Genomic DNA, 254,493 nt, shown 5'->3' with positions numbered 1-254,493 from the left:
ACACTTGTAACTCAGCTTCTCCTTATAAGGCTAGTTCCTAACAGACACTTAAGATTATGGTGTTGCTGCAACCACAATGGCAAGAAAATGTACTGTGTTACCAGTGAATAATGCACAGCTGACCTGAAGCACTTGTTTTTAATGAATAGAAAGACAGTCGGGGCTGTTTGTGCTCTCATGGGAGGTCTGACAATTAGCATTTTTCAAATCCTTTGAACCAAGAAAGAAAACAAGACAAACTGGTCAGAAACGAGACTGATTAAAGGGGCGTAATAGGAAGCATATGGCACATTCATAACAAAACAAGGAAAGATATTCTACTGTAATCCAAGGAAGAAAGAAGGAGAAAGCGGCATGACCGACAAATATTTGATTAATTCTGTTTATTCTCATCAAATCCACCCTTTTTCTTTGGAGGGTGCATCAAAATAATAAACACATTTTTTTACAATCAAGTCATGGTGTTTTTTTCTTCTGGTGCATTATTGTAGGATCATTTATTGAGCTCTTTGGATTTATTTGTCAATGGTAAGATGTAAAGAAATGTTTGTATGATTTACTTACAGATTACAGTAAACGTATAGTAGTATTACTCACTGTCACTACAAGTATTGTGCTTTTTTCTTACTTATACGTATCCTGTTTTAATCTCTTGGTGCACGTAAATTTGCCACATATTACACAAATGGTGCACATAAAAATATAATTTGTCTCCTCAATGTGACATTTTCTGGCATAATTGGAGAAGATTTACGGATTTTGAATGTGTGGGGAAAATGTTTTATGTCAAAGAAAACAGTGTTGTAGTAAAGTAATTACATTCACCGCAGAAAGGCTCCTCTTCACAAGAAGTTCTTTCATAAAGGGACTTACATCAGCACCCTTGTGTTTGAGGAACGGACACAGACTTTTACAACACAGCAAGCCACAGCCGGTGGTGACCATAAGTCTCCTCGCTCCTGCGCTGAGTGCTTAAGTGCTCATTACACTGTGGGATGCAACGTCTTACAAGCTCTGCACTGTCTTACCTGATGAAGTTACGTAACAGCGGCCAGTCAGCAAGTCAGAGGGGTCTGATCCAACACCTCATTAAATCTGCAGCATCTATCAAGACTTCTAGCCCGTCTGGTGGAGGGGACTCGCTCCAAACCCAAAATTACAGCATTAAATTGCCTGAATTTTTGGTATTAGACTGACTGTAACTCTGAACTCAAGGCAGAGGCTTAATAAATGGACCCACATCCTGCAGCATATTTAGACTGCAAACTCTTGAGCCAAATTGGTATGTCATGGTGGATAAAGCTGTCGAGTTTCCTGGAATCGTCTAATGCAGCATGGAGGGCATGAATACAAATTATATATCAAATGTAAGAGATCCAAAATTAATCAGAAAATTTATTCTGAGCTAATATGGAACAGAAAATTTTTTGAAATGAGGCACTGCTCATTACAATTGTAGATTGTAATTGAGTCCTTGGCCTTGAGATATTTAAACTAAAAGAATGCATGAATACATATTTGTCCGAGCTGAATGTGAGTTTAGCTATTAGTCTGGGTTGTGTATTAAAAAAAGGATATTTTCAAATCCTTAGAAACCAACTTTGGAAAATTACAGGAAACAGATGAAACCATTTCTTCAATTCCTTTGACCTGACCGAATCGAACGCCTTCACATCTCTCTGTAAAATCACTCAAAAAGCTCTCAGTTGTGGACACTGTAATATAAACCTGAACGCCTCTCTTGGAAAAACATGGCGATTACGCTAAAAGATTGATGATAGGTGCACAAAGGTATCCTCAGAATAGCCTCAGTGTGATGGGAGGACATATCGTTTCTAAAACAACAATGTGGTTTCACTGTCTCACCGAATTTCCCAGCATTATGCAAGAGTACTTAGTGAAGGCCCCCGCAAAGCCGCCGGTTGAAGTTGCGGTTGATGGTTTTGCCATATGTAAACTGTGAGTTCACTTTCGGAGCGTTTCAGAGTATCCAGCTGCTCCCTCAGTCACTCACACCAGCTGGATGCGTTCACACTCGCTCACTTCATCTCAGTGCGTGTCTCACCTACACCTACGCACCTCATACTGTGGATGGAGACTGCTGTAAATCATCACTATAGATACTTGACAGCTATTCAGTCACGCAGCTCTCCCGCTCTGTTTTTCACGCCTCCAATACCTCGTCCCAATTTTCAGACCTTTCCCCCTTTCCATTTCCGTTCTGCTCAGAATCAGCTTTGCATTTAGTGCTAATTACCAAATGTGAGCATGCTAAGCTAAGATGCATTTGAGCATGCTAGCAACACTGAGGTTAGCTTTTAACTCACAGCAACGCTGAGCTAAATTAAACTGTGGACTCTGAGGGCCAGATTACGCAACAAAATATCTATTTCGTACAATGCCTTGTTTTGTAAATCAAAGGCGTTTATAGTTGTTCTCACAGGTGGAGTGAATACCTGGACACCATCAAGAGGGGAGATAAACGGTTGTTTACATTAAAGTGACAGCATCTGACAAACTGAGGAAGCATAGTGGCAGCATTAGTCTTGATTTATAAACCTACATAGATTAGCCCCATTTCACGCAGCTCAACATGTTCTTTAAGGATTCTGCGTAGCAAAACACCTATCAAACAACTGCTTCAGGATGTGAGGACAAAACACACCTAGGCTATACTGAGCAGCTTGTTTACACAGTGAGAACAGCGCTGCATTGTGCTCCACGGAGTCTTATTCCAGGCGCTCTCATTAATCCTTCATAGTTCTGGCACATTGAGCCCAAGCATGTCTGGGCTTGAAAGGTCCGCCATACGGTGGGAAACGGCACATGGAGGGAAGAGTACACCGGATCTATATGTGCAGACACACTCAAACTGCTGCTGTGCTCTCGAGAATGACGGACAGTATGAAAAATGCAACAATCTCTGTCTGAAAATGTTTCCGGCGGGGTGTTCGTCGTGCATATTGAATCACGTCTGAGGAGACACAGTGATCCGAAAACTGCATTTATTGAACCAAATATCAAATATTGCTGATGAATGCATTTATACTGCACGAGAGGGAACTATTTGAGCCACAGACTCTGAATGAGGAAGTTTCTCACTCGGGTTGGAGTGTGTCGGTTTGTTAAGCTGTGTATTATTATGCATCTGATTTTTCAGAGGGAGTGCGTCATTCTGTTATGTGGAATTGTAACCTACTATTCCTCATAATAAGTGGTTCATGAGGGGGAAGTGGGCCACATGTGGTAAAGAGAAGTTACTTGAGATGGGAGGCTCAAATTAGTGACCTTGTTTGAATGTTGAGGCACGGATGCCCTGCCAGTTCAACTGAATTTCTTTGTTATAACCAAACTCTGGAACTGGACTCTCTATTTCCTGTCTAGCTATATAGGAGCAAGAAGATAATGCATTTCCCAGAGAGACAGATGTCCAATCTCTAAAGTGCAGTCCAGGAAATGAATGGCTTTCTTTCACATTTCGGCTTCAGTCTCCACCTTCAGCAGCTACAAGAGACAAAGCGTGAGGGGAGGATTTAGATTTCGTAACACCAAATGCTCAGATTCCTGCTTATCACCGTATTCCACATGTATCTCAAAGTCTGCTTTTTCCCTTTTGCTGGGAAAAAAAAATCACATGGCATTTAAGGCTGTTGGCTGTAGTAATTGTCGCCTTTTTCCGGAGGGATATTACAGGGTCGACAGATCTTTACGCAGTCCCCTGCTATGAAGAAGTCACAGGGGTTCACAGCAACAGGGGATATAACCGTGTGAGAACATGGTGATTTACAGCCGCCTGTCCCACCTGTGACTGCCTGTTTGCCATAAACTGAGGATAAATGGGTTCGGGGGGTTGAATCTGGGACAATCCACAGGCAAAAATTCACAGCTTAAAGTATAATTGTGGTCTGTATTCATAACCTCCACTGTCATTTCTTTTGGTAATGATAAAGTGCACTCTGCTGGGATCTGGGAACCCTGCCGAAGCTACGATGTCATCTGACGGGGCAAGAAACAACTGGACAGGCTGTAAAAGAGCCATCTCTTAAATCAGATTATTTTGATTCATTTTCTTAAGTTTTCATGAAAACATATATTAGGTTCAATCACATTTTTAGTTTGGTTTACAGCTATCACCATCTGTGTGTGCAGTTACCATACTCACAGGTGGGTGCTGGACTGCATGTTTTTATGGTCCCAACTGCTACTATTTTCCTTCCAAGAACCGATAATGTTAAGCTAACATCCTTGGCAGAAATTAAAAAGTCACTGAAATGCAAAATTTGTATATCAGTGTAAACTTCAAGCAGTTAAATCTGCTTTTAAAGAACAGACATTTTTGGTTTGGGAGGAAAATGTGATAACAAAGAAAAGTGCGTTAACCCAGAAATGAGCTAATTTGGCTACTCATCTGTCTGTTACATTATTGTTTGTCTAGTATTTGTCAAAAAAAATGTTTTTTATGATATTTTTGTTTTAAAAGGTTACATGTTGTTTGCTTTTAGTTTTAGATTTGTCATGAAAAAATGTCATCAATATTTTTCAACGAATTTAAAATTGATCTAAAAAAACCTTCTTTACTGAAAAATTAATGAAAAATTAAAAGCAAGCACACCTAAAATGTTGATAATAACCTCTCACTGCGCAGAAAAAATATGCACACAACTGCAGTAAATACACTCAGTCAAAGTTGAACCACGCAGACGCCATGATGGAAGTAGGTTCTTGTTGTGTAAAAGTGATGCCAAAACATGTACTTGTAGCTAGGCATTCTTGCATGCATGCATGCATGTGGTTGTGTTATGTGAGGATGTCTGCGAATGGAAACCAGGTGCTTTTGTGCTCTGCCAAGACAGGCTTGTTGTTGCATCGTCAGCTCGGTGTGTCTAGAAGTAGCTTAACGAGCTCAGCAGGACCCCTCACATCAAACACTCCGCTAATGGCTGATAAACTCATTGGGCTTGGTCAGGCCGGACAACAAATGGGCACGTTTACGTTCGAGGCAGCACAGCAAAACCTCAGTGTGCTTCTCAGGCCCTCCATTCAGAATCCAGGCCAGCTATTTTCATGAGATGTTAAGAGGAAACGGGTTTTCTGGTTTACGGGAAAGCAATAAAATGTCAAATCCTTGACTGGTCAAAGCAGCAGCTTGTTTAAAAAAACGAGAAAAGAAAGACTTTTGTGAGGTGAGGAATGACAAATGCAGATGGGAAGAGACACACTGGTGTGATGTCATTACATTTCCGAGGAGCTCGGGTAGACGAGGAAGGGTCAGCACTGTATAAAAGAAGTGACTAGTGAAACACACACCAAAGAGCTTATCAGGACAAATCAGCAGAGTGATTTGCAGTGATTTACCTCATATGGAAAAGGGAGTAAATTTTAAACAGATGCTGTGGTTCATTTGCAGGTTGTTAACAACACAGTAGGTTGTCTTTCCTTTGAGTTTTCTATGATTGCCTGCAAATACTCTCCAGACAACTTTAACCAAAAACTAATAATACATTTTACACATACAGTTTGAGTTACTGGCCCCAGCTTACTTCAGCAAACCTTTGTGCTTTCCCTGCATTTATTAAACGAGATGAACACGTGTATAAGAAATGCTGCCAGGATGAGCCTGGAAGAGAAGAATAAAAGACCCAAGAGGCACATGAAGGTTTTGAGGAGTGAACTTTAATGGGATAATGATTGTCTTTGTCGGAGGTCAGATATTTAATTGGTTTACAGGACAAAAAGCACAACCAGAGCCACTCCTACATTCACTCGGCCAACTAAAACTCTCTATATTAGATAACACCATCATTGCAGAAAAACCCCAAGAACCACTTTTAGCAGCTCAGTCTAACAGGGGTCGTTACTTTTGACGAATGACAGACATTTTGCTTTTCAAAGGTTGGGCGAAAGGCTACCACATATTATCTTTCTCATTTCGTCTGAACACACTGTTCCCAACGAACCGTTTTTATCTCTACCTATCAAAAGGATTTATTGTTCTAGCTGAGTAAAAAATTCTTTCTCTCCTTTCTCTTGCATCTGGGCAATCTCTTCTCTCTGATTATGCTTTAGCTGGTTGAGATCAGTGTTACTCTCCGGGAGAGTAAAAGTGACCTCAGTCTGACTCATTGGTCGGCATCCATCCGCTCCTCGGGCCCTACGACATGCACAGACTGACGGAGAGGCTGACAGAAGGACAGACTGGCATGGTGCTGCTGGGTAGACGTACAGATGAACAGAGAGATAGAGGTACAGACAGGCAGGGTCCTAAGGTTGCCCCGTGACGAAGGAAGGAGGCAAATTAGTGCAGGAGGGAGGGCGGACTGTGACCTTACTGGCCAGACTCTTAGCAAACGGGGTCACTGGGCTACAGCCGACATCACAGCGTGCTAGTTGTGGAAGCAGCCAATCGCTTTCCTATGTAGATCCTGAAAAGAGAAAGCAGTAACTGGTAATTGCCCATTTGCTAAACCCCTCCCCAAAAACAGCAGCACCCCAATTATAGCTCAGAAAGTGTAGCATTGTGCACGGGGTTGCGGTATGAGTGAACAGTCTCTGAACAGTTTGGAGGTTGGTGTCTTTTTTTAGCGTAAAAAGCACAAGACCAAAAGTGGAAGGAATGAATTAAACAGCATGTTTATCTGCAGCCATTAGCATCTGCATAACTAGCTTACAACATGTGGTAACGTTGCTTCCTAAGCCAAGGACTACCTCATTAACTGACTACATTCTGTGGAGTTACAGCTTACATTGCAAAAGCCTTGTTCATTTGTAGAACATCGACTATGGAGGAATTTCCTGAATGTGCGCAAGCAGGGATGCTATCAGAGTGTATAAGCTAACGTTAGCATCTCTGCCCTGCCCCAATTTGGATTTGGGTAAGTTTTAACTCCAGCAACACCCGCAAGCCACATCATAAATATTAGTCTACCCGAAAATATGTTCACCAAACTCATTGGATGGCAATCATTTTAAAAGTCTTGCAACGTTAAAAGTCTGAGAATACTATTTCAAAATATGAACACACAGCTAAGAGCCAAGAGCAAGAAGCTAAGCTAAGCAGGGTTATGTTTGAAAAAAGTAACTCCTGCGATACAAAAGCAACTCTGTTTATTTATTTCCCTCTTCTACACCGATCATCAGATGGTAAGGATGCTAACTTTTGGACCTGGAGCCCTGTAGCTTTAGCCGCACTTCATCACAATATCACATATGGAGCCGTAAGATAGATGTAAGACTCCTTTTATGGGTTTTTTGTTGAGAAACAAGTCAGCTGGAAACATGAAAAGTCAGTCAGGGGCAGGGTTTTCAACCAGTTCATGGAGTTAATGTCAATTAGCTTGCAAGCTACAGTTGATAAAATCTGCCAGTGTCGGTTGTCATTTCCACCGGGAAAATTAATGGTTGCCAGCTAGAAAAAGGAGCCTCTCTTGTCTACTTCTGTCTGAAATCAAAGACCCATTGTTTATAAAATTACTAAGGATTTCAAGTGGTTCATCTTCCGTCGTTATCATTGTGCTTATGTACCATGTGAGAATGAAAAGCTTGACAGGCGTTGCAACAGCAATTAAGGGGGGGTGGGCCAGTTGTTCCAGTGATGTAATGCATTTACCTCAGATATGAAGGTAGCATAAAATGGAAAACAAATGTGTGCATGTCTCACCCGACTCCGAGTGTGAGCAAGTGTGAAGCCAGCAGTGAGGGGCCGAGGATGAGGAGAACATCGGAGGAGAAGATTCCTCTCTTCATCACCTCTGTCTTCCTAACGCTGAGGGAGCCCTGCTGCTTCGGGTGCTGAAACACGAACTCTCTGCAGAGAGAGAGAAGGAGGAGGACGAGGAGATAAGAGATGCAGTGAGAGGGAAGATAGAAAAGTGGGGGAAAAAAAATAAACAGAGATAATGAGAACACAAGAGAGAAGACTGCGAATGCAAGAAAGGTAGCGAAGCACTGACAGTCTGAGGCCATTAAGAGGTACTACCTGTCAAACAGACTTATTGTACTGCACAAGATTAAATGTCAAGTGTGGCAGTGTAAATAAAAAATGAAGGTGATTCATGTGTTTCTCAACACTCAATGGTATAAACAAAGTTTAAAACACAGCATTGGAACCTGCCGTCAAGTCAAACTGAAGAGACAAACTAAGACAACAACTAAATTTAATTTTTTTTGGTGGGGTTTTGCAAGCAAAACAGGCCTTTTTATTATTATTTTCAACTAGTGTCAAAAACAAAAAATGCAGAATGTTACTTTAATTAAATATGAATATATTTGTGCAGAGTTATGTAGGGCACCTATTTCTTCACAAATGAGCCCAGTGTCTCCTCTGGCAACCTCATGGTGATGACAAGAATCACTGCGCCGAGAAAGAGTTAAAGTGTGTTCCCATGAAACCACAAATAGTTTTTTCATATTTCTGTTTGTTCACAGATTAAACAAAAGAGATAGAACATGCTAATTGGTGAGCATTAGCAGCGCTGTTAGGCAGAATTTTGAACGTTAGAGAGAGCTAGGCTAGCTGTTTGCCCTGCGTTCAGTCTTTCTAAGCTAAGCTAATGTATCATATTCCGCCTCCAGCGGCATACTTAATGCACAGACATGAGAGGTATCGATCTTCTCATCTGACTCCAGGCAAGAAAAGTGCTATTACTTTAAAACTGCTGTCTTTATAAGTACTTACAAGTACTCTAACGACTTAGGGATGTAGCCGAATAAAACATCACAGCAAAAACAAGCAAGTGTAAAGTAAAATAAAACACAATCAGTGACTTTAAAGGAGCTGGTCTTACTTTGGTGGCATATTTTCAGGTCTACTGGACCAATCCCACACCCAGTCAGTGTCCCCTCGCCGCTCACCTTCCTCCTGCAACATAGATCAGGGATCAGATGGTGTGCAACAGTAGAAAAAGAGGAGGAAGAGGTGTAGACAAAGACGAGAAAATCAGGACAGAGACAGTGACGTTAACTTGTGCAAACTCAACAGATGGACACTGCTGATGCTCATAATCACTTGTGAGCATCAGAAGCCTTGTAAATCTCAAACAAACTGTGATTTAGCAAGAGCAACTGCTTGAAGACCGTTCAGTAAAACAGAAAACAACTTGTATGACTCTCTCTTGGGAGTAAGTGAGAAGAGATAGAAGCAAGTTTAATGTCTCAGCAAGCTGATTCTAGACTGTGCTGAAATAAACAACACATGTCAGTGTTAAGAGGATGAATACCTGTATGGTCACACAGTCACTGTCCTGATCACTAGTGGGTCTCGGGGAACCAGTGGACTGTGGAGTCCCCACCTGTGGAGGACTGTGGACAACAAAAAGACATTTACAATGTGGGCAAGATATGGAGAGACTGCAATTTGGGTTAAAACAGAGCGGAGAATGAAACTCATTATTGTGCAAATTATCCGTACACCTCACCGTGTAGCTCAGACCCTCAAACAAAACGAAGACCATGCAAAGAAGCTGCACCAGTACCTGTCTCTACTCCTCTCACACTCAAGCTGTGCCTCCAGAAGGATCCTCTCCAGCTCCCCCTGCAGGGCGGAGGAGATGCTGTCCTCCGGCCCTGTTAGACTATCCCTGCGGCTCACGGCTGCGATCAGCTCCTCCAGCTCGACCCAGGAGCCTGACGAGGAAACAAGACAAGCGGCAGAGTTTATAATGATGCTCAGGCTGTCAGCAAGGAGGCAGAGAGCAGGAGGGCTTCAAACACATATGTTAGACGGTAATGAGGCAGAAAGGAGTCGTGACGAGGAGAGTAAACAAACCTATGGCCTTAGATTTGAGTGTTTACATTGAGTGCAATATTTTTGCTGGTGCTCTTCTGAGAGTATGAATCAAATTATAACAAGATATGAGTGCTGGCCATCTAGTACAGAGAAAACAACTATTATAACAGAATTCTAGATAAATAATGTTTTTTAGAGTTTTGTGAGAAGCCAAATGGAAAAAAAAATCTTATTAATACACACACACATTTCATGTTTACATGATTTTGGGAACATCACATAGACTTACCTTAACCTTAACTTAATCTTACTCTAACTTTAACCCAAGTCTTCACCCTGAAATTTAATGATTTACATTATGGGGACTTAAGTAATACACGTCCACACACACACACACACACAGACACACACACACACACACACACACACACACACACACACACACACACACACACACACACACACACACTAAATCATTGACTCAGAAATGCTCAGAAAGATGCATGTTACATCCTTGCAACCTTACATCACTCGTCCAATTCATGTTTTTGAACAATTCCAATATTGCGATATTTGGAACAATATCATCTGTTTCCTTATAAAACGTTTTTATGTAGCTTTAGTTTGAGGTGGACAGTAAATGGACAGGTGTGTACTGTTGTCCACAGACATATGGTGACTTATAGGCGCCACAGATGTCCTGACATGACATGTCCTGAATGCAAGGAGGACACTGCACACAGGGGTGCTGTGTTACACAAATGTACGAAAACACACAAAGTACAAAAGCCAGAGTCTGTTTATCTCTTTATCAATGAGTTCTGGACACACATATGAATGAATGGACACGCGGGTTCACTGGGTACATGAGCAGGAAGAGATTTGCACATGCACAAACATACACACACATGCACACTGGTGTGTGTGGCGTGCACACACCCGCAGCCAAACAGTAGGGCAGGGCTAACTCAGCCTGACAGCATGCATGCTTACGTAAGATCTTATTTCTGTTAGAGATTAGCCATTCACCCTCTCCCTTCCTCCACTTGTTTCTCTGCTGTCATGCTGTCTGTATCCCTCTGTGACATAGGCAGCATTTACAACACATCAACACCTCATCTGCCTGCAAAAGTGTCCTTCCCTGTCATGTGATCTCCCTAATCTTCACTTTACCCAGGTTTTTGACACTGTGTAATCACACAAACAGCAGCAAGAGGGGGCGCAGAGCTGGAGGGAAGGAGGGGGCTGGGAGTGAGGGAGGGAGGGCAGAGTGGGGAAACTGTGCCATTGCCCTAGTTATTTTTCTACAGAGGGGAGTTATGACATAACGAGGGCCTTGTTGCCTGACTTATCTGTCACCATTCTGCAGCACTAAATCAGTTTCAATGGTGCAATCCTGTACACATTCATCTGCGGCGCTGCCAAATCAGCTTTATGTAATGTGGACAAGAGCTGGATGCTAAAAGACTCAATGAACTGCAGCACAACACATTCATTTTTGAATGTCTGCTTTCAGTATTGGGACTGTAGGGGTGGGCAGGTGTTTTAGGAGAGCAGGGGGGTCTTATGTTTTTTCCTGTCAGATTTATATTTTATTTCACCTTCTTTTTGCAAAGATTTACTGACAAAAAGAGAAATACGTATGGATCACAAAGGTGCATTTTGTCATATAACGTTGAAAGCAATCTACAAGTGTGTTCTCATCCAGCTACTTTACGCTTCTTTTCAATTTCTGCATAAAAAATCCTGTGTGAAAATGCTGGAAGCTCATAAAAAATGATGACATACTGCAAAAAAAAACCCTTTTTAGACTTGGCTTAAGTGGAAAAGATGGTGTATCGCTTCAAACCAAAATGTGAAAATGTGTGAGTGAATGAATTGTGACTACGAGAAGCATTTGACTTAAATGTTGCTACAGGCTCCACTGAAGAGACGATCAGCAGAGTGTAACATCCCTCACTTTAATACATGAAACAAACCAAAATGACATATTTTCCACATGATCGTCCGAGGTTTGACCGGCGCTCTTTTGAGCTTTCTTCTTCTTCTTCAGTGATTGAATGGCATCCAACCGGGGAATTGGCGCCAACGACTGTCTATCTTGATGCACCCAAGTCCTAGTAATAGCATTGTGAGTGGACGTTGCTTAATTAGCACTTTTTTTTGCTGACTTGCTGTAAATTTGATTAAAACGTGCACAACATTTGGATGGAAACTTGACTAAAAGCTGTTCATTTAGTCGCCCTTAATTAAAACATAGAGAGCAGCTGGAAATCTCTGTAAACATAAACACTTGTTATGTTTTTGGCAACTATTAATTCCAGTCTTTAAACTCCCAAATATCGATATCAGTCGGGCTATAATTTGCTATTTAAAGTATAACCTAAGCTTCAACCCCACAGTCATTTTCATACAGCCCCTTACCGTTCTGCTCCCCATAACATTGTTCCACATGTTCTACCCAGCATGCTATGTGCCAAGCAATGTGCACACAGCACAGTGGAGCTATAAGCGTCAGGAAATCTCCACATTTTAATTGGCTTACAGAGATACAAACAGGCAAACAGGTGAGTCAGGGAATCCGTTTACACAATAACAGTGTCTGTGGCAACAACAATGCCAACTCTGAAACTGCCAGTGTCTTCCTGCCTGTGTGGCATCTTCTCACACCTGATCTCAGTTAGACATGCTGTTAGTATCATGTGTGCAGCTGCAGTTTTGATATCTGCACATCAGACCTGCAAACACACTGAGCTAATGAATGAATGGGGGGGGGGGGGGGGGGGGGTCGTTGCTTATGCTGTTAACCACTCTGTTGATATGCAAATGAAATGAAATGTGCACACAAACACACACACACCAGCTTGACACTGATGTCGGTTAGCTGTTTAATAGCTGCATGTAGGCATAAAACATTACGTCATGGCTGTGAAATAAATAAATGAGCTGATGTAAGAGGAAAACAGCGGCCTGGGCCATGTAGCGCCGTCACTCACCGTACAGTCCGTCCTCTGGTGTCTGCGAGCCGGACAGAGACATGCTGGAACGCCGCCGGTGCTGGATGGAGGGAGAGAGAGCGGAGAGATGCTGATACTGGCCGAGGAGGACAAGCAGGTGCAATACGCTTCTTCCGTCTACGCTTTTCTCTCTGTCACTCTTCTGTTTGTTGTAGTCTAAAAAGGACATTGGGAACCGACGCTGCGCTAATCCGCCTCCCCTGCCCTCCCCTCGCCAGCCCTCCTCTCCTCCCCCCCCCCCCTCCCCACGTGTCAGGAGCCAAGAGGTAAACAAAACAAGCCGAGGGCGCAGTAGGTGAGAAGCCACACCGGCGACAAGGTGCGTGAGGGCGGCGGCAGCAGCAGCAGGTGTGTGCCCTAAAAACTGCCTCTCACTTACTATTAGTAGAAAGAAGCATAACATTTCTCATTTGCTTAGAGTTATTGATCAGATGTTTAAAATGCAAGAAACAAATGACAAGAATTAGAGAAACACCACTGAAACATTTAACTCCAATGTACCAAAATGCTCCAAAAATGTTCTCTGGCTCGCTGTTTAGGATGTTATTGTCATTGGGAGCTCTTAGAAAACTGGAGGCATGAAGTCAGGTCATGTTTAGGTAAACATTGAACAAGAGTTTATGAGTAATGAGTAATTGATGGCTCAATATGAATTGGCTTTTCAGGTTTAGAAATGTCGCTCTAGCTGGTGGTTATCCTTCCGATTTGATAAAAACAGTTACACATTTTAGCAATTCATCCAAAATACACACTTTCTAATAAAACATCAAGTCTAGAGTTAAATGTTAGGTTGTTAACTATTTCCTCAAACAATTAATGCTTCACCAGAGTGTCTACCTTACAGCTATCTAAAAAAGATAAATCAGGTGTCCTGCTGGAACAAACAGCCTGTAACCAGCTGCAGTCATTTGATGAAGCAACCTTTTGGACAATAACTCAAGGATTTCTAGAAAACACTGCAAGCTTGAACACAGTGTCCTCAAAAACAACTACAGCCCTGAACCCATTCCCACATCCCATCTTCTGCATGTGTTCACAAGAAATTTCACAGGAGACCAGCTGTTTTTATGTTTGTTGGGCACCAAATTGTAGGTGAGAGGTCAGTTTATAAGATTGTCACCTTGCAAAAACACCTTAAATCAACCTCTGAGGATCGTGAAAATCTGCACAATATTTAATGGAAATCTGGCCAGTAAAATTTCAGATTTGTTCACTTTCGGCACGCCATCACAAAGACCCTTCTCAAGTTGGCTTCTTCTTTTAAAAAAATCAAATAAATGGCTTCTACATGTAGTCATGTTGTGCAGGGGGGATGCAGATGCAGATCCATGGTAATAATATCGATAATATAGACCTGCATGCTGTTTTCTGTCAGGTGGAAGTACCTCGACTTACTCAGATCTACCAGAGCTTCGTGATAACAAAAGTCCATTCAGAGTGGAAATAACAGGTGCAAAATAAAAGAGCACAGAAATTATTTGAATATTAATCCTTTATATAATTATGGAGGAGACAGAGCTTTTTCCCTTCTGAGGAAGTAGTTGTAAAACAAAAATAGTTTTAGTGGCATAAACAGCAAACGGGACAAATATTTCAACATAAATGGTTCCAGGATATGTGATCTGCCGTGGCTGTGTGGAGATTGGCCTGTTTTGACACTAGATTCCCGGCCTGAATTATTATCCAATTCCAGCTCTGCGTGCCGGCCCCTTCACCCCGCTGTGGAGCGGCACACATCATTCATTTGTCAGGTTTGTGGATGGATTGTTAGACAATGGGCCCCTGGGCACAGGTATGCAGGCAGGCCTGTGTCGTTTTTCATTCGTTTTGCGTCTCTTTCAGGGATATTTTTCAGGAACATAATAACTCTTAACTGCTGCTGTTGGTTGAAAACGGCACCTGAACTTCAGTATTTTGTTACAATGATAACAAAAAGAGGCTGGCATGCCCAAAAGCCTCCTGCTATAACAAAACAATACTGACTTATTCCCAAAAATATTAAAACATGAAATGAATCTTGTTCTCAGCCTCACCTAAATCACATAATAAACAATACCTTGTTCAACATTAGACCTGAATGTAACAATCTGAACCTGAATGTAGCTGCATACAGAGAGCTTTGATCTTCAGTGCATACTTTTCTACATTAAAATCATCTTTCCTCACAGGCAAATCGATCAATTTTAAACTTTAACCTGTTTTGAATAATAAAAGTGAATCATACAAAATAAATTCTTCACCTCGTTGGTCCAGGGATGTCCACGCAAACTGCTCTAATTAAAGATGATGTTCAGGCGTGTGTCTGTTCTAACGCCAAATTATTTCACATTCATCAGTTGTATTAGAAGCTGTAATGCTTCCTATAATAAAATTAGTTTAAGGTTATTGCCAAAGTGTAGAAAATATTAAAAACACACTCCCTGCTTAATCTTTGGCAAGCTGCAAAGGCTGGAGAGCCTTTGATGTGTGCCTGCAAAACATCAAATGAAATGGACCAAAGCAGATCAGGATGTTCATGGTTGCCGCATCATCACTTTATCAGCATCATATACCTGGAGAACATGTGAGAGCTCTGCGCTATATTTAAACTTGAATGAGATGAGGAACGTGTTTCAGATTTGTCTATTTGTATTTGTATCGAATGAGCCCTGTGGCCAGTGATTCATCTATTTGTGTGGCATTCCTTTAAGACGCTTGGCATCGGTGACATCAGCATCGCACAGACTCAGTGCTGGATTTCATTCATGTAGCCAAGAGCAAACAGAGACATAACGCAGGAGGATGCACGCTCTCATGCAAGAACAGTGCTCATCATCACAATGTTTGCACCCCTTTACTCTGATGCTTGCTAATAATTCATTGAAACAACGAGGCTCAAATGAGACATTTGAGGGAAACTGTTTTTCATTTTTTTTCTTTCCTGACTCATTTGGAAAGTGTGTTTTAATTTAACCTTGTCTGATACTGTAAGAACAACATCACCACCTGGTGGAGAGAGCCACTAAAAAGCACACGTCCTGAGGCAATTTCAGTTACCAACATCAAAATGAAAACTTTCATATGTTACGCAGCTCTGCGGCGATTGAACTACGACTGCTTTAGATCCTCAGATCGTTTTCCATGACTTACAGAGGAAGACCAAGCATTTCGAATGATTCAATGCATTGTTAGTGCCTTCTGATACACAGCAGCAGCCAGAAACCTCTCCACTTTCACTGTCTATCTCCCCACCCATTTATTATGTTGCCAAGCAGCATTTCTCTCCTGACCTCCAGCCTTGTTTCTAGACGAGGGGACAGACACGGAGAGTCATTAATCGGCACAGAAACAAAGCAGGAAAAGTTCCCTCATCCATCAAAGGAACTTAAGATCTTTGACGATGTCCCGGGCCCGGCTCGGATCAAAGAGGGAAATGCCAGATGCACTCGGGTCCGGCAAATGACTTCCCGCCTCCTTCATCCATCATGCTTGAAACTGGGATAGCAAAATAATAAAATCTTTTCAGGTAATGGCCACAGTTAGAAGTCGCCATTAGACACGTCCCCTAAACTACAACCTTGTATTAGGCTGTGATTGATGACCTGATCTGAGTGTACATTAAAGGATCTGCTTAAAATTCACCTTTCTGTAGCGGGTCAGACACTGAGGCTGATTAATGAATGCCTGTGAAACTAGTGGTGTTCTTCTGGTTGCTCTGTGGGCACTACGAAAACATGCTCTGGCTGGCTAAGGGGAGCTTTTTGGAATATTTTTGATAAATAATAATTACATTTCCTGGACTCACCCCAAGAGGACGGTGACTGATTCACGTGGGCAACACAAAGAGAGAAGAGAAGGAGAGACACACACAGAAAAATAGATTTAAACAACAGCTGCGATGTGTCATACGCACACGTTAGCATAACAAGGCTAAGAGCCATGCCAGCGGCTCTGGGAGACTGTAGCTACTTACAAGCTACGCAGTGCTGTGAACCAAGACTAGACCCACTATGACGTCACACCCAGTGCTTTGTGGACGACTGTTTTGAAGCCTCACACTTGGTATTACAGCTGTCGTCATCTTGGTTTTCTGGATCCAGAAGTGACCGTATTTGGACGGGAGGGTGGAGCTGTGGAGGATTCGCATTGCAACGTCTCTATCCTGTTTGAATCTGACTGAGAACCTGAGGACACACCAGGTAGGCCCGCCCTGTACCATACCCTGCTTTATCTTCCGTTTGACCCCGAGATGGGACCATAATTTACAAAATGCACTCATGTTGTATTGACTAACACTTGAAACTAGCGATTGAGACCATGAACTCATTAGGAAACTGTTTACTGAGGTAATAATTCAAGTAAGAATAGATTCATTTTCTCATAGACTTCCATACAATCAGACTTTTGCCACCAGTGAAGTCACCCCCTGCTGGCCATTAGAAAGAATGCAGGTTTAAGGCAATTCTGCATTGGCTTCGCTTCTCCGTCCACTGTTTATAGGGTCAATGCTCTGGACTAAATGCTAACACCAGCATGCTAGCATGATGACACCATAGTGCTGCAGTGCTGTCATGTGAAAGCAACGTATCTCCAAAACACCAGCTTTTCCTGAGCTAATACAAACCATCTTATTTTCATGTTTGTGACTTTCTGACATTTTTCTGATCATCCTTTGGGATTTATTTAGCTTCTGAAGTTAGGATTAATGATAGTCACATCATTTATAGTTATGATAAAAACAAATATTAGTAATATTGTTTCTAAAGGGTTGTGACTGCAGTATTTTTTTCAATTCATCTAGGAAATGCAACAGCAACAGCAGTATAAGTGTGTTGTGCCCTTTAAGTATTTCTCATCTCTGTTTCATCTCACAAACCGCTGTGCAGACAGCTACTGTGTCTGAGCCTGAATGCCTCCAAAACTATAAAGTTCTGTGTTTTAGCTCCCCGAAGATACCTTGACCTTCACACAACTCCACTATAATCACCAGTGGGACAGTTGAGAGAGTACAGCTTCAAACATCGTCAAAATATAATGGACAGCAAACTAAACACCACCTATAAACACTGCCAGCAGAAACTCTCTGTCGTCTGTAAACTCAAGGTCCTCTCTGTAGCCGATAGACGCCGCCTGTTTGGAAGCCTCATAGAGTCTGTCCTCCTTTCATTATCCTCCACTGCTCCATCTGCTGCTCCACCATGCTGACAGCCTCCAACAGCCACAGACATGGACTGATTCTAACATCGCTCGTCTTTCAGCTCTCACAGACGTCAAAGTCGCTGCGAAGCAAAGCCCTCAGTGCAGCACACGACCCTGAACACCCGGTCAACCAATGCGTCACTCTGCTTCAATCCAGATCCTGGGGCCCGTTCCTGAGCAGGCATGTGGATCTGAAATCACTCCGTCACTCACGTTGTTCGTTTTTCAAGGTGTGTTCTTTATTTTACACAAGTCTTTTTAGCTGCACTAACAGCTCTGAGGATGCCAACGCTAGTCACTCGCAACGCCAGGCTGAAGTTTACAACTATCAGCAGTGCAAAGTAACATTTGCTCAAAATACAATCTGAGTTATTATACTTTACTTGAGCATTTCTATTTTATGCTACTTTATACTTCTGATCCAATACATTTCAGATGTTGTACATTTTACTGCACTACATTTATTTAAACTCCACTCTACTCTAATAAATAAAAGATGATGCAGTGTTATAGAATTAACTGCTTAACAGTGTGTGAAGTAGCTGACCAAACACAGCATTAAAGTACCACTCACATATTAACACATAAATATCCAGTAGAATAACGATATAACACTTAGTTTTGTTTGTGCTTTTATTAATGTAAAATTTTGATTGAATGACTTTTCCTTACTATTCTCCAACTAGTTGTTAATTGTGTGTCTGCCATTTGGTGCTGTGCAGGAAGCGTTAGATCCTTTTCAAGTTGTAATGAAATGATTTTTATTGTATTATGACATATTTTCTCATCATTACTTATGAGATTTATTACAAATCATTTTTGCTTTTACAACAATTCTTTCTTGTAAAAATGACATATTCCTTTAGTCCTCTAGATATTTCCCAAAACTAGCATATATCATTAAAAATTACTTTTCTCATTATAACATAATATAGCTATAACTTATAAAGGGCCCCTTCTGAAACTTGAACCTTCTGCAGATTTATATTGGACTGTTAGCAGCTGGAGAGTTGCCACCACTCTTTGTAGAAACTTTGTACACAATAGATCCGTTTGACACATGTAAAATCAATCTGTATGTAAAATATATGCAATGTTGTGCATGTACTGTATGGGATATTTTAAATTGCTGAAAGGCTTTAATCTACATGTGTATATGCCTCTACTCCATGTATTCCATAGGTATATCCTATTATATCCCATTATGTATGAATATTGCAGCAGGCGGGTTGTCCATTCAGATCCTATTACTGTAAATTCTGCCGGAGTAATTGTGCTCTTTCCATGAAATTATTCTTGAAATCCATTCAAATGGCGATTCCCAGAAATGAGTCTGAAAGTGTAAAAGTAGAACATCTGAGAGATGTAAAAACAAGATTCACTGGGATGTTAATGTAAGTCTGATAGAGAGAGAGGAGATAGGACAAGATAAGTGATCAGAGCTGATAAAATGAGATGAGATGTCTCAGCCCTCGAGGCATTTAGGTGTAGACTTTATATCTCCATCTCCGCTGTATCGAGCGGTTTCTACTCACCAGCCTCAGGTGACGACAGCCAGTGCAGGAATGATGGGGTCGACGTACAATAATAAGAATAATAAAAAAAATCAATTTGTTCTAGTGGACCAAAACAGCACATTCCCCATGCTCAAAACTTCAGACAACAACCTGAGCAAAAATATGTGCTGAATTTAATACAGTTTGGTGCTTTTGCCATTTAATTTGCATGCACAACTGCAAACACTTACGCATGTTAATTTAAAGAGGCCTGAAAACACTGCAGCGGTTTAACCTTCGATGGCTGTGGATCTGCCTCTGCTTCAGAGGGCCATTGTCCATGTGTCTCTATTATCCTGCTGGTCACGGTTCCCCGGCTCTGCCCCCGCTCATATGGGAGATATCTGTAGAATAATTCTACCTGTCTGTTCCTATCTCCTTCTCCCTCCTTCTCTCCCCTCTTCTTCCTCCCTCTCTCTATGCATGACCTTTCTGCATTCCTCTCCAGCTGACCGTGGTGTCCTGTCAGCTCTTTCATTTTCCCCACCTCACACTACTAGCTGCTCTCTACCACCACCCCCCCGAAACCTCTCCGTGCCCCTCATTTCCACCCCCCGCTGACTGCTTCTTCCCTCCCTGTCCCATGGTTCCGCCCCCTGGATCACTTTGCTCCCCTCTCTCCTCCCTTCTCCTCCTCTCGCTGTCTCCCTTTTTTGCCCTCTGCAGCTGAACATACTCTGCTTTTTAATTAGACCGACTCACTAGCTCCACCTCCCTCTGCCTCCTACTCCCCCCCCCCCCCCCCATTGCTTACAAGGATACAGGGGCTTGCATGGCGACACAGGGAGGGGGGTCATGATGGAGAGACGCAGAGAGAAAGGGGGAGAGAGGAAAAAGGAACAAGACGGAGAGAACTGAGAGGAGCATCTGAGAGGATAACTGCCTGTTTGCTCACTCTTGTCTTCTTGCTCCCCCTCCTGTCCATTCACTTCCACTCACAGCGCAAACGCTCAGACAGCTAGGTAGGCACAGCGGAGCTCAGAGCTCTGAGGGATGGATGTAGAGGTTCCCACGTGAAAGGCATGAATCCACGGGAGAGGAGGAGGAGGGTGAGATAGAAGAAGACACAACCAGAGAGGAAAGGAAAAAGGGGGGAGGAGGAGAGGGAAGGGAGACAAGAGAGGAGCAGATGGACTCAGCACAGAGGAGAGGAGACGGTGTGAAGCTCACCGAGCAGCAGTGACAGAGAGGTGGGAATAAAAGCAAACACCAACGCCAGAGGGATGGAAGAATGGGCTGAAGAGACGTGAAGGAATAGCAGAGAAGAGGAGCGAGCATTTGAGGGAGACGGAGACAACACAGAGGGAAACAGGAAGAGAGAGATGTGGTATGTGTGACTCAGTTCTGTGTCCTGATGGAAGATAGTACAGCAGCCTCCCTGTCAGCCTTCTCTCAGCATCACCATAGAGATAACTAAGTGAGAAAGATCAGAGCTGAGACCAAAATTCAAAGCATCATAGAAGTGTCTGTTTGTATTTTGTGCATCGGACGTTAGCGATGAGTGCTTTTACTTACAGTTTTGTTTTGGCTCTTTTCACATTCTGCTGAAAAGCGAGGCAGTGTGTGTGTGTATGTCCTTGCATGTGCGCTCAGACGTGCATGCATATATTTTGTTTATGTGTTTGGCAGGTGTGTGTGTGTGAGTGTGCGCACATATTTATTCTGACAATGGGGGTGTGTTCATGTGCTCATAGAGTGGCTGTGTTTGTGTGTGTGTGTGTGTGTGTCTGTGTGTGAAATCTAGTGAAATGGGATTGTACGTGTGTGTGTTTGGATACTTGGATTTGCTTTACGGCAGGTGTGGGAGTTATTTTCCGAGATTGTGCAGCTTTATGAGGAGCTTTAAAGAGTGAGGAGCTTAGATTGGTCTGTCAGTGATGTAGCTTTGCAGATTCCAGCAGCGTGCTTTCATTGCATATTTGTCATGAGCAGGACTGCGTGTGTGTGTGTGTGTGTTGGGGGGTGTACGCAGAAAGTTTGAGGAGGAGGAGGAGGCTCTGAGTGAGGGAATTCCATTTGTATGGATCTATGTGTGTGCGCGTGTGTACATATAAGCAAGGTCCAATGCATGCTGTTCTGCCTACAGGAGCATTTAATTTGCGAGTAACATGTGAAATTGTGAAAGCATCTCAACAACACTATTGTGTTGTTGAGATGCTGTTTTGCATTGCGATAACACATTTTGGAATAATAGTTTCTCGTCATTTGCACGTCCTCCATGTCCCTCAATTAACTTGCACTGACACGCATGATGCAAATGTAATTGCGCATGCACTCTCTCATGCATGCATGCACAGCATCAAATACACATGCATGCACTCAGCATGCACAGGTGCACATTTGCACACACACACACACACACACACTTTTGCTGTGTGAAGAAATGCTGTGCTGTTAATCCTGCCTTTCGTCGCACAACTCTTTTCTCTTGTTCTCGTGCTCCCTCTGCTCCACGCTACAGTATATTTCCCTTTTATCTTAGCTCATCAACGTGTCTTTTAAGGGGTCAGCTATCTCCATCTCCCAGCTTTCTCTTTTTTTATCTACTATTTAATCCTCTTCTTATAAATCTGTCTCCTCCACTTAGATTTTTCTCTTTATCAGGCAGAAGTTAAGGCGCTCCTCTCTCATACTTTTAACCGTCTTTTACTTCCTCTAGCCTCTCAGAATCTGTCTCTCTGCTGGCCAGGTGTGTTTGTTGGACTGACAGCATCTCTATAGGTAACACGCTATGATGTACTCTTGGGACATTAGTTTGGACAGGCACATTGCAGCACGACGGCCCGGCAGAGAGTAACCCCCAGGGAGCTGACTGCTCTGTATGTACCTACATGTAGCGTGCTGCTGTGCACTGGACGTGTCAGCCGAGCCACCTGTTCTGGTTTGCTGCTGATATTTCACACAGAGACCTTTGGAACATTTAACCTCTCTGAATCCCGTGGCAGAGTGGAACGAGAGACACAAAAGCCAGAGCACAAAAGAACCAACCATCCAGAGAAACAAGACAATTAGGCTGCAGAATGCGCGCAAGGCAGAAAACAATGTTTACTCTGGCTTTCTTTCACAGATACTCAAACATCCTCAAATTTGCTAACAGTTGGCTAAGTATGCTTATCACAATCCATTGGCCTACATATAGGGATTTCATATTAGGCAGAGGATTTTGGTCAAAAGAGGACAGATGGAACAAATCATTTCTGGCACTCCCACTCTAAAAGTTAAAAGTAATCCGGCCATCCTTCAAGGAAACTGGAACAAGGAGGGTGGCCACACTGTCGTCTTTGGTACTGCGCTGGCCACTGACTTTGCAGGCTAACGATTGTGCATGTTTGTGCGATGAAATATTTGCATCATGTGCTGTTACATGAATAACAGCATTTAACGTGCTGTAAATTATAAAAGTCTGTCTCGCTACAGTCCTGAGACACTGAACATCAAAAATTTAATCCATGATAAGAATTAGTATTTTTTGTGTTAATTCTTAAGACGTTTTTAGACGTCTGACTGAACATCAGCTTCGACTGCCTATCAAAAAAAGTCGGCATGGAGTGTGCCCACTTTTCTAAGCAATTCACACACATTTCATCAGGACATACAGTATAAAGTCTGCCAACCTCTCAAAATTTTTCTCAAAAGCTGAAAAGGAAACAGCAGGAGTATCAGGGCTAAAAACCTCTGAGCTAAAAACATGTGTTCTATGAATGTGTCAAAATGTGGCCCAAGAACATAACTGGTTAGGGTCAGGTGTCAGGACCTGACCTACGCACATGCACAGCACCGATCGGGCAGGATGTTGGGTGATCACTGTGACTTCTTAAACCTGCAATAACTGAATTTTTTGGCCACTTGGGGGCAGCAGAAACACAACACTGACATATTGCCATGTTTTAAATTTGTATGACAAAAGTTTAAGCAAACAGTGGCTCATTTACAGAACCAGCAGAGGAAACATTATCTTTCATTTGTAGTTTCTGGCCACCTGATGGATGTAAGTTCAATATTCACTCTCTTTTAACTCTGCTCCGGTCTCCACCAAGTCCTGAGGTCTGGCTCTTTAGCTGCCGAATGCTTCACCGTGTTCACCAGCTACTGTGTCTGTCTCCTCTGTTGTTGGTGACTTTCAGAACTAAGATAATGGTAGACATGCCCCTGAAGGAACTCACAGGAAACTACGCCCTCGTCTCACTGCACAGGTGAGAGAGGAGCTAGTAGCCACTGACAAGAGAGACACAGTTGGCATCTTGAGGCTGAGTGCACCTTCTGGCACTTCCATGTTTGCCTCAACACTCCGATAACTTTATTTTGATGGAGAGAAAGAAAATCGCTTGAAACTTCCAAGCGTTCTGTTTGTAGAGGCAGATTATTTGATACTTCTACTGGTGCCTGGTGAAATACGGCTCGCTGTGATATCTGACTGTAACTACCCAAATTGGATGCCAGTACATAGTCATAAACAAACAACCCAGCATTTACATCGTGCTGCTATTGCAGAGCGTCTGACAGGAATAACAATGGTTGTGTTCACTGTGTTGCCTTGGATATATAAAGAATTAAGAATCTTAATTTAATTTGTGATTGTGTAATTTAATTTGCTGTTAAGCATGATCAGGCTTAAGATTTCATCAGTCAGAACTCAGGAACACTGTTCCCAGCTCGGGGTAGCAGCAATAAAGATTTTTTTTCCTCTGAAGAGCAGATCCCAGACCAGTGAGGACAGTACCTTTACCTGCCTTACTTCACTTATTCCTTTAGCTAGGTTACTTATGCTTGCGCATGGATCTGTTTACATACAGATCCTTGTGTGCGTGAATTCCTTTATGGGCTTACATCTGCATTTTTCAATGTGCCAGCTGCTTTTATCGTATGAAATAAAAGGAAGCATCCCTCTGTTTGAGATGTTGCTGTGCCGTGCTGCACTGCACGCAACGCTTACCTAACAAAATATTCATCTACAGGAAACTCTGAAGGAGTTGCTCCTGATTTTGAGATCTCTTTGGACAAGAACGCTAACACCTCAAAGGCTCCTGCACTTTGCGTCTGTTCTGGGAACTGGCTGTGTTGTAAATTCCTGTGACAGAGCACAGGTATAGCTCTTACCCTTCCGTTTGCTCACAGGGCCAATAACTGATCATATAGCTTTTCTTAGTTCCTCTCCAGTTCCCCCTTAAATGCCCTGACACGCTGATGCTCCTGATTTACCACTTCACTGAACCCTAACCATGACATTTCCTCTGCTGCCAGGGGTTGTTCCCGCCTGCTTTGCTCCCTGTCCCCCTACCTCTGCCTGTCTGTCTCCCTCCGCCTCTTCTCCCTCCTACTTATTCAGATTCCTACTCCTCTCTGTTTGCTATGTGTCTCATAGCATCTCTAAATATAACCAAGCATGTCTACCTCCTCTCCTTCCTCTTCCTCTCTCTGCCTCCTCTTCATCTCAGCCCTGTCTGACAAATTTAAGCGTGCCTAGACAATCCGATCTGACGTGCCTTTACATAACAATTCAATCCACAGCACCTTCCACCTCCTCAGCACAGTGAGACCCAAAGGTGTGTTATTGGCATGGATGCAATTCTCAACATCCCTGGAAGATGCGTCCTCAGAATATTATTAGATGTGTGCAACCATAATCTTGGCTTCTTGTATTCTGAATGTATCAGATATGTTTCTCGGAGTCAGCACGGCTTAGCGCAGCAAGATCAGATGTGACCTTAGCATTATCATCACACACACATACATACACATACACAGCCATAAAAGCACTCACACAGGGAAGAGGATAGAAGCCTATATTCACAGTAAAGCCTTCTCAGAGAGGTAGGCAGCTAGCAATGAGGCAGTAGTAAATCTTAAATAATAACCGCAAAGAGTTATGACCCTTGCTGGCATTATGCCGTTGCACACCTTCCTCCTCCTGCTTGGTGATTTATCTCTAGTCTGCCAATAAAGCTCAACATGGAAATGTCACATGTGGGAAAGAGCTGGCCTCAGCCACAGGAGTGAGCCCATGAAGCATTAAGAGGGTCTGGATTCATTAAACTGTCAGCGTAAATTTTGATGTGAGGGTAGTTTGCAGATCGAGAGGGAGGAACTGCTGGGACAAAAAGAGGCAGCGGGAGATCAAGCGGTGGTGGTGGAGGAGGAGGAGAGATTCAAGGGAAATGGGTGAAAGGAGAAGAGAAGAGGGGCCAGATAGAAGAAAGATAGAAAGAAGGTAGGATCAGGACGACACCCCGCAGAAATAATGGTCCTGCGATGGATGGAGGAAAATCTGTTGGGGTAAATGTTGAAAGTAAAGTGCTTCGTACAAGAGATGGATAAGAGTGAATTAGGATATCTAACTTAAATGGAAGGAATCTCCTGTCTGTCTGACAGCTTGTTCTTTGATTTTCTTGGATCAACCTCACACTTGGAGGGTGTAGTACTGAAAACCCAAGGAAGCACAGTATCTGGTGTGAAGTAGTTTGGATAAGTGGTGAGCTGAGAACCATCGCCCCACAAAGCTGGAGAGCCCCCACAGTCCAGGACACAGTGGATCCAGACCCACACTTTTAGTTTTAGTTAGCTGGTGACTGTGTTATACCTAGAGACTCATTTTTACCCCCACTTTTACCACTCACCTCTACTCTGCCTCTGATTGGCTCTGACCCTGACCTAACCCTAACCAAGCAACCCTTACTTGCCAATCAGAGGCATAGTAGGGCAGGTCTTCACAGTATGCACAGGTGCAAAAAATAAAAAAAAAACAGAGAGAGCAGTAGAGAGAGGCTTTAGATGCATGCATGCGTGATTAAATGGTAGTCAATGACCCAGAGTTAGAGAGAGGTTTATACCTAACGAGGCATCAGCTAATCTGAGTATTAATATTAACGTTTTGATAACCCTGTGCAGTGGTGAACATGATGTTATTAAGCTAACGTTAGCTATCTGCCTTCACTAGCTAATGTCAGCTTATCCTTTGGAACGTCCTGGGAACCAGCTAACCTGCATTTAGTCAAAGGAGCAGAAATAACACTAATTATTGCAATTATTAATCATATAGGTGTGGCTCATGTTTTGGGAACGTCTCAATAATCTGTCAATAAACTGGTGGCAAAGCGTAATATTAATGTGTTGTTAATATATTTGAATATAAAAACTGGTGATTGTGGAACTCCTGCGTCTAGAACTGCGGTGCTCCGGCATGCAGCACAATGATATTGAGAAAGCTGCAAGCAGCAACACCAGAGGCCAAGAATCAGCCCGTTCGGAACAGGAACATTTTGAACGAGCGGTGCACTATGAAAAGAAAGAGAATATGATTTGACATAGGAAGAAAATGACAGAAAATCATCAAGGTCAAACGGACAGTGCAGGTGAAAGCAGGACAATAGTATGCTATCGATATACCTTTGCCTTTGTTTTTGTGCCTCTGTAGTGCAGGATTCAGTCCTCCTCAGTGTGAGACTACCCAGGGTGGTACTTCTCAGGGCAGTTAAACAGCTCATCTGTACACACTGCAGTGATAAGAAAGCAAAATGAGATGGAATCCCGTGGTTTCGCTTCTAAATCCGTGAATATATCTGAGTGCGTATGGTTGATATTTCCCCTCAAGGCTCATGTCTGCTGTGACTTTAATCACAATTTGTCCTAATAACCATGTTTTTAAAGGGGGTCGACGGAGGGGGCGTGGTTGTAACAAAGATCCTCTTCCTCATAGCTGGGGAAAGACAGACAGGAAAACAGTGGACATAAATAAAAGTGGCAGCCCCTCGGGTATCTCTCTCCCTAAATAACCTGGGAGCTGTGAAGGAGTCACTAATTACCCCTCCCACAGAAGAGAGGGGAGCAGAGTAACGGCCAGTCACACTCGCGCACAGAATTAGTCTGGGCCTGTCAGTGTCAGAGGCAATCACAAGGAGATAACAAGGCGCGGATCCATAGATCGTGTAAGGCAAACGACAGCATCACGCCTGACTGCCAGTGGCACAGACAGGAAATGGAAGTGATATATATACGTATCAAGGCCATAGATCGTCAAAAACAGAGCGCAGAATCGGAGTGACGAGAACATACTACTAAATACAGCAAGGCAGACAGACTGTCACACAGTGACCAGATGAATCAGAAAGGATGTCACCATGGCAGATCATCAGGGACTGATAACAGGGCCACAGACTGTTAAACATGGAGGAAAAGAAAAATCTGTAAGACACATGCATACGAGGAATAACAGCCGCACTGTGCATCCATGAGCAGGGATAAAGATGAATACCTCCACTGATGCCGCTGCTACCACAATGCATCTACTTTCAATAACAGTGTTAGTAGTTCCTGAATGCATATGTACAGAAGACAAAACAAAGATGTAACCAATGTGAATGGGTTTTAATTACAATCACTTTTCACTTGTTTTACGTGCATATTCTCCTATGGTTGATGATATATCTCTACACTTTCTTTAGCCACCTACATCTTTTCATTACTTTTCTGAACTGATGTCTTCTTTTTCCATTTTGCGTTGACCCCAGCTCTCATGAATTTTTAAAACAGCTGCCCATTTCATATCTTCCTCATTATCCCACAGAACAAGCACATTGTGTTTCAGCGAAAATGCAATAGTATGGAAACAATTACGGTCTCTTACTCCTTTCTCTCTTTGTCTTTTTGCTCTCTTTAGGAGCTCACGCCGTCTTCAACCATGAGAGAATGAGTCACTGAGAGGAGAGCTGAGAAAAGAAAGAAACAAAGAGAGAGAGAGGGTGATAAAATCGGAAGGGAGGTAGAACAAAAAAACACTGAAATAGATAGGCCATTATGGGGAAGTACGAAGGCCCATCCCATCGTTTGGCCATCCAATCTCCTGAGGGCCCAGGGGACAAAGCAGTTGGAGAAGAAGGGGCTGCCAAGTAGACAAGCCAATGTGATGGACACAGAGAGGATGGACAGGCTGAATTCCCTTCCTCCCTGCTTATTTGTCGGTAACCTCACCGGCCTCATCATGAGTTCATGGAAAGTTAAGGAGAAATGGGAATAAGGAGCAAAAGTGCACAACTTCAGAAGACATGGAGCCCGATGGACACTTCTCACATGCTCACTTTAATGAATTTCTGATGCTGCATATATTTATTTTTGTATGAAGGTAAGAGTAGAGACCCATAAGGTTCTTTGGGTTAGCATTTATCACAGTGATCTACACTTAATTTTTACTTGCTGTGCTTAATATCACTACACCTTGAACTGTGAATATGGTAATCAATCCTTTCTTGAGGACAATCTTAGTTGCAAAGGAAGTCCTTGGTGTATAGATTTGAGGTAACTGGAGCAGCTGCACACAATCCTATAACAGCTCTATCAGCTCTGTGATGAAACTGGAACTCAGTCAATCAATTGTACAGATCTCTCACTGTTATAATGAACATATAGTAAAGGGGAGATCACTTTCCTTGTTGACGCACTAACACAACTAAGCCTTCACAACATCAAACTGCCTGCAGAGTCTGTGGATGTTGGGGGAGCAAGAGAGCCAAGAGAAATGGTGAGCAAAGAGCCTAACCACTTGCTCACAGGCCAATCCAACGGCAAGAGCACCTTGGCTGACAAGTTGCCCGGGACAATGACTGTGCGCTCTGTGCTGCTCAACCGAGACTCCCCGGATATTGAGAGCCGCCTCAAGCGGCGCCGCAACCGTACCCACCAAGTCCGCTTTAAAGACCTGGAGGATGGCAGCAGCAGCAGTGGCAACAGTGGAACAGGAGAAAACAATAGCCATCAGAGGCCTGCCACAGATTGTGACAGCCCACATCCTCTTCGTAAACACAGCAGTAGGTCCCCCCAGCCATGGACTGACAGGGACGGACCTCGGGCTGAGGGTCTACCTGGCCAAACCTCTGTGGTGGGAGCTGTGCGTGGGGACATGGCAAGTACTATAGAGGTGGTGGCTGCTTTTTTAGCCAGAGCCCCTCCTCATCCACTGACGCCGGGTCCTACACGTCGATGCTGGGCACCACCACAGACTAACTCCTTAACCTTGCCAATGACACGCAGGCCCAGTACGAGCACCAGCACAGCCATCCAGACCTCCCCATGCCTGAAAAAGCCCCAGTCCCTCTCTTCCACACACACACGTAGCCACAGCCTAGGGGACTCAGTGGGTGTGGATGGGGATGACGAACATGACTCTCAAGATGAGTACCTTACGCACAACCACGTGTCATTGCTTGGGTCCAAGGATCAAAATGGTCCTCCTGGGCAGGGGGATCGAACTGTGGTAGAACGGAGGTCTAAAGCCTCCAGGACAGACATTAAATCAGCTGTTAGTGTTGTAAAAAACTCAAGGCACAGCTGCCCCCCTTCAGTTTTTCACAACACTGAGCCATGTCACTGTTCCTCTACATCCTGTCGAGATGGCCCCAAGCGTCAGGGGAGCAGCACTCCCTCTGTGGTCAGGAGGAGAAAGCGGCTGAATAGGACAACAAGCGATCCTGGGAAGGAAGTGCATTACTGCACCACTCTCACTCAGACTGAAAGCCCCTGTCAATCCCGACAACCCGCGAATACCAAACTGTGTACCACTCAAGTTCAAACCGAGAGACCTTCCACACCTCTCACTTCAAAGTATTGCACCACCCAAAGCCAAACAGAGAGTCGAGATCAGTCTTCACCTTTGAGTGACAAACAATGCACAACTCAAATTCAAATTGCCAACTCTGGTCCAACCCTACCTCCAAATGCTGAACAGTGCACCACTCAAATACAAGCAGACTTGCCCTCTCACTCTCCTCCTAATCATCAACCTTGCACGACCCAGACACAAACCTGCAGCCCTTGTGCTTCCCCACCTCTGACAGCACCATCCAACTCAATGCAAATTCCATCTGAGAGTCCTGCATCCCCAACCACGACTCCAGACCCACCCACCACCCAAATAACTACTGTGCCTTACTGTACCTCTCCCCCACCTACAAGTGCACCAACACAGACCCCTGCACATTGTGCTAAGCCACCTTGCTCCTCTCCAGCCAAGCCAGCTTGCACCGCCCCACCTCCACCCATAGCACTGTCCATTCCTTGCTCCACCTCTGCATCTACTGTCGTCCAACACCCTATTCCCTATTATACTGTTGTGTCACCACCGACAACCCCCAGCACAGCTGTTGTCTGCTCCACTCCTTCCTCAACTGCACCACCATGCCACACCCAAAACTGCACTTCCCCTGTCTCAAACATAGCATCATCAGCTCCACTGACTTGTTCCACCCCAACCCCAACTGTAACCCCCAATGGAGCTCCCTCTGACCCCACCAAACATCCAACAGCTGGCCCAAACATAACACATCAACCACAACACAGTGCATCAAACCCTACACCATCTACAAGTCTAACACCCTGTACATTTGTAACTCAAACTGCCCTGTCTTGCACCTCCATATCATATTACTCTACCACACATCCGATTGGCCCCCATGGCCCTCACCCGAATTCATCTTCACCCTCTTATACCACTCTCATACAAACTGTATCTCATTGCAATATCCCATGTCAAGCTTTGCAAAATACTTCTGCTGCTAACACAGGCATAACCCCCTACTCCTCCCCAGTCCCCAAACTCAAATCTTGCACTTCTCCGCCTCCACTTGTGAAAACATATGCGTCCACTCTTCCAAATGCACAACCGTGTGCAACACCAACTAAAGCTGTTCCTCTGTACTCTTCCACATTTCGTGCTGCGCCACCATACACCCCGCCCTCTCAGGCCCCCTACAATGCTCAGGATAAGAGGGGCATTCGACTTCCACCTCCTCCCCCACCACCTCCACCTTACACACCACGCAAAAAGGGAAGTGATCCACCAGGTCCTGCAATCCGAACACCCATGCTCAGGGCAGACAGCAAGGCCAGCAAGAAAGATAAAGACAGGGAGGAGAAAAAGGAAGATATAAAATGTCCAGACTCACCCAAGCTCTGTGAGAGAGCCAGCTCTCTGAAGCACAGAGCTCAAACTCCGCCAGTTGCTGTGATGAAGGGAGAGAAGCAGTCGTCCTCCTCCTCTCCTGCCAAGGCCTGTTTTAAGCCCAGCTGTCTCAGCTCAGCCCAGGCTCAGCTTGGGGCGCTACATAAAATGCTCTGCTCAGGAGCCAGTGCCAGGCCTAACACCCCCAACAGTCAACACCCACTCCCTCCAAACCAGCAGGGTTGCTCTGGAGCCAGGGGCTGCTCTGCTTCTGGGGAGCGGCCTACAGCTGGGCCCCTGACTGCCTCCCAGGCTGACACATTAAGACAGGTCCAGGAAATTCTGGGAGGGTTGGTGTCTGGGGCCAGGTGTAAACTGGACCCATCCAGGGTGACAGAAAAGCTCCTGAGTCCCAATGGACCCCTGCATGATATTCGTAGCCTGCAGAACCAGCTCCACAGTCTGGAAGGGGTCCTGGAGACAAGCCAGAACACCATTAAGGTCCTACTGGATGTCATTCAAGATCTTGAGAAGAAGGAAGCCGAAAGAGACGGGTGAGGCAACATTTCATTTTGGTTGGACAGTTTACATTACAGGACTGAAAAGGTAATGCACACTGACTCCAAGCCACAAATCTATTTAAGATGTGTGCATACAAGAGATTAAATCAGACCTCTGTCAGGTTGTAATACATATATTACATTATGTAATAGCATGCTTACTATAAGATTATCAATGTCCACCTGTTGACATTAGTTGCTCTGAAGGCTTGCTGTTTAGCCCTGGGTTGTCCTAAGGCCATGCTCAGAGCGGCCTGGGTCAAAAATCACAGCCGTGTCATTCACGTGACTGAGCCCAGCTCATCGACATAGTAGGGACACCAAGGCAGCAAGTTCAGGGAAAAAAATGAAGGACTGCAATGAGACAACACCCAGCAAGGTGCTGCAGTAGCCACTGATCCGGCTCCTTGAAGTGAACGATGCAATTTCTTTTTCTTTCTTTCTTTTTTTTATTTAGAAATGAATACAAGACAGAATAATACAGTTAGCCTATAATGTATCTGTTTAATACAGTTCAGAAACATCTCACCTTGCAAAAAACATTTCAATCCAAACGTGGTAAGATTTTGTATGTTGCACTGGTCCCCAACATACAAAACATAGTTCAATTTAAATAAACTTCACTTCACATGATGTTTTTTATAGTATTTAAAGTTTTTATACCAAGCATAATGTAAAATTATGGTATTCTGGAAATTATAAGGCTTAGTATAATTATATTGACAAACTAAAGAGATATATGTGCACACACACCATTCACAGGTCAAAACGTTGCTTAATTTGTCTGAATTATAAAAGCCAGAAGTGGTACTAAATAAAGAGCTTTTAAGGAGCCAGACGAGCCAGCTCCTATTGCTGAGCTGAGCCAAATGATCTGGCTCACTAAAAAGAACCATCACTACTTTCTAATGTGAGCACCATATTTCTACTGTCACGACAAAAGATAAAGTGACTGCTGCCGTGGTAACTTTCCAGAGTTATAAAACCCTGTATCATAGTATTATATGAGATCTACTACTCAAACAGGCCTTCCTGCATTGTATTACCTTGTCTGATCAGCACCTGAAACAGCACATCCACACCAGCGTAGTCCCTTGTGCTGTTTAATTGTATGTTTTCCAGTGATATTTAAGATTGAAACCTGAAAATCAGAGCCCAAAGTTAATGCCTTCCACAAACAAAATGCTCTTAATCATGTGTTTCTGGCACTTACCTTGGAAAATTACAGATAACCTTGACTGTGGTTTAATATGAGGCTTCTCACTTATGTTAGGCCAAGTGTTAACTTCTTCTTCTATTCCTGGCTCACCTTATGCCACATTTCACCTTTGACAGGTTAAAAATGCATCCCAGGTGTTTCATTTAAGAATTCCACATGCTGACCCCGGATCAGTATTGTTCTTCGCACCACACGTCCAAGGTGGTGTTCAAAGGTAGCGTTAGTAGTGGTGTGAAATATTGCATAGCCCAGGGTTAAATCAAGAGTTTTTGAAAAGGGGGTTTGTCTGAGCTTAAATCTACTGTGAAAGCCCGGGACCAAAAGAGGAGCCATCCCACATTTGAAGTTGTAAATGTGAAAATAACTGGAAGCTAATGAAGGTGTAAACCCAGGTGTCAGCCCAGGGCCAAGTCTGCTGTGAAAAGCCATCAGGTAATCTGTGGCTAACTTCAGTCTTCTGTCATTAGATAAAAATACCTGGATGGATGGATGGATGGATGGATGGATGGATGGATGGATGGATAGATAGATAGATAGATAGATAGATAGATAGATAGATAGATAGATAGATAGATAGATAGATAGATAGATAGATAGAGGAGAACAAACAGTGGGACAATCTAAATTATGAGTGCCTGGTATTTTGGAGACCTGGAAAGTAAATGTCAGCAAGTAGCCTAAGTGCCTGCTGTTTTATTCCCAGATAGTTAATTTCTCAAGCGAGAATCTGGTCTCTCCACACAAAAACAAACGACAGGCAGACATGATGATGTGATCACAGCTTTGCACTAAAAGATTGTCTCCTCTCTGCTGGAATGAAGTAGACAAGTGGCTTGTTGTCGGCAGATTATTCCTCAAAAAAGGGAATACACAACCCAGCGGTAATAACCTCACTGCATCATGTGCTGTGAATATTACAGATAGACGGTTGTTGGGCCTAAGCTTCGCTGTGATGCAGCTCCTCTATTTATAGCCAATCCCAGCATTGTAAGCATTGTAAATACATTGGCGACAAAGCTGTGTGGACAGAGCACAATGTAAATTTGGCGAGAAGGAGACAAGGTCAGAGCAGCAGGGTGAGCGACAGACAGAGAAGAAGAGGTACCAGATTGAATGCGAGACAGGAGGTGGTGGAGCAGCTGTGGTTATTTTTATGAAGTCTCGTGTCAGTCATGCAACTCTCAAATTTATGTCATGTCAGGCTACAGGAGCGGTTTGGGAGCGAGGTTTCACCCGTTTTGTGGCAGCTCTGTCCTCATGCATGTATGCAGCAGGCGGGGACAGATAGGAATCAGCGTTTGGTTGTCATTATGTTGGTGGCTTCAGATGCGCCATGCCTCTTAGTGTAAACCCTTTACCATTCTCATCAAGTCTTTAATTAATCTGCTTCCTACATTGTAAGCAGCTTAGTAATTTCTCCCGCCTTATCATACTGAAATTGCACATGGTGCGGGGACGAGAGAACTCACGGATGGATGGGAAGCGATAGACATGGATAGATGTGTGTCTATGAATCCATGGAAAGCCTTGACTGATATCTGAGCAGCGTAATCCAAATCACACTGTTAACACTGATGCCAGCACTATACTTTGCCGACGTTTGAAGATGTGACGCCGCGGCCTTCTGTCTCATAAAGTGACATATCTCGCGTGGAAGAATTCAGTGATGGGGCTCAGTGTAGTGCATGCAGACTCGACTTTTACCTCATAAGCATTATTTCATGCCTGGAGTGATATAGTGACTCATGGTTTACGTAACAGCCTGAGCCTGTTGGAAGGGGTATCGTTCATTAAAAAATGATCAGGGGTGATTTCAGAGAGGATATTGGTATATTTGCAGGGACAGAAATTCGGTTCAGCGAGAGAAAGGATAACCTGAATATGTCTTTGTGGGCTCACACAAACACATGCACACAACATGTCACTCTTTTACCCCTGATATGTCATCTCTGTGCTTTTCAACAGAAGACATTCCTATAGGACTGGACAGGACATTGAGAACTGTGGTACCTGCAGGGACTGTGCCTGCATCATCTACAGGTATGTGGACGGATGTGCCCTCCTTGTACGTTTCTGCATATTTATCAGTTGTTTTACACGTGAGCACCGAGAGCACAGTGCGTGTCTCGGTGCTCGGTTATGTGCATCACGCTGTCATTTTGAATCACATCAGTTTTGGGAGTTCAGTTTTTATGGCTTGGTAGGATTGTCGTTCTGCTCCGTGTGACAGCACAGCCGGATGCAGCACTTTGATTCTGGCCACTCGTTGCACAAACACCGCTGCAGGTTTGATCACTGAACACAGCTATAAGAGATTTATTAAGACTTATCACACACACACTCTCATGCTCTCCCTCTCAGGTTTAATGAGGTGAACAACGACACAAACTTAAGTTGTGTGCCCTTGTGCCCACTTGGTTTCCTCCTTCCTCCTCTAGTCTTCTTATTTTTCCACTCTCCTTATCTCTCTTTTACACACACACACACACACACACACACAGTTCAAATACACACACACGCACACACACACACACACACGCGCACTGCATATTCATTCCGCTCCGAGATTTGAATTGAAATCAATCAATTAACAAACAGGATTTCACACTTTACAGGAGGGTGAAGAAAGGCAAAAAGAAAAGTGTGGATTGCTATGAAATTGAAATCCCTCTCTCTTCGCTGTAAATGTCAGAATTGTAAGAAAAAAACGAGGCTTATTAGTAGAAGAAGCAAATCTTGCTCACAAAAGACGAGAAAGAAACTGTGCAGAGAGACGAGGGACGACATTCAGAGTTCTTACGTGCACAGATATAATTTGATTATCGGTAGATTAAAACCCCTTTGAAGCCTTTCATGTGAAATAATTATCAGAAAATTCAAAGTTCTGATCAAAGGTCAAAGGTCACTGCGGCCACACAAAACACATTTTTGGCCATAACTTAGGAATTCATATGCTCAGTATGACAAAATTTCACACAAATGTCTCATAAGATAAAATGATGAAGTGGTGACATTTTACATCGAAAAGGTCAAAGGTCAGCTTCACTGTGACATCATGTTGTTCTGCAAAAAACTCTTTTCTGGCATTTATTCAACACCACGACTCCATGTTTCACATTTGGTCAGATGCTGAATCGGTGGCACTAATCTTGGGCGTCCACCTTCAAACTGAGCTGACTGTATTGATCTTCTTGTGGATGAAAATGTGTGCGAAGCGTCCACGCTTGACAATTTCTAGCTTCTTTGCAGCAACATCTGTATTTGAAGCCTTGTAGTTCACTACAAGCTCATTAGTTCTGCTGAAGCTGAGCTTCAGGTGACTGTCGTTGCAGCATGTGATTAAGCTCTCTATCAGTCCTTTGTGCTCCTCTGGAGGAACAGTCTCTGAAGACTGCATGTTTCTCACTGGAAATTAGTCACTGGAGTCATACACGACAACAACATACATCAATATAGTGATAACTTCCATTTCACCAACAAATACACTTAATATCCTTAATTAAATTAAGTATTCATATATTATATGAGTCTGGACGGACATGGATGTAAACTGTAACTGGACTGGTTGCCGGAGGCAAACAGCCATGACATGCTAATTCTAGTTTACAACATATTTAACTGCAGTATGTTATTGTATTATATGCATTATAATGCACATCAAGAAAGGCATTTATGCAGACTGGCTCAGAATATTGCACCTCATTTAAATTTATTGCATATTTTTACTTCTTTTTATTCTTTCCCTCCTCCACGTATTGTAGCTGCATGCAGCGTTTTCCATTGAATTTATAGCACTTCATTAGTTGTTTTTTGTCAGTTGTTTTTATGTTCTTGCTTTATACTACAAAGTGTCGAACTCTCGTCCACCTTTACACTTTCCTTTTCACTTTTTATTTTTTATTTTTGGGAATCTGCTGTTTTTACAATTATCACAGCAAAGATTATATATACAGTATATGAATCTATATATAAATACCCTGATTTCCACTCTACATTTCTACAATTATAATTTTTGTCTTTAATCACTTTAATTAAACAATTAATAGAGTTTAGGACATTTCAAACCATAATGCAAACTTTTTTTTTCACAAAAAAAATACCTGCTGTGTCATATTTGATTCATATAATCATCATACATCAAAACAAAGTACAACATTTTTGGTAAATAAAAAAGTTTTATTTTCAGTATTAACAAAGTGACATGGCCTGACAAGACGGCCATCTTGAATTTAGTAAACGCTTCCATCATTACTCTGATCATCTATTGGAGAGCTGATTGTATACAATAGATTTGTCAGGTAATTATTGATCTTGTTGTTGTCTTGATGTTGAGGTCTCAGAAACCGTTTCTCAAATATGATACAAATGCCATCATGTGTTAAGGCATAATATTAAAACTTTCATGTAAACACCTCAGACGGGTTATATTAGTCAAATTATGTCACAAATCTGAAGGCATAAGCCAATTAACAGACCAGGATTCATCATCAGTCTTTTTAATTGTGGACTGGAGCTGTGAAATGCGGCGCGTGTGCACCTTAGACTGATTGCTTTCAGTGATTTGATTGCGCAACCTCACCTACTCACTCATTTATTATTTATTATTCTGCAGCGCTAATAAGGTGTTTCCTGTAGCTACAGCACATCCTCGACATTAACCTGATCATCAAACAAATGATGTTATTGCTGAGGCTGAGCTACTGTAAAGCACATAAATGATTCAATCAAACTATTATCCTAATCTGGTTATTTTCAGTCATTTATTTATAGTGTGTGCGCAAACCTCCTCAGCGAGGAAACCTAGAGGAGAAGAAGAAAGGCGGTGGGGGAGGACGAGAGGAAAGACAGCGGAGGATAAGAGAGTAGAAAGCAAAAAAAAAAAAAAGATCTGTGGGAAAAGATCTGAGATTTAGAAATGGAACAAGAGAGCGAGAGCAGAGGGAGAAGAAGCCCATAAAGAAAATGATTTATTCAGAAACTAAATACAGCTTCATCTTGAAAGATTAGAATATAACAGTGAGGGTTACTGCTCAGGAATGTCAGTACGAAGCGGCGATAGTTCCTCATCTTGAAGAAAGGGAATAAGAAATACAGATGAGGACTCTGCTGAGAGAGTAACGTGACAGAAGATAAGCTTCCGCTCTGGTATGTTGTTCTGTATCATCATGTGTTTTTCTCCTCTGTGGCTTTTCTCAAATATTACACTTAATATCGCGCTGCTCAGTCCAAATCCCAAGCCACTGTTTTATGGTCAGACGAGGACTTATCACTCGATCGACCCGTCAAGTCGACATGCTTCTTTCATGTGGGACAAGAGGATTTTCCCGCCTTGAAAGGGGAGGAGATTTTCTTTTCTTTGAGGCTCAAGTTGAGCTGAGTTTAAAAACAGACTTTGGCAGCGATAGAGAAAAAAGGTGTTTGGAGGAGGAGGGGGGGGGGTAAAGTGAAGCCTGAAAAGGAGTGAGTGATGGAAAAGCCATAAAATCTGACAGGACAGATTCCATCAATTAAAAAAGCCTCTTGAAGAAGTCTTAGCCCTCAAAGAGAAGCACAACTCAGCCCACCACACAGCATCAGGGCGGGAATTTATATAGAAAAATAGATATAGAATATTTGTTCTTGCACAATAAGCCGAGCTGAGTAAAACTAATATCACTGAACTGAATTTTAAAGCTGTTATAATCGCTCTGCAGTTCAGCTCAGCTCTGCAGAGCGTTTTAGCTTCTTTCAGCTCATTGTTTTGGTCACATCAGCTGCAGCTGGCAGAGATGCAAACAAATACTTGAATACATAATTTGGATGTGAACAGATGATGTACTCAGACTAGATGAAAAACATCCACAGTTGTAACATTATTTGCATGTTTCATCTTGCCTTCCTCCCATTATGTTTAAATACTGCACTATGCTCAACGCAGTCTGAGTTGTAATGTCCAACTAACCAGTAGCAGCTGCACAGCTTTAGCTTTAGCTTTAGCTTCAGTTTATCTTTTTACCCAGTCTGGACTTAGTTTTATGTTTTTTTCAGATTGTTTTGAAGGTGTGGTTGAAATACAAACAATGTATCATCTTTTGATTATTCAAGTACATGCTTCGGGTATTATACTACTTGTACATGTCATTGGCAGGTTACTAGGCCAAGTGCGACAATATAAATACAAATATGAATAGATATTTTTATGACAAGAACAGAAACAGATTTTTATAGTTACAGCCCTAGTTTCCAAAGAAAATGTTTTGGTAAACCTGCTCTGCACCATCGCCAAAATGACTGACAGACAAAACGAAGTGGAGAATTTAACAAAGAGACAGATATTTCTCTCAGGAGTTGATGGAGACCAGAACAGGGCTAAAAGGAGGTGTCAGGCGGACAAAAGAAAAAAAACGGCTTCAAATAAATGCTAATGTTGCTCTGCTTGATGTCAGTTTTGTGTTTACATCTTGCTGCGCTGCCCTCAAGAGGCCAAAAAATCAATTAATGCAGCTGGATGTCCTGAAGTTCTCAAAAACAGTAAATGCATCAAGAATATTTGTAGAAGTTGTAATGACTGCATCATAAACATGCCATGTTCAGTTTAAACGTGTGATAGTATTATAACTGTGAAACCTGGAGTGCACACCTTTACATATAAACAAAGCCTTTGCAATCCGGCAGGTAAATCGCAGTACACCGAAGTTTTCAAATCTGCTGTCTGTGATGACATTTACATGCTGGCACACCGGTAGTGATGCATTTTATGTAAGCCGGCAGTGACAGAGTAGGCTAAGGCAGCTAGTAGCATGGCGTTCATAAGCATGGTGACAGTGTTTAATTACTCTCACTGCCAGAAGGGGGAGACAAACGTTTTGCACTGCAGGTTTAATTAAATGCTGGAATTAGCCCAAATTTCTCCATTGTATGATAATATCATACATGTTTGTTTGTATTTGTTTTTCACTTAAAACACCTAAAGGAGAAAATTAAGGAAAAAATCAAAAGCATTCCCTTAAAAATCGGTAAATAGCAGGAAAAATATGGACAAATAAAAGTCTAGCAGAAACAATATTAATATGGTAACTATTGTCATCCGTATGTGTTTGCATACAGAGCTTTGTTCTCCAGTTACTCAGGACATCTTTCAGGGCAAAGCTTATATAAAAATGCTAATGACACTTTAAACATGCAAATGTAGATACGAGTGGTTACAGAATGTAACATTTTGAACAATTTGTACCCAACCAAGACTCATAAATAAGCACTTCATTTGTTCTGGTTTTAAAACATCTAACATTACAAGGAGAATAATGCATGATGTAGGCCAGCTGATGTTATTTATCCCGCACCAGTGGCACATTAACTGCATGTTAATGCGTGAATCCGATTGTGTGGCCGAGCAGGACTGTTAATTACTGAGCGGAGTTGTGATTTTCTCCCCTTTACTCTTTTTGCTAATGGCGAATGGGCTGTATGGAACAAAGTAGGGAGGTCTAACAAGGAACTGTTGTGCTTAATCCCTGTGGAGTGAGCGGAGACGGCAGCCTAATCAGATCTGTACTCTGCTGCTTTATCTCTGCTGCTGCTCTGTCTGTTGCTCGATCACGCATTTCGCTGGAGGAGCTCGATGGGCTGCTGCTCTGAGATGGATTAATGACTCTCTGGACCGTACCTTTTCAGCTAAACTATGAGTCCACTAAGAGTTTTCTTTTTTTTTTTTTTTACTTTTTTCCTCAAACACAATCCGTCATCGCCTTCACTGAACAGCAGATAATTGAGAAAAAGGTTGCTGAGGAAGCATTCTTGCCGTTTCTCTCTTTCCTGCTGGCTGAATGTTATCTGTGGGGATGCCACTCACGCTTGTTTGATATCTGCACTGTGGCCTCAATTCACACTCGCATTGTTTCCTCTCGATTCCTCTCATTTACAGTCTGCGCTGACTCTTTTAAGCATCCTGTTTGCCAATGAATGCCTCCTCACATCAGTGATATGCATATGCATGCCAGGCTGCGTCAGGTTGGAGGATTCCTCCGTCGAGTGTCCGAGACTCGGAGGATGGAGGCCATAGACTGATCCATTGGAAGGGCTTGAGACGAACATTTTGTGACAGCGCCTACAGTAACAACTCATCACTCGCCATTCTTGCCACACACCCATCATGAATCAGCGCTTCCTGACGCACATCTCTACTGACACAACATCGCATGACAGGACCGGATACTCGCACGCTGGCCTTCGATTGCAATAGACCAGGCCGGAGAGTGAGTCGGTGGAGCATAAGAGTCTCTGGAGACTGGGCACTGGGAAGGAAATTTGGGATGACTCTTCATGCATCTTAATACCTCCAACTTTTTTCTCCTCTCACCTCGTATCCCTCCTCCACTCTCCGTACCTCTTCCCCTCTCTCTTTTTTTTTTTTTTTTGCCCAACTCAAGTGTGCGGTAAAATATTCATCCACATTAAAGATTCATCATAGCAGCTTTAAAAGATTTTAAAAAGTAATAATAGTGTTAAAGGAGACCTGGAGACATCTCGCCGTTGGCTCGGTGTGGCGGAAGGACGGCTGCCAAACACGTTTGTCCCATAGATCCCCATGATGGGGCAGCTCTTGCATGGTTAAACAGGCACTCTAATATAGCCCGATGAAGTTTCTAAGAGCATTAATTGATTGCATTGAAAATTTCTAAACAGCGCGCGGGGAAATAAGATGAACACCGGCTTTTTGTGCGTCCGAGTCGAGGGAATGTGGAGAATTCGTACGCTGATGTGCAGAATCTGGTAGGAACAATGTATAGTGTCTTTGCTGTCAATCAAGTCTGAGTTAAGAGCTGTGGGCTACGGTGCATGGAGCCCTCATTCACACTATTCCTGCCCTCTATAATGTGCTTCTGTCGACTTCCCTGTCTCCAGAGTGCTACTGCTCAGCTTGGGCTCACGTTTCCTTTCACCGCCTTTGATTCACTTTCTCATGTGGCCCAGAAGGGCATAGCAGTCCGATTCAAATACTCTCCACACGGTTCCAACACTGGCCCATAGCTACTGACAGCTTCTCATTGTCCTGGTTTTATCCAGAGGAATACGGTACTCTACAGACATCAGAAAGAGGCGCCTTTTCCAGCAGATTGCTTGTGTCACTTCCTCCGCTCTCTCCCCCCCCCCACTTCTCCATTTTTCTGCGCTTTGAATATAAATACATTTCACACCTAAATGGGGACGAGGAGAAGTGGTGCAAACTCACAGCTCTGGATTGGGTAAAGGAGCAGCAGGGGGAGAGGGGTGAGAGCGGCGTCAGAGAGGAGGTGAGTAGGAAAGATTGCCTCGGCAGCTACTTACAGCTTTGCTTTCCCTTCCGTGGCCAAATGAGCCGGAACCCGAGGTGTTTCTGCGCACAGTTTATTCAGGGAAACCAACATCTGCACTATACACACAGCGCGCAAATGAGCAGAAACTTGTCCAAAATAAATCTGAGCCTCAGTGTGTGCACGCTGAGCCGAGCGCCTCTGAAACACGGCGATGTGTGAGCAAATTATAGATGAACTTCTCATGTTCACGGTCACAAGGATATTTCTGAACCTGTATCCAGCCCCCAGCCATTCATTAAACATTGACAATTCTCTGCCATTATCATAACGGGGAGGGAAAAGACCTGACTGAATAGAATATAAAATGAACTCCCGGGAAAATACAGAGGTTAAGAGAAAGGAGGAGAGCATCTGCATTGAAGAAGCAACAAAGTTAAACAGACAGACGGAAGAAACAACAAAGAATGTAACAGTGACAGAAAAACCTCTGTGTGTGTGTGTGTGTGTTTGTGTGTTTAAAAGACAGAGACGACACAATATGAATTTTAAAAGCAACTTTAAAAAACAAATCAGGCAGCCCAGCATCTGTTCATATTAGACTATTCTGTTGAAGTTTAGTGCCAGTCCAGGAATCTACCGGCCATGTCTGGGCGGTAGATGGACCTGCAGCAAGTCCGACTCTCATGCATAAGACTGTTCCAATTCATGTCACCTTTACATTAACCTCGATATCCCCCTAACTTTAAATTAGTGATGAACCGACAAACAATTATCACCCAAATCTGCAGCTCTTTTCAGCTCATCGTTTCGCTGTCCAGCCAAACTTTGCTGTTTTGGTTCACTCTCGTGGCGATGTTTTTGGCAGCCGTTATCACTGCAAGAGCTCTAAAAAGCAACCGCACGCTGCCGGCTCAGCATCGAACAGCAGACAGACAATTGTTTTTCCAATTACATTTTGTAGGAAAACGCTTTGTTGCAAAACTGCTGCCTGGATTATGTTCAAGAGTAGGAAGTGCGTGACTCATCGGGAGGTTGTCGGGGCGGATAGTGGGCATGCAAAGTGCACGAGTTTCACATCGGAGATCAGGATTCACATCCTGAGTACTGTGTGGTTAGGTTTGTTCAACAAAAGCACTTTGGTTAATGTTACTGAAAAACAGTGGTTTTGGTTCAGTTTAAATAAGGTAAACACATATTGTCTCATATTTTAAGTCGCTTTTGACCTTTTCCATATTTAACCAAGGCCATGTCTTTCCCAGGGGATTGATTTTGATGACTGAATGCCTATTTAGGGAGATAGCATATGATTGAGGGCAGTACAGGAAAACTCGATGGTGATTGGTCCTTGTTCGCAGTTGAGGCAGGTCACTTTATGTGTCCCCCAAGGTCTAAGTACGTAAGAGCGGATCTGTGTTTCCTGAAACTTCTTTTTTTTTACATCTCATTTGCACATTCAACTGCCTGGTGGTCCAATGAACTTTAACTAACAGCACTAGCATTGATGACAGGACCATGAGGGGCCAGTAGGCACGTATGTAGGCTATTGAGAGTATTAGAATGGAATGATTAAGATACAATGCTTGTAGCCAATGTTTCCATTGGCTACACCTTGAGAAACTATGGTCCAACTATAAAAACATTACAGAAAAGTTTACTGATGTTTTTTGCTATGCGCAGGTGTTGTGATGGAAGATTCAATATTGTAGGGGAAACAAATGAAATATGTTCTTATATGTTATTTTTGGGAATGATGTTTTTTAACGATGTTTCTTTCTCCCGCTGCTGCAAATTGTAGCTGCATGTAAACTTGATTTCTGGGAAACAGGGTTGCATTCCTTGTAAATCCCTTGTGCATCAGTACGCAATCCCACGTGGGAAAGGTAGACCATATACAAGGTATAAATTACCATATATAGAGGCAATCACTGAACGGAAACATATTGAATGGGTGTTGTTTGAAAGATGGTCATAAATAGCATCAAAATCATGGCTGATAACTGAGAAATATGATTCTTTGTTTATGCTTTAAAGAAAGAAAATAAACTGCACAAATCTTAGACATGAATCAAAAACTACCTCTTACCAATCAGTCAATAATGCACTTATTGAGTCCCGAGGTTAAGCTCCTTCAGCTAAGCAACATCAGGATAATCTTCTGGCTGCAGAGCCTGGATTTATTTTCTCTGATATTTCAAATCGCCGGCTTGTCCATATCTGACAGAAAATTGATCTGAACAGGAACAGACTTCTTCCTCGCTGTGTATCTTAAACCAAAAATAGCAGGAGAGAAACAGGGAGGGAGAGACAGAGATTAATAGAAGCCGATGGAAAGACAACAAGAGAGGAAAATAAGAGCTGGTGTGTTTTCAGTTTAACTGGATATGAGAGGTTTTGGTTTCTCTAAAGAAAGATTTGTCAGATTCTTGACACTGACCTTTCGCTAACAACCCTGTCAGAGCTTTCAGCCCTGTGTGTGTGTGTGTGTGTGTGTGTGTGTATGTGTGCACATGCGCACCCCCCCCGTGGATGAGGCTGATAATGGAGAAGTGGTGTGTGTGAAATGTGTAAAGGGCAGGGCAGTAATCCATCTTTACTTCAGGGCTGAGCCACGGAGCAACAGGCATCTCGCAGGGGAGAATGAGAAAATACACACTGTCATTCATATGAAACCACACAGAGGAAATGCTCAGCCAGCAGGGGCGCGAGATTTTCACAGCCAGACAACAAATAACAGAAATGAAGAGCATTATTTGTTGCATATGCTCTGTCTTCCTCTTGCTCCGCTGACAGTTAGAGAACACCAGGCACGTGAAGTGTTAGCAGTGCGCACATCCAAAAAACACGTTCGTCTCAGACCGTTCACTGGAGATCTGACACCCTACAACCGTTATATGTCCTTACAAATCTGTAGCCATCCACTCGTGAGTTTGTTTGTGTGAAGATATGACAGATATAGGGCTGGGTGTGAAACAGAGGGAGGGGGAGCGAGAGTCACGCCGAGAGAAGAGGGGGGGGGGGCGAGATCCCTTGTTCGTGCTGTTTGGCAATAATCACAGAGCCGAACTTGTGCCAGCAGTGAGTGCCAGATGGTGCCCATCACCGATGTGCCATGCCTTTGAAACAGGGAGGAGAGAGGAAGATCAAGAGTGGCATGTGGAACAGGGAAGCACTGCCTAATGTGGATGATGTGTCATATAAATACTAATCACGCTAGAATCACACCCACAGCTAAATTAGATCCCTAAAGCTCTTCCACTAGCACCCACTCGCAATCTCTCCCTGCCTTGGCACCATACTGATGTCATTATCAGAGATCATCGATAGATGAGATATTAAATGCTGAATGCTAATGAGAGAAATATGTTTCCCACTTGCGACAGTCTAAATAGTGTTTATGGGCAGCACGTTATAATGGGGTTATGGTAGCTATTTGCTTAATTAATGCTTTGTAAGTCATTCGCTAATTCTGCAGAGATTAGTTATAAGCATAAGCTGAAAGAAATGTCTTTGGCTTGTGCTTCACCTCCAGCGTGAAGGCGGGAAATGTTCAAAATTAATTGATTTGTGTAACATGTCGTCCCAACTGGTCTGCAGGCAGTTACTGGAAGGCAGGTTGAAAATTCTTCAAAGACCCTCGATTCACACACACAAAACGACAGAAGTAATTGCGAGAGGAATGAAAAAAGAGAGCTTGAGAGAGACGCTCGAGAAGTGGCCGTGAATGTCGGACTATCCGTTTCGGAAAGTTACAGAAATGGTGTGACGCAGCCCCCCCACCCAAACCTCAGCGTCGGTAAGATGTTGGGGGAGTTCAAGCAGTTGCGTTAAAGCTTACTGAGACCTTAACACTTGCTTTGTCTTTTTAGCTCCCGCTTTAATCTCTCATGGTGGTCCCCACGGCGACTCGCTCACCGCCTCTGCAGGCTGCATCATTTAAAATTTCAAGAGACATGCACAGGATATGGCCTCAACACCGCACACTGGCTGCAATTATGTAATTGGGGAGTGGGTGCATGTGTGTGTGTGCTGACGCCAGCAGAAGTATGTTGATCAGGAAGACAGCAGCAAAGGACCAGCTCACCACTTACGTTCTTTTTTATGCTGTATTTACTGTAATCTAAGGTCCACTTACGAGGGTTTTCCTGTTGCGTTCAAACACATTACATGGTCTTCATCAGCAGATGGCCTTTACTGTGTGTTTGCACATTTATTTCATTGTGCATGCGTAATTTGCATACAGATGTGGATGAAAATCACCAGCAGACTTTAGGGATTTATTAATTTCCTCAGTATTCTTCACCTAATGATCTATGAGTCTTCTGCACACAAAAACTCCTTTTAAAAATATTTTTATCTCCAGACGCAAAACCCACATGTCTTGGCAGAGGCAACAAAACAAATCTAAACAAAACAAACTGCTGCTATTCAGTTAAATACATTTATATTTCTGACCTCGTTAATCATCCAACAAAATCCCGTTTACCGTAGGTGAGAAAAGAAACGTTGAGATAAACATAGGTGTTTATCTGCTCCCTATTTTCCGCATCTTTGCACGTCTCTTCCAACAATCCTCCCCTCGGCTCACCTTAGCCCTAAATCTTCATCACCCCATGAGACCGTCGTGATCCGTCCCACCTCCAAATGCTGGAGGGGTGAAACAAAAACCGCAACCCTGTCACACAAGCAAAGCTGCGAAGAAAGCCTCAATTTGTTAGTGTGTGTTTATGAATGGGTGCGACGGAGACGGAGATGAATGGATCCCAACGGCTAGTTGTTGTTTTTTTTGTTTTTTTTCAGGTGGCAAACTGCCACCCTGCCGTCACCCAACCCCCCCCCCCCTCAGATCTCCTCGATAACCACTCATCCATCAGAGCCTTCCGCTCCAGCAGCTATCACTCAATACCTCAGTGGTGCTGAGGACAAACAGGTACTGAGTGCAACCAGCCATCACCTCTTGTCTTTTAATTCACCTCAGCTGACTGTACAGTTTCTTTATCACAGTAATATCTGCGTGACTTTTGAACAAACTATAGCGTAACTTCAATTCCCAATAACAGGAAGCTCTGCAGCACTTTTGTGCCCACCCATCGCTGAGTGTTGGATAAATAGCCATTGTGGGCAGGTGCTGAGGAAAAATCCTGGCTTGAATGTTAGGACAGACTGGGTACGCACACCTCGTCACATATGTTGCACTAAATTTGGCCCACAACAGCCCCGGGAGGCCGAACAGTAAGTTTTTGTCCAATTTCCTCAATGCCGGCACTCAGATCAGCTCTTACTTGGGTTTGACTGCAGTGAAACTGTGGTTGGAGTTGCAACGACGTGTTCAGCAGCTCATAGCTCACAGTAAGAGGGAAGGTTAACCATGCTAGCTCCAACTTTCCTGCTCAGTGGCTGAGAAACAACACCGTGCAGGCAAACTGCAGACTCGACTCTATAACCCAGCTCTGCGGTTCCCTTCAGCTCTACTTATTGCTCTTACCGCTCGCATGGAGTTGTGTTTGGCCACAGCAGACAGCTGTTTTCTGCTAAAAAAGCTCTAAAACCCTCACTGTACACTGCTTGCTCAGCGGCAAACAGCAGTTAGCGACTAGCTGGTGAACATGGTGGAGCGTTTAGCAGCCAAGAAGTAGATATTTCCCAATGAGTGGGTGAGAAGACAGATATCACTTTCATGTCTGTTAAAAATAAGGCTACAGCCGGCAGCCGGTTATCTTAGCTTAGCATAAAGACTGCTAAGCTAAGCTAAGTTAACCAACAGTTTCATATTTACCAGACAGACATGAGATTGGCATCAACATTCTCATCAAATTCCACACCACAAATCAAACAAACACATTTTCTTTACGTCAAAATAAACAGCCTAATACAGAAAATGTTTTCGCCCTCTGTAGCCAATTTCCTTGTTCATGAAAACTGTACAAGGCTGAGCTCCACCCACACTCCACCTCTTTGTCTGTTTTTGGATCAGCCTGGAGTCCGGCACTGGCGACATGGCGACAGCCGGGACCACTGAGGTTCACAATGTCTTCAGAAACCTGTAAATGAGCTCATGAAGATTATGACTATTGCTGTATACAGTCCATGATTTACAGCTTGTTTTTGCTGCCCCCAAGAGGCCAAAGAATCAATCATTGCAGGTTTTAACCATCAGATACCGTATTTCTACTTCATTTCCTCTAAATTGTCAAATTCTTTCCCAGAGTAAACCAGTGATGAGTGTGAATTCACAGAAGACATCTTTTTTTCCCACAGAGCAGAATGAATGCTCAGGACTGCCAGCCTGGCTTTTGGCGGCTTGTTCAGTGTATGCAAGCTTGTCTCATTTATACACTTTGTACAGCATCTTCCCATGGCACAGTGAGCTCTGCAGCGTAAACAAAGCACCGAGAGTTAGAACACAATCGTGGGTCAAATCTTAAGCTGGTGCAAGCTAACTCTGATGGGATTGTATAAACTTCTGGACTAGCTGCTTTTATTTCCTCGTCCCTCGCCGATGCTTCTTCAGTCATCAATCTTAACCTCACTTGCTCTTTATTTATGAACCGATTTGATGCAAGATAATTTTCTCTGATCTTAAACCCGCCAGGTTCTTCATCTCGCATCTTCAAAAAACAACATTTTGTTTTATTTATTCATGCACATGGGTAGAAACACAAACAAGGTGAGAGTCTGCCCTTTCTCTCACCGAGAATGGCTGTGCTGTTGATTTTTGAAAAACAATCCATTGGGGCAAGTGCCAGAGGTCACTAATAAGGTCACATTAGGAAAATCTATCTGGGTAATTGGTATGAAAATGTAAATACCTGGCATTCATTATCACACAAAGGGAAAAGATTTGAGAAAGAGGACAGAGAAGGAGGGAGAGGCTGCACACAAGGTTAGGTTATTTAAAATCATCCACAACAGGTTTCCCTTTGTTTATTCTGAATTGCTGCCAAGCACTTCAGCACTTAGTTATGAAGCCAAATGTACTGACCTTGAAAAGAATGGTATCCTTGCACACATAGTTTCAGCACAATATATTGTTCTGTCTTGCGCTGAGAGGTGTTGCGGTGTAATGTGATCTGACTGCCGGTGATGTGCATTTAAGCTTTTAGCGTGCTATGATTAACATAAATTATATTGCATAGTCGAACCCTACGTGGATCGCATAAATCACATGATGACGTGTCCCTGAGGTATTAGTCATGTTCACCGTGTCAGTGTCTTTCTTTTTTCTTTTCACACAGTCTCCTCCCAGCGATGCAAACTGAAATAATAATTTGCCTCAGCGTCCTCGGCCTGTTGCATACATCACTTTCCATCGGTTCTTGCCTGAGTCGACTATCTTGTTAGTCGAGCCTTCTGTTTATCTTCAGTTTTCTTCTGTGGGCTTGATGAATGGGGGTGTGGAAATGCAAGATTAGTGATTTCTATGTTTTCCCTCCTCCGATTGCTCTGTGGGTACACTGGGACCAACCTTCTGTCAATCACAATCAGATCAAGACGTCAGACAAAAGGCGCCTCAGCCAGCTGTCAATAAGGAGAACCTGACAACAACAAAACTTAATTGTAGACTAGCTGACTGAGTGTCTAGCTTGAGATCACACCTTAATTATCTCATTACCTTTGGATGTAAGACAATTTCTCATGATCACAGCTTAATTATCTGGAGCTGAGCCTGTCGTCCTGACATACTGATTTAATTATATTATTTCCTGATACCAGACTCTGTTCGAAAACTCACAGTAAATTGACTCGTCTTTTTTAGCCATTCTAGCTGCCTGAGTGAGTTTGATAGTTTATCCATCAATCGGTCCTGACTGCAATAGCCCAACAACTGTTGAATGGATGCCATGAAATGGCAATGGCAAGAGGATGAATCCTACTGACTTTGGTGATCACCTGACTTTTCCTCTCTTTGGTTTTAAGTGAAATTTCTTAATAAATATGGACAGATTGAAATTTAATCCAGATATTCAAGTCCCCCTTGAGACGTCTTGTACTAACTTTGGGTAATCCCTTTATTTTTTCATGTAGCATTGTCATCAGTTCAAAATTTCAGTTTGTCTGACAATTCATTCTTTAACGAAATACCTGCAAACTGATGACATTCCTATCATCCTTAGCTGTACTTTCTGCTCAGTGCTAATTAGTGAATGTTAGCATGCTAACATATACTAAATTAAAGTGGTTTATATGGTAAACATTATTTGTTAAAAACATCCTGCTAGCGTCGTCATTGGGAGCATGTTAGCATGCTGGTGTTAGCATTTAGCTCAAAGCACCAGCGTGCCTTAGGAAAGCCTCACAGAGCTGTTCACATGGCTGTAGATTGTTCTTCTCATTTCATTTTGTGGTTGTTTGTGATTTCATTTGAGTTGCGCAGTTGTCTTATTACAAATGTAATCTTTTCTCTGTTTTATTGATGTTTGATTGCTTGGCCAAATTCTAGGCCTGTATATTTTTAGGCCATTATTTACTTTAACTTTTGCCTCAAAAGCAATAAAATTGAGGCTTGCACTGTTGTAAAACCTACAGCTAATTAGTAGAATTCAGTTGGGATCACATATACAGTAAAAATATATACAGCAGACAGACAAACACAAACACACTCAAACTACACTGAGGCAGTGCATGAATCAGTATTTGTGGAAGGTCTAAAGCATCCAGAGTGTATTGAAATTGATGAGCCGAACAAAATCACAGCCGGTTGGATAAATTACCGTATTTTGCAAGTATCAAATGTTAGATTCTGTGACACACGCCTGTTCACACTCCCAAATCAGTGCAATCTGACTGTGGATGCAGGTATTGAAGAAGGATCCTTAAAGCCAGACCACAGTTTGGGATGCTCCGTGACAGCCAATCAGCTGCTGGGACCATCTCAGATAGTCCGAAGTGTGATACCTGAGGGTACAGCCTGTTCTCCTGAGTAGTAATAGGAATGTTGTTGTTGTTGTGTGTGTGTGTGGATGTTGTGTGGTTGCACTAGATGGTGGCGTGATGTGCATGCGTGCAGACATGCACATGCATCTGCTGTATTGTGTGTTGGCACTGGGTATATGTGTGCCTTCGTGGGCGTGGTACCTCATCATGGATGAACACTGCTGTCCACAGAGATCGACTGCTCATGTAATTCCTGCTGAAATGGAATGTTCTCTTTTATTTAAAAACAGATATTCAGGCTATAGGAGGGAAAATTGCAAAGATATTTCGAGTTGATTGCCTTTGCACTGCGATATTTCTGCTGAAAGTCTCTTCTTCCACCACTCAGCAAAAGCACAGAGGAGGAGAGATGGAGGAGAAATGATGATCTCCTGCTGGTGCTGTTGTATGAATGTTTTATAGATGGAAGGATGAAAAAGAAATGAAGCCCTGCTCAACCTCTATGCTTATATTATTTTAAAATACTGGGTTAGAATATTGTTTTCAGCTTGTCAGATTTCTCGCCTGTATCCAATCTGACTGCACTTAAAATTCTCATTTGCAGAGAGTGCAATACAGTGCAAGTATCCTGCACTTACAGCAGCACACGATACTGAGTCTAAGTTCATCTGACTGCAGTAAAAACTACTTTACTATAGACAGCAAGTAGTGCCAGTAATATTGTTAATGATATTTCAAACATGACTGTTAATTATCTCTTATCGTTTCTAAATGACAGTTTTGAATAACCTTGAATTCCAGACAAGTGATGCTGTAACTACAAATCTGCTGATTCAATCCCCTCTAGAGATGCGCCGGGGTAGTGCTCTTGGGCAAGGTCACTGTCTCCCAAAACGCAATGATTAAAGAAGAAGAAGAGATTTATACAGTAAATCTCTAAGGATGGAATAACATGTGCAAAGTAAGGTCACACAGTGGGAATGGATACAAGCTTTACTGCAAGAAATATCAACTTTTCCAGCTGATGTGTCGACTTTCGAGTCACTTTGATCCTCCCACTGAAACTGTGAGGTCACGCTGTAGTTGCTTCAACCAGCGAAACTTGGAGGTGTAATGCAATTAGATACATGCAAGGACAAAAGAAAGATCATATCCAGACATGACTGTGCTTTGAATAGTCTGATATGATTCTTATGATTGAAAATTATGTTGCTAAGCATTCCTGAAGTTACATCTGCTCCCTCTCCTTCTTTTAAAAAGCCAAAATATATAAAAAAAAAAAGTCAACATCTCGACACAAGATGTATCCAAAAGTCCATTCATAGTGTATCTAAACCAGAGCCTTCAGATACAGCCTCATATACATAAAACATCCAACACCTCAGCGTATCATCAACAGAGTTCATCACATTCTGTAATCAGTTGACAAAATGATTTTTAATGTTGATTGTTTTACTTCTTCCTGTAAGTCTAAACCTGCCATGTCCAAACTATTCCATAATGGGCCTTGTGGCTGCAGGTTTTCGTTCCAACCAAGGAGGACCACACCAGGCCAACCAATCAACATCAAGGGATCCCTTAGTTATCAGCTGAAAAGTGAGATCAGCTGATTAAATGAGTCCAGCCTGGTGCGCTCCTCCTTGGTTGGAACGAAAACCTGCAGCCACACGGCCCTTTATGGAATAGTTTGGACATGGCTGGTCTAAACTATCCATTTTTTTTCTAATGGTTAAGTGAATACAGGCCTATTTGCCTCTTTAAACTTGGTTATTGAGACATCTGAACATTTCTGGAACAAATATCTAAAGGTTATAGACTTTTATTATTTACTATTATTATTGTCTCTTGGTGTAACAAAATGCACAGTTTATGGGTGATTGGGATGAACTCAGGTGCACCCTTGTATTTTGATGATGTCACTGATTGTGGATAGCCACCAGGTGTGGGATGTATATCTGACACTTGCACTGAGCTTGCCTTGAGAAAGATCGAGTGCGGTTATGCATCGATAATGAAATCACTGGAGCTCAGTGTGCTGTCATCTTCTCTTCAATATATGTCAGGCAGCTCTTCCTGATTCTAAGTTGCATATTGGATCATGATTGACTTCCATACCATCATTCATGCCTTCGGCAGATTAATGTGTAAACAGCCTTCTGGTGTCAGATTCTGCACATCCATCATTCTGCACATCGAAGGTCAAACATCCAAGTGAAGTAACAATGAAGAAAACTAATTTTTGACTGGAGGAGACTGAAAGCCGTGTGCGAACAGGACGTGTACTCACAACAACTACTGTGAAAACACGTTTCTTTTAGCTTCAGCTCCTCTATTGTTAAAATGAGCTTGCAGCTGCCACCTGTAAACCCAGGTCAACACACCAGCACAATCATTCTCTCTCTGAAACCTATATTATGGGCCGCATTATCTGTAAACACCCCCTAATTTGCCCGCAGGCAGCACCTGAGGTGGGTTTAGGCCAAAAAAGCATAGATGTGAGCAGAGGACAGAAGAGGAGCAGCGGAAAAGAACTGTGTTAGGTTCACAGCCTCCTGCCTGCCACAGTTTGTGGGCTCAGTGTGCAGATAATTAAGGTTGAGGGTGGACAGCTCCCTACAGCTCCAATGTGCCTTCATCACGCAGAGCTGTGGACCGGGGCTATTCATTTTCACAAAGAGGGAACACAGCGGACGCGAGGCAGGAGCCACTGGGGAGCTCTATAGGGAGCTGTGCTGTGTGGGGAGGCTGTGAAGATGGAGGAATGGAGCACTTTATTTACTCGATTCATTTCGGCGCGGTAAAACTCCATCACTTACTTTGCTACTGACTACTTTGCGCCTCACTTTACGCAGCTTTGGAGGTTTGTTTCAAGCTGTGACGCAGTCCCAGCTGCCACAAAGAGGTTTAGTTGAAGTGGCTTTTTTTTTTTACCTGCTGTAAATATTGCGGAGGGTAGAAATCCTCTCCACTGCTCTTTGTACCCACTCCCTTTTTTCTTTAGTATTTACTCCGTCCATACCCGTTGCCTGCACCGTGCTCCTGTCTGGAGTTTGATGTTTCACTTGTTTTTTGGGGGTTTTTTTGGGTTTGTTTGTTTTTTGTGCATTAAAATACTAGTGGGCATCCAGCATGAAGTGGGTGAGTGACTGAGGGAGTGGGAGTTGGATGTGAGGGCCCTCATTGTTCTTGCCTGAAAACACCAGGCCCTGCTGCTGCTGAGCTCAGTCCTCCTCGCTTCCTCTGCAGCACTTCTCTCCTTGTATCCTCAACCGAGGGAGTCCTCTTTATTTCCAGCATCTGTGCTGTGATGAGAAGCACCAGCTAACTAGGCCACTGCATAATAAGCAAGAATAGCAGCAAAGTAAAATGAATAAAAAAAAAAAAAAAAAAGGGGGGGGGGGGGATCAGTTCACGAGGGGAAAGCTTACCCAACATGCAACTGCTGACAAAAGTAATTCAGCAAGCAAATATTGTCCTTTTTCCTTTATTGCACATGCATTCATTTATTATTGCTTACCTTTACCTATAGCTTCTGCAGAGGTGCATCGGAGTTCACGTCTCATTTCGGCAGTGAAGCCCCTGAGCTATGCTGTCATGTGACTGACGATGCACCTTGCTGACTTTTCGTACGGTGTGTGTGTCAACTGCAGTCCTGGGATCCCTCCTGGTGCTGCAACATTTCTGTGATACTCAGCATTTTAGCACTTGATTCACTTTGTCAACAGCTTCATTATTGTCCGCTATAGGAAGCAGCAGATGCGGGAGGCTTCTCTGTGATGCTTTTCACACTCGTTCTTCCTTGTATCTTGAGCTGCTGACACTCTTGTTATTCCTCTTTATTTCTGCAGGGTTTAAAGTGGTGATTATTCATTTTTTTTATATAACATTCTGGCTGTATTGATGAACCTGCAGGGAATTATCACCTGAATCTGCGGCTCTCCTCGCTTTTACGAAGCTTAATAGTGAGTTTCAGCTCATTTTTTAGCCGTTCAGCTGGAACTTTACTGCTTTGGTTCACTCTCATCACTCCCATAGTGCTGTCTTCAGCTGCAGCAGCTCTAAAAACTTACTGTACACTACCGGCTCAGCACCAAACGGCAGACAGACACAGTTAGCAACTAGCTGGTGAGCATAGCAGAGCATTTAACAGCTAAAGAGGTGGCCATAAACATCTCTAAATGAATGACCGTATCTGCTGGATGTGTTTTGAACATCTCAAAAGGTGATGATACGTCACTGATGTGTTCACAGGTGGTGGTAAAAAAAAAGAATATTTGCTACAGATTTAAACACATATAACCGACATTTATCTCTCTTTCTCTTTCTAGCGTAGAACATGACTTTCGTCTGCAGGAAGGGCAGGTGGTACGCACATGGAAGGTGGGCGACCCTCCCGAGGGCTCGCCACAGCCCGCCACTCCCCAGCCCACCACACCCCACCAACAGGACTCCCCCCAAGCGGTGCGACCCCCTGCCACCACCAAGAAGAACAGGAAGAAATGCTTCTGGTTCCTCTGAGTGTCAGAGGACGGAGCAAAAGACGTTTTAATACTGTAATGCACTGCATACCCTTCTTAGAAAAACTACAAACGATAAACTGTGGAGGTTTGATTAAAAAAAACAAGCGTGGAATGAAGAGGAGATTTAAAATGCAAACATAAAGCTGTGGGAGGACAAAGAGTTACAGAGGTTATGATTTTAGCTGTCGTTGAATGGTTTGACTGGGGCACACATGTTGGTACTGCTCTTAAAATGCCTCTTCAGCACTTACAGGTTTGGTACTGGCGCAGGGAAGAAAAAGTGCTGAAGTCAAATAAAAGCAAAAGTTCAGTCCACAATATGACTCACAGTTAGGAAGCAATTAGGAGACATAAAGAGAATATATGGCAGGTGGAACGGGGCAAGGGGCAAAGTACAAGAGGCAATACAGCAGAGGGGATAGAGAATATTTATAAGAGATGAAATGAAGAGAGTTTATAGGCAGAGAGAGAAAAAGACAGAGAGGAAGGATTCATCTTCATTAATGGACTAATGAGGGTCAGAACACCAGCTTTTATATCCAGAGACATTTAAAAAGAATTATTATGACCTGTATTTAAAAATTTTAATATACTGTAATTGATGAAAAACTACTACACATGCCAACATGCACATACAGCGCACACACAAACACATGCTTAAACAAATGAACATGACATATTTACATAAAAAAGCATATATAAAATGAGAACATGAGTGAGTTGAGTTCTGTGCATATCAGAGCTATTCTGCTTGGATGATATATTTCAGATATGGATAACTGCTCTATAAAAGTATTTTACCACAACTGCTTGTGTCCGTTTTTCAATAGGGGCTCAACGTATTTTCAGACACAATGGAAAAAGTATTGTGATTCTTCACTTAAAGCAGCTATAATTGATATTTTTATATGTATAAAATGGCAATGTGAAAGGGGTCATGCACAGTGACGAACCCACAGAGAATTATCACCTGAATCCTGCAGCTCCCCTTTATAGAGAGTTTAAGCTCATTATTTTGATTGGTTTGCTCTCATCACTCTAATAGTATTGTTTTAGGCCACAGCAGGCAGCTGTTTCCAGAAAAAAATCCACTGTACACCACCTGCTTGGCACCAAACTGCAAACAGTGCAACAGAGACAGACCAAACCAGAACTAAGGGGAGGGTGGATGTTGGATTTATATTCTTCAGCCGCTGTCAGTGTTGCTAAATTACAAAAATATTCTGTTAGAAAATAGACTGTTAGCACTGATGCATTAATGCGTAAGCAGCATTTTACTGTTGTAGCTGGTTGAGGTGTAGCTGTTTTAAGTACGTTATATACAATTTTGCTTTTTTTTTCAGTTCAGGGGTTCCAAACCTAGTTTTTGGATCCCTCCAAAGGGTCACAAGATAAATCTGAGGGGTCCAAAGATGAGTAATGGGAAAGGAAAGAATTAAAAAAAAAAAGTTCTGCTTCACAAAGTTGTGATACTTTTTGAGTTAGATATGTTTTACCGCTTTGGGCCTTGAACAGCTTTTTTTAAATGAAACTATCTGAGAAAGTTAGAGGGATTCTCTCATTGGTGGAAGTGCTAATGAGCTGATGAGTTGCATTGACCTCTGACAAGAAGCGCCAAGTAAAAATAGCTTTTCTGTAACAAGTCAAAAGCCAAAAAGTTTTATTGTGAGTCTTCTTTTAGGATATTAGGATAGATGAGTGATTATGAACCTCGAGCAAACCAGAAAACATTTCTTAGATATCACAACCCGACACGAGGAACGGACGCCTCTCAGTGCTCAGATGGCGGCTCAGACAGCCCACTTTCCTGGACACTCCAGGGCAAGTCTCAGGAAATTAAGCCTCAGCTGTTTGATGGCTGTGAGAAGCCCCAAATATTACTACTTAGTAATTCATGACACACATAAGCTGCTTCTATGAGGCTCTGAGGTGGTATGAGATCCTGGCCTAATTTATTCCAAACTTCGGAAAGTGTTAGCTCTCAGTTTGTTTGCCTGCTTGTTTGGATTTGTGCAACTGCTGCCAGCTTCCACTTTGCCTCAAACAAAGCAGGAACAGATTCTGTTTTGTTTTTGTTGGGAAGAGTTATTGGAGGGAATATGCATCCGTGTCAGGCAGGAGTCCACAGTCCTCATGTACAGGACTTGTTACTGCCACTTTTTCTTGCTGGGCTCTCGAGAGACGAGTGCACAATCGTGCATGTGCAGGCACGGGCGCGCACACACAAAATAACACACATCAACTTAAGCTCGTTCAGCCGAGGCCTCCGTGTTCCCCGTCTTAACTCTGCATCCTGCAGCGCTGCGCCGAGGTGCGGAAGTTGAGACGCTGCACGTACCACCACATTTCCACGCGAGCGCCGCACGATTCCACTCCACACACAATCACACAGCTAACATATTGTTCTCCGACCAGCACAATGCATTATCTCCCCCGCAGTTGTTCCTCTCTCCCTCACAACCAGGCACGCGCTTCCTCCTGGTAGCTCTGTGTGTGCCTCGCGATGCTGAGAGGGGTGTAGAGTTGTCAGTCATTAATCTGCTACAGCACAGCCTGTAATCCTGATGACAGAGCAGAGCGGGCTTACAGAGAGCAGAGAGGATCTGAGCCCAGCCCGGAGAGGGGAACAAAGGAGCCAGAGAAGACTGGCTTGGAATCCATAAAGAGAAAGGAAGTGTGCGTGCGTATGTGTGTGCGTGCGTGTGTGTTTGTGTGTGTGTGTGCAGGGATTTTGGGGTGAGGTAGGTAACTATTTTGTCAGCAATGCTGCAGTGCTATTCAAGAGTGCTGGCACGCACAAAAGGGAGAAAAGCTCTGCGTGGAAAGCAAGCCGGGCCGCCAGTGTGTCACACTGACACATCAGGTAAACGGGCTCCGGTCCAGGACGGTCATTATGAAGCTCCGGAGAGAACGCCGAGGCCTGCAGAGGAAGAGAGAGAACAAGCCTATTTGGAGGCCTCTTCAAAGAAACATCAAGGGTCAAAGTTGGCTCACGCAATTCAGTGCAACATCAGTCGAGGCTCGGCTGAAAATGAAGGAGAAAAAATAACCATGTCTTGAGGCATCAACAAGCATGCATAATGGGCATGTGAAAACAACTACAAGTGCCTGCGCATGCTGAGAGGAAGCAGCAAAGCTAATACTGCATGAGTCATTGAGCTTAGGCTGCTATAGAGATATTACGTTTCACTTTACAACTAAAGAGGTCATTTCACAGTCAGTCAGAGCGAGAAGTCAGAGGTGCTGCAGACGTAACCTGTCCGCGAGTCCAGCAGCAAAGCGATGCTACTTGAAGGCTAATCCAATACATGATGCAACATAAACTGTGTCTTTTCTCAATGACTTAATAATGATGCTGATAAACAAGCCCCAAAGTTGCAATGATACTTGAAAGAATTTTCTTTTCTTTGAACTGAGGTAGGAGCCTCATTAGTGACCAAATAAAAGAAAAATATGGATTGAATGTGGACCAGGGGATCCAAATTAAAAATACACCCACATGCATGCACACACACACACACACACACACACAATGCCTGAGCACATCCCCCGGCTTAGTTCTCCAGATTTCAGAGGAATCACACACGCACACACAGTATCCCAATCATATCTACATGTGTAGCACTGCAGCACTCTGCGTGTGTGTGTGTGTGTGTGTGCATGTGCGTGTGTTTGTGTCACTGGGACATAGTAAATAATGAATTAAAAAGTACCCATTTCCAGACGACCTGCCAAGTTTCTGAGTCAACTGCGATAGCTGCAGATTGGTTTAATAAAATATGAGCTAAATTCTCCCCTGCCACTGCTGTCACTGATGCAAAAATGGGCAATGAAATGTAAATACAATCACGGCTGGGCTGCGAAGCACAGAGAAACACAGCAGACCTGCGACACCAGGGTTCTCCATACGAGCCAATAGATGCAATCAGATGCACTTGGCAAACATGGACAGCAACAACGCTTCATTCTGGAGTTTTCTGGCAGGAGAAAAAGGGTCAGAATCTGTCAATAAACTGCATAAGTTTTGATTAGTTTTGAACATCTCGCTTTCACAGAAAACTTCAAAGTAGACGCACACAGCGAAGATGTTAATAAAGAGTGGGATGATATTCGACAAGGGCCCAGGCTGAAGCAGAGATGTTGGAGGAGGTTCAGAAGAATCAGAAGAACTTCCCAAATGCACATAGTTGGAGTTTTCGGAGGAACATCAACATAGACGCCGGGCTGTGAGTGAAGTTTTGACTGTGTGCTCATTCCTTCACTTGCAATGATTTCCGTTACGTGTTTTTTGTTAAGATATGTGAGCTGCATCGCCAAGTGCGCTGTTTGGGACTCAAATCCACTCATACATTAGTTGATCTTGAGGCTGGAACATGCCTCTCAGATTCTCCGAGCTGGTGGGCGAATGTGCACGGGGGTCCTGCGGCGTTCACATTTATATTTGCACACAGAAGTCTCCAACACAGAAGTTGGATCGACCTGCAAGTTTGCTTGAAGGTGGAATCGAGCTGTGGACTGATTTTAGCTCTGGGTGGAACACAGCCCCTTAGTTCATCTGAATGAACTAAGTAAATGTTCAAACAGTGAGGGGGGGTCAACATTTTTATCACACAAACGCAGCCACATCTGGCAAAATGCTGCAATGACCAGTCAAATACTTCAAAGTGCACATTGCTGTTAGATTACTTTGTAGCCTGAACACCGTATTTCTGTTTATTGGCATGTTGAAAGATGAAATATTTGCAGCAATGATAAGCTCCAGCTTTTTCAAATTTTATCAGACAGAATGGATCAAATTCTGATTATTATTTTAGATTATTCTGATTCTGAGTAATTTCTCAGGGATTGTGATGCTTAAAAAAAAAAATTCCACCATTTTATAGCCACTCTTTTTCGCATTGCATGCAGAAAAAATGATATTTGGACCCCTGCTAGTTGTAATTATATGTTTTGACCACTACGTCACATTGGCTTAAAAACTACATGTTTCAGCCTGTGCAGATCTGCAGGATGCGTTGTTGACGTAACACCAGTCGCTCTGTACAGTGACAGAAATACTGACGTCTTTGCAGAACTATATTTCTACATTGACAACTAACACAAATCGCTTGGAGACAGGTTATAACACAATACACACGCAGCGTCATACACAAGGGAAAGATCTGACAGTTCACACGCAAAAGAAATAAAATCAACACCACATGTCATGCAGCAAAACTCATGAAGCCGAACAATAAGAGTTTGTAAATCAGCTAGAAGACATTTTGAGCAGAGAATAAGCAGGAGTTCATGCCTGTGCTGCCTGCAGGGCAGTCAATGTGCTCAGGAACACGTTTGACAATTATTTTCAAGGGAATGTGTCACTGTTTGAGAGGAGTTCTCTGAACATCAAAGTCAGTCTCTCTGAAGACATGTTAGATAACTTCAAAGTCCTGTGACTGCTTTGCCGAGAGGTGCTTTTCCTTTGTTTTGTTCTGCTGGTTTGTTTTCCACTCCATTGTGGAGTAGATGATAGAGACTGTGGGTGCATATTGCATCACGAACCTGTTCTTTGTAATTTACAATTCAAGGACACATTGGACATGGAACATGACTATAAACACCTAAATATTCTGACAGGTTGGTAACCAAGCAGGAAGCTTGTGGAGACCATTTTCATGCTGATTTCTTCTTTTACTTCTTCAGAAATTGCCATGAATTGCTACGTGATGATGGAATAGACAGCATTATTAACATTTTGAACATTTTTTTCTCTTTGCGTTGAACATTTATCCTTCTCAATAGAAATGTTTGAGAAATATTATTCCTTTAGGCTCTTCATTTTCTGTTCCACAACAGAGAGCTAATAGCAAGGCATCAGAACTGCTGATTTTCTGTCAGATTCATGGTTCAGGCCCTCAGCTGCTTGCGTCAGAGCTACATTGTCTTGCAAGTCCTCTGCGACACTTTAGCTCAGAAGTGGTCGTTCCAGTCAATATCCTGCTTTTTTCTAACAGTACGTGATAAAATGTTGTGCAGCTGTCCTCGTTGTGAACAAAGGTTGTGTTTATGTGATATTAAATTATGTATAAATCAGGTTTAAGGGGCTGAAGACCTCTTGAATCATTTAAGACTGGAAGCAGGGGGAAAATCAAATCTACCTAACACCTAGAATGTCTAAAGCTCATTAATTAAAGGTCCAGTGTGGAGGATTTAGTGACATCTAGCAGTAAGGGATTAGATTGCGACCAACTGAATACCCTTTGCCCCAACCTTCCCAATGGCGGCCGCTAAAAAAACATCAAACTTGTCCGTTCTGGGCTCCTGTAGAAACATGGTGGACTCAATGGAAGAGGACCTGCTCCCTCTGTAGATACATAGAGCTCATTTCAAGGTAACAGCTTTTTCTTGGTGATTTTACACTAATAAAAACATAATTCCATATGCCAATGCCAATATATCCGCTTGAATCTTGCGTACTGGACCTTTAACATGTTGTATTTCCACCTATCTGAGCCTATAAGAAGTCACTGTCCTCAGGGAAGTTTTAGATGTGTTTGTAGGCTAGCTCTTTTGCCTGTTTCTGACCTTTATGCTAAGCTAAGATAACTAGCTGCTGGCTGTAGCTTCATACCTAACATACAGATCTTAGTGGGTCATCTGGGTTTACACAGAGTTAATTTTCATTTGGTATTTGAATGATTGTTTTGCAGCAGCTGCCTTGTCAGAAATGATCAGCTGTTGTGCTTACTTTTATTTCCCACAGCATCAAATCAGCAACAAGAGGCTGATGCCTACATCTCTGCTTAATTAGTGTGGGATCTTCCAACAACATTTAATATACATCGCATTATGATCCTCATCTACCTGCCACACATAGTATGTCTCTAGCGACATAATTACTGTATATGACTTGCGCTGTGGCATTAATTGGAATTACTGTCCCTGAGGATCAGAGTCAGTGGATATTATAGAGCCTAATCGTAGATGTTTGGGCCTGGAGCCCATTCAGACAAAGTCACAGCATGTAATCTACGCCATGAGCCACAACCATGAAGAGGAAGGGCAGCGTTACGGAAACTTAAGCATCACCAGTAAGATAACAGTAATGCATATAATGTGATATTTGTAGAAATATGTTTAAATAACATGAAATGTGACGTGTAGTTACAAATATGTAGCGGGACTGAGTAAAATACAACGCCAGGAAAATTGTATTGACCAGGTTGATGTAATGCTAAATACATTTCTTCTGAAATAAGGCAAGATTCAACTAAAAATAACATACTGGAACATCTTGCATCACATATCCTGGTAATCCTCATACTCCTATCAACTCCAGCCGTTTGCATTTCTCCATGTAATACAGTATTGTAGAAATGTGTGCTAATAAGCTAGTTTGGCACTGGGTGAGAAGTTGAGATTGGCTGTCCATGTGGTATGCTACAGATACAGAGATGTAAATATAAAGATATGAAATAGAGCTCTCCACCTTTGCGTCTCCTGCAAAGGATTTAATTTAGTTCATCCCCCCTTCGATTTCTCCTCCAGCTTTCCTCCCAACTCTTCTTCACGAGGAACTGCATGCAAAACAAGTTGTTTTATCAATATGCACCCGACTGAATAGTATAATGCACCCTCACCTGAATGTTTGCACTGGATTTTACTTCTCAGGGAACATATTATCTGCTCTAGCTTCATGGTGGAGGCTGTGTGAAGCTTGTGAGGACGTCTGCAGACACTACTCAGGGCTTAAAAGAGTCCCCCAACTCTTCTGCATTTGTGGGTAAAGAAAAGTACCTTTTAGGTGTTTTTGTCTGCAAATAATTCTCCAAAAAGAAACCAAAACTGGTTATCAATCAAAGATAATCAAAGAATCAAAGTAAAAGACAGCGCTCTTTTGTGATAAAGATGGATTCAACTCAATTTTTATTGAGTTAGGTGGGGTGATTATTGACCCTGGTAATGGTAGCTTTTCCATTTTTATGTAGCTTTAAGATGCCCTCCAGCCACATTTTAAGATGTATATGAAACACTGTGCTTTGACTGATAATGTGTTTCCAATGTGATTTTTCCTCACATAAAAAAGTTCCATTATCTTCTTCTCCCTCATTGAAAAATCCTGAATCTACGATTATGTAAATATGTGTCATTTCAAATGTGTACTTCACACATGTCCCCTACTTTACCGGAAAGTCAGTTGTCAGTGTTTGTGCATTGGAGGCTCAAAGTTTCATACTTGTGTAAGCTGAATCTTATATACGTCTCTAAAACTGCAGTTTCAATGAGTGCAGACAAACTTTCAGCAGATGAATGTGAAAACATCCTTCTGGTGTCAAACTCTGCTCAGACACAAATCTGCACAGTGAAGCTCAAACACTGAACTGAAGGGGCAAGAAGAAAAACACATTTTTGACTGCACTGGGTCTTTAATAGCAATACTCATATCAAAACTATCAGCTATTTATCAAGGAAATTATCCAACTAATGATTATTGGGTTAGTGCAATATAATGCATTATGGAAAGCATGATAACTGGTTCAATCCTATCTTATCATTTGCTAGATATACATTTATATAAGTGAAGAAAATGTGTATATTCAGAAAATTATGAATGGAAAGGATGCTCATGTTTCTTTATTAATTTATATGTGTTTATTTAAATTAGTGAGATCTGTGGACGCCATAAGAGCTGCAACACTATGGCGGCGTCACGATTAAAATGTTCAATGACACAGAGTGCACAGCTGCTTTGGAAACATGTGATTCAACTGGACTCAAGGTTCACACCAGGGGAATAGTTTGACATTTTGATAAGAGGAGTAGGTTAGCTTAGCTTAGCACAAAGGCTGAAAACAAGGGAAACAGCTAGCCAAAAGTAAAACAAACATCTTGTTCATTTAAATGACAGTTCATTGTTGTATGGTGGGTTGTGTCCTGGTCCTGATCCTGGTTAATTAGCTTTTGAGGTGCTGTTAGGTGGATTTTTTTAATGTTAGTACTGAGTCAGGCTAGCATTTTCCCCATTTCAAGTTCTTGTGCTAAGCTAAGCTAACAGTCTGGTGGCTGTAGCTTCATATTAGCACACAGAGAAGGTGAAAGTGTAATCAATGTTTTCAAATAGAAAGCTATGAAGCATATTGAAATTATTCCTATAAAAGCGTCTTATTGTTATTGTTGTTAGAATTGAAACACCTGCAGGAGTCAACAGACTGGCACTGTCATGGTCCAGTACATGCTGCTATACTGGTTACTGTGGGTAAGCTCTCAATCCACTAACTGCAGTTTATCTCCATTCAAGTTTCTAGTCCTTCCCATCTGTGTAGAACTGCAACATTAAAATTTAACAATATCTTGATGGTCTTCTTATTCACCATGAAGGATTTTTTTTCTGATTGCTTCAGATTGACCCAGTTAAAGCAGTGAATTTTTAAATGCAGGGATCTCGCTTCACAATGCACACTGCTGTGGTGCCAAGGGGAAAGGCATTTGGCCAAAAAATAAAATTCAAAAATCCATTGCCTCCAGGCAAATATTATTTCCCCCTCCCAAATGCTTAAGGATAATGCTTTCAACTGCAAGCACACAGGCCATATATACAACCAGTTTACACTGCGACTACATGACTGAGAGTCTCATTATGTGTGTGGTGAGTGGCAGTGTAGGCTACTAACAACGGGCCCCAGCGCAGGCTGTTATGATGGCCCACGAGCTCCTCAGTTAAGAAGCAAACACGCACACACAGATTTATTATTTCTTTACCGCATTCACCAGACCCATCAGGAGAGCCAACCCACCTGCCTAACCAACAAGAATATGTTAATCAACACCTGCAGCTTACCTGACCTGCACAGCTGCAGCAGCGCGTATGTGAGTGTGGACAACAACATATTACCCAGCAATCATCACTGCATCTAGTAAGTATAGTAAAGGCAAGGTTGGGAGATAGTGAATAAGAGTACTGCTTTGAAGCAGGCCTCTTCTAACAGACAATTGGAGCAGACAATTGTCACCACAGCTCTGCTCGAGGCGGGGTGGGGCCTAGTGTGGTTCTATAGCTACACCCCTGGTGAGCAGTCACGTTGGCTAGTAAGCCTGTGGCCTACTTCAGTAAAAGTACCAAAACAATAGTCTAAAAACTCTCCAAAATCAGTCCCGCATTCGAAACATGTAGCAATGGTGCCCCTGCTAGATGAAAACCACTGGACTCATCATGCTTTTTCATGTCAAATGATTTTTTTTACTTTGTCCACTGTTTTTACAGTAACAAGCAGGACATTTAACGAGAAAAAGACTAACTGTCTATTCAATTAAACTGCAACATGCAGACAAAGCTGCACCATAAGGACACTTTGGGCAGGTCAGATCCTTACAAAGGACACACTGCAGATGATCCCCGGCTTCCATATTGAATTGTAATATGATAGTGGCTTGTTCCCAGTGAAGGAGAGTCTTGACAACCTCAGCCGGTAAAGATCCTTCCGTTTCTGGACGACATCTCCTGAAACTTGCTTCTCTGCGACAGCGGACTTCGGTTTTCAGCGAAAACTTTGCACAATGACAGACACTTTCGGCAGAAGAACAGGGCGCAGGGAGAACGTGTGAAACACCTTGGCACTGTCTAATTAGAGGAAGCGTCTTTTTCTCTGCAGCGATGGTGCGTTTTTACATGCTGTGGATGGGAACTCTGCTCCATTTTTGTCATGCAGCAATTTACACCAACGACTGGGCGATCAGAATAAGAGCCGACCGCGAGTCCGTCGACAGGATAGCAGAGAAATATGGATTTACCAACATGGGTCAGGTAGGTGTGATCCAACATACTGAATATAAGAAGCCCCCAAAAAGGACATACTGTAGGCTAATGGTGTCCCCATTCAGCCAATTGCCAGACTGCCACATCTGTAGTGTCATATAAAACGATGCTATTGCAAATATCCAACATAAATTCTATTATCTCTCAAATTCTGAGAAATAAATGTCATTGTGGTTTCAATTCACTGTCCACCATCAGCCTGGCAGAAAGAAGAGTAATGTTTAATTTCTGTCCAAGATTTAAGAAAACTTTGATCATACCTGTCAGCCAAATATAGCGTTTATTGCTGCAGTAGATGATTATGTCTCCAAATGATTAAAAAGCTAATAAACCTAACTGGTGTAGAAAGAGGTTGTACAAAACTGCCAACAAGCTACTGCAAAATGAAGTTAAAATATTAGCTTAATCATATAGAGGAAGATTTTTATTTCTGTGGAGTCCTGGAGAACTTTTCATATCAGAGGTCAGCAGCTGCTCATTACACATTACATTACAAGCCTGTCGGGATGTTCGTGGGTGTGAGACGGACGCTGGGCTGCCAAAATAAACCTCATCTTGTTCTCTCACCTCTCACCTTCATTTCATTATTCTAACCCTACAATATAATGTTAATTACACAAACAGTTAAACCTCGAACAGCCAAGATCCAGCACTTTATTGCCTTTTCAATAAAGGTCACGAAGAATTTGTCAGCGCTCGTCTGCACGAAAGAAATAGAAACAGAAATCTATCAGACCAGACGTGTCAATACACCCACAGAAAGGCAGAATAAAAGCAAAATCAATAAATAATAAAGCAAATAAATAAAACAGAGTGAGTTACAGAGCCCAAGACCATAAAATTCAACACATGTACTCCTGGGGGGAAAGCTGCAGTAATGAAAGTTGCAGGCCTTGAGTCCATGTTTCACTGTAGGTGATATGAACCAGCATGACCCTGAAAAGATACTTTGCTTCATATGGCTGAGGTCAGAAGTCAAAAGCAAATTCCACAGCAGAGACATCGGGGAATAAATTAGGACCATAATGTATTCTTGTCAGTCACAGAAAATTGCCAACCCATGACACTTTTTTATTAACCACGAATTACCCGAGCTCCTCTTCTTATATATTAAAGGAATCTGTTTACGTCATGGCTTTGTGGACACAAGCACACACTCATGAGCAGCAGTCTTGTGGCTCAGGTTGCCTGAAAAACTATCACGGGTGTTAGGTGGCCGCCTTAATGAAAGACACCAAAGGCAGCTTCATAATTTAGCAGCTGTTTAGTACAGTGACAGAACAGGATGAACAACACACCTTCACCTGAAAACGCTCATTTGCACGATTTGACGTCCGTTTCACCAGATTGGAGACCTGAAGAGTTATTATAATTTTCGGCACCACGAGACAGTGAAGCGGTGCGCCGTGTCCAACGAAGAGGTGACTGTCAGCATCGCCAAGGAGACCAAGGTATTGTAATGGGATATGAGGAGAACTGCAAGACTCTGCTGGATTATTAATCAGCTGCATGTCTCCTCCCTGCCTGCAGATACAAACACACACACACACACGTTAATGCACTGGCCCTTTCTACACACTCACCCCCTCACGCACTCATGCAACCACAAAACCATGACATGCCAAGAGTCATTAACACAGCACACTTACAGGATAAATGTGATCTGTATTGTCTAGCCCATCATTTCTACCATTAATTAAAAAATTGTACCCACTAAGTTTATTGCTGAGATCTGGGAAAGCAGTGATGATCCTAGGAGATCAGACAGATCACGCAAGAATTATGAGCAGTCACTTAATTTAGGACAGATGACAGATGGCAAATGGTTAAAATATTACACAAACTGCCTGTAAACATCCATCACACTTTAAAGACTGATTTCTACTTAAACTTATCTATTTTCACACTTGTACACAAGTATAGTATTTTAACTTAGCAGCCAAACGGGAGATTATATTTAAATAAAATAACAGTCAGACTTGCATTTTCCTGATTAGGACTAACAAGCCCTACACTTCTTTTATTTCTATTCATGGCTCATTAACTGGTGAAAATGCTGACTTTTTGCAGCTTTAGCCTCAATCTTCTCGTGCATCGTCATGCAAGTAGCCATCAGTGGCATACAAGGTCAATTTTACAATATTAAGTCAGCCAGAGACAACTTTTTCAAACAAGTCAAGAAGCCAACATTAGCTTAATTCTCTTGCTAGCTACAGCTAACATGTGCCATCAATTTCAGCCTCCAAAACCAAACAGACCAGCTAGAAATACAAACACAAATGGAGGTGCAAATAAGAACAAGAAGAAAATAAGGGTGCAAAATAAGAACAATAAGAACAATAAAGGTGCAAATAAGAACAATAATGGAAGGAAGGCAATAAATTACAACATTGTAAACCACAAAAATTTCAAAAATTAAAATAAAATAAAAAAATATATATAGGTATATGTACAGTAAGTAAGAAAAAATATAGAAAGTGTTTTTTGCCCAGCAATAGTGGATTAGTAGTTATCAATGTAAAGTGCTAGGTGAGAATGTAAAGCTTGACAGGCTTAGCAACAGCCGGCTGCACGTTTGTTGTAGCGCTGGCACCATTTTCATGTCTTTAATTACTTTGCTAAGTACAATTTTATAGTAATGGTCAGAGATGATGGCCCAAACCATGAAAATAAGACACACACACAAGTTGTTACGAGCAGAATTACCCTTTAAGTTGCAAACAAGAATAACAATTTATAGTCATGCTAGCAGCTCTGTGAGAGGAGAGTCCTGTGGGAATGTTACTAATTGTGCAGGTATTTGCTCATAAACTAAAGTATTGGACAAACAAAAATTTGACCTGATGATGGCACAAAATAAAACATTAAGGAATCACCCAAGTAAAGCAAGAAGAAACAGGAAATAAAGCAAGCATGCAAGGAAAACTTTCAAAATAAAACAGGAAATAGCACACCCAAACCATGACAAAAGTCAGTGGATCGCCAAAGTCATTGGGAGACATCATCTCTGAAGCTGTGTATCAAAATTTGCTCAAATCCATCTTGTCAACGAAAGACATGCCAACAAATAAGTTTAAAATGTGACCTGCAGGTGACGCTAGAATAAGAGAGAGGAGATCAGTAAAGTCATTAGGTTTCATCTTTTGGGAAACACGAATGTCAGCACAAAATGTCATGGCCATCCGTCTAGTAGTTGCTGAGATAGTTTGGGTGGCTAAAGCGCTGGACAGACCATCGGCATCCAAAGAACATGTTTCCATCTGCACCCTGTGCGTTCCTTTTAAGGTGGAATGGCTCCAACAACAGGTGGTCCAGAGAAGAGCAAAGAGGAAGCCCAGAGCCAGTCACATCTATTCCACTGACACAGAGACCAAACAGTATCCCAGTGCTCACCCAGAGTCCAGCCACGCCCGGACTGCACACTACAATGACTCAATGTGGAACAGCCTGTGGTACACTGTGAGTCACATTTTTATTTTTATTTTTTTGCTTTACTAAGCTCAAGTCTGAAACACAGACACATAAACCCAGACAGACAGAGCCCAAAAATAGCTCCTGATTTATTCTTTACTCCCAAGGGCTGAATTGTATGTCCCACTATTTGCTCCACAGCTCTGCAGTGACGAGTCCACGGGCTGCCAGTCTCGCATGAACGTTGCCGGGGCCTGGAGGAGAGGGTACACTGGGAAGGGTGTGGTGGTGTCTGTCCTAGATGATGGCATTGAGAGAGAGCATCCGGATCTGAAGCCAAATTATGTAAGTGCCCTGGGATGGGACGCTGTTCTGGGGAAGGGGACATTAATCATAAGCAATTTGGCAGAGCTCTTAGTTTAAGAGCGCAGAGCTGAGACAGATATTGCAGGCTGAGCTTTTGGGCCGAAGGTTTGTAGAGGCCGGCCAAGAGTATTGGAATGGACATTAAACGTCTGATCCACTTAACTGTCGAGTGGACTGGTGAATAATGCTCTTTGTGATTTGTCTGATGAAACGGCGACAGATAGCTGCTGGCGTCTTATTATGTGCTGCTACTTACTATCCGTCTGATTCAGGATCCTCTCGCCAGTTATGATATGAACGGACAAGACCAAGATCCCTCTCCAAATTATTCCAACAACGCGTCTAACTAGTGAGTGCTTCTTGTTTCCTGATTCCTCCTTGCTCCTGCTTTCCACATCATATTGCTAACTTTAATTAATGCACGCTTTTCTTTCCATTTCCCAGTATTTACATGCAAATATGGATATGCAAATTCCCCAGTCTGAATTCTGTCTTTTCACTGGTTTGATGTAACGGAAATAGCCTGTCTCCTCCTCATGCATATGCATCTAACCTCATGTTCTGAAGTTCTCCTCCTTTCTCCCAAGCCATGGGACACAGTGTGCAGGGATGGTTGCTGCGGCTGCAAATAACTCTCGCTGCACGGTTGGAGTCTCTTTCCAGGCACGGATAGGCGGTGAGTCCGTGTGCATGAAACTGCAATGCAGAAGACTTCTGGAGGTCAAAGTTTTGTATATAGCAGATTTAAACATCAGTGCACTTCTGGCCCCCTGTAGGCATCCGTATGCTGGATGGAGATATGACAGACCTTGTGGAGGCCCAGTCACTGAGCTTCAGACCTCAGCATATTGATATCTACTTAGCCAGCTGGGGGCCAGAAGATGACGGGGCCACTTTGGAGGGACCTGGACCGCTGACTCGTCTTGCTTTACAGAACGGCATCAAAACAGTGAGAAAGAGTTTGTGTGTGAAAGAGGAAGACAAGGGCTTGTTGTTGGTGTGTTTGTTTACGTCCGTGTCCTACCTGTGGCTGTATATTTACCTCAAGGCCTTATCTTTTCTTCCTTATCAATGTGTTAATGTCATTAATACATTAATCACCTCTGTCTGCTTACCCAATTAATCTCAGGGCCGGCAGGGGAGGGGCTCTGTTTTTGTCTGGGCTTCGGGGAACGGAGGGCGAAGAGGTGACCACTGTTCCTGCGACGGCTACTGCAACAGTATCTACACTATCTCTATAAGCAGCAGCGCTCAGCGTGGAGGCCAGCCAGATTACCTGGAGCAGTGCTCCTCCACACTTACGACAGCTGGGGAGACCGAGGAAATGGTGAGTGGAGGCTGTGAGTAATGTAAGAAACATCTTCGGTGTGATTTTTCACTGTTGACAGATGTTTTCTCATTCTCGTTTTTCATTTCTGGCATATTTTTAATTGCATTTACAAATATTTTTATTGCATGTCGGTTTATTTTATTCCAGTATCTTTTATTTTAGAATCTTTCTTATCTTTCTTATTATCCTGTTTCTAACATGGGGGTTGCAATGCAAATTTCATTTACATGTCATGATCAATGACAATAAAAAAATCTTGAATCTTGAATCTTGAATCTAAAGGCTGTGATGTGCTGAGTTTTCTGCTATAATATTCATTGAGATCTTTGCTCTATCTAAATTTTACAAAAAAAAAAATGTCTCACTTGAGGCCACCACCCCAAAATTTAAAATGATCAATATCACTAAATATCAAGAGGTAAATATGATAACAGATCTGTCATTTCTGAATTATTTCCAAATGATTCTCAAGGCAAATTTCCCTCAAAGAACCATGTAATTTAGTACTAATTATTAGGAGAATAGTGTTCGACAGGCATACCTCCAGTTAATAATTCCAATTAACCTGAAGAGTGTTTTACTGAAATGAACATGCTAATATATGCAATTTGCCAACAGACCAGCAAACAATCAACATTTCTGAAGATTAATGTTTCCAATAATAAATAAATAATTCAGGAATATTTATTGGGTTTAAATGGAGCTTTTGCCTGAAGGACATTTCTGTTTTCTCTATAATTTGTATCAGGTTATATTGCTCTTTTCAGCAAAGTAAAGACTCATAAAATAAATTGTTATTTCAATCTGCCATGAAAATTAAATATTTAAATCTATTGACATGCCTCCTATAACTCCAAATGCAAACATACACGTATAAAACCGACAGTGAAATGCTTTTGCTGCAGAGCTAAATGGAGATTATAAAGTTATGTGTTGTGTTTTAATATTAATTTTGCTGCCTTCAAGCCTCTGAGGGCAAAACAGCCTCCTCCTCCCAGAGGCTTTGAGGCTGCAGGAGCATTTTGCCACATGCCCGCAAAGATGTTGTTATCTCTCTTTTGATAATAAAATTAAATTAACAAGTCTCAAAATCACTTTTACATCATTTTTGATGATGACATTTGTGACGTTAGTTGAACTTTAAGGGATGGGGATGTATTTAAAAATCACTCTCGTCTTGCCAGCAGCTTAAAGCCAGAAAATACACATTTGGCAAATGAGGTGGAGGCTGTGGGGGAAGCAGTGTTGGGGGCGAGCGAGAGACATCGTCTGCAGTTGAGTGTGATGGTCTGAGACACCTGTCAATCAAGCAAATACGCCCCAGACATACTCCGTATGAACTTTCTTCCCGGTAGAACGAGAACTTTTAAAGTCACAGGACTCAGGTGGAAGTGAAAGCTAGTCAGATGCGATATCACAAGGTTATCTCATGTGGATCGGATCGCGGCATCTTTCCCATTCACTTCAACAGGGTATTTTTGGAGCCCGTAGTTCATTTACACTATAAGCCATTAGAGGAGCTGTGTTGTACAGCACACCAACACTTGCAGCTTGTCTAATTATACAGTAGGAACCTTTGTGCACATCCTGAAAGCCAAACTCAGACTCAGGAGGCCTACAGTAACATGCCAGCATAGACAATATGGCCAAATGACGAGCTTCTTTAAGCTGGAAGAGATTCCTCCTATGGAATACCTAATTACCTACTTCTATTTTCGTCTTGCCTGATTGATTGGCACCAAGTTTTGTGCTTCGCATGGGAACACCAGGAAAGAAAGATCGTAATTATACAGTATGGTTTTTGGACACAGCATCTTTGAAAAAGTGACGCCTGCACAATTTACTCTACATATTTAAGTAGACGATGTTTTGATTTAAAATGCATCTTTGTCAGGTTGAAAAGAAAAAGTTCTACTTAAATACTGCACATGCGTGGTATGGAGTCAGAGGTCAGAACATGCAGAATCGCTTTGTTAGCACACCTGACAACATGCCAACACCGCAATCATGCATATGTTCCAATACTCGACTATGTCTTATTGTGCTACAAGACCTGTTAGCTGGATTTATGGTTTGTCATTTAAAATAATCCTTTATTGACCCACCAGAGGGGAAAGCAGAAAAAGTACAGATAAATAGAGAAAATAATTAGACTCAAAATGCAAAATTACAGGCAGTAGCAGCACACATGCAGCACCAGCAGCTAGTGTTGCACTGGAACTAATAGTACAAAACCACCATACCACCAAGTAACATAGTGCTGTGGTAAGTTTAGCCTAATAGACCATTTGGGGTTTTTTTGTCTCTATGAGTCGTATAACATCAATGTGAGACTTGATCCAGATTGTCACAAAGGCCTGTTTAATTTGGGCTTTTTGAAGCAGGTCGGATGTAATCCCCACGTTTAACAGGACCAGAGTGTATGATCTCATCATGAGGAAAGAGGAGATTAAGCACTTTAGAAAATAAACACACACAAACAAAATTTAGTTATTAGTGCACACACTAATATGTGACGGAACAAATGGTGTGCTAATGTCCAGCTGGTTCACTGTGAACGAAAATGTATCCTAGTTTGTGCAATTTTGTTCAATGCAATGAGAAACTCTTCACAAATCTAGGTATGTCATCACATTGATGCAAAAATCCTGTAAATTCAGTCTTGATTTGCCAAAATAATCTTATAAACATAAATACATATTCAGGGTGTAGTGTAATCCTTGATGCAAATCGCCTAATGGTGTATATCATATTGCTTAATCCAAATTTAAGTCTTGTGTGGCCGACTCAATTGAGGCCATATGCCACAGTCCTGTGCACACCAGGTGAGTTCTGTTAAATATTGAAAAGCTGGAAAGATCTGGTGTCCTCGACAGGTGACGCTGGGTCCTCAGCAGAGCTGCAGCCGAGCTAAATCTGAGACCTCCCTCTCCTCCTCCATGGCTGCAGGTGTCATCGCCCTCACCTTGGACGCCAAGTAAGCGGCTCTCCCACGCACAGCATCCACGCGTGCAGGCACCGTTACGATCGGTTGATGGCAGTCTGATGTTTGTCTCTGTTTGACCTTTTCTCAGCCCCTCGCTGACCTGGAGGGATGTGCAGCACATTATTGTCAGAACATCAAAAGCTCGTCATCTCGTCGCTCCTGACTGGCACGTTAATGGAGCCGGGTACAAAGGTATTCCCACTGGACTTCTGCTAAATTGTTTTTTTTTTTTTTTTTTTTTTTTTTTTGTATTATTAATTCAGTATTTGCAAGTCGTTTGAAGAAAATGAATGATTACAAGATAACTTGTGAATGCAATCCTCCCTGATTTGCAAAGATGAGTTGAACTTGATAAGCATATTTTGGTAAATGTTTTCTCAGCTCTTTTTAGGAAAACTATCAAACAGCGACCACACAAACTAATGAGAGCAGAACAGGAATAAACGCCTACGAAGTCCCAGGAGTGTGTGATGTCTTTTATAAGCTACAGCGCCTTTTATGCGCTGGTTAATGTGGTTTATGTATGTGTGTGTGTGTGTGTGTGTGTGTGTGTGTGTGTGTGTGTGTGTGTGTGTGTGTGGCAGTGAGCCACCTATACGGCTTTGGCCTGCTGGATGCTGGGAGCATGGTGAAGGAGGCTGAGCGTTGGAAACAAGTTCCCTCCCAGCATGAGTGCGTGGAGGAGGCTCCCATCCAGCTGAGCAGGTATCACACCAACCAGCACTGCCAGAGATCTCCACTTTGAGTCAGGGCTTCCCTTGATTCCTCCCCTTTTATCACACTTTATCTATTTCTGTCTCGGCTCTCACAAGGATTCCTCTCACACTGACTCTCACGCACTTTAATGGGTGTCATTTTCTTTATGGCGCCTCTCCTTGTAACTCTCTCTCTCTCTTGCGCTTCTTGTTTTGTGCCTCCTCTCTCTCATCTCCGCTGCTCGCTGCGTCTCTTTATTCTTTCCCTCTCTCCGTCTCATGACAGAACTATTCATCCCGGCTCGGTGCTGACGTCTGCGTACGAGAGCGCAGGCTGCTCCGGCGAGCCCCTGCAGCACGTTGTTTATGTGGAGCATGTCGTCGTCCGTGTTGCCATCACTCACCGTCGTCGCGGCGACCTTTCCATTACGCTCACATCACCTTCAGGCACCGTGTCCCAGCTGCTAGCTAACAGGTAACTACGAGCAATGCTCCATCACAGGCAGAATGTGCGGAAACTAAAATGTTGCAACACCCCCCCTGTGGCTTCACCACATGGTTTCTATGGATGGCAGCACTTCTTCATTTAGAGCACAGCATATAACTCCACAGTGTTATATTCCTCAGTTTGGCACATTGTCCTGTTAGGGGGGGAATGTGGATTTTGGCAAACACTAGTGGAAAATCGCAGGGGATTGGGAAGTGGTATCTGGGCAAGTTTCTGGCTAAATTAATTTCTGGCAATCTTCTGCAGCACGCAAGTATGTGTCTTACTCTCAGCAAACTCTGCAATGCTAAAAATACATCACATATTATCAGCAAGAGACTTAAAGTGTTCATATGATTTAAAGCACATCTGTGGAGAAAGCAACTATGTGCTTTTACTCAACTACTCTAATTAAAGGTATAATCAATATCAATATATTAACAATGGGAGAATTTATTGTGCATAATATGAAAGCAAGGACAAAATGATCTCATGAGGCTGCAGTTCCCCTTGGCTCTACGGGGCGTTTAATGTCTTTCAGCCTATTGTTTTGGTTTTAGGGCACATTTACTATTTTGGTTCTCAGAGTGTTTCCAGCCAAAGCTGCCATCTGTTTTCAGGGAAAAAACTCTAATAGCCCCACTGTAAACTACCTGCTCAGCACCAAACAACAGACAGACACAGTTAGCAACTAGCTGCTGAACATAGTGATTAATATGGCAGCTAAAGAGGCAGATATTTCCTTCAGGAGTGGGTTAAGACCAGGAGAGAGCAATGTAGAGAACTATTGGACTCAGTCTGTTATATCACTAACAGACTGAGGGACAGCTTCTTCCCCAGAGCTGTTAGAGCTGTCACCCCCAGCAGCCCCTCACTGCAGTGAGAGACTGTGTGAACTGTGAACACTGCACACCGCACTTTACACCTACACCTACACCTCTACCTCCACCTGCACCTTCTGTGTACTTGACTTTTATGTACACACATATACTATAATTATATACATTTTAGTATATCAGCACATTTCAGTTTCATTGGCATATTTTATTCTGTCGGAACATTTCACTGTGTATATTTTATATTTTATTCTGCTTGTATATTTTATTCTGTTTGCACATTTCACTTCCATATTTTATTGTTTATTGTTTAGTATATTTTATTGCCTAAGTATATTTTCATTCTGTTATATTTTTAATTGCTTCACGAATATTTTTTTTTATTGCATGTTGGTTTATTTTATTTTATTGTAGTTATCTTAATTTTATTCACTCTTTCTAGCCTTATCTTTCTTACCATCTAACATGGGGGTTGCAATGAAAATTTCATTGACATGTGCAATGACAATAAAGACTCTTGAATCTTGAATCTTGAATCTTGACTTAAATTCCAAATGAATGATAATGTTGCTGCATCTCTGTTGGATGTGTGAATAATCCAACAGAGACACAGACTATTGAATAAATGAATTTACTTAAATTTTCCCATTTTTGCTACTAACAAGCTATTATAAAAATATTTATTTTTTTACTCCACTACATTTATTTGACAGCAGTAACTGTTTACTTTGCAGATTAAGAATTGACATAAAGTAAATACTGCTTATGTTACTTATATTACTGTATCAGTGAAAGTCATTGGAATATGTATTGTGATAAATACACTGATTATGCTTTGATTAATCATGCTTAAGTACCTTTTGCTGATGATAGTGCTCTGTTTTTACATTAATACACTTTACACTCTTGCACTAAAATTTAGTTTGACATAGGTAAATTACAATTAAGCACAATATGATCAGTAGTTGCAGTAGTGGTAGTAGTAGCCCTGGTTGTATTATCAGGATGTGATGTTGTGGTTTAGGCCTCTTGACGACTCCACCGAGGGATTTCAGAACTGGGAGTTCATGACAACGCACTGCTGGGGGGAGCAGGCAGCAGGGGAGTGGACTTTGAAAATCCAGGATACCCCCTCTCAGAAGAGAAACAGCACTGAACTAGGTCGGTTCTCCGTCTTTGTAACACCTCAGTATGATAAAAGAGTCACCGAAGTTCAAAAAGCACAGCAGCAGAAATACAGCGCAGGCCCCCCGACACAGAGCCCTCATCTTGCTCTGTTGTGTCACAGGGACGCTAAAGGAGTGGTCCCTGGTGATTTATGGCACCGCAGAGCAGCCGTATCCGACGCATCGTGAGCGAGCCCGATCGGCTGAGATGCCGATGGATAGTGGCCTCAGTGGAGAATACAGCGGTGAGTCACGTACTCAGCTGGTATTAAGCTGTCCCTTCTTCTATCTCAAACCTCTCACACAGCAGCTGAACGCACTCTAATGCAGATTTACAGTGGATGCCAGTTCAGGTAGCTTTTTATATAAATATGGAACTATATCAGCGATCTGAAGAAGTGCTCTGTTGTTGCCATGACGGTGCAGTGACTTTGAGCGTTTGCCCTTCCAGGACCCTGCCACCCAGAATGCAGTGACGATGGTTGTGAGGGGCCCAGCCCGCAGCAGTGTGTCACGTGTTTACACTTTTTCCTCAAGTTCAAGAACAACACAAGGTCAGCATGATTACACAGCACAGAGTACAGTCAGTGGGTGCTGATCTCGTTGTACAGTATGTGTATATACTGTTGCTGCAGAGTATATGGCTCGCACATATTGCAAATGAAAATAATCAGCAGTTACGTAGTCCACGTGTTTATGTATTGTGCCACATTCTTAATGCTTGCACATAAGAAGACGGGGTGTGCATGACCGTGGTGAAAGCGTCCACTCTCACTCATTCAGATAGTCACGCCTCTTGTCCTCTATGTGCTTTGGTGCGTGTCTGTCCAATAGGATGTGTGTACCGGAGTGTCCCAGGGGATTCTGGGGCGACCGGCGGCGCTGTAAGAGGTGCTACTCCTCCTGTGAGAGCTGCACTGGGAGTCGCAGTGACCAGTGTACTTCCTGTCAACCTGGTCATCACCTGACTGAGGGGACCAATACCTGCACAGCCATCTGTGGGGATAACTACTACCTCGACCACGGTTGGTTTTCTGGCCTCAGACCTGCCTCTATAAATTTCAGAGTTTTTTGTTGTTTTTTTTTTGTCACATTTTTATAATCAAAGTTAACAAGAAATAGGGAATATCCTCGAGTGAACCTTTAAGGACCCATTGTTTGGAACCAGCTGCATGTGCGCCTGTTAATGAATAGTCAGTTGATGTAACCGCAGTTGAGGGGCATGAGAGTAAGATTGATTAATCGCTCTGATGTGCATTCCATGTGTATTGTTTGATTCCCCCACAGATGCAAATATGTGCAGAAAGTGCAGTGAAAACTGCTTGAAGTGCACCTCCTACAGCATCTGCACAGAATGCAAACCAGACACAAGGTGAAGCAAATTCTCTGATGATGCTTGAATTAACTGCTCTGTAAACACAGCTCCTGCTCTTCCTGCCACTGAGAATACTGATTCTCTCTGCGTGCATACACACACACACACACACACACATACACACCCTCAGCAGCATCATAACAATTAGAAAAATCTAAAATATCCGTAACTCTGTGTTCAAAAGAATGTGTTATCCATCCCTTTCCGCACACAGCTCAGAAAGAAAAATGGACCTTCATTTCCATTCTGAAATATCATCACAGCAAAGCACAAAACATCTCTGTCAAATTCACCATATTGTTAGAAGTTAGAAGTTTCCGGAATACTGTGACTCAGTTCACCAAGTACTTGTGGTGGTGTGCTGTGGGTTGGAGAACTGTGTCTGCGGTCTAAAGGCAATGAGTCATTTTGACGGTGTCACGTGATTGGCTGTGCGCGTGTGTCACGGTGCCACATGTTCTCTCTGCCCTCTCCAGTCTGCAGGGGAATCGGTGCCGGCAGAACTGTGCGGCGGGATTCTACCACGACAAGCAGGAAGGCGTGTGCAAGCCCTGCCACGAGGCCTGCACCACCTGTGCAGGTGAGAGCGCAGGTCAAGGGTCAGAGTCCAGAGCTGTGTGAAAACTCCTCGAAATGCACGACGCTGACGTGTGGTTTGCTGTGCTCCTTTGTGTCCTTCATCCATTGAAAAATGTGTTTGTTTCCGCCTCGCTGCGGCATCAGGTGCAGGTGTTGAAGCGTGCAACCGTTGTGCAGAAGGCTACTTGATGGAGGAGTGGAGGTGTGTGCCCTCCTGCAGTGCTGGCTTCTACGCCACAGAACCAAACCCAGAGATAGCTGATGGGCACAGGATATGTAGGAGGTGAGCTCACTGGTGTGTGTTCAGGTGTGGGTGGTTTGTTTATCTGCTGATGGCAGGCCTTATTCTGGTGGTTGGCTTCTGTGTGCGTGTGCTCGTTTTCACGCTTGTATTTGTTGTTGTGTGCCTGTATGGATGTTGTTTTTTTCCCGGCGTGTGTGTGTTGTGTTTTTGTTGTTTTTTTTTTAATTTCCGGCCAGTGCGTGTGTTTGTGTGCGCGTGTGCTCAGTCTCCGTGCTCTCCTCCTCAGGTGTGACGCCAGCTGTCTCACCTGTGTGGGGCCGAGCCGGGGGAACTGCAGCAGCTGTTCCAGCGGTCACAGCCTGCAGGAGGGAGTGTGTGTTGTTAACACTGAGTGCACAGACGGTCAGTCAACCATCTACTTCCTCTATTACATGTTGGCTCACTGCTGCTAGATAAATACAATGCTTTAACTTTGCAAATACAAAGTACATACAAAAAAAGTACAATGTTTCCTTTAACCGAAAGGCTGTTTTATACCTATGCATGTATTTATTCACAATGTGATATCTGTTAGCCAGCTCAGCCATAAGTCACCTGTGTTTATCTGTGATAAATTATGTATATTTGGCTTCCTTTCCTTGGCATCTGACATTAAGCCCACTGCTCTGCCTCAGATGGTTATTCATGTATCAGTCAGTGTCACTCTCTTGCTGTTTGTCTGTCAGGAGAGTACCAGGACAGTAACGGAAAGTGCCACGCGTGTGATGCAACGTGTCTGAAGTGCACAGGGCCGCTAAGTGAAGACTGCATCAGCTGTGTTTCTTCACGGTGAGTTGGTCTTGACTTTTTAGATCCAGGGTCAGAGGGGAAATAAATACAGTCCACCGTTTCCTCTGAGTGGAAAAGTGGTTTCTCACCACTGTATAGAGTAACAACTAACGATGTTTCACTGACATTCTTCTTTTGACATTGGTATTTTTGCAGATGAAGTGTCTGATTAATTCCACATTAATGAATTGTGTGCGTCATTTGAGCCGGAGCATTATCTAATTTTAAACAAAATGTCTAAGAAAACGATGTTGAGCTGAACCAATCAGTCATTTAATTGATGAGTCGATTACAACACAAACAATTGGCAGCTATTATGATGATGAATGAATCACCTCAGCAATATTTCAAGCAAAATTGCAAAAAGAAGCCAAACACTGTCTGATTCCAGCTTGTCAAGATGAGAGAGGGGACTTTCTGCTTTTCTTTGACATATAATTTTTATCCTTTCAAACTGAGTATCGTCAGATTTTGGACTTTCAGTCGGACATTTAAAAGCATCACTTTGGGCTCTGGGAAGTCTGGCCATTGAATAATTGAAAAAATAATGGCAGATGAATCGATTGATTTGGATGGATTTAACATGAATAAGCAATAAAAAATGTGCCATTTATGGTTTGTTGTTTTTGGAAAAATTTGGCAGTAGAAAACTCAATTCAATTTGAATCTATGATAAAAGACACAGTAAGTTAGTGTGTACAGTGTTAGGGACAGGGTTATTGATATACAGTATATGTATGTGTGTGTGTGTGTGTATATATATATACGTTTGTATGCAGTGCAGAATGTGAAACAGTCAGCATCAGTATCTAAAAATCCCACATTGCCTCGCAGTTTAACTAACCATCCCCAGCCCTGCATCTCCTCTCCCTGTGTCAACACACTCAGCTTCCTCTGTGTAACTCTGCCATATGTCACACGCCAGGATGTAAACGACTTGAACTCATTTGCATAGACATAATTCATATCTGTTGATTTTGCGGCGCCGAAAAAGTGTTCTTTGACGTTGTTGCCGTCGGCTGCAGGGCTCTGGATGAGGGCCGCTGCGTGGTGGAATGTGCCAAGGGCAAGTACCAGTCGGGTGGCCGGTGCCACCTGTGTGACCACACCTGTGCCACCTGTGTGGATGCGGGGCCTGCCAACTGCACCAGCTGTGACACTGGTGAGGATTGAACAAGTGTTTGTGTCTGTGTGTGAAAGAGAGATAGAGTGCGAGGGAGGTAAATATGAGATATAAAGTAAAAGCAGATAGAAACACAGTGGAAGCAGATTTTGTTAAAGATGTAAAATTAATGTGTTGAACTTGTTAGCAAACAGTTGCTTATTTGCACATCCAGCCACATTAGCATTCAGTTTAAGTCGTGTCTCTGGCCACCTAATGAATATTTAGTCTACATTTGGCTTTGGTCTGGTCTCCACTAACTTCTGAGGGAGCTATGTGGCTCTTTAGCTGCTAAATGCCTCACTGTGTTCACCAGCTAGTGCTTGACTTTGTCTGCGTGCTGCGTGTTGCCGGGCAGTTGTCGTGCAAGCTGTGCAAGCCAAGTTCAGCCAGAGTTCAGCGTCACACCTCTTCACAACACGATGTGCTGCCTTTCCTCCAGATAAGTTTGGAATGGAGCGTTACCTGTACAAAGGCCAGTGTCTGGACGCCTGTCCTGAGGCCTTCTACCACACCAAGGAGAGGAGCTGTGAGCGCTGCTCGGACCACTGCCGCCTCTGCACAAACCCCTCGCATTGCCTCAAGTGTAACTCCTCTTACTACGTCTCTGACGGAGCGTGTGTGAAGCTGGAGTGTGGAGAAGGTAAATGAGATCATTTTCTGAGATGCGTTGCCTCATACCTGTCCACCCTTCGCCCTCTTGCCTTCTTTTTCTGATGGTCTCTCTCTGTCTTTCATGCTGTCTTGTCCCGTTTTCCTCAGGGGAGGTGGAGGATCCAGATTATGACGACTGCATGGCCTGTGAGGAGGGCTGCAGGAAGTGCGTCCTGTGTAAGTCACGGCTCAGTAGCCAAAACGAACGCTGCCCCCAGCAGGCCGAGCTCTCCTCCCAGTGTGTTGCCGACCACGTTCGAGAGTTTTTCCTGGTGGTTCCTGTTAAAAAGGAGTGCTGAGTGTTTTTGTCTGCTTTCAACAGATAACCCCAGGCATTGCCTGTCCTGTACTGAGGGCTTTTACAAGTAAGGCTGTGTGCCTCACTGTCTCCATGTGTGATCTCGCCTCTCTGCGCTCTCTCTCCGCCTTTCAGTTCACTGGCATGCTAGAATGAAAAGGGCCTTTTTTGCTGTGAGACTACAGTGGATTTTGTGCGAGTGTGAGTTTGTGTGTGAGGGAAAGCGAGCTGCAGGTACAGACTGCTGCTTTTGGTATCAGTTTTCAGGATGGCTGCTACAAAAACTGTCCGGCTAAGACGTACAGCGTGGAGGAGGAGATGACCTGCGTTCCATGTGAGGACGACTGTGTGAGCTGTGATGAACACGAGTGCTACTGGTGTGAGACCGACCTCTTCTTATCAGGTAAAACTGCCCCACTTGGTCAAGGCATGATGGACTGAAGCATATTTTACAGTGGTAGAAGACGTGTCCTTACTCAAGTTAAAGTATCAAAAAGGAGTAGAAGTATTGAAAATGTCACTTAAGTAAAAGTATGAGGGAATATTTAGCAAAATGTACTTAATATATTAATAGTAATAGTACTCATAGTAAGGAAAAAGTAAGTAAGTAAATTGGTTTAGATTAAGCATATTTAAATTGTTTATGTAATTTCGTAGTTTAATCTAAAACAATTCATCAAATTTTATAAGATTATCAGCACATTTTGTATGTAAAATCTTAATCTCGTAAATCTTAACAGTTGCAAAGTAACTGGTAACCACTTAGTCTTGTAAGTACAAACTAGCACAAAATGGAAACACTCAAATAAAGTACAGCCACCTCAAATATGTATTTTAATGCTTGAGTAAATTTACTTTTACTGGATTCAAAATTTCACTTTAAGTAAAAATACAGAGGAAAGACACTTTACATACTTCTATATTATCAAACTATATTATGGTTAGCTATATTTTTAGATTTTTTTTACAACATTGATCTTAGAAAACAGCAAAACTTCCCTTATTTTTCCCAGAGGGGAGTTGTGTTTCAGTGTGTCCGGATGGTTTTTATGGCGACGAAGACACAAACGACTGCGAGGAGTGTCACTCCGACTGTGCGACATGCGGTGGCCCGGGGGACGACGACTGTCTGTCGTGCGAGGACGGGAGGACGATTGAAGATGGAGAGTGTGTGTCCGACCACGAGGTCTGTCCCATTAAGACCTTTCGCAGCGGTGAGAGTAAGACTTATGTATTCCACTAATCCAACTGTCTGCTCATAATGAATCAGGGATTTGGGCACTTTCATAGGGGCAGAAAAGAAATCTTGGAGGGTAATTGGTCTGCGTGCCACCATCCCTGAACTCTGTAGCAACTTAAGTACTCAAAACAGGCAGAACTACTGAACGTTGGCCAGACTGAGACTTTAAAATAATTGATTGTATATGCTGAACATTTTGTTTCCCCCAAGAATTAGTTGGACAGACCTTAAAACAACATATGGTAATTAGTGTGAGCTAGACATCTTAATTATAGGAACTAAAATAACTCAGAGAAAAGTACATAGGTTAATACAAAGGTTGAAAATGAAAGTTAAGTTATTCTTAAACTTTGAATCACAGCGTTCTAAAATCTTAGATCAAACCTTAAAACGGTCACACAAAATTTGGGATAGCGCAATGTTGCAGGACGCAACTTGGCTTTTGTGAAATAAAATTAGATTGTGAAGAGTATTAACCTAATTAGTTGTTCTTTTCTAAATGTTGTTGTTGGAAGACATTTTGGGAAACACACGTTCCTGCCAAGGGCTGAATGAAAGGATTGAGACTACTCTCATGTCTGTATGAAGCTAAAGTGAGTAGGCAGTTAGCTTATCTTAGCACAAAGACTGGAAGCATAAGTCACTATGAAGACTGCCTACCACCATCTGATTGATATGTTCAGGTTCCATCTCTTAGCCTGGATAGTGGTGGTCCTGGATCAGGGCTCCCTCTGTCACATCCTGCTGTAATGAGAAGCCTCCATCATGTTCTCTGTGTTGCTTGTTAAACCTCCAGATGACGGAGGGTGTGAGGACTGCCACCCGTCCTGTGAGTCCTGCTCTGGAGAAGACAAGAACGAGTGTACAAAATGTGCAAAAGGTCTGTCCACCGCTTAAATGAAGCGTTTGTGTTCTTTCAGGCCTTCGCGGCTACGCTGCAGCACATCCGGCTCTTTTGCGCTGACGATGTTTACTCTTTCTTCCTCCTGCAGGGCGATTTCTGACCGCGCAGCAAACATGTGTGTCAAAGTGTCCGGCGGGCTTCTTTGCCAGTCGGCTGAGCGGCGTGTGTGAGGCCTGCCCTCCAGGCTGTTTGCAGTGTGCGGACGCTCAGCACTGCACCCGCTGCCAAAGCATTCGTAAGGCTCAGTTATTCCTGCAGGACGGACAGTGTGTCCAACAGTGTCTCAGGTGAGCAGCCAATCCTGTCACTGCTTGTTTATTTAACTCAAATTTAAATGTATTTGCATGTTTTTTGCATACTCATGTATGAGTGTGTGCCATTGTTATCTGAAAATCCCCGATTACAAATATGGTGGGAGTTTAACCCTGCTGGTAAATAAAATAAATAATAAATAAATAAAATGTCGGCAGATGTATTTGACATTTTCTGCTTGATGTTCATGCATCATTAAATTGTAACATTCTTGAGATCAAAAGAATATCTCGTCCTTGCTGAAGAGTTTTTCACCACCACTTTAACTTTTTGACCATGTCAGCTTTTTATCTTATATTTACTACCAACTATTAATACATTTTTTAGCAATACTTAAGTAATACTTTATTTTTTGGATAATTTATCAGCAGGGAGCAATGCAACATGTCAGCCCTCTTGTTTACTCCAGCAGCAGCCCACATATTTCTGACACATATTACAAGAAAAACTAGTCAATTAATTGGGATTAATCACCAGTGTTTGTACTTTCCATGCTTAAGCATTATTGTCAAAGTACTGCATCTGTTTTGTGATGCACCTAATTGATGTCCATTATGCAGCATGGTTCAACTGATCCAGATATTAAGGCCAGGACATGAATGCAAGAAGCCCAGTGTCTGTCCATGAGGGTTTACTGATCTCTGGGTGGCTTCTCACAGGGGTTATCCTGCAGGCCAGGTGTGTCGCAAGTGTGTGGCTGGCTGCGCGTCCTGTGGAAAGAACGCCACCCACTGCCTCAGCTGCGAAGACCCTCTCCTCCTACACAAGCACCAGTGTGTGGAGGAGTGTCCTCCAGCCCACACCGTCCGGGACAGGGAGTGCCAACGCTGCCCCTCAGCCTGCCAGGAGTGCAGCCCACTCGGCCAGTGCACAGGTACAGAAGCACAATGCAAACAAGGAGAAATTCAGCTGTTACAGCTCATTCAGCCTAATCCACAGTTTGCTTTTACATCTCTATAGTCCTCTTCGGATTGTGTTATCATTACCTGCAAATGTGCTGTTTGCTGTTTTTAGCCACATGAGCTCTGAGGGGGCGACGTTGGTCAGTTGGTTGGTCCACCACTTTGATCCAAACTGACACTCATTTCAGTGAGTGTTGGATGGATTGTTGTCCATGTGTCTTCATGACTTCCCCCGACTTTTCCTCTGGCAGCATAATTAAATTTTTGTTTTTTAATTAAATATCTCAGCAACTATTGGATGGATCGCCATGAAATTTTGTACAGACAGTCATAGCCTCCACAGGACGTAATAACTGTAATAGCTGGTGACCCCTTAACCTTTCCTGTAACGCCATCAAATACCTGCATAGTATTGTCATTCCCATTTGCTGTACTTCGTGTTTAGTGCTAATTAACAATTGTTAGCATGCTAACATGTAAAACAAAGATGGGAAACATAATTATTGTTGGCCTGTTCGTCATCACCATGTTGCATTGTTATTGCTGTAGGCTCTGCAGCATGTCTATAAAATCAATACATGGCAATGTCAGAAATGTTTCTGCTCCAACTGCTGTGTAGAAGTGAGTGTGCTCATCTTAACATTTGACTCACCTGCCACAAGTCTACCTTTCAGTCATGACTCGCCAAAGAGAGGACTTTTCTTCCTCTTGCATTCCTCTCCAAGACTTGAGGGCACTTTGCACAGTTTCCCTGAGTTGTACTAAACTGTTCCTACATTTTGTGCTGAAAGCTGTTCTTTGTGCAGGCTGCGAGGAGTATCACTTTCTCCACGAGGGCCTGTGTGTACTAGACTGTCCCGAGAAGTTCTTTGAGGACAAAGAGCAAGGGGAGTGTCTGCGGTGCCACCCTGACTGCGCTTTGTGTGACGGTCCGAACAACAATGACTGTGATGCCTGTGTGGACCCTGATGCCTCTCTGCACAGTGGGGCGTGTCTGGCAGCCTGCCCCTCACATGCATATAGAGACGCTTTGACAGGAGACTGTAAAGGTACAGCAGTACACGAGTTTATCTGCCTCTGATCCGTTCAAACCTTATACTTTGTTGATGTTATTTTTTATTAGACTCCTGTGCAGAACTCCTGACCTTCAGGGTATGACAAAAGTCAGAGATGCCTCGTCGCTTCCTTTTCTCTGAAAACAGTTTTCTCCTCACTGATGAAACTTCTTTTGTCCTGTAGAACATCCTTCCTGTATTTTTTCAATTATATTCTCTACTATGCCGTAGTGTGCTTCCTGACTTCAGCTCAGACTAAAATAGCAACGTTCTGGTAACAGGCAGCTGTCAAACCTTGAAAACAGAACAGCCAAAGACAGTTCCCTTGAGAAAGACACACCGCTCTGGTTTGTTTCTCCCAGGAAAATGTTGTAGGCGATGCCCACTGTTGTTGTTACATACAGTAGCTGCCAGCAGTAAGACATTTAAAAGGAAGTGCATTGCTGTGCTGCAACATGGACAGAGGATGATTTACATATTAACGTGAACTGAACACAGGCTGCAGAACCTGTTTTCACAGATCACATTTTGACAACCTAATAGGAGAAAACTTCAAATCGTTAATTTGATACGGTGATGGATTACTTTCAGATAAACTATTAACATATTAGACATCAGATATCAAGTTGAGCTGGAAAAATGTTGTGTCTCCTTCATGCTTAACTGTAGGCGTGATAATACCTTTGATTCAGTTGCTTTTTATTTCTAGACTGCGATGCATCTTGCCTTACCTGCTTCGGGCCCCACGCTGGCTCCTGCACCAGCTGCAGAGAGGATCAGAGGCTGGAGGACCGCGGCCATTGTGTGCCATCAGCAAACAAGTGCTCGCCTCACCAGTATGCAGACCGGGACGGGGAATGCCATCCGTGTCACAAATACTGCCACAGGTGTTCAGGTCCCGGCAAATCTCACTGCCTAAGCTGCAACCAGAGACATCTCCTGCTCAGTGAGTTGAATCTGGCTCGTGAATTCTCTGAAGTCTGGATGTCCTGGAAAGCCCTTGAGGCATCTGTGTCTTGTTTGTGTAGCTGCGCGATCATCATGTGTGTCTGTTGGTACAGATGGCACCTGTGTGGCTGAATGCCCCACAGGCTACTATGAGGATGAATCTGGGCAGAAGTGTGAACCGTGCCACCCTTCCTGTCAGTCCTGCGTTGGAGAGCACAGCCACGAGTGCCTCGCCTGTAAAACCCACCTATTTCGAGAGGGCAAAGACTGCGTGGAGACCTGCCAGCACAGGTAGCTTAACCTGCTCGCCGCCCAGCCGTGCTGCTCATCCATCACATTAAGTGCGGTCACACGGTGTTGTCATTAATAAAAGATCTGCCTAGTCGCATAATGTCACTGTGAACACCAAACCACTGCTTTCCTGTAGTTAGCTGGACAGGGGTGCAGTTTGGAGATAGAGGCTAATTTAGCCTGAGATTTAAATAGCCGTTCATGTGGCCTGTAAAATGCTAATTAGGCCTGATTTTATTTGGGGTGCGGTGATTGAGAGTGTTAAATTAATGTGCCGTTAAATTGATGTGCAGTTAAATACCCCAGAGAAAACACAAAAGAGATACAAAGGCTATTTATTCCTGTGATGTGCCACCCTAAGTACTTTTAGACCTGTGTGTGATCAATGCAAAAAACACATCACTGTGACTTCATCGTGCAGAGTTTGTGCCTGAGTGAAGTGCTTTGTTATGACTGCTCCCTCTGTCATGTGTCGTGTCTAAGTAGTTCCGGTTGTTTCTAGCTGTATGTGACTGAGTGGCTGTAGGGAGGAATTTCCTTTGAGGGCAAAACAAAAGTCTAATCTCATCTAATTGAAGTGAATCTTATCTATTATAACTTTCTCACCATCTATCTGATAGTCACTTTCGAAACGCGGGCTCGAGGACGTGCGAGAAGTGTGACCCGAGTTGCGGTGAGTGCATCGGGGGCGGGGAGGACGGCTGCCTGAGCTGCGCGCCGGGTCTCATCTACCTGCGGAAAGAAGGCCGGTGCCTCCCCTCGTGCCCTCAGGGGTTCTACCACGACGCTGCACACAGGACCTGCGAGCCGTGCCATGCCAGCTGCAGAGCGTGCTCAGGTGCGAGCGTCCAATCAGCAGTAATTTCATGCCATGCAGATAAACGCATCCTACTGAGGGACTCCTAAAAGAAAAACGGTTAAACTATTTATCTTAAGTTAAGGATTATTCTATATTTGTGCTATTGTTAACCAATCCCATGAAAACACCAAACCAACAATGTTTAAGTCTCAGTGCTTTCTGACTTCCCCTGCATGTGGAAGTTAATAGTGTATTTGCTGGTGACTAGTTTCAGTCCTGGATTTAGTGCACTTAGTATTTACAGCAGCGGTGTGGTCCGTAAAAATCAGGCTTTGGCTACACACGAAATTCATTGTTGCTTTAAAGATTTTCATGGGATTTGTTGACAATAAGAAAAATATAGAATCTCACTGTACTTTAACTCCCTTTAAGCTGTCATGTATCTGCAGGAAAAGACTCCCAGTCCTGTGACTCCTGCTCCCCTGGATACCTGCTCTCAGACGGCATGTGTGACTCCATGTGTGACATAGGCCAGTATCCTGTAATAAAGGTAACCACACTTTTCTTGTTTTAATTCCACAAATATTAATTTAAAAAAAAATCTGTACCCTGTGCTTGCTTCACCAAGATAATTATTAGTATTGTTTTGGCCGCAGGTATCATATAATGTAATTCTGACTGGCTTATTACTGCACTGGGAGAAATCTCCAACAGCAGAGTGAAAATTATTACTGTGTCACGATTTCAAAATAAATCTTCTGGCTGACTGACTGAAGCTGTCTGGCAGGTAGATGCATGTTAATTGATTGAGCTGAAAGGCAATGCATTGCCTGTATTCAGTCCTTTCAGAGAGGAAAGTTTTGCATATCTTTAGAAGGAAAGAATCAATGGTTGTGATTTAAAATTCATGCTGTGGCTGTGTGTCTGGGAGCGTGGTCTTTTCAATATCAGCCCCTTCTCCTGTCCGTCATCAGGGCTCAGGCCACGCTTGTGAAGACTGCGACAGCTCCTGTCTGGAGTGTGGGGGGCCTGGTCCGACCAACTGCACCGTGTGTCCCACTCAGGCCATATTAGAAGCTGGAGGGCGCTGTCTGCTTTGTTGCCTCCATGAGGAGGAGGAGGAGGAGGAGGCATCAACACAGCAGCAGGACTGTTGTAACTGCACTGAGACTCGAGGTAGGCCGGGCTGACTGGGTGTGAACTGCTGGATTTCTTCTTGATTATAGAGAAATACCAGGGCTGCAATTAATTAACTCCTTCATTGTTGAATAATCTGATTAAAAATTTAAAATGCTGGTCATAATTTCATCGTTATTAATGCAATAAGGCGACATAAAGCCTTTTTACTCTGAGCGATGTGGTCGCACTCAGTTTTCAAACTCAGATCAGCGTTTCTTATTTCACAGTAAGATTCCTGACTTCCCTTTTTTTCTAAATGCTCATCTGACTGGTTTAAAGTGGGCGGGACTCAGTTGGAAAAAGGTGATGTCACGCACCTTGGTGCACCAATCAGAATTTGGCAACAGAATGCGATGACAGTTGGTGGGTTGACAGGCCACTGCCAATCAAAGCTTTATGTGTTTTAACCTCTTATTGAGTCAAAGCTAAATTTGTCTTTTTAACTTTGATGCTAATTTAGTCATGAATATTTAATGCTTTAGAGAACTACTTAGTTCTTAATAGTGACCTGATACTTTGATAAGTAGTCATATTTGCATCTCTGCCTCAGTGAGCAGTGTTATCTTTTATTGATCAAGTGGTCTTTTATGTGAAATGTAAATGATGACATAGATCATCACATCCATTTTTAAAACCCAGAAGAGGTGGCTTTTTTTGTGGTGCCTTCCTTCCCATACGGCTCCAACATCAGCCAGCAATAAGACAGGGCTGTGTATGCGTAGCCTGAGAGGCCAAACCCAGGGGGAAAAGTCTCCCTGCTGTCTTCTGCTTGTTAAGTATCATTGTGAGTGCGTGGTAATAACTGAAGGTGTCAGTGTTTTTGTCAGCTCCTTTCCTTGGATTGAAGACACTATTTGGACAGATTTTCCTAAATAAATCAAACTGAAACTGTAAAAATTGTGGGGGCATAAAAAATGGCTAATGTCCCCCCTTTCCTAGTGGAAACTACACCCAAATCCCCACATTTGAGAAGCTGCAACCAGTAAATGTTTCACTAATCACTAATCAATCAATCAAGTAAAGAGACGGCACAGTACGTCTGCATCTGTCTTTGTGGGATTTCCAGGAGAGTGCATCCTCAGCACCAACTTGGCGTTCAGGAACGAGGAGGAAGAGGAGGCCGGAGGTAACCTGGCTGTCTTCATCATCGCCTGCATCCTGCTGGTGCTGGGACTGGTGGCTGTCGTCTTCCTCGTCAGACACTCCCGCTCCAAGAGCGCGCCCCCAGACATCCCCCCGCGCGGCTACGAGAAGCTGGGCTCCGGCGGGGGATACGGGGGCGGCAGCAGACACGGCGGCTACAGCTCTGCCTCCTCTGCGTCCTACAGCGGCCGCGCCGGCTCCTCCGGCGGCCGGCTCCAGGACACTCAGTTGGTTGACATCGGAGAACGTCGCCTGGGGAGTAAGGACGATGACGACGACGATGATGAAGATGAGGACATTGTTTACATGGGCCAGGACGGCACCGTGTACAGGAAGTTCCGGTACGGACAGCTGGGAGAGGACAACGAGGATGAGTTGGAGTACGATGACGAGAGCTACACGTTCCGGTGAAGAATCTCTCTGAAGACATACTCCTCCTTTCTCTGCTGGATTCCTCCTCTTCCTCGCTCTTATTCCTCCCTCTGTGCTGTTTATCTCCTCCTGCCCTGAGGGACAGACCCATTTATCCTTCACTGAATATGAGTTGAACCAAATGAGACATGAGAAGCTATTTATAATGAGCTGCATTTAAAACCGCTGTCCATTGACAAAATGAAACGTGCTGCAGAGAAACTCCACGTTGTTTAGCATTCTTAAGGATTTCTTACATAATTAAGCTTATTTTCTTGATTTTAGAGGATGATGGCTTCCTACAAATATAACATAATTTATCATGATCACTTACTAGTTTTGACAGTTTCATTAATCATACTGTTTAATTGTTGTGTTGGATTAGCATTATACATTTGATTAATCATGGTATTTCTTTAGTTTTTCTTTACTCCCAAGTGTTTGCTGTCATTGAATTTTAATTTGAAAAAGTGTTGTCATTCTGCTCAAATAAAGCCTTGAAAGAAATGCATCAGAAAAGAGTAATTCATGGCTTCACAGGGCGGAAACTGACTAGCTCGTCATTTAGCAGCAAAGCAATTAAAAGTCCAACTAACAAATCAGACATGATTGAAAACGACGACTGACAACAACGTTCAGACTTCAGTCAATATTTATTGAATTACTAGACAGTGATCAATAGTTGCTTTGGACATCCTCAATACACCACAGCAGAAGACTCACGTGTAAGAGGACCATCAGTTATCTATGAGGGGACATGCACTGATGCACGAACACACACATGCTTGTGGACACACACACACACACACACACACACACACAGAAGATATTGTGCTTTACAGAATTCCCATCTTAATTTTCTTCTGAGGTTTGTTCCTGATGATCCAGGAGAAGCTGAAGAGATGATATTCCCAGTTTATGGATTTGACAGAGACAGACTGAAAACGCACACACACACACACACACACACACACTCACACTCACACACATTTGCAGAGCAACAAAGACATGCTCTCACATTGTTCTGATAACTTGGTTTAATATTTAACTAAGTCCTCCTTGGTTTCAGACTCAATATAAAGTTAAAATATCTATTTGTGGATTTCTTTTCCAGTTTTAGAACAAACATGAAGACAGAGGTTTAGATTGCTTAAATGCAATAAATTGGTCATCTATGGCACAAGGTGTTTTTTTGGCTAAAACCTTGACCTTTTATTGTAGGTTGCCGACACACAAGTCGCTTCTTCGTCTGAAATACTGGGAGTGTGTGACCAGTAAAGAGTGATATTATTGCTTCACGGCTTCTCATGCACACAAATACAACACTATAGATTCTACGAATGGATTTGCGCAGTGCACTGTCTGGTGTGTAATTGCATTTCCTACCCTACCATGAACAAGGACGCTACTCCGTAAGTGCTGCCAAGCATCACACTTGACTATAGAGCTCTCTGGATTGCAGGTACAGTAGATGCTACAGCAGCCATAAAGAATGAGATCTAACTCTGAGTGTTAACAGCTACTACTGTAAGTTGTGTTTTCATATTAAACTCCAGTGTCTAGTTGACAAACACTGACACACACACACGTGCGCACACACACTCACATACACGCTAGCTTAACAAGCTTTGTTTTGCAGCTTCACCCATACAATACAACAGTGACTTCTGAACATTGAGGTGACCCATCCATTTAGGATGTTTGGGTTTAAGAGCTGCTGGCACCGGCTTCGTCTGGCCTGCTGGAAAGACGAAGGAACAAAACAGAGACATTAAAGACGGGTATGTTTATGTATGGGTGACAGACTGCTGACACAAGACCATTTCTCTTCCATGTGTTAACTTAAACGTCTGCGAGGACTTACTCTGTTCTGGCTGCTGCTGTTGGCTCCGGTCCCAGCAGAAAACTATTCACTCTTGAATGAAAGAATAAAGCAGAGAGGTTGTTAGAGCAGAATCTATCATTATGGCACACCGGTATTTTGTGAATTTGAAGACACATGCAACTTATGATTCAATGCACAATTAGTCAGGCAGAGATTAGTTTGTGAACTCTACAGTTTCGTTCCTGCATTTATTATCAGTGTAATAGATCACTCTGCACTAAGGACTGGCTCATTTATTTTACTGTAATGATAAATGAGATAAAACGATGATTTTAGCATCTTTAGCAACTTTTTTTCTGTCTCCCTCCTGTAATTGCAACCATAGCCAAATCCAGTTGGTCCAAATCCAGCAGAAGAGTTCCTGTGATCTAAAAGTGAGCCATCTGATAAATGAGCGCTCCAGCCAAGGATAAAACTGAGGCAAGGGGCCACTGCCTCCGCAGAGGGAAGTAATGAGAGGCAGGACAGTCAATGCTTACTTTGAGTTCTCTGCTGCTTCCTTCAGTTCCTTGTCAAGTCTAGAGGTGAGAGTTCAAATGACAAGATGAATATAAAGTCATTTAAAAAGACAACTCAGGCTCTGAGGAGGTGGAGGCGGTGCATTGTTTGGGGGCTTCGAGGGATTCACCTAATGATGCACTCTGGGATCTGAATGCATTCCATGGGGATGAGTTTCTGCAGCTCGTCCAAACTGGTCACATACTTTATCTTACTGCTGAACTTGGCGCTGTGACAAGAGCAACATGTACACACACACACACACACACACACACACATTAACACAGGTACAAGAGACATCACAGGGAAAGCAACCGGCTTGACATCAGAGAAAAAAACAATTATAGTCTGTTTCACGTGAAACTACAGTGGTTTAACTCTGCTGCAGCAGGCCAGTGAGCACATAAACAAAGCTAAGAGTTTACAGCATGCTAGCAACTCTGGGAGGCTGTACTTGGCCACAGCAATACTTTGAGCTTAATGCTAATGTCTGCACACTAAAATGGTCACAATGATAAGAAAGTATAATGCTTAGTTTAGCATGTTAGCATGCTAACATTTGCTAATTAGCATTTAGCACAAAGTACAGCTGAGATTGATGTGAAAGTTGTTGTGAGTTGTTCAGACACTTCACTAAAATCTAAAAATGGCAACCTCATGGTGGCGCTAGAGGAAAGCTCATTAAGGCCAATAAAATCTGCTAGGAACCACAAAGGTCTGTTCAAATATTAGAGGGAAAATAAAAACACAATAATTCTTACCTGATGAAGGGCTTGGTAATGGCGAGAACGGTCCTGATGAACCATGATGGATGGAGGATAATGAAGGATTTCAAATTCTTCCTGAGCCTGAAGACAACACAACATTTGACATGTTTGTTAATGTCCATGTTGGAGTGTCCACGTTCATTCAGGGGAGATAAAACGTTTTGAGAGTCATTTAATGCCACTGCCATCTCGGAAGAAATCATATTCGAACTACATAACAGGTGTAAGCGAAAGGAGCGAACCTTCTGTCAATCATCTGATAGCATTTCTTCAGCCAGCCAAGGCCAGGCATTCTTCTGTGGGGCGTGGCTCCGTTCAGGTACACGATCATGTAGTCCTCCGCCACCATCAGCTCCAGTGTGCTGATCACATAGCTGAAGAAAAACACATGCACACACAAAGTCAATCCGCTAACGGCTCAGTGAACTAGGCTTCTATTTTAGGAAGAATTAGTAAATAATTGATTTTCTGGAATATGAGAATATGGTATGTTATTTGACCTTTTATAACTCAAAATTCAACGAGACAAAAAAATGACATGCTAGCACTCTACTTTGGCATAGCAGTGGTTTAAGCTAAATGCTAACACCGGCATGCTAACATGCTCACAGTAACAATGGTAGCATGCTAATGTTTTTAATATATATTTACAATATTTACCAGGTTCACCATCTAGCCTGTTAGCATGCTAACATTTGCTATTTAGCAGTGGGCTTTAGGGCATTCAATCGTTCGCAACTGGACCTCGTCAGTTTGTCTTAGAATACGTTTCACCTCTCATCCGAGCAGGCTTCATCAGTTCATGCGCACCAGACTAGATAGGACAGCTCTAGTCCAATGAAATGGTGTTAGGTTCTTGATATGCGAACGATTGAATGCCCTAAAGCTTACAATGACCTGGATGAATGAGATTATTCACAGGCATATTTAGCAGTGAACACAAAGTGCAGCTAAGGCTGCCATTAGGTATTTGGTCATAAATAACGCATTAAATGTATAAAATGCTTGCAAATTATTATAATTCATCCTGAGGGGAACATGCATGGCTGTCCCTAATTTTATGATAATCCATCCAATAGTTGTTGAGATATTTCCGTTCGGATCAAGGTGGTGGACAAACTAGCATACTGACATAGCCTCTTTCAAAGACCTTTGTCCGCTACCAAATCATGTATTCCAATCAGCTAAATTCGAGACACCACGAGAAAAAAGCAAAGCAAGTCTTTTATGTCAAAATGGTGAAGTGCAAGAGCAAGAAATCCAGACGCATGTTTTGTGAATCTGAATACCAACAATGTGAGGAAATTGCAGACATATACTGTGTTGCTCTGTTTGAAAAGCATTTTTTAAAAAATTCTCTTCTCTGATGTCAGCTATGAGAAATTGGTACGAATGCTGCTTCATGGATGAGCTGTTTTGCTTTGAATTTCTTCTTTTTTCCCTTCTCTGCATCCATCTCAGCCACTCAATCAGACGTCTACCTTTCTAAAATCCAATACTCTGATTCAAACCAAAAGAAACTGTTATCTGTCTCTCATTTCTCTGCTCAACCACCCCATCTTCTCTCCCTCTTCTCAGTCAGCAGGGAACTTTGTCACGTCCTTTGAAAATAAAGTTGACAATATTCTCAGCTCACATAGTCCTTCTAGCTTCCTCAATAACTCCTCTAACTTCAATGAATCTGGGCTAAGTCTGACTCTCCTCTCGTCCCGATCCAATGTCATTCTGCAGCTTACAAACCAACGCCGCCAGTTCACTCTGTTTCGTGACTATTGTGATCATCTCCCACTGACATCAAGCTGCATACCATTGACCACCCAGCCACAGTTAACTCCTCCTCGTAAGGATTCAGACCTCAAGCCATCTGGCATGTGAAACTGCAGACACTACGGTTTACCTCCTTTCATTTCTATCCAAAACTCTCAGATATGCCAGCTTACTCAATATCTTTCACAGAACAGCCTGTGGGATCCCAACCACACTGTCCAAGCATGAAATGCAACTGTGCCAGCACAACAGTGAAGACATCAACATGGGAGGTCTCAGCAAACAAGCTGGACTATCACTTTATTTCAATCAGAGAGCTTTCCTAGCTCAGAGGGGCCGAGGCCAAAGAAAGAATTAGGTAGCTTCCTCGCATGCTAAATATTTTTTTCAAGTAAAATGCATCTTTCTGAGCAAGCTTTATGTTTTTTAAAGGAAATAGAACCTGAGCTGTGTCATTAAAAGAGACTCCAGTGGTGCTTTGGGATAAATGCAAACTCAACATACTAACATGCTCAGTGACAATGCTAACACACTGATGTTCATTAGCTTAGTTTAGTGTGTTCAAATGCAAACATTTGCTAATTAGCACTAAATGCAAAGTTCATCTGAGGCTGATGGGAATGTAATTAGTTTTTGCCGGCGTTTGGATATCTGTGCCATGAAGACTGAAAACCAAAAATGTCAACCTGGTGTTGCTTTGTGAAAACTCAAGGGATCACCAGAGTCGTGGCTTTGTCCTCTGGGGACCATGAACACCTGTCCAGAGTTTCACAGCAATTCATGCAATAGTCATTAGCAATGCTAACGGCTTGGCTTAATGGCAGCAAAGGTCTGTCAGTTTGTCAGTCTAACACTTACTGACTGTGAAATAGTCTTACTGACTGAAATAACTAAACATGGACAGGATGAATTTGTGGAGACATTTATGGTCCCCTGAGGATGAATCCAACTGACTTTGTTGATCCCCTGATTTTGTAGCACCACCCTGAGGTTGACACTTGTGGTTTTGAGTGAAATGTCTCAACAGCTATTGGAGAGATTGTCCAGACGTTGGGCAGATATTCATGTTCCCCACAGGATGAATTGCAATCACTTAAGTGATCCCTTAATTTTTCATCAAGCAAATCATCAGGCCAAAACTTCAATTTGGCCAATAATTTGGTTTAAGACCAAAAGGTGCTAATTAGCAAATGTTAGCATGCTGGTACACCACACTAAGATGGTGAACATGGTTAATGTTATATCAGCTGAACATTGGCATGTTAGCATTATGAGTATGTTAGCATGCTGATGTTAGCATTTACAGTAGTACAGCTTCAAATAGCAGCTAGTTTGGCTGCAGACTAGTTGGTTTATTCCAACTTGGATTCTATTTTTGTTTTTGATGGTCGGAACAGTCATGTCATTAGTGGGTGTAAAAAGCAAACTAATTACATTACTGCAAAAGCAACAGCATTTCTTTAATAACAAAATTGAATACATATCTGAAAATTAAAAATGGCTGGTTAAAAGTGTGTGTGAGTCATTGCAGTGTAATACTCACAGGAAGAGGTTCTCCATTATTTCATGGTAGTCCTCTCTGTCACTGTCTGGCAGGAAACAGGCTGCAAACACTATGATGGCATTCACTCCGTTGCCATAGTAGCCTTGATTAAAAACACATAAAAATAATAGTAATAAGAGTTAACTTGACCTTGTTCTATTGTTGGTGAGAGCTTAGCCTTAATTAGCATAGTTTTCATAATTTGATTGCTCCCATATTTTCCTCTTTTTTGTTCAGTTCATCTGCCAATCAGTGCCTCCTTTGTCTGACTGTCTCTCCATCCTGTTTCCTCTCACTACTTTTCAGATTAATGTAATTTCCTTTTATTCACCAACCCTTTCATCAGCAGATTTGGTGTCAATCAGACAGAGGGCTTTTTATCTAAATGACAGAGCTTGTGATATTGACTGTTCAGTGACAGACGTCTCTGTTTCCAGGGGACGGCTGTGTTTCACTTAAGCCCACAGCACAGTCGGACAGAAAAAGCACTACCTGCTATGGTTAGGGGTCCGATTTCCACCAATAATGGTAATATGGCTGGTGCTTATATAAGCCACAGACTTACCAGGGGGCAAGCCCATGGCCCTGGGGTTTTAGAGGGCCCCACAGAGAGGGAAGAGTGAGAGATGGGGCCCCTGCCTGTGAAACGAATATAGTGTGACTCCATCCCTGGCCCCAATTTAAGACCCAGCTCCTCCAGCAGTCATGCAGTTATAGATGGGTGACAAATTAAAGGAAAAGTCAACACAGTCAGGGTTGGGCCAACATGAGAAAATAGATATTCTCCCATTTCATGTTGTTTAGAGCTGTGAAGACTTGATCTTTTTATTTGTGTCATGTGGTAGTAAACTGAATATCTATGGGTTTTACGGTCAATAAGCTTCAAGACATTATGATGGACATTTTTCCAATATTTTCTAACATTTTATAGACTAAATGAGCTATTAATCGATAATGAACATTATACATTATACATGCCTGCAAGTTCAGTTGGGTTGAGATCATATGATTTGAAGGTTGCAGCACATGATTCACATAATTTTCATACTCAAACCACTCATTTATCACTTATGCTCATATGGAAGCAACTGTTGCAAATTCTCCACTTATTTATTTATATTTTTTCTTTAATTCTGCACTTAATTCAACAAGAGAGTTGTTTTGTACAGAAGCAGCCACTCTTCATTAAACACACAGGGTATATTATTGTCAAGTGGCCACTTTGCCAATTTTCATCCTGAATCGTATTCGAATGCAAAGAGGATGTGAAAATTGGGCAGAAAAATGTCCACTGTGTTTTGTTGGTGGAGTTTCCTCTCTAATGGCTACGGGCTGATGTAAAACTCATCAGCTGGCTTCAACTAACACAACTACTGTTTACTCATTTTTGGTTGGCCTGCCTCCACAGTTTGCACAGAAGTGGCAGAAGCCAGCTCAAAAACAATAAGTCATTGTGATTCAGTGCAGCACGAATTATGACATTTAAAATATGGTGCTACTTCTGCAAACAGATAATCAGGCCTAGTGTGAACTGAAACTGAAAACTGGATGGAAAATGTGTACCGCGCTCAAACAATAAGAATCCCCATATTAACTCTAACAGATGTTTTTGAATTTGGATGTTTTTCAAGTTGGTTGTTTATTTCTGTTTATCTTTGTGGCAGCATCACGGACATGCAATCAGCTGAAAGCAGAATTTGCAATGAATACGGTGAAATTCAATTTTTTTCAGAGTCTATCTTAAAACAGCACTCACATATGTACATCGTAGCTGTATTTATTCCTCCTGTCCAGACTGAGAAGACATCCCTTGCTAAAATGTAATTAAGAGATGGAAATATCCTGCGTCCTCAGCCTCTGCAAACTGCACTCCAAAGGTTCTTCAAAAAATAAATAAAGAACTACTTCCTGCACTTATAAAATAACAAATATGATGAAACTGGTTAGCATACCTCCCACAATAATGGTAGCATACCCAAAATAACATGCAATGCACTAACCCCACTAGCCTGATACTTCATGAGATAATGTTATATGTGTTATTTTTAAAATATCTATTTCCAACAACAACAACAACAAACCTAAACTCAAACAATGTTTAATGTATTTCCACCTTTTCTACAAAGAGCAATATCATGTACTGCAGTAGCCAGGATTGGTGTTCATTTCCAGTGTCTTTTTAGCAGAGTTATCTGTAAATAAAAACATATATATATATTTTTTTATCTAAAATGCAAAGCAGGTTGAAGGAATGTTTTGGCAGCACTATATAGTGTCTGCAGGTCTTTCTCTCAGGGCGTGTACAGCCCCAACAACCCACTACCAAGAAAATATTCCAGCCTGTGTGTAATATGAAACTCAGATGAGCATATTACCACTTTAATCAAATCAGAGCTTTTCCCATTTGAATTTTAGTAGCTGGACAGTAAGAGGACAAAGTTTATAGAGATTTTATTAAGCCTTTGCATATGTGAGTGTTTTTTAAGACAGACTTGAAAAAAATGTGAACCTATCCTTTAACAGTGAGAAGAATAATAGTGATTTCTCAGCCAGTATTGTGTGTATTTTACATGACTTTTGCTTCTGTAAATACAGGTAATAATCAATAAGGACATAGGTTATGATGGTAAAATGGCTCTGTAATAATCACCTCCATGGGAAATGACTCGCATGTAGGGCTCAATAATCTTCATGTTGATCCGGTGCTCCTGCTCCCCAATGATGACCGTCCTCCATAGTTTGCCATCCTGGCGCTCCTCCTCAGCGCTGTATGTCGGGATTGGATCATAAGGCTCACTTGCTCCACTCCTATTGGCTGAATTGGGATCTGATATGAGAGAAGACAACACACTGTGTTAAAGACCTTTTTCGCAGCAGACATTTTGAGGAGGGACAGCAATTCTTATTAATAATATTAATGATCATGCACAACTTGAGGACCCTGAAACTGAGGCAGCTAAATGGAATTCAGCCATCTTTATCAGTTATTATATGATTAAAAAGAAATCTTCAAAATAATGTTTTTCGCTTCTTCAGTTTCAGGTCGCAGAATGAGGGACTAGCTAGGAAATTCTAAACCTGCAGGACTTTTGTTTAAAATGTATTCAGCACCATTTCGGCACATCTTCCCTCCTCCAGGATCATGATGATTCAGGATTATGGGGGAGTGTGTGTGTGTGTGTGGGGGGGGGGTTATCAGACTGATATAGCTTTTATTCTGAATGACCCACCTTCCCAGTCCATTTCATGGTCCGTGTAGTCGAGGTAATCCCCCTCATCTGGAGTGTCGAGGTCGTCGACGTTAATGTCCAGATCGTCTGGCGTCTCCCCTAAGTCGTCCTCGCTCTGGTCCAGTGACAGGCTGATACGAGGGGCAGATAGCTTTTTCCTTTGGGTGGGACCTCCTTGCAGCTGTAGAGAGGTGGGAGGGACTGCAGAAAACAGTACATAAAAACAGATATTCGCCTGGGTCATGGTGGTCTTTTAGATATGAAAAACTATTTCTTTATATTGACTTTACTTTTGAATAACTGTGGCTTTGTTCTGAATCAGAGAATTAGCTGAGTCAGGCTCACCTGGTCTGCCTTCGCCCCCCTCAGAGTTCATCTTACTCTCTGATGCCAGGTCCATCCCCAGGAGGACCTAAGAAAAGATGTCGCAGTTATTAAATGGGCTCTCAACAACCAACCTGGAGGGTGTCCAGACTGAGTAATGCATTGCCTGTAATTCATCATTTAATGATCTGCAAACAAGAGCTTTAATCTAGTGTTTCAGTGAGGTAGACCAGTTATTAAATCAAGATTGCAAATTTATGCCAAACTTTAAAACTACCCGTAGTGGAAAGTAAGCACATTTGCTCAAGTGCTGTAGTTAATGTGAATTTGGGGTACTTGTACTTAACACAAGTATGTAAATTTCATGTTAGCTTTTACTTTTACACCACAACAGTTGAGAGGGAAATGCTGTTTTTATTTTATTATTTATTTGTTTGATAGCTTTGGCGACAAGTTACATCACAAAACATCTTATTCATTTATAAAAGATGATGCATTGTTAAAAAATTCTTACAACGTTATTAAAATAGCTAAAATTAGCTTTACATCAACCAACTACAACAGTAAAATGCTGCTTACAAATGAATGCATCGTTTATGATAATCCAAAAATGGAATATATAACAATATAACACTCATATGGGCCAATTTTTCCTACAGTTTGAGTGCATTTCACAAGTACATTTTACTCATAATACTTTTATACCATTTAATTAAGTGACATTTTCAAATGACCTTTGCTTGTAAGAAGTCTGTATATATATATATATATATATATATATATATATACATACATATATATATATGAATATTACAAGCACTTTCACTTTGCTAATTGTCACTTTGATCATGAAGGTGACTCAATGCTATAGAGCACGCGTCTCAGAGCATGGGTGTACTGCAATATCGGGTAGAATAGTGAATAGTGAATTATTATTAATTATAGATCCAAGACAAAAGTGGCAAAAGGGTGAGATTGAGGCGGAAAAAGGTGTAAAATCCGTCTGCTACTTCAGCAGCACAGACAGCACCATGCATTTATCAATACAGAGCACTGTTAGGCTGCTGATATTTGGTCGGGTGATAGATTCTAAGTTGCCCCATCCTGTCAGATAAAGGCTCAATGAGTCAGGCAGACTGGACTAACATATTCAACGAAACAACCCCTCTGCCCCTGCACTCTATTCTACTATGGAACAGAGAGTGGGATGGTTTACAAGGGGGATGCATTTTGATCGTTTTGCTAAAAAGGGGGATGAAACCCGACTCAAATTGCCTAGTGGTTGTCATGGAGTATTTTATATTGCAATATTACTCCTTTTAATTAGGTCAAGGATCTAAATATTTTCTTTCTTAATGTTTGGACCACAAGCTAGAGCTAGACTGATAAATCAGCCGTTATTTGCTTAATACAGATATAGTGGCATCAGTGTACATGTTGCCTGATGGGTAAGAAGAAATGTTGGGACAGAAATGCCAAACGAGATTTAAGGTACTTTAGAAACAGTCTCATGTTTATTTTGTCTACCAAAGCTCACTGACAAGTTTATTTAACTGTACGATGTCCTTCTTTAAAAGACAAATCTATAGGATCTATATCAACTTCATTGTTTCTGTGTTTATGTTGAAAATTTGCTATTGGCTGATATTTATCTTAATCACAAACTCTGAAAGATCAATATCAACATCAACCTCAAAAATCCAGTATCGGCCGGGCTTCACTAGAAACGTAAGCAGAAGAACTATTGTATTGGTACAGTGTATTGGTTTTACTTAGTCAATGCACCTATTGTAGTCTATTTTACACATAGACTTCCACAGTTATCAGAGAACAGGGGGAGTGAAGACAAAAGTGTTGAGGTGGTAGGGGGAGAAAGGAAGGGGGAGGGATGAGAGGAATGAGACAAATCGAGGTTAAAGGTCATCCTCCCCTGTGAATAATCCTTCTATTCAAACTGGAGGAGGGGGAAGGATGCTGAGGTGTGGGGGGGAGGGGGGAGAGGAAAGGGGCTTGTTACATCATGACAAGCTCATTCCCCCGCCTCGCTGTCTTTTTCTAGTGCTGATTCAAAGCGAATGACTGCACGCTCGCCTGAGCACAGATTGGGCAGAGATGCAAATTCACAGTGAGTCACGTGTGCTCATTCGCATGAAAAAGAAGCGTCCGTGTTCCTCCTCGGCAGACTGAAACAAGGAAGATGTGATTGCATTAGCAGCTGCAACAGAAAAAAAAAAAGAACAGGCCGAGTGGTTGCTTCCTGTAGAGATGACTGTCACGATGACATTTCACAGATATATGTACAGTATGTGCACACACACACAGATAACAAACATACAGTGACTTATTTTACGTTGCAGAATAAGAAAATCAGCCTCAGCTGTTATGTGCATCCTCCATGGAGGATGCTGAGCTGCCTCACATCCACTTCCACAGCACAGGACCACAGTGCTGCTGACAGCAGCCCCTCCCTCACTCTCGCTTCCTGTCTGCTGGCTGGGAGGAAAAAAAAAACAACATATCCCTCTTTTCTCTTCTTTTTATCTCCACACAGTAAAAGCCATCTACTCACCGCTGCTGGGGCTCGGGAATCTCTGTCCTCGCGCGTCTCAGAGCATGGATGTACTTCCAAGTTCCCTGCCTATTTCCTGCTCCCAGCCTCTCGGTGGAGATGCTCAGCTTACAAACAGCTCACAGCTTCCACCATTTTGTGGTCACGTGATCTGGGCCATTACCAAATAAGGGCGATCACCTGCTATAACAGCTCTCTGCCACAGCAGCTTCCTCAGGCAGCGCAGCTGAATGGGGCTGTAGGAGGGTGTGTTTGTGTGTCATTATTATCCTCGGCTGGAGAGGATGAACTCTGTTGTGTTATTGCTACCCCCGAGAAGTGTGGGACTGCTATTAATGCCAGTAGACAGTACATTTGTGAGGCTGGCTGTGCAGCTACATTTTATTAGCCCTCGGGGTAAAGAAAAGAGCAATAACAATCAGAAACGAGAACACTGCCAGCTTCATGTGCTGATAATATTCACACGCTTTCCCACAAGCTGGTAAGAAAACAGTGACTGATCCAAAGCAAATATCTGATGCTTTCAGTTCCATTGTCTATAAGGCAACTTCAAATGTGTCCTTTATATCCTACATTAGCACTGAACTTTTCAACCCTTAAACAAGCAAACTCGCCGCAAAGCAGATAAAATCAATAGTACCTAGACAGCCTCTCCTTCCGTGTGGAAACATGCATTGTTCTCACCACAGGTCTAACCTAATTCCTCTTTTCACTTACCACTGTTCAGTCCCAACAGTTAGGCAGGAAGACAGAGACCAGCCTGTCAGACCTTTGCACACAGTCGACCATCGTTGAGTACAAAGGTTGTCGCCAGCAGCGAGGAGCTGCAGCGCAGAGCAGAGACGCCCCAAAACAGCCTTTGGTTAATCAGTACCATGCAGCTGCAGTCACATATCATGGGATGGATCATACATTTCTGAATGGAAACGTCGTTTTTCTTGTTTCCTCAACTGTCATGTTTTAAATGTCCAATTGTAAAGTTTTGTGCAAAGCGACAAGAAACACACATTACATGTGGCTTTAATGTTTATATCATACTGCCAGTGAAAGTTAGTGAAAATAATAATTTCATAGGCGACATGCTTGTTGTAGCACACATACAAGCAATAGGAGGAATATGAACTAAGGCACTGTGTTTCCCTGCAGGATATTCTTTTATTTTCCTGCAGAGCTGCAAGGCAGGGTGGGTTGCATTCCTTGTAGATAAGCCTTTCCAGGTCTGGTTTCAAACTATTTGCCAACTGTTTGTCAAACAGTGATGGTATAATAGGAACCAGTCTGTAACAGCTGAGAACAATCATTAATTGATATTGCAGTTGTCCAGCCATTTCTCGCCTGTAGCAACCGAAAATAAGCTGTTTTATGTTGAACTGTGTCACAAGAGATGGCACAGACTCTCTGTGTTTTACAGTGCTGAGATAAATGTGAATTACCTGTTGCTGCCGTAGCAAAGAACAGATAAAATGTCCATAAAAGTGTTACAACATGTGACTGCATAACCAGATTTCTTGTTCCGAAGCGTGAAACCATCACTTTGTCCTAGGACCTCCTCATTCCAGGTTGAAGTTATGCAGGTTATCGATGAAGAGTGTATCTCTGACGTCTTTGAAGACGACCCGGATGTTCTCTGTGTCCGTGGCACAGGTGAAGTGTGTGTAAAGGGGTTTGTGGCGCTTGCCATGCTGCTCCGTGTACATTTGCAGGATGAACCTTTTCGCAGATTCAGCATCACCCTGGGGTCCTGTGGAGGAAAAAAGTAGGTCAAAATCAGAGGGAATCAGAGTATTTTGAGGAAATTTCATTTTGAGAGATCACTTAAAGTAATAATCCTGAAGATTTGAATTAAAAAAAAAGTGTCCGTTACATCTCCATCCGTCACCGAATGAGGTAACACTATGGTGACTGAGCCAATGGCCCAATGATGGAAGCCCTTTCATTCCCGGGAAAACTCATAAGCAGCGGGAGACAGTAGGCGAAGCTAATGCAACACACTCGCTCTCACTTGTGTGTGAAGCGACATAAGCTTTTTTCAGCCACCTGGCAGACTGCACACAGGTGACTCTGTTTGGACCTCTGGGATGTGAGGTCCACTTATAGGTGCGACTTATTTGAAACAGAAAGAAGCAGCAAATCATCACAATGGAAGCACAGGAACAAGTGAATGACAGACATGATTAATCAATTAACAAAATAGTTGATTAATATTCTGTTTGTGGACTAATTAATAACACTCATAAAATTAATATTAATAGTAAATAGGAAGTGATTTCGGACACAGCTTGGAATGCTGTTGTAACACATGCAGAGCAAACCGAGGTTGCATGCTTTACCAGTATAGGCCGGGAAGTAGGTTGCCAAATGAGACTGTGTGATTTTCTCCTCTAGCAAGTCTGTTTTGTTCAGGAAGAGGATGGTGGAGGACTCGTGGAACCAGTGGTACGAAAGGATGGTCTTGAACAAGGCGAGGCTCTCGCTCAGTCGATTCTGAAGGAGGAGGTGATAAAAAGGCATAGACAAAGACCAAGTACGGAAATAACAGCTTTTTACAAAGCTGGAGAGCAAATAGAGTTACTGAGACCACGTGCGGCACAATCATGGCACTGAGAGGTTTTTGACCTACATCATTCTCATTCTCGTAAAGGACTTGATCGTACTCGCTGAGGGCCGACAGAAAGATGATGGAGGTGACATTCTCAAAGCAGTGGATCCATTTCCTCCTCTCTGAACGCTGACCACCCACATCCACCATCCTGCACAAACATGAATATGCATTCAAGTGACATATGAATGTTACTTGTTAAAAGAATAGTTCGCCTAATTTGAGAGATACTTCCTTGCTTTCTTGCCAACAGGTGAGAAGATGCTAAATATGAAGCTTAATAATGCAAATACGAGGAACAGCTTGCTCCATGCAAGCATTTTCCCATCACCACTCGCTAATTAGCATTAGCATCAACTCATCATCTCATCATCAGATATTAGATCTGATTTTCACATTTTACATCTTATAAAAATTACATCTCATTTTTGTTTTTTCAACAACTTCGGACTGAGGCAGGCTAGCTGTTTCCCAGTGTCTCCAATGTTCATGCTAAGCTCGCCTGCTAACTGCTAGCTTCATATTTATCGTACAGACATAAGCGTGACAGCTAAATCTTTGCAGGAAAGCAAATGAGCAAAACGTTTACCTAATTCTTTAAACATATGTGACAAGTTTTATTAAAAAAAAAAAAAAAAGCAAAACAAAAGCACAAAACTCTACCTGAAGATCACTTGTGAAAGGTCAAAGGGGTACTCTATGATGCCTGTGGTGGGGACCCTGACCCTCAAGATGTCCTGCAGGTTGGGGACGTATGTCAGAGCTGTGATTCTGTCCAAGTCGCTCAGGTAACTGAAAGGTTTAAAAAAATGCATCCAGTTTAATATCCTGACATAACCTGACCGGATAAACGGGAATGTCATTCAGCAATTTGCTCGGGTTATATGCACATTAATAACTATGTTTTATCTCTTTTTTCCACAATGCAAAAACTTTGGTCCTCTGGAAGCTTGACCTTATGTAAATCCCATGAAATATATGAAAGTCTTACTATTTGGCAGAGTCAGATAACTGGAATTCCCTCCTGCGGTCGTAGCACCTTTGAACACCGTGGTCATTCCACACTCGCTTAATGGCATCCGCCTGCCAAGCCTCCAAAGTGGACACCTGGTCTGCCTCCACTTGGCTCAGCCTCTGTGCGTGGCTCTGAAACACACAAAACATCCATTGGAGATTTTTCTAAACGCAAACTTTCAGTCTTTGCCTGACCTATTAATAGACCAACAGAAACCCAGGTAGAACTTGGCGGATTTTGTGGACACCAGCAGAAGCTCATTTTTAGCCACATTAGCAGCGTGTCTGTATGGATCCTAATGTCAGTCGGTTGTCATAAATTTTGTGCAGTAATTCATGGTCCCGAGATGATGAATCCTAATGACTTAAATGATGCCCTGGCACCAAAGTGAGGTTGACATTTGTAGTTTTGAGTGAAACATCAACTACTGGATGGTGCATGCTCCCCTCAGGGTAAACGAGGGCTAACAGCTTTCGTAACTCTTCCTTTAGCACCATCATCAGGTCAAATTTCTAATTTGTCCAATGTTTTGTTTATGACCTGCACAATAAATTATATTCCCATCATCCTCAGCTGCGCGTTATGTTTAATGCTAATTAGCAAATGTTATCATGCTAACTTGCTAAACTAAGATGGTGATCGTGGTCAACATGAGCTACGAAACGTCAGGATGTGCATGTTAGCATGCAGACGTTAGCATTTAACTGAAAGAACTGCATAAGTGCAGCTTCATAGAGCTGTAAGCATGGCTGCAAGAGGAGAGTCTCATTAAACCTGTCAGTGACACACTGAGCTTCATCAAAAGCTACGTAAGACATCAGTATTGTCTTTTTAAAAAAACGTGTCCAGTTTCTCACAATGTTCTGCTCATCAATGTAGTCAATCTGCAGAGTTTTCATGGCGTGGATCAGCGCCTGGATGGCTGTGACGATGTTCTGAAACACCAGCCGAGTGAAACCTTTCCTGTCAGCTTCACTGTACCCGCTGCCATGGATGATCCTCATCTGTTTGATGAAAGTGCTCTTCCCGCTTTCACCAGTCCCTAGGCAAATGAGATGAATGAGACCGAAGGATGAGAAGTGGAGAAACATCAAAGCAATGCCAGAAATAGGACAAAAAAGGAATCATCTGCACATCCATCAGTTGTCACTTAACGGCTTAAGTTATTATACTTAATTTCCCAAGCAACAGATGTATGTTTACATGAGAGGGTGCATATATACTTGGTTTCTTCAGGTTTATGCAAGCTGCCAAACTCTTACTTGATTCCATAAAACACACTTCTGATGTTACTACTCAGATATAACTGTGTAAAAGTATGCAGGTGTAACAGTATACATATGGCTACTTATTATTATTTTCACTCCTATGTATTTGCACTTACATAAACAGCACAAAAACAGACCCAACAAATCAAATTATTAAAACAAAGTGGACCAAAATTAAAAAGAAAACATTACGAGGAAGAGACTCTAATGGCATAAATAAATAAAAAGTTGCATTTGTTATGGATTAAGTGTGTTATTTCTCCAAGTTTTCATGCCAGTTACAAATGTTTTATATACTTCACTTTGTTAAGAGACTCTGAGGGTTTGTGTTTGATTTGTGCGAGCCCATAAGTCTATTAACAGCCCTGCGCCCTTGAGCGAAGCAGTGAACTGCTTCCTGCCCTCTGGTTGTAAATTACTCCTGATAAGAGTGTCGGCTAAGCACCTAAAATGCCTAAAAATGTTAACCATTAGACTGACCTTTACAGGAGGGTACTCCAGTCTCCCTCACAGCTTTACTCAGGTTGAAATTCATGTGTAATGTATTGTTTCCAACACAGCCAACAGTTAAGTTCTTAAAAGTGTGCTGTTTCTTTCCTGTTCTGGGGAAACAACCAGCCTGTGAATTGTTATGAGCTGTAGTATATTTCATTTAAGTGGTGTTTATGCATCATCGGGGTTGTCAAAATGTTGCTCTGCACTGTGCGACGGACAAAAGCGACAAAACAAAAGCAGAACAATAAGAAAACAGACTGCAGACTGCATTGAGCTCACATGGCTCTTATAATGAAGCATTATTATTTGAGACTTGCGAGAAAAACGTCTTAACCAAGCAACGACACATAAAACCTCAGTCTACTTTGATTTGAACGAGGGATCGAAAAACTATGAAGGTTATCAAGTGCTCGCTCATCATGGCCTCACCAACTATTTGAAGAATGCAAAGGCTAACCAGTAACACATACCAAAGCCTTGCTATCGCTCAGTCCATATGCTTCTGTATGCTGGGTTTGTCAGCTTAACCCTAATGAACTGGAGCTCAGTGGCATCTTTCCAGAACATAATGATACAGTTGCTCACAATGTGCAAACCTAAGTGATGACATGTGACAACACAGGTACCTCTGATGAACTTTTAGCCATGTTGTGGGTGTGGCCCATTAGACGTCCTTCTGTTGGTCAGTCCATCACTTTCACTGAAATACCTGCAAAACTTTGGATGCATCACGGTCCCCAGAGGAGATGTCTCTTGAATGGATTGTCATGAAACTTTGTACAGTGACTCATGGTCATCAGAGGATTAATCCTACTGACTGTGCTGATCATCTGACTTTTCTTCTGGTGCCAAGATGAGATTGTCGTTTTTGTTTTTAAGTGAAATGTCTCAACAACCATTGGATGGATTGCTATGAAATTTGGTACACGCATAAATTGTAATAATATTGGTGATTCCTCCACTTTCCATCTAGTGCCATCATCAGGCTAAAATTTGAATTAGTCCAATGCTCTCATGAACTTAACTGGCATTCCCATCAGCCTCAGCTGCACTCTGTGTATAGTGCTAATTGAAAGTCGGTTGGTTTTACGAAGTGTTCCAGAGCTCATTATACTATCACCTGTTACCAATCAACCTGTTTACCTGTGGTATGATCCAAACAGGTGTTTTTGGAGCGTTCCACAGCTTCCTCAGTCTTTAGTTGCTCCTTTCTTAACTTATTTGAAACATGTTGCTGCATCAAATTCAGAATAAGCAGATATTTACAAAAATCAATGACACTGATGAGGTAGAACATTGAATATATTGTCTTTCTAGTGTTTTCAGTTGAGTGTGTATCATAAGTGTTTCTTTTCTGTGTTCAACCTTGCCACAGTTGCTCGAACACTTTTGGCGACGTGTGGAAAAATTGCTGTAACGAGAGAAGCACTTTCTGAAGAAATTGCAGTGTTGGATGGTGAAAAGCTGTCGCCAAACTGCACTGCTGGCTTTAAAAGTTGCGTGATCGCTGTAATGTATGAAAGATGTGGAATATTAGGTTTGAATGGAGTTTTTCACGACGTGTGAATGAGTAGATAAAAGTTGAAAGATTAAGCAAAAAGGAAGAAAAATAAAGAAGTCTGGGAGATGAAGAAGTGCGTATGTGGGCCGTTTTGATATTACTTCCAACATTCACAGCAATCATATTCACCTGGGCTGCAACCATGAAATATAGAGTCTATAGCAACATATTATGATGACAGTTTGGAGTCGCTTTGCTGGTTAGATTTAAAAGGTAATATCCAAATTCTAATCTATTTAATGTCCACTTGTGAGTTTTTAGTGTCTCAGCAGGTGAACATGTGCTTGTTGATTATTTCCAGCCATTTATTTTCAGTCGCAGTGAGTGAGCATGTGGAGATTTATTACTAAACACTCACCTAAAAGCAGCAGCTTCAGTTCCCGGTGAGATTCTCTTTTATCACGACGGAGTTGTCTCTCTATTTCTCTGTGTATCCTGAGTCTCTCCACTTCCTGAGCAGGCAGGCAGCACTCTTCCATTGTCGCACAAGAGCCGCTTTTAGTTTAACTACGCCACAGCTGACAGGGATTAGTGAAATGAGTAGATAATGATTTTTCTCAGACCTGCCAGGGAAACTTCTGTCCCGGAACAGGTGGGTTGGCGACTTTCAGCAGTCATTCTTCCTCATGCAGGATCTAGTTCAGGTGCATTCCACATTCCTGCTGTGCAGGGGGAGGCGGGCGGATGGGCAGTCTCTGAGAGAAAGGCAGTGTGAGTTTATGTAGGCAGCTTGTGTATCTGCTTACAGGTCCATACTCCCATGGGCAGCTGAATTTGAAACTCTGTCCCCACACTGAGGCTGAGTGCAGGAAGGAAAACACAATGGAGGACAGGCAGGGGAAACATACTAACAACACCTCTGTTTACATGTATTTAATCTGCGCCAAAAACCTAATGACACCATTGTAGGTCTTATAATACCTAATACCTTGATTTACATAGACATTATCTGAATGAGGTTAAAGGGGCACTCCAGTAATTTTTCCATAAAGTTCGGGAACTCACAAGAGAGAAGAGATTTTTAAAAGAATGGTCAAAATTGAAGCTAGGATATCCAAACTTTCAGCCCCTTGTATGATTACAGATTCAAAAACGCTTGATCCTACAATTCCCAATACAATGCATCTCAGTAGTCTCTTTCATTTACATGCTCCCTGCCTGGTAATTGCCTACATCTTTCACAATCTACACGTCACGTAACACAGGGGGTCTGTAAAGAATCCTAAATCTCAAGCCCAATCTGAGATAACCCACATGACATCATTGTTATACAACTGTTGTCACAGTTTTTGTAGTATATGAAAATAATGCCTAGTAAATAATGCATACTGTGTTTGGCAGGGATGCAGAGTGATATATTCAGGGAAGATTTGAGTCTGAAGGAAGGGACCAGCAAAGATTGTATGCCCAGCAGCCTCCTCACCCCCAGCATCCATCCTTGCACATCACTAATGTCATGTACTGCTGCCGCACATTACTTTCAGTGTCTGTCCTCCTCCTCCAAAAAAAAAAGGCTCTTTGCCACACTATATATCGCTGTGTAGTGTACAACACTAAATCTATGGTGCTGCTGCAGGCTCCAGCCAGATGGATGTAGCACAGAAGAGGATTTCAGGACCAGCACTTCTCCAGATGAGCCGACGGAGCAGCCAAGATGACAAACACTTGAATGCTAAACCAACACTGTGCTGGAGCTGATCTGTAAACACACACACAAAGAATGGAAAAACGAGCAACAAGTGAACAGCAAAATGTCTGTTTATTCATCCAATCGCATTAAAAACACTACGACTGCATTTAGATATCGCAGTGAAAGTGAACCATAAATTAAACCGTTCAAATTAGGCTGTAATTACTTTTAACCAGACAGGAAGGTTGTGTAAACATTCGTGCCATAGATACGCTTTCATTAGCTTTTTATTCATGCATTTGATACCCTTGAACAGCATATGAATTAAGATGAAGAAGGCCCGCCTCAGAGATTATCTAACATAACAGTTCTCTCTTCAGCAGTTAGCCTCTCAACACTGACCTTCATGCAAGTAAAGGTGGAAAAAAACTGACTGTACCATGTTATATTTACAACATGCATTCAGATAAATAATGGGGCAAGTTCTAAAGCTATTTAAGCAAATTATTTTTAGGCAAGTAAAACTTTTTCTAATCAAATAGTCCCTGAACATCTGATTCTACAGCTTTGAAAAAAAGGAGTGCTAATGTAGCAGAATCAAGTAGGATGACAGCAGGATTCCCTTTGAAATGTTTGTTAAATTGCATTACAATATATTAATGCAGTGCTCAGAAAAAGTGGTTCAAGACTGAATAATGCCATCGCAGACAAATGCCAAGTGTACAAAGTCTGGTGAAACCTGAAATGGGGTTGTGGAAATGATAATATCCAACTAAGTGAGGTACACAGAATATCAGCAAGAATACCAATGTTACAAAACGCACAGGGTGCAAATCAATATCTGTGATGAAGTCAATGTGTTATTAGTGTTCTTTATGACTTGTTTCCCTTTAAGTCAAGCACAAACTAAGTAGAGTATTTCAAATGGTTTTTAACTTAAAAAAAAATAAACTACGAGCAACTTTAGTTAGTGATGTGAGGTGCTGCATTGCAGTTAGTCTACATTCACAGATTCCCTGAAGGAGAGACCCAGTACATTACAAGTCCTCAGAGGCTATTGAGGCCACAGAAATACTTTTTTCCCCCCCTCAATCCATCCATGTGCATTTATACCGCTACTGCTCGGAAACGTTCACAAAGAGCTCCATAAATTTCAGAGTGCATACCATAATAGACTCCTCGCTAAAGCAGCACTTTAATTGTCAGGACACACTTCATTATAGCTGGAGACATCCATTTTCAAAGAGCCTAACAGGAAAATTTGAAATACATCAGTAGTACAGTCATTTGGCGACAAGCTCTGTAGCTTCTCAATGTCCTGTTTTGGATTATAGTGTTCAGCAGCAGTGTGAGGCAAACCGAATCACTGCAGAGCTCCCCTGACTGCCAGCTGCACAAAGCCGATTGAATTACAGCGGCCACACCGCCGTTTTAAACCAAGTTGTAGACTTCCAGGTTGCCCTGCAAGATGTGGTCCTTCACCGCGTGGAAGACAAATCGAATGTTGTCTGTGTCTGTGGCACAGGTGAAGTGGGAGTAGATGATCTTTTTCTCGTTTGGATTGAGGCTGACAAACATATCTAAGATGAATTCTTTTCCTGCTTCGACATCCCGCTGGGGACCTGGTGGAAAGAGAGAGGCCAAAAACAGCAAATGAGAGTCACTGTGGCTTTTTCAGAAGGTACATAAAGAGCTCAGGAATATAAGACAGGCTAGCACTGACATACATACTGGCTACAGAACATTTAAATGAGAGTATGTAACTTTTGAAAGAGGAAATGATAAGCAATAAAACACACCCTTGAATGATTCAATGCATGCTGCTGCAGCCACACTGGCTCTGGTATGACCAGCTGCTTATGGCAACTGTCAGCTAACTTTATTGATATGTATTGTTATTCATGGCATAATTGTCCAAACGTGGCGACCTGAGTGAGAGCTAATAAAATGTGACCACACATGGAAAACGAACGATGCTTCAGTGTATTTACTTGTTCTATTTTTGTGATAAAACCATTCAAATGTTTAGACATGCCAAAACAGTGTAACATAGGACAGACTTTAAATATTATTGTATAACTGTCTAACTTAACTTTATAAGTTGGCTAACACTAGCTAACATTAGCCGCTATAAGCTAGTGGTCATACCAGACCACAGTGGCCTGTAGCAGTAAAACCAATGAGTGTACTGAACTAATTAGAGGTGTGTTTTATTGGTTATGATTAAATTTTTCATTTGTAAAAATAATGTTGATATTTCTTCCTCTAAAAAGCCATGTAATGTCACTTTAAATACATCTAAATAAACCAACAGACAGAGTTGCCTAATTAAGATATTATAATGTATTCAAACATTCAAACATAAGCTCTATCAGGCTCAGACGCATTTTTCATCAGTTTCCTCTCACCATCATATTCAGGGAAGTAGTCGACCAAATGCGAGTACATGATTTTCTCCTCCAGTAAATCTATCTTGTTGAGGAACAAGATGACTGAGGACTCTCTAAACCACTTGTAGGTTATGATTGTCCGGAACAAGGCCATGCTTTCCTCCATCCGATTCTTAAAAAAAAAAACACATGACACAAACATCCAAGACTGAGCATAAATACCCAAATCAGATATAGTGTCAGGCAGCAGTGCTTCAGTGGTGATTGTCCGCGTGAGGAAATTCAGATAGTTGTAATCTCATCATGTGAACAAGTCTCGCTGAGAGGTGAGAGAGGCGCTGAACAGAGCGACTAAAGAGCTCCCCCTGCAGATGAACTACGCGCAGTGCCAAAAAAGGAGGGTCAAGACGAGGTTTTTCATTGTGGCCAGAAAGAAAGAGAGAGAGAGATAAAAAAAGAGAGCGAAACCAGACTAGTGCTGGACTCTTTAGAAATCTAGGTCATCATCTCCACCCAACAGGTTCAGCCTTAAACAAAAGAAACAATGTCCCTTTGTGTCCCTCACAGTGATTTTATCCCAAAGTGAGCCCCTTTCTTTCCCGTGAACAGACTAACAGAAAGTGCATGAAGAGATTAGCTTGTGATTGTTAAATATTACTTTGCTGACGGCAGCCTGCATCTCACCTCATTGACGGACTCGACAAGGACCTGATCGTACTCGCTGAGCGCCACCAGGAACATGATGGAGGTGACATTCTCGAAACAGTGAATCCACTTCCTCCTCTCTGAACGCTGGCCACCCACGTCCACCATCCTATAGCCAAAAGATCAAGCCATCATTCAAGAACGTGATATTACCAATTTACAGCCTGTAATTGATCATGATGACTAAACAGGTCGAGATCCTTTTTACTCTGAACAGTGTAATAAGCTCACAGGCTTCGACCAATATTCTAAAGTATATCTAGTTTAATTCTCACAATCAACATTAAATCGCCTTATTGCTCACTTTTATCTGTATTATTGTCATTACAAACTTGATGAAACTTGAGGCCCTTTATTGCTTTAACTACATTCCCATGACAACCAGAAAACTGTGGCATCAAGGTTAAATTCTGGGAATAGAGACTTTTAGTCACCAAATAGTCACACAAAAGTTTCAAAAGGAGACACTGATATGTGAAATGAAAGAGCTTAAATGATATCAGTTTCAAGTAATTAATTAATAGAGAAACAAAACCAACTTCCAAAAACTGCCTGATTTGACTAAAGCTACTGAAACATGTGAAATGCAGTATAAATGTGCAAAATACAGCAATGGACCCCTGACAATTAACTGCTAAATGAGGTTCAGCTGTGCTCAAACAAGACTAATAAGACTAACAAGATATAATGGCTTCCAAATTAGCTAAATGCTAACTTAAGCATGCTGACATTCACTTTGACAATGCTAACATGCTAACATGATCACTGACTATGGCCTCAGCTGCGATGAAACCACTACAAAATAAAAACACAACAACATAAAGCACTCACCTGAACACCACATTCTGCAGGTCAAAGGGGTACTCTATAATACCCGTCGTGGGCACCCTGACCCTCAGGACATCCTGCTGGGTTGGCAGATAAGGAGTACCAGCAATTCGGTCCAAGTCATTCAGATAGCTATAAGACAGGGGGACAGGCCAGACTCATGAAACGAAAACTAGTTAGACAGAATGATACAGAGCCAGGAGAGGGACAAAAGAGAAATTTCTTGCAAAATACTCAAGTCAGGGATGTTTCTGTTTCAGCCACTTCACTATAATTAATTCTTCTAGTGAGAATTAAAATGGCGTTTTGTCAACAACCTTAAATGGAATAAACACTGAACCTGAACCTTCTGGGTGCATTAAACAGACAACTGTCCGATGACACAGTGGAAACTATTTGGCAACGTCTGAGGAGTTTCTGTTTGCACTCACTATTTGGTTGAGTCTGAGAGCTGGTATTCCCTCTTCCGATTGTAACATTCCCGAATCCCTGGGTCACTCCACAGGCTCTTGATGGCATCCACATAAGGGTTTGTTAACGTTGTGACCTTCTCTACGTCAACCGCGCTGACAATACTGGCGTTTGCCTGAACAACAGAATGAAACACTGAAATCAATGACATAACGCAGATATAGGGTGGGATTTACTATGAACATGATGGTATATTTGCGTCCTTGTGCATTGGTATAAAAGATAAAATTCAGTTTACATGTTAAAGGAAAGGGATATGGTGATGCAGCTGTCTTTATCTCTCACAACAGATATGTGCTTTGATTAGTCAGGGAAAAATCCTTAATGCTCATCTCTATCCTTGCAACATGAAAGAAATGCTCTAGCTTCCACCGTGTGCCACACCTTTTCATTCTGACCTCAGTATCAGTCATGGATACTCTGTAATTCAGAACATGATTCATACATTCAAACAGTAAAAAAAAGTGGTGAAATGTGAAGTCAATGGAGAGGTGCCTTAAACCTGCATTATTTCTAATGGCCAGCAGGGGGCTAGTGTAAAGAAGGGTTAACCCTAACCCTAGAAAATGACACCACTTCTCACTTGATTTATTACCCCAGTAAACAGTTTCCTAAAGAGTTTATGGTCTCAGTCACTAGTTTCAAGTCTTCTTCAATACAGCATGATGTCCATTTTGTGAATTATGCTCCCATTTTGAGTATAATAAACGATAAAGGAAGGTAATGCTTTGGGGCTGTGGTTGCCTTGTGACTGACAATTATGTTCCCTGTCATCCAAAAACGGTCATTTTTGGATCCAAAAACAAGATGGTGATTGCCGTAGTGCCAAACTCGAGGCTTCAAAATGGTGGTGGTCACGGTGGCTCTCACCACTATTATACAGTCCATGTTTGTACCACTAATCTAAAGGCCTGAAGAAGGTTTCCAGACACTCACCTTCACCAACAACAAGTATGCAGTTGTGATTAATGGCAAGCTGCTCTAGTGAACACACAAACCTGTACTTAGAAACTAGGAAAGTAAGAAAGCAAACGTAGCACTTTAATATTTGTGAGACTAGAGTTCGGCTACAAGTGATCACCAGTAGAACTGACCTATGACGAGAGATGGCCAGAGAGGTGAAGCAAAACCTTGCAGCAGTGCTACTTTAAATATAGAGAGATCAAATAATTTGAACTTTAATATTGACAGACATCCTTTAAAGCACAATCAGCCTGATGGCAGCTACCCAAGAAGCTTCAACATTGGGAAAGTGCCTAGTAATTAGGCTAATCTAAGGTAGCTGTGCATTAGGTTTACTTCAGTCTTTGTTCATGAATTATGTAACTTACATGATTACGCTGAGCTCGACGCACTGATTCTATCCTGACTCATCGGCCCAACTCGGATCACTTAGCATTTGAAGACTAGACCTGCACCTACAAAATAATAAATCAGTCAGTCCATCAACAAATGATGGTTCCAGGTTGCTGATGAGGATTTGCTGCTCTCCCTTTTCACAACATTCAAGTAAACTGAGGTCCTAAAGGTTTTGGATGGTTGATCAGGCGAAATGCAGGACTACCTTGGGATTTGGGAAACTGTGATGGGCCCTATTCTTTAAACTTTTATAGGCCAAACAGATAATCGAGGACATAACTGGCACATTACTCAAGCGTCAAAACAATCACTAGTTGATAGAGTAAGCTTTTACTAAAAAGGCTAAAACATAAATTTAATGTACAATAATTACGATGATGGAACTGCCCACTGTCTATTCAACTGACATGGCACTGCACACCACTACCACAGAGAGTGCTTTTTCTTTTTGCTTCTCCTTGCTGTTTGCTTCAACTGTTATTCCAGTTTCAGTTTTATTTCTTTTGTACGCATTTACAGACACAAACAGCTGAACGAAGATCAGACGCTGCTGTCTGATCCAGGTCGTCTTTTCTGAGTTTGTAAAGTTTGTCCTGTGTCTTATTGGAATTACCGATGTCTCTATCTTATCCTTACAGCCCTAATTGGTGTCTGATAAATAATTAATATTTCCCTGACTGCGCATCCCTTGTGGACCCACAGTGCAATAATTCATCCAGAAAACACTTGGGAAAAAAGACTCCATGCTGTTTGAGTACTTTATATGGCCATTTATAGGTGAACTATTACTGTAAGTCTATTTACGCATCAATAAACAGCCTTATTGTACAAAGTGCTTGTGCAGACATACTGCAGTTGTCATCTTGATGATGGTCAGCTGTGTTTGATGTTCTGATGGTTTCTCCCACTACTGTAGTGATAAAAGGGTGATTGCGACCCTGACACAAATGTCTACGAGCTGCCAGGCTGTGGTAAATTCCAGTGTTATGAAATATATCTTTACACTCTATAAATCTGTTTCACCACTTTATGACACCACTGATGAAACCGATAGACACACACAACATAGACGTAGAAAGAAGTCACTTTCCTGTTGCTTGGCTGATTGAAATTGCTGCCAGAGCTTGAATGTGTGTTTAAAACACTTACTTTTTTCTTCTGCTCTGAGAAATGATGGGACAAATTTAAAGGGAGACACTGCTGTGTGAGCCTCGGTTTTATTTAAACCTCTCTGCTTTCTCTGAGATCAGTTAAAACATTGTTATGAATTTACTAAAATCTCACTCTTACCTCTAAAGCTGGGCTTACACTGCAGGATTTTTAAAGTGTTGTTCTTTGATTCCAACTCTTACTGTACGAGTAAATTGTCTGTGATGTAAAGCTAAAGTTCACCATATATGTGCTCACACTGTGCGGTCCGATCGTCAAGCCACGACCTGATGGGGACCCTGTTCCCATTCTGGCTTCTGGCAATAGTCAATAAAGATTTGATAAACAGCTCCTTGTTTGAGTCAGAGACGACTGAGTCTGTTTGCTAGCATGCTATCAAGGCAGAAACGTGCTGCCTTGATAATCCGTGCAATTCTGTGCATCAAACAGGCATGTATGCCGACCAGCTTGGCCTCCATATTTTGCGTCCACACGACGCGTCAACTCGCCATGGCACTTTCAGATGCTCTGTTTGCCACTTCTCACAGGCGCAGTGAGAAGAAAGGCACTGGTCTTGTGAAAATCGACTTGTAGCTCTAGCATGACATGTCAGAAATTCATCCAAAAGTCTGACGGGCGGTCAGGAGGAGTTGATCGTTCCTCACTCTCCGCTGTACACTGCACGAGAAACGACGCCAGATGAAGCTGAAATTCGGCCAGTGTATGCCCAGCTTAATATTCAACGCACCCGACTCCGCTTGCTTAGTCCCACCATCCCCCGTCAAGCTCTTCGCTCTTGCACGAATGTAGCTAACACGACAACGGTGGAAGTTTTGCTATTTAAACTTCGAACTTTCAAAACAATGGGTCCTTGGTATTAGGCAGAGGTAGAGAGCAGGTTTCTCATTTCTAGCCAATAAGAGTTTATTTTGTAAATAAACTGAAGTCTGCTAGCAGACTTTATCAGCAGTAACTTGCTACCTAATTAAGCTAACTTAAGCTCCATGAGTCAGCTGAAAAGACGGAAATATGCACCATTGCTGGAGGACTCAGTGTGAAATGAGAACAATCGGAACACCGGTGGAAATGAGGTTTCAATTTTAATCATCAAAATCAAAAGCAGGATCAGTAATTCTGCTAGTGTTTTACTTGTGCGCATCCGGCACGTATCTGAAGGAAAAAAACCACAACACTTCACAGACGACACAGCAAAGCTTGCCGGCAGCCTGCGGCGGCACTGATTAACGTGACACTGCTGGAGTCGGAGATAACGAAGAAACAGAAAAACAAGAAAACAAAAATATGGAAGTGATTTCACACTTGAAACCATGTTTGTTTTTGACAGTTAAATGGAAATTATAGGGCATGAAACCAATGATCTGTTGACTCGATAGTCGAACTATGACACAGTCATCGGTGCTGAAAAAAACATTTAAATCGAATCAAATTTTGACCTTTTGAAAGTTGAAAGTAAAATCCATTCGTGAATTTGGAGAATTGTAACACCCGTAGAAATCATGATATCACACTAGAAGACTTAAAAGAGGCTAAAGCTAACAGGTCCCAGGCAAAAACAGGCTATTACTTCATTTTTACATAATGGCCATGTGCTATTGTGAACAGAGCTTTTTGTGTAAGTAGCCTGTAGCCCCACAAATACAGCTAGCTAAGTATGTGCTCCGTAACTTTTGAAGTAACACTGCCTACACTGTAGGCAGTAAGTTAGTTAGCCACGCAAGCTAACAAGTGTATCTTAAATTCAAGAAGATAAACACACTGTTTGATCCACTTGTTAAACTTCTGCCTGTGTCTGACACCCCCCTCCAAACTCTTTTTAAAAGCAGCGTTTCTCTCTTACTACGGGGTCATGCACACTGCTTGGGTAATCTCTATTTAGGGTAGAGTGTTAGAGACCTCTCTGACCTACGTGAACTCTGCACTTGAGTTGTAATATCTGCATGCTCAGTGACAAACACTGTCATCCTGTTAGCCTCCACAAAACATCGCCTCACGCAGTGTCAGGCAAAGAAATAACTTGTAACCCACATGCTGACTCAGACTTGGTTAATGCTGCCAAACGTTTATGTCACGGGACACAGGAAGTGGATTCTTCTCCCTTGGATCTCATCCTTGCTTGGAACTGTAACTGAGGTAGTATATTTGTGTGCACCAGCAAATTTGTGTGATTAATAAGCTCCCACTGTGTGTATGACGAGACGAATCCCTGTATGATTAATGGGGAATCTTCCGTCTCCCTTGCTCTTTTGTCTCCTACTTGTATTTGGCTCAGGAGTACCTGTCTTTACATGCCTGCAGTCTAACATCATATGTACTTTCCGTAAATAGACAAAACTCTCCGGCAGCAGGATTGCAAAACTAAACACTGTTGCAAATTACCAGAAGTACTTCACCCTGAATACACACTGCAGGCTCTGTCAGTGTCTGAGACAGTAAACCTCACACTCGTGCGAACCCTCTTTCTCAATCTGTCTGTGTGGAGCAGCAAGGAAAGGACGAAGAAACAATAGTCTGGTCTACCTTGTTGTTTTCATACTTGTAGGGGATCTGTAATGTGTTCATGGCTTGGATCATGGTCTGCATGGCTGTGAAGATGTTCTGGTAGACGAGCCTGGTGAAGCCTCTCTTGTCCTCGTCAGAGTATCCGCGGCCATGAATAATCCTCATCTGCTTGATGAAAGTGCTTTTCCCACTTTCACCAGTTCCTAGCCACCAAACAAATACATAACGTTATTGTAAATATACATAACTTAATGCTATATTATGTTATATTTCTGCATCAAAACACCCCAAAAAAATATATTATCCCAAATGTTTCCAACAATGTTCAAACCCAGAGAAATCCATCATTTTATTCAAGGTATCATTGTGTTTCATTTGGTTGCCTTTACCCCATCTGCAATGATCCTCAATCATCAAACTACGTCTTTCTTTTCATTGTTTTGATTGAGAAACCCATTGAGATTGTCTGTGGCTCTGCAGCTCATAAACATATAGCTTCATTTAAAAAAAGTTTGTTTTTTTTCGAAAAAAAAAGCTGGGCACTACCTGTTTAAAGAAGCAGGATGTTGTCTGTGGAATCGACTCACAACAAAATACAGTGTCCATGTTCATGGTAATGAGAGAACATGTCAAAAAGTGCAATGCTGTGGCTCATTGATGTGTTTTTAATAGTTTTGTTATTAGCCACGCTAGTGGCTAGCAGCGTGCCTCTTTGGATGGCAATGTCAGTCTGTCCGTCTTTGGTCCAGACTGAAATATCTCAACAACTGCTGGATGGATTACCATGAACTGTTGTACAGACATTCATGAATCCTACACGTTGGTGATCTATTGGTACCAAGAGGTTGTTGTTTTTGGTTTTCCAAACCACGGGTAATAACTTTGGTAATCTCTTAACTATTCATCAAACACTATTTTCTGGTCAAAAGTTCAGTTTGTCCAGTAATTTGGTTTATTACCAAATACCTGCAACCTCAGCCATACATTTGTGTTAAGTGCTAATTAGTGAGTTAGGTTGCTGATATTCTAACTTAGGATGGTGGCCACAGTAAACATTATCTTATTAATTTGATGACAATATGAAAAATACTGAATTTCACCAGCCTTACCCCAAAACCCAGCCTGCTGTCAATACTAACAAAAGAAAAAGCAACAAGTCTTTGTTCTCAGTCTGTACTGTTTGTGAAGTACTTTCACATTTCACTCTTATGCAATCTTGGACTTGCTTTAATTACCTAGTCTGGGTTTTATCTTTTTCTTTGGCCCTACAGATCTCATGTCTATTCTTCAGGTTAACTTTACAACCAGTATTTTGTCATCTCAGCAGTGACTGGCTGTGTCTTTGGAAAAGCTGAGCTAGAAGAAGTGCACGCATTTCCCCCTGTAGCTGACAAAGTTGGAAGTATTTGTTGGCAATGGTTGGAGAGATCTTCAGACAGAGTGAAGTCAAGATAAAAGTATGCCACTTCAGCATGTAATTTTAAAGATCTTAAATAAAGAAATAAATAAACAAGAGATTGAACATATTGAAGGGTTTACACTTGATATGATTTTTTTGATTGATCTAAATCCAACATGCTGTGAAGTTTCAAATTCAAGACTTCTTTGGAGTCATTGTTTGGAGCTCACCGGAGCTCGACATCTGACTTTTGAACCTGAAATGGTGGTTGAACATTCAGCATGAGTCAATCATTCAACATGACTGCATCTACACCGTAAATTTACTCACAGCAATTGCTGATGCAACCTTTGATAAGCAACACAAAGAAAAAGTGGCCTCCCAAGATGATGCATACTTATTCATCTACCAGCTGGGACTAGTACTCTATACTGTCTAACATCGCCTGTTCAAATTCAGCTTAGCACCAAGGTGAATGCATCTACTGTTCCTACCCATCTGCTGTCAACTCCCGTGGTTTAAAAGCTGATATTCCAGATCCTGTGCTGCTTTGCAAATTCCAAACTCAATTTCCCAATCTCTCACAACAAAGTTGAAGTTATTATCATTTCTTCTTTTTATGTTTTTTTCTCTGATCAAATTATCTGAGCAGCAAAAACTGTGAGAAAAATGCTATGTTGCTGTATGACTGAGACCTTACATTATGGTGAAATGTTCATCCTGGCGTTGCAATATTATTACATGGTGCGTTGTGTTGCAACCGTGTTTCTGCAATACAAATGATGTCAGCATCCAATATCATGTTATATATCATTTTAGGTTTGCTGTGTGTACATGTGGGCGTTTGACGTTATGTAACAGACCATCAGAGAAAATTCTGTTCTCTTTAGTGGAGCCTCAAAATATTTTTCCATTTCCTGTAAATGTCAACATCATTTTTTTCAACATATGGCAGTGGCTTTTAAATCTGGAATAAGAGTTTCTAAAGATGTCTCGTCCGCACCTATTCTGGCTCCATTTTCAAGTCCTGGCCTGTACGTGGAAACCTCAGTTTTCCACCAATCTTTTTATCACCAGAACTGACATCAAATGGAAAAGTTGTGAAGCAATGTCTTCCTCTTTGTACTTTAAGTGATGTTATATCTTTCCAATCTCTGCGATGGTCTCTATGTGCGATTTGCACCACACCTGTGGGCCTGCAGGTCCGACATGCGTTGCCTCAACGGGCCGCTAAGCGTGACTTACACACGGGGTTTGGACCCCGCTGATACCTGCCTGCAGGTCTAGTATATTGTTGTATTGCCACTTCTTCCTGAGCTAAGCATCTTTTCCCACTGCTGTCGGGTAGTTCAACCTATGATGCATCATATTTTATCAACTGCTGTTTTAAAAGTAAAATCCTGATTTGAAAAAGTAACTGCAGCTGTGAAATAAAAGTAGTGGAGTAAAGGGTACAACATGTCTCTGATTTTCAGTGAGTAACAGCTTGAAGTGGCAGATGATGGAAATACTCAGGTAAAGTACAAGTACATCAAAATGGTACAATACTTCAGTAAAAGAAAAAAGTGACTTTCCATCACTGTCATTATTATCATCACTATAAGATATGATTCACAGTTATAAAATGCCTCATAGTATATTGAGTAAAATTGATCTGTGCATCGACCAGCTACAACAGCTAAATGTCTTTTTACACTTGCACATGCATTAGTAATAATAATAATAATTCTGTAATATAATGTGACTCTGAAAGGGGCCATTCACATGAATTATGGAAACTTTTACTTTGATAAATTGGAGTACAGTTTTCTGAGTACTGTATCATAATTGTGTTCATTGAGTAACGCATTTGAATACTTATTATTCCATTCTTCCTAATACTGTTGATATTTAAACACAAATGCATCATCTCATACTCGAATACTTCCAAAGCCAATGAAATAAAGGATCTTTACATCCTTTTTACTTGGTGAATTGCTTTAATTTGTAGCCAATGGTGGAGGCACATTTACTCAAGTGCTGTTTTTAAGTACAGTTTTGAGGTGCTTTATGATACTATCTGAAGTTTCTGCTATGTTATACTTCTACTCCACCACTTTGCAGAGGAAAATATTGTCCTTATTACTCCACTGCATGGATTTAACAGCTATAGTTGCTGTTTACTTTATAGATTCTTTTGTATGTGAAATCCTAATGATCACCTTCTAAAACTATGCAGTTATAATTTAAACTAAATTGCAGCAGGTTTATGAAATACTTCAAATGAGCTCTACCTCGACCAGCACCACAGACATGCTTCTTACATGTTGCCGCATCCATAAGAAGAAACCAATAAGACAACACATATGTGATATAACAACAAGAACTTTAACTTTGGACACTTGAAACACATTTTGCATGTACTTTTCGTCCCTTACCGAGCAAGAGCAGCTTGTATTCCCGTCGGGAGTCCCTCTTGTCCCGGCGGAGCTGCCTCTCGATCTCGTCGTTGATCCTGCGAGCCTCTTTGGCCTCTGGGCTGAGGCAGCAAGCGCCCACTGAACTCAGAGTCATTGCTCCTGGATAACACTTCCCTTTCCAAGGCAAAGACACACACATAACGCTGATTACACAGGAAGGAGAAGTCTCTCGTGTCCTAAAGTCAGTTTACTTTTGATTTAGCCCCTGAACAATCCCCGACGCGCACGGCAACTCTTCTCTCCCGAGCTGCGAACAAGCTTTCACAAATGTCACAATTTAAGGAAGTTAAGTCGTTACTCTGGAGGGTGTTTGTATTACCTTGTTCCTCTCCTCTGAAGAGGAAATTAAGTTTGTGCAACAACAAAGCAGCGAGGCTTTACCCCTGGCAGCTGAGCTCCGGGCGTGGTGGGCTGAATATGGCGGAGTTTCACTTCATAGCTACAAAACGGCACGAAAACTGGCAGAAACTGTCATCCTCCAGGGGGGTGTGGGGGGGGAGAAGATGCTGATCACGCCACGCTTTTTGTTTTGACTAGAGGAGCGGCTCGGTGTTATCTCCCCCCGCGTCCAGCTTTGTCTGTCCCGTCTGTCCTGGCTGAAGCGGACCATGTGACGGAGGGCTGAGCTCTGATGGGAAACCGTGCGGGCTTCCACTATTACATTATGGGAACAAATTTCCGGTGTTAACTGCTGAACAACGGATGCATGTGACAGCCAGAGCAACGAGCTGACACACACCACGCTCACTGGAAACCTGTCTCAACCAGTGCACCGACTGGCTGCGAGGATGTGTCTCATTCCCCTGCTGGAATAAAGAAAAACACACTCGCTGGACTGTGAGAACAGACTTTATTTACTCAACACCTGCAGGTACTAATACCAGACACAGAGATGCAGATGTGACCGGACAGAAAACACCACTCATGGACTCCTTTAAAAATGCTGTCAAAAGGAAAAACACTGCAAGAATGAAAGGATCTAAGTGTTAACAGGTCAGATGTTGTCCAACAAGGCGAGTGGCAGAAAAGAAATCAAATAAGGAGAGAGGGGAGCAAAAATGATCACCAAGCCTGTATGTGGCACCTTCTCCTTTCAAGGAAGATCATTTTACCCACTCATGAAATTACTGTTTCTATGTAAATATATACACACACACTTTATACAGCTCCTCGTCTTTCAATGAAAAACAAAGATCATTTTTTCTTTTTGCCATATCCAACTGGCACGTTTATCCCACCTTAAAGCAAAAGATTGACATTTTGGAATATATGCTTATTCAATTTGAAGAGTTAACTGTTAGTCAGATGAAACCACTACTGGTACTGGTCTCATCTAGCGCTGACTCTCCGCCACACACAAATAAGCGCATTTCCCGAAATGTCAAACTACTCCATTAAAGCCGATCGTAAAAGTATAAGATCGTAAAAAGCACTTCATTTGAAGTGGAAAAGGATGTTTGATGTTGTGTACAAATTAAAGTTTATTTAAAAGGTTCTTTAACCGTTCCAAGACCATGCATCTTCATTTGAAGAGTGTGCTTAAACATCTGAGGGGAAAACAACAACAACAAATAAAGCAAATAAAAGTTCCTTACAAAAAGATTACATTCTGCATGCTGTACTGAACTGAGGGAGGCAAGGGCCAGGAGCGGCTCACAACAGCAAAAGTTATCACACAGATGGGTTTACTCCAATGACAGCACAAGAATCTCCTAAAAAATAATTACACCAGCACAGAAACATGTTGTTGACTCCTTGTTTGCTGTTTGACAGCTTAAGATTTAAAAAAAAAAAAAAAAAAAAAAGCACTGCCATTTATAGATAGATGTGGTGTGTGATAGTGAGGGGAGGGGGCACATCTACCCAAAGCAGAGGAATGTAGGCTCTGAATAGGAGGAGCAAACAGTATGGCAGCATGGCTTCAATCTTCTTCTTCACTTGCTTCTTCTTAGAAGAACCGGCCAGAGAACTGCCGCACACTGAAACAAACGACAGATGAACATCAGAACAATTCACGATAACGTCGGTCATGAGCTGTTGATGCTGGATGCTGCAAACTGTTAAAGACATTTCTCATGAGTAGCACAATTGTAAGTATTAAGAAGTATGCCAAGGTCAAGGCTGAAAATAAATTATGTCTGCGAGAAGCAATATGACTGCTGAGACCAGCTTAGCCAGTTAGTGATGCAGAGAAAAAGAAAGTGTCTGTGAGCTGAAAAGCTCTTTAAGACGTACGGGTGTTAGGAAAAATAAGGCTCAGCACTGTTATGTTCTGGCATTATGGGCAAAATTACCTTTATCTAAGGCAGTAAAATAGATTTCAGTTTAATTTTTTCAGTATTTTCAGGAAAATGTCAGGGTTTTACAGAAGCTTACTAAAATTAGGGCTACAACTATAAACCATTTACTATTTTTGCTTAAGAGATGATTCGAATGAGGAATCAGACAAAACATCAGCACCATTTCAGTGTTTGTTACTGATCTTGGGTCAACTTCTAGACCAAAAACTAAGGAAGCAGTAAACAGAATGTGATTATTTGCTAATCCTTTTTGACATACACTCAAGTGAAAATATATTTAAAGTTTTACCTCATCAGCTTAATTGATTTTTTTGCAAATATCTACTTATTCTGAATTTGATGCAGTGACATGTTTCCAAAAAGTACAGACAGGAGCAACAAAAGACTGGGAAAGTTGTGGAACACTCCAAAAACACCTGTTTGGAACATTCCACAGGTAAACAGGTTGATTGGTAACAGGTGATAGTATCATGATTGGGAATGAAAGGAGCATCCTGGAAAGGCTCAGTCGTTCACAAGCGAGGATGGAGCGAGGTTCACCACTTTGTGAACACATGATTGGATAAAGGAGATGAATACATGAGTTCAGGAACACGTTGTAGAACTGTTGTTGGTAAACAGTTTGTTTGCAAATGACTGAATTCCGTTTTTATTTACATTTACAAAGATTCTCAACTTTTTTGGGATCGGGGTGTATGAAGATTATGTGTGTGTAACCTGCAGAAAAAAAAAGTACCCTTGGGAACAATTAAATGAAAGTGAACTATATGACTCAGGAACTCAAACAGATCCAGTAGTGAATGAGCACACAGGCCCTCAGAGGAAGGCACACCGCTCCAATGAGGTGAGTGTTTTTGAGCAATCAGAGGAGAACATGCCTGTTCTGCAGCAGGTACTGGGCATTCTGGATCTGGTCCTGTGTTCCTGTGATGGTGATGATGCGGTCCTCAGAGCCCTCTAGTGGTTCATCAATCTTGATGGATGCCCCAGACTCGTGGCGGATCTGCTTGATCCTCTGGCCGCCCTTACCGATGATGGAGCCAGCCAGCTGCAAAACAAGCACACCGGCCAGTTGAAAATGGATTTTCCTGCGTTTCTTTACCACAGGAGTCAGTGACGAGACGTCTTACTCACATCTTTCGGGATGGTGACTTGTGTTGTGATGACTGGGCCTCCAATATCACTGTATGAGCCTCTACCACCTACAGAAGCAGGAGAGAAAGAACATTTAAAGTCAATTTGTCTTCAACTAAAGCAATGCAACAAGTAGAAACAATCCCTTTAGCTTAGGAAACAAGACACTGGGACAATAATAATCCATCCCCACTCACCAGACTGAAAGTGCTCCCAGGAAGAATTGTTGTCTTTGAAAACATTGGAAACAAGAAAGTGAAAAATGAAAATACACCACAGGGACAAAGACAAGCGATAGTGTGATAGTAAACAAGTAAGTCAGCAAATTCCCAAGACAAATGCGTTTCCTCTCCATGTGCTCTAAAGTTATGTATTTGTTGTTTAATAGGAAATGTTCATTTGTTGATGTAACTCCTGGGGTGTGGGGACATGTCGAAACCTGGAGCAACAGCTTTACAACAGACTGCAAACGGGCAAGCAACACCAGTGATCAGGCAACCAGGCAGGTTTAAAACAACTGAGCATTACAGTTAATGTCTAGGAAGAAGGATAGCACGCAGTGAAACGTCTGTTATCATCCATTCTGTAGTAAAACCAAAAAAAAGGAGTACAACTAAAGCACAGTTCGCCAAAAGTCATCCAGGAAATCACTCTGCAAAAACGGGTAATCAGCTGCTACACATTTTTGGTATTAACTTTACTTTTCTGTTTATTTTGAAAGAGATTATACACTCAGTGTCCACTTTATTAGGTACTGTCTAATACAATCCAGCTGTTCTGCCATAAAGTTGACTTTTACGATGCCTGTAATGCTCAGTTTTCTTGATACAGTTACAGAGGTTAAATCATGTGTTTTAGCACTGAGGTCATAGTTCGTAGTGGAGCTGTACTAGACTGGTTTCTACTCAGTGGTGTTTCTAGTATTCTGCCCCCTCATGAATGTAGACAGGTAGAAAAAAAACCTCTCAATATAATGCAGTCCATTACAACACCACCTTTAACTATGACCTCAGTAATAAACATGATGAAATTCACACATTGCTAATAATGTGACATGTTTAAAATCAGTGAGAGCTGAAACTATGAAAATAAGTCCCAAGTTAAAGAAAGAAGACATGAAATAACTAAATCTGTGCTGGATTTACATAAATGTCAACACTCACCATATCCGCCTCCACTCTGCATTTCAGGAACGATTGGGGGGGGGGGGGGGGGGGGAGATTAACATAAAACTGTTTTAATGACACAATAATGAAAGTATTCTATCAGACCGTTTCAAAGACTTCAGCACAATAATAAGGCACACACTCTGTATCCATTCTACATTATATCACCAACAACCTGGGCAGTACTGAGTGGGATCATTTTTTATATCCAGAACAGTCTGAATTACCTGAGGCACAGATTCAGCAAGGTGTTGGAAATGTTCCACCAGGATCTGAGTCTGTGCTGATTCCACAGCATCAAGCAGTCCCTGCACATTTCTCAGTGACATTCATGCTTCAAATATCCCATTCCACTTTATCTGAAAAGTACATTATTGGTTTGAAATCTGAGGTCCGCAGGCCACTGAAACAATCTGAAGTAACTTTGGGACCATCCTGAGATTAGAAGCGTTTTGTCATTATCTTTCTGCAATTAATAAATTTTTTAAAAAAAGGCTGATCACAGAAATGATTGCTCCCACCTGCTCAGCAATAATGTCTTAAAGACACCTTTAAAGCTCTCAGTACCAAAAAGCTGACATGTGGACACACAAACTTACTCCCACAGAGCACTTGAGAGCATCTGCTTAGACCTGTCTTGGTGTGGTTCTTCAGCATATGCCAGATTGACAGCTTTCCCACCAGCCAAAATAAATGAAACCACCTCAAATACACCAGCAGTTCAAGCCCAACATGCACAATCTACTGGCAAGGTGTGGGCCACCTGCAGAAGTCACCACCACCAGATCTCAAATGATTGAGATCTGGTGGAACGGCAGATTTGCAGCGTGAAATGTGCAGCTGACAAACTGCAGCAACTCTACGATACTATCATGTCCACATGGACCAGAATTTAACAAATATTTGAATCCATGCCATGAAGAATGCAGGTTGTTCTGGGGTCAAAGGGGGGTCTCATCCAGCATTAGAAAGGCATTTCTAATTAGACTTTAGAGTTCACACAGCCCTCAGACTTCTGGTTAGTCTGGAGCTGTGAGGTGCTCTGAACAGATTTTTTAATTCTAAGATAAAACAACACGGGGTGGGATGCAGATGCCATAAGACAAGAAACATAAAATGATGAACGATGCAAACAGAAAGGCTGGAAAAGGAAGATATGTCAGTGAACTATTTTACATTGAAGCAGTCACAGGTGGCAACTCAGAAGAAACTAGGTCAACATATCAAAATTTATTTAGTGCTTGACCTTTTTAAAGCAAAAGGAATGAGAAATAATCTGGGATATTTCTTTTTTTATAGACATCACTTTGTATTTGGGACATTTAAATGCAAAGTAATAGATTGCCTTAACTCCATAAAGCCACTGACTATTCAAGCTGCTAATAGGGAAGTCCAAATTAGAGCAAGGTCATACCCTAAATACATAAAAACAAACATTTCTGCTTACGTTTTTCTGTTACTGAACATATAAACACTTCGCAACCTTTTCCATTACCATGTCCTGTAAACCAGATGCTGTATTTAAGAAGCTTTCAGATGAGTAATAGGAAGTGATAAGCTTTCTTTATTATCTAAGACTGTCTTCTTATCGTGTTTAAGCATTTTTCATTTGCATTTTGTTAAGCGAGAAGAGATACACATGTCTGATATTTAGGCTGTCCTCAAGCACACCGTGTTTGTCCTCAAATCTCAACAATTAACTGACATCTACTGGTATTTATTTGATCAAATGTACTTTGACTTCTTATCGAAACAGTTTGCTCGCAGCCAAGACCTGAAGGGAACCTGTTCAGGAATCACTCTGGTTTCAGCTCAAGTTCATTTGCTAGCCTGGTGGATCCTCTGGACCACGTACTCAGCTGCTCTGTGGTAACCAAGGAGACAACTGTTGCCAGGCAACAACAGGCCTAGATCAGTGTGCATACACAGTGAAAAAGCAGCGCAGTGTCCATGCCTCCGTGCTTGTACTACACTCAGAAAAAGGAATTCCAATCACCTCATCTGAAAAATAATTCACCAACAGCGACTACAAACATGCAGGAAGCTACAAACAGCAGCACCTGTAAACATGGACGCCACTCACCATGCTATCATAGCGGTCTCCTCTGCCTCTTCTGTCACTACAGACAAAAAGGTGCACATTAATATAGTTTCTCTAGTCTAGATGTAACTTAACACCACAGTATCAAACAGGTCGGCGCTGCTAGATTGGTATTTAGAAAGCTGTGAGTGTGAAAGGACATGCAGACACGACAGATGACCTGTGACCAGACTCTGAATCAGGGCTGGTGGCTTGACACTCAGCTGCTGAGCAACTTACACTAATATTTGTCACTTTGCTTTCAAAAGAAAGTAGGCTCACAATCCTACGCCATACTCACCTTGGTCTGTCGTCCATGCTGCCATGATAGCTGCTGTGTGAGAACCTGTCTCCCCTGCAAACAATGAAAGACAGAGAAAGTGTGATGGGAAAATAAAACAGAAATGTCGAACTGCATCTTGACAATACAGCATTTAATGAGTTGGTCACACGACATGACTGCCAAAGCCAGTCAGATCGCTGTTGTGTTCACACACAACTTTGTGTCTTGTAACGCACGCTACATGACTGATTAGCAACAGGAGGGTCACAAGTCCTTTCAGCAGGATGAATGCCCTACAAGCCTGTCAGCAAACTACGTTTTGTCACAAAAACATACATAAGAAGTGAATCAGGAGATGACGTGAAACCATGTGCGGGACCGGATCTTTTCCTCCAAAAGAAACAAGTGGTTCAGGTTGATTGTGTGCTGATTTTCAGCTTAAAAACAAGGAAGAAAAGGAAACGGCTATGGGTTGAATATGGTTTGAGGCTGCTGTTCCAGTGCTATTCCATCTCCCCTTCTTGACTCCTCCCCTTCCCAAGCCCACATCTTCCTCTCTCATCGCAGCCCCCTTACCTGTCTCTGACACTACCACATATTTTGCCTACTTAATTTCATTTGGTCATATCCCAGGCATCGGCGACCTCCTGGTGATCACCCGCATCGCAATAGTTAACACATAGTAATCGAGCAGCAAGCGAACGCTGATTTGCCTCTGGGGGGGCTGTTGTTGGCAATCTCCAAACACTGTCAGCGTCAACTCAGCATTAGGATGCGATCATACCTAAAGTTTGATTTGTTTAGTCCAGAACAAGGAAAACATTATATTTTGTTGCCTTTTAGCTCTGGTTCAGTTCATTTTCACGCTGAATTTTTACAAATCTACAAAGCGCTGTTAGCATGAGGTCACATGGACTGACAGGTCACCTGATTGGACATCCTGCAGTATCAACGCTACTTGCATCCACAAAGGGAAATCAAATTGTGGTGACTGAAAGTTAAGTATGCACGTGTCTTTTGAGAATATTTATCTGCCGTCACAAAGAGCTCACGAAAAAATAATTTTGATCAACACTGTTGGAGACGTCAGACAGTCTCGGTCTGGTTCTTTAGCACATGCCAGATTGACAGCATTCACGCCAAAATAAACGAAACCACCTCAAATACACCAGAGTTTGTTTTAACGAACCAAACCAGTTAGGCGTGAAAGCACCCACAGTAAGTGGGCTCCTCCTCACCCTCCTCTTGGCGGCGGTGGCGGGGGAAGAGGCAGGTTTCGTGCTCGGCTGCCCCCTCGTCCACCTCTGCTCAGCGGTGGCGGTGGACCCCGGCGGGGGCTCATGTCGTCGTAGTCTCTTCTGGATGGAGGCAGGGGTCTGTTGCCACGAACGGGGGGCATGCGCTCAAAGCCCCCACGCACACGAATGGGGAAGCCACCGATGGGTCGCCTGCCTCTCTCCTCAAATAACATGGTGAAACCGCCATAGTCGTACGTCTCGTCGTAGAAATTAGGGTCATAAGGCTGGGCACGACCTTTGATTGGTGCCTGCAAAACAGAAAGATTGCAGGCTCTGTTCTGCTCTAAGATAACTGCTGGAATTTGCTGAAACACACAAACAATACTCAAGCGTGCCGACTTTTCAGACATGATACATCACATTTAAATGAGGGAGCTCAACCTCTAGCATTAGAACTATTCTTACATCTGCAGGAGATGAAACACATGACTGTATTAAGTGTGTTGAGGCTTTCAACAGATCTCAGACATGTAAACTCACCTCTGACACCAGCTCCAGGATCACTTTTATACATTCAATGACACGTTCTGGCTTTCCTCCCACCAAGACGACTCTGTCAGTGGAGTGTGGACAGCATTCCTGGAACAACTTGATGGTGGTCTGGGTGTTCTGGTACGCGGGAACATGAAAATGTTAGTCTTCTATTCAAACAATCACTTTTTATCTTTGCTGCCAAACTCACCAATGACTCTAGCAAAAAAGTACTCTTTTCATGCATGTATATAATGTCATAATGACTGAAACAAGAATAATTCTGATTTTGGTGATTCATCCAGGCCAACTATTGGTGTTCTGTCCTACCTCTCTCAGCTCCTTTATCTTGGCACCTTTTACCCCGATGATGCCCCCTGCCAAGCTCTGATGGATAAGCAGGCGAAGCTCACTGTCAAAATCAATCCCACTGTAATGCTGGTACTATAGAAACACAAAGCAAGATCAGTCATGTCAGTAGGGCCTGAAACGCTTCCCACTGTTGATTAACAAAGCATTTCTGCCTTTAGAGAGTCTATGTTTCCAATGCGAGACAAAATTATGGTGACCCGACTGTATGCGATAATAATATGGATATATAAGTAGAATGAAAACAAGCGTGTTTGTGGCAGAACACAGTGTACCATATAAAAGTTAAAAAAATAATAATATTGGGATTTATCAATACTCATATATTTTTAGATTAGCGCTACACTGCCTGATACAAGCTGCTTGAATTGCTGTAGTCTTGTTTTAGGAAGACCTGGCCAGGAATATCAGTTCAGATTAGTTCAGTCTCACATCTCTAATATTAAATAGTAGTAAAATAAGAAGCTTGTGCCAATTTTAGAAGCAGCAACTGACAAGACTTAAAACGACAGCAAATAATTGGCACTCAAATTGTTGCTGCATCAGTCTAAAAATTATTCTATGACAAGAGAAACTCTCAATAAATCATACCGCATTTGCCAAAAACAGAAAACTGTACTTGTTTGGAGGAATCGTGATGGCAAAGACGAAGCTTATTTAAGAAAACAAGATTCCACTGAGCAGTTAGAAAATCTCCAAATAAACAACAACCTAAAAAATAACACTGAATCACAACTTTAGTGACAGACAAAGGCTTTGACCTTAACAAAGGCAGTAGTTATGGCCGTGGCGCCATTTGAAAAATATATCCAAAGTCAACAAAGTAAGATGCATAATGTGTTTTAGTGGCGCACAAAAGCTGGAAAGCTGGAGCAACAGATGTGTAATCTTTCACTTTGATGTTTGGACACATCTGAAGCAATGTGAGCCAACTGCTACATATGGTGGCGGATCTGTATCGCTATCGGTTTGCCATTGCATGGGAGCCAATGCAGTGATGTTCCTGCACAGATCTGGGATCTCTCGCTAGCCGGGCACACGAAAGATCAGTAATAAACTCAAGTTTACAGTATAAAGGTGCAGAGTCTTCTTGAAAACAGACAAAATTATGTTTTTGTTTGTTTTTTTGACATCCATGTTAATGAGCTAGCGGGGCTTCTGCACTGCCTTTGGTTGGCATATTGCTACGTCTGTTGGCCCATTGCTGCCACCAACTGTCAATGAGTGGAATAGCACAAAACCAAAGGATGTGAATTACGCCGCCGTGTGTCCTTGTGTTCCCGCCTCACAGGATACCTCTAAGGCTCGTGCAGATCTCCATTATAACAGGCGAAACATTTCAAAAGGCGGTGTCATCAATCATCCTGCAGTGCCCTCTGTTCATGTAGACAGAATTAACAATGTAATTAAGATGGCGGCTCACCTCCTCTAGAGTAGGTATGATTTTCAGCAGAATCTCTCCAATAGTGTCGATGCTGGCATTCACACTCAGGATCCTGTTAGGAACCATTTTGGCCAAAAGGAAGCAAGGCATTACAAGGGGGACACATCGCAGAACACAAAGCAAAACCTGACAAAAAAATACGTTGAGAAGCTGTCCAGCAAACAGTTACGGACAAATTTACGAAAATGTTTCACAATATTAAAGAAAAATTAAGACTGCTGCACACTATGCATTCTAACTTTACCCCAACACTTGACTGATTTAACAGGCAGCTGACATGCACTCAATTTAAAATTATTTTCAAAGTAAGACAAGCATTGGGAGCATGGGCAGCTTCAGAACAGCTCAAATTAATGTGAGACTGGCCACATAGAGTTGGGGAAGGGGTTGTGAGAGAGAGAGAGATCTTTTATTACCATCCCACCACCAGCAAGTTGGGGAAAAGGAACGTAACAAACTGAAACAAATGCTTGCCATGACAACTGCGCCACCAGCACACCTTCTCATTGTGACCAGGTGGGCCACAGAGAACAGAGCGAGAAAGAGATGTCTGCTTTCCACAAGTTTCATGGTAAAATTAAACATCACAGCCAGGGCTGTGCGATATGACGGTATTTGTCTTTTGACGAAAGAAAAACATCCATTGTTTCATAACACGCTGCATCGCTTTCATTGTGTCGCAAATCACATCTTTTACAGCAATACGGTGGCAAGCAGCTCTCATTGGTGTCTTCAACACAAGGGACAAGAACTCAAAAACGCAGTGTTAAAAAACAGCTGGTGTCAAGGAATGTAACAGCCACCTCACTAATGGTTAAAAGTACAAACCAGCACAAACATGACCATCGTAAAACACCATGGCCTGAACAGACAAATTACTAACAAAAAGGATCTGCATTTTGGAACATGCAAACTACTCAGACCAGAATTAGGCATGATGGGAAATGTAGGACATTGTTAAAAGATTTTTCGTCATTTGGATGACGCACAGGTGCTGGCGGGAAATGTCCCTGAAGGCAACACAGGCAAACAGACGAGAGTGAACGCGACACAGCCAAGAGGAGCTCATAACTGAGAGAGGGGCTTCTTCTGTTGCGTGGTTTTGGTATGAAAAGTCGGACACGGACCAGAAAACCGGACTTTAAAATATATGCCGCAGACCAGTCCACAAAACGGGCAAAAACGCAGGTAACCTCTTTGCCACTGACGCAAGAATCATGTGAAAGGAATCAAGGAAAAGGTCGACAGATGAGAGCAACAAAAGCACAGTCACATTGGGATATTTTGTTTGCGACTGGTTAGAAATAGGCCTTTCCATGTGGTCATTTTAAATAAATGATTCATTGAATTTCCAGGAAATGTGCTCCATCGTGATATGTTTCAGAATCTGGATATGAAATTACCAGTATCAGGATATGAGATTTTGGTCATATCGCACAGCCCTAATCACAGCAAGGGAACACAGCGTCCAACAGCTGTGTTGCTAACCATAAAATGCCAACTACTTGGTAGTGGGTTGTCAGTGATTCTCTGCATGGACAATAAACTGTGATGAGAAAAGGTCCAACTCAATGGAGATGCTTTAATGGACAGAAAAATCAAAGGGAACAATACACGTCTCTTACAAGTGGAGGGGGGGGGGGGTGTTTGGGGGAGGGGGAGTAGACTGTCATGTATATAAAAATGTTAAAATGAAACAGAAGGCAGGTTATCAAAGACATGTGTTTCACTGTTCTAATCAGGCAGTGAGGCAATAACTGGTGGGACATACCGCTCTGGGCCACTGCTGTCTGGGACTGATACACTGGCATTGTACTGCATGGGCCGAGGTGGTGGTGGTGGTGGTTGTGGTGGTGGTTGTGGTGGAGGAGGTTGGCATTGGGCAGGGGCATTCAATCACAAGATGTCAAGTTAGGTGCCCGTTAAAGGAGGGGCACGGTTTATGGGCGGGGCCAACCGGGAGTGTCAGGTGGGCGGGCGGGCGGGCGTTCAGGGGCGGGCGGAGGTTGGGCCAACGTCAAGGTGGGCAACGCAGGAGGGGCATGTCGATCCAGTACATGGGCAACGGAGGAAGGTGGCCAAAAATAAAAGCAAAAAAGTAAAGGAGAAGGGAAGAGGGGGAGAAGGAATACATTTTTAATTGAATGCACGCTAAAATTTGACCCAAAAGTGAAATGAGAGACTTGAAACTGTGGTGAGTGAAGAAGAACAGGAAGTGTAACCTGGACAAAGACAAGTATAAAAAAAAAAAAAACAGTCTGGAGCACTACAGAGATGTACGTCCCTGGAAAAAAAACAAAAAACTATCCACTGAGGCTTTCAGACACCTGTTGTCCCCTCAAAGTTCAACACTGTGAGGGCGACTGGAATCAGGCTGAAACTCACAAGAGGACTGCAGAAAGAGTCCAATAGATCAGTCTAACAAGGCCTTCCTTCTCCACGTGAGCCAACTTGGTTTCGCCGTTATAGAGAAGTGATTTTTGACATGTCAATTCTTGTCAAATGAGTGATACCTGCAGGCAGGAAACGGGGGCCGTTTCTGCGGGAATCCAATGAGCCGGAATTTAACTTTGGGGCCTTTCAATTTAAATTGGGCATTAGTTAACTAAATTTTCTCCTCAGGTGCAGAAACGTTAGCATCTTTTTATCCATTTACTCACGTCTGTGCGTAGGGCTTTTATGTTCTTGCCACCCTTTCCAATAACAGCACCGGCATTCTGTGAAGAGAAAGAGGTTTCTTTAAAAAAAAAAAAAAAAAAAAAACGCTTTCATCAGTGCGTAAAGAAAACCAACAGCACGGCCAAACCGCTGACGCTGTTTGAACGGGTCTTTACTTTGCTCTGAAGCAGCACACGCAGCTCCACCATCTCGTCCGTGTTGCGAGAACGTTTGAAGGCCTGCTCCTCGTCCATGTCCTCAGCTGGGCGCTTACCTGCGAGGGAAGACAATCCAGATCAAATCTGAGGCAGGTGGTCATTCTGTGCGAGGTTTCATCAGTTACAGCAGACGTCCTGGTCGATAACTTTAACGCCACCCTGAAGAATTTGACAGCTCCCTACTTTGGCACCCCAGCATGGCAGTATAAAAAAAATGCAATCTTTGATTCTTTTGACACGGTTTGCTAAAAATAAAATCTTTCTATAATATTCTATAATCACATAATAATGCTACACATGGTGGCTAAACTTTAGGTAGGAAAAAATACCAAAGGGAAGCCATTCACCATTACTTGTCACAGCCACTGAAGGGTTAATCGAAATGACAAAAATATAAATACATGGCAAGTGCCAGGTCTACAGGATGTTCCACCCCAAGAATGGGTTTCATTCAGCAGCCAACTGTAACCTGGATTATGTCCAGCACCGCCATGTACCCTTCCTGGATTAAAACATGGGCAGATCTGCTCAGGGCCCACAGAACAGCAGTATCTTGGACAGGAGAATCCCTCAACCATCTGACATGTCCACATGCTATGCAGTGCCAGCCAGAAATGTTGAGTTTGTTTGCTTTTTTTCCTTTTTTCCTCCCTTGAGTGAACTAATTAGCTGGTATATGTACTCACAAACTCAGCTCATTTTCTACTTGGTGCGTGACTTCATTCAAGCAGTTTATATTATGGCCATGAATGGCAAGTTTTTCCCTTCACCACAGTGAAGATGTGCATGAGCTTACCATTGGTGTCGGTGTTGCTGAAGGCGTTGTCGTGATCCTGCTCTTCAATTTTCACCTCCATTGTCCAGTGTAACCGGGTGGAAATCTATTGTTAATATAACAAAGTCCGCCAGAGGAGTGCGTAAGTCCAGTGATGATGTGTTGCGTCATCACGCATGCACCTGGGAGGTTGCGGCTGTCCAATCACGTCGCTCGGAGCGCGTATTACAAGCTGTTGCCCCTTCTCTCATTCAGAAGGTGAGGGGAAGCATGCGGAGCAGCTGCTACAGGTCTGTCGCTACAAACAATTACTATTTTCACTCATAAATTCTAATTCATTCAGCCCTTTTAGACATTAACCAGCATTTAGAAACTTTGTTTCTAAATGCTAATGCTGGCTCTTTCATTGATGTGATTGATGTGCCACTACAGCACAATTGCACATGTGTGATTAATTTTGTGAATGTGAACATGTTATTTAAGAAATGAGTGACGTTTATTTGTTATGCTTATTTATGAAGTGGATGATTGATGTGTTTAAACAAATGCACTTTATTGATAAATGTTTTTTCCTATTGTTACTTATGAAGTGTATTAATTTTGGTGTACATCTAACTAGTTAGTCAACTGTTTATTGAAATATGGTCCTGTTTACATTGTACAGGCCAGGTCTTTGTACGGAGGCAGAATCAAAATCGATGGCGAGCTAGACACTGTTTTGGAGCCGCCTTGTTTTCTCCTCACCTTCTCTTACACCCATACATACATACACACACACACTCGCAATTTGAACAAGGACAGTGGACATTTTGGACTCTACCCTGGCAGCGCACAAACTGGATTGTTTTCCCCAAGCGCCTCATCTCCAATTAACTCTGTGTTTTGCGATACATAACATGGTGTGTGTGCAACTGCTGCCCTTATGGTTACATCAGAGATTAATGTGATTTAAATGTTGTTGATGCATCAGACATGTCAAGTGCACTGTCCTAGTTAATTATTTAATCTGCAGATTGTAAATATTGGGGTCACTGTATATATTGTCACACAATAATATTTTGTACCAACTGCATCTGCTGTCTGTGTGTTTTATTGTACCACTACCTCCGAGAGTTTAACCCATCTTCTGAAGGCCTAGTCCCGTTATACCTTTAAAGCTATAACTTAGTCTGTGTACTTGCTACACTTGCAACTGCACTGGAATGCAAACAGGCTCCTCTCCCTGGATCTGCTTAAAAAAAAAAGGGAGCAAATAATACAATCAGACTGAATACATATGGAACATGCAAAGATACATCTAATTAAATATCCTAAATCAGGCTGCCGACTATAATCTGCTGATCATTTTGACAAGTAACGGATGAATTGCTTGGCTTACAATACATCAGAAAATAGTGAAAATGCCCATCACATGCTCCCATACACTCAATCAACAGAATAAACCCAATGATATTCAGCTTACCACCATATAAAATGAAGGAAAGCAGCCAATCCTAATAAATTAAGAGCTGCAAAGTAGGAATGTCAACCTAGTTGGCAGATTAATTTTCTCTAGTTAATCGACTAATCAGTGAATCATTTCAGCTTTAATAATAATAGCTGACAAGTCGGGCTGATGAAGACACATCAAGTGAAATCAAGTATACAGCCTGCAGGTATGAGTGATGTCTGAGGAGTTTTCAGTCAGAGTGAATAAATTCAGCCACAAGTGTCCTTCATGTAACTGGATGAGCATGAGCTCTGCTGTAGGCAGACCGCCCACCTAAATACACTGCCCACCTCCCCCAGTTGATCACTGCATGAAGCAGGTTGGACTTGTGCATCATTCCCGTATTGAGGCCTTTAAGTTATAGGAAGATGCTGGTTAACGCCTACATTGTTAGGAGATTTAGAATTGGCAGCACTCATTTTATCTACCGTGGGTTTTAAAGAGCGCACACAGTTACTCTCATGCACAAAAGGTTCTCCACAAAGCACATAAGCAAAGGTGCATCAGCGCCATTCAGAACAAATTAGCCGTTTGTCGAGAACGGTCGCCACGCGCTGAGCCGTTAACTTATATATTGAGCATTTTTTCCTCATTTTAACTCAAACTAAATCCAAACGAGCTGCCAGAGGAAGCTCAACATGAACAAAACTGCGCAATTCCTTCCACTTAAAGGGGAAACGTGTTAATCACCTGATCTGTCTGCCTGCAAACACAAGTTAGCTAGCTTCTTGCCGTTGAGGCTAAGTTGACATGACTTCGCTAAGCTAGCAGCTCTGCTAAGCTAGCCAGTTGGTTTCTGAGTGTTCTGCGAGGCGTGTCTACCAGCTACAGTGTACACGTTGCGACCGTCCAGCAGTCAGGGGCGACAAAAACATGAGCACAACGGAACAGCCCAGCTATCCTCGTCATGTCAGCGGTGAAACCTAATAATGTGAATCGCAGCAAGCAAGCACGTGAAAGGACGCGACGCTGAATACCGGAGCAACTATTATGTTAGTTGGAAAACAAACCTGCAGCAACACCACGTTCACTGCGGTCGTCCACGGTTTCCTCGCACAGAAACGCTCGCACGTTTTCAGCATGGAGAGAACATCCAGTGGATGAGCTCGGTTCGTCGACACTCGCCCGAGGGTTTGTTACTTACGCTTCCCAAGACAGCGCGAGCGGGCGGAGCTAAGGCACTTTAATTCACCTAAAGGAGCGGATATACCCGCATGGCCACGCAGAAAAATGTATCAAACTCTCTCTGACTTTCGGGTGTCTTTATCGCGAGTTTAGGCTCGCAGGCAGCTCCTCCACTCAGACTACCTACAACCCCGCCTCCTCCGGCAGACACTCCCATCAACAACCGCTGCGTGACTGCTCTGAGCGCTCTTATTGTCCTGAATATGACTGTCAGGTTAGTTTATAGATGTATTTACAGGGTTCCCACAGTTAGGTCCTATTCAATAGTACATATTCTCCTGAATTCTCCTGATTTTGAGGATTCAAATTGAGGATGCAAATTTCGTTGACATGTCCGTGCTCAATGGCAATAAAGGCAATGTTGAATCTTGATAATATGACTTCCATTGAAATTGGAAAAGTGACAAAATTCAGTATACCTACCGATATGTGTTAATGTATATTAGCTTGATTTTAACTTATGACCACTTAGATCGGACAAAATCAGCCGTTTAATGGATTAGCTGATTGACAGAAAATTAACTATAATTATAATTTCAACTATGTTGACAATAGAATTATCTTTTGTGATTTTTTAGGCTGACAAAACAAGACATTTGAAGACATCACCTTGGGGTCTGGGGAATCTTGACCATTATTTCTCTATTTTTTGACATTTCTTCATTCAAAAAATTGAGAACATAATGAGCAGATTAATCAACAATGAAAACACTAACTAGTTGCAGCCCCACATTCAGTGCAGCTGCAGCATTGACACACTGACATATACTGTGAGGCAGAGAGGTCCACCTGTGCTGTGTAGTTGATCCCAAACCAGCACGTCTTTGGTGCTCAGGTGTGGATAACAGGCAGCATTTCTGCTGCTGAGGTTGACTTAGTTCAACTAGAAACAAAGACATGATTTGGGATTAGTGGCAGGCAGTCCAATGGCTGATGGATGTCGTCCATGAATGAAAAATAAAGTTTAAACCTAACAACAGCGTTTATCACCAGACAGCAGCATTTCTGAGAGAGAATGAGCATTTCTAAACTTACATTAAGACCTAAGAAATAAACACTGTTAGTGCACACAGTGCTAACCAACAGCAGCTCTTTGTTTTTGGTCCTAATGAACATTTATTTAATTCAATATCCACTTGAATACAAGGAACATTTGAAAATTAAAAAAATGTGCTTGTCTCTGATGTGTCTGCAGACATTTTTTTGCTTGTTTAATCGGCCTTGTGATCGGAAGATGCCAGTTATCTCAAAATGCCAGATATCAGCCTGAATAATCGTCTATCACTACTTAAGGCTATCAAACAATATGGAATCATGTTTGCTTGTCTTGTCTGTAGTATGTAGCATATTTATGCAGTTGTATAAATTCTTTCAGGTCATTTTATCTGAAGTTGTGGAAATCAGGCCTGATAAAGGTATTGTTTTATCTTCACAGAGAAGGAACTTATGAAGGTAATTGAGGAGTGGATCCTTAACAAAAATGAACACACTCTTCAGTAGAAGCCGGTTGGAAATTGATTTTTTTCCCCTTACCCTTATGGGAGACACTGATCCGCCAGGTCAAGACAACCTTGTTATCAGCAACTAAACCCAAAACTCTGGCTGATGAAAGCCTTTTAACAGTTCTGTGTGAAGCTGAAACTCTAGAACAGCGACAATGAACAACTGAAGCAAATAACTTGGAAGTCTTTAATTCGAGTTCAGCCCGTCCTGCCATCATGTTTATTTCATCCTCATGATGTTCATGCTGGATGTTGATAGAGGAAGGTTCAACCTAGTTTTTTTCCAGATGGGTCAAAGAATACTGATTTCACAACCAAACAAACTCACGAATCCAAGATGATGCTCTGAAACCTGCAAAATAAGTTGTGTTTGGGACAGGACAATTGTTTGTATAAGACATAGGAGTGAGATAGTCTGAGAGACAGTTAATAGCACAGGGTATAGATCAGCAGGCTGTGTCACGTCTGCATCGCTGCACGCGAGGTTCAAGACAAGTCTGCCACCAGCTGTTTCAGGAGGAGGTGGGAGCGGAGATGGAGGAGTTGCAGCATTGGATGATGCAGAAGTGGCACCAAACTAAATGTACGACAGGAGGAGGATCTCCTGGTCTGACATGCAACTCCTCCTGGTGCAAGGCAAAGTTCAAGGTCACGTTCCACACGTCAAAGTAGGGATTTTTCCAGCTGAGAACATCATCTAGGTTTCAAGCAACAGAGCATTTCAAAAAGCGAAATTGTAAGATTAATAATAATTTCCTCATCTTCTAAAGAAAAAGCGCAATTCATGGAGAGCTTTGGGCTGGATTTGATCGCCTGAAGGTGAGCCAACCAATACTGACTTCACTTGTTTGCATAGACCAAACACACAGATGATCTACTTTGTTGTGGTGGTGAGCTAGAGTCACCACCACACTGCCCATTTATTGCAAATCAGGAGCCTGAATGAGGCCCATACTCGATCTATTTTAAACATCCCTTTTCTCGTAGTGTTGTAATGCTCCTTCATATATAGGCAAGGATCTATTGCAAAATAAAGAGCTCTCTTCCCTCTCCTATACTCTGAGGTTACCATGGAGACAGATATAATTCAGTTCTTGATGTTTCTCATAAAAAAAAGCCTGCGTACATATTTTCATCTGCAACCATAGCGACACTTGACATTGTCAGCGCTATTTGTAAAAAGCAAGTCACCATAGCGACACTAACCATCCAGGCTGTGTCATAGATCATGCGTCCTAGCTGAGTATGCCTCCTCATTATGAGTGAAATTTAGGAATCTGCTGGTAAACAGGATTTATTGAATCATTTTGCAGCATATTATCAACTAGATGTTTAGCACTGCACGGTAACTCTGAAAGGACTGAAAAACAAAGGATTTATATGACATTTCATTTGCTCAATTTGGGGCACTGAAGGTAAAAGTATGATGCAGTTATTGTCTAAATTCTGAATTCATAATTCATGTATATGTTGATGAGTGAACACCAGCATCAGAGCAATACTTGCTGAATATTTTTTACTATTTAATATGTTACTCAAGCTTAAATATTCTATAGTCTGTCTCTTTTTGAGTGCTACAGTTAAAAGCTTTACAAACAATTACAGTGTTTTAATTCAGATATTACTACAATTTGTCAAAATCCATATAAAAAAATCGAATTATTTCTAACAAAATACTCTTAATCAGAAATAATCTTTAAAAATATGGCAACCCCCCCCTGTTGCTCCTGTATCGTACACTGATCACTGATTGGAGTGAGACCCATTTGAAGCTTGCAGACATAGTATAGGTAATTATTTTTCATAGATGCACCCCGTCTTGTGCGTCAACCGTACGTCACACTATAGGCCTAATGGCCAACCGTACAACAGTGTGTGTGTGTGTGTGTGTGTGTGTGTGTGTGTTGGGGGGGGCAGCGCTGCTTTCATCCAATGCATGGCTTCAGAGTCACTACAACACAAGAGTTTACATCCATATTGTTGTTGTGTCCACCACAAACAGCTGGCATTGAACCCACAGCTGGCCACCCGTGCAGCCTGGTGAGACTGCAGCATGTGATCTTTTAGGATTTGCTGCGCGTTGGAAATTTCTCAAACAAATTCCTGCGAATACAACTTGTCAGACATACATCTCCAGGGTACCAGCGCTAGCATCTCCCCCTGTAAACCCGATCCCGGCGATGGCTGGGGGGAGACGCGCTCGTCCTCGGTGATAATCGATAGACGCATGCAGGTAGCCTTCCTCCCTACACACGCAGCATCACCACGCATCCTTACTCCACTGTGCAGTGTCTCTTATTTTCCTCCCCATCACCACGCACATGAGAAATCGCTCGTGGGGGCCCTGCCTATTGATCTCTAAACATCTGGAACACCTCATATTTGTTTTACAAGGCAGAGGCGAACAGGCTGCGCCCGCGATAGAGGAGTGAGACAGCAGCAGCAGCAGCACCAGGACGGACCACTTGACACCTTGCTTCACGACATCGATATGCAGTAGTGTGATACCAGCTCTGCGGAGACGGGAAGGCCAGTCCATGGCATCTTGATATTAAAACCGTGGGCTCTGCGCATTCCTCACCGACGGCGTAGTCTAATTTTTTTCCTGCGGAGTCGAAAGGATTAACTTGGCCAGATAAAGGCGGCGAGGGAGAAAATCTTAACCATAATTCAATTTGACCAGATTCTGTTTGGGGGATTCGTGGGATATCATTGGACCTGCGATGGACTCCAGCGCGGGGGAATATGGCATGGCTCGTCTTGGATTGTTTTTGGTTTTGATGGGGATGTGGAGATTTAGCGATGCCTGCCCCGCATCCTGCACTTGCAGCATCTCAAGGATTGTTTGTATTGATTCTGTACCAGGGATCGAGGATTTCCCTGTCCTCACGTTAGATGACATGGAAAACATCACCGAGATGTAAGTGTATGAAAATGGTCGTGCAGACAGCGTATGAACTTATTAGGATGCAATGCGTAAAGAGCTGCCTTCGATCGTAGGTCGCAATAATACCCAAGGGCTCGGATTGTAATAATAATAAAGATAATAACATCAGCAGCAATGTTAAGAACAGCAGGCCTGATATTGTTCCCCCCTTGTGGATTGCAGATCAACAGAGATGTGTCTTCTGCGCTTCAAGTCAAACACAAAATGTGTCATTTTATTCTCAGATGGGTTTGTCAGATCATGTAGCCTAGTATATGTGTGCGCGCGTGCGTATTTGTATGTGTGGCGGAGATGGAGGTTGCGCGTGCCTCTAACGACGACGGTGTGTGTGCGCGCGTGCGTGTGTGTGTGTGTGTGTGTGAATGCGTAATGGTGGTGAGAGTGCGCGTCAGGCTTATTTGGATTAGTCGGTGTTTCCTTTACAAAACAGCTCCAGAGGTAGTGATGGAGTAAATGTTTAGGCCCAGCGCAGCCTCGGAGGTGTTCACGCGGCTTTTGGGCGGCGGTGTGAAATAGCCTCAATATTTCAGAATCACCACATTGTTGCCGGATCACACATGAGATCACGTCAGATGTGTGCAGCCGGCAATAGTTATGTGGCCTTATCTGCGTCAGTGTGTAGGCTTGTGTCGGGGTGTACCTGCTACAACCCTGCACAAGTGGCCTATACAGCTGCATGACATCCAGTGGAGGATGGAGGGGAGACTGGGGGTGAGTTTTCTGAGGCAGACAGGCTGTTACTGGGTGTCACATACCCACCATAGGCGTCTGCTGTAGTGGGATCAAAACATTTCTTCATTTTGCATATTGAACAAGTCTGAGCCTTGTGAGCGTCCCTCAGTGTGTCTGCAGGGACTTTTCGTATAGAATAAAATGTGCAGCTTTGACAAACAGATTCATCAGGTCTCACTTTGAAGCTTCATAGACAAAATAAGCATCTAGCACTCTAACAGGAATTTAAACATCCCTGTGGTGAAGACAAAACTCCTGAAGCAGACCTTTAAAGACACTTGTAATGTGCTGTAGCTTTATGTCTTTAAAGGTGCAATCCACGTGTCCTCCCAGCTCCAAAATTTAAACCAAACTGCAAATTGGTTCACAGGTTTTTAAACACACGCAGGGCAAAACGAGACAACAGCTGAATCTGAGTTGTTAATGTTTCCTGACGCTGTGAAAGGTTTGTTTACTCCAGCGTTGTGTTGGCGTCGTTATTTGAGATGTTCTTTTACATTTATTGCTCAAGCTCTTTGGTGATATGCCTCTAATTTCCAGACGTTTCTGCTCTCATGCTGCACTATCGCACCCTGGAAAATTAGTTCAGCTAAAATGACTTTAAGTTGTGTTTTTTCAATGAATCAAGGTGCACTGATTATTGACTGTCTGGAGACTTATTAGATGTTATATTATGCATCTTCAGTGGGAGCTGTGGCGTCATTAATCCATAAAAAGAAGATGCATTTTAATTTTTATTAAAAACCTTCATTATCAGAGTATGTCCGGTCAGACATACAACTAATATGAAGAATATCAGCAACAATACAAACCATAATGTCTCTCCCTTCTGTGTGAAAATACATGTGGCTAAGCTGGTTCACATTTTATTGACAATCACATGTGCTGCAGATCAAATTCCCTCAGTAAAGGAAAATGACAGCTGCGTGGGCAGTTTATATGAAATTTAGCCCACTGTGTCTACCAAAATGGAAAAAAAAGTGTCATAAAACACACAAACACAGCAGATTCTCTTGCTTGTGACACACATACAAACACAGACTTTACGTTAAATGACTGCGTGGTTTTGCTAATAACCTGTGTGATAACAGGTTGTCCTTTCATGTTTGTTCACAGCTACATTGCTAATCAAAACAGACTGTTTGACATCAATGACAACAGTCTGAGGCACTACATAAACCTCAGAAACCTGTAAGTATCGCACAGTCACACAGTGTTTGTTCAATGTTGTACATGGCATCACAACATGTCCAGCGAGCTGATAACTCTGCACTTTAACTTCCAACAGAACAGTGATGAAGACAAGATTGACGTCGATATCATCAGATGCATTTTTCAACAACACAAGGCTTCAATATGTGTAAGAGGCATTTTAAAGACCCTCTTTAGTCATTTCACTGATGCTGCACGAGTATCTTTGTCCTGATTGTTTTTCTTGTCTTTTTTAGAAATCTCAGAGACAACAACCTATCCATGCTGTCATGGAGAACATTTCAGAACTTTAACTCCTCTTACCCGTAAGTGTTGCGCGCCCATAAAACTGTCAGTTTTGTGAAACCAAAGGTGAGTTTCTCACGTGCTGTGTTTTTCGTTTTCTAGGCTCCTCCTGGCCGGAAACCCTCTGGATTGTGTTTGTGAGAACTTGTGGATCAAACTGAGGATCCTAGAAGAAGCTGACGGTCAAGACCTGAAATGCATAGACGACAGAGGGGAGTCGCAGGCCTTCACCACGCTCACGCCACCAGACTGTGGTAATGTGAAGCCATGTTATAATGAGCAGCGCCGGGGAGCTGGTATTGAGCGTTTAGAAAGACAGAAAAGAGAGGTCGAAACAAAGACGGAGAGAAATCTGTAAACAAATCGATGTAAAGCCACATGTTTAGTTTTCCTGTTTGCTCGTCTCTCGCAGTGGTTCCCAAAGTAGAGGTCACCCCAAAAACCGTGACAGAGATGCAGGGGGGTGGTGTGAAAGCTGTGTGCAGCGCCTCAGGCTCCCCTCCTCCCGAGATCCTGTGGAACCTTGATATGCTCTCGACCCACCACGAGGTGAGCCGGTCTGCCACACAGCTTCCTGTTTGAACCTTCGCACAGCTCCATCACCTTGGGCTCCTGGTTTCGTCTCTTTCTCTTGCCCTCTGAGTGAAGTGGGGAAACATGAGACATCCTGGGAAATGGGTTGAAAATATTACTTATGAGAGGAGCTCAAGTTTCAAAGCTCCCTCCGTGAGCTAGAATAGGATGAAGGTCATGATGGAGATGTAGGCTCGGCTCTTTGGCTCCAGTAAAAGGATACGTTTAGTGATATTCTATATGTTTTTTATCTCCAATAAAGACAGACCTACATTGAATACCGACTTGATCCTGCTAAAAAGTCCATTACTGTCATCACGTGAGCCCCGTTTCCATGGGTGTTAAGATCCTTCAGAGGTAGACGAAGCACTCAGATTTTTTTACTTAAGTAATAGTAACAATACTCAGTTACAGGTAAAAGTCCAGTAGTAGTAGTAAAAAAAAGTTTTAGCGTCAAAATATACTTCTAAACTAGTGCTCACTATGCAGAATGGTTATGGATTATTGGTGCATTCATGTGACTTTAATGTTGCAGCTGGTAAAGGTGAAGTTAGGTTTAATTACTTTATGTAGTGCTGCCCCGCCGGCAATCAATAAAGTTTTGTCTTATCTTAACCTTTGATAATACGTCATAATTGATTTATTGATGTATCATATATAATCTCAATCTGTAAAGTAACTAGTGACAAAAGTTAGCAAATAAATCTAGAGGAGTACAATAAAAAGCAGAATATTTCCCTCTGAATTATTGTGTTGTATTTTAGGGGAGTAAAAGTATGAAGATGCATAATATGGAAAGACTCAAGTAAAGTACAAGTACCTCAGAATTGTACTTCAGCACAGTAGTTGAGTAAATGTACTTAGTTACTTTCCACCTTTATTACATTCATCCCTTTAGTCATCATAAAGAGATGGACACACACATTGCTGGTCTTTTCACAGGATCAGCTGATGATAAGAAAAATAGAAAATATAATTTATCCTCAGTCTCAGTATGTGGTGTGAGGAAGGTCCTGTGTGGTCAGCTGATTGGTTATTGTACATGTAGTAAAGACAGAAGTGGAAGAAGTATTCAGATGTTTTACTTTGGTGAAAGTACAAATACCACTCTGTGTAAATACTCCACTATAAGTAAGTCCTGCGGTGTTATCAGCAAAATATACTAAATACAAAATTATATTATTAATTATATATAAAGCTTTAGATTAATGTAACTGCTGCATTAATGTGTATGTTGTATTTTACTGCTGTAAATGTTTAAGGTTGAGCTCATTTAAACCACTTTTTTCACTGTTGGCTCCTTTAATCAACAGCGATGCATCAGATCATCATAAGCTTGTAGTGTGGCTGTCCTGTGAGAACCACGTATCGCTGAAAAGTCAACTTTTCATGAGCTAAAAAAAAACTGTCTTCAGCTGTGTGATGATGCATTTTCCTGCAAACCAACGAGGGGTTTTAAATGCCTTTAAGTGCCTCAGATTTGTACAGCACTTGATTAAATGTACTTCGTTACATTCCAAGGTCAGCATCAGAGCAACACGCAGGCCATTTCGTGTCAATAATGACGCTGTGTTTCCAGATTGATCCCTCGGACATGGAGAGCAGCCTCACCTTGTCAGACCTGTCCCCGGATGATAACGGCAGGGTGATCATATGCAGCGCTGAGAACATGGTCGGTCAGACGGAGGCCACCCTCCAGCTCAATATTCTCTGTAAGGACTCCTTCTTTCCTGTTCGCGCCGACTGTAAATGTTAACCAACTATAGCATACATCTAATTTCCCCTCATGATCTTTTAAATGCTTTTTCTGGACTTTGTTATGTCCAGTGGAAGCACACGGCTCCTCAGTCTGTTATCATTACTGTCTCTCGGCAAATCTTATTGACTCTCCGTGTTTCCTTTCCATAACTCTTCCTCCTGTGAAGCTCCTCATGCCTTACTACGCTCCTCTGCTTGTTCAGCGCCACATTTCTCCTCATTCCCCTCTTCCATGTTTTCCTGTTCAGATGTTGTGTGATTGCTCTCTTGCATCTCCTTCTCTAAGCCCATGAATGTTGCTTATCCTACTGGCTCGTACTCCTGGTGTTGATCTTCCTGTCATCCCGTTATTACTCTTCCTCTACTGTTGCCTCCGTGTCAGTTGCCCCCACCATCCAGCAGCTGCTGGGGCCGGAGCGGGACCACCACTGGTGCATCCCCTTCAGCGTGACGGGAAACCCCAAGCCGGAGCTGCAGTGGTACCACAAGAACAAGCCGCTCCTGGAGCAGGACTACATCCGCACCATGATCCACCTGTCCACGGAGAGCGAGTACCACGGCTGCCTGCAGCTGGTCAACCCCACGCACATCCACAACGGTGTGTACAGGCTGGTGGCAAAGAACAAGTACGGCCGGGACGAGAAGAAGGTCTCAGCCCAGTTCATCGACCCGCCCGACATCGACCACACAGGTGTTCATACGCTCTTTCTGCAGGCATTCGTTCAGTGAGACGTCAGCTCATTTCTGAGGCTGTTTACAACTGCTAACCTTCTGATTCTGTTTTTCCTTTTCAGCAGAAGATCCCTTCTACTACTGTAAGTAAAGATTCAGCTGTATTAAACAATGCTCATCCTCGCTGGCTTGATAAGAACTGTAAACGCAGTTAAAATGAACTCTTACATGGTCTGTTTCTCCTCCCATGGCCTCTTCCTGCTGCTGCTGCTGCTGCCCAGACACCACTGGTGGGTGTTTGAACTCCGGGGTCGCACATTATAAATAACATCACGCTCATCGTCATGTGCTGGTACTTAATAATTGTTAACTGTTGATTATGTTCAAATGTTCAGACAAGTGTTTTGATTTCTTCCAGACTCACCACTACCGCCTCTGGATGACAGCGTTGCAGTAAGTGATCCTCATCACACCCGACCATTTAAAGCTTGTGACCCCTTAAAGCAAAGGTTTACTTGTTGTCCCTAGGATTGTTTTTAAAAGGTCCAAAACACCTAAAATTATCTAATAATTCACAAGAAAAAAGATCAAAGATTAGAGAAAATGCATCATGCATTTTTTTTCTGATTTTCCGTCATGTAATTTGTAGCCCTTTACAGGGACCCCAGGTTGGGAAACGCTGATCCAAAAGACGCCTTTGTTCACATTTATGTTTCAAACAATCTGCTTTTGTTGTTTTCTTTTCAGGTGTATGTAGTTGTGGGAATCGCAGGAGTTGCCTTGACTGGCTGCGTTCTGATGGTCATCATTCTGAAATATGGCAGAAACTCAAAGTTTGGTATTAAAGGTGAATTTCTTGAAGGAGTACTTCAACATTTTGGAAAATACACTTATTTGAGGTCTTGGCCGGAGTCAGATTGGAAGATAGATGGCACTCCCATATGTGTGAGGGTTAAGCCGGCAACTGGTTAGCTTAGCTTAGCACAAAGGCTGAATGGGGGGTCACAGGTTTAAAAGTGTCTTATCAAAATAAAATCTTATAAAAGTTTTTTTCAGTGTGTCATGACGACATTATGTGTAAGAACTCGGTGCTATAGTATGTTATCAAGTGTTCAGCAGCTATTGATGCACAGTTATAGATGCAAATATTAATAAACACTTAAAATGTCGACTACAATGAACCATTAAAAAAATGTTTCTATGACATTTTTAGTGTTAAATAGATTAAAATAAATACACAGCTCGTTGCTGTTTCCACTGAATCAGTGTTACAGTTATTATAGGAATTTGTCTGACTGGTCTCATGTTGATTAATAATGACATCGACCTTCTGATGTCTTATTGTCATTATGTACAACTTGTATTTACAGTCCTTCTATCTCCTGTCTCCCTCCTCCTCCTCCTCCTCCTCCTCTTCCTCCTCTATGGCCACAACTCTCCTTTCCTTCCTACTCCACTCCCCTCTCTCCTCTCTCCTCCACCTCCTACTCCGTGGCTCCCTAGGCTCCTCCTCAGTCATCAGTAATGACGATGACTCTGCCAGCCCTCTTCATCACGTCTCCAATGGCAACAACACCCCGTCGTCCTCGGAGATGGGTCCAGACGCAGTGATCATTGGGATGACAAAGATTCCTGTCATTGAGAACCCACAGTACTTCCGCAACTCCGGCAGCATGCTGAAATCTGACACGTGTGAGTTACCGCCTCGCTCGGCAAATGACCGGTAACCTGGACCTTTTCTGATAAATCCATACAGGGGTCACTGCCGGACGCCATTTTTACTGTCAGCATAGTAAAAGCGAGTCCTGCTCTGCAGGGCAGCTGGACATTTAGCCTACAGATGATGCTCAGAAACACAAGCTTGTTTATTTGACTCAGCAGAATCAACCTGCACGTCTTTCTCTCTCAAACACACAAGTGCATGTGGTTTATTACACCTCTGAGGAATTTTAATTAGTGCTGAATCTATTTGTCGATTGGCTGAAAAATAATAATCAGCAATTCTGATAATTCAAGTCATTTATCAAGCAAAAATGTCAAACATTTGCTAGTTTTAGCCTTTTGGACATGTAGATTCGTGGCTTTGAGTGATTTGTCTCTTTCTCTGCATTTAAGTTGTCCAGCACATCAAGAGACACAACATCGTGCTGAAGCGGGAGCTGGGAGAGGGAGCCTTTGGGAAGGTGTTTCTGGCTGAGTGCTACAACCTGACACCGGACCAGGAGAAGCTCCATGTGGCAGTCAAGGTACAGATCAGGACGCTCAAATAATCAATGCACTTGGCCTTCAGGTCGTGAATTCTGGAGACCAGATGTACGTCGTTGTCGATAACGCTCCTCTTCTCGGTCCCCTTGTCTTTGCCTTTCGTTAGACCCTGAAAGAGGCCAACGAGAGCGGCCGGGCGGACTTCTACAGAGAGGCTGAGCTCCTCACCAACCTGCAACACGAACACATCGTCACCTTCTACGGGGTGTGTGTGGAGAGCGACCCGCTAATCATGGTGTTTGAATATATGAAACACGGTGACCTTAACAAGTTCCTCAGGTAGGTTCATTTTGACTTGAAATACTCAGATGTGCCGAATAGCTCAACGTTTTGGGATATTTAGACGTCTTGCCAAGAATCAGATGAGAAGATTGATACCTGACTCGATATTTGTACGTGCAATGCATGGTGACAGCAAGCAGCCAATTAGCTTAGCTTAGCAGGACAACTGGAAACAGGAACAAAGGTAGCACGGCTCCAAAAAGTTTGCTTGTTTGTCAGATGAAGTAGTGTTTTACAGGGATTATGTGTCAGACTATTTCTTGGCTGGGAGCTGTGACTTCCTGTTGCCACCACGAAGTTGCCAAGCAACCAGCAAAGACTCCAGGAAGTCACCACTCTTAGAAACAGTGCGGCACATAATCCACCACAAAACCACAAGTGCACGTTAAACAAGATTTTAACACGTTACCTTAAGAGTGGCTTGTAGACAGATTTTGTTATCTTTGGACGGAGCCTGGCTAGCTGAGTCCCCCCATTTACGGTCTTTATGCTAAGATAAGCTAACTGTCATCTGGCACCAGCTTCATATTCAGCATAAAGACAGCGGTATCACGCCAACATGTCCAAACATTCTTTTAGTGTCCAATGTGAATTGAAGGTCGGGCTGGTGTATATTATGAAATGTTCTGTGAGATGCCTCATGGCATGTTGGTGGATTCACAGGATTTTTACATAAATCTGATTTTCAGGTATTTAATTCACTGTATTAGCCAGTTCCATCCTGTTATGTGATCTTTGAATCATTTTACGATTACAGGTCATATACAGCTAAAATGATTAGTCAATTAATTGGCTTGCCATTTAACAGAAAATCAAATGTTTAAGAAAAAATCCCTAAAATTCACTACTTAAAATATTAAAAAAAATATTAACTCATTTTTATCATAATATGACAATACAGATCCCAGCTCTGGTGAGGGGATACATTACATGCATCATATTTTCTGGTACTCAACTGGTATGACTGATTGAAGCTCTAATGAAGTGTTTCTGGGTGCAGGTCCCACGGCCCTGATGCAGTGCTAATGGCAGACGGTCAACACAGTATCCTGGTGGAGCTCACCCAGTCCCAGATGCTGCACATTGCCCAACAGATTGCTGCTGGCATGGTCTACCTGGCCTCCCAGCACTTTGTGCACAGAGACTTGGCAACCAGGAACTGCCTGGTAGGAGAAAACCTGCTGGTCAAGATAGGAGACTTTGGCATGTCCAGAGACGTTTACAGCACAGACTACTACAGAGTGAGTCCAAAGTGTTTTTGATTATTGTGCGTCTTCTCACCTCATCTATCCCCCAGTCTCTTACTCACACAGATGCACACACACACACACACACATGCACATTCCTCTGATATACACACAGAAATATGGAAATGTAGCCACATAGTCTCAAATATGTAATTAGAATTTTATTCCAGTTTTGGCCTGAAATAACTGTGTAGCTGCAGAAATGCCAATTTTAACCAGAGGTATTTTATCTATTTTTAATACTATTTAAATGCAAATTCTATAATCTGCATAAAATTACTCCTTCCATGGAAATAAAGGCCAAGTGCAAAAATGCATCAGCAGTTTTTCTTTTTCCCTGGGCAAGGAGTTAATACTTCCCTTCACTCTACATGACTGGCATCATATTAAACCATAGAGGAGTTATAGTGCATGGCCCACTGATGGTCGTGGGCAGATTACACTTTGATGCTATAATGCAGACCAAAAAAAAAAAAATGCTGAGGAGGAGATGGAGTTACTTTATTCATCCTTTTGTGTCTCAGATCTCAGCTTGCATCCCACAGCGCCCTCTGCTGGCCGAAGTGGAGTCAGAACTCTGAACGCACTGAAAAAACCTCATCTCAGAGATGTGTTTTTGCCTGAATCAGATAAGACCAACATAAAGAGGGCCTGTCACCAGCTGCTGATATAAAACGTTTTTATCAAACCAAAAGCAAAAGCATGAACGCTGCTTACAATATGAGGCTGTCTTATCTGCTATAATGCTGCTACCATAAATTAGATCAACCAGGAGAACTGATAGAACTGAATAAACCGAAACATCTGGTTTAGTGAATAAAACTAAAATTACATAGAATTAAATTTGTGCAAAGAGTGTCAAAATAATTATGCTTTACTCCTCTAAAATATGTTATTGTTCATTCATGCTTATAGGGCACAAAGTAGCTTCTTTGTTTGAGGCTCTTAAGACGCCATACTTGGTACAAACCCGTGCACCAGCTTAGATATCTTACATTTAATAAGTGATTGATGTTGGATGTGAGCTCGTGTAGGTGAGGCGATGGATGTGAAAGAATGGAAGTGCAGTAAGGGTGATTGGATGAAAGGGGAAGGGAGGAAGAGAAGGAAATGCATTTAGCAGACAGGAAATAACTGATGGAAGACGCTGATTGGATAAAAGGTTATGAAGGAATAACAGGCATGTTACAGGAATGCCAGAGTGGCTAAATTTAACTGCTCGCTATGAAACATACACCCAGTTGCCAGTTTATTAGGTACAAGCAGTTAAACCTAATGCAGCGTAACACAACAGTCCTGCAGTAAGTCCTACCTGCACGAAGGATATAGTGTTGAGTTTTTAGTGAAACTGTTTCAGAGAGGTGTCGATTCAACTGTAGGGTCATTGTGGGGGATGTAGTTTGTGGTGCTGTTAAACTGTACTGTGTACTATTTTATCCGTCCAGTTTAAATCATGCTAACACGCTCACAAAGACAGTCGTGCTGATGTTTTGCAGGCATAATGTTTATCAGCTTCATCATCTTAGTTTAGCTGGTCAGCATGCTAATATTTGCTAATTAGCGAAAGAGCTGAGGCTAATGTGGATGTTCTGCAGGTATTTGATCATAAACCACCACTGGACAAATAAAAAAATCTGACCTGATGATGACGCTTGATGAGAAGTCAGAGGATCACCAGTGTTATTACAGTTTATCCTCTATGGACCTTGAATATTTGCAGCAAATTTCGCAGCAATCAATTAAATAGCTGTCAAGATATTTCACTTAAAACCACAAATGTTGACCTAAGCTGGCAGAAGAGGAAAGGTCAGAGGATCACCAACATCATTAGAATTCATCCTCTGGGCGCCATGAACATCTGTACCAAATTTCACGGCAATCCAGTTTTTGAGATATTTTAGTATGGGCCAAAGAACGACACTGCCAACCATCACATGTGGGTAAAAAACAGCCCAGTAAACTGCAGTGAGTCTAACCGACGGCTTTAAACTCCTCAGCAGGTCCTGCGGTGCTGGTTTCTGATGGAGACTCCCTCTCTGTCTCTGCAGGTGGGCGGTCATACGATGCTGCCAATCCGCTGGATGCCCCCGGAGAGCATCATGTACCGGCGGTTCACCACAGAGAGTGACGTCTGGAGCCTCGGCGTGGTGCTGTGGGAGATCTTCACCTACGGCAAGCAGCCCTGGTACCAGCTCTCCAACAATGAGGTCAGAGCCACTGACGTTGCGTTAGTCAACGCAGGCAAACTCATAGAGACGCCACACATAAATCCTTCATGACCTACACTTCAACACAGACACATTTCTCCTGATGGTCCACAGCAAAAGTCAACTAAATTCATCAAAAACACTCAAACTCAAACGTAATATTGACCTTTACTATTATTTCAAGTGTTGATGTAGCAGGTGATGTAATAGACGTAATAATAATCTAATTGAAAATTTAACCTAATAAACAGACAGAGATGTTCTCTGTGATAGATTGTGATGGTTGAGCTCGGTATGTATGTTGTATGTATGTTTTTTCTTCCATTCTTCTGTGAAAAAAAAAAAAAAAAAAAAAAAAACCACAAAAAAGGCATATTTCTTTAATATAAGGTGTTTCTGGGTGGGGTATTTTCTTCATTTATTAGTCAGTGGCAGTAGACCAAGGACAGGAAACATAGGAGAAGAGACTTGGACATAAATGAGGATGCTCTGTGGTTGAAAATGTTATTTTGCACGAGTAAAAGTGCAGCAAACTTTGCAGAAATGTCCCATCTCCTTCAGAACGATGCGTGCTGAAGCAGCCGTAACAGTTACCTCTGCACAAAAGCAGAAATGAACGATAATCACGTTTGAATCTCCTTCGGCTCTCTCAGCCCAGCTCGTGTTTCAGTCCATTAGCAGTATCTGTGAGGAACTTGCCGCCTTGCTTCCGTTTGAAAACCACAGCCGAACAGCAGTGTGTTGTCGCCCCTGAATCCTGCAGGTGATCGAGTGCATCACGCAGGGCCGCGTGCTGCAGCGGCCCCGAACCTGTCCTAAAGAGGTGTACGACCTGATGCTGGGCTGCTGGCAGAGGGAGCCTTACATGAGGCTGAACATCAAGGAGATCCACAGCATGCTCCAGAGCCTCGCCAAGGCCTCCCCGGTGTACCTGGACATACTGGGCTGACGCACCGCCGGTCCTGTATGTACTCTGAACGCGTGTGTGTGAGCTGGGTGTGTGGACACGTGGCGGCGTGTGTTTGCGTGCGCGTGAAGGGACGGAGGGGAGAGGAGAGTGTGCGAGCGCCTGTGTGCAGTACCCGGCTGTAAATGTTCCTGTAAATGCTGTCGTCCCCGTCCTCATCACATCGAGAAAAGCCTTAAATTCTGAGTGATTTTCTTTCTGCTTTTCTTTTCTTGAATCCATTCGCAGACGTTGCTGAGGCATGTTTCACAAACAGAAACCAAAATGCATACAGGATCATGTAACTCCATCCAAACCGTCAACACTCCTATATGTTAAAGGCATAAAAATAAACCAGGCCCAATAATCGATTGCTGGGCTGTTCTGTCCTCATCGCGTTAAATAACCACTCTGTTCCATATCTGCTGGGAGCGAACAAAGGGAAAACAACGTGTCTCCATAATGGACAGTGTATGGACACGACTTTGTAGATAGAGCTTCGTCTTCTTTGTCACACAGGGCAACATATTCTGCAGGACGATAAAATGACCCGTGAAGTCACAGCTCAAGCTTTTTCTTTTATACGTCACAGACTATTTTAATATTTGTAGAATTTCAAAACATGTTGATTCTGTTTTCATGAAAAAGCTGTTTTTGATTTGGGTTTTTGCGTTGAAACTTTTGCTTGTTTGAATTTTAAACCTACGTGTACGTTATCATACGCGTACGTTTAACAAAAACAATGTGGCGCCCATATAGATTCTTATAGATGCCTGTGTCTATATATATATATATATATATATATATATATATATATATATATATATATATATATATATATATATATATAACCTGCTCCAGTCTGATGAAGGACTTCCTGGTGTAAAATCAATGCTGAGGTTTTGAGCATTTGACACCCCTCTTTTAAATAACGTGGTCATCGTTTGTCATGTTTTTTGTAAATATCTGTCACACGAGGTCATCTATATTAACAAAAGTGGTGTTTTAAACGTTGTTGGAGTGCTCCGCTCGTCTCACAGCCTTTTCATTTGACGTATCTAAAGCACAGAGAACGAGGGCCCGGCGATGTTGAGCTGTGCCTAAAAGAAAGAAAGAAAAAAAGAAGAAGATGAGCACAGTTTCTTTTATTTTTCATTCACCAGCAATGCCATTTAGCAAATCGCTGTTGTTCGGTGGCCCATATCTGTACGCGATGTGGTTTATCTTCAGAGGCGGGTCTTCAGATGAACTTGTGGGGCTTCTGAGGGGATCAGCAGGACATTTTGATGCAGCTTACTGTGCACTGGACTATATTTAGGATTTTTGTTTTGTTTTGTTTCCAGCACTTTGCTTTTGTACGTATTGAAGCTGTTTATTTCTTTTTTATTCACATTACAAGAGTGTACTTTGAGGAGCTAATCTTTAATTCTACATAGCAGGCTGAGAGACCGCAGTTAAGAGGATTCATTAAGAGTCTGATTGGCCTTAAAGTGTCCCAGGGGTGCTTTCATCTCTCTGAGCGGCCCCGGGTCAGCCGGGTGGCGACTGAGGCGGCTCCTCGCTTCGGGCGCCGGTAAAGCACATGTGCACAGGCCGAGGGCCTTTACGCTTGGAAGCGATTTTTTAAAAAATGCATTCATGAGAAGTTTTCCTGAGATTTAAAAGAGGCCAAATTCTTGAAGTGAGCGTGGCGGCGCGAGCGTCCGGAACAAACTCCTGCATTAATCTTTGCAAAAGCAGCAGCTTCATAAACAAGCATCACGTGTTTCCAGATGGAGACAATACGTTAAGTGCACTTTGTAGCGTTAACTTAACCCCCGAATGCACAACCTGAGCGGCTGCTCAGCACTCTCCACCTCGACCTCAACTGCACTTAATAAGAAGAAGAAGAAGAAAAAAAACATGTCGCCCTTGCTTTGCTGAAGCAGGTCCTAAACTCTGACACACTGTCCTTGATGAAAATGACCGTGTCCCTCTATGTTTTTCTTACAGCGTTTGTCAGTTCTGTATAATAGTCATGTGTCTGCTGTACATACCTCGCTGTCCATTCTGTACAGTTCTGATATTTGTCTATATCAATAGTAGGCTATGTTTAATAGTATAATCTGTTTTAAGCAGGTATCACGTCAAAACTGTGTGACATCTATTGAAGACAACGTGTTATGGGCCACTGGCAATACATATTATATGTAAATACGATTTTATTTGTGCTACATTGTATAATTTCTCTGTGCTCGTTCATGATACCAGTGAGAATACAATCCTTTTTTTGGCAACTTTTGATCTGCAGAGGACTTTATTTGAACAATGTGTTGTTGTTTTTTTTCTCTGAGGAAAAAAAAAGGGAAAAAAAAAAGAAAAAGAATCTCCTCTTTCCTCTCCACTGTGATGGGGAGCTTACGCAGAGGCTGTTTGAGATGCTGTCTGTCCGCAGGAGGACCATAGACTCTGGATCTGATTAACGCATCAGGATCTCTCCTAGCCGACAGGCGTCCCAGCAGACGTGTGGCCCGGTGGCGAGCGGGTCAAAGGTCGCCTCTTGGCCCAAAACCCCACCACTCAACCTCTGACTGACTGTAGCCTATCTTGATCCTCTTTCAGATGAATAACTGTGACTTTGCATCATGAATAGTATATTATTTTGAATGTAATCTAGAAGGGTCGGGACCTTTTTTGAATGTAATCTATCTTGAGGGGAGGGGGGGTTGAGGATTTTTTTGTAAATATGTGGTAAAAGAAAAAAAGATTACACTTTTCATTCCTGTGCAGATAACAAATTTTACTTACTGTGTGAATACAGAGAGAGTGTGTGTGTTTGTGTGTGTGAGACCAATGTCTCCGAGATGGTGGACATCTGTATGCAAGAGTGTGTGTGTGTGTGTGTGTGTGTGTGTGTGTGCTCTCCTGGCAGATTTAATCCTGCTTTAATCAGCCAGTTCTATCAATCAATTCAATGCTTTGTGCATCATGTGAGTAGCTTATCCACAATTAATGGAAATGTTCCTTGTGATACTGTGCATTTAATAAAGGTGGTATGTCTTACAGTACGCTTCAAGCCCTCGTGAGTCTTTATGTCTACATATGCACAACTTAACGCTGGTTAGCTTAGCATGCAGTGGTGGAAGGATTTACATTGATACTTGGACTCTGCTTAAGTATTTCCATTTATGCTTCTTTATAATTGTACTTTAGTACATTTCAGAGGGAAATACTGTTGCTACTTTTTACTCCACTGTATTTATCCAACAGCTTTAATTATTTTACAGATCTTGCAGTTGAAAACATACTAAGCTTATGAAATACAATGCAAATGTTAAAGGTTAAACCAGCAGCTCTCGACCTCCTTGGCTTGTGACCACTGTCAAAAAAACAGCGTCAAAGATAATTGTAAATTATGAGCAGCAGTGGAGCAAGGGTACAGACTCTATACTTAAGTAAAAGTACCGAACGCCACACTGTTAAAATACTCCAGTTATAAGCAAAAGTCCTGCATTGAAAACGCTACTTAAGTATCTAACTATCATCTGGAAAATGTACTTAAAGGTATTAAAAGTACAATTAATCAATGAGGAAAAAACTAATGCATTAATATTAAATCAGGATTTTACTGTTGTAGTTGGTCGAGGTGGAGCTACTTTTAAACTATTTTGTACAGAATTATTATTTTCATTATGGATTGATGTGCTGATTATTTTACCCATTAATCGATTATTGCTAAAGTTAAGAAAATAGTGATAAATGCTGTCCCAGTTACACAGAGCCCAAAGTGACACCTTCATGGTGCTTGTTTTGTTCAAACCTCAAAAGTGTTGAAATTATTACAAACAAAAGCAGCAAATGTTCTTATTTCAGAAGCTGGAACCATGACATTTTTTTTTTTGCTTAAAAATCACAAACGCTCAGCAAAATAGCTGTCAAATAAATACAATGAAGTAAAACAGAACATCTGAAATGAAATGTAGTGGAGTACAAGCAGAAAGTAGCATCAAAAGAAGATACTCATGTAAAGTAGTGGCAGCTCAGATTAGTATTTTAGTGCAGTACTTTCCTCCACTGGTTGGGACTTATCTGTCAGCTGCCCAGCTGCCTATTTTTTTTTTTTTTTTTAACACATTTTATTTGGCTTTTCATGCTGTGTCCATTTAGCAGGATTTGGCTGAGCATCCAACCACAGGACTGATTTCTTTCTCACAGACAGACAGACACAGATCCCAGTCAGCCAGTTTTCTCACAGTTCCTGACCTGACGACTTGTCCCCTCCAGGCTGTGGACACTGGCAGTCTGTCCGTGAAGGTGTGATTGACATTTCATCCCTGTTCCACCGTTGCTTTTGGTGGTGGGCTACTTTAAGAAGAATCCAACATGTGTCATGAAAGGTATCCCACAGGCACCATTTGTTTCTAACAATAACTACTGAGGAGTGACGAGGACAGCTGCCTCAAAGGGCCTCACACACACACACACACAAGGACACAGTGGCAGCAGCTTTTAAACTGTTCGGAGAGTAAATCACATGATATTTTCTCACAGCAGAAACAAACATGAGTTTATAGACTGAAGAACTCTAAACTTACCTTTGTGTAGTGCAAAGTTAGCGATAAGGAGCTCGTCACTCAGACCGGTGGGACGGCCACTGGGTCAATCCATCGAGAGCGTCCTCCTTCACAGATTTCTGCAACGTCTTTTATGTGGGGGGTCACCTACTGTCCTCTGAGGGAGGCTCCAGTGTGTCTGCTGCAGGAGGAATAAATACAAGAGCCCTCTTTTGTCTCTCATTCATTAAAACCACTCCCTGATGACTGAATGCTGTGTGTTCAGGCTTTCTAGTTTGATTATTATTATTATGACTGCACGACGCTTACTAAGCATCTGCTTTCTTATTATACTTATACTTTTATAAACATATGAACATTTAATGTTTATAACACACTATAAAGTCTTAAACAGATACTTCTCATATGAAGACATATCACTATTTTTCCTACATTGTTATACAGTAGCCTCCACTTCCAGGTGCCTACTAGAGTTCTAGTTGTTCACAAATACATTAACATAAATAAACATTAATATGTGCTTAAAACTACATTATAGTGTGTTTTAAACCATTTAGTCAATGCTTATATACCTATAAATGCTAAATAGGGGGCTTAAAGTATCATGTTAGAGGCTGAACGGTTGCAGACGTTCCCATCCTCTTTGAGCAGACACGTTTAGGAAATCATGCCAGCTGAACATTAACATCTGTGGAGTCACAACAACACAAGGTGCAACAGCGTGGTGGTCTCTTGGTTTCATCAAAAGCTGTGCGCAGTTTATATTTATTATATTCTAAATTTACATTTAAAAAAAACGTCTGCCCATGTCTTAGAACCATTATGAAAGTTAACGCACAAAGTCAATATACATCTCATTGTATTTTACATAGAGGGTAATAGTATAGGCATGAAGGTGGCATGGTTCATATCAAGGCTGAAAAGAATCAGAAAACAAACATGAATAAATAGAAAGTGCTAACCTTAGCAGAGAAAAAGAACACCTTCTCTTAAAAACAAACAAACAAAAAAAAAAAACAGACCTGCAGTGTGTAATATGCTGTAACCCTGCAAAGAAAATCATACAAGCCATCTAAAGCATGTGCAGGTCTGACTGGGCCTGTACATAAGCAGAGTGAATGCCAGAAACTAGTGTGAATGAGCAATAGACTTACTGTGATTGGGCGTCTGGACTTATCTATAAATTATGAAGCATACTGTGCCTAAACAGCTTATCACTAAACATTAACATCTAGGGAATCCTCCTCTGTTCCCAGGATTCCTCTGATGCATGTGGTCGCAGCTCCGCTGCTGTTAGCGCAGCACTTGACATATTCAGACAGAGAGAAGTGCAGCGATTCTTCAGAAGCTACTGCTGAATCCAATCCTTTTCTCTTCAAGATACATACTTACTTCAAGAAAACCTAACAAAACATGTTGTTAGTTAAACTTCTGCATGTCAGTTTCATAAACTATTCAATTTTCAATACTTAACCGTGTTTGGAATAACCATTTAAAAACAGTTGAAAGCTTTGGGATATTTAAAAAAAAAGGCTTTAATGACAAGGTCATTAAAAGTCATGCACGCTGCAAATAACTGCATGCAGTAGTTATGGTAACCCATCCAAGCACTTTTTATTTATTAATAGTCATAAACACACACAGCAGCTTCACCAGAGGAGCCTGTGCCCTCTTGACTTTTGAATGTGGAGTATTTATACGGAGAGCCATTTGCATGTCACAGGAAGCAAAGGTCTGCCACAGCTGCCTGTAACATTTACCTGGGAAAGAAAAGTTATGTGGATTGATTATCAACTTCATATATATTTTATATATATTTATATATTTCTCTTCTCTCGCTCGCTCACTCAGTTGCTATTGCGCACTCGCACATTTATCACTTGCTCTCATTTTTTTTTTTTTGTTTACAATGTAACAAAAATGGTGACGGGCCTGAAATTACAATCACCAAAAAACAAACTCAGAAAATAGAGGAGGGAGAAAGGAGGGTGAGGCCAGGGAGGACTGCTGCTGTTTGCTGCCCATCACTGACAGTTGCAGCAGAGAGGACACAGTCTGCTTGATGCTCGGACATCAAAGAGGAGGCGGCGGAGGCTCCTTCCCCGTAGAGCTGCTCTCTCTAAGCTGGAGGTTCTCCAGCGCCACATCTAAAGGCATGATATCCACGCAGCCCATGGCTCCGAAGTCGGCGAAGTCTCGACGCTCCTCCTCGTCAGAAGAGGAGCTCTCCTCGTGCATCAGCGTGGACAGAAGCAGCTCCTGGACAAACAGGCTGCGGTCTGCGCGCTCTCCTTCTAGAAACTGACGCTCTGTTTCGGACATCTTAGGTTCATTCAACCTGGGGGGGAAGCAAACATTAAATTAAAATATATTCAGATGACATGCTGCCTCAGGTCAAATGTTTTCCTTTCTAAATACAAAGGGACAGACAGAGAACGTAAGCAGGTCAGTTTCCTGCCTTGATCCTGAGGAGGATGCGCGCCACATCAGAGTCGGGAGAAACGAGGAAGTAACCAGATGTACCTGTTCGCTGACACAGTTAATCACGCAACCCAGCAAAACTTTTGCATTGTGGGAAGAGGAGTCCTCAAAAATTGAAACTTGTGAAGAAAACAGGAGGAACAGCTAATTACATTGTCACTAGAACTATGAATGTCTTCCAAGCTCCCATACTGGCTTCAGCTTTTTGGCCTCCTGTATCGTCTTTACACAGAAAAACTTCATTACATTGTATTCTGAAATTAAAGAATTAAACGTGTTTAAACAACTCATTTTAAAAGATAGTGCTGGTGATTTTCTTCATTTTTCTTGTCAATGGAAAGACCAAAACCAATAACGAATTCATCCTACTGACAAAAGCTGTCTGTGTAACCAGAGCCTGATAGCTTACTCCTCTGTGGCATGTGCCTCTGTTGTCCACAGACTATTAAAAACACATTAGTGAGCCACACTGCTTTACTGGCCAACATGTTGCTTCATTATGATGAACACGGACATTGGAGTTTATTTTTAGTCAATCCCACAAACAGTTCTGTTGCAGTAAATACTCTCTAGTGCACTAAATCCACAGCTGAAAATAGTCCCCAAGGAATGTTCCATTTTTCCTGTTTCAGTTAAATTTACTCCAATTTCGCGGCCTGTTTTTAAGTAGGAACCAATGAGTTTGGGACTGAAAGACAGAAGCTGGAACTTACTCAGAGTTTACTCAGACATTGTTGGTTTGGGTCTTTGAGTGGGATTTGACAAGAACAAAAATATAGAATACTGCCAACTTCGTCCTTTAACAAACAGAACTGTGACAAGATGGAAAACAGGTTAAAGAGTGTTCGTTAACACTCTTTAACACTTCTATTCATGGTTAGTTTTTCATCAGTTACTAACCAAACGATTTAAAGCCAACACTATCACTAGAAGTCATTGTTTTACATTATCATATGGATTTTGTCACTATAAACCTTTGATGCGGGCAGAATTAATAAAGAATATTAGAGCATATTAGCTTATATACACACTGCATTGATCACAGATGAGCAAAATCCAATAATATACCATTCAACATCATCATAAATTGTGCTCACTAACTGTTGGATCCCAAACTAGAAAACCTACCGAGCGGCCACACTCACCGTGCTAATAGGAACTGGGAGTTGTGGGACGAGGATGAGGGGTTGCTATCGCCCACAGTGGCAGTGTTGGCAGTTGCTGTGCTGGGTGGAGGGATGGTGGTGCCAGTGTTGCCTGGGTTGTTGCTGCGTCGTGTCGCATGGCGCCCCGTCTCCACTTGCTGTCGTGCTGCCTGAGCCTGCTGCCGCTCCAACTGCAGTTGCATCTGGAGCTGCTGGAGCTGGGACGCTGAAGGCCCTGACGAGTTTATTTGCCCCCCTGCTGCACGCCGCACACCTGACAGCTGAGACAGCAACTCTGCAGGAGACACAACAAAAACAGGCTTCACTGTTGGCTGTTTCTAAATAAGTCATGATTTCAAAAGACAACACACTAGATCCCTGTAGGAAGAGAAAGACTACCGTAATTCCATAAGATATGATCGTGTATACGTGATACGACTCAAACTTGCAGACAACACCATGAAACATACTTGTAGAAGATCCAGTTCTTCCCATCTGGTTCTGGTGGAGCTGTGTGAGCCACCTATGGGAGGAGTATAATCTGCCCTGATTCTCACCTGCGATGGGGTCCATAGCTTCTCTGTTACTTGGGGTGTAAGTGGAGCTCTGCGATGAGGAGGATGAAAGTCCTCCTGTGGAGCCGCTAGTAAAGTGCATATTTGTCCGTCGTGCTCTGGGACCACCCAGTCCTCGTCCAGGGTGGAACATCCTGCGTACATGTCGAACGCTGCTGGACTCATCGTAAAAAGGAACTGTTAAGGTTAAATGCAGTAATGTGTCACGACGTATGGTATCAATATTCTTGTGCACATTTCAACAATATACATAAACACATCTTCATGTAGTCACTAGTGTGTAGGGACCCAGAAAGGATATTAAATCTCTTGGCGCTCTGTGTTCAAGTGTGAGGTGAGCTGTGAAGTCATCTGTGACGTGGTTGGGGTCCCCTCCTGGCAAGGCAGCACAAATTGGACAAATCTGAAATAGAGAGAGACAGGTTTCCGTTTTAGATGAATGTTCATTGTCACTATTTTTAAAGCCAAGTTTAAACCTGACACCACATTTTGTCAGCAGGCAGCATCGTTCTGTCATGGCGGTCACTGCTCTCCTATAACATTGTCGCCACTCTGGGCAGCAAAAAAAAGCAAAATTAATGCGGCTGAACCAGAGATTTTTTTTTTTCACAAAAAAATCTTTTTCTTTTTTTTTTATTCCAGGTTCCTTTATCAAAAACTGGTAATCACATTACCCACAATGCAACTTGGCCATCAACAGTTCACTCAGAGATTTGCTTGCACCAGCTAATGTATCAATGAGTTGCTAGCCTGACGCAGAAAGGAAGAGCTTGCAGAGCTCTGAACTCCACAGCCCCCCCCCAATGTGAAGTCTTCAGACCCAACCCATGTTGACTCAATTGACATCACTTGAGGTAATATATCAACTTTAGACAGCTCTCTATGGAACCACTAAAGGCTTTGTGCAACTTTTTTCATGATTACATATGTAGTTGTACAGCCCAAAATTTGCAAAGAGACTGATGTATAAACTTAGTGAAGTTCCTCTTCAAGACTAAATGAGTCATGAGTAAATGCTTAATGTGCCAACATGAACAGATTTTCTCATTATTACACAGACAGCACAAAAGAAAGAAAACGTGTTTACTAACTGAGTAATTCTGACTCAAGAACTCCTTAAAGAGGCACAGTCCCTGGTCTCTTTTGTGAAGATAGTGGTATCATGTAACTGTGGATAAGAGTTATGATAATCTCTGAAATGGACATCACATAGATATGAACCGAGCAAAGCAACACTCGACAAAATGAAATCAAACCAGTGCTTCAATGGTTGGAAAATCAATTGATTGATTGACTGACATATACATTTTTTCTGCTCACTTTGTGGATTTTCACAGTTAACTTGCATTTAAATATAAATTATCTCACACCATGGCATTACCTTTACATCCAAGCAAAATGGTGATGCACGTCCCATCATGACCAGTGGGGGCTGTGCAGCCACCAGCCACTACCGAAGTCAAGTTCCTCTGACAAGGATAGTTTGTTTAAATAAAAAAAAAAAAACATCCCACCAACAACGATTAATCAGCCAAAACAATTAATCGGCTGACCTCTAATTCATACAGAACATTTCACCACAAATGGCTCCATTAGGGAAATTACTACATATCACATTCTCTTGCTCACAGAGCATGTATCACAGCACTACTGACTACATGACTTGTGGATCCAATTCTCAATTCTCAAAAACCCCTGTAAATTACACTCTGTAAATTAACTGCAATATATAAACACACTAACAGGTTACAGAAACATTTCCTCTCTAACTGCTGTCATGTTTCTGGTGGCATAGTTTTTCACTGGTTCATCTATTAAAATGATCTGAAAGACAAGATTTACTTATTGTCAATTAGTCCCAAGAAAATAACAAAACCAACTATCAGCTGATTCTACAAACATGTATTGTCTGTGTAGGCAATCCCTGACACATCTTTCTCTGTGCCATAGTGCTCTATTGTTGTCTAAAAACTACTAAAAACACATGAATGAGCCACATTGTTGCACTGGGTGACAAGTTTCTTCATTACAATGAGCACAGCCACTGTACTTTATTTTGAGTCAATCCCACATACACCATCCTGCTGCTGTAAATAGTAATTGGTGCATCAAATGTGTATTATTCTCCCGCTGGAAACAGTCCCTAACAAGTGCACCATTAACTCCTCTTTGAGTAACACTGATCTGCTGTTTGAAGAAATTACTTGGCTGTTCTAAAAAGCAAGACTATAAGAACATGGCCTTTGTAGTGACAGCAGAGACGGGTCTGGGAAGTTATGAAGTACTGAGAGATGGAATAACTTATTGTTGATTTTTTTTTTTGTGAGAGCCCCTCACTTTTATGACAAAAGTGACAATTTCTCTGGTCTGGAATCAGCAACAGACTCCAACAAGCAGTTTCTGCACTGTAGTGACTTGCTTTCACTTGGCACAGGTGTTCATCTTTAGCAGAAACACTAGTAGTTGGCTCTACCTGTAGGCTACAAGGCGCCCCCCCTCAAAAAAAGCGAGCGGAGCTGGACAGACTACCTGCTAGCTAGCCAGCCAGGCAGGTTTTAGCACTGCCAGCAGCAGCCTGACCCTCCTTGCTTTGCTCATTTTACTCAACAGTGGACAACGCTCATAAAAATCCTGCTCTGACAACAAGTAATCCATAAATGTCTTCTGCGTGTACATTCTGGGAAGACATTTCAGCTGACTGAAGTGCAGACCGCTCAACAACAAAGTAAACTGAACTGTAGTGATGCTGAAAGACGAAAGTAAACAAAAAAAAAGTATCCCTCCATCTAATGACTTCAACATTCAGTACATCAATGGAAGCAGGCTAGGCTGCTAGAGCTATGTACAGCAACAAACACAACATTTGAGAGTACGAAGGGCATCATTGATGACTAATACATAAATGGTTGAAAATCTGTAAATTTATGTGATGATCCCTTAATGTGCAATGTACTCACCACCTCTGTGGAAGTCTCTGCATGTTCTGAGGTGACATGCTCCTGTAGGGACGTCTCTGTGAAGCCCATCTTGCCACAGTAAGGACAGGTGAATGACTGGGGTTGCTCTACTGAAAATGTGTCGCCTCCATAATACAGGTCTGTAAGATCACAGTGAAAAGTGCAGCGGTCATTGTCAATCAAAATTTAATTATTCATGCAAATACAAGACCCTCTGTACAAAATTAATCTTAATAAATTACATTATTTATGGCTGCAAACATGTTGAATGATTTGTAATTACACAGTGGCTACAGTGAAGTCATAAAATATAATTACGACATGACACAAGTATGATTAATTTGTGTGGAAAGTTTGTGTCTGGGCTGTCAGGTCCTTACCATAATCTACCCTGGTCAATATACACTGCATGGGGTGTTCTGTGGTGTGTCTTGTTGTTGTAGCTCCGCTCTCGTAGCACGATGCACACAGGTCGTAGTCGTAGCAAATTAAACACTTGAACCGTCTTCCTCTAAAGTTCCCTTTCAAACACGCATCACAGCTCACACCTGCAAAAGAGAAAAGAAGGATGTAAAGTGAAACGAATGGACCTGACAATAAAGTCACAAATTCCTTATAACTGCGTCTGCAAGGCTGACTGTGAGAAAGCAATCTCTATCTGTAGGCCAGTCTCATTTACGTGAGCATGTGTTTTGGAGTGGCACCAACCCACAAGTGCCAGCAATGAAGAACTCTGGCATTCCAGTGAACTTCACGAGCAAGGTCTCAGAGGCACAACACATGAAGCATCTGAAAGCTTTTCATTACAGCTTTTTGTTACTCATTTATACTTCTTACTAATACTGTCCACATCTTTTCAGGTACCAAATTGCTTTTTGTACATTTCTAGAACTACATGAACGAAACTGGTCAAGACAGAGTGGAAGGAGAGTAGAGCCAAAGCAAGTATCAGAGATAAAGTCAGCCATTTCTAAACTCTCTAAATAGATTATTACTATTAATATTACTATCACTGCAAATCATCAGATCGAGCATTATTGTATCTTATTGCCTGTCCACTCTTTACTACATGATTACTATGAAGAACTATTCGAGCACTGGCTAACTGCCCTGCAGGCACAACCAGTTATTTACGATGAGACGTCATCATTATCATTATACACAATATTCCAACTCCTGACTCATTGACATTTCCTTTGAAGGAAAAAAAACACCTTATTTGGTAAATTCTTGATAGTAGGTGAGCAAGTATTATGAAAATTCTCTTTATTGAGAGTGATCTGAAGTCTTAAAGAAAAAGCTTCAAAATGCAGAGAACATTTATTAACCAAAGGAAGGCCTGAACAAACAAATCAACAGGCAATGTGCAGTTATCAGCTGTAGGCGTTGATAAAAGGTTGATGGCATTACAGCAGGTTTTACAGTAGTACTACAATAAACTGTGTACCTTACTCATGTGAACATACAACCCACTTACACAAGGAATTTTGAGTCCCTGTAAAATCCTTGAGTGTCTTCATCTCAAAGACTTGCCTGCCCACTAGGGACAATTTAACAAGTTACCTTTGTTGTCCTACGAGTAAAACAAGTTGCTTAAGCAGTCCCCTCGGCCCCTGGGGTTATCCAACTGTATTGTGCTCATGTTTGCATTATACAACACCATAGCAACTTCTGAGGAAGGCTAATTAAACAGGATAACCTCCTGTCTGGCCTGCTACAACTAACGCTATGTGGTCACTGAAGTGAGCCAAATGTACGGCACCATCTGGTTTGCAGTTAAACATGCCGTAAATTAACCCCAGCTAGCTAGCAGCCTGCCAGCTAGCTAACTTGGTGATTGGTTTATGGTCAGAGGCCTTAGACTTTCTGTCTTCTTCTTGATGACAGTGCATTCGGTATCAACATTAGGTTTTGTGACCAGACGGGACAGTATGGCGCTAACGTTAGCGCTATGGGCTCTTACGTTAACACGTAACCCAAAATGTAAGCAAAAAATCATAACGGCTATATTACAACATATCAGTGTACAACTAATGAGCCTTTGAGCGCCAGTGTAAGCAACATTAAGTCGCAGCTACACCACGACTCCTTATGTTAGCATTCATTAGCCTGCTCGCTAGCCCTAGCTAACGCAAGGTAACGCAGTACCTAGCAACGGCTAACTGCTAAGCTCCGCAATGTTGCCGTTTCATTGCGAACAGGTTAAGAGACGTTACAAATGTTTGCCTAAAATTAGCAGACATGAGCGATATGTGTACACCTAAGCTACTTATAGCAAATACGTGTGTGTTGGGATAAGCCTGAAAACCCGCCGCGAAAAACGCAACAGCCCTCCGGACTTGAATAAGAACTTAGCAAAGCTAGTTGGGGAGCTAGCTACTCAGGTAATGTAGCCACCAACCAAGGCGCTGTGGACCTGTTTATCAACTCACCCTCATGTCGGGACATCCTACAAACAGCGGCACAGCCCCTCCTCGGGCTCCCCAGTGCGCTTACGGGGAACGATGCAGTCTTTTAGATACTAAACTGAAAAAAGCCTTCACCCTCGCCTCTTTTTCGAGCAAGATGGATCCGCCAACAGCTTACAGTTTGTTCTGCTTCCCCTCCCAGAGTGTCAGTTAACGCTATCGCTGAATGTTGCGGGTGACCACTAGGCGGCGCAATCTCCTATAAAATCACTCGGACAGTAAAAGTCGACTGGGGACGCAGCCCTCATTTTTGTCTCGCAGGAATATCGCCTGCAGCAATGAGATGCTTTCAATGAGCGTCCGAGTCTTTACAAAAGTAGCATTAACACAATTTGAAAGTACTTTTACAAATTTGTGCAGCCAAGAAGGCAAATAGCCCAATAATATCCCAGTATCATCAGCAAAATGTACTTTGTTGTCGTTTCAGTGGTGGAAAGTAAAGGTACATTTACTCAGATACTGTATTGAAGTAGAATTTGTACTTGTACTTAACTTGACTATTTCTGTTTTCTGCTACTTTATACTTGTACTATACACAACAATTCAACTCCACTACATTAAAATTAGCTAATTTACTTTGCAGATTCAGATTAACAATGCAATATATAGTCAACAAATAAACAATGATGATGTATTATTATATGTCCGGGTAAGACTTTGATCTACAAGCTACCCTGCAGTGCAGAATGTAATTAAAATTATCTCCACCTTTACCAGCGGCAACATTAAAGCAGTGAACACATCCTTAATGAATTACTTAAATGATGAATCAGTTATCAAAATAGTCATATTGATTAATACACTAATCACTTCAGCTCATTTTTTCTGAGAAAGAATATTCTACCAGTTTCTCCTGTTATGTCAGGAATGAGACACTCTAACTAAAAGCAGCACCTTTTAAATTATGATAAAATGAAGATTTTAAATAAGATATTGTATCAACAAAAGCAAAGGAATTAATGACCAAATACTTCTTTTGTAAAAAGTCTTTATTTTTTGTACATAAGATTCAGTTAATTTCTGTGCTGATGAGGACGCATACAGTCTGACAAACCAGTGCATTACAATGAAGACTTCACAGCAGTGTAGGAGGCTGGACTGGAGCTCAAACTCTCACTTTGTGCCTTCCTCTTTCTCCAGAGCTGATAGAGCAGAACATCTGAGAAAATAATCCCAGACCACCAAAGTGAGTGCATAAACCTGATGTAGCCATACAATCTTAACATGAAAGTTACACATTCTGTACATACACTTAATTACATGTGCTTCATGTCAACAGTGGAGAGTGAGAGCTGAGGAGTATTTAAATATTCGAAAGCTGCCTCTTCTTCTTCTCGCCGTCAAGGAAGAGGCCCAAACCAAGTCTCCCCAATATACAATATAATCTCTTTTAACATACCGTGTAGCTACTTCTGGAAACAAAAACCAGAGAGAAAACCTGAAAGATTATCTTTTGTAAGGTACTATGTACCATATATGGGGAGACACTGAGCCTGCGCAATGCTAATGCTTTGTGTGCATGTTGTAGCTTGCTGACGCTACAAACCACGACCAATGAATCCCATTTACTATATGGCAACTGCTGGTGAATGGTGACACATATACTTCTGCATTGGAAGAATTCTTCCCTTCCATTAATTAAAATGTTGAAATTAAAATATGCTACAGACATATCTCATGTGAAGTAGTTAAAGCCTCTAAACACAGTCATTCTCCGGGTTTGAAACGTCACTTTCAATCAAATAAAACCAAAGTAGTGGATACAAACCCTCATCTTTGTGTGTATTTTCAGTACAGAATAATTATACTTTCATTTTTTCATCAAAATATAACACTATTTACATATTTGCATCAGCTTTGAAACTGCGAGATAGGCCAGAGACTTTTCTTACATGTCAAACGTGAATGTTTATGATACCTCTAGCACCTGAGCAAAACCAACATCTCTGACCACTGATCACAAAATCTCTTAAATTACATGAATTATAGCAAACACAATTATGTACATTTACAAGCTTTACATTTTTGAGCATTTCCTTATATTTACAGTTCAGTCAAAGGTTTGCATTTTGACACTAATTACAAACATTTAACATCACAGCTGGGATGAGAAATTTTTGGACTTTGAACTGGTTAACTGAGATTAAAAGTATATAAAAAAAACGTTTGCTTAAAATAAATCTCGTGTGTAGGTCAGTGTCTTTAGCCAACATTTTGAAATGAAGGATGTGCCGTGTTATATTGTTAAAATTCTGCAAAAATACCAAACGCAAACAAAATGCTATAAAATGCTAAACGGTACAGTGTCTCATAAAACTACTCAAGCACGTAAGCTTCAAAACAAGAGTCTCGGCTATCGGACAGACTGCTCAAACACACGTAACGTTCACATACTGTGTGTCTCACAAGCGAGTAGACCTTCGGACATTGTTGCTGTCATGACATAGAAGGTATGTGAGGCGGCTTAGGCAACACTGGATCTTCATACTGAAAAACCTGAGTACTTCTTTCCTCTGAAGCCTGACTACAGCTATTGCAGCTACGTAGTACGTAATACAGATATATGCTATTTTGCGGACGGATGCCTGGTAAGTGATGGTTTCTTCCTCCTCTCTCTCTCTCTTCTTGAATCTGACTTGATGCATTCTGCATAATATCTGCAAGAAACAAGCTGATCCTGAACAAATAGCATTTGCAAATACTTCACAGAAGGTTTACAGCTAGTGCCAGCAACTTCATACAATTCAAAGTGTCTGTAGACGCACTCTCTGTGTATGAGACCATCTGAATAACCTCAGTGTTGTAATCTAGTGCTCATCAAAAGGATAAGGGTTGGGAAGTATTTGCAAGTATTATTTGAGCCAGGCCAGTGCAGGAAACAGTGGAGGGATGGTGGTTGTGTTTTCCAGGTCGTCACAGTTTCGCAGCACTGAGGTGTCTGTGGGTCTGATGGCGGCTCCTCCGTCTGTGCGGCTTCCTCTTTAAAAGTCTCTTTGTGCGACCTGGTGGCTCTGGAAGTAGTCGGTCACAGAGCTGCTTGCTGCTGGGTGTCTCAGTCCATCATGTCCTCCTTTGAGTAGTCCCTGGATTTTCTCTTGAAGAAGCCCATCTGGAGGAAAAAGCAGAAAGTTCAGTTATAAAACTACCTCCTGACACAGTTAGTCTGCACCGATGTGAATCACTGTTCACGGTAAAGGAATAGTTAGACATTTTAGGGAATATACTTATTTCCTCTCTTGTTGAGAGTCACTCTCATGTCTGTCAATGCAAGCTACAGCTAGTTAGGTTAGCGTAGCATCAAGACTGGAAACTGGGAGAAACAGCTAGCCTCTTGGCTCTGTCCAGGAGCACCTTTAAAACTCAGTAATGTTACATTTCCTTTGTTATAAAACCAAAAGGGACACTTTGTTTGGCTCAACCCCAGTCTCCCATGATTCCATGTTATCAAAATATTTTCGGAAAAACTTAATAAATGTTGTTATGTGTGGGACTTTTTGGCATTACCATCAGTTCAGCACATAAACTCCCATAAACCCACTAATTGTGTTTCCCCCTGTTTTGAGTCTTTATGCTACGCTAAGCTAACCATCTCCTGCTTGTGGCTTCTTATTTAATATACAGACACAAAAGTGGTCTTGATCTCCTCATTTCATTGTCGACAAGAAAGCAAACACCGTTTATTCCCTTAAAAACCCAGCTGACAGCATTTTCATATTCTATTGGCTGTGCAGTGACAAGCTGCCGCAGTTGTTCACAAGGTATGTGAAGATTTGAAACACTCTGCAGTCTGACTCAGGAAATATTACCTTCCAGAGAGCGAAGATGACGAGTGCCAGGATCAGCAGTCCTATCAGGATGCTGATGATGATGATCCAAATAGGGATGCCTCCTAAGGACTCCTTTGAAACCTGGATCTTCACCTGATTAGCACACACATACAGTACACAAAGTAAATACACACACACATGCAAGCACACATACACACAAGCATTTAATGACAAAACAAGGCAATATCAAAAACCTCTGACTTACACTTCTACTCCTGCTGCTGCTGCTCAGCACAAACAGGTCAGTGTCTCTGATTCCCAGCGTGGCGTTCACCAACATGTACAGACTGGAAAACTCGCCCTGGAAGAAAAATCTCCTTGAAATATTTGCTTTCCTGTCTGCCTATCAGTCAAATACCTCTTATCATTCTGTCCCCATGTGTCAATGAAGAACCTACCACAATAAACGTAGGTTTCCACACCCTGAATGTGACGTTGACCTGACTGATCGCGGCCTCTGGGATGGAGCAGCTAAACGATGCACAGTTGAGGTTTTCGCAGCTCTGTGGAGCAAATCAAACATACATGGTAAGACGGGAGCACACACAGAGCGGTGCTTCATAAAGGCAACTCTGGGCTTACTTTATGTATTTTGTCTTCTTCCTCTTCTTTTCTGCTAGCAAACTGGCCCCAACCCGACATTTGTAATCTGATTTGGCATCATCTTTTTTTATGCCTGATGATGCTCCTAATGCAACCCTTCCCATTTACACTCTATTTAGTGTTTGTTGTGGGTTTATTGATTCTGAATCACAGACCTAAGACATCAGTCAATGATCACAACTACTCTGGGTCCCGAGTGAGTATTGTGAACTTATTTTTATAATTAGAGTTGGAATAAACATTTACATGTAGGTGTGTAAGACGCATACCTGTAAACAACTCTGAAACATCAGATCGATACATAAGACAAATAACCTTTTCTAGAAACTAAATTATCTTTCAACTCTGTTATTCAATTATGCCACTTTGTTTGACATAACAGCCTCCATATGGTGGAAATACTGTTTAAATACCTTCAGATTAGCTTTCTGTCCCTTCTGTGTTTTTACAGATTGGTCTCTGTGTGTCTCCTTCATTTTTCTTTCAGTGACATTTAAAGAGAAAACAGATTGTGAACACATTTCTTATTGTGAGACTACAGCTAGTCATTAGCTTTAATTTAATTAAGGTACATTTAGAAGTACAGATGCTGAGTGGAGCACTGTGCAGATGCTTAAAACGGCAGTGTGGAACTTCTGTCTCCCTCTTCTGGCAAAGAGAGTAATTACACAAACGCTGTTGACGTGTTTATGAGGCCATAGGCGCCCTGGACTCTGTAGCCTATTCAGACGCTACAGATGCTCCCCCCTGCAGCTCCCTTCAGCCTTCACGGACCAATCATTTGCAGTTGATGTAAAAAGCAGCACTACGGGTGCTCCAAAGCGAGAATATAGCCACAGACAAAACCCTCAGATCACTCACCAGGAGGAAGACACTGAGTGTTTCTTTCCTCGGTTTGGGATTTATAACGTCCGGGTTAATGTTAAGAGGGTTGATCCAACCTGACGCGTCACATTTCACCTGCAGAGAAAGGAGAGGCAGAGTTGAAAGTGGCTCTGTCTGTTTAGATACACTCACATGCTCACAGGCGTGTGTGTGTATGTGTGTGTGTGCATACCTGTGGGCTGGTGGCGACATGCGTCAGGTACAGTAAGTTGTTCTGCCGAGGAGACAGGTGAGGATACGTCACTGTAAGGTCAAGGGGCGGGGTCACCATATCACCTGACTTCTCCACCTAAAGACGTGAGATAGAGAGGTAGAGCGAAATAGAGAATTACATTTTTTTTACTAGTATACTGAACCGTGTCTGGATTACCAGACATCTGCATCATACAATCTCTGGCAGCAGATGTTACCGTGTAGGTGATGTTGACCTCCTCTCCAATCATCCTGGTGTCATTGAACAGACTGGAAAACTGTTCACCCTCTTTTACAACAACGTGTTCGTCCACAGGCCGCCTAGAAGATGCATTTTTTAAAAAGGATCAGATTTTGTCCTCACTCAGAGTTTCAGATACAGACCGATGTTCAGGTATCAAATATACAAACAGGCTTTGAAAAAGAAGAAGAACGCTTGCAATATAAAAGACAATATCTCTGGTTCTGCCGCATCTATCTTGATCCTTTCTCTTTTTAGCTGTTATAGAAGTGCAGTGGTAAATCTGTGCAGGACTCTTTAAAGGTTATATAATTCATTCCCCTAATGACTTTAACAAACCTATGCTGATTGATTTTTGGCCACTCAGAAGCAGCACAATAAGCTGTAAATACAACACTGACATACAGCATTAAAGTGTAAGTGTAGCACAGAGTCGCCAATTTAGACATCCAGCAGGTACGTAGCAACACTATCATTCATTTGAGTTATATTTGGGTCCTGCTGCTGAATGTAAGTCCAATATCACTCTGTTTTAGCTCTGTTTTTGGTCACCTCCAGAGTTAACAATCTGGCTTTCTAGCTGCTAAATGCTCCACCATGTTCACCACCTGGTTGCTAACTTTGTCATTCTGCTGTTTGATGCTGAGAAAGTCGTGCACAGTGGGTTTTTAGAGCTTTTCCACTGAAAACACTCTGATGAGAGCTGTGAGAGAAAACTAAAACAGTAAAGATTTGGGCTCTAAAGCCAAAACAATGAGCTCAAAGACGCTAAAACGCTACATAGAGTTGAGGGAAACTGCAGAGTCAGGTGATAATTCTCTGTGGTTTCATCACTATATTACTATAAAGGACAACTATCACATACAAGTAGTCATGTAATCTATTGTTAATTGATTAATTGAAAAGCACCAGTGCCTCATTGTACAGGTGTACCAGGTTGTCACACACAGGTGTAACTTATAGTTATATATCAATAATGACTGCATTCCATTTAGATGAATAGAACGGGGCTATCACTAATGTTATTTGAAACACCTGTGCTTTTCCTGCTTTGACAAGTCAAAATGTTCACCATGACAGGGCTACAGAGACCAGTATTGTCAGTTGCTACAGCGTAGCAGACGAGCAGACCACCTGATCAGTAACAAGTCCAGCTACTCACACTGAGAATATGAGTCCGGCTTCATACGTCACAGGGATGGAGATCTGCACCGCGTTGTCATTCAGGGTAGAAGGCAGCTCCTCGCTGTCACTATGGGAGATTTACAAACAAATATATACAATTCCAAAGCACAGTGTGTAAAACTGACGCGCAAATTCAGCCTTGATTGCAAACAGAAGCTGAAACTGTGCTGATTCTCTCACCTTGTAGCTGTCACGTTGATCTGAATTATCTCCTGAATGTGTTTAGGATTGACCTCGAATTTCACTTTGAAATTTTCCTGTGGGTATTAGATCACATCAGATCTTGCATTAGCAGCAGTGAAGATAAAAGTAAAATATAACTAAAATATCTATGTAGCCTGGATTTGACAGTGTGCTGAAACTAACCTCTACATTGCTTCCCAAGAAGGGGTATCCAACAGCACACTCCACTTTGGTGTCATTCAGAGTGCACGCCTTCTCCGGCTGATAACACAAAACAAAACACACGTCATCGCACAAATCTCAACCTACCCTTATACTAAATATGCAGACGGACAAGTTCAAGAAATCTCACCTCTACTTTAACGTAGTTGATGTTGGCCGTGAAGCTGAGGGTGACTTTAGTGTTGTATGCGTTGTCTTTGCTGTTTCTAATGTTGATGTTCACCTCGATCTTGTCTTTCTGCGCTTTGATCAGCATTCTGGAGAAGTGAATGAAAAGTGTCAGCAGCTCGCGTGTGATGCACACATCTCCCCACCAGGGTGCAGTCATGCATTGGAACAGGTCGCTGCTAATAAGGTTGAACTGCTGTGCTGTGAGTGACTTAAGTGTACAACTACAACAAAGTCGGGCTTAAAACAATATCCAAATGCCCATATGCATGCTGAAAGAGTTCTTGGTGGCTGTAATTGTTTTTCCTGTCCCTACCGGTCATGGAGAAGTCTGTTGCTAATGTAGTTCATTCTAATGGAAGTGATGGGAGATAAATCCAGCATCTTTCTGTGCAAAAATGCATTTCAGAGCTCAGCTGAAGCCAATATGGGGCTGCAGCTGTTCTTGTCTAGCTAGGTGGATATCCTCCAAAGTCTTTTTAGTACGAAATTCCCTCTCTGTGGAGTTTGTGGACTATCCCTCCACTCCAGACCAGCAAGGAAACACTGTTCCAATTTTATTTGGCCAACTCAGACTGCTGAAACTTCATATCACTTTGAATTTTTTGCATAGAAAGAGGATTCTGGACTTTCCCTTCATCTCTTTCACTGAAATCTCATGATGAAGGGATCTCTTTGTGGCCTGTATGGACAGGAGGAACAATTACAGCAACCACTAACTCTTTCAATGTACATATGGGCATGCTGGCATAAATGTGACCATATGCTTTAATGCAACTTCCACTTACCTTTTTACACTAGGCTCGGCTTTGAGAGAGAGGTCAGCGATGCACTTCTCATCGCTTCCACAGTCCACTAAGGGAATCTACGAGATAGAGACGTATGTTTTCAAGTAATGCAAACACATGAAAGTCTCCCTAAGGGCCCATACGGAGTGCAGTATGATGTATGTGCAGGGTTTAGCAATGGGAGGCCTTGCTTGGTCTCACTGTCACACTGAACCCACCCTATGGGCCCTGCCACCGACAAGCTGGCCAATCTAGGTGGTTGTAGCTGTAAACACAGTTGGCATAATGTTCAGTTTTTGTTTGAACTGTTTTAGAGAGGTGTTAATTCAACTATATGGCCATTTGAAGGCTGCAATTTGTGATGCAGCTGAATTGTATTTCAATACAGACAGGTGTTTCTATTATTTTGTCCACCCCATTTATATCAATGGGGGTGGTCTAAATCCCTATTTTGCAGAGTTTAAGTTGCATATTTGAATCTCCATAAATAGGATGTAGCTAATGTAAAGTCAAAAAATACTGGAGGACAAAAATGAACAGCATTTGCATGTTAAAGGTCCAGTTTGGCCCCATCTATGGCCAGTGTTTGGTTTGTCCATTCTGGGCCACTGTAGAAACATGGTGGTGCAACATGGCAACTCTCTGAAAGAAGACCCGCTCCCTCCGTGGATATAAAGAGCACTGGACTTTAATTGGGATTTTTCAATGAGAAGGGAACAGTAGATGTCATTTTAAGATACTATTGATTATTCAAAGCACTGTATCTTCACATGCATTAAAACTATAAGATAAGATATATTTTTATTGTCCTCGTGGAGAAATTTTTCCTGCACTTTGTCCAGCTGCAGTTTACAGGTGTAACAGAAAAGAGAGAACCAAACAAGAAAGTGCAGCAGTGACATACTTCACAGAAGTAAATATATACATGTATATAAACAAGAGTATATTAAAAATATATAAATACACACACACACATATATATATACATATATATACACACATATGTATATACATACATACATATACACACCTATATACAAGAGAGATATAAACAGATTATATTGCATCTATTTTGGAATAGATTCTTAAAATACTATAATATTCAGAAGTTCCTCTACAGAAACGAGCGGGATAAATCAGAATCAAAACTGGCTGCTGCTGCTGTTGTGTATTTGTTTGTACTCTGGAAGGGTGCATTCAAATGACCTTAATTTCCTTTCCCTTTTCCCCCAGAGTGCTTGAGGGTCACTGTCGCTCTTGTTTCCATTCTCAATGCTCTCCCACCGGACTGGTAAGATCAACAGCATCCACTCTCCCAAGACAGGACGAGAGACTAGAATCTCATATGCTGCACAATGTCAAAAGACAAACGGCAGCATCCGTTTGATGACTTCCCCCTTTCTGTGTGTGTGTGTCCCTTCTCTTCCTTTCAATAACAATAACAGGAGAGGTCCTAACAACGCTTCCTCGCATAAGTGTGTAAGTGCAGCGTGCATTGCTGCTACGAGGCCATGTGATACTGATGGAGTCAGGATGTGACTGGAGGAGGTGGTGTTGTCACTACAGTGCATTTCACGCACTCAGGCTTTAATTGCATGCTTGGTTGCATGTTGAAGCTGAATTCTCATGTAGTATTTTCCCACTTTATCTGAACACATCACTCATTGCAACAATTATCTGGAAAGCCTCCTGTTAGAACAACTATGCATGTGGGAGTGTGGGAAGACTCTCCTGCCTGTTGGTGTTGACACACTAATGCGGTCTGAGGAAACACTGAAGGATGGCAGTCAGCTGTTGCAGATGCTAATGTGCTGTAACTGCAGCACGTTCTGAGCCAGACAAGAACACCTCACTTCTAACTCTTGGATTATAGAGACAGACAGACGGAAGACATTTTAGACGAGGTTCAAATCCTTCCTGTCTGTGACTTTAATGCCAGGTTCAGACTACACAATATTTTCGTCTGTAACAATGGCCGCTGTGTCAGATTAGGCGATTATAGAGTCATAAATTCTTGCCGTGTCTTGGCTGAGAGACATGACAGACGACATGTCGCTCCAACAGACTGTATAAAACATGGACGCAGTCTCTGTGACGTTGCCCATAGGTTTCTGAAGATCCATTGTGAAGCTCAGTGTCGCCGTCCTGGACTCTGCCAAACTCCTGGCAAAGAGGTGGAGCGTGGATGGAGCTGAGACTGGCCGAATGAAGCCTGGTTGCTGATTGCCCTTAATTATGCATAACTTTAAATCCTAATATAATCTAAATGAGTGAGTTGCATAGTTCACCCCCTGTGCATTTGTCATGAATGGGAAAATAGCAACAGAGACGAAAACCAGGCTGTAAACATACTTATTTCTGCTGTAAAGTTGGGCCCTTTAATATGGGGGTCTATGGGGATTGACTTGCTTTTGGAGACCCAGCATAAAACTAAATATAATACATAAAACTACTTACTGTTGGCAGTCGATGCTTTGAAGTGCAGAGAGAGACTCTTACAAGTGATATAAAAAAAAAGTCTTACTGTTTTATTGATGGATCTGGGAAGGCTTTCATCCAGAACGGGGCCTTGGTCCTCATCAGCCAGTCCAAACTCCAAAGACACCATGAGAGGATCTCGGAAGTCCAGACGGGCCTGTCGAGGAAAAGGGGGATGGATGAGGAGTGGGAATAAAAGTTGGAGGAGGATAAAGAGGATGAGAAAGAAAACAAGAAGAACTTAAAGATCCAACACCCCGTGGTCCACCCACACAGGCAATTCAGTTATTTGGCAGATTAGACGTCTGCTTAGGGCTATGTGGGTGCGTACAGATCACAATGGAAGTCATATCATTCTGACTGTAAATATGATTCTGAGCTTTTAGGCAGTGATGACACTTGGCAAAAATAACTACAGAAATGGCAAACTGGCTGCAAAGTCTCCATCGCTAAATTAAATCCAGTTTTAATACTAATGCAATCCATCCAGTTAATTTAAAGTGTCTTTGCACCTGGTTTCACTTGGTGACAAACTGTCCCACATACATACATAACAATGCAGATGTCTGTGTTATTGTGTTGTTTGGCTACGTGGCTGAGAAGAGGTCTCATCGACCAGAATTACTGGAACAACCTGTGTGGGTGCAGGGCCTTTGCATCATTGAAAGATGCAGATGCAAAGGCCCTGCATTTGAAGGAGCTGCTTCACTCTGGTATGACACATCAACATTTGGCACAGGCTCAACTAAAGAGCATAACATGAGGAGCACATGACGGGCTTGAATCCAGGGTTCCTTCATGTTTATTCATTCAAAATTGCACACTTTTCCAGACTCAACTCAACTTCCAGCTAGATTTTTCAGATCATATTTGACGTCTGAGTTGAAATAGCAAGATGTTTATTATGTAAAAGGTTTTACATATTGCCACATTGCGTCTGGATGTGGTCCAGTTCTGAGGCTCTTGGGGCAGAGTGTTCTGCAGACTGTGATGATCAGCCGTTAAGGCAACTCTGTGCAGGAGAATGTCACACTTCTCGCTTGGACGCCATCATGCTCGCTCTGGCCTGCGCTCTCTCACACAGTGGTAAACATTTTGACCGCTGCTGCCGCCATGAAAAACACTCTGCTTGTATCATCAGTTTATTTTTTCAGAAAACAAAATAGGGGCTATAGTCTACAAACACAAATATTTTTCCATACTTCTTTTTCAATACTTATCCAGACATTCAAATTAATAAAATTAAATTTCATAGTTTTACAAACTGCATAGGAACGCTGAGCCAGTAAAGATTGTGCCCCTTGCTTACAACATACAATCTTCTTTACTACTAAGCACTGCGTTGTGGCCTGTACTCAGCTATGTTGGACAGTTAGCCACATTTGTGCATCTATTTACAGTGAATACAGTAAATCAATGCTGCTGTTCCAAGACAGAAATACTGACGTTGATCAGGCAAAGGAAGTTTAGAATAAAGCAGACCTAATTTGTTTTTAATCTGAGGCTTTCCTTACTGTTTATCGTGTGATGTGCACTTAAAACAAACTGGAGGCACTGCTTCAGTGTTAAGCGGTTAGATCTGTTCAGGTCTGGCTCATCCTGGACTCAGGTAGGATAGCTGTGGTGCTTCTTGCGTTGGGTACAAACTCTCTGACCCCTGAAGACCTCTGCCCTAGACTAAGAGGGAAATTTGTGCACAAACTGGCGCATGAGAACAGAGCAGGTATTCATACTCAGCACACACAGCAACACCAGCTGTTTCCACTGATTAGTTCCTCTGTCTCTCGCCTAGGGGCAGCTAATCAGAGAAATCCATTGCTGCAGTCAACGGCTGGAATGAGAAAATTCGTGGATATGGCTTGAAATGCCACATTGCTTGAGATCAGATTAACCGTATGTGGTGTAGTCATAACACAAAGGTTTCTACTGTGATGAACAGTCTGCGATGTGCTTGTTATGCCACTAGTAGAAATCTTCCTCGACCCGAGATTATCACGTTGTCACATTCTTAAAACAGCCAATTCGCTCTCTCTTGTTCCCTCTGTCCTCTTTCTCATTCTCTCGCCAACTCTCCAAGTGCCTGCAGATGATTTATCACTCGGAGCAGCACGGGGCTGTACTCGGCATGCTTTGATCAGAACGGGTCTGTTTCATGTTAGAACCAAAGTCTTCCTGCTCTGCATAAGGCCTCTCACAGCTTTGTCCTGTCTCCTTTCTGGCTCAAAACACCATTTACATATCCAACAAGCCTAGATTATAACTTTCATGAATGAATGTCACAGAAAGTGGAACATTCAGTTGATCTGAGTGCTGTGTCTTGTGGATGCGGAGCTAAAAATCTAGGTCTGGGGTGGATTTCTTTACAGGTATGAAAGTATAAGTAAGATCAGAGTACTTGCCGACATCATGAAGGTTTCTTGCACACATTTCCTCTCTCTGTCTTTGATGGTGAAGCTCCTGGTAATCCTACGATCACTTTTATCGTCCAAGTCAATGAACGAGGCCCTGGCTTTTGCACGCAGAGCATCTAGAGTCAGATCGTAGCGGATCTCTGCAGGACACAGCAGATAAGACAACATAGAGTCATGAAACACGACAACTCTGACAGTGAGCAGGGAGAAGAATGAATAAGTGAATCAACACAGGATGCTGAACGGCTCACCTGCAGCAAAGTTTAAGTCCTGCTGGTCAGATTTGATAACGTAGGCAAAACACACTTCAGTTGTCACACACACAGACTTGCGTCCCCCATGTTCACACTGATACTGAGACTGCTGCAGGTTGATTTTAGCAGGGTCGAAAGTCATGTTGGCACGAAGCTCTGCAACATCTCTGGACCTGGCGAAATGAAACAATTATGCCAACTTCCAGCAAACAGCGTATGCGTGCTGAACTGTGCGCATGCATTTACTTTCTCAAAGAGAGGAACAAGAAACGGATGCATCTTGAGCTTAAAACTTGGCCTCAACTCTCCCTATCAAACTGTTGAGCTTTCTAAAACACAGCCAACAGTACAGGAAGAACAGCCGCCTGCTGCCAAATCTTATTTAAACTCTAAGCCACTTGGGAGATGGAGTTTTCACACAGTTAAGCTGAGCATCTGCCAATAGAAACTGTGGGAGAAGTTAAAGGATGGTGTGGGCTGATGTTTGCGGGCTGAAGTCTGTGGGCTGGTGTCCAGCAGTATGTAGCCAGAGGTTTTAACAGAGAGATCATTAGGAAGTTGCTGGTCTCAAGCCTATAAGCCCAGCGGGACATGCACAGCTGTCCAAACCCAAGTAAAAGACTACAAAACGGACATGTAAGATGATGTCTCCGGGATACAGACACTGCTGCGGGTAATGATTCAAGTGGAAATGTGTAGTTCTACGAGTGAGTGCTTATATGTGAGGATGGGCCGTGTCTCACCAGAATAGTGAAGCCCCTCCCAGACCTCCGATGGTAACATCAGTGATTCCATCTCCATTTAGATCCATGACTCCATGTATGGACTGACCGAAGAACTTCACCTTTTCACCGTCCCCACCTGCAGGGATATGCTAAAGAGACACCACAGGACCAAGCAGAGCTCATTACAGGGACACTCAGACTTATTTCAATGTGGCATATTTTCCATAAATGTGGCTACTGTGGCTCTATGGGTCATGCTAACGTTGCTCTTGCCACCTCTGCTGTTTGGCTCCGTGCAGCTTTCCAGATAAACATGATTTTTACATGAATTATTTCAAACACTCATCTGACTGAAAGTAAACAGCAGCTGCCTGTAACAGCCATCAGAGCTAACTGCACAGGGATGTACATTGGAGTCTGCTTGTCAGCTGACCATGTTCTTTCACACATGCAGGTTTGTTTCAATATGTGAGACTGATTTACGAATTATTACAGGGACGATCACGAGTCATTTCACTTTGATGGCCGAGCTAAGTGAAATGGAGGCAGACGCAGAAAACTAAGCGGACCGTCCTGCAAGATGCTGATACTTCAGGAAACTCCTGGTGTTCCTACGGTCACTGCTCTCCACAGCTGACTAAGGAGGAAAACGTCTGCTACCGGGTGTGGGACCTGTTGATGCCAGACTTGGAGAGTGATCCCAGCTGTTTAAGCTACAACAAATGAATTTGCGGCTCTGACCAACACCGTAAACCTGGAGAATGTGTTTCACCTCAGCAAACACCTCGCCGTGAAAAGACACACGGAAAATGGAACTGCATGTGTGACCCATCTGTAATAAACACGAGCAACTGGTCGAAGATTTTCCGACATTACAATGGTAACGTTAGCTGAGAGAAAGACATGCGGATGATCCTGGAGATCCCTCTGCAGATCCCTATGGCTATACCAGACAGCTACTTTTTACGTTTATTGTGTTCCGAATCGGGACAAGAATTTGAAATGATTCATGTAAAAATCGGGTTAATTTGGAAAGCTGTGGGAGATGACACAGCTTGCCCTGATATATTTCATTTTGCATGAGTTTTTGTTTCCCTGAATCTCTATAACAGTGAATGCAAAGTCAGCACAACCCACAGAGACACAGAGGTCACATTTATGACAACTGTAATTTTCCTTTAATCTAAATAAGCAATCATAGATCTTTTGTTGTAAAAACTTTAGTAAGTGGCACAGAAACTGTTTTCACCTGTACAAATTTCTCTTTCAGTGACGTCTTATCTCCATGATAGATGTAGACGGCCCCTCGGTGGTCGTTCTCAAAAGGTGCACCGATCGCCACATCATTAAACCCGTCAAGGTTGAGATCTGATACGGCTGCAATGGCTGTACCAAACCGGGCACCGCATGGTTCATTTTTATTAGTGCAGCTGGCTGAGCGGGCAGTACAACAGGACTGATTGACAGGCTTTAAAGTGAACTCGTGCTCAAACTGGTTGTCCTGGAAACAACAACGATAAAACAAGAAATGATAGTCGTCACCATCACAATCTTCTCAGTGCAAACTTCTGTAGAATCACACACGCACACACACTCAAGGATGCACACAAACACAGAAAATACATAGTTTTCAATATTCTGTACCTGGTTTAGTTTGTAGACGTAGACCTGCCCCTGCTCGTCTCTTTCTGTGCCCATGTACATTGGAGCTCCGACCAAGAGGAGATCCGTGTAGGAATCCCCATCCACATCCAAGGTCTGCAGGACGCTGCCGAAGTAGGAACCAATCTGCACAGAGGAGTCAGAAATCATTCGTCAGAGTTGACCGTTAAAGCAATGAACTCGCTGAAGCACAAAATATCACTCAGCTGAACTTTACAGATGGGTTTCAGAGGACGGTCATCCGTGAGACTCATGTGAGAGACAGGGTAGAAAACAAACCAGCTCATGGATTTTACAAGGCGAGGAAATGCTTGTTTTAAGTAAGCTCACACTGCTGTTTTTAGGGAGATGTGCTATCATTTGTCAGGCTCTGTGATCAGTTCTTTGGTTTGTATCAGGTATATTTTGAGAAAACAGCAGGATTTTTCATTTATTCTGACATTTCTGATATCATATCCAGAATGAGGCAAGCTCTGTGCTCTTAACTTGTGCAGCAAGCAGGCAAACAGCAGGAATTTCATAGAGTATATGCTAACATTACTGTTTTTAATGCTAAGGTGTGAGAGGGGGCTTGTTTTGAACATGCAAGAACTACTGCAGCACAAAAATTGAGCTTTAAACAGTATTCTGACAGTCATTCCTGCAGGAATGAATATAAGCACATAGAACAGCACACAAGTTGAAAACCCACGGAACAACTGAGGCTCATCCAGACACCAAACTGAAAGGACTCACCTGTTCTCCTTTCAGTATCTGTGAGACAACAATGTTGTTCTTTTCATTCAGACGATAGATAACAACCCGGCCAGTGTGGTTGTACCGCGGTGCGCCTGTGATGTACAGCACTCCATCAGGGGTGGATGCTGACTGAACATCATAGCCTGAGGAGACATGTGCATGCTGTATTAAATCCAATGCATACATAAGCAGGCATCACCAGGAATGTGTCATGCGGTATAGGCACTTAACGATGGCATGAGAAAAACACTCCCAGTCCCACTTTGTGTGATATTTTTAAATGCTTCTTCAGCCAGCTGTTTACATCTCACTGTGTGGAGGAAACTATAAAACACTTCTGGAAACTGGCAGGACACACTCACAGACAAGCACACAAAGGCTATGTATGCGGTCAGACCTTCAGGTATGAGCATATGCCAACAGCTGAGTGTACGGTCCGCGAGCCTGGACCCACCAGTGCTCTTTCTAATGACATGTTGATTAAATAACTTGATATTAAGATGCTGTGGTTGCTCTGTGAGCCATAAAAGGCAGAGAGAGAAGAGCCTCTGTATATTATCTATGTGACAGAGAGAGAGGCTGTCAAAGTTTGACAAATTACATATCTGACTCCTCCCTGCAAGAGAAACTCCATATTTATTGTGCAGCTGTTTCACTTAATCTCTTGACAGATAACCTCTCTCTCTCTGTTTAACACAAAAGCACTCAGCTCACAGAGAGTTGTTCATGCAAATGTGAAAACTGCACTCCACAGTGTCTAGTCTCCGTATTTTATTCATCTTACCAACAGGTGCATGTATTTGTTTTATTGCATAAAGCCCCTGAATCTTCACTGTTTCACCATAATATTAAAAACTTCATAAGAAAACATTAGTTAAAAACAACTTTCAGGTGTTTATTTTCACATGTTATCAATTAATCAAGAGTTTAACACTCAAAGACACAGCTTATCTGCTTTCAGAACTGCGTGTGTGTGGTGTGATCACATCTCATTGACATAACTAAGCAACCCACCAACAACTGTCATCAGATTCTGAGTCAAATACTGCTAAATTCTGATTGGTGCACAGGATTATGTAACATCACCTTTTCCTTAACTTAACCTCCACCCACCTCAAACCGGTGAGGGGAGCACAGAGAAAACAGTACAGAGAAAAATTTGAAACAACCAAAACTGTTCTATCTTAGAGCAGACAATGTGTGTATGTCACAGATGTGTTAAGGGAGCTGGATGTCGTAAATGTGTCCCAGTGGCAATTACTGGTACTGCAACGAAAAAAAATCTTTTCGGTGGAAAAAGAAAAATAACCTCTGTTGCAATGAAAACTACAAAAGGGAACAAATTCAATAGATAGTGTAATAGAGTTACTTTAAATGTCATTAAAAAAGTGCTCCAAAAATGTGGATTTCATGTAAAGTTACTCTTTAAAGCTGTTGGCAGGACACCTCAAATTGCAAACAAGGTCAGTTATTACTCTTTCTAGGTTTTAGATTTGTAAAACTTTCCAAAAAACTTTGCCTAAAAATGTACTTTTCTGTCTATGGGAATGTATTTGGGGCCAACAGAAAAAAAAACTCTAATGTGCATGTGCTGTGGGCTGCAACAGTTTTGGCTCATGTGCTCGGTGAGGAATTTTTTTTTACTGAAGTCCCAGGGTGCCATCTTTGAGTCCTGATTCCAGTGATACATCCATGGCTCATGTAGGATCCCATCACTCACAGAAAGAAGCTGATTAAGAAAATGTACTTTTGGGGCCTTTAAGAGTCAACTTACCGAGGTACCCAGCAAGTCCTTCGTACCCGGCCTCAGTATTTGGGTCGTAGAACTGCGTCTCTCCTGGAACGATTGTTCCTCCAGCAGTATGCATTACCACGGTCCCATTCCAGTCATACGCTCCCACTGCTCCCAGTAACACACCTTCCTGTGTGAAACAACAGAGCTGACATCAGGAACAGCCAGATATAATTCTGTCATCTTTAATGTGGTCCAACAGCAGTGATGGAAGAAGTACTCATATCCTTTAGTTAAGCAAAAGTAGTAATTAACCACAAAGCAAAAGTATTATCAGCAAAAATGTACTTTAAGTAACGAAGGTGAAAGTACTCATTCTGCAGAAAGGCCCCTTTAAGAGTGTCATTATTCCATATATAGCTGGAAATGTATTACAGATACATTAACAAGTAAGTGTTAAGTAGTGTTTACTGGTTTCTTAAATACTTTATATGCTTTTGGGTGCATTCATCTATCAAAAAATGCATTTCATTTCTTGAACATAAATGTGTGTATAAGGTACGTTATTTCCCTCTGACATGGAGTGAAGTATAAAGTAGCACAAAATGGAAATACTAACAGTACAAGTACCTTAAAATTGTGCTGAAGTACAGGACTACACCACTATCCTGAGAGACCAATCGCATAAATAGGGCTGAAAATTTTAATCACTTAATTGATTGACAGAAAGTTAATCCAAAATTTCGTAATTAAACATTTGAGTTGTTTATTAAGGAAATATTACAACCGTCCTGTGCGTTTCTTCTTTTTATATCTCGGTATATTGAAGGACTTTGTGTTTTGGACTGAACGCAAGCAATTTGACGATGTCACCTTTGGGAATTGTTATTTCATCGATCCAATGACAAAGCGAAAAAAAATATTAACATATCTATAATGTAATAATTAGTTGCAGCTGTCAATACACAGATTCACACAATCTTTGTTTTTTGTCTACCGGAAACAAAGTTATCTAATAGGAAGGGGAGGGGTCACACAGGACATAACATGTGTCATTACTCACAATGAACTGCGTCAAGAGGCTCTTTCCCTCTGCTGACCATTAAAGCAAGGCCTCATGTGTTTAGCACTGAGTGGAACAGCTCACTTTGGTTTTGTCTGGTTTTGTTAAGCTGAATGTGCCGGAGACAGCGACCGAGGAGGTGATAAACATGAGTCAGGGAGAGGAGCGTAAGGAGGGAGCCTGTTTGTTTTTAAATAGGCATAGGAAATACCTAATGAATGAATTCAAGAGGCGTGTGGAGGGGCTAAAGCAAGCATGTTGTTTCTACCGTAGTGATCAAATGCTTGAACCTCCCACACTCTCTCGCATGCTGTACATGCCTCGTGCTTGCATGTCTGCCTGTTTCGCACACACTCATGCAATCAGACAAAACACGGTCAGTCTGAGGTCTGCAGCAGTGCGAGCAGAGAGGACAGAGAGAGTCTGTGTCTGGAAACTTCTACTGACCGGTGTGAATCACCAAAGGGTTGAAGATGCACCAGAGATAACACTGTGGCATTGTGTCTGGACGAGTTCATTAATAGAGCAAACATCCACAGCCACACATGTGCTTGAAATAAACTAACCGCCTACGGACATGTAAACCTCGCTGTGATCTAAAGATATGATGCACTCATCTCAACTCGGTCCGGTTCAGTGAAGTCACAGAGTTTTACTTTGCAAATATGGTATTTGTGTATTCCTCTGAGATAGATAATTGGATTTAGACTTACTTTAGAAGTATGTGCACTAAACCCAGCCTGGGACATCTCCATCTCAAAGGAAGAGGTGAAATTTCCAGTTGTAGCTGAGGAAGGAAAAGTTCATTTTAATCTTTTTTATGTGAAAATAAACAGAACACAATGAAATGTTGCTAGTATCTCATTGTCCATCACTGATTAATTGTTGAATCAAAAGTGTATTTGCCAAGAAAATTGACAAACCAATGTCTTAAAAGGAAAGTGTGACATTTTGGGAAATACCCTTACTCATAACCTGATAAGACGAATAATACCACTCTCATATGCTACAGACAAGAGCCTGATGATTTGATTTGTACAAAAACAGAAGTGACTGTGACTATTTCTTGGTAAACAACACTCATGAGCCAGGCTAGCTGGTGTTCGCGCCATGCTAAATTAATCAGCGCTTGAGCTAGCTTCACACTTCACGCACAGAGGTGAGCGTGAAGAATTCTCCTAATGATTAAGGACAACAAATTGATCTAACTGTTAGTTGCAGGATGTTTTTTTTTTTTGTTAAATATATCAACATGTATCAAAGCTAGCTGTTTTCCTCTGTTTCCAGTCTTTGTGCTAAGGTAAGCTAACAGGCTGTAGCTTCTTATCTAACAGACAGCGGCATCGAGCTTCTCATCCAACTCTCATCAAAACAAGACTCCAGGAAGTCTGGCCAAGAAATAGTCCAGCACATAATCTATGTGAAACTACAAGCTGCACACATTAAACAAACAAGATATAGCCTACGTGCTAATCTAGCTGACTGTAGCCTCATATTTACTGTACAGACTTTAAGTTGGTGTCAGTCTTCTCATGTAACTCTCGGCAAGAAAGCTAATAAGCATACTTCCCAGAATGTCTAAGTATTTCTTTAAGGCTGCTGAGTGAGGATGACGGTGATGATGTGTTTATGTGTGTTTCAGGGGATACCTTCTAAGGCAAAAATCCTGCTTCCCAAAGCATCCACAATGGTCAACAAGGCCACCTCATCAGACACGTTGAAGAAGTGATCTCGTAACGGCTTGCTGGAGATGGACTCGATCTCCTTGATGAACTTCTGCACTTCGTCTGCACTTTTGTTCTGACGATTATAGTCTCCCAAAACCTGGAAACATCAAAAAACATTAACATCTTAACATCAGAGCTAATAAAAAGTGTGACTGAGTGAAAGAGTGATGATTAACTGATTCAATTCTAACTTAGATTTCAGAAACTGCACAATCACAGCAGTTAGTAAAGCAATGAAACAATGATTTCTGAAACACAGTACACACACGTTGATACAATCCATGAAAACAACATCAAGGTAGTTTGTACCCACAGCAATGCCAAACCTCTCGATGTTATCATCGTCACAGGCTGCCATGACCTTGTCGAGATTATAGAAGTCATGTGACTCTCCGTCAGTCACAATCACCATGACTTTCTTCACCCCAAGTCGCGCACCACGCTCTGGCATAAAGGCCTCCTTCCTGATGGGTAGAAATGTTCAAAATTCAGTCAAAAGAACACAACTAACTGAAACTGGTCCTTAATTAGAACCTACTTTGGCTTATTTCATGTCACCATGAGACTGATGGGAGATGCAGCTTTTTGCATGCTGCTTTTTCGAGTCACAACTTCCACCCAAAAAATAATGAGGCAAGCAAATATGAAATGACACCACATTGCTTTATTATGGACAGAGAAACTTATTTGGGGGCCCCAGAAGAAGGACCTGCAGTTGGGCCTCTGTTAACCCACTGGACCCAACAATACCTACCCTACATTATATGTACCCCTGCCCCTGTTTTCAGTGTTGACAGGCTTGCACCTACATGATGTGTGTATAACTAACTTCTTCAACCCAGTCAGTTGATTACACACAACTTCATTTGCAAATATGCACCACACAAGAACAATATAACCTAAAATAATTAAGATCTTAAAAAAAATCCTTTAGTGAGAAAAGTTGTGGTACATTCACTAACACTGACACTGACTCATGTGACATCATTGGAGGAAATTTATCAGACTATGCACAGCTTCTTCTGGAGCCTCAAAAGTCTTTTTTTTTTTTTTTTCAAAAATGACGTTTTACTCACATACACATTAGATTACATTAAAGCTCAGCTTTCGCTGCACGAGTTAAGCTTGGAAAACATCTATTATGTCAGAACGGATACATGTAGGACCATTCAGGGAACTTATATATGTCCAATGACAGCCCAATAAGAGGAGTGTTTTACAAATAAGAAGGCTTCATGATGACATCTAAGTAAAAGAGCCTTTCTGAGTCCGTTATCCAGCCTACTTTAAATGACACTGTCCCTTTGAAATGCCCATTAAACCTTGCCAGACCATGATGACTTGTATTATGGCCCAGCGTTGCTAGGCGTGCCCGAATTAGGGAGAGGGAGTTGATGTTGAATACCTGGCAGTATCAATGCCACGGAAAGTCATGGTCTTGAAGCCGGTCTGCTGAGGAAGATCCTCGACGAATGCGAGCAGAGCAGGAGTGTTGTCAAACTGGCTCAGGTTGACGCGGTGAGTCACAGTCTCACCATATGACACTATGCCCACCTGGAAAACACACAAACACACACGTTTCTCTACATTTATTTTTCCTTTTCTCTCCTTCAGTGCCCGTCTCTTCCCCGCTTCCCCTCCCAGACAGTCTGCTGAGGATGTGGTCGGGTCTGGTGGGGTTGATATGACACAATGTTCTTTATACAGAAGGCAGAGGACTTCAGCAGCCGTGGAAGATGTGACTTACAACCACTGGGCTCCACAGCGAGAAGACTTTCCAGTGTTTCCCTCTGGAAAACTCCACAAGCTCCAGGCCAGATCAATGTAACCATAATAAAAACTAACCACCCATTCGAAGAGCGATCCAAGACAAGAGGACAGAAATACACTCAAGGTATAACTTAGTAAGACAGAGGCTAAAATTACTTCAGAGATGAAAAAGGCCTCGTTTCATTAAGTCTGCTTTATGAAGGACATATTACAGTTTTTCTCACTGTTGGCATCATGTGGAAAATTCCATAATGGAGGGCATTTAAGTCATTAAACATAGTATAGCATGAAAAATCTTGAGCTGGCAGTAAATATGTTCCTTCATTCATCCTTTTTCTAATCTTATATAACCCATTTATCCATGCATTTATCCATTCGTGTTCGATTCCACAACCTTGTGTTTAACACTGCGCAAACACACACACACACATATGTTTAGGAAAAAAAGAGTAATTTCCAACAAACGTTTTAACTTTTAATAAAATCCTTTCATTCATTCATGCTACTGACCTGAGAGAGTTTAGGTCCGATCTCAATGTTCTCGATGAAACGTCGCAGGAAATCAATGATGCTGGACCAGGGGTAGATACTGTTAGATCCATCCAGAACTATCACGATGTCCAGCTCCTTCCCACACTCTGGAACAAAGCCAGAGGATATAGTTAATTAATGCTAAGTTTGGTTGTTGATTCCTCTGCATGCAGTTACAGGTTTAGGCTAGATTGGACTGATTTTATATACATTAGAAGACGGATGGTTGTTCTCGCTTAAATATCTGATTTTACGCCAAAGCAAGAAATTAGATTATGTAACACATCACAGTCTCTTCCTGTTTACTTGTGCCCACAGCAGACACACTACAGTGGCTCCAAATCAAACTGTACTGTGGGACTCCCCCCCAAAGGGTTGCAGGTTAAATCTGAGGGGGTCATGTGATTATTAACAGAACGTGAAAGCAGAGAAAACATATTTCTGCTACAGATTATGTCCACTGTGTTTAACTCTTATCTTTGTTGAATCTTGAATTACTGAATAATTTTAGTATAGTATAGTATAGTTTAGGATATTTTTAAAGGTATAGTATGACATTTTCAATTCAATTTACAGAACTTTATTTATACCCAGTGTGTGTAGCAGGACGTACACACATGCAACACAGAAATCTCAATTAAGAGAAATAACACAAAAAATAGTAAGAATGCAAATAAAAGTGTAAAAGCATAAAGTGAACATTAGCTCTAACTAAACTGTGCTGTAAAAATGAAGCTACAGCCAGCTATCTGTTAGCTTAGCTTAGCACAAAGAGCATGTTTAAAGCTCACTAATTAACACATTATTATTTTGCCACGTATGCAGAGGATTACAAATGCAAGGTTATGAACTACAAATAATCACATCTGTCTCATTGCAGAAGTTGCATTTTCACCATTGCTGTGCCATAGACATGAAGCAACTGGTCTTAAACAGGCTAATTTCATAGGTCCTTTAAATTCCGTGCAAAGATCTAAAAAATTCCATGAAGTTGCCCCATGTGAGTCGAGAAAGCAAAAATGTCCCTAAGGTCTGCACGATCTGTCAAGTGTCACACCTACTTCAGTTTAAAATCATACCGTAAGTCATTTTAAAGGATTTTTGCTATAAAGCAAAGGCAGTGAAAGTTGCACTGAATGAACCAGAGAAACAGAAACAGAAAGGGAAAATTACTGTACACTGTTTACTCTCCAGTTCTTTCTTGGCGGTTTCCTTCCTGGGAAGCAGAGAGCAGGCCCAGTAAACTGTCTCCTAACTTGGGCATGCAACACGGCAGAAGGGCTGGGCTGGGCCCGGCCGGAGAGCGATGATGGGGTCGCAGACAAGTTTACATTAAAAAGAATGCTCTAATCTCCCTCTTCGCTTCGAGGGAGACTGAGTTTGATGTCAGGATCTTGGGTGGTACTACTGTGAAGAGCAGATTAAAATCTCTTATTCCCAAAAGGCAATTCACGCAGATGCCGCTGAGTCCTGCGCAGATCTGCTTTGTCTTATCCTGTCGGGCTGTACCTTGCACTGCCGGTGCCACAGAGTTGAGGATCTGGAAGGAAGAGCTGACATTCGCGCAAACTCCTGAGATGTACTGCTGCTGCCCGCACATGTAGCCATACTGAGGACCACAGGCCTGCAGAGACAGGAAACACACACATACAAACAAAGTGAAAGACTCTAGCTGCTTGAGAAAGTAAAACTGGTTAGCTTTCCACCAGCATGAGGTCATGGGTGAGAGCAGGTTCAGGGAAGACAAAAACCAAGAGGAAAGAACTACTAAAACGGAGGATTACAGAGAGACTATTAAAAACCACCATGGATCCCTTCAGACTTTACCTCTCCAAGAGAGAAAAAGAGGGAAACAGAGACGTTGAGCCTGCAAGGAAGTAGGGCTTTAAAATTACCAACAATAACTGGAAAATTGAATAACATCTATTTATTCTTCAGAATCATTTCCTCAGACTTCCCTTCACAACCTCAGTGCTTTCCTTACACCAGCAGGGATGCTGGAGCTGTGCAAGAACAAGGCTGAGAGCTACAGCTATGCTAACAGCTCTGTGAGGCTGTACAACCAAGCTAACTGCTTAGACACAGTGGTGCTTTGAGCCAAATGCTAAAGTTAGCGTGCTAATATACTCATGAGGATTAAGCTATCTTGCTGATGTTTGGTAGGTGTTATATTTACCTTGTTCAATATGTTCACCATCTTATTATTGCTAATTAGCGAATGTTTGCATGCTGACCTTTGCTGATTAGCTAGCAACTGAGGCTAATGGGAGTGTCGTTTAGGCTCCTTTCTTGCTCAAATTGTCAAATAGATGAACTGCGATGGGTGTTGATTTACAGCATAAAAACACGGGTACAGTGTTGAAGAGGTACGTTAACACTTAACCACTTTATGTCTTTAGCACTTCAGTTACAGCTGCACAGCATCTGCCCACACAGTTCAACATTATATTTCCTTGGACCAATTAACAAGTTGCATTAATATAAATGCATTTATTGGTCCATTGTTTCTGTAATTTTCACACCCTGTTAATGTCAGAATCATGTACAAATAAAGATTTCACAGGAGTTTATAACCATAAAACCTAATGGGCGTTGCCACCTCCTACACACTCATACATTTCTGCATTTAAACAGTTGATTCACAGTATCCTGTTACATTCCCAGGACATGAAGCCTCACTGGGAAACATCGAGGTCGAGCCCACTGTTTCCATGGAGTCAAAGGTTTAGTGAACATACACTTGCTGCCAAAAAAATGCAAAGTTCAGTCCTCCGTTTGTGTTTGGTGTGGAGAATTTACTATAGAGCACTTTTACATATCACAAAGAGCAACTTCCTACTTACCAGAAATCCTCCACTGGGATTGGTCACCAGTGTGGTTCCCATGGTCATGTTCTCCTTGACTTCATGTAGGTTGGGAACTGTTGTGTTTTCTAAGAAAAATATGGATGAATAAACAGCGTGAGACAAAAAGAGAGCAGAACAGAGAGGAAGAACAGCTGGACAAATTCCTCTTCTGTATTTTCCCATAGGAAGAGAGCCGCTCTCCCTCCTTCTTTACTTCTGTCTACCCCAAGAAGACATGTGGTTAAATATAGGACGTTTCATTACTTTACCATAATGTTTCTCAGTGTGGCTTATGGGAAATAATAAAGGAGACAGAGCAGAAAACTAAATGTGTTGCTGATAAACATCCTGTTTGCAGTGAGGAAGAAACAGAGGATTCCAATCATTAGGCAATCAGAACATGTGGCTAAAATTAGCATGTTATGACAAACCATTGCTTCAACTTGGGAATGCTTTGGATCTGCTTGACTTTTTTCCGAGGGATATGATCACAAAGTCATTCACATGCCAAATCAATTTTGGATTGAGCTCTTTACCAACCCCCATGAGGGAAATTCTGAAATTCAACCATTTCGGATTGTCATTTGGAGCCAGTTAAGGCTTCAGCATGTGCAACAGGACTGTTAGTCGTTAGTAGTGTGACGTGATGACCTTTAATGACTTAAGTTTAGCCCTCTTCCTCATCTCTGTGTGAATACAGATTCATGCTACTTCTCCTTATATCCTTCCTCTGTTTCCTGTCTTCAAGCAAACTAGAACACATAATTAAAAGATCTCAATACTCTAACACCTTTAATTTGTTGCACAGCAATCAGTCGTATCTCAAGCACCACAGGAAACTATGATGTAAAAAGTAGCAAATAAGTGGCATGGACCAAGATCCTGCACCTCATGATTTGTCCACGTGGGACTGGAAGCAGCTTTGTGGGGCAGCAGAGGAGAATACTCACTTTGTCTTCAGTGAACCGCAAACTCTGGATAACTATCAGAACAAATTTGATCACAGAGTCCTGCTTGGTCTGGAATGACGTCTTAAAAGATTAGCCACTATAACCAGCCGTTCGCTTGGCAGTGCCTATGAATTGCAAGGTTTTTCTTTTAAAGTGAGGTTTCATGTCACTATAGCCAGAGTGAACTTAAAAATGACTGAATTATAAATGAAGCATTTCAGCAAGATCATGCTCTTTAGTTACACACAACAAGTATGAAAATACAGTTTGTTGTTATGTGTATTTTATATGTATTTTGTATTTCGCAACTATAAGATCAGTTTATTAAAGGGTCAGTTCGGATTTTTTCAATTGGGGTTGTAAGAGATGCCAGTGTATTAGCTACAGCAGCATATTCATCACGTTACGTTGCAATAAAAAAGCCTTTCCGACAGGGAACTGAAGCCGTTATATTGCTCTCTTCAAAACCACCAGACCCCTTTGACAAAAACAGTAATTTTACCTTGCACACAGGAACACAGAAGTTCGGATCCAAACTTATGTGTTAAAACACCAAAGTCACACTATAACACAAAAAAAACTAACCAACTGTGGTAGCGGTGGACCAGCAACTCCTGTGTCTTCAGGAGCATCGATGGATACAATCACTTCAGTTAATTTAAGGGCCTCTTTTTAGGTGGCCAAAATATGCATTGCTGCTGCCCCGTCCACAGCAGTACACTGCTAAGCTTCCATGCCTCCAAACCGCTGTTTACAGTAGGTCATACACTGACTTTTGATCAGTACCTCATACAACCCCACTTCAAAAAATCCAAACTAACCCTTTAAGACGTCCACCAAGCACTTATTCAGCATGAATTTGCAGTTGTACAGCCAAAAGAATTATGTTTACTGTTTGTCATTTAGATCAAAATTTTCCGTGTTTTGCAGACAACTTTCTTGCCAGCATTTCATCACACGTAATAGTCTTGGCATAGCGACATTTCAGTTTTATTGGTCAGACGTAAACGGGATTAAAAATTACAACATAACAACCGCACAAATTTAACTTCGCTCATTATGGTTTGGCAGAACTCTCTGCTGTGCTGCAATGGTCCAAACCTGGTATGGAGACAGGTCTGGCAATGTGAGGCAAGGGCGTCGTCAGTGAGCATTAACCAAAATTACTCTGCAGGGATCAGACTTACATGTGAATGACAAGCCCTTTCTTTCAATGAAGCATCAAGTCGTGCAGTTGCTGCTGCAGCACTGTTGTTGTTGTCATAATGTAAACCACTCCCTGTTGTTTGCTGAGTGGTTTGGCTCTGGCTGCCAGGCTCAATCGATCCACAGTGGATGTTTTCCAGACTAAACTTTGAATTAGCGAAATTTTAGCTTTTTGTTTGTCTAAATCATCCAAGATAAAACAAACAGAGCACTCTCCACTGGTTAGCGGTGGAGTCAGCACTTAAAGCCAGCAATTTACCAACAACAGGAGAGCTGTAAGTCAGGTTACTTGATAATGTGAACAGGCGTGTTGAAAAGTCCTCCCTGAGCTGAGAAGTGTGCAGACCTGCTGGACTCACAGTCCTCCAGCGTGGACACACAGCCAAACACTAACAGAAGCCTTGCAGACTGCTGACCAGGAGCTAAGTTGTGTTTGTCTGTTTAATTGAGATATAATTGGAAGGATGAAACATTAAAACCTTGTTTATTTACTGTCTTCCTGTTCTGATGGGCCTCGCTTCCTCCCCACGGGACCAGTGAGATACACAGTAGTTTTAAACATGCAGTGGTACAATTACACAAAAACCTGCAACAATATAATGCATTTTAGGACTGCATAATGTTCTGACTATTTTCTTGATTTGTACAGAAAAATTGCCATTATACTTTCCCGCAGTCTGAGATGACATCATTAAATGTCTTGTTTTGTCTGACAAACAGTCCAAAACCAAAAGACTGTTTGTAATAACATAACAACAACATAAAACAATACAATACATAAAACTGAGCAAAGCAGCAAATCCTCATATCTGAGAACCTGGAAACAGTGAGTTAAATAGTTGCTGCTTAATTTTCTGTTGATCAATTAATCGATTAACTGACTAGTCATTTGAACTATACATATACACAGAGACTTCAGAGCACACACACACACACACACACACAGTATTCTTACTGGGCAGCTCCAGTTTGACACATGTGTTGTCCCCCTTCCCCACAGGACACTTGTAGACGTCACCTGTCCGTTTAGCCGGTTGGCCTGACAGCGGTGATCCAATCAGAACCCTGAATAAATAAAGAACACGTGTGATTGGCTGGTGCTCCTGCCCACAACCACACAGCTTTCTAATTGTGATAATAAGCACAACTCAAATGTTATTGCAGAAATTAAACATTGGCAGGTTGAAAGCGGTGAGTTTTTTTTAAAATGTTAAAACAATTTAGATGTGCCTTAATTATACTTCGATAATTAAACTGAACATAAACAGCAGGTTCAGATTGGCTAATAAAGCTGTTTTGGCTTATTATAATTGGCCTATGAATCTGTGGCTGTCATATGATTATATTACAAAAACACACCTAATTATCACTTCATTTTAATGCATGATATGTTGCAGATGTTTGCACAGTATTACGATTCTCATTTTACTGTGTGTGTGTGTGTGTGTGTGTGTGTGTGTGGGCTATACTGGACAAGTATGTTGATTATGCACATGCCTTCATGCCAGCCTGCGTTACACATCCATGTCCATGTATGAGTTTCTTCACATCGTGACACTCCATCAGTAAACGGATGCTAAAAAGAGTCGGTCATCTGCCTTCCTGCAAACACTCGGGCTTATTAACATTCCTGAACTGTAATGGGCCTCGGCCATCTGAGACGAGACACAGAGAGGAACAACAACACACTCTCTGCTGCTTGTGAGAAACACCACAACATTATTGATTTATTTATGGAAAATGCTCAACAGGGCGAAACATAGCCTCTTGTTCGTTTAATTCATCTGTTGAAATAAATGACTACAGATTGTTCAAGACTGATACATGTCACCAAGCCACGAGTGTGTGAATGTGTGTGTGTGTCTAGTTTCTCAGCTGCATCAACTTGTTGGCTTTCATTTCTGCAAAAAGGTTGATTCAAGTCATAATATCTCATTAAAATCAGAGATTAAAATTGATTGTTATTAAGATTGTTTCACGGTACACACTGTGGATTTTTGGGGTGGTCCACCACCTTGTTTCGGAGTGAAATATCTCGACAGATATTTGATAGATTGACATGAAATTTTGTACAGGCATTCATGGTGTCCAGATGATAAATCCTAATGACTTTGATGACCTTCTGACTTTTCATCCAGGCCACCCTTATTTTTCAGCCACAGTCTGCCTGTCGTAAAACTGACGTCAAACTGTCGTATTAGCATATCTGCAAAATGTCAAACTATTTAACGTTGGAACATGTTTCTGAAGGGCTAATTTTATGCTACTTCCAAGAAATCTTATCAAGGCATTTTTGCTTACCCCATTGGCAGACTTTGTTTCTTTAATACAAGCAATTTTTTCATTATTTCTCTTCATAAACAAGCAACCATTTATTTGCAGCGTAGTTAGTCAGCAACAACATGACAGTTTTCTGATACCCGTGCCAGCAGTCTTGAGAGAAGAGACAGGACTTAACGGTGGGAGCCACAGCTAGTCGAAGCTCGAGTGGAAGGGTGAGCTGTCTCTGCCACATGTAACACATTTCCTCTGAGCAGTTCATCCACCTTTCAACGCGGCTGAGGTGCACCGAAGAGCTAAAGGGTGGAGGTCTGGAGGAGACATCTGTGATTAATCAGTCACCTCCCAGTTGTGGCAACCTTGGTATTAAATCACCTCATGATCGCCATGATTTTCCATAATATTCTCCCACATGGTCGCACTGAAGGCTACATGTCATCTCCAGTTTTACTGCCCCCCCCCCCCCCCATTCTCACTTCCTTGGAACGCTCTGTTTTATTCTTTAGTCTCTTTCTTTCATCTCTCCCCTCAGATGCCTGATGTCCTCCCTCAGCTATCCGCCTGCTTTGCCCATGTTGTTTCCAAACTTCTTCAGCCAGGCTCTTATGACTCGGACCTGTTTGGGTGTTTTCTCTGAGCTGGAACAAAACAGAGCTATCTGGAGATCCAACGGAGCCGATGTGTTTTCACGGAGCAGTTTGGAGGTTCAGCCACAGCTGGCTCCAGTGATTAGCGCTGAGTGAATTACTGTAACTGATCTCATATGCGCTTGATAAGATCGTTAGTGCAGAACAGCACCAGGTACAGATATGTGGGAAGTAATCAGCTGTGGTGTAGCAACAGGTTGGCGAGACTGGGAAATAAAGAGTGGAGTAAGTGAAGGAGAGATGTGGAGAAAGGAGAGCGAGACAGAGCCATTAACCACACTCTGATGGCATTTAACAAGGTTTTAAAATCGTGCTCCCACATAGGTTTAGCAAGGAGCCACGGATGCTTGGTTTCAGTGTATTTACAGGCTGGTATGTGGACACTCTGGTGGGCAGTTTACGGTTAACAGCTAAAGTAGTAAATTCAAAGATCCTCATTACAGCAGCAGCTGGTGTTTTCTCCTTCACTTAGTTTTACAGGTGAATTAGGGTTTTTTCGCTTTTGTTAATGTTATGGATTTGAATTAAACTGAACTGAATTCTGCTTGTGGTTTAATAAAATGTTCTTACGTAGGAACCTCTTTTTAACAATGCTTAGGAGAGCTTAAGAGATATGAGATTGTAAGCTAAACTAAATAGTCGATACTCTTTGTTTGACCCCTTTATCTGCACTCCGTCATCAAGCTGCCATCCAAACTGAATTTCCATTAAAAAATTTATGCAAATACACGCATGTTTCCATCTGCTGCCACCATGCAAATATAAGAAGCTTGGTGCATCGAGATAAAAAGCTGGTGGCATTAATTCTCCAATTGGGTGCCATTAAATCATTGGAGAAGAAGTGCAACAAGATTATGTAATTAAAAGAGTTCCAGTCAAACCTCAAACAAGCGAAAACTGTGTGGAAAATGTAATGGTCACATGCTTCATGTACGACAGGAAACATTGGATAAGTCCGTCTCTGTGGCACTTTGTCGCAGTTTTGCTTTTACCGAAACATTTTCTACTCAAGCGTAAAAACCTTCTGACTATATTTTAATTTTTTTCCAGCTTTTTCACGTACATTTTTATTTGTTCATTTAAAAATGTATAAAAACTGGTGGAGTTTTGAATCAGCTTTTGGTGCGTAATGGAGAAAAAATATTAACTAATTTGTGCATAGAACCAAGCAAATCATGCTCTTATATTAACAATTTGTGCTGTTTTTTGTGTGATTTAGCATCACCTTCCATACTGGTAGACCGCCAGTATGGATGGCTTGGATTGGATTGGTTTTCCTTGGATTGAGGCCGAGACATGTGGCTATATTTGGGGTTTTGGCTGTTGAACACAACTTTGCGTTTTTCTGAGATCCTCTATGTATTTTATAGGATGTAAAATGCTGATATCCTCCACTTAATGAACAGTCAGCTTTAGGGTTTTGGAGAGCACAACTTGCTTAATTAGAGAGCACAAATTACTAATTTGTGTAAACAAATTATTTGTTTTAATTATAGCATCTTGAGCGTTTATGGCTTATCAATTTTATCTTATCAATCATTAAAAGTGGATGTCATGCTAAAGTTATTAGATGTTAGGTGCTAAAGTCTGACAGTGCGTAGAACGACAACATGTTACGACAAGAATGATTTCATAGTTTCAAGCATGCAATTATCATAACGAGAACTGACAGAGGACGTGCTGCTCTTCTGGTTGTACACACTCTTTTTAATGAGTGTAAAATTGCTTTCTTGTAGAGTGGCTCAATGTGAAATAATCGCGTCAACGTCTTAAAACTGGCTCGTTCACATCATGTTTGTGGTTTATTAAACTCTTTTTGTCTTTGTGCATGAGAGATGATACTTGAGTGACAAAGTTAGGACAGTGCTTTTGATAAGATGAATAAGATAAGAGCGTTTACTTTCACTCATGCTGCTGCCTTCGTGTTAATCTGACCACATTCAGTTCAGACTTGAGCCACTTTGGAAGTTTTACAGATTTACATCATGTTAAATTGTCCTCGCATGGTGCAGGTCTGAAACGTGGTTCAATCAGCATCTGTGAGATGAGCAGGAAATTGCGTGGTGGTGAGAGATGATGAATGTTAAGATGCTCACCATTTCCCCTCGCTGTTCTCAAACTGCTGCACAGTGTAGCCAAACATGTCCTCCAGAGGCCCGCTGAACGACAAACCATTTTTCTGGTCCACGTTGAAGGACAACACGCACGCCAGCAGCACTGCAGGAACGGAGGGAAAGAAGTAATCACACAGAGTGCCAGAGACTGCTGTTTACTAAACAGATTAAGGTTATCAAGACCTGAATCATCTACTCTACTGCTGTGTGAATAATCCAACTGATTCATAAATAATCCAGTCCTGTAATGAGAGACTTTTGTATTCATTTTCTCATATGAGAAAGCAGAGTCAATAAGTCGAAGGTCAGCATTTCAAAACACTCTTAATGATTGTTTATGAAGTATTCAAGATGCAACCCGGAAATGAAAAATAAACAGATCCAGTCATAGATTCACTTCAGCTTTGGCTAATTTAGCCACAATAGATGTCGTCTTGGTCTCTCTATATAGAGACCAAGACGTGGGATCAACTGTATGGACCATAACACACACACACACACACACACAGAATCATTTTAGAGGACACTGGAGGAATTTCAGACATCAACGTGAAGGACTTTGGTCAGAATCCAGTCTGACCTGCAGGACAATGGCTTCTTCTCTGCACTGTGCACAGTCTGCGTCCGTCTGTCGCTGAGCTGAGTATATATCACAGAGGCTCGATATAAATCCATCCATGTCTCATTGTGCCGGCACTACAATGACACTCTTTATGTCTACTGAGCGAGGGAATTCCTCCAGTATAATTTATTCAATTCCCGGACTTGTGAGGGAGTGCAGAGGAGTGAGGAGCAGCGGGACTAAAAAAAGAACATGCACACAGAGACCACATACATGGATTGACAAATAGAGAGCTGCTATTTGCTCTTTGATGATGATGTTTTGTAGTTAATGTCTCTGACCCAAACAAAATAGAGAGCTACCACATGGAGTCTGGATTGCATTCCCACAGTAATTACAGATTTTTTTTTTCTTTGTTTTGGCCACACTAGTGATGGAGCTCAAGTGATGAGAGTTCAGTCCGAAATATGTCAACACGTATTGGATTGATTGCTATGAAATTTTGTCCAGACAGTCGTGGTCCTCAGAGAATCCTTCTTAACGAGTTTGGTTTTCTCTAACACCACCATTATTGGATGTATTTCCATGAAATTTGATACATGTATTGAAGTTCCCCTCAGGATGACCGGCAATAACTTCGTCCGTCCTCTGACTTTTCATCTACCACCACCATCAGGTCAAATATGAATTTGCCCAATACTTTATGCCCAAATACCTGCAAAACTAGTAGCATCCCCATCAGCCTCAGCTTTGTGTTAAGAGCTAATCTGAAATTGGAAGCATGCTAACACACTTAACTAAGATGGTGAACTTAGTCAGCATTACCTGACCAAAGTCAGCACGCAAGCATTGTCATTATTAGCATGTTAGCATGTGTGACCTTCCATCTGGTACCATCATGTGAATATTAGGAATTAGGTGCAATTAAAAGTCAGCATGTAAGCACTGCCATTATTAGCATGTTAGCATTTAGCTCAAAGCACCATTGTGCCTCAGTATAACCTTACAGAGGTGCTGGCATGACTATAGACTTTAAGTCTCCCTTTGCTTATTATCAGTAAGTTTGTGTAATGTGAAAGGTGTCAGTCATAATGTCTCAGCAGTTCCTCTTAGCTCTACAAAGTGCTTTGTTTGGCTGCTTCTCTACGGAATATGGAGATGCACTAATTTTGCTAGACCTGTTAAAGCAGGACATTTTTTCGCCCTTTTTTAATAAAAAATTGAATTGATTTAGTGCATTTGTTTATTAATGGATTTGTAATTGAACATCAAAAAAGTCTAGAATCATTCAGGTGGTACCACTCAGAGTACGTATTATCAAGCTAGACACAACAAAACTGTCATATGTGTGCTGTAGTCTCATGTGCATGTTAACAGGACATAATTGGAAGAAGAAAACAGGGAGAGCAACACACGCAAGGATCAATGCATGCACGTAGACTATAACTCAAGGATTCATGAATCTGACCTACATGTAATTAGGGCCGTTAATCGCCCCTCTCACTGCCTTCTTATAAACAGGGGACCTATGAAAACATACTGCTGCCAGTCATCATCCACATTTAGATGTTAATCACATAGATTTCAGATAAGATTACGCTCTCTATATCCCCTCTGGTAAAGAGAGGCAGACATAGAAATAGAGAGAGAGACCTGCAGAGTCATATACAGGAATCCCAGCCAAGAAATATTATCCCAACTGGTTCTCCCTCGCCCCTTTCTGTACTTCCCCTGTTACCCCTCTCCATCTCTCAGAGAAGCTCCATTTCCTGTTCCTATTAGCCTGATTATAGACATCCCCTCAAACCCATAGGTACACACACACACACACACACACACACACACACACAGACAGACACACACACACAGCTAATTTAGCTGATTTAAGATGGCTTTGGGCCAACCAGACCTTTACCATTTATTACAGACTGAGCTCAAGTACAGTTCAGAGTCACGCTGGCCTGAGCTGTAAATTACACGGGGACGTCCTCTGTCTACTGGCAGACACGTCTTTTGAGTATACCAATCTCGTTTTGCTGCGCTTGGTGTCTCCTGGCTCTGCTGTGCTCAAATCAAAACCATGAGTTATGTAAGGGGCTATTTTCGTGAGCTGGGCTAACATCTGTCCTGGAAAACCAATAAGCGGACTTCTCCCTTTGTGGATGGAAATGGCCTCATGAGCCTCTGAGGCACTGGGCATATAAAGCTGTCCATCACTGTCTGGAGGGTTCGTATTGTGCTCTGTTACACATGGTGAGCAGAGCTGAGGGAGGAGGTGTTTTGGGAGCTTAGTGGTTCTGTCAGTCCAGACCGAAATATCTCAACAGCTACTGGATGGATTGACATGAAATGTTCTGACAGACATTCCCCAGAGGATGAATCCTGAAGACTTTGGTGATCCTCTGAATTTTTCTTTACCAGGCTGACAGTGTTTGACTTTTAGTGAAATATCTCAACAACTATAAGGTGGATTGCCATGAAATTCGGTTCACACGTTCATCTTCCCCCCAGGATGAATTGTGATCCCTGAGTTTTTCTCCAATCACCACTATGAGGTCCAAATTTACCTAAATCCAGTTATTAGCCTTAGTTGATCACAATACACTACATCAGCTCTTGAATTAGCTGGTGAACATCTGAGGCATCTTACCTGCTGAACATCAGCATTGTCCTTGTTAGCACGCTGATATTTGCACCTCACAGACTCTAGTTTCAACAGAAATGAGGACTGAGGACTACAGTACAGTGCATTTATGTCATTCTTTTGTATCGTAGGAAAAAAAATCTCATTTTGGCTCAGCAGAAATTTCTAATCTAATGTGGGTTAAATATCACAGCCTTAAATCTACAAGGAACAACCAATGAGTCTGTTTATGGTCAAGCTCCATGTGGTCCTGAGTGATCCTGGCAGTCTGTCAGCCACACTAACCCCCAATAAAACCCTGCTGCCCTCTCGGATACAGTTATCAAAACCAAAACGACTCCATTTCAGCATTTAACAATTCCGCAAGACATCAAACCAAGCAGCTAAAGTCAAATCTGCCTGATACAGCCAGGGAAGAAAGCTGCACAGATCAGCACCTGTTGGCCTGTGAGACATCAAACCAGCTATAAAAATGACCCCAAGTCAGCACCTGAAGGCTTCAAAGCCTCGCTCAGCCACAGTAAAAATACACACCCGACTGGCACCTGCTCATCTGTAACATATCTAACCAACTATAATCAGCTTTAAAGCTTAACGCAAATCAGCACCTGTGGGCAACAAAGTCATTAGGTAACCCTGAAACTCAATCCTAATCAGTTGTAGTAAGAAATGCGTGTCAGCTGTAAAGCAGATCCAAGAGAGACAGTTGAGACAGATGTTCTAAATTAAAGTAGGCAAACATCTGTAGTAGGTCAGAAACTGGAGAATGTTAATGATGCATCGGTCTGAGTGAAAAAATGAAGGAATTAATGTTTTAAGATGGACTGGTGTCTGACCCTTTAAAGGGCTAAAGCCAAAGGGGGCTTTGGGTGGGTGCTGGACCTTCATGCACCATGTGTTGGTGTTTAACAAGAGACACGATTGGCAAAGGAGAGAAGCTTCATAGTCTGGCATGGCCACGGGCAGCCCTGAGCCATGAAAAACTTATGAAACTGAAATATTTCCAGATTTCCTGCTTTGTTCTTTTATCTTTATCAGCTTTTCTTCTCCACCGCCCGCCTTTCTCAGCTCACCCTTCTTATTTTCCATAATCCTCCTCTGACTGTCTGTTTTTCATCCTGTTTGTCTCGTTTTGTGCTCCAACACTATCCACACTTTCCTCTCTAATCACTCCAGGAATGGATGGTCACACGCTGAACTTCTGACACATTTTAGCTCTGCTGACTTTGACTTAATTTTCTCATTTGGCTGTCTGCTCAGTCGCTCCTTATTTCTTGGCAAATGTGCAGCATGTGGGTGGGAGGTGGGCTCAAGAGGCCATGAATGTAGGTGTGTTTGTGTCTTCATGTGCAGAGGGGAACACAAGAGGCCAAATTCCATTGAGCTTTAGGGTTAATATCTGTAGGCAGAGGAAGATATAGTCAAATAAAACAAGCTGCAGCATGATTAATAACATAACAATGGGTCTAAAGCTATTCTAGCAACACTGTAAAGCTTTACTTACATGAAATGCTAACTAAGCATGATAACATGCTCAAAATGACAACATTAGCATGCTGGGGACCCTTTCTCAAAAGCAATTTGCAAGAACTGTTTAGATGCAAACCATAAATGGTGCCAGCATTCATAAATCTGTATTTGCCCTGTATAAATTACAGACAAATTTGCCTGTATACCATATGAATGGTATGAAAATTTACGGTTATCATATCATGTGGTTTTGTTTCTCTACAGTATGGAGTATTAATACTGAAGCTGTTAAACGTTCATGTCCATCAAGACATAATATTTTGTTAAATTATTGTCATAATGTCATTAGTTTTGTAGGTATTTGGTCATAAACCAAAGTGTTGGACAGATTTGACCTGATGATGGCACTAGATGAGAAGTTAAGGGATCACCAGAGATATTACAATTCATCCCGTTGAGAACATGCATGTGTGTATGAAATTTCATGGCAATCCATCCAATAATTGTCAAGATATCTCACTAAAAAACAAAAATGTTGACCTCCTTGTGGCACAAGAGGGGAACATGAATGTCTGAAGCAAATTTCATGGCAATCCATGTTGTCAAGATATTTCATTCAAAACTGCAGATGTCTGGGAATCCACAAACTCAGCGAGATTCAACCTCTTGACACCATGAAAGTCCGTACAATATTTTGTGCCACTCGAAGTGAAACTTTGACCTTCTGGTGGTGCACAAGGAAAAGCCGTATCAGATATCAGAAAAGTCAGTAGGCCTCATCGTGGGGAACATGAACGTGTGTTCAGAATTTCATGGCAATCCATCCAAAGGTTGCTGAGATAATTAAGTCTGGACCAAACTTGTGGAGCAACTGACACTGCCATCCCTGGAGCCACACTGGCAGAAGGGCTAAAAATCATCTACTTCAGCACTGCTCGCTATTCAATCTGCTTCCTCTCCTCCTCCCATTCATTAATTCTCCCTCCCTCCCTCTCTCAGGAACATCATCCATCTCTCCACTATTCCTTCCTTCCATTCATCTTCGTCCCTCCTACCACCCATTCCGGCTTCTCTCTGCTCCTCTCTTCAAGCATCCTTTCATTCATTGACTGAACGCTCAACGGTGTCAGATTCCGCTCTCTGAAACTTCCAGATGTATTCTCTGGAGCTCTGCTATTTCACTGGTGCAGAAAACATGCAAGCTTACAAGCTGAACCCCACACATGACATCATCCCCCCCGACAGTTGTCAAAGCTTTCATCCCCCCAGTTCCTCTCTGGATACTGTAGGGGTGGCTGGCACTCCCCTAACCATAACCCCTCAGCAGACACATACACATACTATTAAATCTGCTGATCACAACACAACACACAACAGGGAGCAGCTGGGACAGGGGGCTTCTGGGATAGATCAAGCACCTTTCGGGGGAACTAAAAATACACACACCCAGAGGTCAAAGAATGACCTTCCTCCAGATTCAATAAGCAACATGCAAAAATAATCATGCTACGCCTCATCGGATAAGGCAAACAGTGAGAGAAACTACTAGTACTATACAACCATATTCCTGCTAATCTACAACCCTTAGAACATCCCTGCAGGTTTGTTTTGCAAAGTCAGTGAAAGCAGATAAAGGCTTTGAAAGAAAAGAGAGACACACGTGTGAATCCAATAAACAGGAAAGGATATATCCTGTACTGAGATTCATTTCCTGTAAAGCTCTCTATAACGAGTGCATGAAACAGTTCTGACATAATAATAACAGTATGCTTCATTTCAAAATAACAGGCATTGTATAATTAACAACATACGTTACAACTGTAATACAACTGTAATCATGGTTTTACAAAGTTGCAGTGGAATGTATTTGTGCAACGTTTGGCTTGTTTTTAATAATCAAGTGATACTAAAGCTCCGAGCCAGACTCCCACTTAACAGGCCAACTCACATCGATCCGCACTGCCCACTTATGTTGCTAAAAGTTTAATTAGTCGTAGAGGAATACATGAATAGCAGAGTGCTTCTAGCGCACTGGCTGCTGTTTGGATGGATCGATGCAATTAATTCATAGGAAAAGCTAGAAGTATCGCCTCGCAGTTGTTTGCCTCTGCCAACCAGTCCAGCTGCAGTTTACATCCATGTCTGTGCAGGCTCATTTGATATATGTAGTGAAGACTCCGACGGAATTTAATAAAAGATATTAAGTGTATTTTTTGGCAAAATGGAAGTTATCACTATGCATTTAGGTATCAAGTAAATAATTTCCAGCTAGAAACACGCTGTCTTCACTTAGAGACTGTTTCTCCAGAGGAGCACAGAGGACTGATAGAGATCTTCATCACAACAATGCAACAACAATCACCTGAAGGTCAATATCAGCAGTGAGCTTGTGGTGGACGACAAGGCTTTAGATATGGATGTTGCTGGAAAAAAGCTACAGACAGTAAAACATGGACACTTGTCACACATCTTCAACACGGCAGCAAAAAAGATTTATACAATCAGCACAGTTTCGAGGTTGACGCCCAAGATTAGTGTCACCAGTTCAGCGTCCGACCAAATTTGAATATATGGTCACAATCTGCCTTCTGTTCCTGAGTTATGCTGTTGAATAATGGGCAGAAAAGAGTTTCTGCAGAACATTACGATGTCACAGTTAAGCTGAACTTTGACCTTTTGGATATAAAATACCATCACTTCATCGATTTACACTATGAGTCATTTGTGTGTGTGTTCTTGAGTTATGGCCAATAGCTATGACCAAAAATATGGTTTGTGAAGTGACAATGACCTTTGACCACCAAATTCTAATCAGTTCATCCTTGAGTCTTTCCAGAAGTTAGAAGTTTGACACCACTGTCTTGTATGTGTGGGAGGTATCGAGCTAGAGCTGGAATGTGATTAGCCTAGCTTAGCATAAAGACTGGAAACAGAGGGAAACAGCTAGCCTGATTCCCCTCAAAGTTCAAAAATACACCTACCAGCACCCCCAAATGTTTTCATATATTGATTTGTTTAATCTGAACACAGTTTGAAATGTAAAAATGATGGGATGTGGTTTTACTGGGAGTTTTGTACATGCTGTAGCTATTTCTTGGCAAACAACAGCCGGACGGGTGATTTCCTGGAGTTCTGCTAGGCTATTGCAAATTGGCACCCAGCTCAAGCTCCATTTAACAGCATTGTTAGTTGTGGGAAGATTTGTAAATACATCACTTGGTAAACTAAGATCAAAAAGGAAAAGCATGCGAGAGAAACAATCATATGCTAAGAATAGTGTTTTTCAAAACTTATACAATATATACTATTTGATTTAATGTTGCTGCCATGCGACTGAGTCTTACTGTTGATCCAGATTATTTTCTACAAAACAATGAAAATGCATATTTAGAAGTGATAAGTCATATACGAAGGTGAGAGCACAACACTACTTTCTGCTCAGCAACCACTTCTTTTCTTTTTTCTGCTCTAATGAACAGTTCTTGTAATTTCTTCATAATCTCACAGTTTAGTTGCATCAGTTCTTCCTTTGTTTCATTTAGTCAGCACCTTTTAAGCATTTCCTAATTCACCAGTCTGTGGTTCTTAACATGCTGAAATCATGAAAGTGTTTTTAAAGCTTTGTCATGATGAGAGGATCACGTTTAGAGGTGAGAAACTCTGGACTGAAGCTCAAAGGAGAGAAAAAAACGTATTTTAAACACATCCACATTAGCGTGGACACGGTCGCAGCGGGGGTGAATCCCACCCCTGTCGACACACTCCCTCTTTCTGTCAAACACACAGATGTGTTCAAGGCGGGTCACACGGCTCCCCTTCATGTTTTCTACTCGAGATCAGTAAAGAAAAACATTGCACAGGACAAACACACTCACTCTGAATGAGCGAGGTACACTGGGATCAAAAATCCATCGTGCATACAAGACTACAATAATGTGATGACAGAAATAGTCTCAGGTCACTTCAGTTCCTTCCTCAACCATCAATGTCAAGTTTTTTTTCACATGTACAGATCAAACATCACCTGAGCCCATTCAGAATTTGTCACATAAAATACACTACACCACAGACAACATCTGCCTGGCATCATCATCACATTTCCTACTGTTGCTTGAGGACAGTACAGGTCAGTAGGGAAGTGGCCAAAAATAGATTTTATGCCACAGAACAGTGGTTCCAGCTTAAGAGGGGAAAAAAATTCAACAGCCTGGCTCTGTGAGTCTGCAACGCTGTCAACAAAGCGACTCTAGCCGAGGTCTCTGGAGGTTGTTAAAAGGTCCAGGGATGATGTGTTTGTGATTCCATTTTTCTGCAAGAGATGGTGAAAGTATGTTCTGATCGACACAGGATCTAATGTTCTTTCTTTCCTTATTTTCCATGTATTAAGAAGTTATGCATGCTTGACAAAGGGGCTCGGATCAGTTCAAGTCCAAAGATGAAAGATGTTGTTTTGCATTCTTCCTTCACTGTGCTTTTCAGTTAGTGTTGTGCCTGAAGTGATAACTAAAGAAAAACCGCTTGTGTTACTCGGATGCTGGATAACTTTGGGGGAGACTATGCAAAGAGGGGAGAGGGATACTGGAAGATAAGAGGGAGGAAATGTTGCCATGTTTTCATGCCCTAGAAACAAACTATCCAATAAATACATGGTCACAAAAAAAAAGAACGCTAGCAGGAAGAGCAAGAATGGAGATAAAAGGGATTTCAATATGAGTCGTCTAGTATTGATTATCTGCTGACACAGACTCACAATCAATATATTTTGTTATACCAAGAAAAAAATATGCTCTTTTTCTTCCTGTGAGTATTCACATTGAAGTCTGAAGCTGATTCCAGAGTAGAGTATTTTTACATGTCATATAAGCGTAGTAGAAGAATAATGGGTCTCATCAAATAGTCACATTCTTGTCGACTTCCCAGTTATTTTGTCTCATTCTGACCTATCTGACCTACATGAGTCTGTAACACTGAAACATTAGACTTTTTTCCCAGGAAACTTTTGTCTGGTTGAGGAGCGCCATGGCTTGCATGGCCGCTCGTGTTAGCCTCATGTTGGAGAGGTTACGAGCACGATGCCCCAGGCAGACGCCTCTGCTCCTCTGCTCCCTGTATGATGCCAGTTTGATGGATAGCTCTGGCCGGCCGCTGCCTGGGAGAGAGAGATGGGGGGGGGGGGGCAGGAGGGCTGGACAGGCCTGGTGCACAGATGCAGCATTGCTCTGGTTGCAAACACACACACACACACACACACACACACACACACACAAACACACAGAAACACAGACGCAGACACACATACATCCAGGATCTGAAGCTCTCAGCACTTAGCAGGTAGTGAGAGCCCCGAAGGAGTACAAGTATGTGTGTGTTTGTGTGTGTGTGTGTGTGTTCCTTATGTGTTTCTCCTGGCAACATGTTATGGGGTCTTGGTTAGCACACACTGGCAAAAACAAGGAAATTACTCTAGACAGACCTAAATCCTGTTTTACCAAAAAAAAAAAAAAAAAAAAAAAAATCCCATCACAAACTACACCCCAAACAAAAAGGCTTTTCAAAGTAACATCAATTCTGGGAAAAGACAGACGTTCAACACTGGCCACAGTGATACTGCCCTCATCAGATGTTCTCCAGACATGTGCCAGCAGTCAATAATGACTTTCCTCTCTGTATCAAAAGAGGAAGTAGCAGACGTAGACGTTGGTGTACAGTTGCACAAAAGGGCTTAAGAGGGTCGGCATAAGCCGTATTCAGATGGGTCTAGCAATACCTCAGCACCTCTAGCCATTTGTAGGAATTGCAGAGGTCATCTGTGATCTTAATCCCATTCGAATATGCCATGTCGGTAATTTGTGAAGTAAAAACTCGCCACCACATTTTACTAGTGTTAGTCCCATACGAATCGGCATCTCATCTTCAGGCCGTATTTATCATTAACATGTTGTCTGCTGTCAGACAAATGAACAACTATGAAATTTGATCGCGGCTCATAATATATCGAACAGCAGCCAACAGCTGTGCTATATCGACATTTACAATGAGAGAAAACAGGCAGGAACAAAAGGTTGTCATATTCAAGTACAGCCACAAAGCATCTGCTATTTGATATAAACATGCTGCAAGTGTATGTTTTTATGCTTGTAGCATGTGTAAAACAACTGTAAACTATATTATAGATACATCTTCAGTTGTTGTAGTTCTAATCTACAAACTAAGAGGAGTAAATATTAAGCCATATGGTCTTACATGCAACTCATTCATTGGACGGACTGGATGACTGTCATCCAGCATCGCCAGGATCTACGAGAGGAAATCAAATTCTGGTGACTGACAGCAAGCAGAACTGTGCTGTGCTGTGCCATGTGTTAATCTAATGTCTCTCATGAAGCAATAACTCATTTATATCACAATTTATTATGAGAGTTATTAGTGTAGACTGCAACTGGACCTCATTGTGACAAAAGAGTTACACATGTGATAAAAAAAGATGCATTTTGTGTCACAGGCAGCCGTGGTCTTGGTCAAGTCCTCATTAATCATATCATAAATTTGTCAAAGCTGGGAATCAACTTTTTTGAGGTCATGTGACCTCAAATATCAGATTGTAAAGATCATCTTCGATGCAAAGTTACATTCTGCGTTAATTCGCTCACAACTAACGTTAGCTCAACTAGCTTAGAGTGTGTTGCAGTAGCTGTTTCTCGGATCGGGAGGCACTGACAAACCACTGCAATATCAAATAAAGAAGCTGCAGAGATGAGTGACCACCTCCTCTGCTTGAAAAACAGAACCAGTAGTTGTCTGCTCCCTCTTTGACCTCTGCACTTTTCACTCTTCTCCTTGTTTTTGCTCCAACAGGAGATAATGCAATCTCCTCCCACCGCAAATTCTCTGAAATGGACCTCCCCTCCGACTCCCATTTGTCTCGCCTGCAGCTTTCCTCTCCTGACAGCCTCCTGCACACTTTTACCCTTTGCCACCCTGTCTGCCCTGCTGCCTCCTCCTCCCTACTCTTTGCCCCTGACGCCTCACAACCGTGCAGTGCCAGAGGTCACGAAATACGTCTGCGCCAACAAACTGTGTACAGAGTGTGGCTGGCTGACAGGCTAAATTCCTATGAATAACTGATAATCTGTATTTGTCTATGCAGAAAGGTGGTGGTGTGGTACATCAAGCAATTGTTTATGTCTTATTGGTCATTTTCCATTTTCTCTATCTTATCTTTCATAACATATTTCAGAAAAATCTTCAACAGTTCATCAATATGGAAACAATCATACCAGGGCTTAAAGGGTTAAGAGGATGCTCTTGAAAATGCTTAAATTGTAACATCCTGGAGAAAAGTGGTGATGGATGATGAGGTGTGAAACGCTTTTATGTGTCCAGTGTGTGTCCGTGTGTTTATACATGTGTGTGGCTTGACCTTCCTCTGAGGTTAAGACCTACGTAAGCTGACACGACATGTGATCTCGCACCTTCACGGGCGTCTTGTTTATTTGAAGCTCTATTATGACAGATATCAGTTTCTGTATAAAGCGTGTGTATGCTGCTGGCTGAGGTTTGGGGATTATTCTGCACTTATCTCGCTATCCGTGTTTACTTCAGAGCTTAGAGGCCTCTCATTGGACGGTTAGGTTTTCAAACACTACATGGAGGTAGTCTTTCACTCAATAAGTCAAGTGGCAGAGTTAGCATCTGGCATAATATTATAACTATTCACATTCACAACCCAAAAAAGACACACATTCAATACATCTACTGTGTTTGCCCACTATTCATGAATGAGACAGAAAGCTAAGTTCTGCATGTTACTGCTAAAACTATAAGACTTCTGGAGATGGCATCAAATTCGCAGTCACAGAGGAGAAAATGTTTGGCACAGGCATCACCTTGGCAACCCAGAGTTTCCTTTTATTTCTCTTTCGCTTAAACGTCTGCAGCTATAGCGGAGACAGAAACATAATGATTTAGTGATGAGTCAGTTGTGTGGTAGAACCCAACCTGCCTGTGTCATCACTGTAAAAAAAAATACGTTGAAAAAAACTCATAATTTCAAGGCGACTGTCTTAAAGCAAACTCCAGCTCTGAAGCTTTGAAATAAACTTTTAAGAAGATTTGCTGACCTCTAATCTTTTGTTGAGATCGAACCCGACCTGCCATTATGCTTGAAAATGAAATGGCTCCAATTGAAAATATAAAATTAACAGTTAATCACTTCAATGAGTCACCTCAGCAATTTTTGAAATACAGATTTTTTCAAGAAAAGTAAGTTACCTCAAGACAATACAGTGTACAAACCAGAGATAATGTTCATTTGTACTTAATTGTAGTTTTATTACTGTAAAAAAAAAAGGGTTTACAACCACGCCAGTGTTTTGCTTTGACTGTGAACCACAAACAGCCTGGTGGTGGCGCTAGAGAAAAAGTCAGGGGGACACAAAAGTCATTAGGATGATGATCCTCTGGGAACCAAGAATGTGTCTATAAGATTTCATGGAAATCCACAAAGTGGTTGTTGAGAAATTTCAGTCTGGACCAGCCAACCAGCCAACATTCCCTTCACTAAAGTCATTGTGAGGTTTGAGCTAAATGCTAACATCAGCATGCTAGCACGCTCACAATGACAACGCTAATATGCTGATGTTTCGCAGACATAATGTTTACCAGGTTCACCATCTTAGTTAAGCGTAACTACTGGGGCCCTTTGCTGCATGTCAGACTATATTTCCTTTTCTTCTAAACTATACACACCGGATGCCAAAACACAACGTGTAAAAACAGATCTTTTTTGATGTTTTGTCTCAAACTACCACTCAAGCTAAATGACAAGACTTGAGGGTAAAAGGTACAGTTGTCATCCACTTTGACTGGTGCCAGTTCTCCCATCAGGGATGTTACAGCACACATCAGCTCTACCTGACCTTGCATCCTTCCATTTGCAAGTAATACTTTCATGGTTGCCACATGCTGCAGAGCCAGCAGAATCAGTTACACATTTGTGGTGGGAAGGGGCAGCAGAGAATGAAAAGTCATGTGGGTGGCCTTTGTGGTTTCACAGGCTTGGGGCTGAATCTTTGAACCCCCTTCAACTCGCACAGTTCATCAAGGAAATATCTGTTTTTCTGTTTGGTGTTCATCCACAGAGTACAACTTCCTGCCTGATGCGCTATATTGTGACAGCAGTCATCTCTACATTGACGCGAGATGCACAAGCTTGTCTTACTCCGGATGAGCATCATGTGATACTACCCTGATAAGTACAGCACTATTGAAAATGAACGTGGAGTTAAGTATCTGAAATTTAACGCTGGCCTTCCCTAAACAAAATGCACCCACTGTATGTCACTGTAATAATTACAAACAAGCTTAGCTAAGACAGTCTTGACTTTGAATGGGAGTGGAAAGATGTGGACACGCTGACAGACCACCAAGTGCTTATGCAAGGCTGCAAATAATGAGTCATTTCGTTTCTTCTATAAAATGTCAAAAAACTATGGAAAATGTCTACTGCAATTTCTTACCCCTCCTTTCAGATCGCTTGTTTGGTCACACACTTAAAATCCCAAAGAAATTCAGTTTATGACCACATTAGACAAAAAATGAATGAATGAATGAATGAATGATGAAAAGCTGAAAATCCTCACATTTGAGCAGTAGGAAGACCAGCAGCTGTCACATGTTTCTCTTTCAACTAACTGAATGTTTGAATTACATTTTGGCTCGAGTCACAACAGCATTTGTAGCTGTAAGCCACCGTGACCACGATGCTTTCTAGACTTTTACTGACTTTTTGATTGAGATTTTTAAGAGTTTCAACCAGTTTTTTACATGCCAAATGCATCACTGTCATTTGTGTGTTCCCCAAGCATGGCCCAGCTAATGTGACTTTTAGTCGTTGGTGGAGCTTATTGCAGGCACTGACAGACCCAAAAACCACATGTATTCGCATTTGGCGTGGCACACAGTTTCAGTTTCCTGTACTATGGGTGCTGTGGCATCTTTTAGCACAAAAGTAGCACAAGTTTTGTTTTTTTACCATCAAGATCCAAGAAACTGATACATACCAATTCAGATACTGTGAAGAGCCTTGGATCAACATATCAGCTTGTTTGATGCACAGCTCTGCACACTGCGATCTTGGTGCATGTCGATCGCAAACCATCATTCCAGTCTAAGTTGCACCAAACTTTTCAGTTGTGTCTTAGGAGCTACTTTTAGGATGTTTTGTGAATAAGGCCCCTGGTCTAATAATGTCAAAAGCACACAGTACTAATTTCTTTATTGACACTTAATCAGATAGATAAAGAATAAAGAATAAAGGTGAGAGCAAAGTGTTTTGAGAACACTCTGAACCACAGACAGTGTATCACGGTCACAGATTTCCACACAGTCAAGCTCAAAAAGTAAACCATGAGGTACATGGTGAACATGCTGAAAAGTGCTACCTGCATGGTTATATCTCAGCAAAAAGAGTTTTCATGGTCGACTTCTGAGACTTTTTAAGACTTTTGTTGTTTTCTCCAAAACTATTTCTTTAGCTGGGCAGGATGCTGCTGTCATGCAAGTGAACACTTGGTCTTCCTCTGACAGAAAACATGATTGTGATTGTCATCTGGACAAAACATGACTGATATGATTTTGCAATTTTATTTTTGGAAAACGATAATGGTTCTTTTGACTGCCCTCAACTTCAGACCGTCACACTTCACTCTTTTCGACTGCCTTACTTACTGAATGCATTAATGCATTCTGGGCACCTGGGGTGCTGGAAATAAAAGCCTTGCTTGTTTTCTGCGCACACGATGTTGAGAGATTTGAATGGGTATCACCCTCTCTCTAAAAGATGTTTCTGGCTCCTTGATAAAAAAGAAAAGTTACAAGCCTGTATACATAACAACATAAGGAGAGAAGTCGACTACAACTCCCAGGGCATTTCGCTGACAAGTATCTGTCACAAACCTTAAAATTATTTTGTGATGCTGCTAATTGTTGACTGAAGCTAAAGATTGCTCTTTGTAACAAGTTTAAATCAAGTATTACTTAGCGTGAACACGAACACATCTCCACTGCTTACCTCACAAGTATCATGATAAGAAGATAAAATATTTGCTGCCGTGACAACAGTGTTGTGCAGTGGTTTGGTGTCCAATGAGCCTTTAAACACATTAACCTGTGTCTCACCGGTAGCTTAAACAACACGTCCCCAACTACAGCCATTTTTACGAAGAGCCTACAGCCATGCTAGCTGCTCTATAACGCTGTACTGAGGCTAAATCCTGATGTCATCATGCTAACATGCTCAGAATCACAACACTAACATGCTGAAGTTGAGCGTGAAACGTTTATCATGCTAACTATTTTAGTTTAGCATGTTTGCATGCTAACATTTGTTAAGTACAGACCAAATCTAAGTTTTGACTTGATGATAGCACCATGAATGTCTGTACAAAATGTCATTTCAATCCATCCAGTAATTGTTGGGATATTTCAGTCCAAAATTCATGTTGCTGAAATCAGACTGCTAGCCAGACTGCTAAATGTGACACCGGAAGCCCCGAAACATTGGCTGTTGCCCCCAGATGTTAGATGGTAGCCAGGTGATAGCTGATTCTGGTGAACTGGTTCTGAGATTGGTCTTTGTCAGTCTTCTCACTGAGACGTGATGGTGACAGACAGATTTCTGACAGTGTCATAACGCGACCAACAAAAAGTTCAAAATGTTCAGTAGCAATAACTTACAACAATAATTATAATTAGGATGCTAAATGCGAACACATCAAAGATGCTGAATAAACTAACATAACCGTATCTTAATTACTTAACATTCCAGGGAATCTGTGTGCCTTGGCCAGCAGACAGTTTATGTCAAATTAGTGCTGATTGCTGCGACCCGGGGAGTGAGCTGATTCAAATGAAAGATAATAGAGATAGTAGAGGAGGAGGAGGAGACACATTGCTAATGACAGAGACGGCCGGGTTCACTGCTCAGGCTCATAAATTCAATTCATGTCTCTTAATGCCTGAAGACTTGTGTTTATCCCTTGGCCTTGCAGATTTCAGTTAACTACCCATCTACTGTGGTCGTGTACTGCAGCTTTCCGCGTGCTCATGAAAATGTAGAGAAAAGGCAAATCTGACATGTGAGAAACTGCAGAAATAAGCACCCCAGTCCCAGTCCGAAAGGAAGGTTGAGGAATTCAGCTTGGTTTCACCCCTTCTCTCCATCTTGGTACCAGACATACAAAGACATAAAATACATTCCTCAGTTAGAGCAACATGTAGCCTATATTCTGGCTGTGTGACAAACCAGCTGAACAGGCAACTTCTAATGTGTCAACGAACCATATGAACTCCAAAATAGCCGATGGCTGCTCCTCACATCTGACATCTAACATCTAGTCATGTGCACTCTCTGTGATGTGTGTGTGTGTGTGTGTGTGTGTGTGTGTGGGGGGGGGGGGGGGGGGGGGTGTCACATTAACAGCTTCAGCTTCGATCAATCACGAGCAAAACAAAGCAAGAGAGAGAAGAGAGCCTCGAGAGGGGCTGAAATGATCGATTCATGAGACAGAAGAACAACTGATCATCGGTTAATTGTTTCTCATTTGTCAAGCAGAAAAAGCAAACATGTTTTTCACAGTGTTTGCCTGAAAGGTTGAATCATCAATTAAAAAAAAGTTGCCAATTATTTTTCTGTCTATCAATTAATTGACTAATCACTTAATTTCTGTTTTGGACTATTTGTCAGTTAAAAAGAGCAATTTGAAGGTATCATCTTAGTTTCTAGGGAGCTGTGATGGACATTTATCCACACTTTTGCTTAACATCTTACAGACTAAACGATTCTTCGATTAGTAAAACTGATAATGATGATAATGATTCCTTGCAGTCCAGGTTTCCAGTATAAGTGTCGTTCACATCCTTAGTAAGCATGGCCACTCCGGTCTGACACATACTGATTGAAGCCAGATGCCCCTCTCCTCTGCAGTACCAAACTCAAACCACCTGTAGCCCCATCTCCGTTAGGAATTTACAGAGATTAAATGCTACCACTACAATAACCACATGTGGGCCTCTGAGGCAGGCAGAGGCAGCTCCCAAAGCACAACACAGGATCTCCCAGTATGGTCTCAAACCAGATAGCTTCTACCCCTCTGTAACCCGGCTGAGGTCATACTCCAAGAGCTCGGACTAGATCCAGCAGCAGTAGGAGTGTGCAGGATGGGACGTGAGACAACACAGCACTAATAACTAGTTTAGTTAAGTAATTGCAGCTGGTCTCATTCACAAGCAATCAGCCTGCACAGGCAGAGCCAAGACCATTGATGACCTGCAGCAATGCGATTGGAGGAGCTAAACAGGGGCAGTAGGGGTGCAATAAGCAAAACAGGCAACCCTGACTTCTGGATGATTTGCTTTGGGAGCTTCTGCTGATGCCACACACACACACATACACACACACACACACACACACACACACACACACACACACACACCTCCTTCTCTAACTCAATTCCTTAATGAACATCACAAGTCAGTATCACATGTAATCGCAGGAATCTGAGAATTAAAGAGAGACATGCACTGTTTACTTTGCTCTCTTTCTTCTTCTCCTCTCTCTTTTCTGTACTCCAGACTCAAAGGGGCGGCTCACTCAGCTTTGCCGGTACTTTCCATCCATGTTTGAACTACTTGGACATGACCTAGAAGTTAATTCACTACTGCTGCTCTAGAGCTGAACCTGAGAGCGCAGCTTCACCAATGGGACTCCACAATACCAACACAGATATCCTAACCATTACAAATAAAGAGCCTGACTGCCTCTTAAAGCTGCTGTAAAGACAATATTCATTTCACTCCTCACCTTCAGGAAATTCAAATCTAATTATACTGATGAGTTGTGTAAATCCTCAGATTCATGCAAGGGTTTATTTTGTCATAAAATATCTGACATAATGTCACATGACGTCTGCTTTGCAAACACTCACTTTCCGCAGAAACATGCGGAAATACATGACACTGCAGAAATGTTTGCTTAGAAGCAGCAGAACTTTCTTTTCTAAGAAGTCCTGACTCTGGTGTGTAAACACTGGCATGCGCAATATTCAATTAGAGCACCATACAGTAATTTGACTGACTCTAATGCCTCTATTATATGAGGCAATGCCATGCTTTAAGACCAGGCTGCTGCACACAGAAACAATTAAGTGCTCCGCGGCTTCCCTCAGTCAGTCAGAATAAATGACATATGGGCAATACGGACGGAAAGTATTTAGGGGCACTTTACGAGGACACTGTGGTGCCACCACCTTTAAATGGGCGAGCAGGCAACGTGAGTGACACACCTAATGGATGCTTTTAGCCGCTCAGTCGTCAATTATGCAGACTGCGATGATCTCAGCTGCTGTGCAGCGTGTGCGCAAAAGATGCGCTGCTGGAGACCTTGACGCGGCAGAAAAGGCGCTCTCTCCGCCTGTCACGCATTATTTCATCCTAAATCACCAAACATGCGCAATTCCTTAGAAGTTACTACTCACCAACCACTGCCACTGCTGCCAAAGTGAAATGTTGACTTATCCCGAGCATCCTGGCGCACTACGGACATCCACGGACTTTCTGCCCTTTCACGCTCGTTGTCTAACAAAGATCCCCAGAAGAGTAAAATCGCTAAATGACTGAGACGAACCCACAAGGCATTTCCCGTGCTGCAGCATCCACAGTTTAACTGGATGAGCTCTGTTCCATTGCGTGAGGCTCTGTTGCGCGGACCGGGACAGACATGAACCGCGAGGAGGAGGAGGAGGAGGAGCGTTGTAAGGAGTTCACTCATGCACAGGACCTTATAAGCTACGTTTGCGGGGGCTTGGTCTGCCAGTCCATGGGAAAATCTTAGCAGTCGAATAACAGCAGCGCAGTGCTGTCTGGAGACGGGACGCAACTGTTAAACAATTAGAGCAGAATAGTCTAATTTTAACATCCAGGATTCAGTCTGTGACAACTGATCCTTCACTTGAATTGTTCTTAATAACCCAAAGTAACCTGAGATTTATTAGAACAGCATTACAGCCATGATTTCATTGCATGATGTATCAGAGAGTGTTAGTGGGTAAAAGTGCATGTGGACAGTTTATGAGGGACTGAATGTGAGAAAATTATATTCTGGCAATTTTTATGTGGAAGAAAATTTTAGCTTTTTCCTCTAATCATAAACACAAATATATAATTTCAATGGAATAACAGTGAAACTGAAAGACTCAAGTGAAAACCTGAAAGTTTAGTGGAAGAACTATTACGAAAGTACTGTGGGAGGAAATATAGAGTAAATTTTAGACAAACATCAACTTTGTTGGTTTTGCGCTCCGATAAATTTAGCAAAATTGCTCTTATGCCCCTTTGGCACTCAGCCGTCCAGCAGTAAGTAATCTATTTCCCTGGGGTCCACACTCATTTATACCAGCTGTGGTTTTCTGGTGAAAGTTAGGGCCCCGACACTCCATTAAAAGGAAGTTCGAAGCCTTACCTCTGTTAGGAGCACCTGAAAGGTGTATTTTTATTTGTCAGTTTAATCATCCGAATAAGTTTCCTGTTCCATATATAGTGTATGCAAAATATATACAATACAGTATGTATAATATATACAGTATGCACATGGAAAATGCTTTGGATTCTCTTTTTGGCCTTATTCAAGCAATATGATGATTAAATGTCATCAATACAAGATAAATACAAGAGTATCTAACACAAAAATAATATTGCCAGTCTTTACATTTAGGTAAAAGAATGAGTTTATGTCTCAACATTTTATGTTTTAATAAAATACAGTATATAAGAGCATAATCTGATCTGACTTTTTATGATTTTATTATGATGATAATTTTTCATGCAACAACATATTTCTGTGCTGTCTGGCTACAGTTAACCACTGCTGCAAGAAACTCAGCAATTCAATCATTGGTGTCTTTACCTGACACACACACACAAAAAAAAAACAAATGCCAGAAACAGATTTTTGCGATGTGAGGTTACAAACAGTAACCTCACATCTGAAAAGTGGTGCCGTCTCTAGGGACCCACAGCCAGAGAGGACTCACAAAAACCCCAGATTATCATAGGATGACTAGAGGAAGGGATGAAATTCATTCAAAGAGGTCCAGAGCTCCTGTACATTCGTCACTTCACTCACACACACACACACACGTATCTCTGCATCCATTTCTTGAGTAGCAGAACCACTGTATCCTTCTCCAATTCTGAGTGTAAATATTTTGAATGTCAGTGTACAAAGAAGTCCAAACATGAAGGTCATTTCATCCGCTAGCATGCTTTAATGAGTTACGATCATTAAATATACATACAATATATCCCGTTGTAGCTTTGCGCTCGCATACACACACTACATGGCAAGGAAACTGTGGGGTTACACAACATAAACCAATAACCACACAACACACTTTAAATGTACACAAAGACGCACTTCTGTATCAGACAGGATCTCAGGAACTGCCTGTGAATGAGACAGTTTACAGGAGTCCTTCCTGTCTTCAGCCCTGCAGATATCTCCGACTGAGACTCAGGAAGACTCTGATTAGTTTCCATGTATTTCCTCACTACAGCACACCCTTCCCCACCCATCTCCCCCCTTCCTCATCCTCTTGCACACCTCGGCCCGCTCAAATCCTCTTTTTCGCCTGGTAACAATGTACACAGGGAGCATAGAAATTGTACTCCAAGTTTTCATTTTTGACCTCTACACAGTTTCCTTCCCTTCCTCTGCCCCCTGCCTTTCATCCTGACATACTATATTCCTCTATTAGCCATGGAAGTCTATTCTAATGTGTTTTTCTTCTCTCTCCCCCTTTAAATGTCTGTATACATGCAGACAGGAAGAGAGCATTAGGAGCGTACAAGATACAAAGCTCTCAGGGTCCCTAATGAACCAAAGGCATCTTCATTCAATTTCATAAATACTTTTGTTGAACAGAAAACTACAAAACACATTCATATTCTCCAATCATTGTTTTGTGGCATCGGGGAATGAAGGCAAACTGTATATCCCAGGCCCAGTAAATCCCTTTAAGTGAAGGAAATTAGCTTGGTTCATACAGTCTGACAGACAATATTTATCTGCAGACTGAGTCAATCATTGAGTCATGCTAAAGCCAAGCAGTAGGCCCTCCCTGCCCAATAACAACCTTTCCCCTCCAGTGAAAGCTATTTACAGCGAGCATTTAAGGAATCTGTAATGTATACAAAAGGATAGTGCTTGTGTGTAAAGGTAGATGACAGCTCACTGTAAACATATACTATCCATGGTATTCTCTGATGTTGAACTGAATTCTCATTTGACACCTTCAAATCTGAGGCTATATTTAACTCATATCTGCTGACACAAATTGACCCTTAAAGATGCGCTCCAGCGATTTGTTTCCATAAAGTCAGGGGACTCACAAGAGGCAGATTAAAGCTGCACAAATCAATAATTTTATATTTAAAAAGCAATCAAATAAGTAGTAGTCACAAATCCACAGAGAATTATCCCGCAGCTCTGCAGGTCCACTCACCTCAGCTGCATTTAGCCTCTTTCAGCTCATTGTTTTGTTTTTAAGACCCGCTCTTATCAACCTTGTGCCCGGGCAGCTGTTTTCAGGAAAACCACCCTGATAAACCCACTCTGCATTACCTGCCCAGCTCCACACAGCAGACAGACACAGCCAGCGACTAGCTGGTCAACACAGTGGAGCTTTTAGCAGCTAAAGAGTCAGACATCCCCCCTCAGGAGTTAGCGGAGACCAAAAACAGAGCACAAAGGAGTATTCCATTTGGCAGGTGGACAGAAACCATTGTGACTACACATGCATGCGAAAGTGAATGTCTGCTGCTTGTGTAGATAGGCAGTGATTTCTATCACCTTGGTCTGCCTGAGTCCAAGTGAAATTAATGCAGCAGTAATAAAAGAATGGTCAACATCTAAACAGCAGAAGGTAAGATATTATGATTGTAGTCCATAATATAAAGCTTAAAAAAGTCTGGGCCCTATATTTACTATAATACAACTAATCCATTTGTTAGTCCCTTCCCTCCAGTCTGGTAAGAGCTTGCTTCTTTCATACTCCACAAGGCCCATTTGTAACGCAGGTTTTTTTGTTACAGCTTTGTAGTTTCCAAGCTCAAGCTGAGATAACCCTGATAACAACCTAAGGAGTTATTTTCTCAGACTTTGACAAAGCTCCAACTGTTTTCACAGGCTTCCCATGACAAGTAAACTGACTGTCTAGAATAAAATCGGTAGAGTGCCCCTTTGAAGAACCTTCTTGCACCTTCAAGAGCCAAATTAATGCCGTTTGGTGACAGTTCATCCTCAGGGACATTTCTTTTTGCCTATTGAACCTGGTATTAAGCTACTGAGTAGCTAGTATTTGATAAGAATAAATGAAATGTTTGGATAATCAGTGACCCTAGAGATACTTTACTTACATTTTTACTGTGTTATATATTTTCTACTGTGCAATAGCACCAAAACACTGTATTTTATTATCCATATCTCACTCATGTGCACCTTCTCACTCTTTTTTATATATAATGTGCATATAGTTGATTTTTCGTATCCTTTTTATTCTCTTTTTGTTCTTTTTCTACGTCTTTTTATTCCTGCTGTCTGTAAGAACTAAATTTCCCTGGCTTTGGATCAATAAAGTTTTATCTTATCATATCTTATTAACAAAACCAGGACAGGGTACTGCAGCCGATTCTGCTCTGTAAGTATTCATTATAGGACAAATACAGCGGCTCATTGCTATATAAGGACATGTTGGCTCTATATTGTTGTTGAGTATGACTTAGTCTGACTTTTGCTTCATTTTTTTAATCTCCAACTAACACTGAAGCAATTGAATGTGGAAGATAAGACTACTTTGTCATGGTTATGCTGCATGTCTGTCGGGCCCTGTTACTTTAGCAGTGCGGGTGGTTGCTCACAAGCGTGACTTAGCAATACCACAGGGGATGAACTTCAGGGAAAAAAGAAAGACCTCTGTCAGCTCAGTGTGAAAGAAAGCAGATCCATCCTCGCTGATTCCTCTTTGATGAGAACAGCATTTGACTATGTTTTGAGCTCTAACATTAACCAGAGAAGGGAGTGCGAATGGAGATGTTTGAAGTTCAACCCTGCTATGGTCCACACTCCTGTTCCTGTGTTATCCTGTCTTTTATTTATTCTTTTGTACTAATGATGTGACTGTAACAAATGTTTGGAGAGTCATCAACAAACAGGAAATGCCTCATAATAAAAAGCAGATGGAAACCAAAATGATAAGAGGATCTGAGCTATATTTCCTGAGTATAAAACTTCAGGCTTCTCTAAGACCATTAGAACTCATGGTGCACTATCCTTCAAATGATAGCGTGTAAAACCTTGCATTCCACTGAAATGCTTGGATTCCACTGAAATGCCACAACATTAAAACAATCAAGATTTGGAATTGATGGAGATGTATTTAGATTCCTCTAGAGGAGGGGATGTGCTACAAATGCTCAGAAAACAAGTTTAAGCTTGTCAACGCCTTTCTTCTTAATTCCCAGTTCAGACTCTGTTGCCTGCATGGGAGCATGTGGGTAGAAATTAGCACACTATCTTCAAAGTCACCCTCAAATCCCTCCTGGGCAGGCAAAACAACAATCTGACACATGTGGACAGCAATTAGAGGCCTCTTCAGTCTCCTCCTTACTGGGGCATCACCCCAGGACCTGGAGTCAGTCTACAGAGGACCAGCACAGGGTCTCGACCCTTTGACTCTGTCAACACTGAGTCAGAGTGTTGGTTACAGCCTGGCCAGTGGGTCTGTGTCTCCCACAGACACACCGTGCACCTCTGCCCTCTATAATAACAGCGGTGAATCCTTTTTTTCTACTGAGTAAAGTCATGCATTCACGGAAATTCCCAAACTCATGTGTTTGTATATTTGAGCCCTTATGTCATGTAAAGACATATAACTTTAATCATTTCTTTTACATGCACCCCTGCCACCCCTGCATCAGCCACAAAGATGTACTGAAGCAGAGGACTTGAGATGCACAGCTGTTTACTTGAAACATTTCAGTCATGTTAGCAGCACAGCTGGGATGGCAGCGTCGGCCGGTTGGATGATTCACCTCTTCTGAGATGTCTCAACAACAAATGTGATGGATTACCATGAAATTCTGTGCAAACATTCATCATCATTCCCCGGTGATGTATCGTGATCCCCTGGTGGCTCAACAACTATTACATGGATTGATATGAAATTTGTACACATTAATGGTGCCCAGGGTATGAAATCTAATGATTTTTGCAATCCCCCAGCTTTTGTCCGGTCAGAATTTATACCTTTCCAGTTAAATATCTCAACATCTCCTAGATGTATTGGAACATAATTTTATGCAAACAGTGATTGTCCCCAGAGGATGAATCCGACAGACTTTGCCAAAGCTCTGACTTTTCCTCTAGTGCCACCATGAAGTTGACATTATTGGCTTTGAGTGAAATTTAAAATGAAATTTTGTGCAGACATTGTTCCCCTCAGGATGAATTTCATTAACTTTCCTCCTCAACCATCATCAAGTCAAAGTTTTAATGTGTCCATGATTTTGCTATATGAGCAAATACATGAAACTAACATGCTAATCTCATGTTAAACATGATAAAGAAATTGCCTGGTTAACTACAGCATGTTAGCATTATCACTGTAAACACGTTAGCTTGCCGATGTTAGCATAGCGTTGTAGAGAAGCGGCTGTAAAACGTAGATATATATTTTTTTGAGTGTCACAACCCCTGCAAAGTGGCTTATTTCACTATCATAATTCGACCTATTTGGCCTGATTTGGCCTGAACATTTGGAAAGTCTAGCAGAACTGCACGATTAAATCATTTTATGACCATTTAAGTTAGCAGAAGGCTAAACTGGACGTTAGCCGGTTCGACAGCAGAAGTTTCTTGGCTACAGCTCCCAGAGAGCATTCATAGGAATGAATGGAGCCCCGCCTCAGACGCTGTATCCAGTTCTAATTACACATCTATGGATTCTTACTGTGTCCTCTGATAAGATTTAGCAGTATTGTTGGGTAAATAAGGTAGTTGGAAGTCATTTTGTTTCTCGGTTTTGCTGTGTATGATTATGACTGCCAAGCAATGACAGGAATGTGATTTGTCCCCAGACCCTGGTGTCAGTATGCAGGAAGTTTGGTGGGGCTTCGCTCAGTGGGATGGATTGTTTAAAGAAAGATGAGGCCAAAACTGGACTGAAGTCACTCCCTGCAGGCAGCTTCACACCAATTTTCCTGTCAGAAAGTGAGAGCATGTAGCTCTTGATGCTGTAGAATGAACTGCTATAATGAATTTCTCTTTTGTCCCAGCGGACAGGCGTGCTTGCACATACTACATCAATAGGCATGTGCACATGTGCACACACATTCACAGTTGTTTCCAGCATGTGACATCACATTCATGGCATGTCACACAGCCATTGTGACTGGAGGATATCATATTCTGCTCAGAGTGCAGTCATTTCTTGGCGTGACATCTGACATGACGGCATGGTAGACATGGGAGGAGACCTGACGGGGGAGGGTGGTGATACTGAGGACCGCCATGGTTGATTCCTAAAGTTGTGCTCACAATTTAGCGCAAGAAAGAGTTCTGCACGGTTCAGTTTTTTTCATTTTGAATAATATGACCTTTGAACCCACCAGTCATTGACCTTTCAAGAAGTAGACAGTGGCATTACAGTAGTCCACTGTAGTCCACCCACCACCTTCCTGAACTTGCCATGATTTACAAAATGAAGACAAAGCTCAGTCTATGTTCCAGAGAATGAACAAAGAATTCAGCTGAACGGTGAAACATCATGTCTTTTTGTTTTTACAAATATTGAGAGAGTAGTTGTACAAAATCCATGTTTACGATGCTTCATGGAGGGCATTTGGACAAGCCACAGTAGGAAAAGCGCAGGTGTAAATAATACAATTAATGATGGCTGAATCACATCTAGCTGCTTTCCTTTCAGGGTCGTGTTGGCTCACTGTCTCTTGAAGAGAACAGAGTGTGATTAATGTTATTAGTAACACCTGCGCTTTCCTCATCCATGCCTACTTAATGGCTAATCCACTGACTTTAAGTGTTGTTTAAATTCAGGAACACATTTAACTATTAAGTACAGATAGACACTGAACATAAGCACTATATATATCTACTCAATTTTACTCCCAGATATTAATAGATGGACTTCTAGTTTCATAGTGATACAATTGAATTTCATGCAGCGCAAACAGTATTATCGGCCGGAGCCAGCAGTAACAGACCGAGGAGGTGTAGATAATTAAAGATGACCAGGTCGACTCCGAGTAAGTCTAATCAAATGGGCATTTTCCAGAGTTACAGATCGAGTACAAAATTCACCTGAGGGGGAGACACAGTAACACAAAAAGGGAATTTCATACAAATCAGAACTTAACTGTGGAAGATGGTGACTTGATCTGACTAACTAGTGTAACTGCATCTTTTAACATTTTATAAGTGTTCATTTTTGCTCATATTAGCTTTAGCTAATAGCCAATAACTCTTAACTCTATAAGTCTATTGTTATAAAATGTAATGTAATATTCATAAGAACGTTTAATAAAAGTAGAATCACCTTAAAAAGAGAATTATTGTGTTTTTGTTACCTTAGAATGAGATCTTTACATCAACAGAGTAGACATGTTTTTTACGTTTTTACTGGTCATTAAAAATCTTAGTATCAGCTTTGGCAAGATTTAGTTCACCATTGACATCCAGCAGTTCCCAGACCAAACAAATAATATTTACCTGATCATACAGCTTCTGGGTAATGACTGAGCAGGACATTGGTTCTGATATTATCTGAGAAACAACATGCATCTTTCACACCTTCAAATTGGTTCATTGACTCCTAATCTTACTGAACCTTTTCCATTTCCTCATAATTAAGTGTGAATCTAAGTAGTTTTATATGGTGAGAGTATATGAGAAATACACATTTGCTCACAATATCATATAGTAACACGCAATATTTGGTGCTGTAGCTACTAAACAGTATATTTACTGTACTTTCTGCCATATGGTTCCTGTGTAACAGTGACTGTTTACACTGCACAAGGTATGCTGCTGCATTTCATTACATTTATGTTTGCCAGCTCAGTCTGCCGCCTGATCCAGTGACTCTCCAAATTGTTTACCAGTTGGCTGTCGCAGATGGTAAAGCTGAACACTGTCAGTGAAATATTCATAACACACCCTCATCAGGACCACTACACCATATGCTGCAGTACGGTACAGTGAACAAGAGATTCTGTTACTGTCTGAGTAACACAACGCCAGGCACTGACCACAAGCGATAGTTTAACGGCCACATCAGAGGCATCGCGGCTTTAACTTTGTTGGCAGTTTACTTTTTGCTTATCAATACCTGTGCCACAACTGTGAGGAAGTTCATTTTTGACAGATTTAGTTTTGGTGACTTTGACAGGTCTCCTGTGGTGAATATGAATTCAGGGGCTGTGAAGGGCACAAAATACTCCAGGTCAGGCCCTCGGGGGGTCGGATCTCCTCAGGTATACGCTGTGGTACACAGTGGGAATATCGTGTGTGTGTGTGCTCATGTGTGTTTGACCCGTCTGTACTCTACCTTCCCTTGAGTAACCAGATGATGATTAAGATCATAAGGTCTCCATGCCTCCTCATCATGTTCACTTTTACTTCGCTTTTTCAACCACAAATCCTGTGTTTTGGGGTGAATGTCAGTTGGCCTCTGACCACAAATAGTGAACAGCACACAAAGTCATCTGGTCAGGATTATTAGCTGGGACGGGATAAATCTGTGGCGAACTAGGGTATTTACTACACTTTAGGCAGATCAAAATACTCTATCACAGGTAAGGATTCTACATAGCAGATCTTACATAACTTAAAGTAACAAAAGTAAAAGTATTCTTTATGCAGACAAATGGGCCCATTGAACACTATGTTCCTATATATAATACAACCCCATTTCCAATAAAGTTTGGACGCTGAATTAAACTTAAATAAAAACAGAATGCAATCATTTGCAAATGAACTGTGTATACTGAAAACTGTCATGTGTTCACAAATTGGTGAACCTTACTTTCCCAGTCTTTAGTTGCTCCTGTACCAACATATTTGAAACATGTTGCTACGTCAAATTCCGAATAAGCAGCTATTTACAAAAATCAATGAAGCTGATGAGGTAAAACATTAAATATATTGTCTTTGCGCTGTTTTCAGTTGAGTATACGTGAAAAAGGATTAGCAGGCTTATTATTGAATTACTGAATGATTGTTACTGATCCATTAAAGTCAAAGTCACATTTCTTTGGCATAGTTGTTCAGGCTGGAGCTAATATAACTACATTATATACTATTGAGTGGGTTTATCTGTAATATATGTCATATTCTATAAAATGAACATGTGTTTTACATGTAAAATCTTAATCTGAAACGCAACTAGTAACTATAGTTCCCAAATAAGAGCTGTGGAGTAAAAAGTATATATTTTCCTCTGAAATGTAGTGGAGTTGAAATGTAAAGCAGCAAAAAATCGACTCACTCAAATGAAGCACAGGCACTTCAAATCTGTACAGTACTTGAGTAAATGTGTTTATTACTTTCCACATGTGGTTGTTTTGCTGAGCAGAGGTGACTTGACTAATCCATCACTTCTACTGAGAAAATAAACCAAATGTTCACGATGAGGTCAGCTGTGATGCTGGTTCATCAGCTGTCCCCGGTCTCTACATGCTAATCAGAAGTCTCCGGACTGAACAGTGTTGGTCTGCTGTCAACTCACTGGTTTTATCACACTAATAATGGAAGGTTCTTCTTAATGTTCAAGTTAATGGATGGCTGCATGTTGACCTTCGCTGTGCATAGTGTGAATGTGTGTGTGTACGTGCAAATCCAAACGCGGTCACACGTGTGTGTCTGTACTGTGTGTGCACAGAGTTTCTTACAGCTGGGTTTCAGAACCTCTGGAGGGGTCCCATTGTTAAAGGCTTCCTGCAGAAATCTACTAGGGAGAACAGAGGAAAGGGAGGATCACTTTGGGAGGATCACAAAAATCTGGAGGCTTAACAAAAGAAGAACATTTTCATTTTCGGTTGCAGAAATAATGACCGTTAAACTGAGGTCATACAATACAAAAGAACGGATTCGACACACAGATCTGGCACCACAAATGTGCATGCAGTCTTTTTATATGTTAAACCAAGACTATGCAACGTTTGAAATACAAAAAAACACATAATTCCTCTTTCAAATGAAAAGCTGAAATCATAAGCAAAAAAAGCTTGGCTAATGTTAGCTAACTTTAGGTAAATACTACTTTATAACCCACATCACTGATTCACTTTGCTGACTCCTCTGCATGTGCCTCTCTTCAATTAGCTTAGCATTCTGATTAAATGCTAAACAAAAGGCTAGGTTAGCTACACGGTAGCATTTAGCATTATTATGTCTTGAAGCCACAATGGCCACGGTTTAACAAAATCAACAACACAACATTGTCTTTTGAGAGTTTTTTTTTACTGAAAACAGCCGCCTGCTGCAGCCAAAAAGAGAGAGTCAATCAAAAGAGTAAATTCTTGGTCCGAACAGCTCAGCAATGAGCTGAAACTCACTTAAAGCTTCAGATTACATTAAGTCGAGCTTTAGACCTGGCTTTAATTGTTGTTACAAAAAAATGTTACACACGATTAGTCCACCAAGTTAAAAATCTTCTTTCAAGCGTCATGTTTTCTGTATGTGGTTGATGCCGAGACTTTATTCATCCAAATGCATGTGATAAAAGACTTCCCCGTCCATTGACTGATCTGTGTTCCAGATACAGGGCTTTCAATACACGTATTCAAGCCTTTGCTGAGAAGTAAAATTACTCTTTGGTCAACTGGATTATAAACTGTAGATGTATTGCCTCATTGTTATGTTTATTATTCGTGTCACTGTGAATGGGGCAAAGGCGAAGCACTTCCCGTAATTGTGCAGAGTTGGAGCAGATGTTGAAATTTTGCTGCTTTCTAGCTTTCACCTCAGTATTCGCTCTCTTTCATTCTCATGTTAAATACTCTTACTGTTGGCTGTGTGTATGGCATACAGACTTATTTAGCCCACCTGGGCTCTAAGTCAGCATGTCCTTGGACATGCAGCCGTCATAATTGCGCTATGAATTGCACCGAGCTTCTGTTTCACACCAGTTATACCAATATCAGCCGTGGTGAAATTTGCAGATGTGACCTATTATTCTCCAATTATTTCCATTCATTTCGGCCTATTTTCCTATCTCGTTTCTCATTATTGTGACAAGCTGCGAGGAAACTGCTAGGATTTTCATTTGCGAGCCCCCTACATACGAGCCCAAAATTGTGATCCTGCCTTCTCTCAGCCTCCTCGTGTTCACTGGGGCTTTGAATATCACAAGCTATTATATGTAATTATATTTTCTCAGCCATTATTCTCCTGCGAGATGCAGTGTAGAGGCAAACTGAGAGATTCTGTAATTCACTTACTGCAGTGCAATGGTAAGTGACTCCCCGTGTTCTCTCTGCGGGGGTGTTGTCTTAAAAGTGTGTGTTCATGTGTGTATGTGAGCATGCTCTTGTGCATTTATATAGAGGGGGCACTAAGGGTCAACCCTTTGCCCACTCCAGAGACAGGAAATGGCTCCAATATGGGCTTGAGTGTGGCCTCCTTTAAGACTCTGGGGAGTGATTTCAGCTTTTTGTCAGGACCAGGACTGCAGGATCAGTGAGAAAATGTAGTAAGTGAAAAATGCAGATGTTTTGTCCAGACCATTTGAAACCACAGATCTCTGGTAGGCTTCACAGGGACACAGAGGTTTATTAATAGTGTCAGTGGGGCAGCAGATGATGAGCTGATATGTCAAGAAAGATTTATGTCAAGTTCAATATTTACATTTCTAAAATATTGTGAGTTTTCAATGGATAGATGAATAACTTCTGCTTATTTCGATGCTATTTATAAACATTGGAATAATTGGAATCTGCTGGAGTCAATCAGTATTTATTGTTTTAGTCTAATTAGGCCAGCATTGCAGTGTTAAATCTTTCTATACAGTTTTACATCTGCGCACAGACAGATGGAGATTTATTAGACTTTTTCCAGACCTAATGCTTACGCATCTTGTCATCTTGGACTGTGTGCAAATATGCTACCTAGATGGTCAGAGTGTCGGGCGACTGTCTGGGTTGTGATGATAGCAGCGATGGTTGTTTACACAGAGCATATTTCCAGCCGTCTGGGGATTAATCTCACCAAGGAATTTTTACGGCCACACTTACGGACTCCTAGAAGACAGTGTTTGTTACTTGTGATGTATTGTGAACAAAGCAGAGATTATTTAATCAGCCCATGTGATGCCAGCAGTGAGTTTATATGTCAATCAAATGCATCACATTCAAGGAGGACATATTAATGTCTTTGCTCACCAGTGGTCAAATGTAACGAAGTGGATTTCAGTAAAAATGTGACGCATTATACTTGAGTATTTCCATTTAATGCTAGTTTAGGCTCCACTACGATTCAGAGGGAAATACTGCAGTTTTTACTCTGCCACATTAATTTTACAGCGACAGTTATGAGTTACTTCACATATAAAGATCTTACACACAAAACATGAGAGTACGCAACAGCACATTAAATTAGCTCAGTATTAACAATCCAGTGATGGTCTAAAATTACAGGGGCCATTATTTCTGGTTTTTTTTGTTACTTTCAGTACCTTTTACAAATACTTTTACTTAAGTAACAACAACTTTTAACAGAGTAATTTCATAGTTATTGCTGCTAACGGATCTGAATAATACCTCCTGTAGCCCACTCCTAAACAAGATGTTTCGCATTTTTAGGATAGTTAGCCATCTTAAATTCATTAAAGCACCCTCTGATTTTATTTTTTTAAAAACTAAAAATCCTAAATATTACTATTACAGCCACTTCTGATCCAGTTGATGGACCAAACACAAAGGCTGAAATTGTATGGGCCGTTTTGTAGTGACGTTATCTTAAGCATATTAGCCAGGTTAGCGGGAAGGCTAACAAAGCAAAAGCATCATGGTATGAAGTCGCTAGCTCTCAGCCCAAGAAAAAACTGAATACAGTACAACAGGCCTGTATGACCTGTACTTTATATACAGTATATCACATTCTGAACACAAAAAGAAAAACAAAGCCTCATCTTACTTTGAACAGAAATCCACAAAGCAGGATTAGCGGATTAGCTGCCGCTCTTTGCTGAGCCCTGCTGCCAACATTGGTCTTATACACTTTCCACTATCAATTAAGCATCAATTAACTCAAGCCTTTTATTTCCACTGCACAGTGGAAATAAATTAATCAATAATGTTCATCTAATCTAAACTATCATAACCTAATAATCACTATTGCTAATAATGGTAACTCCTCTCATCTTTTTCAGCCTTGGCAGAACTTTAATCCCGTTTAATCAACTTTATTTAATCTTTATTTATTTAATCTTTATTATCTTCCTCACAGGTGGCGGAGGAGCTGCTTTGGAAATCATCCGGAAACCCTTCCGAGCATGGGAATTTCTTTGGTCTGTACATTTGGGGAAATCATAGCAATAAATGGAGTAGTCAAATTCCCCAATGCACATTACTGTCTTCTTGTCTGTGAATGTTTCACATCTGGGGGCTGAGCGCCTGGTACCTGACACAACTGACCATACAAGGACTGCTACGTCTCCCAAGCCAAGTGGGGGATTCCTCCTCGCTGACAGACTCAATGCAGGCTCGACGCTCACAGCAGCAACACTCAAAAACATCTTTGAAAGCAGAGTCATGTGCATCATAGAGACACAGTGTTGTGAAACACAAATATCATTGATGAAATTATCGTTATTATGTAAGCCCTACACAGTTACAATTCCCTGCTGAAGGAGGCGTCCTGGGTGGGTGTGTATGAAAACTGAGAGTAATCATATGTTTTATATTTGCTTATCTACAGCATTAAACTCTACTGTATTAGTGTTATCAAAGTTTGAAAATTTCACGTGTGTCAGGACATAGCATTTGGTGAAATAATAATAAAGCAATTGTTTTGTCATTGTTTTGACAGAGGTTAATTAAAGGATCAGTGTGCAAAATTTGGGGGGGGGGGGGTCTGTTGGCAGAAATGGAACCTAGGCATAGATAAGTATGCATAAGTATGTTTTCATTATTGAAAAATCACCTGAAAGTAACATCAGTGTTTTTGCTACCTTAGAATGACCTCTTTTATTTCTATGGAGGGAACAGGTCTTCTTCCAGAGAGTCCCTCATGTTGCACCGCTATGTTTCTACAGAAGCACAAAACTACATTATACTTCTTTTTAGAACCTTTTAACTAGATCATTCACTTCTACTACAGGTTATTGGACCTTGAATCCCCCTCCTGTCACATTATTGTTCTGCCTGGTATATACTGCGTTTTTTCACTGTGCTGTGGCACTGTATTTAAAAAAAAAATACCAATGAGTGTAACTATTGATTTTGGAGCTGAACCTCAAGCAAACAATACAAAAAATTGTATGTTGTAATAACGATATTACTAATACTGTCTTTCTTCCTTTGGGTGGACATTTTGATAGCAAAAAAGCAGAGGTGTACCTAATAACATAATGGCAAGGGCTCATGCTGTTACACCTTTTTTTGCAATAAGAAAACAAAAAGACCTTTTCGAACCACTGACAATGCAGACCTGCATAGATTTTGGCCCGAGCTTGCAACCTTCTCCTTTCTGCCCTTCCCTCATAACAAATCCTGCTCAATACCACAAAGCAACTTGCACAACATGAGAAACTTGAGAGGAGGAGATGGAGGACATTTGGGAGTTTATTTGCTCCATCATCATCAACAAATGGACCTCTGCCAAAGACGAAGTGGTCCCATAATAACTGACATACAGCAGCTAAGGGGAGGAAGAATACCAGCGGACCATCAGTGACCTATTTTCTACACGCAGACTGCCACCTTGTGTTGACACACTGTATTGCATGATGTATTTAGTGGCATGTTTAAATAATACAAGCTGTTCGTGCTATATACGTTTTAGATTTTTCTGGATATGAAGCTGATATATAAATTCTAATATATTTTATATACTATATTATATTATGTTAATAAACTGGCCATTTGCCTACTTTTCACACTATGGGGGCTTCAATTCAATTCAAGAGTCTTTATTGTCCTTGAGCATGTCAATGAAATTTTCATTGCAACCCCCATGTTAGGAACAGATAGTAAGAAATATAAGAAGATTAGAAAGAATAAAATTAAGATAACTACAATAAAATAAAATAAACCAACATGCAATAAAAATATTCGTAAAAGCAGGCTAGCTTTCAACATTGTTTTATCAGCTAATCATGTACATAAAATCACTGTAAATATGTGTTACATCAAATTCCTAAAACAATACAAATTGGAGGTAGGGGCCCTCTTACCACTCAAGAACTTTTCAGCAGGGTAGTTTCACAGACAGCGACAGCTCACTCTTTTATTGTAGCCTATCAGTAACATTGTAGATACATTCAAATAAAAGTCCTACACCCAAACCTTCAGGCTACTGGAATACTTTAGTGTCATTGTTCTGCCTCACAGTTCAGATTTTTAAACTCAACTATGCCTACAAACTGCGTTGAGTTCCAAAACAACAAACCTCTTGGAAAGGACAATGTGAAAAGAAATATTAATTCCATTAATTTATTGTAAAACACAGTGGTTGGAGCTTTTGCTCGACAAATATGTTAAATTATCAGATTGCACTACTGTAGTGAACAGTATAATAGTATGTAATAAGAGTATATGCAGTATTTCCGATGACACTTGAAGGCAGCAGCCGAGATGTGTTCGCTGTTGCTTCAGAGTTCCGCGTCAGATCACGTTCTACGTCACTGCCACCATGTTGGATCAGGAAGTGGGCAGAGTCGGAGCAGGAATCCCGAGCCGAGCTTAGCGTCAACGGCCGTCTCTATTCGATCGGCCAATCGCTTCACCGTTTTCACCTTTAACTTTCAGGTTGTATGCTGCGTGGCTTTCTGGCTGGTCGAGGTAAGCGCTCTTCGTCGGATCTCATCGTTTCGCAGCACCAGCTATGGCCTCTCTCACGCAGAGAAACTCGGGCCTCGTCCAGCGGAGGACCGAGGCCATTCGCAGCGCCGCCGCCGACAAGGAGAAGGAGTCCGGTGGCGAGGAGGACGAGGCGCGCCGCGGGGAGGAGGACGACGACGACAAGGGGGACTCGAAGGAAACAAGGCTCACACTGATGGAGGAAGTGTTGCTCTTGGGCCTCAAGGATCGAGAGGTGTGGGCTGTTTTTAATCCGTCAACTAAGCTTATTCGTTCAACGCTCGTCACTAACGTTGCTAACGTTAACACAATGTTTACGTTGCGCCACCAACCGTGTTGGCAAACGTCAACAAACTTCGTTATTCAAATAGCTCTTGTTTGCTAGATTTGTTTGACCGCAGCACAGTTAGCAGTTTACGGGACAAATTAATCTGGTTAGCTTGTTGTTAACACATTTAAATTAACCATGACATAAAGGCGCAGTGCCAATGTTTAACTAGTAATTATTGAATCGCTGCACTTTGATGTTAACCGAATGAAAGCAATAATAAACGTGGATTGAACCCCTACGTGGAGTTAGCTGTCGTGGCTCAACGTCGAGTTACCTGGGCAGTTTTCTTGACAACTTGCCAAAAGCGACGTGACTCCCTTTCAACCTGGAAGTAAGGCTACGTTACCGCAAGGTTTTAGTTTTAACCTCTTTTATTTGCTGATCGAAAAAGAACAACAAGAAGAAAACGGGTGTTTATTCCTACCAAGAAGTCGACTAACTTAACAACCTTGGCTGATTTTTTTTTTCTCGTGCTCTAAGGGTTACACGTCTTTCTGGAACGACTGTATTTCTTCCGGTCTCCGCGGGTGCATGCTGGTCGAACTTGCCCTCAGAGGGAGGCTCCAGCTGGAGGCCTGCGGTGTCAGGAGAAAAGGCCTGCTCTCAAGGAAGGTGAGAATTATGCTGATGTGTTCAGGTGTCGAGGGGAAAAAGAAGCCCCGTCCTGTGTTCAGTCAGCCCTGTCAAAATCTTCTAATGTGCAGAACGCTTGACACCCTTCAGTCTCTTTTGTGCTAGCAGACGGATGCATTTCTTCTGTAGGGATCCGAAGTGTTATTCCTGCCAAGAAATTCATCCCTTTACGGAGCACGCTGCTACGTTTTGCATCAGAGTGTGTGTTGTGAGTCCTGTTCACACAGGATGTGATCCCAGGTTGAAGTGACACACACGTCAGCAGTCATCCTAGTTCAAATATGTTTCCTTTTTGTTTGCCAAGGTGATCTGCAAGTCAGATGCCCCGACAGGAGATGTGCTACTGGATGAGGCCTTGAAGCACATAAAAGAAACCCAGCCTCCAGAGACTGTCCAGAGCTGGATAGAGCTGCTGAGTGGTGAGATAAGCTCTCCACAGTTTGCTAACCAAACCCTGTACTTATCTTCTCATTGTTTCATCCGTTGGAGATGCGGGCGACATATCTTTGTTTTGATTGCTTGTGCTGTTTTTGCTCTTGTGTATTATCTATGCTTTGATTAGATTCTTACAAACACTTTATGGTCCATCAAGTTCACAAAGAAATATTTGTTGGAGCTATCAAAGTTTGTGGCTAACAACATTAAAACAAATCCAACGATCAGAAGCTGCAGCACTTTTTAAATTGCTCAATGTCAGCTGAGCAGATCTTTGTCACCATGAGCTACTTCAGCCATTTAAAGTGTTGAAATGACATTGACTTTTTGTCAGTGTGTGTGTTTCATGTCCTGAAATGGGTCTCATGTTGTCCTTCAGGAGAGACCTGGAATCCCCTGAAGCTGCACTACCAGCTCAGAAACGTTAGAGAGCGTCTGGCGAAAAACCTGGTAGAGAAAGGTGTCCTCACCACAGAGAAACAGAACTTCCTGCTGTTTGACATGACCACACATCCGCTCACCAACAGCACCATTAAACAGGTAAGGTGGAGGAGGGGGCGGTGTTCAGCGACTTCTTGTTGGGTCATCAAGTTGATTGAACTTCACAGGTCATGAGATTAAAATGGCTCAGATCAGTGTCGTTGGAGTCTCCTGGCCGAGAAATAAAAACTTTATGAGACACTCAGCCTGCAAGCATGGCCACTCGGCTTTTATCAGTGAGGGTAAAAGTCCATCTCGGCGTAATTGTCTGCAAGTTTGACCTGCGTGTGCACAGTAACATCCTAAAATATAAAACCCAGCTGATATTAAAGTGCATGTTTTGTCTGCTTCAGCACACATATCTGCTATGTAAATCACACATCCTGTCCTCTCTGTTGAGAAAAATTCTGAACCCAGAAGGGGGAAATTTATATTCTGTATTTTTCGGTTTCATGATAGAACCTCATATCTTTGCATTAACCTGCCAGAAAGCCATTAGCTCTCCATCTGCATATTTGTTTTCACACAGCCAATCAGAAGAATTGATTTTAAACTGTGTCTGCAGTAAGCAGTAGTGTCGCAGTTGTAACATACAGCGGGCAGACAGTCACACTAACGTGTGAACAGCAAGCAATTTTAGCTTTTCTGCTAATGTTTTTTTTCTTATGTAGGGTTGGGGTTAGGTTACAAACGTGGCCATCTGTCCTGCAATTAGGCCTGTCCCGATCATGAGATTTTAGTGACCAATTTATTGTCATACAAATAATTGTGATTTATTGTATTTTCTGTTCATTTTATGCCACTGTGAAGTAAAAAAAATATGGTCACATATTAGCTTAAACAAAAGAACCTGACCAGCAGTGCTATGTGCTAAGATATTGAATTGGTGACACTAATCTTGGGTGTCCACCGTGAAACTGTGGTGATTGTACAGATCTTTTGTGCTGCTGGGTTGAACATGTCTATGTGAAACATCCAGGTTTTGCGATTTGTGGGGTCTTTGCAGCAACATCCATATTAGAAGCATTGTATTCCACCACAACCTCATTGGTTCTGCTGATGTTGAGCTTCAGGTGATTGTTGCTGCACCATGTGATGAAGCGCTCTATCAGTCCTCTGGAGAAACAGTCTCTAAGTGAAGACAGCATGTTTCTAACTGGAAACTACTCTCTTAAATTATGAGTCAATATAGTGATAACTTCCTCTTTGCCAAAACATACACCTACTGGTGTTGATTTAGTGAATTTCCTTTAAAGTATTCTTTATATATATTCTGTGAGTCAGGACAGATCCACTCAGGAGCTCTTAAAACACAGCAGATGAAGGAGGCAAAGATGACATCATTAAAAACGCACCAGTCAAACCTCAAACTCTGGAATATCATTTGGAAATAAAGATAGACTGCAGCATCATTTCAATCAAAATTCAACTTCAATCCTTTTTTATTCGTTGCTTCCTCAATTACTGTTAATGCTTGATGAAAATTGTGGGTTGGGGACACAACTGATTTCGGCTTTTGAATGCACACAATGATGCGCATGTGATGCATATAAAGGCTAAAAAACACACGTGTGAATGTTCTTGCCTGCAGCGCCTCGTCAAGAAGGTCCAGGAGTCCGTTTTGGAGAAGTGGGTCAACGATCCCCACCGCATGGACAAGCGGGTTCTGGCCCTGATCCTTCTGGCCCACTCATCCGACGTTCTTGAGAATGCCTTCGCCCCACTCCAAGACGACCAGTACGACCTGGGCATGAAGAGAGTCCACACTCTGCTAGAGCTGGAGCCGGAGAAAGAGAGCACAAAGCCCAACGCCAATGAACTCATGTGGGCTGTTGTGGCTGCGTTTACTAAATGAAAACACCTGATTGGTTGGACTGGAGGATCTGGCTATGGTCTGTGTTATTTAATTGGTTGAAGGACTTCACTTAATGAGACGGACTTCACTTAATAAGACAATCTATTTTGGTTGGGGAGCCTGTTTGTACATCTATTCCGGATGACATTTCGGTGGTAGTCCATATTAACCCAGTGCAATCTGATTGGTGGTGGGCCTCACCAAGTAACATTTGGTTGGTTGGAACAGTCTCTTAATGAGAAATGACTGGCTGCTTTCACACAGTGAGGGAAATGATCGGCCACTGCTAGGCTGGACATGCTTGTAAACATCGACACTACGAACAGACGGCCTCTGTTAATGTTAGATGACATCAAAGAACAAAGCAGGTGGCAGCAGTAGTCCTGGTGAATATGAAGATTTTTGACTGGGGCCAAGTTTCCCTCTACGCTAAGGAAACATCATCTCTCTGTTACTACAAGATCCCGCCAGAATCAAGTCCTGGTCTCATCGCCATACTCTCCCACACGCTTATGCAAGGATAAAGGATAGCAAATCACACCGCTATCGATGCTCTTTGCACTCATGCAGGTTTCCTGCTTCTACTTGTTCATTCCCACTTGTGTTGGGAGCACACAGTTAGTGGTACTGGTAGAATAGACTACCTGAATGTTTTGCCGGTTCACCCTGTCTCCTCATTCTCTTTTCTCCTTTCTTCCTCATTGCATTTTGAGGAGGAAAGAGAGAACACACACACTTGAGTTCAGTTGATGCATCATTAAGAGTGAGCCTGGTAGTGTGGCCCTCATAGTCTCTGACCTAAATGAAGAATTAAACCTTGAGTCTAGCAAAACTCTTTATCTTATTAGTTTGCTGTTTTTGCATTGGGTTCATTCTGTGTTCATAGAATGAGACTAGTCTTCCATTTCTATTTATGTTGCTAATCGATGCTTGGAGTAGCCTGCCATTTATCAACTATTTTGCACAGTCAGTAGCGCTGTAGGAAGGATCCTATTTATAGGTTTTTCTTGGGTTGAGTAACACATTTGTAAAGAATCTTAGCAACCATGGTTAAAAAACAAAAGATCTCACTTATTTTGTCTATAGCTATTAATCTTTATGAATACTAAAAAAATCATTCCTCTGGACATATAAAAACGGTTCTGCTCATATTTTTAAGTGTGAGTTGAGATGGACAGATGCAGAAAAAACAAATAGTGATCAAATCTGTGCTGATTTGAATCGCTATGAACAGCCTGCACAGGATTTACAGTGTATGTCGTTAGCAGTTTGTTTTCACGAACGGGCTAGAAAATGTTCGATTCACCCAAATAAAATAAAACGTTTTTCCGCTCAGCACTAGTCATGTTTAGCACCATGTCGCAGAGACATCTGATTCTGTGTAAATGCAGTGAGGGTAAATGGAACTTCCCTTAAGATGATCATCAGCAGTACAAAAAAAAAATCAGTAACCTAAAAATTTTCCCTTGGACTTTACGCTGTTAACGGTTGTTCTGTGGATTCATAAATACAAACAGAGGTAAGTGAGACAGTGTATTTTGCAAATTGGGTGAACCGACCCTTTAAGTTTCCACGTTGCAATATCATAAGTGTCTCAGTCTGTTTGTCATGTCATAATTAGATGTTATTTCTATCTGGTTGGTTGTTACGGCCATGTTGTATTGTTTGATACATGCAGATGACGGGAGGGTTACTTGGGCCCCAGATGAATCCTTGTTAAAGACTGAAACCGTTCAACAACATGCAGTCCACTGAACAAAAAAAACTATATCTAGACATGCTTTACTGAAGGTCTGGGAAAACTTGGTTCAGTATAAAGTCATGATGATAAACATAATTCTGGTCTGATGAGTGTGATCTATATGTATGAAGTTGCATCACCTATTGTTTCATGGTATATTTCTGTCTTTTTTTTTTTCTTACCTACAAAAATACCAATTTGTATGAAGAAGTGTTGGAATCCGTTTACAGCCAAGAGACCATGCATGCTATTGGTGGAGGGCCGGGGTGCTTGTGGATGTAGCTACAGAGAAAAGGCTTGTATGTAATTATTAGTCGTTTTATGTGTACGATCCAATGGAATTCAATGAAAGGGATCTTCTCTCCTATCCTGTATAATTCTGTATGCTTTTGTATTACCACACAAAATAAAGTAAGGATCCTTTAAGTGCCTGAATTTAGCACTGTTTTGCTGTTGTTTTTTTAATTCCATAAATTACATATATATGTGGGAATTATTTAATTAACAGAAAACTATTTTGTTCATTGATTTAGTCTATATGAGTAATGTATCAAGCAAAAAGTGCTGTAAACCGAATGTGTTTGCCTTTCGGACTGTTAGTCAGACAAAGCAAACAATGTGAGGAAGGTACCTTTGGCTCTGAGAAGTTATGATCAGAGGAAAACTTTGACATTTTGGGAAGTACTCTCTTGCTTTTCTGCCGAGAATGAGGTGAGAAGATTGATAGCACTCTCGTGTCTGTACACTAAATGTGAAGCTACATCCAGAAGCGGGTTAGCTTAGCTTAGCACAGAGACTGGAAACGGGGGGAAACAGCTAGCCCGGTTCTAGCCAAAGGCAGTAAAAAAAAATCAGCCTCCCAGTGCGACTGAAGCTCACTAATGAACATGTTATGACCCATTTGTCTAATCTCTACAGAAGTGTAAAAATGACTGTTTCCCTGTTTCCATGCTATGCTAAGCTAACCAACCGCTCACTCCAGCGACTTATTTAAAAAAGAATGAAAAAGTAAAACAGTCGATCTTCCCCTCTAACTCTCAGGAAGAATGTGAAGAAGCATGTTTCCCAAAAAGTCAAAGTATTCCTTTAACTGGCATGAAACTGCCTTACATTCATTAGATGCAGTACACATGACCAGGTAGACTTATTGAATATATATCTTTATTAACAACTAATGAAATGCTTCCCATTAAAAAGCCACTTTTGAAGTACTGAGCAGATAATTCTCTATTCTCCCAAGTTTTCAGTTCTCCATTTGACATAAATGTGACAGGCTTACAGAGCATAACATGTCGAAATGTCCCCATATACAGTAGTATGAACAGAATACATGTGACTGTCAGCAGATGACTTCCATTCAGATGTTCCTCACTGGTTCCAGGTTCCCATGGGTCTGAATCCGTCCATCAACAGCCTCCAGCACATGTGGTTTCCTCTGCAGAGCTTCAGTTTTGAATATGACAGCAGTCCACTGACAGTCCACATCCAGGGTCTCAATCTGGGGGTTTCCACAAGCTTCCATCCCGCATTACAGCCACCAGTTTGCCACCAGCGACGAGTCCGTATCCAAGACTCTCCTGCTTCGGCTCTGAATGACATCCAGTTTTGCAAAAAAATCCACTTCCTCTTGGCGCGCTGTGACGTCACGTCTCACTTGATTTCAGTAACAGTCTTATAGTTCTGGATCAGTATTTGCAGCAGCTTGTATCTCCAGTAAAGTCTGTCTCCAATCTGACGCAGCTCATGTGCGCAGTGATCAATGGTGGCAGCAAAATCTGAGGAAGAAAGACACGGTTTAGATAAGACAGGTTGAGTATCCATGATTTAACACGTGTTAAAACGGCTGAGGCTTCACTAAAACCAGGTTAAGTTCAATCAAACGTTCTTAGACACTCACCGTGAGCGGCCATTTTCACAGCGATAATGCTTCGGAGAGGAGAAGAAAGCCTCAAATGTTCAGTTTTTCTTCTCCCTCGGTGCTTATAAAGCTCAGTGTTTGTGGTCTGACAAGAAGGAACAGGTTTGAACTATTGATAGCAGTGCAGGCTTTTATACTGCCGGGTGACGCAACTTTATGGCCGAGGAATCCCCGTCAGCTGTAGCCAAGTTCCTCCCACTGTGATGTAGACTTCTCTGTTTACAGTGTTGTTGTGGGGTCCTTTAATCAGTGCTATTACATAAAACATGTACTTATTTTACACTTAGGAGAACAAAACACACACCTGTCGTGTTTGTGCCACATAGTAGGTGTTTGAATTAAACATTTATTAATAAAAAAATCCTAATTTGATGACATTAGAAGGTTAATTAAAGTTATAAATACGTAAAAAGCTTATGGGGTTTTGTATGTGCTCATAAGTAACTTCACATGGAAAGCAAAAGCGGCTAATCCAGCTGCGGGGCGTCATATGGAGCGAGGTTTAGCCGTGACACACCGTGCTGTTAAGTAGATAGAGGCTGAATTTTAAGAAGACACTTATACAACACAACCATAAAGATTTACTGCTTTTTCCAGAGTGAGGCTTGAGATGCACAACAACAGTTCACGGGAGCATCAGTGGCTGATTTTGTGCGCTGCTGGGCTGATAGCGATAAGATATTCGGACACGGTGGTTGTTTTTCAGATTGTACACAACGCAACATGTTCAAAATGTCATGTGATCGATAGAGAGTGTTTGTTTTCCATCCAAATGGGCAATATTAGCAGATTAATTTAACCGCATTGCTCTGTGGGTAACTTCAGGACGGCTTTCGGCGGCATTGAGTCATTCAGCAACCGCCGCCTCTCATTAAATCACACGCAGCAGGCAGGTGACCTAGAAACACTTTGAACTGACTCAAAGGTTTGTAATGCAGAGCTCAAAGACATACTGTGCATTCAATTTCACTCAAACTCCCAATATTCTCCCTCAAAGTACATCTTACATGTGGTCTCAATGCTCTGCTCAGAACAGGCATCATGAACATGTCAAGGCTTGTCCATTATCTCTTCCCTTCCGCACAAGAAAGGAAATCCCGGGGAAATTATGCAGTCAGATGATCTGAGCACTTTTGGCTGAGCGACGTATGACAGAAGCAAACAAAGAAGCGTAGGATGACGGAAAATTGAGGGGGGGTTACAGAAACTTGTGAGAGGAAGTTATGGCTGTAAAGCCAACGAAAATGAAATAAGGAAGCAGAATTTAATCAGTAAGCCCTGGAGGACACACAGTGGCATTCAGATGCTTTATTGAAGCCAGCACAGTAATGTGAAAACGCTCCTTTATGAATGAAACTACAGGAGTAGAATCAGCAAAATGCACAAAAAGAATCAAAAGTAAAATTACTTTGTTTAAATGAAACCAGACTGAAGAGTGAGAGCAACTCACAGACATCTGAAACTAGACCAGACAAGGCAACAAACAAACCAACCCTTAACAATGCTTGTGTTTCATCAAGCTTATAATATGATTTTTATGTAAAATATATCTCGAAAAGTGACTAATAACAAACAGTTTTCAGATTAATCTAGTGGATCAAAAAGCAAAGTATTTCCAATGAAACGACATAGTGTAAACGCAAAATGTAAAGCATGTATTTACTTTCCACCACTGCTCCTGTCAAGAACAATCTAGTTTGTCAGTGCAGACTGGTCACATGGGTACAGAAGGTGCGCCCTCGCCTCTGATAACTGTTGTCCTCCTGGTTTCTCTTGTGTTGCCACATCCTAAAGAACGTATAAAGAGATAGAGAGAGAGAGAGAGAGAGGGTGTTGTCTGTGCACATGTACTATGAACATGCTTATCGGAGTTATTATACATACACCAAGTTCATGTGATTGTGTTGTTGGGTTAGGAAAACAAATGAATTTATCACTCTCTGGAGGTGGGGCAGGTAACACGAAGGTGTGTGTGTGTGTTTTGAACAAATTATGCAACATTAACTATTATGTTCATGTTACACTTAACAGGATAGTTTCAACTCCTGGTGAGACGATGCATTAAAATACTTCACAGGTACACACCGATCAATCAACATTAAATCCGCTGACAGGTGAGGTTAATGTTGATAATCTTGTTACAATAAATGCAGATTTTTCAGGAATGGTTTGCGGAACATGACAAAGAGTTCAAGGTGTTGACTCGGCCTCTGAGTTCTCCAGATCCAGCCGAGCATCTGTGGGATGTGCTGGAACAAGTCCGATCAATGGAGGCCCATATTTTACAAGATGTGAATGATGTGCAGCTGTCGTCCTGGTGCCAGATACCACAGGACGCCGTTGGAGGTGGGTCAGAGCTGTTTTGGCAGCATGAGGAGGACCTACATAATCTGGCTGATCAGTTCCTTTACTGTGTGTCTGAACATTGACGAGGATTGAGATAGAGAGTGTGCACACAGGCCATAGCTGAGCCGCTACAGACAATATACAGCATGGTATAACAAGAATTACATCTTTAACATATGAATAAACCATACAAAACAGCACTCACAGTAGGTTTTTTTTCAATCTCTAAAGATTAAAGACACCCCAAAAGCCAGATCTCTACAACTGATAGAAGTTATACTAAAGCTGAAACAATTATTAGTCAATGAATCTGCATCTACTGATAATCGATAAATCGTTTGAGCATTTTCTTCTCTGTTGTGCATCATGTTAAACAGAATAAAGTGAATGTCTTTTGTTCTTTGGACTGTTGGCTGGACAAAACAAGTAATGTGAAGATGTCACCTTCAGCACCAGGAAGGTGTGATGGGCATTTTAAATTAAATGTCACTTCTTCTCACATTTTGTAACACATGCAATACATCAATTCATTGAGCAAATAATCAGTTGATTAATCGAGAATAAGTATGATTGTTAGTTGCAACCCCAAATTAAACCAAAAGTACTGGGGGGTTTTGGGGTTTTTTACACATTCATTCATAGCAGCATGGTTTCATTGATAAAGTTTCTCACAGCTTATGTTGAATCTGTTTTTTGTGTTATATTTTAATGAGAGATGTGGCATACTGAGCTCCAGTGTTTTCAGCATCCGCTCAATTAAATGAACGTGGGGCATTTGTCTTAGAAATTGCAGACTCAAAGCCTATTCTAAAAAAAAAAGATAAATAAAGCATCTCTCAACTTTATGATTTCATTGAGATTAAGATCATATTAGAAAAAGATAAAAATCACTGTGAAGTCATCATTGAGTTTTTTTTAATACCATAAGTATTTTTGGCTTCTACTCCATTACGTCTTGTTTTAATGTTGATTTTAATAGTCAATCATCTGAATACATCTGTCACTGTTCCATTCCAATATAATTTTTATTATTCTTGTGCTTTTTAACTTCACTTAAATTGACTGGCCAATTGTAAACCATGCACATACAGTACCTCTATCTATCACCAGATGGCAGCACATTCAAACTCTGTGTTAGTCCATCTATTCGACTG

The 254,493-nt window shown here is 42.0% G+C and overlaps 10 protein-coding genes across 14 annotated transcripts; 3 read left to right on the top strand and 7 right to left on the bottom strand.

Moving 5' to 3' along the window:
• Positions 1-5,680: 5,680 nt before the first annotated feature.
• Positions 5,681-12,869, bottom strand: zgc:73226 (uncharacterized protein LOC402792 homolog). Its single transcript, XM_041960738.1, has 6 exons — positions 12,721-12,869; positions 9,471-9,621; positions 9,216-9,297; positions 8,784-8,857; positions 7,658-7,804; positions 5,681-6,422 (listed from the first exon to the last, which is right to left on the bottom strand). Exons 1-6 carry the CDS (start codon positions 12,761-12,763, stop codon positions 6,374-6,376), a joined length of 546 nt encoding a protein of 181 aa, XP_041816672.1. The 5' UTR covers positions 12,764-12,869; the 3' UTR covers positions 5,681-6,373.
• Positions 12,870-62,864: 49,995 nt separating this feature from the next.
• Positions 62,865-92,610, top strand: pcsk5a (proprotein convertase subtilisin/kexin type 5a). Its single transcript, XM_041960700.1, has 38 exons — positions 62,865-62,919; positions 66,403-66,629; positions 67,988-68,092; positions 69,927-70,100; positions 70,254-70,397; positions 70,691-70,767; positions 71,006-71,094; positions 71,195-71,367; positions 71,548-71,745; positions 74,625-74,725; positions 74,823-74,926; positions 75,319-75,439; positions 75,716-75,904; positions 77,777-77,913; positions 78,041-78,163; positions 78,370-78,472; positions 78,753-78,943; positions 79,206-79,290; positions 79,770-79,873; positions 80,017-80,155; positions 80,403-80,518; positions 80,842-80,944; positions 81,970-82,106; positions 82,549-82,749; positions 82,869-82,937; positions 83,083-83,125; positions 83,319-83,461; positions 84,072-84,272; positions 85,095-85,178; positions 85,291-85,489; positions 86,174-86,388; positions 87,223-87,465; positions 88,181-88,417; positions 88,533-88,710; positions 89,331-89,548; positions 89,959-90,059; positions 90,484-90,685; positions 91,755-92,610. Exons 1-38 carry the CDS (start codon positions 62,865-62,867, stop codon positions 92,240-92,242), a joined length of 5,817 nt encoding a protein of 1,938 aa, XP_041816634.1. The 3' UTR covers positions 92,243-92,610.
• A 333-nt stretch (positions 92,611-92,943) lies between these two features.
• Positions 92,944-104,939, bottom strand: prune2 (prune homolog 2 with BCH domain). 3 transcript variants are annotated; one of them, XM_041960256.1, is made up of 11 exons: positions 104,826-104,939; positions 102,278-102,344; positions 101,933-102,133; positions 101,353-101,529; positions 98,703-98,805; positions 95,635-95,766; positions 95,387-95,473; positions 94,756-94,854; positions 94,607-94,645; positions 94,107-94,157; positions 92,944-93,983 (listed from the first exon to the last, which is right to left on the bottom strand). In XM_041960256.1, exons 2-11 carry the CDS (start codon positions 102,330-102,332, stop codon positions 93,950-93,952), a joined length of 978 nt encoding a protein of 325 aa, XP_041816190.1. In that variant the 5' UTR covers positions 102,333-102,344; positions 104,826-104,939; the 3' UTR covers positions 92,944-93,949. The 3 variants fall into 3 exon arrangements, with proteins under 3 accessions (XP_041816190.1, XP_041816192.1, XP_041816191.1); XM_041960258.1 differs by having other exon boundaries at positions 92,944-93,980; XM_041960257.1 differs by lacking the exon at positions 104,826-104,939 and having other exon boundaries at positions 102,278-102,667.
• A 259-nt stretch (positions 104,940-105,198) lies between these two features.
• On the bottom strand, positions 105,199-112,371 carry LOC121623101 (guanine nucleotide-binding protein subunit alpha-14-like). Its single transcript, XM_041960255.1, has 7 exons — positions 112,122-112,371; positions 109,297-109,481; positions 108,416-108,570; positions 108,088-108,216; positions 107,446-107,575; positions 107,156-107,309; positions 105,199-106,566 (listed from the first exon to the last, which is right to left on the bottom strand). Exons 1-7 carry the CDS (start codon positions 112,240-112,242, stop codon positions 106,376-106,378), a joined length of 1,065 nt encoding a protein of 354 aa, XP_041816189.1. The 5' UTR covers positions 112,243-112,371; the 3' UTR covers positions 105,199-106,375.
• A 1,151-nt stretch (positions 112,372-113,522) lies between these two features.
• LOC121622813 (guanine nucleotide-binding protein G(q) subunit alpha-like) lies at positions 113,523-127,304 on the bottom strand. 2 transcript variants are annotated; one of them, XM_041959815.1, is made up of 8 exons: positions 126,993-127,304; positions 126,632-126,787; positions 122,834-123,018; positions 117,748-117,902; positions 117,320-117,448; positions 116,468-116,597; positions 115,802-115,955; positions 113,523-115,015 (listed from the first exon to the last, which is right to left on the bottom strand). In XM_041959815.1, exons 2-8 carry the CDS (start codon positions 126,765-126,767, stop codon positions 114,825-114,827), a joined length of 1,080 nt encoding a protein of 359 aa, XP_041815749.1. In that variant the 5' UTR covers positions 126,768-126,787; positions 126,993-127,304; the 3' UTR covers positions 113,523-114,824. The 2 variants fall into 2 exon arrangements, with proteins under 2 accessions (XP_041815749.1, XP_041815748.1); XM_041959814.1 differs by lacking the exon at positions 126,993-127,304 and having other exon boundaries at positions 126,632-126,947.
• A 200-nt stretch (positions 127,305-127,504) lies between these two features.
• hnrpkl (heterogeneous nuclear ribonucleoprotein K, like) lies at positions 127,505-143,647 on the bottom strand. Of its 2 annotated transcripts, XM_041959812.1 has the most exons (16): positions 143,369-143,647; positions 140,891-140,975; positions 140,053-140,150; positions 139,879-139,935; positions 138,990-139,033; positions 137,198-137,270; positions 135,736-135,849; positions 135,415-135,543; positions 134,875-135,182; positions 133,655-133,708; positions 133,357-133,393; positions 131,271-131,286; positions 130,305-130,337; positions 130,108-130,175; positions 129,852-130,021; positions 127,505-128,652 (listed from the first exon to the last, which is right to left on the bottom strand). In XM_041959812.1, the coding sequence occupies exons 1-16, from the start codon at positions 143,438-143,440 to the stop codon at positions 128,622-128,624; spliced, it is 1,389 nt and encodes a 462-aa protein (XP_041815746.1). In that variant the 5' UTR covers positions 143,441-143,647; the 3' UTR covers positions 127,505-128,621. The 2 variants fall into 2 exon arrangements, with proteins under 2 accessions (XP_041815746.1, XP_041815747.1); XM_041959813.1 differs by lacking the exon at positions 130,305-130,337.
• A 4,121-nt stretch (positions 143,648-147,768) lies between these two features.
• On the top strand, positions 147,769-160,299 carry ntrk2b (neurotrophic tyrosine kinase, receptor, type 2b). The gene is made up of 16 exons (XM_041960246.1): positions 147,769-147,965; positions 149,841-149,915; positions 150,013-150,084; positions 150,173-150,241; positions 150,324-150,475; positions 150,634-150,770; positions 152,374-152,506; positions 152,935-153,243; positions 153,643-153,677; positions 153,972-154,071; positions 154,728-154,916; positions 155,340-155,470; positions 155,596-155,768; positions 156,772-157,012; positions 159,067-159,225; positions 159,989-160,299. Exons 1-16 carry the CDS (start codon positions 147,769-147,771, stop codon positions 160,172-160,174), a joined length of 2,358 nt encoding a protein of 785 aa, XP_041816180.1. The 3' UTR covers positions 160,175-160,299.
• A 5,163-nt stretch (positions 160,300-165,462) lies between these two features.
• On the bottom strand, positions 165,463-174,492 carry kcmf1 (potassium channel modulatory factor 1). Its single transcript, XM_041960427.1, has 7 exons — positions 174,315-174,492; positions 172,263-172,430; positions 171,883-172,022; positions 169,227-169,328; positions 168,908-169,091; positions 168,351-168,645; positions 165,463-167,062 (listed from the first exon to the last, which is right to left on the bottom strand). The coding sequence occupies exons 1-7, from the start codon at positions 174,328-174,330 to the stop codon at positions 166,798-166,800; spliced, it is 1,170 nt and encodes a 389-aa protein (XP_041816361.1). The 5' UTR covers positions 174,331-174,492; the 3' UTR covers positions 165,463-166,797.
• An 829-nt stretch (positions 174,493-175,321) lies between these two features.
• On the bottom strand, positions 175,322-227,250 carry itga1 (integrin, alpha 1). The gene is made up of 30 exons (XM_041960099.1): positions 226,989-227,250; positions 207,761-207,881; positions 203,693-203,802; positions 200,579-200,667; positions 199,245-199,359; positions 197,715-197,842; positions 196,840-196,988; positions 195,748-195,898; positions 195,357-195,531; positions 194,421-194,494; positions 192,687-192,834; positions 190,910-191,055; positions 190,157-190,300; positions 189,762-190,013; positions 188,531-188,661; positions 187,785-187,960; positions 187,522-187,673; positions 185,169-185,279; positions 182,645-182,721; positions 181,819-181,945; positions 181,650-181,727; positions 181,464-181,540; positions 181,261-181,350; positions 180,076-180,178; positions 179,838-179,954; positions 179,642-179,740; positions 178,576-178,680; positions 178,383-178,478; positions 178,157-178,270; positions 175,322-177,459 (listed from the first exon to the last, which is right to left on the bottom strand). Exons 1-30 carry the CDS (start codon positions 227,035-227,037, stop codon positions 177,403-177,405), a joined length of 3,561 nt encoding a protein of 1,186 aa, XP_041816033.1. The 5' UTR covers positions 227,038-227,250; the 3' UTR covers positions 175,322-177,402.
• A 16,178-nt stretch (positions 227,251-243,428) lies between these two features.
• LOC121623543 (Golgi phosphoprotein 3-like) lies at positions 243,429-249,510 on the top strand. The gene is made up of 5 exons (XM_041960854.1): positions 243,429-243,835; positions 244,412-244,543; positions 244,869-244,983; positions 245,379-245,539; positions 247,071-249,510. Exons 1-5 carry the CDS (start codon positions 243,626-243,628, stop codon positions 247,332-247,334), a joined length of 882 nt encoding a protein of 293 aa, XP_041816788.1. The 5' UTR covers positions 243,429-243,625; the 3' UTR covers positions 247,335-249,510.
• The last annotated feature ends 4,983 nt before the right edge of the window (positions 249,511-254,493 follow it).

The sequence above is a fragment of the Chelmon rostratus genome, chromosome 19 (assembly GCF_017976325.1).
Source record: "Chelmon rostratus isolate fCheRos1 chromosome 19, fCheRos1.pri, whole genome shotgun sequence".
In the NCBI taxonomy this organism is placed as follows: Eukaryota; Metazoa; Chordata; class Actinopteri; order Chaetodontiformes; family Chaetodontidae; genus Chelmon; species Chelmon rostratus.
This window is presented reverse-complemented; position numbering and strand designations above follow the sequence as displayed.

Excerpts from the sequence above, each read along its gene's own strand:
- LOC121622813 (XM_041959814.1), bottom strand. The coding sequence starts at position 126,812 with ATGTGTGTGTCTTTGCCTTGGAAAGGGAAGTGTTATCCAGGAGCAATG. Across the intron at positions 123,019-126,631 it reads ATACAAGCTGCTCTTGCTCG|GAACTGGTGAAAGTGGGAAA; the intron begins GTAAGGGACGAA and ends TTTGGTGGCTAG. Across the intron at positions 115,016-115,801 it reads CTACTTCCCTGAATATGATG|GTCCCCAGCGGGATGTCGAA; the intron begins GTGAGAGGAAAC and ends TCTTTCCACCAG.
- prune2 (XM_041960256.1), bottom strand. The coding sequence starts at position 102,332 with ATGGACCTGGCATCAGAGAGTAAGATGAACTCTGAGGGGGGCGAAGGC. Across the intron at positions 98,806-101,352 it reads GCGAGTCATTTCCCATGGAG|GCTACTATGGCAACGGAGTG; the intron begins GTGATTATTACA and ends TTTTTAATCAAG. Across the intron at positions 93,984-94,106 it reads ACAGCAGCAGCCAGAACAGA|CAGGCCAGACGAAGCCGGTG; the intron begins GTAAGTCCTCGC and ends TCGTCTTTCCAG.
- LOC121623101 (XM_041960255.1), bottom strand. The coding sequence starts at position 112,242 with ATGGAAGAGTGCTGCCTGCCTGCTCAGGAAGTGGAGAGACTCAGGATA. Across the intron at positions 108,571-109,296 it reads ACATTGATGAGCAGAACATT|AGCCACGCACAGAGGCTGAG; the intron begins GTGAGAAACTGG and ends TGTGTGTTTCAG. Across the intron at positions 107,310-107,445 it reads TTTACGAGAATGAGAATGAT|AATCGACTGAGCGAGAGCCT; the intron begins GTAGGTCAAAAA and ends CTCCTCCTTCAG.
- kcmf1 (XM_041960427.1), bottom strand. Across the intron at positions 169,329-171,882 it reads CAGAGACTTCCACAGAGGTG|ATTTGTCCAATTTGTGCTGC; the intron begins GTGAGTACATTG and ends TCTCTATTTCAG. Across the intron at positions 167,063-168,350 it reads TCCCAGTTCCTATTAGCACG|GTTGAATGAACCTAAGATGT; the intron begins GTGAGTGTGGCC and ends CTTCCCCCCCAG.
- zgc:73226 (XM_041960738.1), bottom strand. The coding sequence starts at position 12,763 with ATGTCTCTGTCCGGCTCGCAGACACCAGAGGACGGACTGTACG. Across the intron at positions 9,622-12,720 it reads ACCAGAGGACGGACTGTACG|GCTCCTGGGTCGAGCTGGAG; the intron begins GTGAGTGACGGC and ends TTTCCTCGTCAG. Across the intron at positions 9,298-9,470 it reads TGTGAGAGGAGTAGAGACAG|TCCTCCACAGGTGGGGACTC; the intron begins GTACTGGTGCAG and ends TGTTGTCCACAG.
- ntrk2b (XM_041960246.1), top strand. The coding sequence starts at position 147,769 with ATGGACTCCAGCGCGGGGGAATATGGCATGGCTCGTCTTGGATTGTTT. Across the intron at positions 150,242-150,323 it reads AACTTTAACTCCTCTTACCC|GCTCCTCCTGGCCGGAAACC; the intron begins GTAAGTGTTGCG and ends TTCGTTTTCTAG. Across the intron at positions 154,917-155,339 it reads CATGCTGAAATCTGACACGT|TTGTCCAGCACATCAAGAGA; the intron begins GTGAGTTACCGC and ends TCTGCATTTAAG.
- LOC121623543 (XM_041960854.1), top strand. The coding sequence starts at position 243,626 with ATGGCCTCTCTCACGCAGAGAAACTCGGGCCTCGTCCAGCGGAGGACC. Across the intron at positions 243,836-244,411 it reads TGGGCCTCAAGGATCGAGAG|GGTTACACGTCTTTCTGGAA; the intron begins GTGTGGGCTGTT and ends TCGTGCTCTAAG. Across the intron at positions 245,540-247,070 it reads CCAACAGCACCATTAAACAG|CGCCTCGTCAAGAAGGTCCA; the intron begins GTAAGGTGGAGG and ends TCTTGCCTGCAG.
- hnrpkl (XM_041959812.1), bottom strand. The coding sequence starts at position 143,440 with ATGCTGAAAACGTGCGAGCGTTTCTGTGCGAGGAAACCGTGGACGACC. Across the intron at positions 139,034-139,878 it reads TAAAAGCCCTACGCACAGAC|TACAATGCCAGTGTATCAGT; the intron begins GTGAGTAAATGG and ends CGGCCCATGCAG. Across the intron at positions 135,183-135,414 it reads TCCTGGAGCTGGTGTCAGAG|GCACCAATCAAAGGTCGTGC; the intron begins GTGAGTTTACAT and ends TCTGTTTTGCAG.
- itga1 (XM_041960099.1), bottom strand. The coding sequence starts at position 227,037 with ATGCTCGGGATAAGTCAACATTTCACTTTGGCAGCAGTGGCAGTGGTT. Across the intron at positions 191,056-192,686 it reads AGGACTTGCTGGGTACCTCG|GCTATGATGTTCAGTCAGCA; the intron begins GTAAGTTGACTC and ends ATGTCTCCTCAG. Across the intron at positions 179,741-179,837 it reads ATGTCGCCACCAGCCCACAG|GTGAAATGTGACGCGTCAGG; the intron begins GTATGCACACAC and ends CTTTCTCTGCAG.
- pcsk5a (XM_041960700.1), top strand. The coding sequence starts at position 62,865 with ATGAGCCACAACCATGAAGAGGAAGGGCAGCGTTACGGAAACTTAAGC. Across the intron at positions 79,874-80,016 it reads GGCCTGCACCACCTGTGCAG|GTGCAGGTGTTGAAGCGTGC; the intron begins GTGAGAGCGCAG and ends CTGCGGCATCAG. Across the intron at positions 80,156-80,402 it reads GGGCACAGGATATGTAGGAG|GTGTGACGCCAGCTGTCTCA; the intron begins GTGAGCTCACTG and ends TCTCCTCCTCAG.